The sequence below is a fragment of the Heterocephalus glaber genome, unplaced genomic scaffold, assembly GCF_053883595.1.
Source record: "Heterocephalus glaber isolate CG9 unplaced genomic scaffold, H.glaber_assembly_v1.0 deba00001688, whole genome shotgun sequence".
Taxonomy (NCBI): Eukaryota; Metazoa; Chordata; class Mammalia; order Rodentia; family Bathyergidae; genus Heterocephalus; species Heterocephalus glaber.
The window spans coordinates 4181652-4470009 of record NW_028258413.1 but is presented as its reverse complement, the minus strand read 5'-3'; the positions used below and the strand labels follow the sequence as shown (position 1 = coordinate 4470009).

General features: G+C 44.4%; 1 protein-coding gene and 1 long non-coding RNA gene across 7 annotated transcripts; both read right to left on the bottom strand.

The window, feature by feature from the left end:
* Window positions 1–65489: 65489 nt before the first annotated feature.
* Window positions 65490–95500, bottom strand: LOC110346004 (uncharacterized). Its single transcript, XR_015446439.1, has 3 exons — window positions 94981–95500; window positions 75518–75714; window positions 65490–72878 (listed from the first exon to the last, which is right to left on the bottom strand). It is a non-coding gene; the product is annotated as an uncharacterized LOC110346004 (long non-coding RNA).
* Window positions 95501–95520: 20 nt separating this feature from the next.
* Papss1 (3'-phosphoadenosine 5'-phosphosulfate synthase 1) lies at window positions 95521–278803 on the bottom strand. Of its 6 annotated transcripts, XR_002389690.2 has the most exons (15): window positions 278606–278802; window positions 266932–267046; window positions 263448–263683; window positions 256974–257112; window positions 254321–254439; window positions 252106–252219; window positions 249971–250082; window positions 247978–248183; window positions 247004–247139; window positions 243426–243694; window positions 236827–237056; window positions 236566–236712; window positions 236268–236350; window positions 234869–235042; window positions 225075–225697 (listed from the first exon to the last, which is right to left on the bottom strand). XR_002389690.2 is itself a non-coding variant. In XM_087198795.1 (13 exons), the coding sequence occupies exons 1-13, from the start codon at window positions 267041–267043 to the stop codon at window positions 236093–236095; spliced, it is 1929 nt and encodes a 642-aa protein (XP_087054921.1). In that variant the 5' UTR covers window positions 267044–267046; the 3' UTR covers window positions 236078–236092. The 6 variants fall into 6 exon arrangements, 4 of the variants coding, with proteins under 4 accessions (XP_087054922.1, XP_087054923.1, XP_087054924.1 ...); XR_015446438.1 differs by lacking the exons at window positions 236268–236350; window positions 236566–236712 and having other exon boundaries at window positions 278606–278800; XM_087198795.1 differs by lacking the exons at window positions 225075–225697; window positions 234869–235042; window positions 278606–278802 and adding an exon at window positions 236078–236118.
* Between the last annotated feature and the right edge of the window lie 9555 nt (window positions 278804–288358).

Sequence of the window (288358 nt, the reverse complement as noted above, 5' to 3'; positions counted from 1 at the left end):
TACTCAACAGCAGATAGCCTGCAGGAGGGAGGGAGCTCTCCTACATGATAAAAATGCGCTCTGGTTATAGACAAAATTAACCAAGAGGAAAACACTTTCGGAGCATAACTTCCACCTCTAATTTCTTGCACCTGCCCCTGTTACAGTCATTAGCACACGTGTGCAGAGAAATTGCTGGATTAGGAGCCATGCTTTTTATTTGTATGTAAAATAGAATAAATGTGTTCTGTTTTACTGAAACTGCTGTTGTTTTTTAGCCCTTGTTTTAAGATGAGCTGCGCCTGTGTGTAGCTCTGTATAGTCTCTTCACAATAATGTATAATATAATCTGATTCGCTTATGGTGTTCATATTAAACTGCTTCAAATTATATAGTAAATTTGCCAACTCACAGGTCAAAAAAGAATGTAAACAATTTTTGTAAAAGGATTCCCATTACAGCCTCAAAAGTTATATGTATCAACACCAACATGAGACATTTCCTTAGGAAATGGGAAGTCGATTCTTCAGCATGTCTCCTGTGGTATAGACCCATGCACCTCCTCCTATTAAATACTCACGCTGAGATACCCATTAATCCTTTCGAACTCGATGTGTCAAAGGGCAGCAGTAATTTGTCTCCGTGTCCATCTTCCCATGCGACCCTTCACATCTGCCCCCTGTGCAAGCCATTCTCTACACTTCCCACTGTAAAATGTGCCATCGCCCACTCACCCCGGTGCCAAGACAGAAATGCGGGTGTCCTAGTAGAGTCCCTGGTGCCTCTTCCTCCTCTTCAACTCTGATCCAGTTCTCTCGCACCTGTACGCTTCTCAAACTGCCAGTAATAGCCGTGTGCACTCCCGGTGCCCTGCTTTTAGACCTTGCTAAGACTTCTGAGCCCCCTCCTTCTTGGATGTGTTTTTCATGCTCAGCTGACACCGTGACATTTGTGAAATGCAGACCTCTTTATGGTACTTTACCACTTAAAGCTCCATGATGATGCCATCTGCTATTTATCAAAACCATTCTAAGAAAGCTTCATACACCAGTGCACTAAGTTCTCAGAACAACCCTGCGACAGAGACACTATGGGTACCTACAATTAGACCTGGGAATATCTAAGCTCCGAGAGGCCAAATAGTTTGCCCAAGGTCACACACAAGTAACCAGCCTCAGGTTCAAGCTCAGAGAGGCTGCTCCCAGGGCCTGCCTCCTTAGCCATCACACTATACCACAATTTCTTCCTCTATGTCTATGTATTCAGTGCGCAAGGATGAGGGCCCTTCGAGTGGTGTCTCGTCCATCTCTCTCCCTTCTGCTTTCTCCACTCCTCTGCTGGCCTGGATGTTGTTCAAACCTTCAGGCTCCCTAATGCCCTTGTGTTTTTGCTTATGCTCTTCTGTCCCCTAAGAGATTCTTTTCTTGTCCTTATGTCTTATGATCAAGTTCCAATGTCATCTCCCCCAGCATATATTCTGGTCCTGGGTGCTCCCCTTTGTGTCATGTGCACCCCACATCTTTGTCACCATAAGCATCGTCTTTCTGACATAACTAAAGTGCTCATCTATTTTTCATGCATGTGTACTTTAGGGCTGCTCGAGGACTAGAATTGTGTCATTTGTTTGTGTAAAATAAAAACTTAAAAGAATGCTGGTAAATGTTCATGAAATGTTTGGATAAATCGGTGGATGGATGGAAAATAACCCTTGGAGCTGCACTGTTCAGCGTGTGAGGGAAAATACCCAACACCCACAACTTGCAGGAGGATTTATCCTGGCTCTCATGGTTCCAGTCCATAGTCGCAGCCTCCAAGGCAGAAACAGGATGGCAGAGGGGTGGGACAGGGACGACAGCACTCAACCCATGACAGTCATGTACAGAGACAGAAGAGAGGAGCTGAGGACAAGAATACGGCCTTCCCAGTGTTGCTTCCAACCACCCCCACGGCACACTTAGCCCTGAACTCATCCACGGATTAATCTCCTGGGTACAACAACTCCATGATCCACTCACCTTCTCGCACATGAGAATATGGAGGGACACTTTGGATCTAAACCATCATAAGCTCTTCAAATGTGGCTACTATAAGTGTAAACTGCACACTAGATTTTGAGAACTACAAAATATACACTCGGCATTTGCATAACAAAAACATTAAACATTTCAGGAATTGTTTTCTTTTAATTATATATGTTGAAGTAATAATCGTTTACATATATATTTGGTTAAATAAACTGTTACTAAAGTTAATTTTATCTATTCATTTTTACTCAAATTACATATATGACTGTATAACATTCCCACTGGGTCACACTGGCTTGGAGAAATGGATTTAAAAAGTTAGCTGATGCTGATTAGCAAGGCTGGTTAGACTGGAAGATGAGAAAACAGTAGAGAGCCAAGTCCACAGCAGTAATCTAATCAAGGCCTCTAGGTCGACCCTTGCTGAGAGCTGGCATTTGTCAGGACCAGGAGAAGGAGAAGACACAGCTGAGTGCATGCACACTGGGAGTGTGTAAGACTATTCATGAACAAGGAGGAAGCAGGCTCCCTGTGTCATAGAACTGAAGACTATGGGTCATTAATTCATGCGCTATACCAGTGGAAATTAGGACACTAGGGGTGGTGTGGCAGCAGGACAGGTCTAGTGAGCAGTGAAATGTAAATTATGAACCCAACCAAGCACTCACACAGCCACCAGCCCGTGCTATCTCTAGTGCCTGGCACATAGTAGGTATTCAGTTAATACTTGCACGATAGATGGGTTAAACATATCAAAGTAGGTCAGCACAACTGGGAAAAAACAACTGAGTTTCATTAGTGAATTAGAAAGAAATATAAACATTATTATGTTTATATTTGGGTCAAAAACCTTAAATTATACATATAATGGTGTGAGGTCTGATAGGAATTCTTGAGCTTAGTAAAGCCTAACTTCTCGATGATAGAGTTTATCTGGCAAACTTCAATGTGCAGAAACCGCGAAGTGACCAATTAGCGAGTGAACTCATCAATATGAACGTCTCAAAACACAAGCCCAGGCTCATTTACTTACTTCACAGAAGTAACCTTGGCATTCAGGTGTGCTGCCCATGGAAACAAGTCAGAAAATGAATGACAATAGTGTTCAAGTACTTACTGCACCTTGCAGTTTATTGTATGAGACAGGGACTTCTTACATTCCTGTTCTAGGAATGAAGCAGCAGAGGACTGAAGTTAGGTTCTACATCCTAGGTGTCCATCTGAAATCCAGCAGTGTCAGTGGTCTCACTGTGCTGCTTCATTAGGTGATGAGCAGACCACTGCCGAAGATGGACACATCAGGCACAGAGAGGAAGTGGCAGCCACCAGCCTGATGAACAGTGCTGGGCTCTGCCACCTAAATAAATAACCGCAGTGCAATGTGACAGGTGGCTGTGACAGAGGTTTACATAAAATGCAAAGGAAAGTCATGAAGCAACCAGTCCTCTTCGAATCTGAAAATTCACCAGGGTCAGGAGTGGCTTTTAAAAGAAGGTGGCACCTGGATCCGAGATTTGAGGGACAAATTATTCAGGTGAGGTGGAGAGAAGATGGGTTATTCAAAGCAAGCACAAGAAGATTGGCTAAAAAGAAGTTTGCACGGTGTTCAATAAGTGCAAAGGAGTAGAGAGGTGAGGATAAAGGCCAGAGACACGGACCAACATCAGATGATGGTGACTCTCACATGTTCAACTGTTTGTGAGAAAATAAAGGAAGTACAGAAGCACTTAAAGAAGAGTTACTTTATCAGATCTGCATTTTTATTAAAAATCACTGGCTACAGAGCAAGAAATAAGCAAAGAAAGACACTCAAGAGCAATAAGATGACCAAGAAAGCTGTGGGTCACCCAGGTAAGAAAGTGAACAGTGAACAAGGGCTGTGGCTGAAGGGATGGAGAGGTGTGGTGGGCTGAATGACCCCAGGGAGATGGGACTCAAGGCTCAGTGCCTACTTGGATACATGAAGAGGAAGAAGGCATCTTGGCTGATGCCAGGATTTCTGGGTGGGAAATCAGGCAAATGGCGACATCCTCAGCCAGTCCAAAAATCACAGGAGGGGGAGTCTGAGAGAAGAGCAATAGACTCTTTTCTGACATACAGCACTTGAGGGGCCTCAGTGGTATCCATGAAGAAAAACAACCTGGGGCCAGTTGGATATGGAAAATGGATCTTGGCTAGAGATGCACAGATTTGGATCTATCACAAAAGGAGCAAATGGCTCCTCATTGTTTAAAGAAGACAATTAAGACAAAGGAGGATCTTGTAAACCAAAGGTTTGTTTTCCAGAAATTCCACATACACAACAATATTTTTGTTGCATTAGAATTCACAAAGTCCTTACAACACTGTAATTCATGAGGGATATAGTATTCTATCATTCTCACATTGCAGATTTGAAAACTGAAGTTGTCAAGAGTTGCCCAAATACTGAGTTTTGGAGCCAAGCCTAAAACATATTTTCAGACTTCAATGGGGTTTCTTTTCACTAAGTCAAATTGTGCCTGCTATGAAGTACAAGTGCAGATTCAGAGAGGGTGTGGAGTGTAACTTCACTGGTAGAGCTGAAACAGGCAAATGAGCCTAAAATTTATCCACATCTAGCAGAATGTTAGGGTTGGGATTCATCTAGGCCAGTGTAGACACACCTTCCTAGACTTTTCACCTAGTCTAATCCCAAAACCTGAGAACATGTCTGTAGCCAGGCAGGTTCAAATGAATAGGTCAGGCTAGAAAAGAACCAAAATTACCAACCTTCTAGGCTCTGTGACATGAAAGCCTTCAGATCTTTCCTAACCAAGCCCATTAAAGGGGGCTTAAGCCCTTGGGGCTGAAAACAAATGTGACATTCTGTTGTATTCAATAATAATTTGCTTCTGAGCATTTGTTTGCCATTATTTTCTGTGGCCCCTTTGTAGGATTTGTGCTGAGATTTCCCTTATTGACAAGCCAATGTGAATTCATTGTAAATTCTTTTGATGGATAATTAATATCTTTTTGAATAAAATGCAACATAGGGGAGGAATGGGCATAGGGAAAAAACGGAAAAGTTCCATTTAATTAATCATATTTTTGTCCATATAAAATTGGAAGCATGAGATTACTAAAGCTGGGGTAGAAGAAAAGTAAGTTAGCAATATGGTTTTCATTACCTGGACTTCTTTCGTTCAAAAAATAATAAAGATGTGACAAGCACAGCACTTGACTCTGTGAAGGTGGGCTACAGAGTATTAAATAACTAACAAGAAACTCTGGCCACAGTTATATTACAAGTAATGTTCAGTTGTGCCTTAACTGACAAACTTAAACAACTGAGTATTACAAATTTGGCTGAGCAACTTACCTTCATTTTTTAAAATTTCCTTCTTCCTCTACCTAACAATTGTCAAGGAGAAGTTGACATATCAGTTGGCTTTGGAGAATAACAAATTGGCCCCACAAATATAGTGACTTAAAATAACCACTGGTTTAGTTTGAGATCCTGTGGCTCTTCCGACTTGGCTTCATTTGGCCCCATTTGGCCTCATTTGGCTGAGCTTGTGTTTAGCTGCTTGGTCTAATGGCGGCAATATGACCTAAGATCTTTCACTCAGGTATCTGATAACTAATAGGTTTTCATGTGATCACTGGGTGTGATAGTTGCCTTTCCATACTCAATACCTGGGATATTCAGTTATAAGGAAGAAAGGTTTATTTTGGCTCATGTTTCCAGAGGCTTCAGTCCATGGTCACAGGGCTCTGTTGCCTTTGGGCCTGTGGCAAAGCAATATATCATGGCAGGAAGTGGGTGCTGCAAACTGCCCAACTCATGGTGGCTAAAAAGCAAAGAGAGGAAGGGGATGGGAGACCCTATTTGAGGCACACTCTCCAATGTCCTAACTCTGTCCCACTAGGCCCCATCTCTTAGAGGTTCCACCATCACCCAGCAGGACCATGCACTGGGATCTGATCCAAACTATTGTACTGGACCACATGTTGCCCATTTTCTGGGAGGACAGCCTGGACCTCTACACATAGGGCCAGAAAGTTCACAGAGTTCAGGATCATCAAGAAATATCTCACTGCTGAAGTGTTTTTCATGCCTCTGCTTTCTCCATAGTTGCTGATATTCCACTGACTAAAGTGAGCACATGGCAGAGCCCAGATAAAGGAGTGGGGAAATAGATGTCACCCTCTTGAAAGGAGGAGTATAGTCTGACTGGAAAGAAATCCATCTTCAGGGTTGGAAAGAACTTGTGGCCATTTTTCCAACCTACACAATACAGCATATTAGCTAGCTTTTCTATCACTGAGACACAGTAACTCACACACACAAATTACAGGAGGATGGATTTAACTTGGCTCACAGTTTCAGGGAATCCAGTCCATGGCTGATGGGGCCCAAGGCAGAAACATAATGGCCAAATGGTATGGAAGAGCAAGATGCTTAGCTCACAGTGTCCAGGAAGAGAGCAGGGAACAGCACCAGAGAGGAAGGAGATGGGAATCAGATACGTGCCCAGAGTCACACCTACATGACTCATCCAGACACACCCAAAAGTGTGCTTTACTAATCCTCCAGGCAGCTCCCAAGCCCAACTTGACAATTAAGCTTAACCATCACATAGAGTATCTTCAAAGTCCAGCCAGCAAAAAGAGAAACAGAATATACTACATCAGCACTCAGTGTCTAAATCCAACTACCTACCAAAACTCACAATGTTGAAAAATAAAGTCATAAGAATTTTTATCAGTACTAAACCTGGATAGAAGGACAATATATCTTTCTATTCCTTTACCTGAGATGAAATGAAATGTGCAGAAGCTTAAAAGGTTTTGACAGTCTCTTCAAGAATTAAGAGTTCTACCACTGCTCCCAGATGAGGAATAATCTGAAGTTCAGAACATTTCAGGAAAGAGAATATAGTACAGATGTTCTAACAAAGACTAAATATTTCCTCTCTTCTCTCCCTTTCACCTTCTGCCCTTCCTCTATTTTCTCTGACTGCCTGTAGTGCAGGGAACACTGTACACTGGAGGAGAATTAAAATCACTCATTCTATGTCACAGAAATCAAATATGTAGACAAAGCCACCCTGCCAGAAACAAAATTCTAATAAACAACAGAGAAATCAAAGAGTGAGAGAGAGAGAAGATCTTAACAGAAGACCAAGGCCATGGACTAGAAGAAATTATAACTGAAGAATAGCAGAAAACTTTTAGAATTTAATAAGAACATAAAATCTAAACAACAAGAATTTCAAGACAAATAATGAAGCATTACCATAACAGGAAATTCAAACAAAATGTTGATCATAAAAATAAAATAATTTCAGAAATAAATAATAGATTTCAAAGACCAATACATTCAGTAAGCACCTCTGGAAAGCTGAGTGTGGACACAGGAAAAGCTTGATATAATCACATGAGAAAAAGAGGGCAAGGGATTTAGCTCAGTGGTTCCGTCACCTGCCTTGCAAGCACAAAGTCTGGAGTTTGAGTCCCACTACAGAAAAGATGCCTGCCTTCAGGGAGAAATAAATGAATAAGAGAAGTAAATGTGATCCAATAAAAAATGACTGTTATCTACAAAGCAAACAGCGTAATACATGGAATTAGGTTTTTAATCAATGATATAATAAAAGAAGAAATTTCTGAAATGCAGAAAACTTGAATTTCATATTGAAAAAATAAACATAATTTAGTCTATAGATATAAATATAATATAAAGTTTTATACTTTAAGAAATTGTAAGGAATGAATTCTGCAAGTATCCAAGCTTTACAGTAAATTCACTGACAGGGGAAAAAAATCAGCATGGTCTCAAATTTTTCCATAGCAATATTCTGTGCCAAGAAGCAATAAAATATCATACACAAAATTCTGAGGGAAAAAGTGTCACCTAGTATTACACTTAGTTTAAATGGCATTCAAGTATGAAGGTAATAAATAACAATCATTCCCAAATATGACAGAACTTGGAAAACACACAATTCATGAGCCTCTCAGAAAACAATGTGGCAAATACATTCATTAAAAAAAAATCAGTTTGGGTTTAGGAATAGCAAATCCCTGTGTCTTAGTTACTTTTCTCATTGCTGAGACAAAATACCTGACACCCAAAGTTAAAGAAGGGAAGGTTTATTTAGCTCACAGTTGGTAGAGGTTTCAGTCCATAGTCCGCTGGCTCCAAGGCAGGGTACATGGCAGAGGAGAAACAGTTCATGGTAGGAAGAAGGCAGAAGACAGCAAGCAAACTTGACAAGCAACAGTGACCCTCTTTCTGTACATTATATCCTGTCCAGAGGGTGTGTAGCACTCACACCCAGAGTGAGGCCGTCTTAATTCTAGCATTGCACCATGAATCAGTCCCACCATCACATCCTTGATCCCATCATTGTACATCCTAGATCCAGCCACCTCTGAAAAGCCCCACCTATGACTACATGAGGCTTTCAGGGACATGTAGATATAAGCCATAACACCTTGGTAGCAGTTCAAAACATAGAATTAGTTTTTGAAATCCTATGGGGAGTATGATTGCTGAGACAAATGACTTTAAGGAATGTTTGGACCTTGAAGGAAAACTAGACACTGACTGTGATATTCACAAATGACCAGTTCTTTTACTGAGGGGAGACAATTGCTATTGCATAAAGTTAAAGCAAAGTGTTAAAATTTTTTAAAAGCACAAATTTCAGCCTCTTCCTATTTTTTTCCTATTTTCTTTATTTATTTTTATTATAATTATGAACACATATTAACTGCACAAACTACTGAATTTCATTGTGACATTTTCATTCATGCCTATAACATGTTTTGATCACATTTATCTTCTATACCTTAGCAAAACTTTTCAGGACAAAAATATTGCTTGTGATTAAGATATATATGTATATGTGTATGCATATATGTCAATATACATATATCATAGACATGAAGTTTTATAATTATTTGTATTTCAATTTAATTTTTTATGTTTAATTAATTCAAATTATGTATAAACTTTTTTTCCCCATTAAGTTTACTGGTACATTTTAGGTATAAAATACGCTTACATTCATCATTGGGCTCTTGTACCATTACATGAGTCTCTTGGTTCTTATTTTTTTTCCCCTTCCCTTTCCCTCCCTTCACCCCCTCCACCCTTCCCTATTTGCATATATGCTTCCTATATCCTTTTAAATTCTGTAAAATCTGTGGTAATGTCTCCTAGATCTTAATATTGTAATTTTAAAAATGTATAACTGATACTGTGTAACAGGAAGAAAAGGTCTAAAAGAGCAGGGGAATTGGGAGGGGTAAGGGAAGGGAAAAAAGGGAAAGGAAAAAATATGAGAAGAGGAAAAAAATGGAAACAAAGTCATTGTATAAACTTTTATCAAAAATGGTACCTGTAACATGATCTCATTTTTATGAATGTATTTCTAGCTCTTCTTTATATTTGTATGACTAAAAAGATGTCTGTACTGATGTTCGTCATATGTTATTGATGTTTGTTTTGAGGTTGATTGCAATGACTAAATTTTTTCAGTCCCTTTCACCTTTTCTGCGTTGGTTGAATTCACACATCAATTTTATAAAAACTGTACAGTACAGCGAATTTTTTTCACCAAAATAGGAAACAATAAAAACTAGTAGCAAATACACAAAAATCAACAGTAGTTTAATCTTGCTGGTAGGAAAATTAAAGATTATTATGTTACACTTTCTTTCCTGTACTTTCCTGTAAAGCTGTTAAATTTCTAAACTTAATTTTTTGTCTTAATTTGGAAATAAAGTGGAATGAATCACAAAAACTAAGGTCTGTTGATTTTTTTTTAAAGCCAATTTTCTGATCCGCTGCTATCTTATAGCTCAGACCCCTGGTAAAAACTCACCTTCAATTAGAGTGAACTCACAGGCACTGTTGGCGAGATGCGGGAAGGGCAGGATTCTGTAAATGAACAACAAAAACCACAAAATCAGCACCAACTGGATTTGCTATTGAATTACAAGCCATGGGCAACAGCAAGACTTGGAAGGAAAGGGCAGTAATGATTTCCATCAGAGGGAGCCGCAGTGAGCAGGAGGGGCCAGTGTGAAGGTCTCATCGCTCTCCCTCTGCCTCTCCCCTGGTCAGAAGTCCTGCTAGACAATCACCAGAGGAGGCAGAAATGCAGCTTCAACCAAGCTCAGAGGGTGAGACTTTGGCTCAGCGGAGTCCTGGAAGTCTTTGAGAAAGTCAAGACCCCCAAGCAAGTCCCACACGAGTCAATAAAAATATCATTTTTTACAGAGAGAAACAGAAAAGGCTAGGATACAAACTACCAAAAATATGTCTGTATAGTCAAAAGGAACCAAAGTCATACAAATTCATATTTCATTTTATCTGATCATAAGCAACTGTATCCTGATCAACACTCTCTTCCTGATCAACACTCTCTTCATGACAGGTGCTTTGTGCAGGTGGTCCTACATAACCCTCTGAGACAGCAGGTGTTACTAACCCATGCCCCGGATACGTTAGAGGGTGCAGAGAAACCAAGCCACTTGCTGAAGGCAACACAAGGCAGGTAGGACTCAGACCCAAGGAGACAGGACTCCTAAGCCTTGTCCTTTCTATCATCTAATATTACAAGTCAGTGTTACGCATATTTTTATTTTTATTAATACATGTTTGTGGCAATAATGGTCACAGTCATCGTGGGGAGCTGGTGCATGGACCTGACACATCTTAACTAAAGCAAAGAGATTGCCATTACTTTACAATGTGGCAAAACTGGGAGACCTCAGGGTAGAACCTCAGGGAAATGCCAAGGGTTCTATTTATTATAATTAATCTGGACTTAATTCCATGGTTAAGGTGGAGTTTTTAAATATATGACTCAAAAATCATTAAATTGTGGTTTTGAAAACTATTCAATTTAGCCAAAGCAGGGGCAGCTCCTGATGATAAATGAATGATATTAATGAAATGGCATTCTGTAATCAAAAATAATCTTGGAGAAATCTCCACTGATTTTGACAAAAGGACTTTAAACACGTCTGATGTTTGTTTTACTAAAGCTAAGTATCAACACATTCCTTTTAAACTTCTTCCAGATAGTCTACTAAAAAAGACATATTTTCAAAGAAAAATAAGATCCCATTGTAGAGCCAAACTATAAATGACCACATATTGGTCAAATCTACCATGGAAATACTAGAGATACTTCTGAAAATCACTCTTTTCCATAGTTGGGAAAGCAATTCATCTGTGAAAGGAGCATTTCTAAGAAACCATTGTATCTGCAAGCAAGCGTTTTCATTTTTCAATATATCCAACATATCTTAATATATCCTAGTGATTCCCCTCGTCTAGGTATAATGCCTTAAAACTTGGGGTCCTCGTTTTCTCCGCTTTCAGCTGGGAATGCATGGCTATCATGTGGCCTTCTTATCCCGTTCTTTCCAGTGACCTCTCAGCCACGACCCCATGCCCTGAAGAGTGAGCAGGCAAGCGATGAGTTCTCACCATCAAAGTGAGGATGACACCAATTACCCACCTCAGAGGGTGGTTAAAATTAAGAATGCATGAGGGGCCAGGGATTTAGCTCAGTGGTTTCACCACCTGCCTTGCAAGCACAAGGTCCTGAGTTAAATCCCCGGTACCAAAAAAAAAAAAAGAATACATGAGGATGTACTTTTTTCTAATTAGTAAACTTCAATTGTTTGCATCTTTAGGTTTACAGCAAAATTTCCCAGGAAGTACAGACTGCCCATGCATCCTCTGTCCCACACAGACACTACCTGCTCCCTCTGTTGTCATCCTGTGCCACAGTGCTGCGTTTGTCACAATCGAGGAGCCTTTGTTGTGACAGGAGCATCACTCGCAGTCCATAGTTCCTGTCAGGCTCCACTCCTAGGGGACCGACCAATGTCTAATGGCATGTTGTCACTCTTGTCCTCTGGTACAGAATAATTCACTTCACTAAAGTCACTGTCACTGGTCTTGAATCTAATGCTGTTTCTAACAGAGCTATATGTCAACACATACCCAGGTGCTTTGTCCTCTCAATCCTAACCACTGCAGCCACTGACCTCTCACTGTCACCATAGTTTTGCCTTCTCTGGGCTGTCACAGAGGTGGGACGTGAAGGTCTACAGCCTTTTCGGGTTGGTGGCTTTCACTTAGTAATGCACATTATAGTCTTCCCAATTCTTTTTGTGGCTTGATAGTTCATTGCTTTTTAGCCCTGAATAAGGTTCCTGTGATGGTTAATTGATTAATTGTCAACTTGAGTGGGAACACCCAACTGAATTGAGTCAGCACAGCTCTGGGCTTTAAGGAGCACTGTTGTTGGAACAGCATAAAAAGGAGAATGGGAGGGAAGAGTTTCAGCTGATTGTCCTTGGAAGAGCTTCAGCTTCTCTCTTGGGAGGAGCTATGGTCTTGCCTTCGCCTTAGGCATCCTCTCCTGGCTTTCTGTCAGGTTCTTCACCTTCCACCACCTGCCTTTCAGCTGCTGGAGCAGACTGTTTAGCTCCTACCACTGACCCTTCGACCTCCTGCCGCAGACCCCTCTGTCTGCTGCCGAGTATCCTCTGGCCTCCAGATGCGGATTCACAGGGGACATCGTCTTGGGCTCCAGGCCTTTGGCTGGATCCTCTATATTTCTAGTCCACGGACAGATGTCTTGCTCTCTTCTATATCTGAGTCTGTGGGCAGCCAGTGTGTGCCAGTCTTGTAAATTTCTGTGTCCTGCATCAAAACTGATTCAGAGCATGCCCAGTCTTTGGAGGAGCCTTGCCCCAGCCCTGTAGCTCTCATAAGCACTGGTAGTAACGCAGTTCCATCATTTGAGTGTATAGCAGTTTAAGTGTGGAAATATTTTTAAAATATAAAAGAAAACACTTGTTACTATTATGTCAATAATGCGGTTGTTCAAGTAGTATTTTAACATTTTCAGCTTGGCTATGTCTTAATTCTTGTTTTATGAGTCACAGACCTACTGATATCTCTTTCTCTCCCCGCCCCCCCAAACCAAAGACAGTATAAAACTATGTGGAGCACTGGCTGGGACTTGTCCAAACATCACACCCACAGCAGTCAGCTCACACTTGCTGCTCCAGGGAGTCCTAACATGACTTGAACTTGACACCAAATAGTTACACTTCCTTTCACAGAGAGACCATGACTAAGAGAATATCCAGACAAATAAATATTTCTCTTTTCTCACCTCCAAAGACCAGTCAGTGTCAAACCCAACCCTCCTACTGAAATTTTGGGAAGAGAAAGACAAAGTGTCCATTTAAATTTTCTCTCATGTGGGCCCAAACCAAAGACTGACTGTACCCTCAATCAATTAGCACCCAACCCACACTTTGAGACTAGCATGACACCCTCTGCTCTCTGATCTTCCCAGCCAAGTGTGGGTGACAGGAGCAGGGCCCCCCTCAAAGAATCCAAGGGTCCCCAGACTCTGGAAAGAAAGATGTGACTCACTTTGCTAATTTGCTCTGTGGTACTGTTCTCTTTTTCTTTTTTCCACCATTAAGTTTATTGGTACATTTTAGGTATAAAATACAGTTACATTCATCATTGGGATCTTGTACCATTACATGAGTATCTTGGTTCTTATTTGTTTCCCCTTCCCCTGCCCTCCCTTCACCCCTTCCACCCTTCCCTATTTGCAAAGATTTTGTTGCCATTTTTTTCCTTTTCTCATATTTTTTCCTTTCCCTTCTTTCCTTTCCCCTACCTCTGCCACTTCCCCTGCTCCTTCAGACATTTACTTCCTATTACACAATATCAATTTTACATTTTTAAAATTAAAATAACAAGACCTAGGAGACATTACCATAGATTTTACAGAATTTAAAAGAATATAGAAAGCATATTGCAAAAATCTATTTTAAAATAAATCTGACAACTTCTAAGAAGTACCTTGGAAGACAAATTAATGAAACTAACTCTGGAGGAAATATAAAATTTGAATAGCTCCTATTAAAGAAAGTATAGTCCTAGCTTGAAAACCTACCAATATGACAACAGGCTCATACACAATTTAACTGATAAATTATATCAAACAATTAAAGCAGAAAAAAGAAGGAACACTTCTCCCCTCATTTTAGGAACTCAACATTGTGCTAATCCTAAAACTGGATAAAGAAAATAGAAGAAAAAAGTATGAACATAGATAGAAATTTGTTTAACAAAACAATTAGAAGTCAGATCTGGCAGTATGTAGAAAGTGGTTTTATTATAGGGATGACAGAGTTGGTTCAGCATTGGAAGATCCACCCCCAAAAGTCATCATTTTAACAGAGGAAAGGAAAAAGCCATATGATCCTGTCACTAGTTGGAGAAAAAGGATTGGACTAAATTCCACAGCTGTTTATGGTAAAAGCCATCAGGATACTAGAAGTAGAATAGAAACTTCTCAACAGATGAAAGACATGTACTCCATACTTCCAGCAAAAATGCCTTATATGAATGGAGAAGATACAATGCTTTCTCCTTAAGGTGGGGAACAAGGGCAGATAGGCTTACTCTTCATCTTTCCATTAAACTTTGAAACATACGCCCCAACCAAAATAGTCTGGCAATAAAATGACACAATTAGGATAGGATTATCAAGGTAGAAATAAAATATGTATATGTAGATGAAATGATCATCTACAGAGAAAATACTAAGAAATCTCTAGGAGCCCCGAGAATTTGTATTTGAATTTAGCAAGATTAGAAAACACAAGGTATATACAAAAATTCAGATCTATGTATACTTGCTATAAATGAAGAAATGGATATTGAAATTTAAAAGTTATGTAGGAGCACAAAGGACATAGAAAAGTAAAAAACAAAACAAAAACAAAAACAGTGTTGGAAGACATTTAGTACCTAATTTTAAGACTTCCTCTAAAGCTACAGTAATCAAGGCAGTGTTGCTGTAAGGAAAGACATATAGATCATTTGAATAAAACAGAGAATCTAGAAATAGAACCACACATATATGGTCCACTGAGTTTTGAAAGATTATTTAACATTAGCATTTTATACAATATAAACTCAATTCAAGAACTGAGGAAAAGATAGTGTTTTCAGCAAACGGCACTAGAACACCTGGTATCTGTGTATAAAAATAAACCTCAACCCTTTATTTCCATACATAAAAATAACTTGAAGGGATCTATGAACCTAAATAAGAAAGCCTAAAAGTATAAAACTTTAAGAAGAAATTATAAGGGAAAATGTTTATGAATTTAGGGTAGGCAAGAACTACCTAGGATACAAAAAACATGATGTAAAAAAGAAAAAAATTGATAAGTGAGATTCCATCAAAATTTAGAACTTTAAATGACATCATTAAAATGAAAAGTAGTCCTTAAACAGACCATATTTACAATGCATATAACCTATGACCAGAATATATAAAGAACTCTTACAGCTCATTAATAGACAGCCCAATTAAAAAGTAGACACAAGAAGATGATAAATAGCCAGTACAGCACAAGGAAGGGTGTGCAAATCTAGAATCAGAAAAATACTAATCAGTACAATAACAAGATTGAATTATACACTCATTAGGGAGATGAAGTTAAAAGTTTTAAAAGCCTTGTCATGACTTTTTCTTTTTGTTGGATTCTCCCCCTTTGCGTTTAATTTGTCACACCCAATAGATTCATTCTGCTGGGTTTCCTGGGCTTGTGATCCTCATTGTCTTTTCCTAGGGTATTGTCTAAAATTTTTTGGAGTGTTGGTTTGGTATTCATGAAGTTCCTGAGGTGCTCTTTATCATGAAAGTATCTTATTTCTCCATCAATTTTGAAAGATAGTTTTGCAGGGTACATCAATCTGGGTTGGAGGCTGTATTCCTTTAGGGCTTGAAATACATCACTCCAAGCTCTTCTTGCCTTGAGGGTTTGCATTGAGAAATCTGCTGTGATTCTGATGGGGTTTACTTTGTATGTGATGTGTTTCTTTTCTCTCACTACTTGTAGAATTTTGTTCTTCTGTTGGATTTCTGGAATCCTAACTATTATATGCCAATATGTAGATTTTTTTTTTGATCAAAGCTAGCTGGAGTCCTATATGCCTCACTTATCTGTATGTCAAGTTCTTTTCCCCTGCTTGGGAAGTTTTCTGCCATCACTTCTGTGAACAGTTTTTTTATGTCATCTGCACTCTCTCCTCTTTCTTCATTGACTCCAATCAGTCTTATGTTATTCTTCTTTGCATTGTCTAGCAGCTGCTGGATTGATTTCTCGTGTTTCCTTGTAATTTTTCTTTTCCTGGTCACTAATTGCAATCTAATCTTCTATATCTGAAATTCTATCCTCACATTGGTTCATTCTGCTGTGCAGACTTTCAATGGAGTTTTTAATCTCCTAGAAATCTGTTTGCATCTGTTTTATGGATTCCATTTGTTTCCTATGTTGGGATTCCATCATGTTCCTCAGATCCTCTATTTTTTTATCTGTGTCCTCTCTAGATTTATTAATCATGTCTTGCACTATGAGCACAATCTTTGCTGTTATCTGAGTAATTATTTCTGATTTCATTTTTCCCAGATCCTCTTTTGTTGCCAGTTCAGAGAGTCCAGGTGGTTGAGTATCAGATTATTCCATCTCCTTTCCCTTTGGGGTTGCTGTAGGTGATCCGGAAGTCTGTTTTTGAGGCTTGTTTATGTGTCTTCTCATTTCCATAGGCGGGGGGGATTCTTCTGACTCCCACGCTGCTCACTTTCTCTGCCCTAGGAGTGTGGAATGGCAGCAGGGGAGCTTCCTTCCAGGTGCTGGGACTGGCTCAGCTTCTCTGCCCTAGGAGGGTGGAATGGTTGGTGGTGGGGGAGCTTCCTTCTGGGTGCTGGGACTGGCTCAGCTTCTCTGCCCTAGGAGCATGGAATGGTCGACACTGTTCTCTTGCAGAATACCACTGGTGCCATTTCTGGGAGATTCTGAGTTCTTTCTTATTTTATTTTTGAGCGTGCAAAACTGGCAGAGTACCTCTCCTTAGGAATATGAGCATTGCTTTTAAAAATGTGATTTTTATCAAGTTTTCAAAAAGATATTGAAATAGAAAAGGTCAAGAAGAAAGATGCTTCATGGAAATTGGAAACATGCTCCCTCTGTGCTCTCCGGTCATTTCCCCAGGAACTCACACACCTCACTGAACTGAAATTGCTCTAACAATACGGTTACAAGAAGTTTGGCCGGCAAGGCAGAGGGATGTGCCAATAGCTTTCTACTCTGGATCAGTTCAAGATTATTATCCTGGCTTTCTAGGACTCAATAGTAGAGACACATTGTGATTTCTAAAAAGCCATAATTCTTTGATAACAGGTATTATATCAAAACATCTGAGATGTAATCTCCTATGCACCACTGAACTATATCCATGAGCTTATGTCTTTATGTGGAACTACCTCTAATGAGTCAAAGTTAATCTTGGCCAAAAAAAAAATTCAAAATATTGTTTTAAAAGAATACAATGTGGGGCCAGGGATTTAGTTCAGTGGTTTCATCGCCTGCTGTGCAAGCGCAAACACCTGAGTTCGATTCCCAGTACCAAAAAAAAAAAAAAAAAAAGAATACAATGTGATGCACTTTGTTCTCCTTATCATTATGCTGAATATTTACTGGGAGCTAATTCGGATGTAGTTCAGACCCAGTGTTCTGGTGATTCTGTGCCAAAAGTCTATTATGTTGTCCTAGGATTTACTGATTCTGTCAACCTTTTATCTTTATACATGAAAGCTATTAAAAAGTCAAAACCAAAATCAAAAGACTTGATTCAGTCATGAAAGTGTAGTCCCAATGCAAGCAATCTGATGAAATTTCATTCTGTATAAGGAAAATAATTTCCCATGATGAAATTTGTTGTTGTTTAGGTGTTTTCAACCATTAAGGTTTCCAGATAGTTTGTTACCATTATTCCCACTCTTTAACCACTACCCAGTCAGTGAGTATTTCGCTTGAGGCAAAATGTACTTTATAAATAATTTCTCTCTTCAGAGTAAACACTAAATGTCATAGTTAATAATTTACAACAAAAATAGGAAAGGATTTGTAGAAAACTCAGAAGTAAAAAAAGTGCTAAATCACTTACACTTTCTTGTTTGTATATCTTGAACAGAAATCAGCCATGAATTTACTGACTCAGTTTCTGTATAATAACTCACTACATGTATATCTGGGAACTAGATATACATTCTGATTCAGAAATCAGAGCCACTTTCCAATAAATTCCTTTCTCTAGTAAAAGAGAGTGCTATGAACAGGCTAAGCAAACACCAAAAGAGCTGATAGGTACCCTGCTCATGATTAATGTTGCAAAGTCTTCTAGTTTAGCTCTCCTATACAGTTGATTTCATCTTTTCTAAGTTTTCCATTTCACAGAAGGAAAAACATGGATAGGCAGCTCTCAAACACAGAAAACAGAATATACGGGAAAGTGACACAAACAAAAACATTCTGGGATCAGACAAGTTGCTTTCTGCCAAATGAGTCAAGGGCCAAGAATTACATTGCCCTGCTAAGGTAACGTAGAGCTCACTGTGAATGTTTTCATTTCAGAGAACAAGAAAATAAAAATCATCAACTTCCAGTTGAAGAATCTGGAGCCACTGAAAACCCTTTCCTTCTCCCCCAAATGCCTGCAGAACTTGGCTCGCAAACAACGCCATCACAGTAAAAATAAATGAGAGGCTTGTGGATAATACCACAGAAATCCAACCTAGTGGTGCATGGAAAGGGGCCTGCTTTCCTATTCCCAGAGGACTGAATTAAGACATGGACTGCAGGGAATGCTTTCGAAATAACTCTGTTCATTATAGATGCTTTTGGAGAAAGAATCCAAAGTGTTCTGAGTCCCGAGGGCCGCTCTGCTTCACTGTGCAGTCTTCAGATTGACATCCCCCTAACAGTCAACTTACAACCAGCCCGGCTCAAATCCCACAGCAGCACTGCTGGCCAGAATATTTTTATCACAGGAAGGATCAAGAAAACGGCCTGAAGTTGGCTGGTCATATATTAGTGATAGAGTAAGGTTGAATACTTAAAAACTATGAATTAAATTTGCCCTTTATCGGGACTGCAATGGTTTCTCTCTTTATTGAGATGAGCCATATAGAAAAGACAGCCATAAAATAAATGTATACTGTAGTTCAAAGTTACACATGAACTACACATGATAGGTGTACAAAATACATACCATTTTTGAGCCAAAAAGAAAAAAAGTCCCACCCAAAGTTGTTTCCATGGAAGAAATCAGTCACAGCTAAAGTTAGTGAATCATTTAATTTTTTTGCATAAGATGCATACTTGGTTTGTAAAAGAAACCACATCAAATTTCTACATCAAGATACAAAAAAACTATTTGCCATAAAAACAAAGATTTGGAAATAATATGATATTACCTAATGGTCACAAGTATTCTCTTTATCCTAGAAACTCAAAATTCACAGTTTGTATTTTTAGCTATAACACTTACCCCACTGTAGCTGGCAATAAGTAATTTTGTTCCACTTTGACTACCATTTCCTATACTATAATTCTATCTTCCTTCTTCCTCACTCCATATAACAGAACACATACATATTCATCGTCACAAATTCAGAATAACATATAGGCACAATTAGCCCTGTTCCACTGTAGACTTAATATTTGTTCCAAGAAATGTTTCCTATTAAAAGATCAAGTCGTCCTACTGAATTCATCTGTCACTTGACACAGCTTCGAAGGTAACACATTCTTAAACTCTCTGGCCTCAAAGGAATCTAACCATTGAAAGTTGTCTCAAGTTTTTCGAGACTGTTTTTTCACATTTTATTTGCACAAACGACAACATCTGGGTCCTATGAGATGGGAAGTACTTGTGTGGGATTCCTCGCAGTGATCTCAGAGGGAAAGCCACTTGTGAATGGGGGAGATGGCTCCGCTGGGATGCTCAGTGGCATTTGGAAGGCGTGGCTCTCCTCCTGAAGTCACAGTCACACTTTTACTCAGTCCCCTCTCCTACCGCCTAGCCGAGGAATCTGCATTACTCCTAGAGATCTCCAGGGAAGTATCGTGAACGTGGATTCATTTCTACATATAAAAGCCAATTGCTCTAGATAACTGCTTTGAGAGTGAAAATAGATTTAGATGGAAAAAGAAAAAGAAAATGATTAAATTTTTTTCACTAGGCATCTCCTTTCAGCTCTCAAACTCTGCTGAAGCCCATGCCTTTTGAATGCTATTGAATCACTGTGTCTTCACTAACAGCAGCACCACAAGAAATGACACCACCCAAGAGAAGCCACTCAGGCTCTGAGACACAGCCATCAGTGGTTTCAGCCCACCCTGCGCTGCCTGCTAAGACCTTGAAGTGAGAAAGTTGAATTAGTTTCTTCTCCCTTACTTAACAGAGAGGTACACACACTGTCAGCACCCAATTAATACACAGTGGTAGGAAACCCTCGGAGCCCTCAGCAGCCCACCCTGGACAGCCTCCCCTTTGGCGTGGCTCGCTGTTCAGTGATCAATCTGGCTGCTGTTCCCACTGAAAGGACAGGAAATATCTGACCCTGCACTCAAGTAGAGGTGAAAACCTCTATGCAGAACCACCAGCCTACCAAGGAGAGAAGGAGTAAGAAAAACAACTTCCTCTCTCTGCTGTCAGAGGCAGTAAAACTGTGCACAGCTTTTGATAAAAAAAAAAAACTGAGAGATGCATTGCAAAGGATTTATGTCCTCTTACATCCAAGTGAGTTTCTCCAAGGAATTAGAGGTGCCTTGAAAAACATAGAGGCTTCTTAATGATCGGTATGGCATTGCACACTTTCTTCCTAAATATCAAGTTTCTCACTAAAGATCAAGAACATATATTACGCTACACAGTTAAACTTTAAGATAAAAACCCAGTGACAAAACATAAAGTATTTTCAAACAAACAGGCAACCCAGACAGTCTTTTTCTCCTGTATAACTCAGTGAGAGTTAAGACAAACAGGTCTGGGATTGAATGCATACATTTGTCTTTCATGTCTACACTTTGACTTAAGAAGCAACAAAATAAATCCTTCCTACTAGAACAATACATGATAAATGTGGCAAATAAATCATAAATTCCTTAAGACAGGATCATTAATTTACCTAAAGGCAGTACTATTTTACAAGCATCTTCTTGGTGTGTGCCTTCCTTTCTCTGGACCCTGCCTCTCGGTGGTGTCTCTTCACTGTCCTCTCCCTATAGCCTGAGGACCAAGGTGAATACATGCTCTGTTTGATTTGCTCTTTCATTATTCGGAATGAGGAATGTAAGATGCCAAGGAGTCTACTCTAGCAGTATCACAGAAAAGCAGTGTTACCACGTGGCTGGAGCAGTTATTTCAGCACAGGGGAGAGGAGAGAGGAGAGAGCAAGACCGAGGCTAAGAAGGAGTTCTCAAAACAAAACAGAAAAAGACACAAGGACCCATGTGACTCCAGACAGACTCTGAATGCACGGTTGCCTTATTCTCTGATGCCCTTCCAAGTTCTGACTCCTTGACCTACATCTTCTTGTTTTCCTGATAAAAACGGTTGGTTTGTTGGTTTGTTGGTTTGTTTATCTTGGTCTGGAAGAACTAGAAAGCACTTATCAATCATATTTCTCATTTACTAAATAGATGGAATGAAAGATACCCTGCAAGGCATTGTGGGAAAACATGTCTGCTCCCTGGGAAAACATGTTTGAAGTAAACTGCAATACACTGCATTGTAAATGTCCCAAGAGAGGCATCAGTGACCAAATGTCAGTGCTGGGGCAGGAAATACTGCAGAGAAATCCTGACACCAGCTGTGATCAGGGCTTGTTAACAACAAAGTGGCTTTCACAGCATGGTTGCGTCCCTCACAAATTCATATGTTAAACCTTAACCCCCAAAGTGGCACTATTTGGAACTAGGACCTTTGGGGGTAATCAGGTTTAGATAAAGTCATGAGGGCAGGAGCCCATGATGGGACCATCGTCCTCATAAGAGGAAGACACCCAGAGGTCTCTCTCCACCCTGAGAGAGCAGAGTGAGGACTGGCCACAGCCAGAACCAAATCTGCGAGCACCTTGAGCTGGGGTGTCTAGCTTCTAGAGCTGTATGGCTAGGTTGCCCTCTCCCACAGAAGAGGCATCAATCACGGCACCCGCCTCTTCGAGAGTGCAGAGTACACACCAGCTGTCATCATTCCCGGAGAGCAGCCCGGAAGGGGGACTTGTGGTTAGAGTTCGCCAAGGGTGACACTTGAGCTGAATACTGAAAGATGCAAATCATTTCAGAAGGAAAGTCACTCTGGGCAGGGGAAATTGAAGACGCAAAGATATAGAGATATTAAAATCCATATGACCACATGAACTCCAATGGAGAATTGCAGAAATGCACGGGGTGATGAGGTTGAAAGAAAACAAATGGTGAAAACCTTTTAGTGCCAAGGGATGGGAATTGAACACTATTATGAAGGAAACAGAAGAATGTCAAAGACTAATCTTTTTAAATTGTGGGGAAATAATCATGTCTGAGTTTGAGGAAAATAAATGTATAAAAATATGATAATATTGAGGACAGAATAAAGACAATGAGATCAGTTAGAATTCGGTTGTTATGGCCCCAGAATTTCCCCCTCGCTACGTGCTGGTCCTTACATCAAGAGGAATACAAAGTTGGTTTCTACATTTGAGGACCAGATGTTTAAAATACCTAGGTTTACCCAAAGGCCACTTTATTCATGAATTTCTACATCTAAAACATATGTTCCACTCCTTAACACCCAGTTCAAGATACCCAGGGGGAAGAAACCATCCAAAAGTGGGCTTCCTATATCCAAGCCCTAATAATAGATAACAGATCTGCCTTAATGCCCCATATCCAGGATTTACCAGAAGTTCCTGAAACCACACCTGGCATATCAAAGACTGGTACTAGGAGGATACTTTATCTACTTATTATTTATCCTCTGCTTTTTCCCGGGATGGTTTTTGAGAGAACATACCCTGAGGTATGAATGAGTCCATCCACCATTCTCCTGAGAAGCTAAGGACTACCCTAAAGAAAAGCACCTCTAAGTTATGGGCTCATCCTAGATTCCTATACTCACAGTGTCTTCCTCTGGGAAATTCACACAGACTTACATTTTTGTTCTTTATAATGAATAATGGCAAAAGAATAAAATAAAGGATTAGATTGAAGGAGACTGGAGCTCAGCTAAGCAAAAGATGGAAAAGACTAAGACTCAGTCCTGCGCCCAATAAAACAGTGGAAGGAAGGAAACAGCATTGAGTCAGTGAGCACAAAGGAAGAGCTTTGCGAAAAGGAATCAGGATTTTCAAAGGCAGTCAGAAAAGGGAATATATAAAGGAAAACCTCCAGGAAATATCATACAGTAAATTCAATCAAAGTCCCTTCAAGATTTTTGTAGAAACTAACAAACTGGTTCTAAATTCTTATGGACGTGCATAGGCCCAAGAGAAGGCAAAACAATTTTTTAAAAAATTTTAAGGTAGAAAATTTACACTAGCTAATTTCAAGATTTGTTAGTAAAGCTACTGTAATCCATACAGCATCGTGTGGTATAAAGCTAGCAAACATGCTAATTAAACAGATCAAAGTTTAGGATTTTCTCCACACATCTGTGCTTGATTCATCTTTGACAAAGGTATAAAGACAAATCCATGGGGACAAAATGACTTTTCACTAAGTGGTGCTGAAACAACTGAACAACCTGATATCTAGTTAGTTGCTTAGTTAATAGTTAGACAGGTATCAAGCCACACCAACCAAAATTTCAACTCAAAATGAACTATAATCCTAACTGTAAAACCTAAACTAGAAAATATAAGATAAAGTCTTTTGATTTTGAGTTGGGCAAAGATTTCTAAACTATAATTTCAAAATTGTGTTTCACAACATTTGTACTTCATCAAATTAAAAACTTTTCTTTTTAAAGAAATTGCTAAAGAAGGGCTGGGGACATAGCTCAGTGGTAGAGCACTTAACTAGCACAAGAGAGATCATGCAGTCAACCCTGGTACAATAAGAAGAAGAAAGGAAAGGAGGGATGGAAAAGGATGAAAGAAAAATTTTAAGGAGATGAATGACTGGAAACAAATGGACTATAAGAATGCATTCATATTTGCAAATCACATCTCATGCAAATCACTCTTGTGCATAGAGTATGTGAAGAATTCTTTGGATGGCAAATAGCATAAGAAAAGACATCCAACTACACTAGTCAGTGAGAGATGCACATTAAAACAATGAGTTGTCACTGCACAATTCCTTGATGTCTAAAACTAAAAAGCTTATCATACCAAGCAATGACAAGAAAGTAGAGGGGAGAGGATTCTGTACACCCATGTATAGAGTGACCTGGCCACTCTGGAGAACAGTTTAGCAGTCTCTAAGGTACCTACTATACCAGCTGCATGACTGATGGAGACGCTCCTAGATATTTGCCCAAGAGCCATGGAACTGTGCCTCCATACAAAGACTGTAGAGCTTTCACTACAGCTAAGTTTGGGACACTAGAAGCTGGAAAGACCCCAAATATCCAACAGTGGGTGAATGGGTAAACAAATTGCAATTTATCTATGCAATGGAATCCTGCTTAACAATAAAAATGAGTGAAGTCCTGATACCTATAGCTACACAAATACATCTTCAAGTACTTGCTGAGAAAAAAAAAGCCAAGAAAAAGAAAGCAGAGTACGTACATTATTTCATTTATAGAATGTGCTAGAATATGGAGCTAATTCATAGAGATGGAAAACAGACTGACAGTTTTCTGAGGCTGCCAAGAGGAAGAAGACCAGGAAGGAAGATTTAGAAATATCACAGTAATTGCCCATTCACTAAGCTAACTGTGATAGGAATTTCACATGTGTGTTTCTGTGCCTAAACTTAGCAGTTGTGCATTTTAAATATGTGCAATTTGTTGTATGTCAATTATAACTCAATAAAGCTGCTTTAAAAATAAGAACCACAGTAAGATACCATGACAAACATATTCAAATGGCTAAAATTAAAACTAAATTAAAAATCAAATGCCAAACATTGGCAAGTATTTTACACAATATGAACACTCATTTTTAGCTGGCAGGATTAAAATGTTAACAACCACTTTGAAATCCAGTTAAAAATTTATCAACTTTGTAACCCAAAAATTTCACACAAAGGCATTTATTCAAGACAAACAAAAACATTTTTCCTACCCCAAAAAAAAGAAGAAAAGAAAAGAAAATCCCTTGAGGAATAGAACTCATGCAGCAGCTTTGTTCTGGCTAAGGGTGAGAAGATATATAGATGTCCATCAACTAGGAAACAAGAAATGGATACTACTTAGCAGAAAAAAGGAATAACCTGCTCATATGTATCACAACACTCATGACTCAACAACACATTGCTCATCAGGAGAAGCTGGAAATAAAGAATGTGCTATTTTTATTCCACCAACGTTTATTTCAACAACAGGTGGAATTAATATAGGATGATAGAAAGTAGAGAAATATTTACCTTGGGAAAAAGAAAAAAAAACAAGCGGAGGATGGACTTAAGAGACATTTCTGAGATGATAAAAATATTCCATATCTTCAAAGGATTGTGGATCATATGCATGTATCAAAAGTCAGGATTGCACACTGAAAATATGAGCACTTCACTGTATGTAGATTATATCAAAATTTATACAAACAAGTCATTTTAAAGACTTAAAATTAACAACTTATGGCACCAAATTATATAAGAGATGAAAAGGACATGTTCCTAGACTAGCAAATATGGAAAAACAAATAAAAAACCTGAATAGACCCATAACAAATAAAAAGAATGAATTCATAATTTCAAAAATTATACAAAGAAGGGCCGGGGATTTAGCTCAGTGGTTCCAGAGCCTTCCTCAAAAGCACAAGCTCCCGAGTTTGATCCCCAGTACCAAAAAAAAAAAATTCTACAAAGAAAACCCCAGGCCAAACATCTTTACTTTTGAATTTTACCAAATATTTAAAGAACAATTAATATAAATTCTTTATAAAACTTTTTCAGAAGGTACAAGAAGGACCAATTTCTAACTCATTCTATGAGGTTAATATTAACCTCATTAACCAAAACCAGACAAAGACATTGTAAGAAATGACCAAAACCAGACAAAGACATTGCAAGAAAAGAAGATAGGAAGCCCACATCTCATACATATAAATGTAAACCCTCAAGAACATAATAGCAAGCTAAATCTAGAAATATATCAAAAGAGTTATGCAGTATGAGCAAGTGGGATTTACCCTAGAAATGCCAGATTATTTTAGTGTCTGAAGATCAATTCGTGTAGCATAACAGGAAAGACAAAAACAACATAATCATCTCAATACACAACAGAAAAGTACTTGAAGATATTTTCTTTTTTTTAAGCTATTTTCTTAATAAAATATTCAAACTGGGAATGGAAGGGAACTTCTTCATCCATGAGAAACTCAGACATAACATTAGAATTAATGCTGAAGACTGAATCCTTTTCCTCAGAAGGACTCTCACTTCTATTCAACTTCACATTCATATTATGACATTAGAAGTAAAATTATGCTAACTTGCAGATGGCATGATCTTATATAAGAAGAAACCCACAGAAAAACTATACAGCAAATAAACATTATCATCAAAATTTCTGAGCACATCAATGCAAAAAAGCCAATTTCATATGTGTACACTAGCAAGGAATAATCTCAAAATAAAATTAAGGAAAAAATTCAACTTACCATAACATCAAAAGTATAGAAGATTTAGGAATAAATTTAACAAAGATGTGAAAGGCTTGTCAATTGAAAACTATAACATTCTTGAAAGAAATTAAAGAAAAATCTAAATAAATGGAGAAACAGCCTATTTTCATAGATCTAGAGATTTACTACTTTTAATATCTGTAAATTGAACACAATCCAAATGCCAGTTAGCTTTATTCCAGAATTCTATTAGGTGACACTAAAGTTTGCAGAGATGGAAATGCAAAGGATTCAGAATACTCAAAACTATGGTCTTCTTTCTTGATAATGAAGTTGGAAGACACATCCATCTTGATTTCAAAATTTACCACAGAACCATGGTGATTAGGGTGGCATGGTACTGCATGCAGACATGTGTTAGGCAGAACAGCAGCCTCTCCACAGATTCCCTGGACCCTGGGAATATGTCACTGCACAGCAGAAAGGAATCTGCAAGTAGGGTTCAGTTAAGGATTTTGAAAGATAGGGGGATTATCCTGGACTGTCCCGATTTGTCCAGTGTAATTTCAAGTGTCCTCAGATGCACAAGAAGAAATGAGAGACAGGATGTGACAGGGAAAGCAGAGGCCACGGTAATGCAGTTACTGCCTTGGCAGACAGGAGAGGGCACAAGCAAGGGGCGGGCTCCAGCAGCTAGGAAAGGCCAAGGTCTCAGAATTAGTGTTGGCCCAGGGGTCACCTCAGACCTCTGACCTTCAGAACTGTAAGATAGTAAGTTTGTGTTGCTTTAAGTCACTAAATTTGTGGCAATTTGTTACAGCAGCTACACAAAAGTAATACAATAAACATACGGTAAGTGAAAGAGAGTCCAGAAATAAGCTTATACTATCAATTGATTCTCAACCAGTTGCCAAGAATATGTTAAGAAAAAAAATTAGGCCCTTCTTTGTTTCTTTGTTTTTTTGTGTGTTCATTCGCAGTACTGAGACTCAAAGCAAGGGCCTTGAGCATGCTAAGCAAAAGCTCTAGAACGGAGTCACATCCCCAGACCTGAAGACAGAATAGTGTTTTCAATAACTGATACTAGGCCAATTAGATAACCAAAGAATGAGCCTGAATTCCTACCTCACACCATCCATGCAAACTAATTAAAAGTATACCATAGAACTCAAAGGAAGAACTAAAACTATATAACCCTTAGAATAAAATATAAAAATAAATTATTATGACCTTGGGCTAATCAATAGTTTACTCCATGCGATTCCAAAATTACAAGCAACTAAAAATAATAAAAAATAACCATAAGCTTTTGTACATTAAAAGATATCATCAAGAAAGTAAAAAGACAACTCACAGAATAAGAACAAATACTTGCAAATTATTTACCCAAAGGAGGATTTGCAACTAGAATACAAAATTTCCACAACTCAGTAATAGAATGATAAATAACTCAATTTTTAAAATAGGCAGAGAACCTATATAGGTATTTCTTCAGGATACACAAGAGTCAAAACTACGTGAAGTGATGCTCAATATCATTAGACACCCAGGAGATGTAAATAAAACTCACAATAAGTTGCAATTTCACATCATCAGGATGATGCTAATCAAGAAGACAGTGTTTGCAACAACCAGTGAAGGAGTGAAGAAATCAGTATATTCATGCGTTGCTGCTGGGCTTATAAAACGGTACAATCACTTCAGAGAATACTCTTGCTGTTTGCAGTGTTAAACATAGTGATACCATATAAATCAGCAATGCCACCCTTTCCTTACCTGGTAATCTATTTCTTTGTTCAAGAAAAGAAAAAAAGCAGTAAAGTACCAATACACCCTACAACACAGATGAACACTGAAAACATTATGTGAAGTGAAAGAAGCCACTTACAGAAGACAGGTATGTGATTCTGGTTACATACGAATACCATTGACACAGCAAAGGGGAGGGACACACGGAAATGAAAGGTATTTAGTAGGTAAATACGCCCTAAGCTATTATCTCCATGGAGTAAGCCTCAATAAAAAATATGTTCCAGCCAGGCATAGTAGTAATACATGCCTGAAATCCCAGCACTCTGAGAGGCGGAGGCAGGAGTCTCTCAAGTTCAACCCAGCAACTTAACCAGGGAATCATCGACTTAACGAGACCCTGTCCAAAAAAAAAAAAAGTCCGGAGAGAAGGTGATAGATAAAACAGCAGAAATGCAGCGACTACGGTCTTCTAAGAGCAGCTATAGTAGCTGCAAGCGTAAAGGGAGGTTTAACAAACAAGAGACTGCTCCGAGGGGATCACGAAATTAGCATCTTCAAAACTCCGTGTATTGAAACAATGCCTGGAACACAGGGTTTCCACAGAGCGGAGATAAACGAACTGGAGGAAAGCAGGCCAGCGTCTGAAAATTGAGGGCACTCCCCAAGTGCACAGCGAACTCAGGGCTGGCAGGGCGGGGCGGGGAGCAGTGTAACCTGTGCTGCTCGAGATCTGCAAATACTTGAAGACGCTCCTGCGTGAGGTCAGAGAGCAAAGGGGGTGGCACCATCGAGGACCCCAGGCTCTTACCCGAGGCTGGGAGGAGGTGCAGGGGCGGAAGGCCCCAGCCCTGCCCTCGAACCCGGCCGCTGCCCAGATGCTTGGCCCTTAGGCCTACGACCAGGACGGGCAAGCCCGAGCTTTCAGAGACGCCTGCTGGAAGGCTGAGCAGGGTTTTGCTGGGAAAAGAAAAACTAGTGAAAAGAAGGGAAACTCAGGCTTGGGAATGAAAACACGAGTCGTTTGGGGGGCTTTTGTTTTAATTTATTTTAAAAATAATAGGTGAACTATTATTAGTGATAAACTTGATTAAACAAATTCCATGAAGCTAAATTTTGCCGAGTCTTGCTTTGAAAGTTAATAAGCCCCACCCCAGCCCCAGTGGCCACCCTCACTGAAGACTTGCATGGAGGAGATAATACACCGGAATCAGTGTTTACAACTGTGGGTTAGAATGGACAGTCTCCACAAGGCATTTAGGAGACATAATTTAGACTGGAGGAAAGAGAAGTAAAAACAGGAAAATCTAAAGCAAAGACATTTCAAAGAAGAATTTGTATAATATTATTTTCGTAGAACAAGTTGAAATTCTTTATAGAACCGTTATTTTATATTATTTCCCAAAAATACTTCATAAATTAGATTAGACCAGAACCAGGACTGACATTTCCAAAACTATTAAACCAGAACAAACGTAAAAACTATTCAGTGAAGTAACCTAACAGGTATCTGACTCATTCGTTCATGCAGTCGGCACCATTTGAGTGTGTATTACGTGCAAAACTCTGTATTAGACTCATTTTTCTTTTGGCAGGGAAATTATTGCTAACCTATAATTTCATTTGTTCCTGAGCTACTAGTTTACAAACCCTAATTCTAAATCCCCAGGAGAAGGCTCTGGAATAAACTTTCTATATTTATGACAGCCTCAGAATAAACATTAAGGAATAATAAGGAATAATTTTAATATATGAAAATATTTTTAATTTAGTATTTTTAGTGGTTAGTAGTACATGAATTGGTTTTGTTCATAGAAAAAGAGCTGGAAAATTACAATTGTACCTTTTTGTAGATGATCTTCAGTAAATCTGTTTTCTTCATTCAATTTCTATCCCTTGATCCATTGCAGAATTTACTCCAGGAAATGAAAATCTCCAAAGAAATATCAAAAAAGCAAATTCAGAAGTGTCCTCTAAACTATTCACACTCAAATCTAACAGGTTTGCTTCACCAAATAACGCTTGCCTCTAAAGAGCAGGTACCTAACTTTTTGGCTTATCTAGGACAAAGGGAGTAAAGGAGAATTGCCTTGGGTCACATATAAAACAAACAGTTAATGTGTATAAGTAACAAAGCTTCTCTATTTTTTACATTTTAAATTATGTCTAAATTGTTTTACAAAATAACACAAACCCAGGTTTAATAATTATGCAAGAAAAGTTGCATGTCCATAATAATGCTGAGCACCTGTCTTCACAGCACATAGGCTTGTGGGTTGGTAGGGATACCACTATCAAGCACATGTAGCATGTGTCACACGCAGGTATCACTTAGACTGTGCATGTCCAGGACAAGAGGCAGAGTCAGCCCCACACTGTGCCCTCCCTATGCAGCCTCCCTCTGTCGCCTCTCCATTCCCTGCTGAAAACCCCACAATCAAGTCATGAAAAACTCGCTAAAAATCACATAATAATGGCAAAGTTCATGACCCAGTCGACCCGCAGTACTCGCAGTCCAGGGCCCCATATGCCGCCCTGTGGACCATAGTTAGACTCACCTGGCCTAGAGGGAAAAGGTCACCCTTACTGTGCTCTTTATCATTAACCACTCTCCAGAAAATTTAAAAAAAAAAAGTAGAATCAAATTGTTTTCGAAACCAAACAAGAAAAAAAAACAACAATCAAAAGAATGAAGAATTTATCTTTAAGAATAGAAACTAATGAATGGTTTAGAAGAATTCTTAGATAGTCTAGTCATCAAATACAAATGACTCAGGTTTACAGAAGCAAATGGCTTCAGTTAGAAATCAAAGATCTGGGGCTGGATCCAACAATTCAAGCATTAAAACAAATTCTGATGACTATGTAAATTGTAAATGTATCTGCCTTCCATAATTCCATCCTCCATTCCCAAGACGTTTTTTAAAAAATACTTTAGTGTAGAAAAACCTATGAGAAAAACAATTGCAAGCTAAGATTCAATTAGTAAGATGAGGTTTTGCTTCAAAGTACACTTTCCAAACAAAGAACAGAAATTCTTCTTTCAGTGGCTGCTCCTACTTGGGTGAACATTGGTATTTGTGACATCTCTCACCACAGACACCCACATGCTATCTCACTGCCCTTTATCACACCCTCACGAGGAAGACCTACCTGATACAAAGGCTGAGAAACACAGACGACTACGTGAGACTGAATCAACTTGGGGATCCCATTGCTACATTAACAGCCGAGGCTGACTTCCTCTTTAACCTCTATCCCCTGACCGGAATAGCTCTTTAGGACCCACAGTTTTGTTTCTAGTATAATACAGTATTTTAGGATACAAATGGCAATGGCAATGGGCTCTCTCTTCCTTGACATCCCAACTGAATTGAAGTATTTTGTTTAACTAAAGGACTGGGCTCACATACCATTGCACTATATACTAAGAAATGCACGGATATAAAACTTACATTATACTTGGCGAGAGTGGAGGATAGACGCTTACACCAGTGCAACCAGTGTGACATAAGACTGGGTGAATTGGAGATAAATGAGCAAAGCATGGACAAAAGTTCATTTGCAGTTCTTCCTATACTTTCTTCAAGAGAAATCCTATGTCTTTCCTTCTAGGGGTGCTCCTGGGCTGGGTGGTGTACCCAAGTTTTACTGGTTGACACTCAATGGCATGACTTCTCTGATTGTAGGGATAGTGTCCCTAACTTGAGGTCTATAATGTTTTTCTTCTCAACAATTTTCCCATGCTAAAATGAAGCACGGAGTAATAACTGCTTGATTCTTTTGCCACTTTTCTCTAAGGCTGTAAGAGATTTGCTCATTTGATGGGACAGAATCTTTACAAATAGTCTCCAAATCAAACATTCACCATGGCTGTGTAGTGACTGAAGCGGGGCCCACTCCTACCTCCCAGTTGAGATCAAGCCAGGCCTCATATATTCCTCCTCTAAGGACCACACAAGTTAGACTCACGTGCCAAGTTTCTCATCTTTACCCAGAGAGCAAGCACCTCATGTATTTCGAAATCCTTGTAATTGCATTCTGGGGTAAGACCGCATTAAGAAAGGTTACTGCTGACTCCAGAAGAAATTTAGAAACAATGGGAAAAAATTTACATTTGCATTTTTCTAAGGAATTACTCTGAATCCAAGTGTGTGAAATTCTAATAAATTCCTACCCCTCTCCTCCTCTGAAATACTCTGCTCTGGAATTCTCCAGGGGCTCTCCTACCCCGACAGAGAAAATGTATCTGCCCATTTCTTGTGTACTCTCTCACTCTCCATCTTTCATACCCAAACAAGGAATTTACCCTTCTAAATGCACAACCCACCCCAGCCCCTGTGAGGCATAGCATCCCTGAGCACTGCTGTCTTCAAATGTCCCTCTCTTCCTCCCTCTCCTTTCCATCCTGGGATCTCCACAAGAGTGCTTGATCATCTTTCTTCAGTACCAATAGATTAGTAATGCACACAGTAGTGGCAGACTTCAGTCACATCGGTGAGCATAGCCTTCCACATCCATTGCTAAACCTCCAAGTCTTTCCCCAGTGACTAAGTCAATAGCTGGTGATCACTCTATTCGGGGACACCAACATTATGTGGCCTACTTCCATCCGCTTCACCACCGCTCTCTGTAATGCTAACTCCATGACCACAAGAAAAGAAAACTATCTGAAACGTGCTCCCTTTGAAATATCTTTTTGAAAATTTTTTAAATATCAGTTTTCAAGATGTACGGATGGGGAAGATTATGAATGCGTGGCGTGAACAGTGCTTTCTCCCCAGCATCCCAACTACTGCTTGTTCACAGTCTCCTCCCGAGAGCTCCTGTGCGTGACGAAGTACTTACTTGGCTTCGGCTGGGCTTTTTGAAACTCAAAAGACCTTGTACATTGAAAAGCTATTTTTGTTTACTTTTGAGTGGAATGTATTTACTTGAGGGATGTAAACTTATGGGGTTTGTGGTAAATTTGAAACGCTTACTCTGCTGCTTGTTCTTCAGAGGTTTGTTTGGTCAGGGGATTGCATTTAGTTTGAGATTCATTCACTTCTGCTGTAACAATAGTAATTCTTGAATGCTAACTTCAGATATAAATTGTGGTCACCTCAGGTGGTAACCAGCATATAGGATAACTGATACAGATTTCTTTTTAGGGATGGGAAAGTTTCTTTCTCCCCTTTGAAATTACTCCTTGGTAATCATTGCATCCATGTAATGAGACTTGCATGCATCTTAACTTTGTCAAATGCCTTTAAATTCTTTATTTTTTTCCTAACTTATTTACATTGTGAACAATGACGTTTTTCCATATCATTGTACTCCCTTTCGTGGTCCTCCAAAGGCATGTTCTTTACTCGGTTAGCAAAAGCAGTTTGTTCATGAGCTCGTTTGAGATTCAGAAACATCACTTGGAAAACCTCGACTTTGTCCTTTCTTATTTCAAGGTTTATTTCAAGAGAGTAAACAAAATATTTTATTTTCTTTGGGAATTCTTTAGTAAGATATTTGTTGCACTAGGTTCACTTTTCAAAGAGCCTCTGATTTTCTTTAACAAAATTGAGCCTTCGTGAGTCAGGCACTAAAGAAGAGAGTGGAGCTGGCACGTGAGGAGCTCGGAAAATCAGATGCTGAACGTGAACTTGGAGAGCTTAACCAGGGCCTATTGATTCTTTGAGAATCTACATATTGAAAGTTGGGTTGGTTTTGGTTTTTTGGTTTTGTTTTTTCCTGGTACTGAAGGTTGAACCCAAGGCCTTCACCCTGAGCCCATCCCCAGTTCTTTTGTTAATTTTTGAGACAGGTTCTCACGAAGTCACTAAATTGCCCAGGCTTGGCTCATATTTGTCCTCCTCCTGCCTTGGTCTCCCTAAGTGCTCGGATTACATGTGTGCCTCCCAGCACCGGGCTCAAAAACTTTTTATAGGTCTTGTAATGGCGATTTATTCTACCTCCCAAATGTACCACAAACACATGCAGCCTGCAAACGTGAAGTCTAGGAAAGACAGCACAGCAAAAGGAGAAGAAGTTAACGGGTCCTGGACAGACTGGACACTCCAACGTGGCTTCTGTCCCTGGGGGCAGGCAGCTCTCATCCATGCCTTCCCCCTCAGGAGCCATGAAAGACGGTCCTGTGACTTGCATAGCTCAGCCTCTGTCCCCACTGGGGGAGAGCCTCATTTCGCTGCACCGTGGGCTGAGCTGAGGACCAAGCTCACAGATCTGGTGATACCTGGACTGGGCAGGCCCAGAGGCCTCCAGGTCACTGCCACGGCCTGGACGTGGTTTGTCTCCCAAAGCTCACATGTTAGCGACGCGGTCCTCCATGTAGCAGTGTTACGGGGCAGTGGGGTCTTCAAGGGGCGATAGGTCACGGGGGCCCCTCACTCGTGAGGGGATCAACCTGGCTACCTCGGGAGTGGATTAGTTACCAGCGCCCAGGGTTGTGACCAAACAAGCCGGGGCCTCCTCCCAGCCCTGGATGCCGATCCCTCTTCCACATGGGCAAAATGCTTATGCATAAGACAGGAAGGCAGTGTGGAAGGGCAGTTTCTGCAGAGGATAGTATGGGAAGAAAAAGAAGAATGGGGGTTAAAGGGCCCAAAGACCTCAAATATGGCAGATGGCTGGGATGGGCATAGGATGGGGATGTCAGCCCACAGGAAGGGTTGAAAGCTTCTCTCATTTCTGAACCCCAGTCTCCACACAGCACCTGCTGCAGAGCTGATGATCCCAGGAATACCATGGAAACATAATGAGGGATATCTGCTATTCAGCTTTTAAATTACATTTTATGTTGTCTACAAGAAGCCCACTTTAAATATAAACACACAGATTTGTTACTGTGAAGCATTATAGTCATATTTGAAAGAGAACTAAAATTGATTGTTGTGTATATTGCAAACTCAAGGCCAACTACTAAAACACTAAGTAAAAGGGCTGCAAGAATGGAGTGTAAAACTCCTCTCTCACTTGGGTCCCACAGTGAAAACTCCAACCTGCAAATGGCTTGTTCAGGGAAATGGGGTCAAGTTGGGAACAACAAGGAAAACAGGTTGAACTGCAGAGTCTCCAGGGGTCAAATGCAATAGCAAGGAGGGTCCCCTGCAGCAGGAGCTTTGTGCAGCAGCCATCATGGAAAAGCATGCCCCTAAACAAGGGGCAGAGAGCACTGGGTGGCCTGCAGGGCACGGGGCAAAGGCTTAACACATTGATTCTGACGCCGGGATCACTACAGCTGACCTACTTGCTGTGCAGTGAGTCATGTAATTATAGACAATATGTACAACTCAGAAGTGTTTTATCTCATACATTTCTGAGATTGCAGCCAGGGCCCATGGTAAACACTTTGAGAAAAATCAGGAAAGTGCAGTGGGAGAAGTGAGAGCCAGGAAGCCAAGGAGGGATTTAGTCCAAACTCCTCATTGACAAGAAAAATACTCTCGTTTATTTTTCAATGTAACTAAAATCAAATTGGGGAGAAACAGAAAGCCTGAACACACCAATAGCAAAGGCATTGAAGTAATTATTAAAATTTTCACAACAAAGAAAAGCCCAGGATCCAAGGATTTCACAGTTGAATTCTACCAAACATTCAAAGAATACTAGTCCTTCTTAAACTCTTCCCCAAAAAAACAGAATAGAAGGAATCCTTCCAAACTCATGTTATGAGGCCAGCATTGTCCTGATACCAAAGCCAAAGACAGTACCACAAGAAGAGAAAATCAGGGGCCAATATCGCTAATGAAATAGATGGGAACATCCTCAGTAAAATACTAGCAAACAGAATACAGCACTTCCACCCTATTACATGTACATTGTGACCAAGTGGGATTTATCCCAAGTGGGTTTAACATATGCAAATCAATTGGTATGATAAACCACATTACAGAATGAAAGATGAGAACCACACAGTCTCGATAGATGTAGCACATACATTGGACAAAGTTTAACATTCTTTCCTAATAAATATTCCCAACATTTTAAATATAGAGGGAAATTTCCTCCACATAATAAAGGCCATTTCTGAAGAGACCACAGTTAAAATTATAATCAATGGGGGAAAGCTAAGATCTGGGAAAAAGCAAAATGCCCACTCTCCCTACACCCACTTCTGTCCAACATAATACTCCAAGTACTAGAAAGAGTAATCCATCAAGAAAGGATAAAATAAAAGGAGTCCAAATCAGAAAGGAAGAAGTAAAATCATCTCTATTTATAGATGACATGATCCCATGTATAGAAAACCCCAAAGACTCCACACACAAAGAAAGAAAAGAAAGAAAACCATTGAACTAAGAAATGAATTCAGTAAGGTTGTAGGATGAAAAATCAACATGTGAAAGTAAATTACACTTCTTTACACCAATAGCAACCTGCCCAAAACAGAAAACAAGAAAACAATCCCACTTACAGCAGCAGTAAAAAAGAACAAAACTATCGGGAATAAATCTAACTAAGGAGGTGAAAGAGCTACATAATGAAGACTATAAAATATTGATGAAAGCAAATGGAGGCACAAATAAATGGAAAGACAGTCTACATTCAGGGGTTGGGAGAATTATACTGCTAAAATGTCCAGACCACTCCAAGCCATATATAGATCTAAAGCAATTCCTATCAAAATTCTGATGGCTTTTTTCACCAAAATACAAAATTAAATAATTCTAAAATTTATATAGAACCACAAAATATCCCAAATACCCAAGACAATTCTGAGAAAGAAAAACAAAGTTAAGCATGATACTCCCTGATTTCAAATTTTATTATAGCTTTGTAATCAAAAATATTAATCAAAAATACTAATAATCAAATATAAATAATCAAAAATATTAATAAATAAATAATAAAAATACCAGTACTAATAAAATACTAATCAAGACAGTACTAGGCCAAAGACATATTCACTGACCAACAGAACAAAACAGGATGCCCAGAAATAAACTCTAGAGTATACAGTTAACGAATTTTCAACTAGAGCATGAAGAAGCCACAAGGCAGAACGTATAATCTCTTTAGCCAGTGGTCTTGGGAAAAGTGAATACCCACATGTAAAATAATGAAGTTAGACCCTTACCTTGAAGCATACATAAAAATAAACTCAGAATGGATGAAAGACCTAAACATAAAACCTGGAGCATAAAATTCCAGTAAGAAAACATACCGGACACTGCTTGACCTTGGCCCTCCCAGTCGTATTTTGGATCTGACACCAAAAAAGCACCGGTGACAAAAGCAAATATAAACATAGGGGACTACATAAATTCAAACTCTTTTGCACAGCAAAGAAAAAATCAGCAAAATGAAAGGGCAACTGTGGAATGGAAGAACATATTAGATATCATTATATCTTCTAAGAAATTAATATTAGATATTTACTAGAAACTTACACAATTCATTATGAAATCATAGTAATCTGATTTAAAAATGGCCAAATGTCCCAAACAGATATTTCTCCAAAGAAGACATAAAAGTGGCCAATGGGTACAGGAGAAGGTGCTGGGCTTCAGGGTTCACCAGGAAAATAAAAATCAGAATCACAGTAAGATACCACCTCACACCCAGTAGGATGGCTGCCATAAAAAAGATGAAAAATAGAAAGTGTTCGCAAGGGTGTGGAGAAGAGAGAACCCCAAAGTACCAAGGAGGTTTGATAACCTTTACTGCAGCACAGTCTGGTTGCCACCTGTTTTCAATTATACATTACCTTAAATTCCACCCCAAGTGGCGACCTTACAGCATCAGCCTATCGAGAAATTATATGAAATTAAAGAGTTTGGTTTTGGTTTTGCCACACTAGTACATATTTGCCACCTCAGCAGTTGAGAATACTGCATAATCGGTGAGTGTGCTAGGGCTAGGAGGGAAATTTCCTCTCCTGGGAAAACCAGTAATGCAAAGTGGGAGAGAAAAGCATGGCTTATTTTATTTTCAGTTTTAAATCATCGCCTAATTATTCTCACACACTCAATAAACACCTACCAAGGGCCTCTCAGTTTATGCCTTAGAGACAGAGATGAGGCGGACCAGTCAGCCAGTAGCTTGTGACGTGTGCTGTGTGAGATGGAGCACAGGGGCCAGGGGTCTAGAGGTGTGAGGAACAAAGGGAAAGACTCAGTGGAGGAAGAGTAAGTCATAGGTAAGAAGATCTGGAACACGCATGAGACCTGATGCCTGTGCACTATGACACACAGTTATTCTGGGTTTGGTTTGGTTTGGTTTGGTTTGGTTTGGGTTTGGTTTTTAGGGATCTTATGTATGCACTTTACAATCATCTTGGGGAATGGGTACATGTACATAATACAGCTTGGTTCTTCTTAAATCTCCATCCTCTTCCCTCCTCCTTCCCTCCCTCCTCCTTACTATAAGTCCCCTTCCCTACTTTCATTCTTGTTGACATTATTCATCTTAGCCCTTGTTTATGATGTATAATGTTTACATTTACTGATGCTATTAGATTTCTGTACATGGCATATCTTATTCTGCTCATTTCCCCTTCCCCCTCACCTTGGTCCCCTGGACCCCTTCCTATTCCACCCCTTTGTCTCATTCTTTGTCCCTTCCTTGATTGTGCTCTTTATCTGGGCCTTGCTTTACTCAGTGAGAGATACCATCTGGTATTTAAGCTTATGTGTCTGATTGTTTTCAGATGTGATCAAGGGACATGTGTGTGCCCCTTACTCTGCATATTGCATGGCCATCCTGGTCAGTATGATTCTACATATTGCATGATCTCTCCTTCCTGATGAAAGCCGCATGCAGGGTCTACACCCATGGCTAAGGAGTGTGTCAGAGCAGGGACTCACTGAGATGCAGTCGAAGGCACCCAACACCTGTGGGAGTAAGAAAAAGACCTCAGGGACTTCCAGAGAGCCAGCCAAGCTGAGTCATCCTCCCCTTGGGCCCAGACCAGGCAAAGAGGGTAATGCTGGAGTAGAGGCCGTTCTGCCTAGGCTGAGCTAGCTCACGAAGACCTGGGGACCTCAACGTTGGCCTCGGAGGAAGTCTCTTATCAGCACCTATCTAGCTGCACAATCGGGTTTTGTAGTTATTTTTCTTCGGGTTCTTTTTTAATATTTAAGATCTACTTTTAGGGAAGAGATGGAGCAAGGAAAAGCCATAAAAGCAAAGGCTTTAACACAAAAGAGATCGAGACAGTTTAAGGTAGGAAGAGCACTGTGAGCAAGCAGAGGCAGAATCCCCAAATCCAAAGTGTCATGGAGTCCTCGTGTGCCACCGAAGGGGACCTGACTGTGTCCAGCAAACATCTTTAGGGCTACTGAAAGGTTTCTAGCCGATAGTAGTTGAAATATTGCTGTGGCTATAATGTGGACACTGGCTTGGCATAGGACAGAGTGTTCAGTGACAGGTTGTCTGGGGTAGTGCAATGGGGAGAGGTGGACAGGCTCAGACGAGCCAGAGGAGATACAGTCAAGGGGACTTAATTTCCCTCATAGTCAGGTCTTCTTTACCAACTAGTGATGGTGTCCAGTGGTGTCCTCCTCCCCTTCCAACTCCCTCTAGTTTTCCCAGAAATTTACTTTTGAGAAGCACTGACTACAACTGCAAGGAGTAGAGCTTTCGGGGCTGTTTGGGAGTGTTGTTTTTTTATTTTGTGGTACTGGGAATGGGATCCGGGGACATGAGCTTGTGGCACAAGAGCTGTCCTGCTGAGCTACATCCTCAGCCCACTTCCTGATTTTCTAGACATGTGATAGGCAGAGAAAAAGACAGAAATGTACTGTGGAGGTAAATGTGGTCATGTCCACCCACACCCATCTGAGCAGATTGAACAGTCCGGGGCATCTGATCTCCAGAAACTGTGTCAGGCAGCTCTGTCTGTTATCCTGCCTCTAGGAAGAATTACACCCAGAAGAGCTGGGTTCTTTTCTATCCCTGGAGAGACCTCTCCTCTCATTGTGTCCCCTCAGAAATGAGAACAGGGACCTCACAGATGGTGCCTAAGATCACACCCTATTAGGAGCACCTTCTGAATCATCCCTGGGGTCTGAGCCCCTTTATGCCTAGCAATCATTGCAGGTTCCTTCACTAGGAGTGAAATAGCCAACAACACAGTTTTTAGAGTACTGGGGATTAAGCAATTTCATCACCATGTGTATATTGCCAAGAAAACATTTTTTCCTAGCCTCAAGTCCTTCTCTACTATCATTTTTAAAACTAAAAGACAAACTTTTGATGAACCTTCCTTCACAAGGTTTTTGTTTTCTCTTTATAGTCTCATGCCTTTCCCTGCACTTATGATAATAACTCAGAAGAACATGTTTATTTCTTTTAATGCCCCCTACCAGTTTTCCTCCTTTCTCTGGGTTTTATTCGGATCTGGGAAATACCTGACTGTTTTTTTATTCTGTACTGGTACAATGTTTTATTCCATAGGAAACAGTGGCCAGATCAAGTTTGCTAAGCTAAAAATGTGTTGAATCTTTTAGGGGGAAAAAAAAATCCTTTCTCCGAAGATGAATATCCATCTTTTTCTGAGGAAACCTTTGAGAGAGTTGTCAGATTCCCAGTCCTAGTTTGGTCCAGGATAAAATCTCACAGCAGCACTGTGCATGCAGTTCTGTAGCTCAGTTATTGGAAACAAAAGGCCCAAATCCAATCAGCCACAAAGAGAAGAAAATAAAATTAGCCACTTCTATCTGAAGTGCCAACTTCGACCATATGGAGTCCCACAAACACTCAAGGGAAAAATAACCAAAGAATCAAAGTAAAACCCAAATAAGCACGATTCACAGAATGGGGGGCTGGAATTTGCTGAAGATTTTTGCCCAAACCTAAGAAAATGAAAATCATTCTGCTTAACACAGCTGGCCCCCAGATTCTGCAAAGGAATGCAAAAGTGTGATTTTCATTGATCTGATTAGTGCATTTATATAACTCACCCTCTCTTCTCTACCCCTCCCAGTCAGCTGGACATCAAGCATTCACAGTAGATCCTAAAAAGCTTTCATCTCCTCCTATACAACTGAAACAACTTGCAAAACACTGTAAAGCATCAAATAAGTTGGCTTTGTTTACAAAACTATTTATTTGTTTTGTTTTTAATCCCCCCAAATTTTGACAATTTATGATACATTAGTCTTCAAGAAGGCACACACAACCTTAATAGTGTAGAGAAGTTGTAGAGCAGTTGGCACATTATATAGAAATTGTTCAAAATCACAGAGCATTATTGCCTCATGGCCTTCAATTAAAGCCACTAACTGAGTCCAAAGGATATATAATAGAAAAAAATGAGAAATAGTAGAGCAGACACACAAATTAGAACATGCTTGTATGCACAAAACCTAATGAAAGTCAGTCCGTGTCTAAAGGAAATCCAGCAGAAGACCTAAAAGGACCCAATTAAGCATGCCCTTTCAACTATCTCTTGGCAGACTATTGTGTAGCTTGTTTTTCATGGGTAAAACATGTCTAGACGTGGCTGGCTTGGGTGTGAGGCATGTTGGAACCTGCCCTGTGCACTGGCAGGAAACACTCTCTTCCACCAGAGGGGAATGGACCAAGCTGCAGAAGCAGCTTTACCTGGGAGAAATTAACAACAGCCACAATTTATGTACTGGGCACCTATTTCACAAATTAGAAAACTGAATCTTAAAGACATTAAGTACTTTGCACCAAAAAAAAAAAAAAACCCAAAAAACATCGTAAGCTGGTAAAAGGCAGTCTGGAATACCAACCTGGCCTATCAGACTCCAAAATCTATGCTCTCAACTCCACAACACTGTTACTAATCCAGAGGCTGCACTCACCCGTATGTGCCCTGAACGCACATAGTGCTGTATATGAGACAAAGTCTCTTGTTCTGATCGCATGTTAACTTTTAGAGGTGAGGAAAAGATCTACCTTTGTGGACAAAGCCTCATCCGGAGCTAGGTAGATGCCTGGTGCCCCCTCATCAGCCAGGGTGGACCAATGGAACTCAAGAATGATACAGGTGCTTAAGGCCCAACTATGGAGCCCAAGTCCCGATCCACTTGTCCCCAGACACTTGGAAATGATGAGAGGACAAATGAGATACATGTAGTTGCTGAGAGTTTAGCCCTGAGGGGAGTGGGCCTTTGCAGATTGTTCACGTGCTTTATCATAGCTCAGGGACTCAGAAAGCAAGCAGGCCTATCCATGCACAAAACTATTAGGAACTTAGAAAGAACCAGGCAAAAAAATCTGACCCTAAATTAATCCCTAACAAATAGAACTGTTATTTCTTAGCCCAGTTTGGAAAATCACAGGATTAAAGGTGATTCTAAGGCATAGACTGATAAAGGTACAAGTTTTATAAGCTGAGTGTTTCACTTATCTATTGCTGTAGATCATCATAAAATTTGGTGGCTTAAAACCACAGTGATTTCTTATTTTCCCCATAATTCTGTGAGTTGACTGGTTGATCCGAGCTGTCATGCTTCACAGCATGGTACAAAGGCCTGTCACTGGACTGTATCCAGCAGGGAGCTCAGTTGGGGCTGGGGCAGCCAGAGGGCCTCTCCTCCTCTAGGGTCTCCTTACGGCTACGTGGTCAACTAAGCTGTATAATTGGCTACACTTCCTACTGGTCAAGCTAACTTCTTGTTTCCCCTTTCGTGTAATCCAGTCAGCACAGCTTGACCAGTAGGAAGTGTTCTGCAGAACATATCTATCTGCATGCACTCTTGTGACTTGTTATGCAAAGGGAGGGGCTCTGTGAAGGAAATGAAAGAGCTATCCAATCTCAGCACATCTCCAGTTCACATCTCCTGTCATTGGGACACAATACCTGACACTTAAAGAAGGACGGATCTAATTTGCTCCTGGTTTCAGTCCATGATCACCTGGGTCCAAGGCATCATAGTGGAAGGCATGGCAGAGCAAAGATGCTGAGTTCATGGTGGCCAGAGCAGGGGAACAGTGCCAGAGAGGAAGGGGCCAGGGACCAGACAGAGACCCAAGGCCCCACCCGCATGACCCACCCAGACACATTAATGTTCCTCCAATCCCCAGGGTAGATCCCAAAGCCAATCCAGGTGCTGCACCACCATAACCGCCACATCTCCAAACACAGAAATGTCTCCCGCAGATCTAACGGCAAGGAGCTGGCTTCCAGGAGAAACATGGAACCACATACACACATGCATCAAAGTTTTAATCCCTAGTGTGATGGTATCTAAGATGAAGCTTTCGGAAGGTAGTTATAATTCGATGAGGTCATGGGGGTGACATTCATGAGTGACTTTGTCAAAAGAGAGAGGTCTCATCCTTTCTGTCATATGCAGACACAGAAAGAGAGCAGCCTTCCACAAGATGGGAGAGGACCCTCACCAGACCCTGATTCAGCCAGTACATAAATCTTGGACATCCTAGCGTCTAGAATTCTAAAACATAAACATCTATTGTGCAAGCCATCTAGTCTGCATGATTTTATTGTAGCAGCCTGAGCAGACTAATACAATCATCTTCCATAAAATGGGCCATTGGAGTAGATCTCTAAAATCCTTTTTAACTAAAATTATATTCCATTCTGTTATTTCTCAAGTAAAGATATATTATCAAGTAAATACTACCTGACCACTATTAAAGAGAACACTCAAAGAAAACTGACATAAGTCATGTGAAGAATAAAAATAATTTCCACTCCACAGCAAGAATTTTGAAGCCATTTCAGAATATATAACCATGCTCCTGTTTATTAAGGCTTCAGAGGCAGGCAGGTAATCAGTAAGAACATTATTCAACTTGATAACACTAGTAACCAGCTGAATATAAGTAACAACTATAGGTTACTTTAATGAGCAACAGCAGATAAAAACATTCTCCATCTTACATGGAACATTCACCAAGAGAGATCTGGACCCTATAACAAACCTTGACAAACTTAAAAGAATAGAAACTTTATAGTATCATCACAGGGGAATTGAGTTAGACATCAGCAGCAGCAAGATAACCAGAAGATCGCCAAATGCATAGAAATTACTTATAATCACACATGGGTCAAAGAACAAATCTCAACAGAAATATTAAGATGTTTTGAACTAAACAAAAATACATCTTTTGAAAAATGATGGGATGCAGCAAAATCAGGGCTTAGAGAGAAAGTGATAGCATTTGCATGCATTAGCAAAGAAGAATGATCTAAAATCAATAATCCAAATGTCCTACTTAGGAAACCAGAAATGTAAGAGCAAATTAAATCTAAACTAAAAAAATCAATGTATATAATAAGAATTAAAATAGAAACCAGCTAAGGTATCAATAGAGAAAATAAACAAAACTAAAAGTTGGTCTTTAGGAAGATTAATAAAATCAGTAAATAGCTGGCCAGGCTAAGAAAAAAAGAGAAAAATTATTAACATCAGAAATGAAAAAGGATACACCACTATAGATCCCATGAACAGGAAAAGGACAATGAAGGAGTACTATGAATTTCTCATGCCCACAGATTTGTTAACATCAATGAGCTGGACTAATTCCTTGAGAGATAGAATCTACCGAAGCTGTGTAAGGGGGGTAGGGGGGATAGGAAGAGGGAGGGGGAGGGGAGGGGAATGAGAAGGGGAGGGGAGAGGGAGAAGAAAAAGACAGGAGAGGAAGGGGAAGGCAGAGAGACGGTGATGAGGGATTTTACATCTTTCACAAAAATTAACTCTAAATGGATCATAGACATAAGTGTAAACTACAAAATGTAAGACTCCCAAAGATAACAGAAAAAACATAGATGTCCTCAGGTCTAGCGCTGACTTCTTAGATACAACAGCAAAAGTACAATCCATAAAAGAAATAATTGATAAGCTAGATGTCACTGAAATTGAAAAGTTCTGCTCTGTGATGCCCAATGTCAAGAGAAGGAGAAGACAAGCCACAGACAGAATACTTGAAATGACACAGCTAATAAAGGGCTATAATCCAAAATAAACAAAGAACTTTTAAAATTTAACAGTAAGAACACAATCCAATTAAAACAGGTCAATGACTTACCAGAAACCTCATCAAAGAGCACATATGGATGGCCTGAAAGCTTATGAAAAGATGTTCAATATTATGTAATCAGAGAAATGCAAATTAAAACAACAATGAGATAGCACAACACAGCTACTCAAATGACCAAACTTCAGAACACTAATCACAGCAAATGCTGACAAAGACATTCATTACTAGTGGAAATGTAAAATGGTAGCACCACTTGGGAAAACACCAGGACAGTTTCTTACAAAGTTAGACATACTCTTATCACATAATCCAGCAGTCAATCTTAGGAAATCAAAAAAAGGAACTGAAATCTTAAGTCCACACAAAAAAATTGCACATCAATTTTTATAATCATTCTGTTCACAATTGGCAAAACTTGGAAGCAATCGAGATGTCCTTCAGTGCGAGGATAAACTGTGATACATCCCGACAATGGAATTATTATCCAGCACTAGGAAGAAAAGAGCTATCAAGCCGTGAACAGACATGAGGAAATTTAAAGGCCTATGGGCAGGCAAAAGAAGCGTATCAGAAAGGTTACATGCTGTGTGGCTCCCACCGTGTGACATCTGGAAAAGGCAAAACTATGGATGCACTAAAAGATCCATGTTTGCCAGAATTCAGGGTGGGCAGCAGGGATGAAGAGGCAGAAGATTTTAGCATCTGCATGACACTTGATGATGGATGCATCATTACACCTCTGTCCAGACCCTAAAATACACAACGTCAAGAGAGAGCCCCCATGTGAGCTACAGACTGGGGGTGGACATGACCTGTCCACGTGGTTGGACTCTTGCTAGATGTTGGTGATGGATGGGTGTGCATGTATGGGATCACTTGGTGTATGCAAAACCTCTGTACCTTCCTCTCAATTTTACTATGATCCCAAAACTACTTTTCAAAAAAAGCCTTTTTAAAAAGCTTATAAAAGAAACTTCCAGAGCCTATTTGAGTCCTTCACTTAGTGTGATTTAGAAAGAAAGTTATCAATCTGCTTAGAGAATTTAGAAATCATATCAACTAGAAGACCAAACAAAGACAGAAGAAAAGTCATTGATTCATAGCTATGGTAACCTTACCTCAGAATCTTGTATCAATGGTAAAAAGGAAAATGAAAGAGTTGTCTAAAACAAGGACATCTCACTAATGAACACATAATTGTTATAATCTGATGAAACTTTAACATTGTTCTCTCCCTCTTCCCTTCTCTCTCTCTCTCTCTCTCTCTCTCTCTCTCTCTCTCTTCAAAAGGGATTTTTGGATAAAGGAACATGTCTTTTTTCACGGTTTCATCAGTAAAATGAAAACTTTTCTTCTTTTTCTTTCCAAAAAGTAGAAAGATCACACAGTAGTACTGTTAAACAATTTTATCACCTACTTTCCTCTTTAAACAATAAAATCCTCATAAGAACATATTCAATATCAAAATTCATGTTCAAGTCCAAGTTTATGACTCAAGAGTTATTGCAAAAAAAGCTATTTTTGACCCTAAAGTCTTCTAATGCCAAAATTGTAGCATGAAATCAGAAAGGAAGGAATTAGTGATGATTGAACTTTTTTCTCTTTTTTGCCATTTCAATGCAGAGACAGCATTTCTGGTGCGAAAAAAGTCATTTTTCCAAATTACCACATCCACAGCAAATCCCACAGAGATCATAAAAAGCAGATTCCTTTCAAACTCTGTCCAGATATATCCCAATGGTGTCAATGTAATTTAAGGTCCTAAGGGGACATGACACAATAAAATACACAAATAAAATTAACTTGATTTATCAACATAGAATGACCCTATGTTTACATATCGAGGGAGACTGGCAATCAAAGACTCGTAAATCATGAGACAAAGAGGAACTCTGAAGTAAGCTCTTCTAGCCCCTCACCCCACCCCTTCAGATGCATGTCCTTCAGTGGTCTTCCAGTTGGGTGTAAAGTAATCAGTGCACTGAGCCTGAACCAAGTAGGAAAACCATAGAAGCAAAGATTGGTATAATTGGGCCAATTGTCACTGTCTTCATCTTTAACTGGGTGCGGTACACAGCACAGTGCTTTACCCAAACCGCCAGACCAGTTTGCATAGATTTTGTTGTAAATAATGAATAAAGGGTCCACTACTCACTTCATCAGTATCATGGTGGGCATTCTGCTCGATGGTAAGAGCACAGCAATGAAGACAGAAGACACCAGCTCTGCTCTGAGTGGAGTTTTGAGTGGAAGAGAAGGAGAAGCATCAGGAAATACAAGACTTTATTACAATGACTTCCACACTTGCCTTATGTTATGAGCTTACAAGGCATGGATAAAGTCTTTTTTATCTTGTTTATGGACCATGAGAAAAACACAGTAGATGCTCAATGTATCTTTTGGAAATAAAATATTCCTGGAAATATTTGCATGTGTATGAAATACACACATGACACAAACAAATGACCATTTAAAAAGATATTCTTTGAATTTTCCATTTCTAATATGGTATACAATCCTCTAGGCTTTTCATGAGATAAAAAGTCTTGATTTTGTTTCAATTTTTTATTTTGTGGTAACCAGCCTTAAAATATATCCAAACACAGCCAGTCCATTTCACACATGAGAAAACCTGGTGGGGCCCTGGGAATACAGCGACGCTCAAGGGGTTGGTGTCTAGAACAGAGTAGGAGTCAAGTCAGAGTGATCACGGTCTGGAGTCGGCAGCATGGTCCTGCAGCTCTGCCAGCATCCAGGTCAACGTGGGGAACTCGGCCCCTGGCTGACCCTCCCGCGTCAGCATGCTGACTCGGATGGATGTGCGCCTGAGGTGTGGAATGAATGCTGCACATTGCCTCTGGCGGAGTTCCTGAATCATGGTCCTTTCAGCCCCGCTCCTGATAACGGTTTCATCACTTTATAATTCAAGGGCTTCTGTGATCTCTTCAACACTGGTAAACCAGGGCCTCTCCAGTGCAGCTCCCTTCCATGACCTTATTTAAAACCTTTCCTCCTTCACCCCATCACTCTCTCCCCCTACCTTGCTTTATCTTTCTTCAATGATTTATCTCCTCTTACTCTACGATTTCCCATTTATTCCATCAGATCCAGTACGACAAGGATTTTACCTCTGTTGCTCACTGTTGCATTCCCAGCACCTAGAGCAGTACTTGGCACATCGTTTTCAAAAACTGTTTGTGGAATAACTGCCTGACAACAAAGTGTCCAAACCACTCCACAGCAACTCTCGGGAGGCGTGTCCTGTGATGGTGATAATACATCTGCACGCAGAGAACTTGAGTTTTTCCTAGGAGCCTGAGCAAGATACCAGAGTCCTTGACTTCCCATTTGATGTCTGACATTCCTCTCCTGTCTCCTGCTGTCACTCTTGCAAGAACGTCCTTCTATCACCCGTCCTTCTAGCTTCTCCACCTGGATAATTCCTGAAAATTCTTTGAGGCTTCTCCTCAGCCTCTCTACTACTGGAACCTCCTGGCCACCGCCCTCCATTAATCCCCGCCGCTGCACCTTGCCTGTCTCCACTCTGGGACAAGGTCTCCTCGCCTGCATTATCGATGGCCCGGCCTTTAGGTGTCACAGCCCTGAGTCCTGGGTCCCCTGGCCTCTGGCACACTGGCTGCCACAATCAGGAGTTACTACCTCCTCCACCAGGCTGGACACTGCTGTGGGACAAGGCCTGATGTATCTGCATGCATTCAACACGCGAGGCCCTGGGTGAACAACTGAAGTGAGTGGGGGTCGACGCAGAGCCCCGTGATTCCAATTGAGGCAGGTGGTGCAGGGGAAACAGGGAGCCCAAGACCTGGGGTCCAGACCTAGCTCTGATCATGGCTCTCTAACCTGTACGGTGAGAGAACAGAACTGCTGCAGGCCTCTTCCCAATCCGTAGGCCAACGAGGCACAAAGCGTGGCCTGGAACCCAGTAAGAGGAGTCTTTAAAATGTCAGGTTTCCAGGCCCCATCTGCTGGCTGAACTGGAGAAAACCTCGGGGCCTTTTTGAAGAGGTAGTGAAGGAATTAGAGGCGATTGTGTGTGTGCAAAGAAGGAAAGAATTGGGGGGGAAAAATAGATAGATAGATAGATAGATAGATAGATAGATGATAGATAGGCAGGCTTTGGGCTTAGGTGCTGTCTTATGCACTTCTGCGCTCCCACTCTCGCTGTCTCTCTCTCTCAGCATTTGCTCTGAGGGAGGGATAAAATACCTAGTCTTAAGGACACTTAGGCAACCCATGGAAGGGTCACAGGATTAAAACACTCACAGTCTGCGACCAACAGCACCCGGCCCCTCCCCACCCCCACCCTGCTGCGCAAGCGCCCTGTAGACCAATTGCTCCCTGTTGGGCAGGGGCGTCCCAGCCAGAGACCCTGAGCCAGGGCACCCAGCTTAGCCACTGCCCATTCCTGCCCCACAGAAAGCAGGAGTCAGGCCCCACCGTTTTAAGTGGTTAGGCTTTGTAGAGTTTTGCTATACCACACAGACACGCATGCATGTTTCTAGGATTCATTCAAGAAGCTATTGAACGCCTGTGTGTTCCGTGAGTCTGACAGGACAGTGTCCATCTTCTCCAAGAACAGTGATCATTGTGCAAATACTTGTGGTGGGGTTTTTTTGTTTTGGGGTGTGTGTGTGTGTGTGTATGTGTGTGCGTGCTTTGGGTACCAGGGATCATACTCAGGTCCTTGCGCTTGTGAGGTAGGTGCCAGAACCACTGAGCTAAATCCCTGGTCCCATGTGGTGTTTTTGTACATTATCTACTTTCTAATACAAGCACTTCTCTGGAATAAGAACTCAGAAGTAAATTTAAAGATCATAGAATGAACCCTGGGAGATGGTTGCTAATATTACCTGAGAGAAGATTATAGGCCTCAAACAGTTACCATGTTTAGATGTGATGGCCGTAAATCTCAGTGGAGAGAACAATGAACAGTGATTTTATGCTTTTTTTTAAACTCTAAACTACCATTAGCAAAAAAATTATTTCATCATTTTGTTCAAATTTACCAAAGAATAGAAACATATTCATAGAATCTTATTTTTTCCTTTCATTTTCCTTTTAGCCATAAGGGTACTTGACTGTATGTAGTTTCTTGAGGGCAGACAAGTAGACTCACCTGATTTCTGTTGATGAATAAGATGCAGAAATGAAAGGAGATACATATAAATGACTACAGTGTATGAAAGATAATTACAGCGTGGTTGCTACATTACCTTGCAACTTGGATAAAGGGCAGTGTAAGAGAACATGTTTTATCAAGATTTGCATCTAACATTTAAAATCTTTAAAACCTTAAAATAAAACCAAAAATCAACTCATCTTGATTTAATGAAAAGTTTGAGGAGCATATAATAGGCATACGTTCTATTTAGTCATGTCCAATGAACTGAAATATAGAGAACCATGGAGCAAATGCAATCTCTTTGCCAGGTTCCTAACTCTTAGAGTATTTAGCTCTGACATAGCGAAAGGTGGAGTAAAAACATTTTCTGCAATGAAATCATTGGCAGCACCTTTCACATATTGCAGAATTGAACTGGAGCATTAAACACAGCAATGTTTGTCCAATGGGGACCATGTGTCAGAAAGAGAAAAGAAAAACAAGGCTGGAGACACAGCTCCAGAGGGCAAGACTGCTGGGTCATCTGAGAAGTCCTGGTGTCCACACAAGCTTGTGACACTCCCAGACCCTAGAAAGTCTCACCTGCGGGTGACACAGGTGTCTCGGCCCATGCTAGCAGGTCGCTGCTAAGTAATCAAAGACCAATAATCTTCCAGCTTCCATCTCTCAGTGGGTCAGACTTTAAGCTTGATTGGATTCCATTCCATAGGCCTCCTAGAAAGTTATAAAATCCCCTCCAAAAAACATCTCATAAAAACAAATCTCTGCACTTCTAGGTTTGGTGTTTTGTTTTGTTTTGATTGGCTTTTTTATTGTTGTTTCTCCCTAAGCTTTGTGTATTCAGTTTCTTGAGGTGAGTTCATCTGCTTTGTGATAAATACCTTGTCTTAATTTGAGAGAATAGAGTTTTTACAAATGTCTTACCCATTTTAAGCTTCTTATAGTCTTATCTTTCTTTAACTTGCACTTACTCATTACTTTTTTTAATATATAATTCCCATGATCTTGGTAATAGGGAATTGGGGGTGGGTTACTGTAACAGAAGTTTAAAAAACGAAGTTCCAAGGAGGTGTCAGGCAAAGCCACCTCTTTCTCTTTGTGACATTGCCATGTTACCTGCCCCTACCTTCAGATACACATTGAGGGCAGTAGAATCACAGCACCTATTTGTGAATGAGCTGCATTTGTTTTTTCCACTTTAGACCTGTATTGAAGAGCTACATCTGACAGAAATGCTACATGAAGATTTTGATGAATATGGGGAGAGCAAATAATGGATTATTTATAATCATCTGAAAATCCCTGAAAGGGAAATGAAGCCTCAAAATATTCAAGCTAGTGCTTACTGCTACACATTTCTACAAGTTTGTTACCACCAGAAGAAGCTATTGTTACTGGGGCTCGGGGTGCTGGAGTCTCCTTCTGGAGCTGCCTTCTAAATTCTTTCTGACCTGAGTAGAGAATTGGTCAAGCACAAATGGTAGTAAAGTTTTATTAAAGGTAGGAAAAAGAAACAGGCTCTGAAGAGTGAATTTGGGCCAAGTAAATGTAAGAAAAGAAGTACACCCTGCAGCATGAGGGCAGGCACCATGCAAGAGAGAACACAGTGGCAAAAACTCAATGTGGATGGTCCTTTCTGTATCACCCACTCCTCAGGCTGATGGCAGGTCTAGGCCATTCTGTTGAAAACCTGCTCGAGTTCTCCTGAGAAGTCCACGTGCAGGGCTTTGGAAACTGCTCTGTGCATGTGTCCTGGGATTTTGTAATTAACAGGTCACATCTACTTCCCCAGCCAGCTTTCCCGCACCCTAATCTCCTGTCTTAATACCTTCTATATAATAGGTGCTCAATAAGTATCTGTGGAAGGGAAAAAGAGGGCGAGATAGCAGAAGTAGGAAAGGGAAGATGGCAGAAGGGAAGGAAGGAAAGAGGGAGGGAGGCAAAAGTTCACGGCAAGGCACAGTGCACCTAACAATGCACATAATACAAGACAGCTGATTCTTTTCAGTTCTTCAGTCAATTTGACTCAGAAAGGATTTATTAACCTCCCTCTGGGCTCTGCAGAGTTCAGCATTATGTGAATTTACTCAGCTCTGAAACATATGTCTCAAAACTCTATCACTCTTCAAGGTGACGAATTATTCATCCCCTGTGTGTTGGGAGGTGGGGTAGGGAAGACAGCGTAGAGAGATGGGGAGGGTAGGTCCTAACAAAGAAACAAGAAGCCGCTGCTATCCCCTCACCTCAAAAGCCTCCCACCTTAGGCCAATCCTAGAGGCCAAGGAGAGGAAAGCACATGCGTTTGCTTGTTCACTTTTGGTGCATGTCAAAAGAAAAAAAAAAAGAAAACACTAAATATTTTCCCCAAATGTTTTGCATTCAATAATACCCAACCACAATTTTCCCTTAATTCTTCAAACCCATATGTATTCTAAGGGAAATGTAACCCATGTGTCTTTGATTTGCTTACACTTAAATCATTATACAATGTTAAGATTTTTAAAAGGAAGTCCAAGATATCTTTTGTGTCTTCCTCATGATTTTCCTTCAGGATTCTTAAGAATGTAACATTTTGAATGGAATGGAAACAGAGCCCTGGATTAATAAAACTCGGGACTTTCTAAATAGATTTTATCTCTGTATGCAGAAAACCATGAATTTATTCAATCACTAAGAATTTTAAAAAAGAGTAGAACTCTTATGGTAAATTTGTTAAACTGACCTCTTTCCTTATGGTATCATTTAGCTCTTGGTCATTAGGTCTGGCCGCCTTGAACTCTTCTGGTAACCTTTGCAGCTGCTAGAGTAGGAAGCCTGAAGTGGTGTGTATGAGATGACACTTCTGCCAATATGTAGGGCAAGGTAAAAGACAGGTGCGCTTTGGAGAAAAGAATTAGGTTCATGGTTTCCTCACCCATCACCCTCTATGATCAGAGATAAGCATTTGTCGTGTGACGGTTTATCTGCTGTAGCAGTATGGAGAACTGAAGGTTCTTAAACAGGGAGAATTAGGGAAGCCGACTGCAGAAACTCAGTCGCTTCACTTTTAGGGTGTGGACTCATTGGCTCTGAATCAGGACACCCCTGAGATGATTAGAACCGCCCTACCCCCTTCCTTTTGCTGCAGGCTGTCTCTCTCAGTTTACTCTGGTTTGGGTGGGGTTGGGTTTTGCTTTTTCAGAGTACTCTGTTTTTTTATTGTAATTTTTATTTCTATTAGTGCATGTTTACAACACATGATGCTCATGCTCCTCGTAGGATCAGTCCATGGACACTGCACATCTCATTTCTTTTTACTTCCCCTCGGCCCTTTTCTTTGCAGACTGCCTCTCAATGGTGGCATTGGATGGAAGAAAGGGAGGAGTTCACAGTGAGTCTGCATGTTTAAAATAAATGCTTATAAAGGATTTAAAAGAAAAAGTTTGCATTCCTCATTCCACATGGAAAATAACAAAGCAATAAAGCAAAACCCTGTTGACTACATCTGTTATTTTAAAAGGAAAACAAAGAAACAAAACTAAAGAGTTTAAAAGCTGCTGCCCTAAAGGCACCCAGAAAAGAGGCTAACTCCTTCAAAGCCAGAGCAGAAAGTGAGCCTGACGTAGGGGGAGCAAGAGGGAGAGAGGACTTGATCAGCACTCCTTTATTCTAGCTCATGGATGGCGAAACTTTTACAGATCAAGTGCCCAAACTGCAATCCAAAACCCACTTATTTATTGCAAAGTGTCAACACTGCAATTAGACCTGAATACTGATATTTAAGCTTAGAAAACACAACTCATACATTAAGAGAAAAGCAATAATAGAGCATTTAATGATACACACAACCCACTGCGGCGCGCATGCCACAGGTTCACCACCCCTGCCGTAGCTTGTCATTTCATGCAAACCAGTACATGATCGCATCTGCGCAGCCTCAGGTGTGGCTCTGTCTTTAGAAGGTCGTGGCTCACCACTCCGCCCTCCCTGGCTCTTAAGGATGCAGCGCAAGACCTGGGAAGCTGCGCACAGCCCGGCCCCTGGTTGGGAAGGAGGAGCCGCGGGGCAGAAGTAGTTGCGCGCCTTGCAGTCATCTGGATGAGTCCTGGATCCTGGCAGCTGAGGCGAATAGGAAGCCGCAGAGACATCCGGACGCCCTGTCGTAAACCTGGTTTCTGACCCAGACTTGCGACACAGAATTTATTTTACCAGGAAACAAAAGGTCTTGATTTATTCTCAATTATGTTGAGCCCTATCAAGACAAGCCTCCTTTGAATTTCTTTTTTTAGGAGATTTACAATTATGACTGAGAAAAGTCAGGTTAAAATTAAGAATCAAATTATTTGTGAGAAACAAGAAAGCCACCCGTATACCAGTGTTATTTCAGCACCCGGATGTGGTCCAGCTAAGGTCCAAGGAATGGTCAGCCCTGTGGAAACTGAAAGAAAGGATATTTTATTTGACTCTCATTTTGCCCTGGAAGTTAAAGAAACCCAAATTCTATGAACAAGAATTTCATTTCAACAAAGTAAAATTTGTTTCCTTCTGAAAAATGGAGAAGAACCAACAAAAGCTGTGCTGATGATGGCCTGCCCAGCATCCTCTCCCCTCCAAGGGCCCCGGAGCCTCCTCTGCTGGTCTGGCTGCAGGGACTTGGTGATGGAGGCCACCGGGCCTGCTCTTCTCACAGCTCCTCCTTCTCACCCTATGCCACGCCCTGCAGCCTCAGTCTTAGGCACCTTGTGTCCCCACATGGAGAGATGCATTTGTTCCCCTAATTTTGACAGTCCGGGATATTAAGGCAGCTCCACATTTCTAGTGCCCTGATCTTCTCTGCAGTTTTATGAGTATCATTGCTCCCGCGTTCTTCTCCGTGGTCAATAGCCCAACCAGACAAACAGTCCAAGTCAGTGGAGTCTGAGTCACTGTCTTCAACACTGGCTCACAATACCCAACAGTCATGACTTAAGGGAACAGGAGTTTCTTTTGGCTCACAGTCTGTAGAGGTTTCAGTCCATAGTCCTCCGGCTCCAGGGAATAAGGGACATGGAGGGAGGGCACTGCAGACAAACCTAGAACAAAGGGAGGAGCTGGGAGGGAGAGGAACTCTCCAGGCCAGGCCCCCAGCAACCGCCATTTTGAATCAGACCGCACCTCCTAACCCGAAGTCAGCCATTAGCCCCCATAACCCATTCACCCTCCAAAAGCCCTGCCTTTGAGCTCACGAGAATTTGGGGGAACAGCTAACACAAACCATAACAAATGGGCTTGGCTCAGTGGAGTGCACTCAGATAGAAATTTAATTTCTCTCCACTACTGTCTTTGATTACTCTCTACAAAGATACTTCAGCCAAAAGAGGCAACACAAGGGCCCAGAGGAAGGGGCTTCCGGGCTTCCATCCCTCCCGCTGCTCCCAGCCCAGAGGTAGGGGCTTCTGAGCCACTGTCCCACTGCTCCTGGTCCAGAGGAAAGGGATTCCTGGTCACCATCCCTCCTGCCACTCCTGGCCCAGAGGTCGGGGCTTCTGAGCCACCATCCCACTGCTCCTGGTCCAGAGGAAGGGGCTTCCCAGCCACTATCTCTCCCGCTGCTCCCAGCCCAGAGGAAAGGGCTTTTGGGATGCCTTCTGTCCCGCTGCTCCCGGCGCAGAGGAAGGGGCATCTGGGCCACCAGCCCTACCGCTGCTCACAGTCCATGTCAGACCTCTTCCAGCTCAGAGGAGGTGATCCGCGCGGGCGCCAACAGCACCCCCCACACCCCAGTCAAAATGAGAAAACACAGAAATAAGTCTCAAAACCAGACTTCCAGATCACCTAGAGCAACCTCAAAGGGAAATGAGATGGAACACTCTGATACTCAACCACCTGAACCCACTGAACTGGCCACAAAAGGGGATCTAGAAAAAATGAAATCAGAAATAATCTCTCAGATAACAGCAGAGATTGTGCTCCCAGTGCAAGGCATGATTAATAAATCTAGAGAGGAGCTGAGAAACATGATGGAATCCCAAAATAGGAAACAAATACAATCCATAAAACAGATGCCAATACATTTCCAGGAGATGAAAAACTCCATTGAAAGTCTACACAGCAGAATGAGCCAATGTGAGGACAGAATTTCAGATATAGAAGATAAGATTGCAATTAATGACCAGGAAAAGAAAAATTGCTTCAAAATTATAAGGGAACATAAGAAATCAATCTAGCAGCTGCTAGATGATGCAAAGAAGAATAACATAAGGCTGATAGGAGTCAATGAAGAAACAGGAGAGAGTGCAGATGACATAAAAAAATTCTTCACAGAAATAATGGCAGAAAACTTCCCAAGCAGGGGAAAAGAACTTGACATACAGATAAGTGAGGCATATAGGATTCCAAATAGCCTTGATCAAAAAAAATCTACACATAGGCATATAATTGTTAAGATTCCAGAAACTCAACAGAAGAGCAAAGTTCTACAAGCAGTTAGAGAAAAGAAACAAATCACATACAAAGGAAAGCCCATCAGAATCACAACAGACTTCTCAACACAAACCATCAAGGCAAGAAGAGCTTGGAGTGACATATTCCAAGCCCTAAAAGAAAACAGCCTCCAACCCTGATTGATGTACCCTGCAAAACTATCTTTCAAAATGGATGGAGAAATAAGATACTTTCATGACAAAGAGCACCTTAGGAACTTCGTGAATACCAAACCAGCACTCCAAAAAATTTTACACAATATCCTAGGAACAGACATTGAGGATCACAACTCCAGGAACAAAGCAGAATGAACCCATCTGGCATGACAAGAAATTAAATGTAAAGGGGGAGAACCCAACAAAAAGAAAAAATCATGGCAATGACAAGTCAATACGTTTCAGTTATAACCATCAATGTTAATGGTCTCAATTCACCAATCAAAAGAAATAGACTGGCAGAATGGGTCAAGAAGCAAACTCCAACAATATACTGCATTCAAGAAACACACTTAATTCAAAAGGAAACTCATAGACTGAAAGTTAAAGGGTGGAAAACAATACTCCATGCGATGGGAACCCAAAAAAAAGCAGAAGTAGCTACCCTCTTTGCAGGTCAAGCAGATTTCAAACCAACACTGATTAAGAGAGACAAAGAAGGACACTACATCCTTGTAAAGGGAAGAATCCAGGAGGAAGAGATGACAATCATAAATATCTATGCACCAAACACGAGTGTGCCCAACTATATAAAACAAATACTAATGGACATGAAAAGTCATATATGCACTAATACAATTGTAGTGAGGGACCTCAACACCCCACTGTCACAAATAGATAGATCAACTAGACAAAAAATAAGTAATGAAATACTAGAACTCAATTGAACTCTTGAACAAATGAACTTAACAGATGTTGACAGAGTCTTCCACCCCACAAAATCAGAATACACATTCTTCTCAGCTGCACATGGGTCTTTCTACAAAATAGACCACATACTCACACATAGAACATGTTGAAGTAAGTGCAAAGGAATTGAAGTTATCCCCTGTATATTATCAGGCCATAGTGCAATGAAATTGGAGAGCCATAGCAAAAGTAACTCAAAAAATTTCATAAACATGTGGAAATTGAACAACACACTTCTGAATAACCAATGGGTCACAGAGGAAATTAAAGAAGAAATCAGACAGTGCCTTCAATTAAATGACAATGACAATACAACATATCAGAATCTATGGGACACAATGAAAGCAGTCTTACAAGGGAAATTCATAGCAGTGAATACTCATATTAGGAAAACAGAATGAGCCCAATTAAACAACCTGATGCTGAACCTCAGCCTTCTAGAAAAAGAAGAGCAGGACAAACCCGAAGCTCATACAAGGGAGGAAATTATACAGATCAGAGGAGAAGTCAATGCAATGGAGACTAAGAGAATGATACAAAAAATCAATGAAGCCAAGAGTTGATTCTTTGAAAGAATCAACAAAATTGACAAAGCCTTAGCCAATCTTATCAGAAAAAGGAAAGAAAAGGCCCAAATCCATGCAATTAGGAATGAAAAGGGTGAAATTACAACAGACCCAGCAGAAATCCAGAGGATCATCAATACCTACTTCCAGAACCTATACGCCAATAAGATGGACAACACAGAAGAAATAGACAGATTCCTAGATACATATGAATTACCAAAGTTGAACGAAGAAGACCTAAAACTTCTAAACAACACAATATCAACCAATGAAATTGAAAACATAATTAAAAACTTATCAACTAAGAAAAGCCTGGGCCCTGATGGCTTCACTACTGAATTCTACAAGACATTTAGAGAGGAACTATTGCCACTACTGTTTAAACTCTTCAATGAAATTGAAAGGGAAGCAATACTCCCACATTCAATCCTGGAAGCAAGCATCACCTTGATCCTCAAAGCAGAGACAGACCCAACTGAAAAGGAGAACTATAGGCCAATCTCACTAATGAACATAGATGCAAAAATCCTTAATAAGATAATGGCAAACAAAATGCAGAAGATCATCAAGAAGACCATACACCCTGATCAAGTGGGATTCATCCCAGGGATGCAGGGATGGTTCAACATACACAAATTAATCAATGTAATACACTATATCAATAGAGCCAAGGACAAAATCCATATGATTATCTGCATAGATGCAGAAAAAGCATTTGACAAAATCCAACATGCATTTATGATAAAAACCCTACAAAAAATTGGAATAGATGGTCTCTACCTCAGACTGATAAAAGCCATCTATGAAAAACCAACAGCCATCTGCACAGCAAGAGAAACCACCAGCAGTGTGAAGAGACAACCCACAATGTGAGAAAAAAATCTTCACCTGCTTTTCCTCAGACAAAGGTCTACTATCTTGAATCTATAAAGAACTTAAAAAGATCAGACCTCCCAAATTTAAAGACCCAAGCTGAAAATGGGCATCTGAAATGAACAGACGTTTCTCAAACAAAGAAGTAGAAATAGCAAATAAATACATGAAAAAATGTTCAGCATCACTGCTCATTTGAGAGATGCAAATGAAAACAACACTGAGATTCCACCTCACTCCAGAAAGAATGGCTGCTATCATGAAATTAACCAACAATAAATGCTGGCGGGGTGGTGGGGAAAGAGGAACCCTGCTCCACTGCTGGTGGGAGTGTAGACTGGTGCAACCACTCTGGAAATCAGTATGGAGATACCTCAAAGAACTAGGACTGGAAGTCCCATTTGACTCCACTATTCCACTGCTGGGGATCTTCCCCAAAGAGTTAAAAGAATCATACCACAGTGATATATGTGTGCCCATGTTCACAGCAGCACAGTTTGTAATAGCTAAAACTTGGAAACAGCCCAAATGCCCATCAACTGGAGACTGGATAAAGAAAATGTGGTTTTTTTATAAAATGGAGTACTATTGAGCCATAAAAAATGAGAAATTAGAGACATTTATAGCTAAGTGGATGCATATTGAGGTGATACTCAAGTAAAATAAATAGGACACACATGAATAAATACCAAATAGTTTCTCTGGCGTAAGAAAGTGAAAGTGTAAATAAGGACTAAAATGTATAATAGGTTATGTGAAATAGGAAGAAAAGGGGCAAAGGGGAAGGAAGTGGGAGGGATAGGGGAAAAGATAGAAGGGAATGGGATTAATGTGAGGAAATGGAAAAATAGGTACAAAATCTTTGTAAATAGGGAGGAATGGAAGGGTTGAAGGGAGGGCTGGGCAAGGGTGAAAAATAAGAACCAAGAAAGATTATGTAAAGGTGCAAATTTCCAATGATGAATGTCATTATATTGTATACCTAAAATGTACCAATGATTAGAATGAATAATCGATAATGCAAAATAGGAAGAAAAGGTCCAAAGGGGTAGGGGTAGTGGGAGGGGCAGGGGAAAGGAAAGAAGGGAAAGGAAAAATGATGAGAAATGGAAAAAATGGAAATAAGGTCTTTGTAAATAGGGAAGGGTGGAGGGGGTGAAGGGCAGGGTAGGAATGGGGAAAAAATAAGAACCAAGATGCATTATGTAAAGGTACAATTCCCAATGAGAAATGTAATTGTGTTGTATGCCCAAAATGTACCAATAAAAGAATTTAACAAAAAAAAAGAGGCAACACAAAATACTGAAAACATTCAGACTCATAAGAAACAGAACACCAGCATCTCATCCTCTGTGCCCACAATTTATATAATTGCTGTATTCAGCGATAAGGTCTTTAAAGAGGTAGTTAAGTTAAAATGAAGTCCCTAGGATAGACTTTAATTCAATATGACTCGTGCTCTTGTAAGAATAAATTTGGACACAGACAAGTACAAAGGAAAGAGAGCATGTGAAGAAACAAGCAGAGATCCATCCATAAGCTGAGGAGAGAAACAAACCCTGCCTACCGCTTGATCTTGAATGTCAACTCTTATTTTCAGATTTTTAAAACTCCAGTAGAAACACCAGTTGCTTCTCCCATTCAAAATATTTCTCACTGTTTCTGATCTGCACTTTTGAAAACCACCAATGGGGAGATCAGAGACAGTCTATTTTTTAAAATATTTTTCTAGCTTTCTGTCCAATATTCTTTCCTAATCTAGTATCTCATTTCTCAATCCTCTACAGTTCATGAGGAAGGATCAGAAAAAAGGGGGCAGAGGCCATCTTCCTTGGCCGGTTCTGTCTGAAATTCTCTCTGGGCTGTGAGATGACCCCTGTCCCTTGTCCAGAGTCTTCAGTCTGGCCCAGCCCATCGGACCCACAGTAAAGACACCAACACTGCACAGAGAACCACACAGTGGGATTCATCTTGGAGAGTCCTGGCATCCACCTATTGTCCAGCACAATTGCTAGCAGCAGCCCCTTCCGCCCTTAAAATGACCCTGTTTGAAATATAAATTGTGCAGTCACCTGGAACATCATCCTCTAGCTGACCGCTCCTATTTCCCTTTCCGTTTCCCCTGTAAAGGTTCACCCTGGAGACCCATATTCCCAAGCAGGAGAACCCTTTCAAGATGGTCTACCCTGGGGACGCGTGGAAAGGCCCTGATGAAGCCGGGGACATTCAGGCCCTAAGTTCTGGTGTCCTCGCTGCCAGTGGAAGCAATCTTCCCACTGCAAGCAGAAAAGGGCCAGCCCGCCCTAGTGGCGGTGGCCTGTCCAACCCCGGTGGAAGTCACCACTCGTGTCCACCACAGAAGCATTGGCCTGTCTCCCTCCATCTGAGCCACTCACCCTGAGTCACCTGAGGAAATTATAATGGCCTCCTTTGTGGCACTTGCCATGCAAGATGATGCTCGTTCTCCTCAGGACCCACCCTGTCCACACTGCTGTTTGGTCCTAGACCTGTAACTAGACTCAAGTCCCAGCAGGAACCTAAAGGTGAGGCAGAGTAGGGGCCTATGAGGAGGAGCATAATACTCCGAAAACCTCTCCAAGGAGAACATCTGAAACTTCAGTACTCCACATCAGGTCTATAAATGACTGGTACAGTTCAGTGTCTAATGTACAAAAAGGGTGTTTCTGCTCCCCTCTTTCCCACATAAACTCAATATTCAATCTATTTAATGGTAAAACAGGGGTGGGCAACTTCAGTAAAAGCCCCTTTCATAAAGAGGAAGACCTAGAAGAACAGTGCGGTATGTGGCTGACCCTGGGAAGACAAAGTATAGGCCCCTGCTTTGGGGTGAGGAGTTTCTTCATTTAACACTGATTCTGTTGTCTTCGAGGAACTCTCTCATCCACAGTTCTCCCTGGTCAAGCTTCTGCTTCGGGGAGAACACTCACCTAAAGTGGGGACTGAGGAACATGCCACTGTGAAGGTTCTTAAATCTCTGAAGGAGAATTTGAGCCATGAACATAACAGGCTCCACCATCAGTTAGTGACTTTCCAGACTGCTGTGGCCTTGAGGGGGATCGATTTCTTCAATTACTCAGTGAACATCAAATCTACTTCCTTCTATTCAGTAATGTTCAATAACAACACCAAACCCTATTTCCTAGACACAGTAAGAAATGGCATTTTAAAAAGACTTGAAGACTAAGTGCAACAAAATTTCTTTATTGAAGGAAGTGACTCACAGGAAAGACCAAATGAAGGGGTGTGGTCCTCCCGTGGAAGCCAGTTGACTTCAAGGTAGCCAACACTGAGAGACAGAGGTAGGGAGACAAGAAAGCAAATAAATAAAGTCCGTGTGAAATCTAATTAACTCAAGCTGCTTTAACAAATATGTTTTTTTACCTAAAATAGCCTCCTTTCTTTTCTTCAGACTTGTTTTCTACAAACACCCTTCTCCTCAACATCCTTATACAGAAGTTCAGTTTCTTTCCTCACACGAGGAAAGCTGTTAAACACAAGATAGCTATTCAAGCACATTAGGGGTAGCAGCTCTGAGCTTTTAGTTTTGTTCGTTTATGAGTAAAAGTAGCTGCCACAGATTTGAGAACATCCATATCCCTGGGAGGAAGGAAGAGAAAACATGATACCAGCCATCCAACCTTTCCAATAAGAACAGCATCCGATCTGGGATCTGGTCTTTATTATTCTGCCTGAGTTAGTTCCACACTGAGCTGGGCAATGTTGCTAAATGTCTAAGTTTAAATAAAGTAAAATCATCTTTTTAATTAAAATATCAGAATCAGAGCAAAAATGCATAGTAAATGTGGAACTAAATCTCACGTTGATGAAAAAATGAAAGATGGGGAATGTCAAACCTCACCTTGCAATATGGAATAATACCAAATAATTGGTACTAAGGAAAAGAATCCAGATTGACAGATTTAATTTTTTAATCTTTTGAAAGTTCTTAAAGTGGGCTGAAATAAAAGGGATACATTCATTCCAAGACACCTAGTACGTGTCTGAAACTGTAGATAGTACTGAACCATATATATATATAAAAAATGTTTTTCCTTACATAATACTTATGACAATATTTAATTTACAGATTAGGCACAGTAAGATATTAACACTAACTGCTAATAAAATAGAACAATTATAACAATGTACAGAAATAAAATTTCCAGCATCACCATCCTTGTACTTTGGGACCATTATTAAGTGAAGTAAGGGTTTCTTAGAAGCACTGTGACCCCGTGACATAAGTCCATCTTAGGACTGAGATGGCCACTCAGTCAATAATGGGCAGGAAACACAGCCACGCAGTATGTGCCAAGAGAAAAGATGATTCAAGTGCCAGGCAGGAGAGCAAAGGCCACTGTGAGACTTTATCTCGCTACTCACAATTGCATGCAGTTTAAAAAGTATGAATTGTTTTATTTCTGAAATTTTCCATTTCATATTTTTGGGCCATGGTTGACCATGGGTGATTGACCACAGACGGGGTGGGGGATGGGAAGGCTGCATACTGATTCTGATAAACAACACAGATGGATATGAGAAAGATGAACTAATTTTTAAGACAGGAGAAAAGGAAGAGGGAGGGGTAAGGGAGAGAGGAAAGGGAGGAGAGTTGGTTTCAAAATGGAAGATAATGTTGCTGCATCTTCTATATGATTCAGCAGACTCAAGCCAGATTAAAATAGGGTTCATGAAATCAGCATTTATTGAGAGAAATTATGTGTGATTGTATTAATTGTTCAAGAGCAGCTTAACAGTGATGCCCATGGATTTGATTTATAATTCTTTGGTGAAGGAGAGAATTCCAACCATATTACAGAAGGACATAGTGAGTGCCAGACACTGTTCTAAGTGCTGTTATTCTGATCGATATAGTCATTTTATTTCATTCAAATTTAAATATTTAACAATACTGTCCAACTCAAATTCTGCAGAAAATTGGCAGAAGAGGCATGATAAGAGATTCAAACATTTGGCCAAGAAATTATAGTAAAAGTACTCTTGCAACAGGAATTTGGAAAACCTTTCAATTTGGAAAAAGGTTATGGGAGCTGTCAAAGGGCTTCCAGGGTCCATTGTGAACCTATTAAGATAAACTTTACAGGATGGCTGGAGCCACCAGGCAGACATATGGGGAAGGGGTCCCTGCAGTAGGAGCAACAGCATATGGTGAAAGACCCTGAGGTTTCTGAAATTATAAACTGAAAGGCTTGTGAGACTACAGATAGATGCAGCCAGAGTTAGATCCTGAATAATAAGTTGGTAATACAAAAAATTACTTTGGCTACTTTGTAAACTACCAAGAAATGGCTTTTTCCTCTAACCAGTGGGTGGTAGAGATTCATGAGGAATTTTAAGTAGATGAATAGCTTTTCTAATTGTAATTCTGACAACAGTACAGAAGACATCTTAGAGAAGCTAAGTCTGAAAACAAAGACGGGATTTTATTGGTTTTGGGGGAGCAAGAGAACATAAATGCATGAATTAAATCATTGGTAGTGGAAACAGGAAAGAAGAGAGGGGCTTCAGAAATACTCTCCTGAATACACTGAAAAAAGTCCAAATTAAATAAACATTGAACATGAGTGTAAAATGACAGAAGAGTTGAGAAAGACTCAATACTTCTAACTTTATGACTGGCTGGATTATGATAGCATTTATAAGTGTGGAATATTGAAGGGAAACAAGATTGAAAAGGACAAATAACAGATTTGGGGGGACAGGCTGACTATATGCCTGCCAGGAGTGAAGTGCGCTGTATGCCTGCCAGGAGGCTGTGTGTATGCCATCAAATAATTGGGAATGAATACCTAGAGCTCAAGAAGTAGAGGTAAAAAGGAAAACTGGGAGCCAGCACTACGATTGACTCTGGAGAAGTAGATGAGACAGTCCTTGTAGACTAGTTAAAAGTCGTCTCAAAATAGTAGATAAAACTCTTCTGGGATGATATACAAGAGCTGATACCCTGAGGCACTGGTCGCCAGTGATTGTTTACCTGGGTCTCTTGTCCCTCTCCATACTCTTGCTATCTTGCCCTCAGACCATGCCTTTGCATCTACACCGCACAATGGTCCTTAAAGGGAGAAAAACCGAGTCATCTTTTGGGGGACAATTGGAAGCTCTGATAAAGGATTTGATGAAAGAGAAACTTGAAGCTACTAATTAAAAGCACACATGACAGTTAACTGTCAGATTCAATTTACTTACGTGGATAACTGAAGCTTGCTTATTTGGAAAAGCAAAAGCTTTACTAAAATCTTTTAATGATATAGGAATCCTTAATTTTTTGAAATGGAAGACTGAGTTATTCTTCATTTTCATAGCATACCATGTGATCACTATAGATTGAGGAAACCAAGTACCAATACCTTTCAGCTGGGAAATGTACAGTAAGAGCTAAACTTCTCAGTATTTGTCAACTCTCAAAAACACATTGGCCGTCAATTAGAGAGGACGAAGTCCCTTTACTCCAAATACTGATTTACATTTATACCTCCACACAAAAGACTGAATCTTTTCCATTCCTAGCATCTAGCATACTGCCCTCGATGTAGTTGTTTTGCAATCAGAAAGTTTTTATGTTCTGCAGGACCCCTCCTCTGATGAGGTTCACATGGCCCATATCCTTTGCCATTCCTCCTGTCTGGGCATTGCCCTTCCTTTTGAGTCTAGGTGGGCTCTCGACATTCTCCAACCAACGGGATGCAGCATAAGTGATGTGTTCTTCAAGACTGCGGTCAGTAATTTCATCTGCTTGGAATGGTCTTCTTAGTCACTGTGTAAGGAGTTCAACTTCCCAGACAGAGAGGGGGCTGCAGGGGGAGAAGCCTGAAATGCCCATGGACATCCAAAGCCCATACACACGCCAAGATCCCAGCAGAAGAACCACCCAACTGAGCCTCAACTAACCCACAGGAAAATAGTGGAGCATAATAAATTGTTATCTTAAGCCACTAAGTTTTGGAGTGGCCTGAAAGAAAATAATAGATAAATAAGAAAACTTTTTTATCTAATTCTGGGTTAAAAACAAAATGTTTTTGTAAAAATAAAGGAATAAGCATCGGATAATAAGGCATTTACTTAAACACCAGCAAAAACTTCAATGTTATTTTGTTGTTAAATGGAAGCAGTGGTATACATCAGTTCATTCATTCTACAAAAAAATTAAGTGTCTGTTGCATAATACATGCTCTTCTAGGTGCCTGGGTACCCAGTTCTGAACAAGACAAGAAAGGACTCTGTCCTCATAATAAAGCTTACTTTCCAGGGAAGAGGGCTGTTTTAATCACTTTCTGCCACGGATACAAAATACCCAACATCTGCAACTTAAAAGAGGAGACGTTTGTTTTGGCTCCAGGTTTCAGTCCACAGCAACTGGCTCAAAGCTCTGCCAGGAACAGATTGGCAGAGGAGCGTGGCCGAAGAAAAGGGTGCTCAATCCACAGCAGCCAGGAAACAGCAAAGAGAAAGAAGGAGCCAGGAACACAAATCCACTGCTCCAGGTCACACCCTAGCAACTCACCTCAAACCAGGCCCCACCCCGGACAGATGTTTAGCTACTGAACTCATCCATGGGTGACCTCACGGAGGAGTACAGCACACCCGACCCAATCACCTTCCACACACGTGAAACTTTGGGGGGACACTTTAGATCAAAATTATAATATTCTGCCCCTGGTTCCCAAAAGACTCATTTTCATGTTGTTATGAAAAATACATCCAGTCCCTCTAAAGGTTCCTAAAGCCTTAACAGTCCAACAGTGCTAAGAAGTCCAAGTCCAAAGTCTTCACTGAGATTTAAGCCAAGCTCTTAGCATAAGCCTCTGTAAAAATAAAAATAAAAGTTTCAAACATTTCCAACATACAATAGCACAGAGTAAATCTTCCCATTTCAAGAGACAAAAGTAGGGGGATAAAAAGGAATCAAACCAAAGTGAAACCAAACCCCAGCAGGGCAAACATGAAACCCTGTAGTCCCATGTCCATCTCTTGGGTCAGGCTGTGGTGGGATTTGAGCTCCAAAAGGCTTGGGCAGCCCCATGCCCATGGCATTGCCAGCTGCAGCCCTGATAGCCTCTATTTTAGCATGGCTGTACTCACTCCCTACGGCTTTCCTCAGCACATTCCACATTCCTGGCTTCTCCAACTTCCCAGAGTCTCTACTACAGTTTTGACTTCACTCTCACAGCTTTGAGTACTGCCCACTCAGGGCACACTGCCCAACCTTCCAAGCCTCTTCTGAAATCTAGGTGGAAGCCTCCATGACCCTGTGACTCTTGCATTCTGTATGCCTATCAAACCAGCACCACACGAATGATGCCAGGGTCTGCCACCAGTTCTCTTCGAAGTTTTGCACCCTTGAGCCTGCAGAGGATGGACCCTTGCTTACTCCTGAGATGCTGTCAACTCATCTTTCCTATTAACCTGATACAACATACTTGGTTTCAGCAGCCATGTTCTCATGGGCTCTTCCTTTCTGGTGAAACTGCAAACTTTTCACATCTAGCTTTACTCCTAATTTTCACTATAGATCTGGCTAAAAGCAGCTATCAGTACCCATACCACAGCCTGAATCTGGGATGTCTTGAAATGTCCTCCATCAAATTAATTAATTCACTGCTCTTAATCTTAGTCTCCTACAAAGTCTCAGAACATGGGTAAAATGAAGACAAATTTTCTGGTGTGGCCCCTAGTCTAATTGTCAATGGAGTCCTTGTCCCCAGCTGGAAACTCCTGCACCTGGCCTTTACTGTCTGCATTCTTATCAGCATTCTGGTCCTCTGAGCTCCAGCCAGAATATCCCATCAAGCTCAGCTTACACCATTCTACGACTTCTCTGGCTAGCATCTCCAAACCTTTCCAAACTCTTCCCACAAACCAACTCCAAAGGATTCTGAGCCACGTGCTCAGGCATAATCACAGCAATGATCCCACTTCTCTGGCACTAATTTTTGTCTAAGTCACTCTTTGTTGCTGATACAAAATACTCAACACCTGCAACTTAAAGAAGGCAAGGTTCATTTGGGGTCATAGTTTCATTCCATGGTCCACTAGTGCCAAGGCAGAAACAGACTAGCAGAGGGGCATGACAGAAATAAGGTGCTCAGCCCACGGCAGCCAGGAAGCAACAGAGAGAAAAGAGGAGCTGGGGACACTCTTCCGGCTCACACCCTCAGTGATGTATCTCAAACCAGGCCCCACCTCCTAAAAGACGTCCAGCTCTGAACTCATCAATGGATGGACAAATCCGCTGTTAAGTATAGCTCCCCCATGGTCCATCCTCTTTCCACATACACAAAACTTCTGGGGGACAATCTAGAACTAAACCATAATAGGAGAAAAAAGCAGATAATAAATAAGTGAAGCTCGAAAGCACAAGGTCCTGAGTACCAAAAATAAATAAATAAGTGAAGAGATAAATGAGGAAATAATTGTAGACAGTCAATAATAAAACAGGATCATAAACCAGTGAAAGAGAACAAGTGGGATCCAGGAGCTTGGAGGGTTACAAATGGTTGTCTGAAAATAAGATTATTTGAGCTGAGACCAGAATACTGACAGTAACTGGACCTGAGATCTGCAGGAGAAGAGGAAGAAAGGAAAGCTTCCCAAGCACAGGCAACAGCTGATGCAAATGTACTGGGCAGAATGGCACTAGAATTTTCGAAGAAACACAAAGGCCAGTGTGCCCAGAGCAACGTGAGCAAGAGGGAGAGTGGTATATGATACTCAGAAGATGAGGGTTCAGAGAAATCTAACAGGGGTCCTGTAGGCCACAGAAAGTAGTTTGAGCTTCATTCCATGGGAAAAGGAAACACTGGAGAGTTAGAATCCTAATTATAGAGCTGTGTTTAACTGGCCTAAAGAGTGGATGTGTGGAATAACTTACCGACTCAGAAGCTGAGAACCTCTGCCAAGTTTATCTCGATTCATATAATGGAAGATTGCACTGCACTGTTCCAGGAGACCTGGAACTCATACAAGACTCAGCTCTTCCATCACTGCAGCACTTGTAACACAGAAAGGAGAAAGCTAATGTAAGCAAATAGCAACTACCAGAGTCCAAAGGAAGAACCCAAGTCCACCAGTTCTGTATTATTCTTGGCAGTGGTAACCTGCATTTTAGTATCTCAGAATCTACAAAGAAACTACATTATCTCACTCAGTCTTTACATCCTCTCGTGAAGAGGGCTAAGAAGGTATTATCCCCATCTTACAGATTCAAGGTCACACAATCACAAATAAAATGTGGAACCTCTGATGGTAGTCCCTTGTTCCCTCAGTAAATCACAACTACCTAACCAAATCCTGCACAAACTACTCCCAAAACACACAGAAAAATTACAGAACACATGGAAAAATGCTTTGCAATTCATCAGAGACGACACATAAAATACCTTCCACCCATCTGTTTGAGGTTCCTGGTAGGGTTATGGTGTTTGGTGATTGGGGGATGAACGTGTCCTGCAGAACAAGACGTGGTAAACATTACCCACCTGACTTTATGAGGTCGATGACATCAACACACATGAAAAAGAGACTTCCACGTCACTTTAGTAGCATAAATTTGAACTAAAAACTGCAATTTAAACTTCAAAGGCAGCCTCTTAACTCATCCAGAAAAATTTTTTATGGGTTGTCTTACAATTCATAAGAAACTTGGGAGATAGCCATCAACAAAGACTGTTGGCAATAACTCTCTCTCTCTCTCTCTCTCTCTCTCTCTCTCTCTCTGTATGTGTGTGTGTCTCTCATTCTCTGGGCTCTCTCTTTTATTTTACACTTTCTTCAACAGATAGAACAATATGAGTAATAAGCCTAGAATTAGCAGTATAATGGGTCTGTAGGAAACAAATCTATCCTCTAATTAGCATATAATTGAATATTATATTTTATATATATTATATATTATAGGAAAATACAAGAAGACACACAGTAAATAGTTTTTAATTAAATCAGCAGAGCCTCTATCATATTTATAATAACCTCTTTCTGGAGAGCTCTTAGATGACTTCTGAGACAAACCCGAAACCAATGTTTGTCTCTCATGGAATGGATATTTAGTAGCTGTATCTTGCCAATGACAGTTTTTGAAATGTTGAGCATACAAACAAACTCATCACACACCAAATATATTTAAGCAACTACTTAGTGATAATATGTTTTGAGGAATTTTATGGATATATGTTCATCATGTTTTTCATTTTTGGCTTTTTTTTTTTGTATCAGGGATTGAACTCGGGACCTTGCACTTGCAAGGCAGGCAGTAGAACCACTGAGTTAAATCCCCAGCCATCATGTATTTTAAAAGCAATATATTTTAAAATACTTTCACATTATACAACAGATCACTTGATTCATAAACTGATAACCTAATATAAAAATTCCAGTCCATGAATCATTGAGTCACTTTCATAATATATTCTTAAAGGGGAGAAACTCAAAACTACAAAAGTGTTTCTGGATTTCTATATAGCAAATTTTGCTTCCCTGGTGGTACTTAACCAGTCCCAGTAGGATTCACAAGATGATATGCCCTCACATTTTTAAATCATGTCCAGAAAAAGCATTTTGTTTGTGTGATCCCTGCAGACTACTTGCTTTTGACATGATTCAACTTGTTTTGTTTTCTAGTGTTGAAAGAAGTGGAAAAATTGATCGATTTAATAAACATTTCTGAAAAACATTAACATGTAACAAGTGAAAAGGGACATGCTTCTAAAAGTTGAGAAGAAACAAAGCCAGCTGTTGAGGAGAAGGAGTCTACTGAAAAAAATGAACACAGTTTTAATTTCAAGCATTGCCTCAAAGACAATTAATGAACAATACAGACTACTTTAGAAAATAGCTGTCCAGTAACAGCACTGATTTGAAGAAAATAAGTTTCTGCAAAAGAGAATATTGAAAGAGTAACCTACCATAGTAGTAATAATGTAGAGACCTGATGTATGAAGTGCCATGTACACACTGCAAATTGGACTCTACAGGCAATGGTTGACCTCCAGCAGCAACCACACCAAGGGTCCATGAGACAAAGAATAGATCTCTCAGCTGAGTGCATCTGTGTTCCCCAGACCTGCCAGTAACTTAAGAGAGCTGAGGACTCCCATTTCTCAACTCCAAAATGCAGGAGACAACACTGGATGATTTCTGAAGAATTTTATTAATTATTTTATAGTATCATAGGAAAAATACACACAGGAGAAGTTGTTATTAGGACAAAATAATGATGCACCAATGACCGCAGATAACGATTTGGAGAACTTTGTTGAAAGTTGGTAAATTCCCCAGTCTCTACCAGTACTGGATAGCAGCACGTAATACCTCAGCTCAGAACAAGTCTTAACAAAATTATTAACATTTGAGCCCCTATTTGTTTCTAGTCATGATTATTTTGTCACCAGAAAATTTGTTCCCCATCTCTCGAGTATCTAAAAATATTCTCCAGCACTGCCTCCCTGAGATGTGGCAAAGGTCCCACTCACCAGCAGGGAGGTGCTGGCTCTTCCCACACGTTATCTCTCTAACAATCCTGCATGGTGTCCTTACCTTGTAGTGTGGGTGAAGAAGCTGAGACTGGAAAATTCACCCTGCTCAGAGCTGAGATTTAAGCCCAATTCCAAAGATGATACATTTTCCATATGGTTATTAAACACCATCACAAAAACTGGAAAACATGTGTCTGTCTGCCCTACTGGATTGGAAGATCATCAAGGACAGGGTAATGTAGGACTCATTCACATCTTGCAAACCTAGCCTTCTGCTTGGCAAGGAGTAGTGTGTCATAAATGTAGAAGACATGACTTGAAACATTTAAGTAAATTATTGGAGATGAAAATAATATTGACAAAGTTCTAGCCATGACATCCATTTGATTCCTACACTTTCCTCTTATTATTATTGTTTATTAATCTGTGAATCAAAGAAAACATTGGTTAACATCGTGATAAGTCAGGTCACATGACCCCTGCATACTTCCTGGGCATAGTTTCAGAAAAACTGAGCAAACACAGATACAGAATCTGGGTTTGATGACCTGCCTCAAGATGCAGGAGTCCTGCCCCTGGGAAATCAGAGAGAATGCTTGATGCCATTATTGGTGCCTGCTGGTTGATTGGTTTGCTTTATTTTTCACACTGTGGTGTAAGCAACTCAAAGTTCCAGAAATCACTATTCCAATTTCTCCCTATCCTCATTTCCACTCCCACCCCAAGACTGGAGGGAAACAGCTCTTTGGCTGGCTCCCAAATCTCACGCCCACTGGGACACATTAGCAATTCTCAGCGGGGCAACAGTAGTGAATCTGGCTGATGATAGCTGTGCTGAGCAGTCCGCTGACCTACCTGCTATGAGCTCATCCCCAACCATCATGATTTTAGCAGATGTTCAGACTTCCCAGAGTTGTTTCCTTCTTCTCCAGCCTCCAAGGCCAACCAGAGCCCCGTGGAGATCTGTGGAGCACCGTGGCACACAAAGGACATGGAGAACCAGGAGCGCAGCACCCTGGGGACCTGCTACTGTTCTGCCTCCTCACTCCCAGTGTCACACCACTGAGGCTGCCGATGACCCTGTGTGGGGATGTGGTGCGCAGCTGTGGGAGCTGTCTGTGGAGGAAGAGAGAAGAGAGAAAGGAAGATTTATGCTGAGATCAAACTTTGCCTTCATACATGAAGGGGAAAATTTCATTACAGCAGATGGATCCTCATGATTCTGAAAGAGCGAAATGGACAGCTTCTCTTTATTCACAGGAAAAGCAATATTTAAGGAGCTAGTGTCAAAACAATTGCTAATGTGTCCCTGAAACAATACTTTCCTCCTCCAGAAATAAGAGGATAACACATACATCCTGAGGAGCAGACCCTGAATGCCTCATGGGAATTAAGGTACAGTGTTGTTATGGCTGTGTCCAGATGTCCCCCCAAAAACCACGTGCAGTCATAGGTGGGGCTTTTCCAAGGGTGGCTGGATCTAAAGTGTGTGACGCTGGGATGGATTCATGGTGCAATGCAGGCTCAAGGGCACCAGGATTAAGGGTGTGAGTGCTGCCCGGCCTAAGTAGCCCAGATAAGACATAAGGGGCAGAAAGAGCTTTGGTCGTTCCTTGTTGCTTTGCTACCTTCTGCCTGCCATAAACTGTTCCTCCTCTGCATTGCCCCTCTGTCGTGCCACCCTGCCTTGGAGCCAGTTGATTATGCACTGAAACCTCTACAAACTGTGAGCTAAATAAACCTTTCTTCCCTTACAATTTGTGGGTGTTGGGTTTGTATCTCAGCAATGAGAAAAGTAACTAAGACAAGTGTGTCAAGCTTTGGTGACTGTGCATTACAGCCTGTAAACACTTTGCCAAGATGGGCTGACATCAGTTAATCATGTCATGATAATTTCATACTATTGCCAAATACAATTTGCCAAATGTGTGTGCATATACAAACATATGGCATATGTGCATATATACACATACTCATTTTCAATTAAATCTAGAAATTAAAAAACTAGTTCTACATTCAAATACCAATTCCTCTTCATCTATTTCATTATTTTCTAGGTACTTTGCTCTGACACAATGAAGAAAAAAGTCCTTTTTCCTAGATTTGATTTAAAGAATATTTTCAAATACACATTATCAGGATTTTCAAACTAAAAAGGAATCAAACACTATTGCAATGTGTTACTTCGAGATTATATAACTGTGAAAAATGTATAATATCTAGCTAAATAGTTTTTCTAGATAACATAAATGAGATACAAATCAACGGCCTATGTCCAGCCAGGCACACATTTAATAATGCAAGATACTCTTCCTCAACAAAAATATTTAGGTAGTATCTTGCTATGAAGTTATATCTCTAATGACTCCCAGTCTTGGTTTTGTGATATCCTGGTGAGTTTCCAAATGTTTAAAATGTGTTACAAATTTTTCAAATAAAATATGAAATTGTACTTGGAAACCCATCGCTGCTTTGCAGTGTTTGGGGGGAAAGTTTTACAAAGTCAGAAAAGTCCTAAAGGGTTAGAAATACTGGTCTAAAAACTCAGGGCTTGTACACTTTAAGTCTCCACAATTAAAATAATAATGCAAAGAAAAAATCTGTCAGGATTATTGCTAAGGCCAAACAAAAGCTTATTATTTTAGGTTAAAAATACTTTCAATTTTGAACATTTCTCCTAGCCCATTCGCCATCTTTCTTTAAGTAGAACAATTTCCTTTGAAGTGGAAGTAGTTGCACCTTCATGTCTATTTGAAAATGCAATCAGATAGAAATAGAATACAGTACAGCCGGAAAATAGCAATCCATTCTTCCTCTTCCTAGGCCAGGTCGCACTGTGCAGCACACGCAAGGGAAGCGTGACACAGAAGTTAAGCCATAACTCCTGTGGGATGGAAGGCTCTGGCACTGAAGGTACAAGCAAGGCCCAGTGTCAAAAGGCCTCACATTCACGTCTCTGTTTCACTTAAAAACCCTCAGCCCTTATTAACAAATAGCCCCTCTCTTAGAAAAAAAAATAGTGCTTTACCGACCAGATAAACAAAAGACACTGTCATTTTTAAACCAAAACATATTTAGGGGAAAAATGTAAGTGAAACTAATTTGCTACATATGTTTTATACATATAGTACATAAGGGGGTTTCTCCGACGCCATATGGAAAGCATCTGAACTTGTAAGACAATGACCTTCATAAATCACTCTAGGCTCCAACTCCAAATTATGTCTTGTTCCTCCACTCATGGGATAGTCACTATATCTCATATAAATTCATTATGTTATATGTGCACAATAATCTATCTCTACCGTTATAAGGAATGATGTCATAACACACAGGCGAGGTTTTCCAAAAAAGGGAACAAGCTGTCCCACCAGATGGGCCAACCTGTAGCACAGCCTCTCCAAACACAATGTGCTCCACCCGGCAGCCATCCATGCTGCTCTACAAAAAGCAAATTAACAGAGGAAGAAATGAGCAATTTAAGAACAAAATGGTTTCTGGACCTTCTTAATTCCAAAGTAAATTAAAATATAATAACCTTACCTCTCTTTACATACTTTCCCTGTATCTATTTTTCATTTATACCCACTAAAAAGGGCTCTAGTTACTTTTACCTGTATCAAATCACCAGCCATGGTGCTACCACGGGTTTCTTTTGACAAATGTGCTTCCATGAAAAAGGTTTCAATTAAAGAAGCCGCGAAATTTGCTACTGGTAATGAAGGAAAAGGAAATATGCGGTGGATATATCCTACCTCCAATCTCTTTTCAACCAGAAGTTGCTTCCTACCAGCTTCTTTCCTGCTCCAGTCTTTCTCTGACTCTCTGTAGCCAAGGTGGGCAAGCTCATCTTTCCTCATGTTCCCACACAACCAGCTGGGAATTGAGCACTGGTGAGTCCTTCTTGTTAGTCCTTCCTCTTTAAAAACATTAAAGTTCTTACATGCATAACCTGAAACAAAAACCACATGTAAACCTCGATAAGGACTCCTTTCCAGTGCTCTGAAACTGTCTCTCTTTTCTTACTTCCAGTGTTCTTTCACTCCAAGTCCAGGATCAAGCATGCAATATCAAGAATGAAAAGGCCAAAATAAACACATACTGAATGAATTAAATGAACATTAATGAACAGAATGAGGAGTTACGATGAGAATGACGACCTGGACAAACTACACCCCATGTAACGTGGGCAGCTCTGAAAACTTGCTGGGTTTCAGGATGCTAGTGGGGGGAGTGCAGGCACCACAAAAAGCAAGCACATACAGGCTAAAAGGTGAAAGCCATGGGCTGGTGCAGGTCAAAAGACAGCAGCGTGCTGCCTCTGACTGTACACTAATATTTGCGAGAGAAAGAAAGTACAACTGGAATGCAAGATCCAAATCAACTCTAATACATACGGTAAGTTCTATGTGTTGTTATGAAATGTAAATTATCAGTAAAAAGTGCCAAGGCAGTGGACCATAAGAACACTAAAAATCTTAGTAATAGCCATTTTAATACTCAAAATTTGCATGAGATTCCTGGGATTAGGATATTTGGTTGTAAATCTACAGTTGACTCTACCTTTCATCATTTTTAAACTAATATGATAAAGAGGCTGAGATTTTAGAACTTTTAGTTACTGAAATTAACCTGAAAACTCATAAACTAGGTATACACCACAAACACACAGAATACTAAGTGTAAGGAAATGTCACAAAATCTGATTTTTCTATTGTCACTTTGATATTTCTCTTGGAAAATCAATTTTCTAAAAAATAAATGTTCCTAATATTCATTTTCAGTACCATTAGAAATAAACAAGTTTGCACACAAATGCTATACTAAATATTATCTTATAGAAGCCCTGACACTATTATGAAAATTTTAACACAGTACTATATTCTAAAATAAGGTCAGTATTGCTTTATGAATTTTATTTTGTTCACTGGACATAACATTTATAAGATCAGGTCTTTAAATGCATATGTATATTTTCATAACTAATCCCATATTTAATTTTACTTCCAAAAATTCCCATCATTTTAATCATTTGATAAAGCTGTTGCATCTTCCTCTAATTCTAACTATGAGGAACACTGGGGTCCAGAATTATCTTCTTGCTATAAAGAATTAGAAAGGTGAAACAACTGCTTTCAGATATGAGCAGTAATACAGGAATCTGATTCCCTCAGAAAGGAAAGCAAATGAGATAATCCTAAAATTGCCCCAGGTTATGTCTAGGGACAATTTTTAGACCATAGACTAGGGAGACAGACTGCATACAGAGGCTAGAAAACTTGCTGAGTCACAAACATACACATCAGAGTTCAGGGAGGCAAAAACTTCCTGGAATATGTGGGTCAGAGTAATGAAGAGGGGAAAACAGTTCTAGAAATCTGCATAAGGGTTTCCTGAGACTTTGGCTGGATCAAAATTTGCATCTCCAAGAAGTAAGACAGACAATTCTTCAAAGATACAGAGCTGATAATTCAGGTTTCACATTTAAATTGAAAAGTCCTCATTATATACACAGAAAACTGAGTAGAGACTCCCCAGTAGAGGAGGGATAAACTACCCTAGAATAGAAGCTGCTGCATACTTCCGCTCAGAGTTCTCAAAACAAGCCTTGAAAAGATTGACAACACACAGATAACATGACTTCCTGTCAGAACAAAGTGTAACAGTTCTTAAATAGCACCCAAAAAATCAAGTGCTCCACAATAAAAAATTTTGCAATATCTGACATCAAAAAACAATCTAAAATTTAAAAATATATATATTTTCTAGGCATATGATCCATAACAAAAAGAAAAATCAATCAACAGAAATAGAAATGACAGATGACAGAATTAATGGCTATTTTCAATGTGTTTAATATGCTCGAGGACTTAAAAGAAATCATAACAATGAGAAGAGAAAGGTAACATATACAAACATTAGACTAGGACTTCTACATGTAAAAGCACAGTATCTAAAATTGGGCCTGGGGTTTAGCTCCATGGTTTCGCTGCCTGCTGCACAAGCACAAAGACCCGAGTTTCAACCCTGGTACCACAAAAAAAAAATTAAAAAAAATAAAAATTCCACTGGACAGTCCCAGCACCTGGAAGGAGGCTCCCCTGCCACCATTCCATGCTCCCAGGGCAGAGAAGGTGAGCCAGTCCCAGAACCTGGAAACAGGCTCCCCCGCTGCCATTACATGCTATTAGGGCAGAGAAGGTGGGCCAATCCCAGCACCCGGAAGGAGGCTCCCTCACTGCCATTCCACTCTCCTAGGGCAGAGAAGTTGAGCAGCTTGGGTGCCAGAAGCACTACCCACCCCCCTGTGGAAATGAGAAGACACGTAAACAAGCCTCAAAAACAGACTTCCAGATCACCTACAGCAACCCCAAAGGGAAACGAGATGGAACAATCTGATACTCAACCACCTGGATTCTCTGAACTGGCAACAAAAGAGGATCTGGGAAAAATGAAATCAGAAATAATTACTCAGATAACAGCAAAGATTGTGCTCATAGTGCAAGACATGATTAATAAATCTAGAGAGGACACAGATAAAAAAATAGAGGATCTGAGGAACATGATGGAATCCCAACATAGGAAACAAATGGAATCCATAAAACAGATGCAAACAGATTTCCAGGAGATTAAAAACTCCATCGAAAGTCTGCACAGTGAACGAACCAATGTGAGGATAGAATTTCAGATATAGAAGATTAGATTGCAATTAGTGACCAGGAAAAGAAAAATTGCTTTAAAATTGTAAGGGAACAAGAGAAATCAATCCAGCAGCTGCTAGACGATGCAAAGAAGAATAACATAAGATTGATGGGAGTCAATGAAAAAAGAGGAGAGGATACAGATGACATAAAAAAAAAAAACTGTTCATAGAAGTGATGGCAGAAAACTTCCCAAGCAAGGGAAAAGAACTTGACATACAGATAAGGGAGGCATATAAGACTCCAGCTAGCCTTGATCAAAAAAAATCTACACATAGGCATATAATAGTTAGGATTCCAGAAATCCAACAGAAGAACAAAATTCTACAAGCAGTGAGAGAAAAGAAACAAATCACACACAAAGGAAAGCCCATCAGAATCACAGCAGACTTCTCAATGCAAACCCTCAAGGCAAGAAGAGCTTGGAGTGATGTATTTCAAGCCCTAAAGGAAAACAGCCTCCAATCCAGATTGATGTACCCTGCAAAACTATCTTTCAAAACTGATGGAGAAATAAGATACTTTTATGATAAAGAGCACCTCAGGAACTTCATGAATACCAAACAGGCCCTCCAAAAAATTTTAGACAATACTCTAGGAAAAGAAAATGAAGATCACAATGCCAGGAAGCCCAGCAGAATTAATCCATTGGGTGTGACAAATTAAATGCAAAGAGGGAGAATCCAACAAAAAGAAAAAGTCATGACAAGGCTTTTAAAACTTTTAACTTCGTCTCCCTAATGATTGCATAATTCTATCTTGTTATTGTACTTATTAGTATTTTTCTGATTCTAGAGTTGCACACCTTTCCTTGTGCTGTACTGGCTATTTATCATCTTCTTAAGTTTACTTTTTAATTGGGTTGTCTATTATTTATCTGTAAGAGTTCTTTATATATTCTGGTCATAGGTTATATGCATTGTAAATATGGTCTGTTTAAGGACTACTTTTCATTTTAATGATGTCATTTAAAGTTCTAAATTTTGATGGAATCTCATTTATCAATTTTTTTCTTTTATACAACATGTTTTTTGTATCCTAGGTAGTTCTTGCCTACCCTGAATTCATAAACATTTTCCCTTATAATTTCTTCTTAAAGTTTTATACTTTTAGACTTTCATATTTAGGTTCATAGATCCCTTCAAGTTATTTTCATGTATGGAAATAAAGGGTTGAGGTTAATTTTTTATATACAGATACCAGGTGTTCTAGTGCCATTTGCTGAAAACACTATCTCTTCCTCGGCTCTTGAATTGAGTTTATATTGTATAAAATGCTAATGTTAAATAATCTTTCAAAACTCAGTGGACCATATATGTGTGGTTCTATTTCTAGATTCTCTGTTTTATTTGAATGATCTATATGTCTTTCCTTACAGCAACACTGCCTTGATTACTGTAGCTTTAGAGGAAGTCTTAAAATTAGGTACTAAACGTCTTCCAACACTGTTTTTGTTTTTGTTTTTGTTTTGTTTTAACTTTTCTAGGTCCTTTGTACTCCTACATAACTTTTAAATTTCAATATCCAATTCTTCATTTATAGCAAGTATACACAGACCTGAATTTTTATATATACCTTGTGTTTTCTAATCCTGCTAAATTCAAGTACAAGTTCTAGGGGCTCCTACAGATTTCTTAGTATTTTCTCTGTGGATGGTCATTTCATCTACATATAAAGACTTTGCTTCTCCCCTGCCAATCCTATCCTAATGGTGCCATTTTATTGCTAGACTATTTTGGTGGGGCCTAGGTTTCAAAGTTTAATGGACAGATAAAGAGTAAGCATATCTGCCCTTGTTCCCCACCTTAAGGAGAAAGCATTGTATTTTCTCCATTCATATAAGGCATTTTTGCTGGAAGTATGGAGTACATGTCTTTAATCTGTTGAGAAGGTTCTGTTCTACTTCTAGTCTCCTGATACCTTTTACCATGAACAGCTGTAGAATTTAGTCCAATCCTTTTTCTCCAACTAGTGACAGGATCATATGGCTTTTTCCTTTCCTCTGTTAAAATGATGACTTTTGGGGGTGGATCTTCCAATGCTGAACTAACACTGTCATCCCTATAACAAAACCGCTTTCTACATACTGCCAGATCTGACTTCTAATAGTTTGTTTTGTTAAACAAATTTCTGTCTATGTTCATACATTTTTCTTCTATTATCTTTATCCAGTTTTAGCATTAGCACAATGTTGAGTTCCTAAAATGAGGGGAGAAGTGTTCCTTCTTTTTTCTACTTTAATTGTTTGATATAATTTATCAGTTAAAATGTATATGAGCCTGCTGTTGTCATATAGGCAAGTTTTCAAGCTAGGAATATACTTTCTTTAATAGGTGCTATTCAAATTTTATATTTCCTCCAGAGTTAGTTTCATTAATTTGTCTTCCAAGGCACTTCTTAGAAGTTGTCAAATTTATTTCAAAAAAGATTTTTGTAATATGCTTTCTATATCCTTTTAAATTCTGTAAGATCTGTGGTAATGTCTCCTAGATCTTAATATTGTAATTTTAAAAATGTCTAACTGATATTGTGTAACAGGAAGAAAAGGTCTAAAGGAGCAGAGGAAGTGGGAGGGGTAGGGGAAAGGAAAAAAGGGAAAAGAAAAAATAGGAGAAAAGGAAAAAATGGAAACAAAGTCTTTGCAAAGAGGGAAGAGTGGAGGGGGTGAAGGAAGGGCAGGGGAAGGGGAAAAAAATAAGAACCAAGATACTCAAGTAATGGTACAAGATCCCAATGATGAATGTAACTGTTTTTTATACCTAAAATGTACCAATAAAGTTAATGGGGAAAAAAAAAAAGAGGTGAGCCAATCAGATAACATGTAGTCAAAAAGCTTAGAAAAAGAACTTACAATCAAGCAGAGAATGGAAATATCACAGTCTTTTTTCTCTTTAAAAATACCCTCTGTGTCCTTAATTTACATTAACAATTTAATAAACTTCAATTCCTTACAATTGAATAAACTTTACTCTTTTAATTGAATAAGCATCAGCCCCCACCAACTCCAATCTTCCTGGTCCATGTCTCATGATTTCACTTCCCCACTCCTTCAACAATGCCCTCCCCTCCCGACATCCTCCTGCTTCTGCCTGCTCTGTCAGCATTGGTGACTCCTGTGCTTCTGGAAAACCCTCTTTTCACCTTACTAAAAATCCATTCTTGGCAATATCATGCTGTATTTCAATTATGTCTCTAAGCTAACAGCTTCTGGATGTATGTGTTATTGGGAGACTGAACAGGCAGCACAACCGAGATGGAACTATAAGACAGTCCGGTGTTGATGTCCCACTGTCCATGGGGGATGCAGGACAGCGCTAACACCTCTGATAGAAGTCCTCAAGACCTTCCAGTTCACCTGGTCGAGATTCAGAAATGACTTCTCAGGTCAACAGTGAATGTGTAATTCCAAGCTTTATGTAACTTTAAAATGATTCCATGAAGCCACTCTTACTCTGCATGAGGTTAGAAGTAGCCCCCATCCCTAAACCCAAGGAAGGAGAAGGGAAGGCTTGGATTACAGCCTTTTCCAAATGCTGTCCATAATGGCCCTCTCTATTCTCACTCTCTGGGTCCTTTAATGTCTTTGTAGTTTCAGCATACTGTCTAGCACACTGTCTAGTCCCCTTTTGGAATGCATCATGTGCCCTAACGTGATGCTTCAGCTGAACTTTCAATTTCAATATCCTATAAAAATGCAAATATATAAATATGTATATATGTATAAATATGTAAATATATATAACTAAACTCAACACCCAAGATGCTCTTCATGTTCCCTAAATTAGTAGGTCAATATAGAAGTGTGGTAAAATGCTTCCACTGCCAAAACTTAATACTTACAACCCAAAAGTGTCAGAAATGTGTCACATTTTCTTTGCTTTGTATCAGAAACCAACATGTTCTCACCTAGATCGCTGCAATTACTTCCTGCTTGGGTTCACTCTTAATTATCTACTAGTCAGACAAGTATCTATGAGGAATCTGCTACAGCCTGTGCACTTTGGCACAAAGAGTTAAAAAGACATAGGGACATCATGAGTAAATGAAGAAGATACATAGGCACCAACCGCAATATATGATAAACTTAGAAACTTTTGAGGGCAGGACTTGTGCCTGCTTCATTCACCACGTGTACTCAAGGCCTTAAGAAGAGCTGAGACTTAGCAAATACTCAGTACATGTTCACTGATTGAATAATTAAGAGTGCAGTGGCCCTCTTGGGCCTGGAGGCTCTCAGCACAAACAAGCAAGGACTGTGAATGAGACCTCAGAACACGGAAGAGGCCAAGGAATGCAACACCGCAGCTGCGCTCCCGACCAGGCAAGTGTGCCAGAGAAAGGCTTGAATCAGAGGAGCAGGGGACAGTGAAAATCACAAGCAGCTGTGGGGCAGCGAGGTGGGAAATCAGGGTAGAGGCATCACTAGAGTGAGATCACACCAGATGTCCGTGTCAGCTTGCAGGTAGGTGGTGAGGGAGGCACTGGGGGCTTGGAGGGAGCACCTGCCACGAGAGAGCTCCTTAGAAGGAAACGGTGAAGGCGAACTGGAAAAAGTAAGTCTGCAGACAGAGAAGCCGCTGGACAGTGAGGGATGGGGGCTTTAAACAGTGAAACAGGAGAGACTCAGGCCCTACCCACTAAGGGAGTAAGCAGCACAAGTGTCATCTTCATAAGCCCGCACACAGCCACTGAGTGTGGCAAGGCCTCCCAGGGACAGCAGATGCCAAGATGAGCATCCAAGGGGGCAGGCGGCCGGGCAGCACCTCAGACACGGCCACAGTGATGGCGTCCAGAAAAGGAGATGCTTCCCAGGGAGCCCAGCAGCACTTCATCCACAATGGCAAATGGGTGTGTGGACCACAGGAAGGACTCCCCAGATCCGGTGAAAACCGGGACAAAGGAGAAGCGGCGCTCTGTCCCCCGGGGATGGCCAGGGTGAGGCAGAGACTGTTAGATTCCTAGTGTTGCGTGGCCTTGCGAGGGGACCCTGGTTAGCTGGAGAGGAGACAGGAAGAGGTCACAGGGTCAACTTCAACCCCAAAGACTTTAAATAAGCATCCATCCTCATAAGGAAAAAATGCAATCAATACCAAGGAATGGGGAAATTATTGACAGTCAAAATTTCATTTCACCTCTGTCTATAAAAGATAAAGTGGACCAAAAAAAGTAAGTATAGACAGGAATGACCCCCTTAACATGACCATTAGGATAACGTACTTACTATGTAACTGATGGGTATCTAACTCTATACCTTAAGAGAAAAGAATGCTGTTTTTCTCAATGCCAAAAGCACTTTGCCAAAAGCTAGCTCTGTTTACACTGAAGGAAAACTTTAATACATTTCACAAAGCAAGAAAAATAAAGTTGATAGTCTCTGCCCAAAAGCAATAAAACTAAACTACAAAGCTAAATCAGAAACCATGCCACCTGTTTATACAACTTAGAATGAAAGAGGACCACAACAAGAAAGAGGGAGCCATCTATTGAGGACCTTCGTGGTGATTAGAAGTGGGAGGGGAGGGAGATGGAGTTGTCTGCTGAGATTCTAGGCTCTCCATGTGGGAAGCTTGAGGGGAGCCTGCCATTGTTAGCACTGGAAGTAGGTTAGGAGGAAAAACTAGTGAGCTCCTTCTCATACAAGCTGAGCTTGAACTGACAGCCACAGGTTAGGGAGAACAGGCAGTTGGACGCATCAGTGTAAGTCTCAGCAGAGATGGAGCAGCAGCGGTGTCTTTGGAAAGTAGTCTTCCACAATGGCTGGGACATTTTCGTGTTTAGATGAAATTTTGCAGAGAAGCTTTGAATGAGAAGGTCAGGGGCCACAGGTGCTCAAAAAAGCATGGATGATCTGATCTTTGCACATCATATATGTGTATAGAAAAGTCACGCTGAACCCCATGATATGTATGATTAGGATGTGTCAGTTATTCATTAAGCAAATATGTATTGGTCTCCAAGTACTCAAAACTTAAATATTTTTAATATTTTAAATAAATATTTGACAACACAAAAAAGCAGAGGTGAAATATTTAGGGACAGAGAACTAGAAACATGTTTCTCCTTTCATAGCATTTAATACATTTGGAATTACTGTTTCCATGCCCACATTTCCTTCCAGGACCTATGCTGCATGAAGATGCAGAAATTTTAACTTCTTTATTCTCTCCCTAATAAGTGCCCAGTGAGTAGGTGGTGACCAATAAACATTTCCTTAATGAATAATCAGCAGAGTGAATTAATCCAAAGTGATGTTTCCACTTGGACACCCTACACCCCCCATCCTGCTCCCTACTCTGTTAGTGGCTTTGATACATCTTTTGTTCCCCTTTCTTTTATACATCCAGGTGCTCTCTTTTTGTAAGATCATCTCTCTTTGTTCTACAGAAAATCTCTAAGAGAGATAAAATTCATTAAATATCAGTTTTTATAAAACAGTGGCCAAAAAAAAACCTTAAAAACTTGTACTGGGTCAAATCAGCACCAATGGTATGCTGATAGCTCACATAGACAGAGCAAACCAGGATGTCTCAGCCATTTCCACCTTACACTGCAGATACACGATGATACAGAGAGCACACTGGGGTCAACAGCAGCACCCAGAGGCACCTGCCCCCGAAACATGGTCCCAGGCAAGATATGGAACCTCAGTGTGCCTGGTCTCCTCAATTATAAAATGGGGTGTTAAACATCCCAATTACAATCAGTGAAATTGAAAACATAATTAAAAATTTACCAACAAAGAAAAGCCCAGGTCCTGATGGCTTCAATGCTGAATTCTACAAGACATTTAGAGAAGAACTATTGCCACTACTCTTTAAACTTTTCAATGAAATTGAAAGGGAAGTAATACTTCCAAATTCATTCCTTGAAGCAAATGTTACTTTATTCCAAAACCAGGGAGGAACCCAACCAAAAAAGAGAACTACAGGCCAATCTCACTAATAAACATAGATGCAAAAATCCTCAACAAGATACTGGCAAACAGAATACAGAGGGTCATCAAGAAGATCATACACCCTGACCAAGTCGAATTTCTCCCAGGGATGCAAGGATGGTTCGACATTCATAAATCAATAAATGTAATACACTATATTAACAGAGTCAAGGACAAAAACCATATGATCATCTCAATAGATGCAGATAAAGCATTTGACAAAATTCAACACCCACTCATGATTAAAAAAAAACCCTGCAGAAAATTGGAATAGATACTCTTTATCGCAACTTGATAAAGGCTACCTATGAAAAACCAACAACCAACATCATACTAAATGGTCAAAAACTGAAAACCTTCATGATAAAATCAGGAACAAGACAAGGATGCCCAGTATCACCACTCTTCCTCAATATAATTCTGGAAATATTAGCGACAGCAATTAGACAAGAGAAAGAAATGAAAGGAATAAAGATAGGAAAGGAAGATGTAAAAACTGTCATTATTTGCTGATGATATGATACTCTACATAGAAGACGCAAAAACCTCCACCAAAAGACTTAATTGACAGATTAAGCTTAAATTAAAAATTAAGCTTCAATTAAAACTTAATTGACAGATTCAGTAGAGTAGCTGGATACAAGGTCAACACTCAGAAATCAACAGCCTTCTCATACACAAATAACAGACTCACTGACAGAGAAATTAGGGAAACAGTCCCTTTCACAATAGCATCCAAAAAAATAAAATACTTAGGAATCAATCTAATGAAGGAAGCAAAAGACCTCTACATTGAAAACTACAGCACTCAGAAAAAGGAGATCGAAGAGGATATAAGAAAATGGAAAGACACCCCTTGTTCCAGGTAGGAAGAACCAATGTAGTGAAACTGACCATATTTCCAAAACTGCTATATAGATTCAATGCAATCCTGATTGAAATCCCAATAGCATAGTTCATAGAACTAGAGAAAACAATCCAAAAGTTCATTTAGAACCACAAGAGACCTAGAATAGCAAAAGCAATTCTAGGCAACAGAGACATGACAGAGGGTATGACAATCCCCAATTTGAAACTATACTACAAAGCTACTGTGATAAAACTGCATGGTACTGGCAAAGAAACAGACCCAAGGACCAGTGAAACAGATTAGAAGATGCAGAAACAACTCCAGACATACTCAGCCACCTCATCTATGACAAAGGAGACAAAAACCCTCACTGGAGGAAAAATAGCCTCTTTAATAAATGGTGCTGGAAAAACTGGATTTCAACCTGCCAAAGATTAAAACTAGACCCCTATCCTTCACTATGCACTAAACTAAAATCAAAGTGGATTAAAGATCTAAATATTAAAACAGAAACACAAAACTTGCTGGAAGACAAGTTAGGTAGAGCTCTTGAAGACAGTGGCATAGGAAAGGACTTTATGAACAAAACCTCAATAGCACGGGAACTTGCACAAAGAATCAACAACTGGGATCTCATCTTATTAAAAAGCTTCTGCACAGCAAGAGAAACCACCAACAGAGCTAAGAGATAATCTACAACAAATTTTGGGGGGAAATAATTTTTACCAGCTGTTCCTCAGACATAGGTCTACTATCTAGAATATATAAAGAACTCAAAAATAAAAACCAGACACCCCCAAATACAAAGACCCAATTCAAAAATGGGCATCTGAAATGAACAGACATTTCTCAAACAAAGAAGTAAAAGCACTAAATAAACATATGAAAAAATGTTCAACATCACTGGTCATACGGGAGATGCAGATGAAAACGATGCTGAGATTCCCCCTCACCCCAGAAAGAATGGCTGCTATCATGAAATCAACTAATAACAAATGCTGGCAGGGTTGTGGGGAGAAAGGAATCCTTCTTTGTTGGTGGGAATGCAGATTAGTCCAACCACTGTGGAAATCAGTATGGGGATACCTCAAAGAACTAGGATTGGAAGTTACATTTGACCCAGCTATTCCTCTACTGGGTATCTTCCCAAAAGAATTAAAAGAATCATACTACAGTGATATATGCACACCCATGTTTATAGTGGCCCCGTTTGTAATAGGTAAAACCTGGAAACAGCCCAATTGCCCATCAACTGGAGACTGGATAAAGAAGATGTGGTTTTTTTATAAAATGGAGTACTACTCAGCCATAAAGAACGAGAAAGTAGAAACATTTATAGCTAAGTGGATGCACATTAAGGCCATACTCTTAAGTGAAATAAGTAGGACACACATGTAAATACCGAATAGTTTCTCTGGTGTGAAAAACTAAAAGTGTAAATAAGAATGAAAATGTATAATTGATATTGTGAAATAGGAAGAAAATGTCTAAAGAAGTAGGGGAAGTGGGAGGGTAGGGGAAGTGGGAGGGGCAGGGGAAAGGAAAGAAGGGAAAAGAAAAAATGTAAGAAAAGGAAAAACATGGAAACAAAGTCTTTATAAATAGGGAAGGGTGGAGGGGGTGAAGGGAGGACTAGGAAATAGGGAAAAAATAAGAACCAAGATACATCATGTACAGGTACAAGATCCCAATGACGAATATAACTGTATTGTATACCTAAAATATACCAATAAAATAAATGGAAAAAATAAAAAATAAAATAAAATAAAATGGGGTGTTGACTGCTCTACTTAGTTGCTGTGAAGATGAAATGATCACATGAGCCAATATACATGCAGTCCTTAGCACAGTGCTTGACCATAAGAAAATACAGCATTCTCATGAAGTACTGCAAGATAAGGTCTCTTACAGTTTAACTCTAAAGTCTGCAGTTAATCATTTAACCTTCTATTGGTCAGCTCTTTATCACTGTGATCGAATACCAGAAGTAAATTACTTAAAGGAGAAAAGGCTTATTTTGGCTCATGGTTCAGCCCACGCACAGTTGGCTGGTTCCACGGCAGAGGACATGGCAGAAGACAGCTGGTTACCTTGGGGCAGCCAGGGAGGAGCGCAAGGAAGAGACAGAGAGACAGGGTCAAGAGGCTTTAGGGGCAGATCCAAAGTGACCGCTGCACCCAATTATGTAGGAAAGAACGTAATCCTCTGCTCAACAAAATTAGAAATCATCAAAGTTCTCAAAAGCATTGCATTTGACAACACAAATGCCATTCAATTCTATTTAATTTTAATATAACATTTTCACCATCCCTTTATTCTCACTCCTGTAACTTACATGTTAAATGGCCTAAATTGTTTTGACTAAAGGAGACCACTGAACTCAGAAGATAAATAATGACCACATAGGATTAAACTCAGGATCTAAAGGGATTATGTTCAAGATCTAAAAGAAGAAAACAGAAACATTTTTTCTTAAGATTGATTGTATTGCTGCATTCATTGCATAGAATAATTTGACACAGGACTGGGGAAAGTGCTAAGAATAAATCTTAAGTTCAGATGAAGAGAAGAATAAATCATCAGTTCAGAGACAAAGCTGAAGGATATGGAAAAACTGAACAGATGCCAATGGCAACTGAACTAGGATTTTATGCAAAATCCCTTTCAAACATCTCTGTACAGACAAGAAGATCATGAACCCAACTTAGCTTAATAGTCTGAGCAAAGAAAATCCACCTCAGGAAGCTCACCAAGGGTGATTACAGAAGTCTGTGATAACATTTCTTGATGATGTCATAAGATTGAGGTCTATGAGCTTCATTTAACATGAAACCGCGTATAGTAAACACACCATCTCACTGAAGAAAGCATACAACTTTTGCAATATGGAATTCCAAAGCTAAAACAGTACATTTGACCTTGCTCTTTATATAAATATATATCCCTAATAAGGAAGAGAATTCCTTGAAAGAAAATCGGGTGTCATGCAGAAATCTGTCAGAGGGAGTCATGACTGCTTAAACCCGGCCGTCAGGCTGGAGGACGAGGGAGGGCCCGTTAGTTAGAAGACCTCCGAGCATGACTTTGGCAATGTCAGGAGACAAGTGCAGGTCGCTCAGCTCTTGTACGGAGCCGACTAGTAAGAAAGAAGCCGCAAGAAAGCCTGGCTGTGCCCTGGCCACAGTGGGGTGAGCCGAGAGCACCCCAAAGCAGGCCAGAGGCAGGCAGACCCGTCTCCCCTCTCAGTCTCCCTCCTGAGGCCAGGCTCTGGCTAACTATGCTTTAAGGAGAAACTCGCTTGCAAATGGACGACTGCTCTGCTCGGGCCACTCAGATTCTCTCCCGCTTCCTCCACACAGCTTCCCTGGTCGCAGACGTTCAGGCCAAACCCACGCACCCAGCCTCCGTTCCTCTCATCCCTTTGCACCCTGAGTCTAATCTGCCCAGCTTTCTTCTGTTCGACCTTCTCACTGTCTCCACAACCCACCTCTTCTCCTCGCCTCTCCCCGCCCCGAGCACTGAGTCTGGAGTATTCCCAGCCGCCTCCTCCTCTGCAGGCTTCTGCTTCTGTCCTGCCCCCATGCCTGCCCGCATGTCAGTCCTTCCCCAGCTGGGCAGCCAGACTCATTCTTCCAAAGCCGACTTCACAAGACATCTTTCCCGTGCTCAGAGTCCTCCAAGTGTTGGCTGTTTCACCCAAAAGAACTGCAGGTCTTTCCCGTGACCTAGGGACCCAGCTGCTGCCTCTTCTCCTACCCTTCCCCGCTCTCTCCCATCACAGGGCGTCTTTGCCCCACACCGCAGGTGAGGTCTCAGGTGTCTGCCTGGCCGACCTCAAGCCTCTGCTCCAGCTCAGCATCTCGGTGACACCCGACTTGACTCCCTTGCCTCATGCTGCAGCAGCCACTTCCTCGCGACGCGTGCTAACTTAGCACACCACAGAGTTTACCGTGCCCTCTGTATCCTCCCTGCCCTTATGAGAATCTAAGATCCTGAAAGGCAGACATCTGTGCTTTGTTCACCTGTCCGTCTCAAGAAAATCGCTGCAGTTTATTGTCATGTAGATACCATACTCAGTTTATTTGCTAAATGGATATAATCAGTGGTAATAACGTACAAAACGGTGCTGGAACTGGTTTCCCATCTTGGAGCAGGGTTTGAGCAAGGTTGGGAGGGCCCTGTCCAGACTAAGGGTGAGAGTGTGGGTGAAATAGTGTGAGTCCAGGGTTCATATGAACCTATGTATTTTCCAGCTGCAGCATGAAGTTCAAAGAAGCATAAAGTTCTCTGCTTGCAGTAAAGGACATCTTTGTTTTCAGAGGAAGGATTTTAAATTAGAACAATTATTTTTGTCCTGCTCAAAGTGAAGTGGAGTCACTTATCTAACCGGTGGGTTTTAAGGAAAAAGAAGAATGTGCGTACCCATTTCCTAGGGTGCCGTAACAAATGGCCACAGGCATGGTTTTCTAGAGCAATGGAAATTGATTCCCTCACAGATTGAGGGGTTAGGGGTCACAGGTCCAAAATATCAGTGGCAGAAGAGCCAGGCTCCCCCTGAAAGCTCTAGGGAAGAATCTTCCCTTGCCTTTTCTGGTTCCTGGTGGCTCTGGGCACTCCTTGGTATCTGTGCCTGCAGATTTCCAATTCTTGTCTCCTTCTCTCTTTTTTTTTTTTGGTCCCATTAAGTTTCTTGGTACATTTTTGGTATAAAATACAGTTGCATTCATCATTGGGATCTTGTACCATTACTTGAGTATCTTGGCTCTTATTTTTTTCCCCTTCCCTTGCCCTCACTTCACCCCCTCCACCCTTCCCTATTTGCAAAGACTTTGTTTGCATTTTTTTCGTTTTCTCATGCTTTTTCTTTTCCCATGTTTTTTCTTTTCCCTTTTTTCCTTTCCCCTACCCCTCCCACTTCCTCTCCACCTTTAGACCTTTTCTTCCTGTTACACAATATCAATTATATGTTTTTTTAAATTACAATATCAAGATCTAGGAGACATTACCACAGATTTTACATAATTTATAAGGATATAGAAAGCATATTTCAAAAATCTGTTTTGAAATAAATTTGACAACTTCTTTTTTTTCCCCCCATTAACTTTATTGGTACATTTTAGGTATAAAAAACAGTTACATTCATCATTGGGATCTTGTACCATTACATGAGTCTCTTGGTTCTTATTTTTTTCCCCCTTCCCTTGCCCTCCCTTCACCCCATCCACCCTTCCTTATTTGTGAAGACCTTGTTTCCGTTTTTTTCCTCTTCTCATATTTTTTCCTTTCCCTTTTTTCCCTTCCCCTACACCTCCCAATTCCCCTGCTCTTTTAGACCTTTTCTTCCTGTTACACAATATCAGTTACACATTTTTAAAATTACAATATTAAGATCTAGGAGACATTACCACAGATTTTACAGAATTTAAAAGGATATAGAAAGCATATTACAAAAATCTTTTTTGAAATAAATTTGACAACTTCTAAGAAGTATCTTGGAAGACAAATTAATGACACTAACTCTGGAGGAAATATAAAATTTGAATAGCACCTATTAAAGAAAGTATATTCCTAGCTTGAAAACTTACCTATATGACAACAGCAGGCTCATATACATTTTAACTGATAAATTATATCAAACAAAGCAGAAAAAAGAAGGAACACTTCTCCCCTCATTTTAGGAACTCAACATTGTGCTAATCCTAAAACTGGATAAAGATAATCGAAGAAGAAAGTATGAACATAGATAGAAATTTGTTTAATAAAACAATTAGAAGTCAGATCTGGCAGGATATAGAAAGTAGTTTTATTATAAGGATGGCAGTGTTGGTTCAGCATTGGAAGATCCACCCCCAAAAGTCATCATGTTAACAGAGGAAAGGAAAAAGCCATATGATCCTGTCACTAGTTGGAGAAAAAGGATTGGACTAAATTCCACATCTGTTCATGGTAAAAGCCATCAGGAGACTAGAAGTAGAACACAGACTTCTCAACAGATTAAAGACATGTACTCCATACTTCCAGTGAGAATGCCTTGCATGAATGGAGAAGATACAATGCTTTCTCCTTAAGGTGGGGAACAAGGGCAAATATGCTTACTCTTTATCTGTCCATTAAACTTTGAAATCTAGGCCCCACAAAAATAGTCTGGCAATAAAATGACACCATTAGGATAGGATTGGCAAGGTAGAAGCAAAATCTTTAGATGTAGATGAAATGATCATCTACAGAGAAAATACTAAGAAATCTCTAGGAGCCCCTAGAACTTGTACTTGAATTTAGCAGGAGTAGAAAATACAAGGTATATATATGAATTCAGGACTATGTATACTTGCTATAAATGAAGAATTGGATATTGAAATTTAAAAGTTATGTAGGAGTACAAAGGACCTAGAAAAGTTAAAACAAAACAAAAACAAAAACAGAGTTGGAAAACATTTAGTACCTAATTTTAAGACTTCCTCTAAAGCTACAATAATCAAGGCAGTGTTGCTGTAAGGAAAGACATATAGATCATTTGAATAAAACAGAGAATCTAGAAATAGAACCACACATATATGGTCCACTGAGTTTTGAAAGATTATTTAACATTAGCATTTTATACAATATAAACTCAATTCAAGAGCCGAGGAAGAGATAGTGTTTTCAGCAAATGGCACTAGAACACCTGGTATCTGTATATAAAAAATTAACCTCAACCCTTTATTTCCATACATGAAAATAACTTGAAGGGATCTATGAACCTAAATATGAAAGTCTAAAAGTATAAAACTTTAAGAAGAAATTATAAGGGAAAATGTTTATGAATTCAGGGTAGGCAAGAACTACCTAGCATACAAGACATGTTGTATAAAAGAAAAAATTGATAAATGAGATTCCATCAAAATTTAGAACTTTAAATGACATCATTAAAATAAAAAGTACTCCTTAAACAGACCATATTTACAATGCATATAACCTATGACCAGAATATATAAAGAATTCTTAGAGCTCATTAATAGACAACCCGATTAAAAAGTAAACATAAAAAAATGATAAATAGCCAGTACAGCACAAGGAAAGGTGTGCAAATCTAGAATCAGAAAAATACTAATCAGTACAATAACAAGATTGAATTATGTACTCATTAGGGAGACGAAGTTAAAAGTTTTAAATGCCTTGTCATGACTTTTTCTTCTTGTTGGATTCTCCCCCTTTGCGTTTAATTTGTCACGCCCAGTGGATTCATTCTGCTGGGTTTCCTGGGGTTGTGATCCTCATTGTCTTTTCCTAGGGTATTGTCTAAAATTTTTTGGAGTGTCGGCTTGATATTCATGAAGTTCCTGAGGTGCTCTTTATCATGAAAGTATCTTATTTCTCCATCAGTTTTGAAAGATAGTTTTGCAGGGTACATCAATCTGGGTTGGAGGCTGTTTTCCTTTAGGGCTTGAAATACACCACTCCAAGCTCTTCTTACCTTGAGGGTTTGCGTTGAGAAGTCTGCTGTGATTCTGATGGGCTTTCCTTTGTATGTGATGTGTTTCTTTTCTCTCACTGCTTGTAGAATTTTGTTTTTCTGTTGGATTTCTGGAATCCTAACTATTATAGGCCTATGTGTAGATTTTCTTTTGATCAAGGCTAGCTGGAGTCCTATATGCCTCACTTATCTGTATGTCAAGTTCTTTTCCCCTCCTTGGAAAGTTTTCTGCCATCACTTCTGTGAACAGTTTTTTTATGTCATCTGCACTCTCTCCTCTTTCTTCATTGACTCCAATCAGTCTTATATTATTCTTCTTTGCATCGTCTAGCAGCTGCTGGACTGATTTCTCATGTTCCTTTACAATTTTAAAGCAATTTTTCTTTTCCTGGTCACTAATTGCAATCTTTTCTTCTATATCTCAAATTCTATCCTCACATTCGTTCATTCTGCTGCACAGACTTTCGATGGAGATTTTAATCTCCTGGAAATCTGTTTGCATCTGTTTTATGGATTCCATTTGTTTCCTATGTTGGGATTCCATCATGTTCCTCAGATCCTCTATTTTTTTATCTGTGTCCTCTCTAGATTTATTAATCATATCTTGCACTATGAGCACAATCTTTGTTGTTATCTGAGTAATTATTTCTGATTTCATTTTTCCCAGATCCTCTTTTGTTGCCAGTTCAGAGAATCCAGGTAGTTGAGTATCAGATTGTTCCATCTTGTTTCCCTTTGGGGTTGCTGTAGGTGATCTGGAAGTCTGTTTTTGAGGCTTGTTTTTGTGTCTTCTCATTTCCACCGGGTGGGGTGGGGGGGTGGTTCTTCTGGCACCCGCACAGCTCACCTTCTCTGCCCTAGGAGCTTGGGATGGCAGCGGGGGAGCTTCCTTCCAGGTGCTGAGACCAGCTTAGCTTCTCTGCCCTAGGAGCTTGGGATGGGGGTGGGGGTGCTTCCTTCTGGGTTCTGGGACAAGCTCACCTTCAGTTTGTAGAGGTTTCAGTCCATAATCACCTGGCTCCAAGGCAGGGTAGAGTTCATAGAGGTTTCAGTCCTATTTGGCTGGCTCAGAGAAGAAACAACGTGGCACACATGAAGTAGCAAAGGCAACAAGGGCTCCTGTCTCCTTCTTCACACAGCCTCCCTTCTTCTGCCTTTTATAAGGACTCTTGTCATTGAGTTTAGGCCCCACCCAGACAATCCAGGATAATCTCCAGATGTGTAAATTAATATCCAAGAGCCCACATTCACAAGTGCTATGGAAGGAGATGTGGACTTACGTTCCTGAAGTTCGCCATTCAACCCACCACAATCAGGTCAGCATCTTTTCTTTGAATACCCTGCAGCTAGACAGAAAGAACTCTGAGGTTATCATGGTGTGACAGTGACAGATTGCCTTGAACAGACAACCAGAGCCTCAGGCCTCCCTGCTTTGTAAACATTGCCAGACAAAGCAGTATTTGTTGCTTTTATTGTCTCTCAGCCAGATTTCAGTGTGGACCTTAAGAATAGCTAAGGATCCTGTGACATGCAAAGCACTTAGCAAAACCTCAGCAGCAAAACTCTTCTCACGAAGAGGAAATTCACAGGGCCGGGGTGGTGGCTCTGCTCCACAGTCATTGGGGACACCAATGGCTTCCAGATCAAAACTCGCCTGTCCTAAAATATGGTTCTGGTTCCCTATGGTCTGAGGTTCTGGAGCTCTGCTTATTACATCTTCATTTTAAGTACAATGGAGAAAGGCTGGAAGAAAGGCACACATGCCTATTTTTAAAGAGTTTTCCAGTGAGTCCTACATATAACTCCTACTTACATTTTATCAGCTATCCTTCAGGCTACACCAAGCTTTGAGGAGGGCTGAGAAGTCTTCTAGTGAGATGGCAAGGTGCCCGGCTGACATGGAGAGCCCTGTTATTAAAATAAAAGGCAAGAATGAATAATGGGAGTCAATATCGAGTCAGAAAATAAAAAGGAAGAGAAAGCACAAGCATTAATCCCAGCAAATTGTGTCTTTCATAGATGCACTAGCAAAGGAAAGAAACCCATGTAAGAATAAGCTTCAACTGCTAAAACTCAGCGGGAACTTAAACACTGAAGACACATGTCCCCAATACAGAAAAGGATATCCCAGAAGAGGATATTTCTACTGCTTTTGAAGAAACCGGAGTCATTCAACACCTGGAAAATTCAAAAGCTGAGAGAAAGCTGGGCTTCACAAAGAGTGCATGGCAGGGTTACTCAGCCTTCTAGATCTTAGGGGCCCAGACTTCAACCACAACTTCCGCTTTGACAAATGTAACCACCCCTTTGAGACAGGATTCATGGGCCCAAACAATGTCATAGAAAAAGATGATGTAAGTAGCCTACATTCAAAAGCACAATGCCTCCTTCAATGCCTACTTTCAGAAAGAATCTGGAGCCCTTATAACTACATGGTACCATAGGAACCCAGAGCTGTGAGAAAAGCAGAAATGTAAAAGGCCTGACTCCATTAGATGAGAAGCATGCCAAATACAACTGACATCATTGTAAATTTCTAAGCTCTTGGAAAGTGGAGAAATGCCTCAAATTTCACTATCCAAAAGAAGAGTCGTTCCTTCCTGGATTGGATAAAAAGCAGTATCGTCACTAGCTCCCTGAAGGGAGCTTTGTCCCAGTGGTACGAGTTTACAGATTTCACAGGAAGCATCCTCTGATTGCCATCCTGGCAAGGCTAAAACCCAAACCAGGGCTTCTGTCTGTCTCCATTTTCCCTCTGGACCCCACTAAGGTCCACTGGAGCCCTCAGCAATGCTGGGAGGATTTTGCTTTTGGTTGCAGATCCAGGAGCACAGCCTGTTTTGTTTTTTAAAATGCTGTGGCTATGGTAGCTTTGCTACTGAATATCAAATTCTTTATCATTTAGGTACATGAAAAGTGAGCCCAAATGTAGAGGTCACAAAGAGGCCCTTGTTCAGTCCTTCCCCTGAAACACCCCAGGATGCAGCTGCCAGAGAAATCCCAACCCTGCCCACCCTGCATGGGGAGAGCCCACCCCTGAGACAGGCTTAGGCATGGACAAAGCGCACTAGAGGACTTTAACTGAAAATTCTTAGACTTAAGTTCTAGACTTTAACCCATGAAAACAAGCAAACTGATTTTGAACTCTAATTTCTCAGGAACATTATTTTGCTTATAGGAACTGGTAGCACTTTACATTTCTCCCTTTAAAAATCATCATGGAAGAAAATCAGTACTAAAATTTGGAACATCTCTCTTGTTGGCATAAACGTATGTGAGCATCTTTACATCGAGCTTTGATTTTCTTGGAAAATTGGGTAGAAGTGGGGATCAGGATGGAGCAGGGGCAGATCCTCACTCTGGGCGGGGACTTCGCCTGAGTCCATCCTGGTTGAGATCCACTGCCCAGCCATACACCTGGGAGGACACTAAAAAAATCTGGGCTTGAAGTTGGAGTCAGGACTCTCCCAAGTGACCTGTTTGTGCCTGTTTACAAGATATTTGAAAAATGAGGGGGATGTTGGATGTTAAAGAGGAGACAACCCATTCTTGTGTTTACAAAAGAAGAAGTTCAGCTGCATTAGGGCACTTTACCCTTTTCAATTTAATGCACAATGAAAAACAAATCAGACTAGCTGAAACTAGTCCCTTCTTTTGGGTTCTGTGCCTACAGAGCAGATGTGTCTGATCCACTTGCTCTAGTGTGGTTGGAAGGAGGCTGTGGGGGGAACTGGGAAGTCACATCAACTCAGAAGTGATGACCATGTCCCTCCGGCCATGGAGCCATGTTATTTAGGCACGTGTGTAAGTAGCGCCTGTCCTGGAGCAGTGCTTGCCAGTCCTCGACACTGAGCACTTGCTCCTGGACACATAAACAGACACACATGCCACACAGGCACCCTCTGTGACACCGTGGTCACATACAATGAGCCCTCCAGAGTGCAGTAAAGGTGTGTCAGTAAGAGGAACCGAGCTGGATGCCCAAAACACAATGATAAAAGACTCCTGCAACAGCTGCTTCTGCAGACAGAATAGTTTCACAGAATTAGAGCCAGGGTACATTTCTTGAATAACATTTCTGTGGGTGGGAAATGTGAATGTGAGGTAGTATGGATTAAATAATGGCCTTAAGAGACTTTACGTTCAAAGAATGACCCAATTCTTACCCTAAATTTTCTACTAGATTCTGAAGTAATAAACACGACAGTTTGACTCCTACAAATATACTCCTGAATATGAGAGGCTTCACTCCACAAAGACTGCAGTCCAGCTGCCGGGCAAGTCCTCATGCGTTCCAACTTTTTATGTTCTTGAAGAAAAAAAACAACCAAACAAAACAAAACACATGGTTTCGTCTGGCAGATGCTGGAGCATAGCTTCTGCTCTGGACCTCAGATGTCCTGGTGCAAATTAAAACATGAAAGGTAGCCCGGTGTCGGCGGCTTCGATTGCCACTATGCTCGCCCCCTGGGTTGTGGGCAGCCGCTGCCAAGCTTCACCAGGTTGGCTGTTTCCTCAGTGCCAGAAACATGGTTGTGTAAATTAAGCGCTCTGACACAAACACCCCATTAGCTCACTCTGAACTGCATGATCACTAATCTCCCATAATTTACGGTAAATGCTATAGCGCTTCTTGAAATGCCACAACAAACTGTCAGCACCTTCAAAACACAGCAGCCCATCCATCAACTCAGAGCGAGTCCTCGGGTTTCCTTTCATTACCATTAGGAGTGAAGAAACTGCCTCATGCCCTGAATACTCGTCCTGGTATGTGCTCCCACCTTGAGCAACCTGGTTCCCCTCCCAGGATGCATCTAGGCCACAGTCTCCGGCCTAAGGTAGGCTGGCACCAGAAGGCTCTCCACTTGGAGCGCCCAATTCGGGCCGAATCCTGTCAAACAGTTTCTGCCCTGACACATCCTCCCGAGAAAGTATCTTGAGGGAATTTCTGAGATCTCTGAATGATTTCTGCTATGAAATTAGTGAATTATGAGGACAGTATAGAATGGTGAACTGTTTAAAATTAACTATCATCCCATGCTCTGCCTTGACATTTGACTTCCAAAGCAAAACTAGTTTTGCTCAGCTTAATTTCCACTGTGAGATCGATGGACATGTTTACCTCTCCTGGCGATTCGAATGAAAACCTTCCTTTGAACTTGGGTGAAAGATTTGAGAATGTAAAGCAGTAACAAAACCAGAAAGTTGGCATCGCACTGTAGCACGTTGTTCCCTCCTGGATGCTGCAGGGGCCAGAAATAATTGGCCGCAGGGAGGACCCTTCCCACGAAAGCAGCCAGGAGCATGGGCAGGCGGATGTCCCAGGAGTGTCACTGTGGCCACCGTCATCTTCATTTTCTTTTATTTTCTGTTTGGCTTGGGCTCAGAGTCCAAGCTCACACATTTGCTGCATGCTGTTTTTATTATATAGAAGGCAGAGTTGTGGCTGTGGGCAGTGTGAATTTGGCAAACTCCTTTACAATGAAAATGTGGCCCACGCAGGCCTCCGTCCAGCTTCTGTACAGATGACGATTCCTGAGTGTTAAGTGATGGAACCCGAGCCACCTGAAACTACATCTTTCACACACAACCATTTTACAGCTAACTTGTTTTTACTTCATTTTACTTCGTATGTTGTAAAACCCAACTCTTCAAAATACCCCGCTCTGTGTTCATTATCTCTACTTCCCTTGCAGTTTAGGATTACGTAAGTGATTTTCTGCCCATTTTTGATGTTTCTATTACTTGTAGCGATAAGAGTTACATTTGGCTACTAAATTATTATCCCAAGCAAAGAAATATCTTGCCAGTAACTTGCCAATAATATAAAGTTATCTTCTGAATTATTACTTAAACTCCGATCTACCATAAAAACAAAACACTCTATAGGGGGCCAAGGATTTACCTCAGTGGTTTCGCTGCCTGCTGTGCAAGCGCAAGGACCTGAGTTCGATCCCTGGTACCAAAAAAAAAAAAACTATAATAAAAGGGAAATTTTGCAAATTTTGAAATAACTTTCAGTCTAATAAGTATCTCTGTGTATATTCTATGCAATAAAATTTGAGATCTAATAGTAAATCAACTTTTTAAAGTTTGAGAGTTTTACCAATTTTTTTCTCTAGAAATGAAACACTTTAAAAGCATCAATTATTTCTCTGCTCACAGTAATATATATACTATGAGCAGATACCGTGACTCATTTTACCAGATTCTCTGCACCCTCATTTCTTGTAGCACTTACAACTTATCTGTACTTTCCTCCTACCTCTCACTTCTTTGTTGTGTAGACTGTTTTAATCTGCAGCAGAATTCATTGTTTTCTCTCCGATTTTCCCTCACAGCTGTCTAAGAGCCAATCTAAAATTGAGGAGCCTATAAACCTGAAGTTTCTTTTCAGTAGTCCAAGGAAGAGGAGAGAGGTTTATAAAGGCCAAAGCAAGCAGGTGTGGTGGCACATGCCTGCAATCCTAGCACTCGGTAGGCTGAGGCAGGAGGATCACTGTGAGTTTGAGACCACCCTGAGCTACATAGTGAATTCAAGGCCAACCTGAACTACAAAATGAAATCCTGTCTCAAAAACAAAAAAATAAATAAATTTTTTAAAATGAAGGCCAAAGCAGCCACATCAGCAAAGCATATTCCCTATAATCAACAAGGAAATGGAAGGCAAGGAAAATGGAAGGACAGGATTTAAGAGAAAAATACAGACAACACCTTGTTGGTAGAAATTTCACTGGCGCTGAGCGGAGAGCTGGAAGGTGCCAGCATCTGCATTCTGGGCCCCACAGTGCAGCTGGAAAAGCCCAGTACCAGCCAGCAAGTGTTCAATCAGTTGATGGAGAAAGTCTCCTTCAGGGTGTGACTTTCCAGCCACATTCAGTGGGAGAGCCCGCTAGCGCAGGAGGAAGCCCAACACGCTGCTGCTCACAAACTCCTGGGCGGCCATAAGCAGTTGCTGAGAGGGCAAAGTCTGTTTACCTATCACAGCGTAAATAGGGAATGAAAACACAGGAAGCCTCTCCCTCCAGCTCCCATCCATGTCTTTCCCCCACTGAAGTGGTTACTACACCGGAACAGTGCACAGAAATTCTCTACCTACCTTCTCTCTCTACCTTCACCGGCCCATCCCTAAACAGTGACAGGATCCCAGAAAGAGCAAAGACTGCACGTTGGTCCCCACTTAAAGTTCAACATAATGTTGACGATCAGAAAATCTAAAACAGATGCTACTGCCAACTTGTGATGGGTTTGGGACCCATTGCCTTGACACATTCAGTATTTTAAGCCAGAAAAAATGGCAGAAGCAGGAGGGTCTCTCTGGCCTTGCCCTGCACTTCTCCCCTCAAGCAGGCCTGGAAGCCTGGGAAGGCCTTTCTGGCCTCTCCTACAGCAGGTCCTAAGATCCTGAGAGGGACCCTCCCTTGGTCAGGAGGGAAAGGATAAAGGGGCGGAGGATCTGAACAAACAGATTTCATCTTACTCCAGAAAGAATGGCTATCAACAAATAAACAAATAAACAAATAAATAAATAAATAAACAAACAAACAAACCCCGACAAATGCTGGCAAGGCTGAGAGGAAAACACAATTCTTCAACACTGTGGGTGGGAGTATAAACTGGTATGACCACCGTGGAAGGCAGTATAGAGAGTCCTCAAAAACCTAGAAGTAGAAATTTCATTCAATCCAGCTTTTTACCTTCTTGATATCTTCCAAAAACAGTTAAAGGCATGATCCATGCATAGGAATGTTGACAGCAGCACAATTCATAATAGTTAAATCTTGGAAGCAGCCTATATCTCCATCAACAGATGAATGGATAAAGAAAATGTGGTAGTTACACACAATGGAGCACTACTCTGCCATAAAGATAAACTTGAGTCATTTCTAGGAAAATGGATGCACCTTGAAACCATAAGTCTAAGCGAAGTAAATTAGACACACAAGCTTAAATATTGCATGGTGTCTCTTATATGAGAAAACCAAAGTATAAATAATTTTTTTAAAAACAAAATAAAAGTCAATAGGAAATAGGGCAGTAGATCTCCTGCAAATGGGAAGGAGGTAATTAGGCAGAGGGAAGGGGAGACAGGGAGAGGAAGGGGCATAAAAAGAATTAAGATGTGTTAAGTACATGTACCTAACCCTAAGATGAATGTACACACTACATACTGCAGACATGTACTAATAAAAAACATTTTTTATAAATAGGCCTTGCTAAATTCCTCCTCTCTATTATCATTCAATCATACCAATTTTGCCCTAGCCTTTTTCGCCATGACTCTTCACTGGTCCTCAAATCTCCTAGGAAAAACAATTAGGGTTCACCTCTCTCTGCATCTCTTCCCCCATATGTGGACTCTCATCCTGTGTAAAATTTGTATTAAATACTTTGCATGTCGTTTTCTCACTGATCTCTCTTTTGTTAAAGGGCCCACAGCCATGAGCCTACGAAGGGTAGAGAAAAGACATTTTCCCTCCTTTGTATCCTGTCTTCCCACCCACATTTTATTTTCTCCTTCAGAGTTCAGTTTGGGGAGGATGTAAATGTACACACTGAAGATTCAGAGTAACAGCTCCCAATTTAATATTAACAGTATCATCTATTTGTTGTTTATTTTACTGCTCTGTTTGGTTGCATTTGGAGAGCTCCAGCAATGAAAATAAACCTATGTACTGATAAGAACTGTCCTGAAAGGCATACTGGCATGAATTAACCTAGAAAGCAGGCACAAAAAGGCAAAGATGTGAATGGGAAAGAGTCCTTCCCTGAATGCATTGGTCACCGCCAACACTCAGGTAGCTGCAGGTAATTTAGGAAGCATGTACCTATTCACAGGGAAGGCCTCAGACTAGCTAGCTAACTTACAATGCTGCTCCTGTTGTCTGCTAGATCCTGCTTTAGGTTTTCAAACTGGTTACTGAACGTTAGGATGGTAATTAGTTAACACTGACCAATTCTGGAGCTGTGATAAATATAACCTGATTCAATGTGTACAAAAACTAGAGCCATTTCCTAAAAACAATACGTGACAGGAAAGACAGAAATGACTGGTCAAGCCCTAAAAGAAAACAACCTCCAACCCAGATTGATGTACCCTGCAAAACTATCTTTCAAAACTGATGGAGAAATGAGATGCTTTCGTGACAAAGAAAAAAAGATACTTTCAAGACCTTAAGAACTTCATGAATACCAAACCAGCACTCCAAAAAAATTTTAAACAATATCATAAGAAAAGACAATGAGGATCACAACCCCAAAAGCACAGCAGAATGAGTCCGTCAGGCAAGACAAGAAATTAAATACAAAGGGGGAGAATCCAACAAAAAGACAAAGTCATGACAAGAATAAGTCAATACATAACAGTTATAACCATCAATGTTAATGGTCTCAATTCACCAATCAAAAGAAATAGACTGGCAGAATGGGTCAAGAAGCAAGATCCAACAATATGCTGCATACAAGAAATACACTAAATTCAAAAAGAAACTCATAGACTGAAAGTTAAAGGGTGGAAAACAATACTCCATGCAACAGGAACCCAAAAAAAAGCAGGAGTAGCTATCCTACTTATAGATCAAATGTATTTCAAACCAACACTGATGAAGAGAAACAAAGAAGGATACTACGTCCTTGTAAAGGGAAAAATCCAAGAGGAAGAGATGACAATCATAAATATATATGCACCAAATACTAGTGCACCCAACTATATAAAATAAATACTAGTGGACATGAAAAATCAAATAAGCACTAATACAATAGTAGTAGGGGACCTCAATACCCCACTGTCGCAAATAGATCAACTAGATAAAAAATAAACAACAAAATACTAGAACTCAATCAAACTCTTGAACAAATGGACTTAACAGATATTTACAGAATGTTCCACCCCCACAAAATCAGAATACACATTCTTTTCAGCTGCACATGGTTTGTTCTCCAAAATAGACCACATACTCGCTCATCAAACATGTTTAAGTAACTGCAAAGGATTGAAGTTATCCCCTATATATTACCAGACCATTTTGTGATCAAATTGGAGATCAATAACAAAAGAAACCACAAGAATTTCATAAACACATGGAAATTGTACAACACACTTCTGAATAACCAATGGGTCACACAGGAAATTAAAAAGAAATCAGATGGTTTCTACAATTACAACGGATGCCAATAAGATTCTGGCAAATGCAGACGATCATCAAGAAGATTATACACCCTGACCAAGTGGGATTCATCACAGGGATGCAGGGATGGTTCAACATATGCAAATCAAAAAATGTATACACTATATTAATAGAGCCAAGGACAAAAATCATATGATCATCTCAATAGATGCAGAAAAAGTGTTTGACAAGATCCAACCCACATTCATTGATAAATATCCTACAGAAAATTGGAACAGATGATCTCTATATCAATGTGATAAAAGCCATCTATGAAAAACCAACAGCCAATATCATATTAAATGGTCAAAAACTGAAATCCTTCACACTAAAATCAGGAACAAGACAAAGATGTCCACAATCACCACTCCTGTTCAATATAGTTTTGGAAACATTAGCCTCAGCAATTAGACAAGAGAAAGAAATAAAAGGAATAAAGATAGGAAACAAAGAAGTTAAATTGTCATTATTTGCAAATGACATGATACTCTATATAGAAGATCCCAAGAACTCCATCAAAAGTCTTCTAGACTTCATAACCAAATTCAGTAAAGTAGCTGGATATAAGGTCAACACACAAAAATCAATAGCTTTCCTGCATACAAACAACAGACTCACTGAAAGAGGAACTGGAGAAATAACTCTCTTCACACATCCAAAAGAGTGAAATACCTAGGAATCAACCTAACAAAAGAAATCAAAGACCTCTACTCTGAAAACTATAGCACTCTGAAAAAAAGAGATTGAAGAGGATATCAGAAAATGGAAAGACATCCCCTGCTCCTTGGTAGGAAGAAGCAATACAATGAAAGTGGCCATACTTCCAAAACTGCTATATAAATTCAATGCAATCCCAATTGAAATTCCAGCAGCATACTTCACAGACCTTGAGAAAACAATCCAAAAATTCATTTGGAACAAGAAGAGATGTAGAATAGCAAAAGCAATTCTAGGCAACAAAGACAAGGTAGGGGATATCACAATTCCCAACTTGAAACTATACTACAAAGTTACTGTGATGAAAACAGCATGGTAATAGCAAAGAAACAGACCCAAGGACCAGTGAAACAGATTAGAAGATGCAGAAACAACTCCAGACATACTCAGCCACCTCATCTTCAACAAAGGAGCCTCACTATTTTCCTCACTGGAGGAAATTTGGCTCTTTAATAAAAGGTGCTGGAAAAATTGGGTTTCAACTTGCCAAAGATTAAAACTAGACCTATATCTCTCACCATTCACTAAACCAAAATCAAAATGGATTAAAGATCTAAATATTAAAACAGAAACACTAAGCAGGGTGGAAGAGAGGTGAGGTAGAACTCTTGAAGACATTGGCATAGGAAACGATTTCATAAACAAAACCTCAGTAGCATAGGAACTAGCACAAAGAATCAACCACTGGGATCTAATCTTATTAAAAAGCTTCTCCACAGCAAGAGAAACCACCAACAGAGCTAAGAGACAACCTACAATGTGGGAAAAATTTTTCACCTGCTGTTCCTCAGGCAAAGGTCTACTCTCTAGAATCTATAAAGAACTTAAAACAATCAGACCCCCCAAATTTAAAGACCCAATCCAAAAATGGGCATCTGAAATGAACAGACATTTCTCAGACAAAGAAGTAGAAATGGCAAATAAACATATAAAAAATGTTCAATATCACTGGTCATTCAAAAGATGCAAATGAAAACAGCACTGAGATTCCACCTCATTCCAGAAAGAATGGCTGCTATCATGAAATCAACCAAATACTGGCAAGGCTGTGGGGAAAAAGGAACCCTTCCCTACTGTTGGTGGGAGTGTATACTGGTGCAACCACTCACCATGGGGATACCTCAAAGAACTAGGGAAATCAACATGGGGATATCTCAAAGAACTAGGACTGGAAGTCCCATTTGACCCTGCTGTTCCCTTGCTGGGGATCTTCCCAAAAGAATTAAAAGAATCATACCACAGCAATATATGTGCACCCATGTTCACAGTGGCACAGTTTGTAATAGCTAAAGCTTGGAAACACCTCAAGTGCCCATCAAATGGAGACTGGATAAAATAAATGTGTTTTTTAATAAAATGGAGTACTACTCAGCCATAAAGAATGAGAAACTAGAGACATTTATAGCTAGATGGATGCACATTGAGGCCATCCTCTTAAGTGAAATAAATAGGATACACATGTGTAAATACCAAATAGTTTCTCTGGTGTGAGAAACTGAAAGTGTAAATAGGGACTAAAAGGTATAATAGATAATGTGAAATAGGAAGAAAGGGGGCAAAAGGGAAGGGGAAGTGGAAGGGGTAGTGGAAAGGAAAGAGGGAATGGAATTAATATGAGAAAAGAAAAACATGGAAACAAAGTCTCTGTAAAGAGGAGGATGGAGGGGTTGAAGGGAGGGCAGGGGAAGGAGGAAAAAAGTGAACCAAGAGAGATTATGTAAAGGTGCAAATTCCCAGTGATGAATGTCATCATATCATATACCTAAAATGCACCAATAAACTTAATAAAAAAATAACTGAATGGTAAGTACTTTAAAATAAAATATAGAAACTGCTACATCATAAAGACTCTGTCAGGTTTTGCTTTTCCACAAAGCCCTTTGAAAACAAGAAGCAGTGTAATATTTCTTTGAAGACAATAATACTTGCTCTCACTACTTATTATGCCCTCCATAAAACACCAGGGCCAAGTTCGTCCTGGGCAGGGTTCCCAGGCTCCTAATGTCTTTGTTTCTCCTTTACCAACAAGTTTTCTTTACAGCATTGACACCAGACAAACAGAGTACCTTCCCCCAGGGAAATTTAATTCTCGAGGCACAGTCGAGGCGTACCAAGACTGAATGATATTTCTGTTCACTGTTGTGACTGTTGGGTTAATAATCATAATTAAAGGGCCGGGGATTTAGCTCAGTGCTTCCGGTGCCTGCCTCACAAGCACAAGGTCTGATCCCCAGTACCAAAAAAATAATAATAATAACTATAATTAAAGCTATCACTATTGACAGGTAATATGCTCAGATGTTACCTACATTCACTCCAACAGGTCTGTGACCTCAGGGTCATTATTTTCTATTTTATAGATGAAAGAAAACTTTCAGAAACCAACGCTCTCATCACAAAGCTGTTGAGTAATAAAGCAAGGATATTAAATCACTCCATTATATTGCCCCTTCAATAATCTACAACATTTATTGAGCACTACTACAGTACAGTGGTGCTTTGGTTCACAAACACTTTTGTTTGCAAACAATTTGGTTCACAAACAGAAGCATTTGGCAAGATTTTGTTTTTGTTTCCAAACTCTCCAGCAGGTGACAAACACTACCATGGCCGTCTCTCCCACACAAGTACAAACACAGACATCTCCAAAATTGTAGAACAAATTAAATTCATGAACCGAGGCACCACTGTATCTGCCGGTCATTCACTATACGACCTCTTTTGATGCTGACCCCACAGGACACTCCCAGGACCTCCTTTGAAGGCTGTGGCGAGTGAGTTGAGAAGGCCAATCACTTACCAAAAGTCACACCACAAGGAAGAGAAGAGGCTTGATTGAAAAGGATGCCTGTAATTTTATAAAGCTCACCGCACAGGATCTCCAGAAGATGAGGAAGAACCGATATTTTCAGCCCATGGGCTTAGCTTTTAACATTCCCGCTCCTCAAAGTGTGGTTCGTCCATCTGTCTCAAGCCTGGTTCCCGGCCTCTCGTTCTCAGCCCTTTCGATGCAATTATTTGTCTCCCGGGATCCTCACCAACAGTGCTGATATGGAATTTCCTATGCTTTGGACCGTTTTGATCTATTGAAATGTCTGGCGATGCCCTGGGAATTCAGCCCCCGCTCCTAACTATCCTATCATTAACAATAATTAATGGGAGGACCAAAGTGAGAGCTTCACTATAAACAGCTCCCGTAACTGAAATTACCAAAGCAGAGGCCCGGCCTCCAGCTACCAGAACCGACACAGGTCTGCTAAGAACAGCAGAGAGATCACAGCCAGAGAGAGCCCTTGAGAGTTTCTGACTTAGTATATGATAAGGCAGTTAAAGACACTACAGCTGTGAGAGTTAACTTATTTATCTTTTCCACGTTCCAAATTTAACTTCTGGTTTTAATTTTAAATCACCGTCAACTATTTATAACTTATCAGTAAAATGTACATCTACAGGAAATCAGTCCTAGGTCACAGAATTCTTTGGTTTTATTTAAGGAAGGGAAAAATAAGTCCAGGGAACCAATGGAAAGGACCATTAAATACAAGCATATATCCCAGCCCAGAGGAAAGGACTTTTGGGCCACCTTCTGTCCCGCTGCTCCTGGCCCAGAGGTAGGGGCTTCCCAGCCACCATCCCTCCCACTGCTCCCGGCCCCTGTCCCACCTCTCCCAGCTCAGAGGAGGTAATCTGTGCAAGTGCCAACAGCACCCCCCCCGTCAAAATGGGAAAACACATAAATAACTCTCAAAACCACACTCCCAGATCACCTACAGCAACCCCAAAGGGAAATGAGATGGAACACTCTGATACTCAACCACCTGGACCCTCTACATGAATGACAGACTCACTGAGAGAGAAATAGGGCAAATAATTCCTTTCACAGTAGCATCCAAAAAACTGAAATACCTAGGAATCATCCTAACGAAAGAAATCAAAGACCTCTTCTCTGAAAACTATGGCACTCTGAAAAGAGAGATTGAAGATGATATCAGAAAATGGACAGACATCCCCTGCTCCTGTGTAGGAAGGATTAATAGAGTGAAAATGGCCATACTTCCAAAACTGCTATATAGATTCCATGCAATTCCAATTGAGATCCCAGCAGCATACTTCACGGACCTCGAGAAAACAATCCAAAAATTCATTTGGAGCAAGAAGAGACCCAGAATAGCAAAAGCAATTCTAGATAACAGAGACATGGCAGGGAATATCACAATCCCCAACCTGCAACTATACTACAAAGCTACTGTGATAAAAACAGCATGGTACTGGCAAAGAAACAGACTTGAGGACCAGTGGAACAGATTAGAAGATGCAGAAACACCAGACACACTCAGACACCTCATCTTTGACAAAGGAGCCAAACACCCTCACTGGAGGAAAGATAGCCTCTTTAATAAATGGTGCTGGAAAAATTGGGCTTCAACTTGCCAAAGATTAAAACTAGACCTATACCTCTCACCATGCACTAAACTAAAATCAAAATGGATTAAAGATCTAAATATTAAAATAGAAACTCTGAACCAGTTGGAACAGAGGTTAGGTAGAACCCTTGAAGACATTGGTGTAGGAAAAGATTTTATGAACAAAACCTCAGTTGCCCGTGAACTAGCACAAACAATTAACAAGTGAGATCTCTTCTTATTAAAAGGCTTCTGCACAGCAAGAGAAACCACCAGCAGTGTGAAGAGACAACCCACAATGTGGGAAAAAAAATCTTACCTGCTCTTCTTCAGACAAAGGTCTACTATCTCGAATCTATAAAGAACTTAAAAAGATCAGACCTCCTGAATTTAAAGACCCAATCCAAAAATGGGCATCTGAAATGAACAGACATTTCTCAGACAAGGAAGTAGAAATAGAAAATAAATACATGAAAAAATGTTCAACATCACTGGTCATTCGAGAGATGCAAATGAAAACAACGCTGAGATTCCACTTCACTCCAGAAAGAATGGCTGCTATCATGAAATCAACCAAGAACAAATGCTGGCGGGGCTGTGGGGAAAGAGGAACCCTGCTCCACTGTTGGTGGGAGTGTAGACTGGTGCAACCACTGTGGAAATCAGTATGGAGGTATCTCAAAGAACTAGGACTGGAAGTCCCATTTGACCCCACTATTCCACTGCTGGGGATCTTCCCCAACGAATTAAAAGACTCATACCACAGTGTTATATGTGCACCCATGTTCATAGCAACACAGTTTGTGATAGCTAAAACTTGGAAACAGCCCAAATGCCCATCAACTGGAGACTGGATAAAGAAAATGTGGTTTTTTTATAAAACGGAGTACTACTCAGCCATAAAAAATGAGAAATTAGACACATTTATAGCTAAGTGGTTGCACATTGAGGTGATACTCTTAAGTGAAATAAATAGGACACACGTGAATAAATACCAAATAGTTTCTCTGGTGTGAGAAACTGAAAGTGTAAATAAGGACTAAATGTATAATAGGTAATGTGAAATAGGAAGAGAAGGGGCAAAGGGGAAGGAAGTGGGAGGGCTACGGGAAAGGATAGAAGGGAATAGGATTAATATGAGAAAATGGAAAAATAGGTACAAAATCTTTGTAAATAGGGAGGAATGGAGGGGTTGAAGGGAGGACTGGGCAAGGGTGAAAAATAAGAACCAAGAGAGACTATGTAAAGGTGCAAATTTCCAATGATGAATGTCATTATATTGTATACCTACAATGTACCAATGATTAGCATGAATAATCAATAATGCAAAATAGGAAGAAAAGGTCCAAAAGGGTAGGGGTAGTGGGACGGGCAGGGGAAAGGAAAGAAGGGAAAGGAAAAATGATGAGAAATGGAAAAAATGGAAAAAAAGTCTTTGTAAATAGGGAAGGGTGGAGGGGTTGAAGGGAGGGCTAGGAATGGGAGGAAAAAAATATAAGCATATATGTTCTTCCCCACCCCTCAATCCCAACATGGAAAATTTTCATTTTTCCCCTCAGTTTGTATATTTTATACCAGATCAAAATTCAGATTAACTTTCTGTGAAGGTGTATTGGCTGCTGTGCAGACACTCGGCATAGTGGTCAAGTTACATCTTGACTCATTTCCCATCTCCATCCCAGGGTCAATCGCTCTCGTGAATTAACTTATGTGAAATGGTGAAATTTTAAACCTGGATTCAGTTCATGACTAGTTGTGAAATAAAGCTTCTTGATCATTTCTGTTGGTCCTGAAACTCACAGACAGGTGTGCAGTATTTGTCCAGAGGCTTCGAGTGAGGTCAGAAGGAAAACACAGCGCACATTCCACTAGCGCTGACGACTGGGTGCTGGGGACATCCAGCTGTTCCCAATTTCTACAAACTATTCCCCCGCTCTGGATCTGAGAACTTGGGCTTTTAAATTCAAAAATGAATTAGGACAAGAAGCAAACACATGGTGCTGAATACAGCAGAGCACAGGATCCACTCTTGAGAAAATAGTTTTTAGCCACAGATAAAGGACACACAATGTTGGTAAAATATCAATGTGGACACTTTAAATGTGGTGGAATAAAAATTATATTGGTTACCTACACGTGGAAAATATTTGGGGCCATATTGGATGAGCATTAATCCAAAAAAGAAATGGGGGAATTCGTGGCAAAATTCGTGGCAAAATAGTTCCAGCTGTGATAAATGGTACAGTTTATTAGAGCAGATGAACGTTACAAACACAGTCAACACTCAGAGTCCATCAGGGCTGGTCTCCGGACCTCCCCCATTGACAGTGAATCTACAGAGCGGCAATCCCGTGCACCTCATGGTGGAGGACCTGCATGGAACCTCTGCATAGCCTCCTGCAGGCTTTCAATGTCAATGCTATGAAAATACAGAACAACTATTATACAACTATTTTTCAAAATTTTTTGAGCCACAGTAGGTTGACTCCACATCTTCTGGACCCACTGCTGTGGAGGACTGACTCACTACAAGGTAAATATTAGGAAACAACTTCAAAAACGTCAAGCGCAGGAACAGAAAGAGGACATAGCGTGTGAGAACTGGCCCTAACTGGGACCGGCGTGAGGGGCAGAGTGGACTTCCCCGGAGCAGGGAGGACACAGGCTGGGGAAGGGGCCTGGGCACCAGGAGCAACTCTGTGACACGCCGGCAAAGGAGCTGTACAGGTTCCCTTCCCAGACCTGGACGTGGAATGAAAATCACTCCTCCAGACTTCCAACCACAGGAAAGAAATAGCCAGGTCTTTCATTGCATCTGCACATCTTACCATGGGTCACGGGCCCTAAAACATGATCTGTTCAGTCTTCACCATTCATGCCACAGGGACTCATCGGTCTAGAAAAGTTCTCATTAAATGGTACACCTCTCCTCTCTGCAGTGGGCACAACTCCTCTATCACACTCCTCTTGCAATCTCTTCCTCTCCTGGAGTCCCCAGCCCATGTAGGCCTCAGTCCTTTCCCTGAGGTGACCACAGCAGCCCAATGAGGAGACTTTTCCTTTTCCTGCAATAAACACCCCTCACGCAAGTTCTCCCCGCTCCCTGATGGAGTCAAAAGCATAAAAACCCAAGGAAGAACTTTGTTCTGTGCGCTGTGCGACCAAGTCACACCTATCCTGTTTCATATTCCAAGACAATTAGGTTGGAATCTTCCAATGTAAATATACATTTATTAAACTGGAAACAGAACCTTCTTAGGCTCCGGCATGGAAAAAAGGGGGATTATATGTCCCTATCAATGAAAGAAATAAAAAAGATTGCAAAGAAAAATCCATAAACACTGCAACACTGTTTTGGCTTGGAGTAGGATCTCAAATAATAATGACTTATTTAAAGTCGCCTCCATCTGCCACATTCTATATTTGTTTGTTTGTACATTTGCCTTAAAAAAGCATGTAAGAAAGAGGTAGAAAATCCAGATGACTTGCTGCTAGGTGTCTCTATTTCCCTAACAAGGAGAATTAATAGCAAAATGTATTTTCTTTCTAGTGCTATGGGAGACTTACAGTCTATGCTTTAGTGACTTTTTACTGACTTCTTTAAAGCCAGAATAAAGTAGATCGGCATAAGATTATATCTCCATTCCTTTTAAGTGACGAAAAGATAAAAGCATATTATTTTAGCAGTGCCTTCAGCCCACTGAGCATGAGCAGATAATTGGAGAAGACTTTCGTCATTTTCCTCCAAGCTGCCCCAGAAGCGCTGATGAAGAGCATAAGTCTTTCTCGACACTTCCTGAAAATCCATTCAAGTTTACAGGCTCCAGTTTAAGGAGCGTGACCACATCCGATGTATTCACTTCCTTTCCCACAGTATTTTACTCTTCAAACCCTAGCACAAATCAACTCCTAAAAATAATTTTTAACAGGCTCTTTGCACAAGGGTTGATGGAATTCACCCAGATGTGGTGAACAAGGACGGACCTTTGACAAAACCAGTGACAACACCACCTGGGGCCGGCTCTAAGATTTCACAGAAAACTTAGAAGATGTGGGCTTTTACCTAAATTTTGAGATGGCTCCAACACCCCTGAAGATGGATCGTCTTTCAGACGGAGTCTTCTGTAGTTACATATTTCACATACATTGTTTTTCCTGGAACTAGAATAAGATATGTGAAAATACTACAAAAATCACTTTTATTGGTGATATTTCCAATCCAGTTGGCAGGAGAAAGTAAAGCCCATCATAAGAAAATCTACCCTTGTGAGATTTCCAGGGCATCTTTGTGTCTTCCAGCAAAGCCCTGAGAAAATTCAAACTGGAACCCTGACCTTCGCCATCTGCCCATCCCTGGGAGGCTATGTCCTCCAGTACCTTTGTGTCTTCTGACTCCTCGGTGGTCAGATGGACACCACACTATGGACACTACGGACACCGCGAATCATTCCATAGGAGAAGAATACAATGGTTTCTCGAGTCAACACAGATCCAAACCAGCTTCTCTCAACTTGGGTTAAAAGGGCTTCGTTTTCAGACAAAACATGTTATAGAATCCAAAACACAAAAGAAGACCATTCTTATCTTATTTCTCTTCTTAGAAGTAATTGCTGCTCTCCCTGACGATGGTGCGAGTGCCTCCCTTGCTTCCTGCTCTTCTGTAATCAAGTTCAAGATGAGACCCGGTCATGCACAGGTGAGGAATGCAGAACTGAGACCTTACCAGTTTTATGACTCTGCCGTGGGGTAGAATAACCCAGAGACTCTGGGTGTCAGAACTACTCATTCTGTGCTCAGCAGTATCAACCTCCTGCTACAAAAAAACTCTGTTACAGCTCAGGATCCAAAATGAAGCCAAACCACTGTACACTGACTAGAAATTTATATCCCATAACTGTACCTGGTAGTGATGATTACGCTGGAACAACCAGAATACATTGCTCATTTATTCATTCAACATCCATTTACTGTGTGCCCACCATGAACCAGCCGCACGCTATTGCTTTATAATTTGCAAATTTTTAGTCTTTATTCATATCACAGGAAAAAATGAATCAATGGGTCTAAATTTCAGTTAGGAGCAAGATGCTGTGGACGCTAAGGTGACTGAGATATAAATAATGTACTGTGCATTTCAAAAAGCTAGAAGAAAGGATTTTGAGAATTTTCACTGTAAAAATGATAAGTATGCAATCATGTTTACCTGCATCAAGACACGTTATCCACTGATATGTACAATTTTTATGCTTTAGGCATCCACTAATTTAAATTTAAATGCAAAAAGAATTACTAACTACTAGCTGTGGTTAACATCACCATTCTACTTCAAACCACTCTCACCTCTTTCCTCGAACTAGTGCCCCTATTTCCTCTAGTTTCTCTCTACACTTCGTTTTCTACAAATAGACCAAAGTTATATTATAAGGTGCAAGTCGTATCATGTCATTCCCTATGGAAAATACTCTAAATTAGTGGTTCTCGGACAGTTGCCTTCACAGCCAGGAGTGAGTGCTACCGCCACCTGCTGGACAGCGGCGGAGGTGCGACCGCCTTCCTGCGGAGCCAGCGTCCTCTCCCCACAATGCCTCGGGCGGTGCCGGTGCTGAGCCCTGTGCTGACCCCAGGCCCTTGGCTTAACTTGCAGACTCACATCACACAGCCTGGCTCCGTCCCTCCCCCCGCTGACTCCACCTCCATCCCCGCCGCGGTCCCGCCACGTTTTCCTTGCCAGGCGAAGTGAATGTAATTGTTACGCATCACAAACCCTGTAACAGTAAAATATTCTTAAGGTGGAATTGCTCAGTATGAACGGACAATTCCAGGCGCAGAGAGAGCGTAAGGAGTAGCCCCCCACCTGTCGCTTAGGCGCTGCTTCCTGTAACTCCTCACAACCCCGGCCCTCCGAGAGCCACCGCCCGGCAGCGCTCTGCGTCCTCCTCTCTGTTCAGCGGGGTCCGACCGTCCTTTTAGAAACCAGTGAAGCTGAGACCCGAGAGAGCAGAACAGGTCAAAGCGGCGACCACAAAGGCCTTTTTAAAAAGAGTGAATTCGAATATTTGGTGTTGGGAGATTTCGCTCTGTGCGCTGAAAATGTACATAAAAGGAGCATCTTTTAAAACATGAGAAATATTATAGAATGCTAAGCGGGAGGCCCATGCTTTGGGAGAGAGGCCTCTTGCATATGTTTGACACGATCCTGATAGGCCTTGCTGAGCACTCCTTTTTAAATAGGTTAAAAATGAATCTGCTACGTCATTCAGGCCAGCTAAGGCAGTATACTTAGAGCAATACAAGCTTGTATTTTCCCTATGTATTATCTGCATTGACTAATTGACCAAGGGATTTAGAAAAGGGCATGCCTTAGTATAATAATTATGATTTGGAAACCAAGAAATTCTGTGTTTGCTTCATCTAACTTCCTAATGATAATTACTGCCTGAAGCTATAGTGGCATACTGTGTAAGTCCTAATTACCAATAGACTGATGATATTTTTAAAATAATTTTATTTGACCCAAAATTACTTTATGCCCAATTTACATAAAAGTATAGCCAATCTTTTTCCTTAACCTCAAATGGTCTCTAAATGATTTGGTTTTATTTTAATTGCTTTAGGGCACTAAATGTTGGCTATGGAGTATCTTACACTGGAACACAAGCACATTTGATGATCAAACTGTCTTTCACAGTATAAGTCAGCATTTAAATTTGAATCTAAATTTTAGATGATTTATATAAAAATCTCAAAGCAGTATTTATTTTCCTGTAAGTTGGAAGTTACTTGGATATTTCTTAAATATTAATAAACGTTGGGGTTCTGTTTCTTCCCTCAAACGGAATGTAATTCATAAGTAAATCCACCTTATATGTTTAAACAATTTTTTATAAACTTTTTAGATTTTTGGTGCTTATATACTAAATCACATCTAACATGTATATTTTGACGTTTAAAATGCTTCCCTCAATTCTGTAAATTAAAAAAGGATAGCTATTTCACAGTTTTAGGGATTGTAAAATAAATGTTGCAGTTTTAAAAAAAAAAAAATGGATCTGCTTTATCCTGGTTGGCTTGGAAGCAAAGACTCTCCAGCCACATTTTGAGAAAAGACTATAAATTCAGCAGCAGCACCATGGAAATGAATAAAGTTTAGATGTCTCCTTTCTGCAGGTTCCTGCTCTCCAGTACAACCATGAGGCAGTGTTAGGATGTCCCCATTCTAAGGATCCAACACCCCATATTTAAAATATGTGGGTTTATTCATCAGGACACATAATACCCTCCCTTCCTAGCGGCAGGAAGCAGGACTAGAAATCTCCGATCCCTGAAATGCTATTGTGCCTGGAGGACAGGCCTCCTCCCTGCGGTCGTGGGGCAACAGTCTATCCTGCAGATGTTGGCAGTGTGTTCGACTTACCACTCCCAGGCCATGGGGATGGACACGGTCACACTCACGATGAGCAGACGACACTTCCTCCCTGCACATACAGCCCACCATTACCAAACCACTCTGTCCCTGGAAGCACGAACCTGGCTATTTCAGCTCTGCAGCCCAGCAGTGCCTTTCTTTCTCCACTTCCGAAGCTTCCAATCCTCCCCAAAAGTGGCTGGAGTCTTTCCTGTCAGTGTGCCAACGTGTGAGTGTGAGTAACCAGTACTGATTTTTTAAATATTAAGGAAACAAGGTGCCTGAGCAAATCCTCCTCCTCCAGTATGTATGTATGTGCGTACGTTTGTGTGTTGGGGGGTGTGATCTAGAATTCATCAAAAAACAGCTTTAAAGGAGATGCCAAGCTGAGCAGGTGGCACTAGCTTACTGCAAAATAAAATACTTGCAATTTACTACTCTTGCAACTAGAATCTGCCTGGAACTGTGATGCTCTTAAGTTTTTAAGCAGTTACTCAGTAAAAGGGCTCATTCGCTAAAGCCCCACTCTGTCGTGAACTTTTATATCACCTAGGAGCGCTGTTACTGAGATATGAACACAAGTCTATAGGTGTAGACACATACACAAAGCACACACAGGTACTTGAAGAACATACAGTCATGGTCCGCTTTAAAATCCTATCAGGCTGATGAAATGTGCATAACATTTTCTTAATATTAAGCTATTTTATTGCTGATAATCTCTTGCTCTTGGGGACAGGGGAACTTAACGTCTAACAAAGGCTCCACTGAGTTCTCTGCTCCATGAGGTTTGTCTTCCACTTAGTCTTTAGGGAGCCCACTCTGAGTCACAGGCCAATGTGGAAGAGCACGCGACATGAGAGGAGTGAGCAGGGAAACGAGGACGACGCCTTCGTGGGACAGGAGCGGCAGGAGACAGAGGGAGGCAGTGTCCCTGTTTCCCCTCCCTGGCCCAGGCTGAGCTGCGGGTGGAAGTGTGGTCCAATCACCCAGACACGCCGGGCAGTGTGGGAGGCTTCCGGTGGGCTCCTCCAGGCCCAGCCCTGTGCTCCCGTGCGGCCAGCAGCCGTGTGACAGGGCAGCCAGGGCCACAGAGCAGACGCCACCTGAGACGCCAGCCCCATCACCTCCCGGTGTCAAACACCCCACAAAACCAACAGCCCCTCTCCAGTACCAAAAATACTTTATAGCAAAACGCGACTTCAACCAACAAAAACTATTGATAGATTTTCACTCATCCCACTTATTATGAGGTATGATCAAAAATATAGTGAATGCAAAAACTGTATTGCTGTAAAGACGCATTGCCATTAATGTCCTACAAAACCCTCCCCTCACCCGGAATGCACCCCATCATTCCTGCCTCCTTCTGAAGCAGCTCTGAAGTCCTCTTTCCTGAGTGTCTTTAGTCTCTGGGTGGTGGCTGCCTCAATGTCCTGAACTGATTCAAAACATCCCCCCTTGGTGGTCATTTTGACTGGGGAGGAGCCGGAAGTCACTTGGTGCCAGACCCGGTGAATGAGGATGAGGACACACAGTTGTGTCTTTGTGAGCTGCCTTTCTGTTGTGTGGTGCTCAGCAGCAGCGTTCACTGTATTTTTTATCACACCTCATAAAGGCACTCAAGAAAGAGTCCTCCAGAGCTGCTTCAGAAGGTGGCAAGAACCATGGACTAAGTGTGTTCAAAGTGAGGATGAGGATTTTGAGAAGGATGGATGGTAATGTGTCTCTTACTGTAATAAATATTTTTAACACTCGCTGTATAATTTGACCACATCTCATATAATGTGTTTGGTTACACTGTGCTGACTGCAGATGACGTACAGCCTATTGTCTTTCTAAAATCCAAGGATACATACTTTTGTTTTTTCAAAATGTACCTGACCTACTCATTTCAGATAAGGAAGATAAGACAGTACTGAAGGCTGGGAGTGGTTTTGCACCCACGTGCATTCACCGGACACCTTTCACCGAGCAAAACTGCTCAGCAAAAATAACAAGCTCATGGGAAAATTAGGACTGCGACTCATCTTTCAAAACTCACACGAGTCTGTGAATGAGGGACTAACAAAAATAGCCAGTGCACCTTGTCGGGCAACTGGCGAAATCAACAGTATCAAATATACCCATAACCCTTGGGGGACGCGAAGTGTGAGCAAACCAGAGCAGGGCTGCTGGGACAGTCAAGGGCCAAGGCGGGGTGGCAGCCAGGACCGGGAGCACTGAGATGTCGCTGTGGAGTGATCCTCTCCAGGAGGAAGCCAGGGCAGCGGCCTCATCTGCACGTTTGTGACACCCAACTGAGCAGCTGCATGGAGGGTTTTCCCTTGCTGCAGAGGATCATCATTCTACTTCTACTGTTCTGGCTTTTTGTGTATGGTGAAGTTGCTTATAAACCAATTCAACTTTCACTTCACTTTGGGATGACTTCACTATTCCCAACCACACACTCAGTGGTGCTAAGACCACCCCGGCTGGAGTCAGACTGACTGGGACCAAACACCAGACGAGCACTGTGACGGAAGAAGACCTAGAACGAGTCCACAAGCCTAACCTCAGGAAGCACACAGCCCAGCCGGAATGGCTCTCATAAGACGCGACAGTAGATCAGATGGCAGAGGACGACAGAGGGAAAGGAAAGAAAATATCTCTCTAGGCTAAAACATGACAAGAAAAGCAAGCAAGGCTCTGGATAAAGAAAATGTGGTGTTTACACAAACTGGAGCAGTACTCTGCTTTCAAGAAGGATAAACTCGAGTCATTAGTAGCAAAGTGGATGCACACTGAGACCATAATGTTAAGTGAAATAAATCAGACACACAAGCTTAAGTATCACATATGAGAAATTCAAAGTATAAAGAAAGAATAAAATAAAAGATAGATAATAGAATGGAACCAAGAGAGGGAGGGAGGGGGAGGGAGGAGAGAGGACATAAAAAGGACTGAGATGTGTCACGTACATTACCAACTCCCCACGAGGAATGCAGCCATTATATACCGCAAATATGTACTCATACAAATAAAAGCTTAAACCCTAAAAGCATCAGAAAGCCATAATTCTTTTATCTTATTACAGGACTGGGGGAATCTCAGAGGAGCAACAGTGATTAGCAGAAGCCACCTAAAAGGATTCTGTGGTGAAATTGGGTCAGTAAGTGAAAGGGCACCAAAGGTAAATCCCAAGGCTAACTTTTGGGAACTTTCTGGAGCTGAGCAGTTGCTGAGATGTTTTACAAACACTGTCCAGTATGTGAGATTGAATCCTCTGATAGACCTGTGCTAATACAAACCTGCATTTTCACAGGTAGAAAACTGAGGGAGAAAGTAGTTGAAAAACTAAATCAATTGGCCAAGCTCAAAGTAATGGTAACACGGAGGGGACGTTTCCTAGTGTTGTGTTCCAGCAGGAGTGGACACTACATTTAGTAGGAAATAACAGAGCTACCCTTTCAAAAGATATTCTCTAATTAAAACTGTCTTTATTATTCAAAGAACCCTTCCCTTCTCCTTTCTTGCACGCTATTAAGCTTTTCCTGTTTCCTCATCAATTCCTGGTAGCAATGTCTATCTCCTGCATCGCTGCCCTTGCCTTGGGCAATTCAAGGTTAGATACAATCATGTGAGGAGCCTCTAGACAATACAGATGGCCAGCACCACTGGCAAAAGTGGCTTCGACGTCAGCGCTGAGCACAGTGGGCGCTGCACCCGTAAAGGTTGTCACTTCGGCCCTCTTTCCCTCTCAGAGGCCCTGTCATCGCTGCAGTGAAGGGCGGCTCTGAGTTGCTGTGTGACAGCCCTGCTGTCCCTCAGCGCTGGGGGAAGACAGGACCAGAAGGGGGTGCACGGGAAGAAGCTGAGTGAGCACGGGCAGCTGCCAGACCCTGCATCTCCCGCACTCCTCTCCCTCTACCCAGGCCCCTCCTGGGGTCCAAGGCAGCCGGAGCGAGCCATCATCGCCACCACCCACCTCACCGCGGGGAACGTGGCTTCCTGATTATTCTGTCACCCAGACCTCTGCGGGGCAAGGGTGCGGGGTTACTTCACCTCCGCCTCCCTGGCAGCCCTGCACTCAGACAGCCTCGAGTGTAGAACACGGGAATGTGCAGCGTCTGCAATCAATTTGTTTATTTTAATTTGTACAGTGTTCTCATAAGTTATGGGATCATGCATCGCTTACAGTAATCATAATAAACAGACGGCAGCAAAACTGAATTCTGTGTTTCCCCAGATCGGTGATGCCTGAGAAGACACCGGGAACATGACTGCTGCGCTAGATGGGGTTCAGAGAAGCTGCGTACCCTGCCCAGCAGGAAGTCCGGGTAGGTCTGGGTATGTCCCGCCTCGCACTTTGCTTCCTGGTATATCCAAACTGAGTGTGCAAGTCATTTTGCCTAAAGAAGAGCTTTGAAAACAAAGCCAAACTGGAGAAGTATTATTATTAGTCATGCACAGAACTCACAGGTAAATGTGTATATTTTTATGTGAGGGAAAACTGTGGCAGAAGAAAGTTAATTGCGGGAAATTGTCAAAAGAGGATCTCAGTACTTGTGAGTGTGACCACACTTTGTACATTCCCCTGGGCATCAGAGTGACCTAGAAGGGGCCACCTTTACCAAGGGGCAAAGCAGTGCCTGGCTCCTATGGAGGCCACATGGCCAGCACTGAGCTCCATGGACAGGGCACCTGCAGCCCAACCAAAAACACAGAGCGGAATGTTTGCATACTAATAATAACAACAAACTACTGCAAACTACTACGACAAACTACTCTCATAAAAGGAAAGCAATCCCACCTCTCATCTGTCATTTATATACACCACTGACCAAAATGTTCACTCAGTCTCAAAGCAATTCCCCCCCCCCCATGTTAGCCCTAAATCTTTCACCTTGTAGAACAGGCCTTATCCCATAGGAGGTTTTCTGGTCACAGGAAAGGACATTCCAGGACATAACAGCGAGTGATGAATATCCTTGGCATATACCCCACATATCCCATTGCAAGCTTTTTATTTTGCAAGCTGTCCGAAGAACTGCAGCATGAAAATTTCTACTCGATTCCCCAGAGCCATGCAGAAGATAGGAGATTTTAGCAGCCCACAGGAATATGGATTCAACTACAGCAAATAATAGAGAATCGCCATTGTAGAGTACTTGTGCCTGGAGCCAACCCACAAGACTAATGCAATAACAGATTCTGAGTTGGAACTGGAAATCACTACCCAGGTTGGCTTCTCCTGGGAGCCGTGCTAGGATAGCTCGGGGTGCATTCCAGAGCACTGCAGCTGCTCTAAGTTTTCATTGTCCCCTGGAACGAACTTTCACTATTTCCTTTAATAACCCTCAGCCCCTGCCTGGGATAGTGAGTCTGCATTTATCCCTTCAGAATTTCCGTTTTTCATTCCTTCCCATACCTACTTCAGACGAAGCTTTTTAAAAATCTCATATCCCTGAGGCATGGCATCGAGATTTTCTTACTTCGCTCTGGCCTTTCTGCAGAGCCTGTGCCCCTCTGTGCCCCACCAACTCTTCTCTGGAACACTGCCAATGTGTCAAATTCCCTTGGGTAATTCTGAGATTCAAAATAGACATGGCAGAGGGAACAGCGGACTGGACAGGGCGCTAGAGCACAACTCTCTTCTGCTACTCACATATTCACTAAAGAGAAACAGAGGTCTGCCGTGCTTTGCCCTGGCTTGCCTACTCACAAAACCTAAAAGGAATAATCCAGTGGCTTCTAATTGCCTCCTGCAACACTGGGTTCTCTCCCAAGTAGATAGGCTTCCTGTTACTACTCTAGGACTGCCGGGATTCTACCTAATTTATTGCTAACTGCACAGCATCATAGTTTGTCATAACAGAAGAAGCCGCAGGGCACTTCCCCCTTTACGTAGCCATGTAGCCCCCAACTCACATTCCCATGCACCAATCTTGAAGAGTTTGCTATTAGGACAAGAACTGCTCCAAAGCACTGCCAGAAGGACAAAGGCACAGGACCTACCTTGACCAAGAAAAGAACCCCAGCCTCTCATGGTTTTAGTTTGAGGTCCACCCTATTTGTAGTTAGTTACGGAATGAGGGCCTATTAACCTATAAAGCATAAGTGATCTGGCCCTTCCAGTGCCAGAAATGAAGTATTTTCTAAGAGCTGTAGTTACTGAGGAAGAAAATATGCCAGTAAATGGGACAGGGCATCCGATCTCCTACAAAACAATCACTTTAAAATTCCCTTTTGCACATACCTTAGAAGAGTTGTTAAACAAGCAGAAAGCATTGGCCCAAGGCTGGCTCCATACTTTAAGTTCCTGTGTAAGGAACTACACCTGAGTCCTAACTGGGAGTCTCCTTTTGGAGCACAGAGCCAGGTTTCAACCAATCACAAGCAGCGGAGTTTCAGCCAATCACAGCCACTGACTGATGGGGCCAAATTATCCAAATTAGACAATGCCCAACTTCACCCCACAAGCTGCCTGTACACTTCAGAGTTCTGTCTGAAAGTACTCACTGCCCCTACCAAGGATCGAACTCAGGACCTTGCACTTGCCAGGCAGGCACAGCACCACTGAGCTACATCCCGGCCCTCAAGGCCCCTGGTTTTAGCATGGTATCTTCTAATTCTGACGCTGCCTTGTTCATGAGTTGTTTTTGTGTATTGTTTGGTTATTGTTTGGGGTATTTTTGTCTTTGTTTTTTTTCGGGGGGGTCGTTAGATTTGGTTTGCTTTCTTTTGCTCATATAAACTTATGTTTGTCAATTTTTTTTTTTTTTTTTGGTACCAGGGATCGAACTCCAGTCCTTACACTTGCAAGGCAGGCAGCAAAACCACTGAGCTAAATCCCCAGCCCTGTCAAAAGTTGTTAATAATTAACAAATGTTTTTAAATCGCCGTTTTTAATGAAATCCCCTTGTGAGAATCCAGTTTCCTAGTAAGCAGAACTGTTCTTATCATAGATCATTGATATATGTGGAACTGGGCCGGGGATTTAGCTCAGTGGTTTCACCACCTGCTGCGCAAGCGCCAGGACCTGAGTTCCATCCACTCCATGGTACCAAAAATAAATAAATAAATAGATATATGTGAAACTCCCTGTGAGATATAGATAAAGGTAGATAACGCAGAGGCCCTTGAAATCAGTGAGAAAAAGGAAAAGACTGACAAATCAATGGAGAAAATAAGCAAAAGGATTGAATAGACATTGTTTAAAGATATCCAAATGGTCAATAAGCATAAACAGGTGCATGACCTCATTATAGTCAGAAAAAATAAAACTAAAATAATGGATTGTCAGTACTCGGCCCCGCACTGCTACAATTTAGTTGAGTCATAGTACTAATTTTTGCAAGCATGCAGATGAACAGGAATTCTTTTATACTGCTCTTGGGTGTAGGAATTGTTTCAGTCTCCTTGAAAAATAATGCACTATCTCCCACAGTTGGAAACATCCATTCTTCAGGACCTAATTTCACTCTTATCCAAAGGAGATGTATGTGTACTAGATCCGAGAGACATATACAAGAATCACATCAGCATTATGATCCTCAATGACAGAAATAATAAATTACAGTGTGTTCATACATGGAAGACTCTGGTGATGAAATGAACAGTCTACAACTACACTCAATAGAGTAAGTTTATATTAGTGCATGTTTGAGAAACACAATGAACACACTCATTTAGGGGACCGGCAGTATCAATCTTTATCGAGTTTACTCCCTTCCCTCCCCTCTCCCTTGTCCAGACCCCGTCTCCACAGAGTCACCTCCCTGTTTCCAACTACCTCTGCTTCACTTTGCCCTTTAAATTGTTTATACTTTGGGTCTTTCATATTAGAGAAATCATGTGATATTTAGCCTTCTGTGTCTCATTTATTTCACTGACTGTTATTGTTTCAATATCCTAGAAATGATTCAAATTTATTGCCAGTTACTCTTCAGAGGACTAATATCTAGACTATTTCTAGAATATATCAAGGAGTCAAAAAATTAGACCCCCCCAAAATAAAAGACCCAATCAAAAATGAGCAATTTAAATGAATAGATACTTCTCAGAAAGATAAGTACAAATGGAAAATAAGTACATAAAAAAATGTTCAGCATCTTGGACCATTAGAGAAATGCAAATTTTAAAAAATATTGAAATTCCATCTTACTCCAGTAAGAATTGCTGTTATCAAGAACTCAAAAAGCAATTAATCTGGCAAGATCATTGGGAAAAAGGAATACTTCAGCATTGTGGGTGGGAATATAAACTAGTACAACCACTATGGAAATCAGTATGGAGATCCCTCAAAAAACTAAAACTAGAAATTCCATTTGACTCAGCTATTCCTCTTCTAAGTATCTTACTGGAAAAGTTAAAGATAACAGATCACAATGATCCATACATACCCATTGTTATGGTTTGGGTCTAGATGTCCCTCCAAAGCCTCATGTGGTCATAGGCTAGATCTAGAGCCTGTGAAGCTGGAATTGATTCAAGATGCAATGCTAGGCTCAAGGGCATTAGGATTAAGGGTGTGAGTGCTACCTACCCTAAGTAATCTGAGTAAGATAAAAGGGCCATGGAGACCTGTTAAGGTTCTCTTGTTACCTTTCCAACCTTGTGCACACCATGTTGTTTCTGCTCTGCAATGCCTGTTTGTCATCCCTACCTTGGAATTGGCTGATTATGGACTGAAACCTCTACAAACTGTCAGCCAAATAAACCCCTTCCTTCCTAACTTTGGTGTCGGGTATTTTGTCTCTGCAATGAAAGAAAAGTAACAAACACACCTATGTTTACAGCAGCACAACTCCTAACAGTCAAATTATTCCATAATTATTCCATAACAGCCTATATCTCCATCATCAGATGAATGGGTTAAAAGAATGTGATAATAGACCTCCACCAGCACACAGGAGGTGAGCCACGTGGGCGCCAGTAGCACACCCCCACCCACCCCCGTCGAAATGAGAAGACACATAAACAAGTCTCAAAACCAGACTTCCAGATCACCTACAGCAACCCAAAAGGAAAACGAGATGGAACACTCTGATACTCAATCACCTGGACTCTCTGAACTGTCAACAAAAGAGGATCTAGAAAAAATGAAATCAGAAATAATTTCACACATAACAGCAGAGATTGTGCTCATAGTGCAAGATGTGATTAATAAATCTAAAGAGGCCACAGATAAAAAAATAGAGGATCTGAGGAACATGATGGAATTTCCAACATAGGAAAAAAATGAAATCCATAAAACAGATGCAAACTGATTTCCAGGAGATCAAAAACTCCACTGAAAGTCTATACAGCAGAATGAGCCAATGTGAGGACAGAATTTCAGATATAGAAGATAAGATTGCAATTAGTGACATGGAAAAGAAAAATTGCTTCAAAATTATAAGAGACCACAAGAAATCAATCCAGCTGGTGCTAGATGATGCAAAGAAGAATAACATAAGACTGATTGCAGTCAACGAAGAAACAGGCGAGAGTGCAGATGACATAAAAAATACTATTCATGGAAGTAATGGCAGAAAACTTCCCAAGCAGGGGAAAAGAACTTGACATACAAATTAGTGAGGCATATAGGACTCCAAATAACCTTGATCAAAAAAAATCTACACATAGACATATAATTGTTAAGATTCCAGAAACCCAACAGAAGAACAAAGTTCTATAAGAAGTTAGAGAAAAGAAACAAATCACATACAAAAGAAAGCCCATCAGAATCACAGCAGACTTCTCAGTGCAAACCCTCAAGGCAAGAAGAGCTTGGAGTGATGTATTTCAAGCCCTAAAGGAAAACAGCCTCCAACCCAGATTGATGTACCCTGCAAAATTATCTTTCAAAATTAATGGAGAAATAAGATACTTTCATGACAAAGAGCACCTGAAGAACTTCGTGAATACCAAACCAGCACTCCAAAAAATTTTAGACAATATTCTAGGAAAAGACAATGAGGATCACAACCCCAGGAAGACCAGCAGAATGAATCCATCAGGTGTCACAAGAAATTAAACATAAAGGGGGAGAATCCAACAAAAAGAAAAAGTCATGACAATGATAAGTCAATATGTATGAGTTATAACCATCCATGTTAATGGTCTCAATTCACCAGTCAAAAGAAATAGACTGGGAGAATGGGTCAAGAAGCAAGATCCAACAATATGCTGCATACAAGAAACACATTTAATTCAAAACGAAACTCATAGTTTGAAAGTTAAAGGGTGGAAAACAATACTCCATGTGACAGGAACCTGAAAAAAAAAAAGCAGGAGTACCTATCCTCTTTGCAGATCAAGTGGATTTCAAACAAAAATCTGAAACACTCTGGTCCCAAGAATTTCAGATAAGGGATACTCAACTCGTATGTACAAATCTATTGTGAACATGTGTTTTCATTCCTCTCAAGTAAAAATTTAAGAACAGGACTGTTGGTTTTTAACAGTAATACAAGAAATTTCTATATTGTTTTCCAAAATGGTTTTATCATTTTACATTCACATTAGCAGTATTAGAAACTTCTAACTGGTTCACACCTAAGCTGACATTTATTCTTTTAAAACTTTTAACTTCATCTCCCTAATGAGTGTATTCAATCTTGTTATTGTACTGATTAGTATTTTTCTGATTCTAGTGTTGCACACCTTTCCTTGTGCTATACTGGTTATTTACCATCTTCTTGTGTCTACTTTTTAATTGGGTTGTCTATTAATGAGCTGTAAGAGTTCTTTATATATTCTGGTCATAGGTTATATGCATTATAAATATGGTCTGTTTAAGGACTACTTTTCATTTTCTTAACAACGTCATTTAAAGTTCTAAATTTTGATGCAATCTCATTTATAAATTTTTTTCTTTTATACATCATGTTTTTTATATCCTAGGAAATTCTTATCTAACCTAAATTCATAAACATTTTCCCTTATAATTTCTTCTTAAAGTTTTATACTTTTAGGCTTTCATATTTAGGTTCATAGATCCTTTCAAGTTATTTTTATGTATGGAAATAAAGGGTTGAGGTTAATTTTTTATATACAGATACCAGGTATTCTAGTGCCATTTGCTGAAAACAAATCTTTTCCTCTGCTCTTCAGTTAAGTTTATGTTCTATAAAATGTTAATGATAAATCATCTTTCAAAACATAGTGGACCATATATGTGTGGTTCTATTTCTAGATTCTCTGTTTTATTCCAATGATCTATGTCTTTCCTTACACCAACACTGCCTTAATTACTGTAGCTTTAGAGAAAGGCTTAAAATTAGGTACTAAATGTCTTCCAACCCTGGTTTTTTTTCCTTTTCACTTTTCTAGGTCCTTTGTACTCCTACATAACTTTTAAATTTCAATATCCAATTCTTCATTTATAGCAAGTATACATAGACCTGAATTTTTATATATACTTGTGTTTTCTAATCCTGCTAAATTCAAATACAAGTTCTAGGGGCTCCTAGAGATTTCTTAGTATTTTCTCTGTAGATGATCATTTCATCTACATATAAAGATTTTACTTCTACCTTGCCAATCCTATGCTATTTATTTTTATTGCCAGACTGTTTTGTTTTGGACCTATGTTTCAAAGTTTAATGGACAGATGAAGAGTAGGCATACCTATCCTTGTTCCCCACCTTAGGGAGAAAGCATTGTATCTCCTCCATTCATATAAGGCATTTTTGCTGGAAGTATGGAGTACATGTCTTTGATCTGTTGAGAAGGTTCTGTTGTACTTCAGTCTCCTGACACCTTTTACCATGAACAGCTGTAGAATTTAGTCCAATATTTTTTTCTCCAACTAGCGACAGGATCATATGGCTTTTTCCTTTCCTCTGTTAAAATGATGACTTTTGGAGGTGGATCTTCCAATACTGAACCAACACTGCCATCCCTATAACAAAACCACTTTCTACGTACTGCCAGATCTGACTTCTAATAGTTTGTTTTATCAAACAAATTTCTATCTATGTTCATGCTTTTTTCTTTTATTATCTTTATCCAGTTTTAGTATTAACACAATGTTGATTTCCTAAAATGAGGGGAGAAGTATTCCTTCTTTTTTCTGCTTTAAAGGTTTGATATAATTTATCAGTTAAAAGGTATATGAGCCTGTTGTTGTCATATTAGTAGGTTTTCAAGCTAGGAATATACTTTCTTTAATAGGTGCTATTCAAATTTTATATTTCCTCCAGAGTTAGTTTCATTAATTTGTCTTCCAAGGTACTTCTTAGAAGTTATCAAATTTATTTCAAAAAAGATTTTTGTAATATGCTTTCTATATCCTTTTAAATCCTGTAAAATCTGTGGTAATGTCTCCTAGATCTTGATATTTTAATTTTTAAAATGTATACTTGATATTGTGTAATAGGAAGTAAAGGCCTAAAGGAGCAGGGGAAGTGGGAGGGGTAAGGGAAAGGAAAGAAGGGAAAAGAAAAAATATGAGAAAAACAAAAAAATGGAAACAAAGTGTTTGCAAATAGGGAAAGGTGGTGGGGCTGAAGGGAGGGCAGGGGAAGGGGGAAAAAATAAGAACCAAGATACTCATGTAATGGTACAAGATCTCAATGATGAATGTAACTGTATTTTATACCTAAAATGTACCAATAAACTTAATGGGAAAAACATGTGATAATATACACAATGGAGCACTATTCAGCCATACAATAATGTTTAAAGTATCAAAACAAGACTCATGTGATTAAGAGATCCATTATGAGATGCTACTCTATAAAGAAAATTGAAGAGGTAATTTCCATAAAAGCAGAGATCATTGGGACAGAGATAAGTGTAGCCTTGTGGAGCGAGTGCATTCTGAGGTGTGGACAATGTTATAATTCCCATCTGAAATGACAGCTACAGAAGTTACACTTTGGGGCGATCAACTGAGCTATGTACTTCAGTTCTGTGTATTTTTCTGTATACGTGCTCTACTTTGTGAGAAAACAAGGATTTGAGGAATGCAGATGTTCAGGACAATTCAGAACTCCCTCAAGAGTGCCTATAGGACTACTTTTCTTTAGTGCATTATTCTTGGACTGACTTTCCAGGGGTATGTCACAAGTCCTTTGTTTAGAGTGAAAACTCTTCGTGCCTGTAGGATAAAATATTTTGTAGCAATTAGACTTAAATGCCCCGTCTCTTGCTGTATGTGTCATCAGTGCACATTAAGTACAATCTGCCTAATAAGCACTTCCCTTCTCTTTATCTTTATTGCTATATTTCCAGCAGTATCTGCCTGGAGGGCCATAATTCAGGAACAGCCTGGCCATTGTGTTTGTATTGCTACAAGATATGTTTTGAAGCTGCTTTTTAACATTCCCTAATAACTTAATAGCTGTTTTACTAGTTCTCATGACCATTACTCTCTCCTTATACTGATTTCTTAAAGGTTAAGATATCTAAGAATTCCAAATCCAATTATTCTTTTTGGGGTTTTGTATTTTTCATATTCAATCTCTCTGTTGAGGCAATACATTTTTTCATCTCTAGTTTCCAAAGCACAAATTAAATTATACTTCTCTTGTGCTTAAATTCTAATAATCTTCCCTTCAGAACAAAGAACAACTTTATAGGTAGAGACAACTGATCCACCAAATGTGCTAGTACCAATACAGGAAAACAAGAGGTATAAAAATCTAAAGCTTTCCAGGGAACACAATAACTCTCTAGTAACAGCCCCTTGAAGAAAATGCCATTGATGAAATTCCTGATAAAAAATTCAAAAGAATATTTCTAAGGAAACTCAATGTGATGCAAGAGAATACAGAAAAATGATTGGATGAAATTAGGGAAACATTTCATTACCTGAACAAGAAAGTCACTGAAGACATAGAGATCATGAGAAAGAATCAAACAAAATCTTGGGAATGAAGACCATGAAGAAAGGAAGGAAAGAGGGAGGGAAGGAGGAAGGGAGGGATTTAAAAGAATAAAAACAGACTTAGACTCTTGGGTTATCATTAAATGAACAAATATTGAAGTGAGGGGATCTCAGGTGTAGAGAAGGAAAAGTAATAAAGAAAACCTAGTCAGTGAAATAATACCTGAAAAATTGCCTAACCAAGGGAAAGACACAGACATCTAGGCAAAGGAAGCCCGAAGTTCCTCATCATAGTATATACAGTAACACTGTGCAAAGCATAAGGCAAAGAGAGAGTTCTAAAATTAATAAGAGAAAAGTACTAAGTTGTATTTAAAGGATAAAGAAGGTCACTATATAATGATCAAGACATCAATTTTTTAAAAAGATATAATGACTATAAATGTATATGCACCTAATGCCAGAGCTCTCAATTTTAGAACACAAATGTTATTATATCTAAAAGGAAAGCTAGATCCCAACATCACAATAGCTGGGGACTTAAAAGTGCCACTTTAATCAATGGACACATCACCTAGACAAAGACATGACATATAAATATCAGAATTAACACATTTACAGAACATTTGGTCCAATACATGTCAAATACACATTCTTCTTATCATCACATAGAACCTTAGCTAGGATAGATCATATTCTAAGACACAGAACAGTTCTCCAAAAATTCCAAAAAATGAAATCATGGACTTTTTTCTGACTACAATAGAATAAAACTAGAAAGCAAACTAAAAGACAGTTAAAATTGTACAAATAAATGGAAATTAAACAATATGTTATTGAAAAACAACAATCATTGAAGAAATGAGAAGGAAACAAAATTTTCTTGAACATATGAAAATAGAAACACAAAGTGTCAAAACTTACTGGATACAGCTAATGTAGTACTAAGAGGGAAGTTTATAGCAGTAAGTACCTACATCAAAGAGAAGATTTCAGATAACCTAACAATGCATTTCAAGGAACTAGAAAAGCAATGTATACCTAAAATATAACATAAAGTTAATTTTTAAAAAAAGAATAAACCAAACCCAAAATTAGCAGAAGGGAAGAAATAACAAAGATCAAGTGGAAATAAATAAAATAAAGATGAAAGAATGGAAGGAAGGAAGGAAGGAAGGAAGGAAGGAAGGAAAGAAGCGAGAGAAGGAGGGAAGGAGGGTCAGTTGATGAAGTAAATGATTGTTTTAAAAAATCAACAAACCTTTAGCTAGAGAGGGCTCAAGTAAATAAAATCAGAAACTTTTGGAAAAAGAGATGTTACAATTAATACAACAGAAATACAAAGGATCACCAGGAACTATTATGCACAATTACACACCAAAATACTGGAAAACTTAGAAGAAATGAATGTATTTCTGGACATATATAACCTACCAAAAATGAACCATGAAGAGGTAGAAAATCTGAACAGACAATAATAAATAATGAGTTTGAATCAGTAATGAAAATTCAAACACCAAAGATATATCTAGAACAGATGAATTCACTGCTAAATTCTATCAAACATTTAAGGAAGAACCAACAATAATTATTAAATTATTCCAAAAAATTGAAAGGGAGAAAATGTGTCCAGTCATTCTATGCAGCTATTACTCTAATAACAAAACCAGACAAGGAAACACACACACACACACACACACACACACACAAGCAAAAAAAGAAAGCTATAGACCAGTGGTAATGAACCTACAGCACACATGTTTTTCTTTTAAGACAAAAGATATTAATGTATGAGTTCTTTTTTTCTAAACTAAAACCTCAGTATTCAAGTTTAATTGTAGTGTTGGCACTTTGCGATAAGTAAATGGGTTTGGGTTGCAGTTTAGGCACACCTCTCTAAAAGGTTTGCCATCACTGCTATCGACCAATATTACTGATAAACATAGATGCAAAAATTCTTAATAAAATACTAGCAAATAAAATCCACAGCACACCAAAAAGATCATCCATCATGAACAAGTGGGTTTTCCCTTAGAGATGCAAGGATGGTTCAACATACCTAAATTAGTAGACATAATAAATCACATCAACAGAACAAAGGACAAAAATTACATCATTAGGTACAGTAAAATCATTTCATAAAATTCTACATTCCTTCATGGTTTAAAAAACTCTGAACAGGGACAGGGATTTAGCTCAGTGGTTCTGCCACCTGCCTTGCAAGTGCAAGGTCCCAAGTTCAATCCCTGGTACAAAAAAAAAAAAAAAAACTCTGAACAAATTAAGTATGGAAGAAATATAATTCAACATAATAAAGGCTATCTATAACTGACAGAGAGAAAATAATTACAAGATGAGTACAAACACTTGACTATCCACAATTTTAAGTCAATAAGAGACCAATTTTGAAATGAGTAAATGACCTAAATAGGCAATTAAAATTTCTAAAAGGAAAGATGTATCATGAAAGCAATTAAAATTCTACCTATATATCTTTCAACAGCATCTGAGCTATAGTATAACCCAAAAAATTACTTCAAATTTTTTTTACTTCAAATTTTTTGAAACATCAAGAAGACCAAAAATTCAACAAACGTGTTCTGTAGATAGATTAAAAGTAATGATGTTTGATATGTTTTTGGTATTATTCAAATTTTAAACAAATATCAAACTGAGAAATGAAATATTGTCATACTTCCAAAAGTGATATACAGATTTAAAGCAATCGCAATCAAAATACCATTCCAAAATAGCTTCCTCACAGAACTAGAGGAAAAATTCCTAAAACTCATATGGAACCAGAAGAGGGCCAAAATAGCAAAAGCAATTCTGGGAAACAAGAGCAAAGCAGGAAAATCACAATCCCAGGTATTAAGTCATACTAGAAAGCTACAGTGATTTAAAAAGAAAAAAACAGCATGTTACTGGCACAAAAATAGTCATGTGAATCAGTGGAATATAACAAAGTATGCAAAAACAACCCTGGGCACATTCAGCTATCTGATCTTTGACAAAGAGGTTAAAAAATACATTGGAGGAAAGATAGTCTCTTTAATAAATAATGCTGGGAAAATTGGCTCTCCACATGCAGAAAATTGAGTCTAGACCCATATATCTCACCATGTACTAAACTAAAATCAAAATGAATCAAAAATCTAAATGTTAAAAATGGAAATACTTAATCTGATGGAAAATAAAATAGATAAAACTCTTAGAGACATAGGCACAGGCAAGGACTTTCTGAACAGAAACCCAACTGCAAAAGAAATAACATCAAGAATCAACAATGACATCATATCAAGTTTAAAAGCTTCTGCACAGCAGAAGAAACAACCAACAGAGTGAAAAGATAACATAAAGAATGGGGAAAAAATTTGTCAACTATTCCTCAGAGGACTGATATCTAGAATGTATAATGAACTCAAAGATAGACCCCCAAAAATAAAAGACCCAGTGAAAAATGAGCAATTCAGATGAACAGACACATCTCAGAAGAAATACAAATAGCCAACAAATACATGACAAAGTGTTCAACATCTCTGACCATTAGAGAAATGAAAATTAAAACAATGCTGAGATTTCATCTTACTCCAGAAAGAATGGCTCCCATCAAAGAAAACTAAAAAATAACAAATGCCAGCCAGACTGCAGGAAAGAAGCAATCCTTCTGTGTTATTGGTAGGAATGTAAACTAGTACAACCATTATAGAAGTAAACTTGTAGATGGCTCAAACAATTAAAATAAGGAATTCCATTTGACCCTGCTATTCCCTTTCTGGTATCTCCTTGAAAGAATTAAAGACATAATATTACAGTAACCCATTCATAGTCATACTTATAGTACCACAACTCATAATAGCTAAATCTTGGATAGAGCCTATATGTCCATGAACAGATAAAGGGATTTTTTAAATGTAGCATTTATTCACAATACCATAAAGAAGGATAAGTCTGAGTTATTTGTAGGAAAATTGATGCACTTTGAGACCATAATGTTAGGTGAAATAAATCAGATACATGAGCTTGAATATCATGTTTTCTCTTATAGATAAATCTTAAATATAAATAAAGAGCAAAACAAAAGATAGAAAATAGAGAGACAGATCTTTTGCAAATATAAAAAGGACCAAAAGATAGAGGAAATAGGGGGGAGAAGAAGGGGATGAAAAAAGAACCAAGTTGCACTATTTATATGGACTAACTCCCCATGATGAAGGAGATTGACAAGTACTGCAAACATATACTAATAAAAAATTTTAAATGAACAATGAATATTGATAGTAAACCTGTAAGTACAATTATTTATTCATTAAAAACCAAAGAATTAATATTTTTCAAAATCCACAAACCTTCAAATATTTACAAAAAAATAAGGCTGATTTAGTTTTAAATGAAAAGTGGTTTTTGACTATGAAATACAGTAACCAAATTTTAAGGAAAGAAGCTCAAATGAAACAAGATACTATGTGTGGTGGAACACATCTGCAATCTCAGCATTCAACAGGCTGAGGCAGGAGAATCACAAGTTCAAGTCCTGCCTGGGTTACATAGCAAGACCCTGTCTTTAAGAAAAAGAAAAAAAAAGTTTCTTTGACATCAGGAGAAGGCATTGTAATAGGCACTTTCACTAAAATTGTCCTTGAGATCTTGAGCTTTCAGGGCAGCTCTCAGAGGTGTTAACACAAACTATAAAAATTATAAAGTTTTTCTGGAAAATAATAATTTTTATATTATTTCTTAACCAATATACATAAAAAAGCAGTTTTACAAATATAAAAATATTAGGAATACGTTAGTTTTCTAGCTGCTGAACACAATATGTGACACCCACAACTTAAAGGAGGAAATTTAATATGGCTCACTTTCAAAGGGTGTTCAGTCCAATATCCACTGGCTTCAAGACAGGGTGTGGTGGGACAAAGCTCCTTGTTATAGTGGTCAGGAAGCAGTGCCAGAGAGGAAGGGGCCAGAGGCCAAATACAGATGCCAAGGTCACACATCCATGACCCACTCAGAAATACCTGGAGTGTGCTCCAGCAATCCCCTGGGCAGATCCCAAAGCCAGTCAGGCTGACCCTCCACCCTCACCACCACATCCCACCCTTCATCAACTTCATATAAAAATGCATCTTCTTAATTTTTCTCATTTCCCCTGAGAATACTCACTGGCAGAAATTTTGCCTGCTATTTATTTTGTTAAGAAATAGTTACTTCTCTTTAGAAAAAACTCCAAGAATATCTCTTATTTTCCCATTGAAAACAAGTTAGATCTCCTTCAGCTTCAAAGAGTATGTTTATATAAAATTAAAGGAACACTGGCAGCAAGCTGCACTTTTTTTCTAAATGGGAAAAGTATTAAACCAGACTTAATCTCCAAAGACAATAGCAAGTTCATAATTTCACCTAACTATCCTGCATACCACTGAAAACACAACAATCCCTTCCCCAAAGAATTAACAGTTCTACTAATTTTCAAAACTCCAAGTCAAAGTCTCCTCTGAGACTCAAAGCAGACTCTTAGCTATGGATCGCTATAAAAATCACTCCATTCCAAAAGGGGAGAATAAGAACATAGAGAATAATTTGTTCAAAACAAGAACAAAATCCAGCAAGGTGAATAGTAAGTCATAGCATCTGGGACACATAATGGTGAGATGTGAGTTCCTAAGATGGTGAGATGTGCATCCCAACCCTATGGTCTTGCTTATTGCAGCCCATACAATCTCCCTCTCTTGGGCTGCACCCACTCATCACCTGCAGCTTTCCTCAGCACATTTTCCACATTCTTGGTATCTCTGAATTTCTGGCATCTCCATTGCACCTTTGACTTCATTCCCACAGCTTTGTGCACTGCCCTATAAGGGGCTCCTTGTCTGACCTCCCAAGCATTCCTCTAAAATCTGGCTAGAAACCTCCCTGACCCACATCACTTCTATTCTGTGTGCCAGTAATAGCAGCATCACATAGATGATGGCAGGGTCTGATGTTAGCAGGAGCAACAGTCAGGCTGCCTTAGACCATGGCTGCAGGAGCTTCTGAGTGTCTGAATGGCTGAAATGGTGAAATGTACTCTGGGGAACACTTCCTAGGAAGGGTCCCAGGAACTCTACCCTCAAATGAAAAGGTTACACTTTTACACCTTTAAGCCTGTAGTGGTTGAGGTCTTGCCAATTCCTGAGATATCCTCAAGGCAGGTTTTTTCTTGTCCCTATACAAAATACTTGGTTTATTTTTAATGTCTTTTTTTCTTTATTTTTAAATTTCATTCTAAGGTCTTCAGTAATCATACCTCCTTTAGCCCCAATTTTACACATAGTTCCTTCTGTGCCAAAATTTTAAGTTTTTCAAACTTTTCTATTTGACTTTTTGCCCCCAATTCTCATGATAAATCTGGCTAAAAGCAGCATCAGTACCCAGGCCACAGCCTAAATGTTGGGCTGCCTTTGAATTTCTCCCAATATATCAATTGATCTACTGCCCTTAATCTTAGTACCCTCCAAAGTCTCAGGACATGGAGAAAACATAGACAAATTTTCTACCAGATTGGAACTTACATGCCCTTTGTTCCAACTGCCAATGGAGCCCTTGCTCCCAACTGAAACCTCCTGAGCCTGGCCTTTACTGTCTGTATTCCTATCAGCATTCTGGTCTTCTGAGCTCCAACTAGAAACACCCATAAGACTCTATTTACTGCATTCTAAGTCTTCTCTAGCCCAAATCTCCAAACTTTACCAAACTCCTCTCACAAATTAGTTCCAAAGGCTTTTAAGCCACATCATCAAGTATAGTCACAATAATGACCCACTTCTCTGGTACCAGTTTTGGGTATCAGTTAGCTTTCCTGTTGCTGGACAAATATATCTGACACCTATAACTTAAATGAGAAAAAGTTTTATTTGGCTCATGTTTCAAGTCAGCAGGCTCCAAGGCAGGAACATCATGGCAGAAGGGCACAGTGGAGCAAAGATGCTTAGTTCCTAGCATCCAGAAATCAAGGCAGGAAATAGTGCCAGAGAATAATGGGCCAGGAACCAGACACAGAACCCAAGGCCACCTCTGTGTGACCCACCCAGACACACCCATAATTGTGCTCCACTAATGCTCCAGCAGATCCCAAAGCCAACCAAATTGCTATTCCTTGATAACTACCAAAAAGAGAGTTTCAGAAAAATTCTGATCAAAAGAACTGATTACAAATCTGATTATAATATTTAGAGGGTTTTATTGTTAGAAACACAAATCACGTTATTTTACTATCCCAAACCTTCATGAAATCATTTAAATCATTAAAGAAAAAAATCCAACCATGTTAACATTTCTGATTTCTTGGGGATTATAATTCTGGACACTAAAGTCATCTAATTTTGTAAAAGGGTACTTATTGAAAAGATTGATAATGAAATATGTGTGTACATTGGTCCTCTATACTTAGACTGTTTTGCCTTGTCTTTCAACCCTATAAAATTCTAAACACAGTTATACTCCTTCCCAAAGTCAACGGGTTGTTAGGCAATCTTATAAATAATCTTATTAGGTTTGTGCTGGCTATTTCTAAGAGCCTACTTTAACAAAGGAAGTATTTAAGCAGAAGTCTAGAAAAGATGTAGTGGAGAAGCTGGAGCAGAAAAATGGGCACACACACACTCTCTTCCTAAGCCAATCTTTCTTGAGTGTGTTCTATAAGCCCAGAACTATGCAAGACAGAATGTGAGTTCACCTTTTTTCCCATTGATATGACAATATCTTTGGTTAGATAATCACTCCGTTTTCATTTAACTATTTAATAAATATTTACTAAACACTACATAATATTGCTGGTTGCAGGAGATATGGTGGTAATGAGGCCATTGATTCCCTGTTAATATGAAACTTAAGTTTTATCAGGGAGCCAGACCAAATAAGCACATAAACAAAAAATAACTCAATACCAAGAATATTATCTAAGTCTATTCAGCATGCAATAGCAAAACACTGTAACCTAAACGGCTTGTAAACAACAGAAAGTTATTTCTCATGGTTTGGAGGTATGAAAATCAAAGTCAAGGCATCAGCAGATTTAGCATCTGGTGAGGGCCCCCTCCTTGGTTCACGTGGTATCTTGACCTGGTAGAAGACAAGGGTCTCTCTGGGTCCTCTTTCATGTGGGCATCAATCCCACTTAGGAGGACTTCATTCCATGACCCAATCATCAGCTGCTGTAGTCACTTTCTCATTGCTGAGACCAAAAACCTGCCACCTGCAACTTAAAGGAGGAAATGCTTTATTTGGCTCATGATTTCAGTCTGTGCTCAGCAGGCTCCAAGGCAGAAACAGCATAGCAGAAGCAGAAGGCATGGTGGAGCAAAGCTGCTTAGTTCCTGGCACCTGGAACAGCACCAGAGAGAACAAGGTCAAGGACCAGACGTAACCCAAGGTCCCGCCAGGCTCCTTGACCCACCAGACACGCCCAGAAGTGTGCTTCCTAATCCTCAGCAGCTCCCAAGCAGGCAAGTTGACAGTTAAGCTCATCCATCACAGCTCTCCAAGCCCTCACTCCTCATACCAATACCTTGAGGTTACAATCTCAACATATGACTTCTATGCCGACACGAATATTCAGTCTGCTGCAAACATATAATTCTGACGTGGCAACAGGCAATCTATATAAAACAGCTAGTGCAGGCCCAAGTGGATAATGAATACTTGGAGAACATTTGCTCTTTTACTTTTTAAATTTTCTCTTCTTAATATTGTATAGCGTACAACCCCCTAAGGCATACTGAAGGCAGAGCGCCTATTTTGAAGTGTACAGGACGACAGCTAGCGAAGAGGACTGTGTGCACTTGCGCTTGTGCTCAGAGCCTCCTGGCCGCACCTGTTGAGCGCTCTCCTTGCTTTGTCCTCAGATGGCCCTGTACCCTGCACAGTGCTGAGCCACAGCACATCTGTAATAAGCATTCACTAATTGAATTCAACAAGTTACCTGAAGGCAAGCCAAGGCTGAGTTGGTGATGGTGGCACAAAATGATCTGTGACAGCACAGGGGAGTAAAGAGGACAGAAGAGTAAAGCGAGCAGGCTTGTTTGCTGGTGGAAGTGCCCAGCAGAAAGGGAAAGATTCGTGATCTGAGAGCAAAGGAGGAAACAGGCAGCACCGGGAAACATACAGCTGTCCAGTGTTTAATTCACTCAGCTACCTCCCCCAGCTACTTCTGCTTTAATCTCACCCACCGCTCTGCAAAACAATACCTAGGGACCATGTCTCCTGAGAGTCACCAAGAGCGCTGATCCAAACTATATCGATCCAGTTCTCTCCCTGCCATTTCAGAATTGAGATGCTGGTAATTAATTCCCCAGTGGTAGAGAGGTGAACTAAAAGATCTTGGAGGGTTGGGACTAAAATTAGTACCAGCACAGGTAAAAAGCCCCACAAACTGAAGAGCAGAGAAGCAGTCCATTAACACATGTTCCACACCACGGAGCAGGGAGCAGATAGGCAGAGGGGAGCAAACAGCAGAAGCCAGAGAGAGGGGCACACAGTTCTCTGCATCCCTGGTCTTCCCTCTCCAGCTCCCGTCCTCGTGAGGTCTGGCTCAATTCACACATGTACCCCACTGTTCACAATAACCCCTTACTTTGGCATGACAAAATGTGAGTGGTTTTGCTCCTTACAACCCAAGAACCCTGGCCAAAAACGACCTTAATGGTAAATAGTTTCAGGCTCCAAGTGTCTAGGACAACAATGGAATTGTAATGTAAGCCATTGATGTCATTTTAAATTCACTGGTAGCCACATTTTAAAAAGAAAGAAGAAATGAACGAAACTAATGCAAGAGTATATTTTATTTAAGGCAACAGATTCAAAACATGACCACTTCAGCAAGTTATCAATGTAAAAATATTGATGAGCTATTTTACATTCTTTTTTTCCACTTTTAATATCCTGCATGTGTTTACATTTATTAGCATACCTCAGTTTGGACAAACCATATTTAAATAGTCAATAACTACATGTGTGCATGTGGCAGCAGGTTGGACATTTCAGTTCCAGAGGAGGACAGAGGGAAGAGGCCCATATGCACCCTAAAAAAGGACCTTGGAGAGCAAATGGACTTCAGCTCTCTGTGTCAAGCCACGAGGGGAGAAGCAGGAGAACCTGCTGGGCAGAGAGAACAAATGGATCCTGGAACCAGGGTGTGTCAGCCAGCTTTTCATCATGGTAAGCAAAACGCACAACCTAAAAGAGAAAAGGTTCCCGAGCGCGCCTCAAGCCTGCAGCCTCCGGCCAGAACAGGTGGCCCTGATGGTGCCAGGCCACGGACACCGAGGCGGGGATGGAGAAGACAGAAGTAGCTCAGGGTCCTGGGGGAATGGAGGACCTCCGAGCTCATCCAGGAGCTATGGAGATGGGACTCCCCATGACCACATGACCAGCGGGGACCTTGGGTCACAAGACAGTCTCTCTCCACCTTTTGTCAATTCCAGAATACAAAGTAAGACAAATTTTCCATTAACTTGCACTCTGTGTGTGTGTGTTTTACCATGGAAGGAGAAATTGCCTCAAAGCAAGCTTCGGTGTTTAGAAACTTGGATATTTAGCCAGTTTACTATAGAAATCTTAAGTTTCAGAAAAATATAACAATCTATGCTTGTTAAAAGCATATAAAGGACTAAGTTTTACAGTTATGTGGAATTAATTTCCGTGATTCTGAATCTCTGGAAATGTCGACTTCCTTAGACAAAGCAGTTATCCCAGTGACAGTGTTGCAATGGTAATTTTCTTGGACAAGGTTGAGGGAGTCAAAGTGGTGAATATTTAGAATAATATCATCATTGAGCTTGCTGGTTGGCAAGGACATACAGTGTTAGCTGTGAGTTTTCATTTTTGGAGTTATGGAAATAAAATACTATCAGTGGGTTTAGATTGCTTAAATCAGAGTAGTGGATAAACTAACATCAAAATGGATTAAAGATCTAAATATTAAAACAGAAACACTAAACTTGCTGGAAGTTAGGTAGAACTGTTGAAGATATTGGCATAGGAAAAGACTTTATGAACAAAACCTCAGTAGCACAGGAACTAGCACAAAGAATCAACAACTGGGATCTCATCTTATTAAAAGGCTTCTGCACTGCAAGAGAAACCACCAACAGAACTAACAGACAACCTACAATGTGGGGAAAAAATTTTAGCAGCTGTACCTCAGACAAAGGACTAATATCTAGAATATATAAAGAACTGAAAAAAATCAGACCCCTCAAATTTAAAGACCCAACTCAAAAATGTGCATCTGAAATGAAGAGACATTTCTCAGACAAGTAAAAGCAGCAAATAAGCATATGAAAAAATGTTCAACATCACTGGTCATTCAAGAGATGCAGATGAAAACAACACTGAGATTCCACCTCACGCCACAAAGAATGGCTGCTATCAAGAAATCAACCAATAACAAATGCTGGTGGGGGTGTGGAGAGAAAGGAACCCTTCTCCATTGTTGGTGGGAGTGCAGACTGGTGCAACCACTGTGGAAATCAGTATGGAGATACCTCAAAGAACTAGGACTAGAGATTATTCCCCTGCTGGGTATCTTCCCCGAAGTATTAAAAGAATCCTACCACAGCGATATAAGTGCCACCCATGTTTACAGCTGCACAGTTTCTAATAGCTAAAGCTTGGAAACTGCCCAAGTGCACATCAACTGGAAACTGGATAAAGAAGATGTGTTTTGGTTTTTTTTATAAAATGGAGTACTACTCAGCCATAAAGAATGAGAAACTAGAGACATTTATAGCTAAATGGATGCATATTGAGGCCATCCTCTTAAGTGAAATAAATAGGACACACGTGTAAATACCGAATAGTTTCTCTGGTGTGAGAAACTGAAAGTGTAAATAAGGATTAAAATGATTAAAATGAATAATTGATAATTTGAAACAGGAAGAAAAGGTCCAAAGGGATAGGGGAAGTGGGAGGGGAAGGGGAAGGGAAAAGGAAAGGAGGGAAAGGAAAAATAATTATGAGAAAAGGAAAAAATGGAAACAAAGTCTTTGTAAATAGGGAAGGGTGGAGGGGTGAAGGGAGGGCAGGGAATGGGGAAAAAATAACCAAGATACATCATGAAAGGTACAAGCACCCAATGATAAATGTAAACATATTGTAAACCTAAAATGTACCAATAAAAGAATTTAAGCAAAAAAAAAAAGAGAGAGAGAGAGAGAAAAAAGGTTTCAGTCCACAGTTGGCTGGCTCCAAAGCACAAGAAGGATGTGGTAGGAAACTGCTCAACTCCTGGTGGCCAGGAAGCAGGAAGAGGATAGAAGAGTCAGAAAGAGGAGAAGGAACCAGGAGCAAGAACAGACCCTTCCAGGCCACGCCACACCCCAGGCCTACTTCCTCCAACCAGGTCTGAAGCCATCAGTGGGTTTAAGCCCCACCTTTTTGGGAACATCTTTGACAATGGTAAACTAAGAAGAATAATGAAGCATTCCACCAGCCTCATGCCATTCTGTGGCCATTATCCCAGAAAACACTGCCAAGTACTCTTTTCTGGAAATGGACTCCAACTCGAAAAGGTAGAATAGGCATTCCATTCATCATCGTTAGTGATGATAAACCTGTCATTTGCCATTTTGTAGGAACTTTTTGTCATTTCCAATTTAGAGACCAATGATATCTTTGACTCAAGGAACTCCAAGAAAAAGAAATACAGTTGTTCCCACTGTTGTATTTCATATCAGCCAATTTTGTATTACTACAATGGAATTCCTGAAACAACTAGGTTCTGGGGAGGAAATTTTACTGAGCTCACAGTCTGGGGGGTTCAAAGGCATGGTGCCTGCCTCAGCACAGCTGTGGTGAGGGTGGCAGGTGATGCCACATGTTGATGGAGTACGTGTCAGGGCAGACGGTCACATCTTAAACTAGGAAGCTGAGAGGATGGAGCTGGGCCCCACAGTCTCCTTTGAAGGCACAGCCCCAGTGACCCAGGGGACCCCACTAGGTCCCACCTCTTGAAGGTCCTGAGCACCCTGGCGACCGACTCTTCACATACTGACTTTTCAGGGACACCTCAAATTATACCCGAACCCTAGCACCATTTATCTGGACAGAAGTAACTGTGTTTGGGTCTCAACATCAGCAGGCTCTGTAATTCCCTCTCACCTGACTGCTCGGTGGGAATCCTCGGAAGGTTTTAGAGGATCTGACTGCACTTTTGGAAGTTAGTAGATTTGCTGAGCTAGGGCCTATAAAGCCTTTTTAAAGATATACAGAAGGCCTTTAGTTTTCCAGGAAAGGGAGTGTGCACATGGTGGAATAGAAATGCCGAGGAAGCACTTGGCACCCTGGAAGGGCCACTGTGGTCTGGCCAGGGTGAGAACCTCAGCCAGCTCCCACTCTCGTGACAGCGGACTCGGCCTCCGCTTTCCAGCAGCGTACATCGAAGGCAGAGTCAGGAATGCGCCTCAGCTGGTTTTCACCCTTCCTGCGCTAGAGCAGTCCTGCACCTGCTAAGTGAGCCACACAAGCCGCAGGCCACACCAGTGAGCAGGCGGGTGAGGCTCTTCTGCCGAAGACACACAAGCCAGAGTCTGGAGTCTGAGCTTGCAGTGGCCTTTCCCTGTTCCGGTCAGACCCTAGGCCACGCAGTTCATCGACTTCTTCCCCAGATCAAGGTTGGTGGGCAGGTAACCCGGCGACTCGCCACCTCCTCTGCCTGCGGAGTTGACTCAGAAACCCACACGTGCATTACAATATGGGCTCTCGCCCCGCCCCCCCAACCTAAAATAACTCTTCCAGGTGTTTTTGCTGCTGGTCATCATCTTTGAATCTGCCCAAATCATGCCCCTGTTCTACTTCCCCCTGAATACGAGTTCTCTGCCAGATTGTGCCACGTCTTTGCAGAGACCCCTGGTAATCCACTTCATTACACTCTCAAACAGGCCCATGGAACCATGACCCCGAGAGCCTGTTCTCTGGCGACAGGAGGAACGGCAGTGGCCCAGGGAGGATGCCCCCTTCACAGGTGTGGGTGGCTGCTGTGGGGCGGTGTCAAGAACGTGGGCCCCAGAAAATAAAACACTGTGTCTATTTGTCAACCTGTTTCTATTGCTATGAAGCAAGGTGCCCAAGGTCCTGTGAATCTCCACGTCGAAAACCTCAAGCACTCGCCCCATTCCTCGAAGGAGTTCAAAATAAACAACCTGTAAACCCTCTTGATGCTCTGTATAGAAACTACAAAGTCAGTAAGGTGAGGCTTGTGCTGTGCCTGAGAGCACTGACTGTACTGGGGGCAGACTTGTGCTCCTAAGTTTCTGCCCTCTGTCGCTTGGCTGAGCCTAACCGCCTGTTTTATGGACTAGGTTCCCAGGGCGCTCGCCGCTCCGGTTTGGGGTATGGGAGTGATTTGGGTCTTTTCTGGCACGGCTGTGGAGCAAAGACTGCTGCCCTGGTTTCTTTCTTCCTTTGTGCTGACTGCAGGCATGCTGACCACCACTTACGAGCTCTTTGATCTTTTTTATTTTGGAACATATGGTCAGGACCTCGCCAGCGCCCAGAAGGGTCGGCTGAAATCCTAGGAGACAGGCACATGTGATAAACTGCTTTGCTCTGGGAAAACCCGCATGCTGTGCAGGCCAAGGCTGGTGCAGATTAACTCCCATCCGCGGAGGGGAGAGAGTGCGCTCTGCTGGGCCTGCTAACAGCTGGTGGCCTGGCCGAGAATTTAAAGGGCCCTCCGTTGCAAGTCCTATTCCCCAAGAGGCTCAGAAGCTCAAAAAGCCTCCAAACACAGCAGAATGGAAAGGAGCCTGTTCTCCCAGTTTAAATGTGTCTAATGGAACCTACTCTTTATTCTTCTCTTCCATTGTACTTGTCCTTTGCTTTTTTCTAGAGTAGTATCTTCACGGAACCCTATTCCATCTGAAGTTAAACCCTCTATGCCTCCTGCTTACATTTCAAAAAGCACAGTTCTCCTTGATGGCATTTAATGGCCATAAAATGGACTTTTGAGGAAAAGATTTCAAAACAATCATCAAGCAAGCATATTGTTAGTTGAGTTTTCAATATGACTTCTCTCTGGTGCTAATTTAAGAAATCTCTGGCCTCTGCCATCCAAGCTTAGAATATAGTTGGTGGTGCTGATGTCCAAAGCTGCTCTCAACAGTCCTAGCCTCTGGGAGATGAGAGGGCTCTGTGGCAATGGACAAAAAGTAACTGGACAGTCGTGGGGTCCGGGACTCCAACCACAGGATGGAGTCTGAGCCTGAATCTGCCACTCGCTTTCTTCAGTGAGTCACTTCTGTCTCTCTGAACCTCATTTCATCTCTAACGTCAGATAATTGACCTGTAGCAGAGGGACTGTTATGAAAATTAAGGAATATGTAGAAATGCATGGCTAATTATATAATGTAATTCAGACACTGAACTCCAGTGACTCCAGTAGAAAAGCCAGGGCAGGGCGGGCGGGGGAGTGCGTTCGCCAGCCCTTAGTGCTTACCCGGTTTGCAGTAAGTACCCATTGCCTCTCCTTGACTCCACAGACACCTTGGGCCTCATAACCTGGGGATAATATGTTCTTCCTTTTGCACAGCGGGAACCTGGAGAAGTCTCACTCTGCAACCTGCACCCCGCCCTAGGATAAGATCAGTCCCACAGGCTGTGTGTCCAGCCCTGTGCGAGCAGGCGACAGCACTGTCTCAGCCTCATGGTCTCCTTCTTCCTCCTCCACTGCCACAACCAGCAACCACCACAGTGCGTCCAGGATTCCCCTGGTCCTGCCACCCTCACCCGCCCTGCTGCATGAGCCCTCTCCCCAAGCCCTTGGCAGAGCGTCTGGAAGCACCCTACAAAGCAGGGCCTTCCACTCCAGCCTTCTTTGTTTCTACTCTTTTTACCCTGGCCCTGTGCTCCACACCAACAGCCCCCGACCCAGACGCTCTTTCTGTTTCCTCAAGGACTTTGTATTTGTATCTCCATCCTTCTCGAAGATCAAAGGGCAGCTGCAGAGTTCAGCGTCCGGGTAATCTCTTCTGCCTCTGACAGGGACAAGCGTTCAGAAATGTGACGAAACAGTACCCCAAGTGCCCATCGTAAAGACCTTGGGAACTAGTTTTCTTCTCTTATTTTTGTATTTGAGGAACAGGATGCAGGCAATGGTACAATGGAAGGGATGCTTAATTTTTTTTCAATTTTGCTTGGGCCTCAAATTTTAAGCTTAAATATCTTTTGCAGGCACTATTCTTATCTCCCCTGCAAATGCAGAGAAACTTTATTCAAGGAAGGAGTGGGGGCTGCTGTGTTGGCATCTTGGTGTCCACTGAAATCCTTGAGTTGCAGTCGATATGACCTTAGCAGCTCCTCATGCAGGCAGCTCCTGGCCGTGCGCGACCCACTCCATTCTTCCCAGAGCTCAGGCTACAGCGGAAGCGACCTGAACAGGTGGGGACGATGCTTTTACCCAGGCAGCTGCAACTCTACCTGCCCTCTGCCAAAATCCCCATTTGGCTGCCAGGAAAATCCCCAATTTTTGAGCTTACCAAAACAAAAGCAAAAGAAGTGACCTGAGATTCACCTGCAGGAGCTTGGAGTGCTGGACGAACCGTCCAAGGAGAGGACTGTCCCAGATGTGTCAAATCCCTACACCATGTAGCCACAGCTGTTCACCACCTGACGCCTGGTCCAACCCGAGGCTGCCATTCTGGGGGTTTTGTGTGTGTGTGTGTGTGTGTGTGTGTGTGTGTGTGGAAGGATTGTATCAGACCGCATATAAAATATATAATTAATGTATATAAGTAACAGAGCTTCCTTTTCAATAAATCTTACTATAACATTAAAACAGGGCAAAAGGGGGGAAAGGCAGGCTGCAGGCCCAACACAGCTGCATAGCAAGGGTGGCAGCTGACTGCACTGATTCTGTCATATCAAGGCTCTGTCCCTCCCTGAGCACTCACCAACCCTAAATCCACTCACTGCCACCTCTGCAGAACAGCTGGCAACTGGAGCAACACGGCAGCAGTGCCCCCCGAAAGCCTGGGGGAGCCTCTCCCATCTCCCTCCTGAGCTAAGCAACTTGAGGCTCAAGGACTGCACATGAGTCTCTTTCTGGCTGAGATCTGCCCTCGTGTTGTGATCATGCTGCCCTGTATGACTGCAATAAACGCCTGCTGCTAAGTGGCTTGGAGAGGAAAGATTGCCAGCACCGATTTCGAGGACAATCTCAGGGTAAGTCACTGTGATGGGGTAGCAGTTGGCCAGAATCTTTTCACCGATGCTCACCTCTTGTTGGTTCTCAGTTCTGCCCAGCAGTGATCAGCACAACATGGGGAAAGCTTCTCTCCTCCTCAGAGGACTCTTTCAGGGAGAGGAGTCTAGGGTCCTTACTCCATATTCCTCCATCAAGTTATTACTTTCTATTTTTTGACACAGATGTGAGAGGGAAGTAACGCAGTGAAGCTATCAGATCAGAATAGAGTGAGCCTTCTTCATCCTCCTGGATCCTTTTGATTTCAGGGCAACTCCAGTGAAAGTTCTAGGCTGTAGAACTATCTTCCTAAGAGGAACAAAGGGGAGACTTGGAAATCATTAATTCTCTGCATGTGCCTTTCCTGGACATGCGCAGAAGGGGCCTCATTACCAAAGGAGGTTATTCCAGTTTAGATCCCAGGCCTCATAAGCCTTATGCATTTGCTTGTTCTGCCAAAAGCAAGGCACAAGTTTTCTTTTTATCTTGTTAATGACACATAATAACATATATTTATGGGGTTCAATGTGATGTTTTTTTACATGTACACATTGTGTGATAAATCTAATCAGGATACTGGGCATGTCTATCACCCTATACATTCAAGAGTTCTTATGCTAGGGCTGGGGATTTAGCTCAGTGGCACCATGCCTGCCTCACAACCACAAGATCCTGAGTTTGATCCCCAGTACCGAAAAAAAAAAGTTTTTACACTTGTAGACTGCATTTGCAGGTTAAAAATGTAGATATACAAGAGGTGATCAAAATATATGGTGAATATTTCAATAAAACAAATGTATTAGAGTGAAAAATGAATCACCATTAATCCCCTTCAAATTACTCCTCCTTGCTTCAAACACACTTATCTCATCATTCTTGCCACTTTCTGAAGCAGTTCAGAAAGTTCTCTTTCACACGTATCTTTACAAATTCTGATAAAAAATTCAGTGATTGCTGCTGCCTACTGCCATCCAACAGAAAGGCAGAATCGTAAGAACACGCTGCATCTCGTCTACCTTATTTGTTGGATTTGGCACCATGAGACTTCTGGCTCTTCCCCAAAGTCAAAATGACCATGAGAAGTAGAGGTTTTGAATTGACTCAAGACATGGAGGCAGCCACAACAGGGCAACTAAAGACCCTAAGGAAAGAGGACTCCAGAGCTGCTGCAGAAAGTGTCAAGGAGGATGGGATGAGTGTGCTTGAAGCAAGGTCTTCTATTTTGAGAGGGATTCATGGCAATGTGATTTGCACTGTAAGTAAATTTTTCAAGATTCAAACTCACCATATTTTTCAATGATACTTCATTTGTTTCCTTTTCAAAACTCAGTCTTATGTTCAACAAAAATGCTTTATGGTTATAGACTGTAACTTTTAGCCAAGTGTTTTAGGAACAAGTGCACTGACTGTTTTGCCAAAAGTAACAGATTCATAAAAGAAAGCTCAAATAAGGACAGTGCTCCCCATTTTTGGTTCTTTCAAATTATTCCAGTGCAGTAAGCTGGGTGTAGAGTTGTGTAGGAAGGAAGTAGGCAAGCAAGGTTTTCTCTCTCAAAAAGCCTAAGGAGATAACCTAAAGAATTCTTGGGATTTTTCTCCCATGTTAAACTTTAGATTAGTGATTTGTAATTTGCTTTTCTCAGCAGAATCCCTTTTTCAAAAGAAACTTATGAGGAACTCCAACATAGATAACTGATTAAAACAACATTTTTAATATGAAGCTATTTTGAACATTTTAATTTTTATTTTGTTGATTATTTTCTGCTACAGAATATCAGCAAAAGCATATGTATGGTGTCCGTGGCTTCCATTAGGCTAACATTTGGCACTTAACATGTTAAAATGTGCATATTGGCAGGGCTTTTAAAATTAAGATTTAATGATATTCAAATCAAATATTTATAAGACCCTTTGAAAAGCACTTACCTAGTTACTGGGTCAAATCTACACTGCAGAGATTCAAAAATGCAAAAGAAAGTATGCTGCTCACCCTCTGTGTACTGAAGTACAAATGCCTCTCACATAAAAACAGAGTAAAGTTATTCTCTTTATAAAAGGATTTCCAAGATACGTACACATGTATGGAAAATTACAGAGTCTCATTCATTGTAAAATGAATTAATGCATTAGTAATAATAAAATTCAAAAAATAAATACAAATTTAAAATATGTTTGTCCTTTAAAAAAGGATTTTCCAGGGCCAGGGATTTAGCTCAGTGGTGCCACACCTGCCTCCTAAGGTCCTGAGTTCAATTCCCAGTACCAAAAAAAACAACAAAATGGGGTTTTCCCCATTACTAAAGATTCACAGAACGCCTTCTTTTAACATCATTAAGTGTGTTCATCAATAAGATGTTACATATCTTAAGTAAAGCAACTCTGAAGTTACAAGACAAGAATAACAAGTGAAATCGTCAAAAGCCGATCACTGCAGGACTTTGCTAAAAGAAGGTGCAGGACTGATGGCCTTACTTGGGTTGCTCTTGTTTGCGGTCTGTATATAGTAATCAAGTCAGGACACGGGGGAGAGAGAGCTCTGCCCCTGACCTAGCGGATGGCAGCTGGTGGGGCTAGCTGGGGCCAGAGAAGACGGCATCACCTGAGCTCAGCGCTAATCCTCCTTAGGTCCAAGGTGCCACTCACAGCTTCCTCACGCAGCCGGACCTCTCGGGAACAGACGTCCCAGTCCCGGGCCCTGGCCACCGCAGGTGCCTCTGCTGTACTGCTCTGAGTTAGATCTCAGTGTGAAGACGGGTCTGCTCAGGTTCCGGGGCGCCAAAGGGGTCCTGCCGCAGGCAGACGCTGGCCTCCTCGAGTCTCTCAAATGCCTATTTCCACTCACCAGGGGAATCTCGGGCTATACCAAACTGGAAGCCAAATGACGCTTTTATCCCCACATATTTGCTTTAGATCATGACTATTTTTCAAACTACAAGTTCCTGTTAAATATTTTGATGCGATTCATAAATCAAATACAATCTAAAAACACAAAACCTGAAATCTCTACAACTGAATGATATCTTTAATGTGAATTACACACACACACACAGCTCTCTTTGGAAATTAATGCAATCATTGTGGTCCTTTTCTGCTTCTGTTTTCTAAATACATCTGCAAGGTGGGTATTGGTAGATCTCACATAAGCACTTACGTTACTGAAGTTTCAAAGAATGTCAGAAACAAGCTCCAGAAGTCCTTTCCTACTTCCGTTTTGCAGTTTCTGACCTCCATAGAGAAGGGGTGCAGGCAGGGGCTGAGGTGGCGCAGTCAGGAGCCGTGGCAAACAGGCCAGGGTTACCGAGGCTGAGTCTGAGGCCTAGGCTCTAAATTTCACCAGGGTGCTGGGGACAGTGGGGGTCACCAAAGGCTACTTTGATCTGAGAGGAAAAATGTGCAGTGCCTGCCTCCCTCAGAGTCCTGACGGTCGCTTTGTCATCTTTCCTGCTCTGGCACTGCCAGGTGGTCCTTGGCACCCCAGGACTCAGCACTGTAATAGAATTCGAGGCTGTTCTGCTTCCCTGATGAAATAACTCACCTGGCAGTAACTGCAGCAAATCAGTGCTTGCCTCCCACTAACCAGGTGAATTGTTTTGGCCTTAAAAGAACTCAGAGAAAATCTCTTGCCTTGAAAATCTCTTTTTCCTTACCCTAGACACCCTCCATAGGACCCTTTCCTACCCTGATACTTTGAAGTAACCCCAGGTGCACAAATTGTTGTATGGGTGAAAACGCACACAACAAGAGGACCATCCTAAGAAAATCTCTTCTAAATTGTGCTACTGGGAATACAAACAGGGGGGCCTCAAAATTAGTTCTTGGGTCACATAAATTAGACATATGTAAATACAAGTACTGACCAAAATACGCAGTATGTGTAAATGTTTTAAATGTATTATAATAAAGTACACATTGCCATTAGGCCCCTCATACTCCCTCTCACTTTGAGTACACTTGCCCCGTTCTTGCTGCTTTCTGCTGCAGATCTGGAAGCTCTTGTTCACGCGTGTCCGGACAAGGTGTGATCAAAACTGCAGTGAATGCTGCTGCAAGGCTGACCAATGGACAGCCGGGCTCCTGAAAACACCACAGTGTGTCCTCATCCACCTTTTCCCCCCAATCGCCCACTGCGCAACTCCTGGCTCTTTCCCAAAGTCAAAACAGCCACGAAAGGCCAACATTCTAAATCCACTCAAGACACTGAGCCCGCCACAGCAGCACAACTCAAGACACAAAAGAGGGCTTCCAGACCTGCTTCAGAAGGTAGCAAGAAAGCGGGATGCATGTGCTGGAAGCAAGGGAGAGTATTCTAAGGGGGTTAAAGGCAATGTGTCTCTTACTGCAACACTTTGTAATTTATACACTCACTGCATTTGTGGCCATACTTCAGACTGTTTTTCTCCTCTAGTCACAGGGTGCATCAAAGCTTTAAACATTCTGCAAAGTCCTACAGTAAAAAACAAAACAAACACACAAAAACAAAACCCACTTCATTGCGTGGAATACAATGTTTCCCAAATTTGAACAAAAAACCCACAGAACGTAGGAAAATGATGACCTAACACAAAGGAATGAAGAGAATTTGGAAAGTTTTCCATTGCAACTTCTTGAAGAATTATCCCTAATCTTTTGTAATCAACTTCCTAGGGTATTGTCCAGCCCTTCCGTGTTTAGGTAAACCAACAAGGTCCTGCAGAAAGGCGAGGTCACGCAGCCCTGAACTCTCCCCAGCCTCTGCATCCCCTGCTCCCCCTTTCTCAAAATTTCCACCTTCTTGGTGGCCATGCATAGTCAGTACAGTTATCTGGCATTATGGCTTCAAGCAATATTGAAAATATAAAAGTTTCATAGGAAGGATAAATCAAAACAGTCAGATCTGTGATCAGAATTGCTTCATTAATTTTTTCCATTTATAAGGATAAATTAGAAAATTTTTCCCAATAGGTACGCTATGCACTCAGAAAACAAGCATTTCAGACATTAATATTATTCCTCTTGTAGGTAACTAATGTAATTATGAGATTTTGCAAGGATAGATTTAATCACTCACATACACGTGTGCGTGTGTGTGGGTGTAATAAAGTGATTTGAACATCAAGGAATTCTCTTTTGAGAGCTATGAAATCATCCAAATTGATTGCATAAGCTAACAGAAAGATCACTGGGAGATCACTAGACATGTTACTAACATATGCAAAATATTGACATTGATACAACTGCAAACACTATGTGGCTTTCAGAAACTTTAACTTTTTATTCACTTGCTAAAACACAAGATCATATCTAAAGCCTATGTATCCAAACTGCCTTCCATTCCTCCCTCGACTGGGCCTGAGATAATCCACAAAGAGACTGAGCTGACTAAACTTTGGGATCACAACTGTGAAGAAGAGCAGTCAAAAGTTTTCAGACTCCCAATGAAAACAACTAACAGCACCCATAAAAACAGCTCCAAAATAACCCAAAACTGACATCTGCTTTTAGGCCTGGATACAAGTCACATGACAAGGACTTCCTGGAGACGAGCAGAGCTTGCGCTGGTCTCCATGACTGCCGGTGTGAACCAGGGAAGCAAGAGGAGGTACAGAAACAGACGTAGAGTGGAAGCAGGTCCCCGAGACCCTCTTTCCCCCTTCACTGGGAATGTGATCATAAAATGCTGTTTTGAAACAATTTTTCCCAAAGCCACTCAGCCTCTTGAAGTTTAGAGCACTGGTCAAAATGACATGACTTCTGTATCACCTGAAACACTCCGAGACCAGCCCTCCTCGTGTGCCAACCGCCCGGCCGCCTGGTGTTCCGGGCCTGCAGGGTGCCTCACCCCCAGTTGCTGCTTCTCACTGAAGCGAGGACAAACTGAAGACTCCAACATTTCAGAGAAAGGGTTTTCTTTTTCCAGCAAAGACTAAGAAAGTGATCAGGGCAGAAAAGACTAAGAATGTTATAAAAACAGAAAACACAGAAAGAGAAAATTCTCATGTGAATGCCCCATCACCACTGGTATCTTCCTAATAATTAATGAATGTCTCATTTTAAATGAGCCAAAACCTAAAATGCACTGGTAAGCAGAGGTGGACAGTCTGCTTCCAAAAATCAAAGCACCAATGAGCTTCACAAGCACCAGTGACGAAACCAGCGAGATTCCCAGGAGAAAAGCACTTGCCTGTCCTGAAGGTCATCTTAGCATACACAGCTTCCTTTACCACTAGAAGTCCAACCCCTCTCCCACCAAAAGTCCACACAATTGGAACCTCCTGCTAGAACCAGGGCTTGGCAAGTGACTGCATTTCAGCTAAGCTAAAACCATTGTACTCAAACAGGAAATTTCAAATGAATGTCTGTTTTCATGCAATAATTAGGTAAAAAGGAAAAAAGCATAAAGCAAGAAAAGGAATATAATAGACCAAATCTTCAAAACAGATGTAGAAGCAAAAGCTAACTGCTGTTGCAGTGTGCTTGTACCCAGCAATGTCACCGGGGTCTTTATGAGACCTGCAGGCCCAGTGCACTGCCCTGTTTCTCAGCAAGAAGAAATCCCAGCCACGAGCTTCAGAGACCAGAAAGGCAATATGCCCACTTCGTTTCAGCCATGTCAACAACGGGACATGGGTATGAGGAGAGATACATGTGGAAAAGAGCTGAGCTTAACATGATGAGACAATGCTGCGTGAACTGCTTATTTTCAAAAGTTATTTTGCAGTCCAAAGCTTAATGCTAAAAAATATAAAGAGGAAATATATGGGGATTTTCTAAGATGCACACGCATTATGTTATTTATAAAGTATATATGTGCTACCACTCTATCCATTAAATAGTATATCTGTAAAGCTTGATTTGACTGCGTCACGTAAACATAACCTCTATTCCTTTCTCCCTATTCCTCAACTAGTTATAATGTGCTCTCCTAAGCTTTGTGTAGCCTTCTTGATGAGCTGCTCTAGAATTTGAAAATAGATAAATAAATGTTCAAGGTCATAAATGACATTGGGAAGTAGATGATACGAAATTTGAGAGAGAAAAGGCTAAGGATGGAGCAGACTGGTTTGTCCTCCACGGGGACATAATCAGAAATACATTCTCACACTGCCAATTAAACTGAAAAGTGCTCAAGCAATGAGCAGGATGGCTATCTGTCTTCCCAGTCCAGGGTAGATATCTCCAGTTATGTGTCCTGTACACAAAATTCATTCTTCAATATTATATTCAAGAGAAGCCTCAACATCTACTTGTTGGGACAAAAGGACTGCTAATGTAGATGTTGGGGTGATGGAGGAAATGCTGTGTCTTTGCAGAGATGGAGAAGGGAGAAGGGAACCTGTTGACACGAAACAGAAATTGCCTAGCATGGAGGCACACACCTGTGATCCCAGCACTTGGGAGGCTGAGGCAGGAGGATCACCCAGAGTTTGAGGCCAGCCTGTGCTACATAGTGAGACCCTGTCTCAAAAATAAATGAAAAGAAAAAAGAAAGAAAGAGAGAAAGTAGAAAATGAGGGAATTCAAGTGGCACAAGCAGAAACCGCAGCTATAAGGGTATCTCTAGCTCTACTGTTTTGAAAGGATATGATTTTGCTGAGAAGAAGCTACTTCATTTGCATACATAGAAAAAAAATTGCATGGCAAATATGGGCATTTTTGTAGAAATCCCCAGTGTCTTCATTGCTATCGTTACTAGGTAACATCCACTGCCTCGGCTGAACAATGAATTCACCAAAAGAAATTTCCAGGGACAGGAAAAGATAGATTTACAATTTTCCCTTGAGATCCCAAATATAAATTCAGTTTGTCTTAACTCCGAAAGTTGCAGGTGTTTCCATTTTTATAAATACATTTTTGTATGACTTGTCTGCCACTGGATGTTATAAATTTTTATTTCATTTTTCATACTGCATTAAAGTCTCCTTTCGATGATTAAGCCTTAAAGCAGAAGGAACTGGACCCTGACTACTCCTGGGTTCTCCACCCGCACACTGAATGTTTTACTCCTCAGTCTCTGTGCTGCTAACTTTCTGTTTCTAATCTATTCAGTGTGACTTCCCTTTCAGGATTTGTTTTTTCTCCATAACTTCTCCCTTTCTTCAAGAACCCCTTCACATAGGCAACAATGGCTCACTTTCTCAGCAAAAGTTTTGCCCTCACTTGGCCAGGAAAAAATGGGAAGAGGGAGGAGGAGGACAGGAGGAGGGGGAGGAAAGAGGTCACTTCAGTCACCACCTGTTGAACATTTTCAATTTCCACAATTTCCTCTCAATAAACACTGACCAGAATTACAATAATTCTGACTGTGCTCTCTCGGGCTCCTCTTCTTAATGCTGGAATAACTTACCACTGCGAGGCTGTTCCTTTTGATATTTATACATTCCAAGATCTTGCATTTTCCTACCACCAAATCAAGCGCAGATGGTTTCGATGTAGGAGCCGCCTTCCACACACCCAGATCTGCTTCCTGATCAGAATTCGGCATGGGGCTTTCATTTCAAACTGTTGATCCCAGGAGTCTCTGGCCTGGTCTTTATGATTTATCAATCCTCTCCGAAAACCCACTTTCCCTCTCAAAGGGTGCGGTGCGGAGATTATTGCAAAATCGTCCCCCTCTGCCATCGTACCCACTGCTCATTCACATCTGTTAGCACTCAGATGACTGTGTCCTCAATACCCATCCCCTGCTTATCACACAGACACCATCGGGGCCGGGAACACTGCTCCTTGAGCCCTTTCCTTTCTCGACTTCCTCCCCCATGTACCCGTTTTCAACATGCACTGTATTGTTCCCACCTGTAGGTGAAATGTTGATTTGTTCTTCCCCTCCTTTTATTCTAAATTATACCTAGGCACAAACCACATCCTCAACTTTCTCAGCTGCAAAAACTTCAGGAAATCTATGCAGAGGTGCAGCGAGGAAACTGGAAGGGGAGGAGCACCCATTACAAAGTCGGACCTTTTCCTGGACGGTGCCCCTTCCCGGAGATACGAACACATCCACAAGCCACGGCTCTGACTTCATTTGGAAAGGGAACTGTGCAGATGGGATTGAGTTAAAGACTTCAGGACTCTCATCCAAGATTATCCAAATGGTCCCTAAATCCAATAGGAAGTGAACTTGTAAGCGACGGAAAAGCAAAAAAATACAGAGAGGAGAAAGTCATGTGAAGACAGAGACAGGGGCTGGAATTAGCCACCTGCAAGCCAAGGAACACCTGAGCTCCCAGAAGCCGGAGAGGAATGGAAGGAGCCCGCCCTGGGGCCGTCAGAGGCAGCACTGCAGTCAACACCTTAATTGCGGAAGTCTGGGCTCCAGAACGATGAGAGAATATGCTGCCATTGTGTTAAGTCCAGTGCAGGGAAATTTATTACAGGAGCCCTAGAAAAGCAATAAACCCATTACAACTACATGCAGCTTTCTAAGGAGGGAAACACCCCATAAAAATTCAGAACCTTTAAATGCAGATAGTAGGATCTCAGGAAAATTAGGGTCACCTAATGGCTCACTCATCCAACACATACTGAGCTCCTGCTACTTGCCAGGCCCTGAGCTAGCTCCCAGGACAGACGGGTGTGCGAAACAGCAACCGTCACACTCCTAGCCAAGAAAGCCAATGCAGGCAGCATTTCCAGCCAAAACTAAACCCAAAGCAACTTCAATTTCTGAAGCCAAATAAGCATTTGCAATGCTTTTAACTGGTTGGAAGTCCTTAATTATGTGTAAAATAATTAATAACATGTGGAAGAAGTTTTCCTCCAAACATGCAGCTTCGAAAATGAGGCATTTGGCCACATATATTTTGAACATTCCCGGATGAAAGCTATTAGGAGTATGGTTAGGAGTGCCTGGAGGACTCATAAATGAGCTCACCATCATTTAGGTGAGGTTTTTTTCTTTGTTTTTCTGAAGAGCTCAACACAATACACCATGGAAGCCTCGCTTCTTCACAACAGACTGGAGACTCCCTGCTTCGCTGTTCCGCGCCCACTGTCCCCAGCAGCTACCATGAGGGACTGTGGGCTCCTGGCACTTGATCTAAAGAGAAAAACATACAGCAATAAAAAACCCACCCCTGAAGGTAGGTCCCAATGCCTCGCTGTCTTTGAAGTCAACTATTTACTTCATTCCTGAAAACCTTGTGCCTCTTTTGGGTAAATGGTCACAGACTTGGAAGTTTGAGGAACCACTGCCCCTCTTCACTGCCCTCCCATGCCTTCCCCTGCCCTTCTGCTCTCACAGCCGCTGAAGGGCCATCAGTGTTAGGCCCACAGCCTACTGCAATTGTGGATTCATGAAAAAGTCTCTGTTCTTCAATTGGCCAAGCTGAGGAGAGAACCAGGTGCTCTTTCCTGTAGACCCAGGAACAAGGCACCCCTGCCCTTTGATCTCCCATGGTGCACCTGGGCAGAGTGCCAACAGCTGCCAGTCAGACCATCCACCATTGCTCCCCTCAGTGCTTCTCTTCTTCTGTGCCCAGTGTGGCCTGGAGCATTAGCAAAGCCACACAGATGCTACACGGTAGAACTAGCACAGAATTTGCAGGTTGCCTGAATTCTAAAGACCAGCACATGGTGAATATTTCAAAGAGCATTTCCTGCAGCCTGAGAAATCTTCTCTTCACAGGTGGCTCTTGAAATGTGTTCACACAACCTCTACTTTGAGATACCCCCATGGCCTGTCAGCCTGCAGCTGACCCCACCTCCCGTCCCAGGCTCAGACCCTGGGAATCTGCACTGGTCAGTGGGGTCGATAGGCCGTGAGGAATGGAAACCATCAGCCTGGATCTCTGCAGGAAGTGGTTGAGGAGCCTATTTCCACTGGCCTGATAAGAAGTATTTTTATGGAGGGTAAGTGAGGAAGACCCCTGACTTCAAGAGATGGGCACTGAGCCAACTGAAAACTACCACGTAGAGTGAACAAAGTAAGGGATCAGGACTCCCGAGGCCTGGCTTCCATGTTCAACCCTACCATCCACTCATTCAAAATACGTTTATTAAGCACCTACCACACAGCAAGAATTGAACTAGGCTTTGAGGACACAGCAGCAAGCAGAAGTCGACCTCCAGCATCCAGGAAGAGAAACAATGCCAACAGAGTGACGTACATTCTTCACTCAACAATCCAGGCGTGCCAGGAGGAAACGGCCTTGGGATGGAGAGCCATGGGAGGTGCTATTTTAGATAGGGTGGGCATCTCTGAGGGGAGGACATGAAGAAGGTGTGAGCCATGCACACAGGCACTGAGGGGAAAGCATTCAGGCTGAGGGGACAGCAGAGAAAAGCTGTTTGAAGAGCAGCAAGCCCATTGTCCACAGGCAGAGGACCCCAAGTGCAGGCACCGTGTGCATGAGTAGATTATAGCCAGTCTTACATGGTTCACTCCCTAAGCACTCTTTCCTCAGCATACATTTATTTATAGGTCAAATTTAATTTCCTGTGTTGTGTGATCCATGGCAGGCTTGGTCTGTGAAGTTCTGATTTAATTTTCTAACTACAAGGATGACTTCAGAGAGGTCCAAGTTTTTCTTAAATTAATCAGCTAGCTGTCTCCATAATCCTGCTGCTGGGGATTTACAACCCTTCTCTGACATGTCCACCTACAGAGTCACCCCAGTGAGTACAACAGACAAAAAGCTCACTGGTGTTAAAAGGCTCCAGCCTCTAGAACGCCAGGGTTCCATGTTCCGGCCATGAACAGATTAGCATTGGTTTGCTTGTTGGATTAGCTAAGAGTCAACAACACAGACATCTGACCTGGTGAAGAGAACAAGCTACAGTTCATTTTAGTCTCTGAACAGAGAAGGGGCAGAGGAAGAACAAGGTGGAGAGATGTCTTCCGTGATGAGAGTTCACAGTGGGGTTCCCAGCAGTGGGGTCCTGGACAGCTGTGGGCGGGAAAGACGGCGTGAGGACCCAACTGTCCACGTGACAGAAGTGCTAGAGCGGCCTTGAGGATGCAAAGAGCCAGGGAGGAAATCCAAGAGGAATGTCCCGACATTGTCAGGACTGATCCCAGTCTCAGTCTAACCTGCTTCTGTGTCTTCCTGCCTCACCACCCAGCAGCTTGTGCTGGGCTCCTCCCACCCGTCCGGAGGTCCCGCTCTGCTTTCTTTCCAGCCCTAAGGAGTCCCACTGTCCACCACTGAAGCAGCTGAGAAGAGAGCCAGTATTCATTTGCCTCCCGTGTTTTGTTTGTACTTGAACCTTTTCATTTGAAGAGGAGAAAAGGGAGCCAGTTGGAGATGCACTTCTTGGTTTGAAAATGAAGACAACCAGAAAAAGAGTCTTAAGAATCATTCTCTCTATATAGAAGAGTAAACTGAATGAAGAAGATAATGATCACAAAAGAACCACTTCGAAATACTGCCTAATGTCTCTAGGCATGGAAGAGGCTCCGTCCCAGTGTTTAAAGCACATCAAGTCGATAGACCCCCACCACAAAAGCCGGAAGCACACTCTGAGTTCCCCCCGTCATCATCATTTGGGCTTATTAGTAGGTACAATCATCAATTTAGTCACCATTTTCTTACCATAAAAATGATTTATCAGGCCGGGGCTTCAGCTCAGTGGTTTTGCTGCCTATCTCAAAAGCACAAGGACCTGAGTTTCATCCCCGGTACCAAAAAAAAAAAATTACCTTAGAATCATGCCACTATTAGACCCCACTGAGTGAAAAAGACATTTTCATTGGTTTTCAGAGTTGTTGACTGTTTCTCAACCCAAATTCTGAGCATCTACTCTTCTCTCCACTCTCAAAAATACAAAGTTAGAGATGCAACATCAAAAACAACATGTTTTAACAATTCTGGAGCTCTCTGTCCTTTTAATATTGATTTCCTTCAGCGTTCAGCCCTTTGTCTCCTGTTTTTAATTCTACGTTCATTTCTTTGGGCAATCTCATCCATTTCCGTAACTGAAATAATCACTTACATATTAAGCAAGTGCAGGCCTATTTCCAGGCCCACGTACACATGTCATGTCCACTGGGCACCCACAGGCCTCCGTGGGGAGAGAATGACCCCACACTCGTTGACTATCGACAAAGCTCAGGCGCCTTGGCTCGGGTCCACACCTCTCATCACCTTCAGCCCTTTCACCTTCTCTCACCTCTTGTCTTGAGTGGTCCACCTTCCCCCAGCCACTGAAATGAGAGAGTGAAGAGCAAACTAGACGGTTCGCTTCCACTGGACCGCAAACCCAAGCAGCTAGAAGACATCCTACAGATCTCAGGTCCCGCCTCAGAAGTATTCCTGAGCACGATCCTTTGCCATATCTTCCCGGCCAAGCCCACAGCTCTACCTTACCATTTCTCATGTGCGTTTAGGTACTGATCTCTCATCTCCTCCACCTCCCACTCATTTTGTCTTCAGCAGGCAGAGTTATTTAAAAAAATGTAAATACAACCATGCCCTTCCTGGGCTTTAAATATTGGAATGAATTGTGGTTTAGATCAAAAATGTCCCACCACAGGCCAAAGGCTCAGGCGTTCAGAGGTGGAGCTTGTGGAAGGTGCCTGGATCACCGGGAGCTAACGTGGTTAATGGATTGAGCCACTGACGACTGCACAGACGAATGTGCCGCTGCCAGTGGGGCCTGGCTGGAGGAGGGCCTGCTCTTGTTCCCTCTCTGGCTCGTCCTTGCTCCTCCTGCCTGCCACGAGGTGAGCAGCTTCCCCCACCACACACATCCATCGTGATGTCTCTGCCGCAGACCCGAAAGCAGTGAAGCCAGCTGAACTGAGACCCCTGAAACCCTGAGCCAAAATAAACCTTTCCTCTGTTGGCTGTTTCTCGTGGGTGCTTGGTCACAGTGCTGCAAAGCTGACCAGCACAATGACTGTCCACTGCCCTCACAAAAGGTCTCCGCCCTTGCTGCCAGTTCCCCTTGCGCACCTTACACAGCACTGGCACTGACCTGTACACACCTTCCCAGGCGTGCACGCCCAGAGCTCAGTGGTCTCCTGCAGCCTTTTCATTGACTCCAGGAAACTCCTTGTCTCCCCTCTGGTTCCCTTTTTCCCTCTCGCTCCTGCACAGTAACAGGAGTCCTGCTGTTTTCTTGCCCTGGGATCACCTTTCCTGTCTTCCCAGGTCATGAACACTTGCATCACGGTCTTTCACCTACTCATCCCCAGCCTCTCACAGAAGAAAGTGTCTGAACAAACAAAGGAACGCAGGGCACAGGCCACCGGAGGGCTGAGAGGGGGCAAGGCACAGAGCAAAGGCCCATGTGTGCTGCAAGCCCGGCGCCCGGCTGACGCTCTCCCAGTCCATTACCTCATGCAGAGGGTCTGCTCCCTCGTCACTCTCCTCAAGCACAGCCCCCGTTACCTCGGTTAGCACCAGTCCGTGTCTGCAGCAGTCTGCAGGAGCTGCATTCCCGGTGAGGAGCTTTGCCGTATGCGGCACACCTTAATTTCTTCTCACATCCCCTGCCTTTCCCCTCACAGCCCTCCCTGCACGCTCCATCCCCTTCCCACTTGCAAAAGATAACACAAGCATGTGTCTAACTGAAAAGCAAGCTGGGGAACCAAGCAAACTGGTGTTCCATGCAAAAAGAGGGTGCGCTTGTGACTAAAGTGACTAAGGAAAACTTAAAAGAAAAATAACAAACACTGGCGGTAACCACAGAGCAGACAGTGGCAGGACAGCCAGAAGCCACATGATCTGGTCCTCTAGGCCACACTGCCTCCCAGTGGGAGGCTTCCCAGGCAAGGACCAGCCAGGAGGAGGCAAACCCAACTCCCACAGCTGCAAAGTGCTCTGAGTTTTATGGCAACTTTCACCAGACTCCATCCCAAACCTGGGCTAAAGATGGTGCCAGACAGCGATTCATGTTTCGAAACACGGATGCACATGTTGATGGTTGGGGAATAGGAAATTTCTTGTTTGTTTAAAAATAAGAAGCCCTGGGAACAATTTTTGCAAATGTCAAGACTGAAAAATGAACCACAGTCCAATTACTTTGTCTTTACTATTTTGAATAGCTTTACTTACTTTAAAGGCCTTCATCACTAGATTTATGAATGAGAAATATATGAGCCTAAGGTCCTGAAAAATTCAAAAATTGCAAAAAGAAGATCTTCCACTTGCTATATATTCAACATTCTTACTATTTAATTGCAATTACTGGAAATCAATATAGATATTCCTCCTGCAGTGGAGCTTTAAAACTTAGAACTATCAAACGTACTTCTGAAACTAAACATTTAAAAATACCTCGGGATGATTTTCCATTTACCTGGCAGAAAAAGTTATTCAGGTAAGGGTATTTTTCAAAAGAAAATAATGACCTCTTTTAGGCACAATATGCATTTTTCATGATTTGGGGGTTTATTTCTTTAAATTTACCCCAAGTTCCTAAGAGTACACAAGCATCTGTGGAAGACAAAATGATCTGTCTTCCATTTCTGCAAAGACGGAACAATTTCCAGAAATGAAATAATTGCTCCTGATCTATGCAAATATCTTGGAGGCCCTGCATCTGAATTTCCGGATTCTCAGAAGTTTTCAAATTCATTATTTGTCTATTTCCTGGCCAGCTCCCTTTGAAGTGGTTCTGGGATCCGTGCTATTATTTGAAAGGCCTGGACTTCAGGGCACAGCTCCTATTTCCCTGATGCCTGTGCGGCTGCCTTCTCTCCAGTGACCCCAACCTACAGTCCCTCCCGTGGCGGCCACGTGAGTGGCTGCATGTGTGCCCGCCCGGCCCACACATCCGGTCCTGGTTAGGGTTTGGGCTGCTTTGCCTCAGCTGCAAAGGAAGCATGCACACATTACTGGTGCTCAGCTGGAACTACGTATCTGTTTCCCCCAAGGGTCAAGTTGTTTTATTTCCTACACAAATACACAAATAAACACTTGAGCGACGTTTTATGTTGACTGACGGGCAGTGAAAGGACACGTACCGTCCACGTGACATGCTGGTGGTTTCTGCCCTTCCCTGTGAGTATTGTCAGAGTAAATACTCAGAGATCAATAAGCAATACTGTGCAGATTGCTTTGTTGGGGGTAATTGGAGACATGGTCTGAGAGGCTGCCAGACCAAGGCAGCCCAAGGGAGGACTGGGCAAGGAAGAGGAAAGTGTCGGGGACCTGGCTGGCTCCGCTGAGAAGGACACCAGGCGCCTCCATATCGTAAACACCCACCCAAGAGGGAAGGTCGCCTGCTGGAGCAAGAAGAACGGACAGGAAGTACAACAGGGACGCTTTCCATTTTCTCTCCCTTTTCAGCAAGGCTGGGGAGGAAAGAAGAGAGAACACACTGCTAAGACAGAGCCTGGACTCCAGCGGGATTTGTCACCAGCATACTGCATGGCCTTGGCCAAGCCCGTCTCCTTGGCATGTGATGTCCTTCTACTTCCAGTGAAGGTGGTACACTCGGGAATCCCAAGGATCGCTTTGGTTCCCAAATTCTGAGCTCAGAAGTCCATGGGAGCATGGGCAGGGAAGGTCACTGAAGGGTAACTCAGCTGGGCAGGGTCACCGGTGTGAGTCGGTGGCCTCACGTCACTTTCTCGGGCACACCCTGCTGTGGTCTGAATGAGCATGCCCTCCAACCCATGCTGGAATCTAATTGCCATGGCAACCATAGGACGAAGTGAGGCTCTCAGAGGTGATCAGTTCACCAGGGCTCTGTCTTCCTGGAGGGGATTCACGGTGTCACGAAGCGGGCTTGGGCCCCCTTAACACTTGCCCCATGGGTGGACTCTACGCTGTTCCTCTCGCCAGTCCCACCACCGCGATCTTGGGTGTCTACGCCTCTAGAACTGTGAGGAATAAATGTCTCTTCTTCATAAGTGACCTGCTCTGTGTCTGCTGGTATAGCATCACTGAATGGACCAAAACATGATGCCCAACACAGCCTTCCCTTTTTGAGAGAACTCTGAACCCTGGAGACGGGAGCCTTCTTCTCCTCCCTGGGAATGGAGGAAGGGGAGCCAGGAAAGAGGATGGCACACAGAAATGCCCCTAGATAAGAATAATTTTTTAATGGGAAAGAATGGGAAGAAACAAAGGGGAAAAAGGAGAGAGAGAGAGAGAAAGAGAGAGCGCCAGATGGGCAGTAGGGGCGCAGTCCGGGGAAGGGCCCTGTCCCAAGGCTTAGCAAGGTGCTGGCAAACCTTTCAAGGCTTTCAATGAAAACAAACAGCCAGCTGCGGCACAAGGGCCACAGGTTCGCCACCACGGCTTAGTGGCTCATCGGCGTGGGTTAGAGCATCCAGTTCTCCAGAAAACTGAACAGGACACCACAGGACCTTACTGTGCCTGGGCCACGCAGGAAGACAAGGCAGGGCTCTGCAGGCCCCGCGGGATGTTAGGTCCAGGTCACACGGAGCATCCTGTCCCTTCTCTGCAGCTCCTCCCCCTTGGAGGCTCCGCCCCTGGGCCATGGTCAGGGAGGCCCCATCAGCTCCTGTCCTCTACGTTTCTACCTGAGTTGCTTGTGCTCATGAGTCACTTACTGTCTTTCTGCAGTTACTGTTACTGACCTTCCCCTTTCTCCTGTGCGTCCATCACTTCTGTGTATCACTTTTCCAGTCTTAGAAAGTGAGAAAGCCTGGGAATGCAGGTTAATCCTGAAGATGGGCTCGAGCTCAGGTCCCTCGGCATGGTACCACCACACAGCGGCACATCCTTCCCTGAGCAAAGCACACTGAGCGTGTCTCAACTCGAACAGCTAACAAGAAAGGAAAATACATGTTAAACCCAAAAGAATTTAACAAACAAGGCTACCCTCAAGCTGAGCAAATAAGGCTTTTCGTGACACATTCTGGAGGCCATTAGCCTTAAATCCTCTCTGCTCAGCTCGTGCCTTTAATCATACTTTGTGTCATGTAAGGGTCCCTCCTCATGTGAAAGCTGTTAAACACAGGCAAGGTAAAAGCAGCCCATGCTCCTTTGATCCTAATACTTCCCAATAGTCCAGTTCTCAGACACACAAGGCCACACTCAACATGAACTGTGGCAAAACGATTCTCTCCCAAGAAGACAACAGTAACTTCAAAGAAGTGCCACACAGAGAAAACTTTAGCTTGATTTCTAGCTAGGTAACTGTTTCTACATAGCATGCTCCCCTCCCAAATGCACACATATGTACACCCCTCTTGACTACATATTGAACATCCAGGAAATTTTAATCAGGGACCCAAGAGAATAGCAACATAAAGTCATAGGAGATAAAAGAAAAAGTAGGGAAAGTAATGTGCTGAGAAATTCCGCTACGAGATCTGTCCTGTCATTGTGAGCTGCGGGTAGTATCTTCTGCCAAGAAAGCAGATCTCAGGAGGGTGACCCAGGAAAACAGAACTGCTAAACTGCTATTGCTGAAAAGACACAAAACTCACTAACACACTTATCCCTGCTTCAATATCACTTTCTAAATTACAAATATAATGGAATATGGTATTAGAATATTTGTTTCTTATCATGCTACACATACTGTTTCAATCTTGCAGTATATTTGTTTATTTACTGATGTCAATTTTGCAAAAGGGCCTCTCCTCTAGAAACATGGGTACCATGTAAGATCTATTTCATTCTGGCTGTACGGCCCTATTTGTGAAGGCATTACTCTGAATTCTGTGGAAGAAACTGATTCAGTATTAGCAGTAATATATGATAAAATACAGTTGCATTTGTTTGATTCACAAATAATAATGTCTGGGTTCAGAACAAACTACTTAAAAGGTTGTTTCAAATGTCATCTATTCCATATTTGTGATAACCCACAGACTTGTTAACTTTTATAAATCAAAAACCAAAAAAAAAATTATAAACAAATGCTTTGTACTTTGAAAAAATGAGCCAAGGAAAATGGATTAAGTTTTCCAAAGAAGCAAAGTCTTCACTGCCCCTTAAAAGATTTAACATTGGAGCTGCCAATGAGCTTTTTTAATGTTGTAGAACATTAATTACATGTAAGCTAAGTTCTCAAGAAAGTTCTCATACTGTGGGACTCAAACATAAAATTCTACTGATTTGTAACAAAGATGTTTTCTGTCCCTTAACACCCAAAACAACACATTCGAAAGTCTTTTTAATAGCTAGTAGTCGCCAAAATATGCATATAACTTGCCTATGGCGAGAAAGCAACTTTATTGCATCCACATGATGTTTCTAGGAACACACACACACACACACGCGTGCACAGTCAGCTCAGTCTGGCATCTAACATTGGCCCTAATAGGCCATAGGTTGGTATTTCTTTCATTCTATAGGGAGTTTTGGAAACGCAAGAGTTTCTCTATGTTTTTAATGTTCTTCCTAGTTGATGATTCTAAATCCACATCTGCTTACTTCAACTGGAAGTGACAAACCTTACTGCTTCTATGGGAAGAACTATTAGAATGCACCATAGAAAGATTAAAGGTAAGATTGATACATTGTAAAAAGTATCAGCCAGCAAAGTTCCCAGGTGTTCATAGGCTCACATGCACTTTCTTGTTGGAGAGGAGTCCAAGGTTTACCAGTTGCACAGAAAGAGAACGAACATTTGATCACATCCAGCCCTGCAGGAGAGCTAAACCCTGCTGACACTCTGTCTCCCTTTCAAATTGGAGAAGAAATGAGAAGTAGTTGAATTGATAAGCACAGGTCTGAGACAGATAAGTCTATTCTAATTGATATAAGCCGGAGTACTTACATCTCTTTGCACAAAATAAAATTCTAATCCTAGAATAACAAAAGCTTAAAAATGTGTGTGGTGCAGAAATAACAATTTTCTCGAGACCAGTCATTACAGAAAAAAGTTTAGAAACATATACTTGAGATCATCTATTGAAGTACGTTTTAGCAAAAGATTGGTTATCCCAAAAGTATTCATTTATAAGGGCTGGTGAAATAAACTCTGGTATATCTATATAATAGCTGCTTTCTAAAAAGGCTGGGAGGCTGTCTAAATATTAGTATGGAAAAAATTCCAGGTTTATACTGTTTAGGAAAAACAAGTTAAAGAATAATTAGTTCAGGAGATATAGATTACATATAACATATGCTTAGTATCACTTTACATATGCATTTACATATATTTGTTTAGCAGTAATGGGTGTGCTTTTCCTGTCACATGCTTTTTTTGCCATTCATGATGACAACAGATATCCTTAATTCTTATGATTTAATGATATCAATTTTTTTAAATTGAAAATTGCTACATTATTGAAATGAACTACACTTTGTTAAGGTTTATTTTATTTCGAAGGTGGATTTAAGTGCTGATGTAATGGAATCACACTCAGATGACTAATAAATATCTTGTTTTCTTTAAATCTCTAACTTTTACCCCCTGTCCGCTTTCACAGTCCCCGCCACCCCCGTAACGGAAGGACCCGGAGTCCTGGGGGTGGGCTCGCAGCCACTGCGCCCCTGGGTGCGAGGGGCGCCCACACCCTTTGCGCGGTCTGACGGGGCCCCTTTACTCCTCCTCTGCAGGTAGTGCATAGGACAATGACAGGACCGTGCCGATCTCAGATCTCACAACGGCCACGGGCAGGTGCAGCCTCGCTCCTCACAGACCTTGTAGCTTCCTCCCTCCCCGCCCTGGCCTGTGACTAGAGGCCGGGGGAAGCGCGCTGCCTCCCAGGGCTCCCAGGCTCTCCTGCACTCCCTCCCAGGCCCTAACACAGCTCTGTCGGCTGGGCTGCGCTGCGGAGCCCAAACCCGGGAAGGAAGAGCCTTGCTGGCACCCTGGCTCTCTTCATTGCCGCAAACGCCCCTGTGGCTACCAGCTCCACGGCAAGGGGAAAGATGAGGGGGAAATCTTAAAATTTTTAAATGAAATAAATTTAGATATTTGAAAATGTCTGATTATAATATTTTATGTAATATATCCTCAAAGTATCCACGAAGGAGACTTACAGACAGGCTCCTTTCATGTACCATCTTTGTACAGTTTGAGTAGCATTTAAAATGGCTTTTTAAAAAGGAATCTAGAACACTTCTGCTATCTGGACTCACTAATTTATGTAGAATTAGACACACAAATTTCCTGAAGGTATTTATTCAAAAATGCACCTGTGAAACTATCCAACCTAGAGACAATTGTTTTGTGAAATCTCTCTATTCATTCTGTGATAATGCCTTAGTCATTTTTCCATTGCTGAACACAATACTGTACCCACACCCGCAACTTGTAAGAAAGGAGGTTTATTTTGGCTTTTTCAGAGGTCTCAGTCCATGTGTGGTCCACCAGCTCTAAAGGGGACATGGCAGGGAGGAAGGCTGCTCACATCATGGTGGCCAGGAAGCAAAGGGAGGAGCCCCTGAGACGAAGTCTTCCAGGCCACGCCCCCAGTGACCCTCCAACCACACGCCTCCTAACGGGAATTCAGCTGTATATATCCACCGCCTTACACGTGCGTGAGAATTTTGGAGGACATTCTAGATCTAAACCATAACAATAACTAGTCTATCTGTTCTATGTCCTTCTGAGCAATATCAATAATTTATATTTTCCATGAAACATTCATTTGTTGTAGATATTCAAATCTAAAGAGGCTCATTAAATAACCTTAAAATTATTTTCATTTCGTCTTTATCTGTAGTCATTCCTCTTCTATCTAATTTTGTAGATTTGTGCAAAATCATTTTAAACACAGAAAAAAGTAGTTATATTGAATAGAATAACTTCTAGACTGAGACAAGAAAATCCACAATCAGGTCTTACAGAAAAAATAGAGAGAAAGATCCAAATTCCGAGCTTCCCCCTATGCCTTCTAAATTGACAAATGACACCATATTGGTTTCCTTTTCCTGTCAATTTGAATTCAACTTACTCAGTGTCCGGAGTAGCAAAGATTTGTCAATTACATTTTTAGGATGGTTTATTGTTTAGCTGTACAAAATGCTTTCTAGTGGCCTATAAAAAGAGCTCTCAAGTTTTGTTTCTGTTTTGCTTTTATTTCATTTTTTGTCTCTTTCATTTAGGTAGTTATGAAGGTTACACTAACATTTCTAAATTCTCTTACCAATTTATTTATCTTTATTATTTATTACAATAGATTTGGATTAAATTACTTTTAATTGCAACTCAACCAGTAAACCTATATTGGGTTTGTTTTGTGAAAATTTCTCAATTTATTCCATGATAAAGCCTTTACTGGGTTATTTTCTTTCCGATGATATCTATTGGAAAGAGGGTTAAAGGAAGGGGTTTTGAAGAGAATTGCTTCTCAGTAATTATTTACTAAATGCACAGCAGAGAGATGTTTTTCTGGCCAGGTCACATAAATTACAGGTTTAGCCCAAGTACTTTAATCCTTAATGTACACCAGTGGTTCTAAACTTTGGCTAAATAAGAGAATCATCAAGGAAACTTTAAAATCCTTTCTCCTCGGGCCCTGCCTTAGACCAATTAAATTGGAACCTCTGGGGTTGAGACCCAGACATCAGTGGTTTATTTTTTCTTTAAAACTCCCAATGGGCAAAGTTGGGAATGCTGATACATATAGAAGCCATCAGAAATGAGAAAGTGCCTTCATCAGCTTTGTACATCAAACAGAAGAACAATTAATCCTCCTTTGAGGCCTTCCCCTGAGTTAGGGGCCAGTCACAAACTCCACATGGAATGAATGTGCTACAAAGATCTCCAAGTGTAAGAGGTAAGCAAGTGAATTTTCCATTTTCCTGTACAGGCTGTAATTAGTGGAAGAAAAATACAGCTGATGATGGAGAAGGTAGAATTCATAACAGGCTTCCAGTGTCTTCTACAAATCAATTCAAATGTCACCTTTTGATACCATTCTGCCCCTACTCATTCCCTAATATGACTCTGTAAGGGACTGAAGAATGCTGAATTTCTTAGTTTGTTTTTCTCTGAATCTCACTCACACCAATGTCTTACCTAAACTGTACCTTGGGCTGTTATTTTTCACTGTGTAACTATGGGAGGGCTCCCTACCAACATTCACAAGTAGAATCTAAGTAGGCATGATAATATAAAGGGGTGGCCATTGTGAGATACACCTTAATCCTATTTCAAAATGTTCAGAATGAACACAAAGTCATGTAGAAACTGTGTGACCTTGGACTCCGCACTGGACTTTCCTAAGGGTGTGCAACGGTTTTCACTGTGTTCCCTCCAATACCACACCACACAAGCCAACACCACTGTGCCAACAGTGAGGACTCAGGCCATGCCTTCTCTAGTGGGGGAGGGGAAATGTCTGAAGACGAAGCAGCTGACCAGGGGCTGAGCTCTCCCTGAGCCGAGTGGAGTGACTGCAGCTGGCTGCTTCCCCAGAGTCCTGCAACAGCCCAAGAAGAGGAGCATGGGAGACTATGGACTTCTCCCCTAATAACCATCAGGGAAATCAGGGATAAAGCCTGACATAAAGTCTCAACTCCAGGCCACGAGTGAAAGACAAGAGAGCCAGGACCCCAGAGAAGCTCCAGGTTGGTGAGTTACATGGCATCTAGAGTTGAGTATTTGCCCTAGATTGAGGGCTTTGTGACCATTTGTTGTGGTTTATGTGTAGATGCCCTTAAGAGGCAGGCTTTTGGAAGGTGATTAGATTATGGGGGGGCTATAGGAAACTTGCTGTTAGGAGGTGGGGTCAAGTTGAAAGAAGCGGTCACTGGAGGTGTGACCCAGAAGGGTTCATCTCCCTCCCTGGCTCATCTCCCTTGATCTCTCTACTTCCTGTCCACCATGCCCTGAGCAGCTCTCCTCTGCCAGTCCCCTCTTCCATGTCATTCTGCCTTGGAGCCGGCAGACTATGGACTGAAACCTCTACATACTGTGAGCTAAATAAACCTTTTCTCCTTTAAGTTGAGGGCTTGGGGCATTTCATCCCAGCAATGAGGAAAGTAACTAAGACACAGTATGAATCCTCCCTGCACCTCTGGGTGGCAATTATCATCATTCTAGTTCTGAAGTCAGGGAGACTGACTCTTAGTCCATTTGTACTGCTATAGCAGAAGATCTGTGACTGGATAATTTATAAAGAATGGAAATTTATTTCTCACAGTCTTGGAGACTAGGAAGTCTCCAAGATGGCAGCAGGTCCAGCTGTGGGATGGGGCTGCCTTCTGCTTTGCAACATGGTGACATGAGGCTGTGTTTTCTGAAGGGGGGGAATGCTGTGTCCTCAGGTGGCAGAAGGAACAAAGCAAACTGAGTGCATGAAGCCTCTCTTAGGAAAGCCTAAGTCCCATCCTCGAGGTAACGGCCCTCAAGGCCTGACCCTTTCACCAGGGCTCTCTGCCTCTTACTCTTGAATATTGCAGGGAACACAGTGAGGCCAGGGCAGACCCCTGGAAAGATCTGGTGACCCACCCAAGGTCACACGGTTTGTATGCACTCTTATAGCACTGTGTTCATTCTAAACATCTAGACATAAGATGAAACACTAAAACTTTAAAAATTCCATCAAAAGTATGAAAGGAATGGCCAAAACTGATCTTTAAAAATTCGGATACATAAAAGCTAAGTTCCATCTTTTCCTCTCATTCACTTCTACTTTAAAATGGTGCAAGAGAGACCCTCTGAGAAAGATTTAAAATAGTGTGCTCATTTACATTTTATAACATAAACCATTAGAGAAGACCAATGAGGATCCAAAGACTTATCATGTGGCAAATGGTGGGGAGAGAATGGTTACTGGTCGCTAGATTAATAATTACAGTAAAATAAAACTGGGTCCTCTCTGCTCTGGTGTGTGCAATTGCTCTCTGATCTCCTAAACTCATCAAAGGGATTTGCTTTTAAGGCAAAGCTAATTCTTTTCAGATTTCCATTCTAATGCAATAGAATATAGTTCATTATATTCTAAATATTTTAGCCATAAAACTCAGAAACACACTCTCTGCCCTAGGATACCCCAGTGGATGGAGTCCCCAAAAGTGATAATGTGATTTAATTTGAACAGTAATGTATGAAGTGGGCATAAGACTTTGATCCTTACACTTTATAAATGTGTTTACCAGGCACATGCTATAAAGCATGCACAACTATATACCTGTGTAGACAAGAAATATATAGGAAAGTGTGATTTGCCCCAAAAAGCTTAGGAAAAAATATGTGCACACATGACACGTTTGACAAGGCTGTTTGGACACAGCTGTGGGCTCAAACAGCTGTTTCATACAGGGGATTTTTAAACATAGGCTCAAAAACAAACTGTTAAACTTTCAGCTGTTTCACTTAACAAGTAATGTGTGAAACAGACGTCATCCTCCCATTCCAAAATCTCCCCACAGCCCTGAACCTCGCCCTCTGTAGCTCCCCACCCTCAGGGGTAGCAAAGGGGGATTAAGGGGGGAGGGGCCTGGATGAGGTGGGGTCAGGGATGGGTTGAGGATGAGGGATAGGGTGAGGTTAGGCATCATCTGGCAGACAAACTGCATGTGAGCAGGAGTTATGTGTTTACCACACTTACTCCTCTTGGAGAGAGTCATTCATCATTCTTAGTAAAGTGCCTCTCATTCTCTGAGAATCCACTTATACACTCTCCTGGATTTACAATGCACATAGCCCTTTACATTCTCCAATAAGCAGCCCTGTCTGCATGCAGACACGGCTCTGTCTGTTGCACATTTGAACATCTAGGGGAAGAGATAGTGGATGCTGAGCTTAGAGGTTTCCTAGTCATGCAAACTTGATTTGTTTGGTTGCAAACTGGGCACCAACGCGAGGAAGGGCATTTGAACCAGAACTTGATACTCGTACCAAAAGAAGTCAGATGTCTTCTAAGTTCTCTCAATTCTCAGCAGTTTCTCTCTATTTACAAAAGGAGGGCTTGCTTAAAGAATTTCCAGGAATCAGTCAAATAAAAAGAGAGTGGGAAAGCATAGTCAGGGATGCCTGCTGCGCTTACTATATTGTCCCAAGCAATGGAAACTCTTAATGGAGAAAGCCTGTCCCCCCGTGTAGAGGTGGTGAGGATGAAGGACCATTTGAAATGCACTATTTTAGAGAAGTCATATCACATATCCAACGTGGAGAAAAAATCTACAGAGGTTCATACCTGGGATTCTCTTCTCCAATGAAGTGAAGACATATCTTCCTCTGTTATAGCTTATTTTAATGTCTCCAATGAAATGGAATCAACAAATTACAGTCTTTCTCCAAGAGAAGTTCTGAGGACTGACATTAGCTTTCTTCCCCAGAAGCAATATATACATCTAGCCCACTATGTTATAAAATGAACTTCTCATTACCTTGCTCAGCAGCACTAATTTAACATGTACTTTTAATTTGGTTAATTGCCTAATTGAAAATACAATTAGTGCATTAGGGGGTTCCTTGCTATCTTTTAGAATGGCCAACTCTGTCATTGAACTACTGTGGAAGCCAAAATGTGTACCCATTGTTCAGGGTGGAAACAACATATTCTGAGTGCCAGATTCTTTCCTTTATATTTGGGGAATTCTTTGTGCATCTTCTGGTTTCAATTTCTTCAGGAGCTCTGTGCTCAGGCAAATGTTCTGGGTTTGTACTTGCATAAAATAAGTGACTCATCTACACACAGCACTGTGGATTCAGACCTGCACACATCCCACTGCTCCAGAGTAATCTCTTACCTTGAAGGACACACCCTAAAATTATGTAGCATTGCTCCCAACACACTGAAGCCGGAATTGAAAATGTACAAGGTTATAAAATCAAGACTATGCTCATAAAGTAAGAGAATTCAGAATGACTCTGGGATAAGGGACAGAATAATAATACTGCAGCAAAGACTGAAATGAAGTGAGAAATTAAGCCTTGCAGGTGTATGAGGGGAAAGCAATTACAAAGAATTTAAGGCACGGCAAGTGTAATGTGCTCAAGAATCGGCAATGTCAGTGCAATTGGGGTAGAGTGGGAAGAGAGAAGTAAATAATGAGGTAGGTGAATTAGAAAAGGACTGCATGACTTCCAGGAAGATGGCAGAGTGCTGACCAGCAGGAAAGCAGCCTCGCAGAGATTTGGTGTCTAGACATTGGAATATAACAACATAAGGAAGAGAAGGAGGCAAGTGGGTCCCCAGGACCTAGCAAGGATCTGAGGTGAGAATTGAAGTCCACAGGGAGAGTGAAGAGAGAGACTTCAATGAAGAAGAAGGAGGTGGTAGGCAGCACTTTCTCCCTGAACCCTGACTTACTGCATGGGAAGGGCGACTCAAACCTGCAGGTCCACTGTAACTACTGGCGACCCCAGAGGCCTCCACAGAGAAACACATCAGTAGAACAGAGCACTGGATGCAGCGGACTACAGTGGCTGGTGAGTTACGTGGTTCAGATGTACTCCAGGAGGGGGCAATTGGCCAGTAGCCATCTTGGAGAGGGGCCAACTGAGCTCGGAACTCAGAGAAGCTGCAGGTTAGCTGCATCAGGGTGAGACAAAACCAAGTTCAAGTCAGCAGGAAGTCAAGGAGGTAAGTTCAAGGCAGCAGGAGGCACATAGGGTGTTGCAGGCTGAACAAAATGGGTTCCAGCCTCATAGCCAGAAACCAGCCTAAGCTTCAGAACTAAAAGTGCAGGCTTGCTGGGATTATCCACTATCCCACTGTAAATCTATGGCTAGCTTGTTAGGATTCAACACAAAAAGAAAGGATACAGGGACCATAAATAGTATCCAAGTATGCCTCCGTGACCTCCCCAGACACAACTAGAAGTGTACTTTACTAATCTCATAGGTGGCTCCCAAGACAATCAAGTTAATACAATTAATCTTAACTACCACATTCCAGCCTTTATCAATTTGGCACCCAAACACATCTCCTTAAACCATATTTAATCTCTAAATAAATACAATAGCAAGTTAAAAATTCTGGCTAACATGTTATAACTATCTTGCATATAACAAAAATGCAATAATCCCTTCCCCATGTCTCAGAAGTTCCTTTAAAAATCCAAGTCAAAGTCTCTTCTGAGATTGAAGACAAATTCTTAGCTGTGAACCTTTGTGAAAATCAAAAACAAGTTGCATAATGCTAAGGATAAATGGCACAGAGTAAAATTGCCCATTTCAAAGGGAAAAATAAAACAATAGAAAAGAATCTAATCAAAGCAACACCAGAACCCGGCAGGGCAAACATTAAACTCTGTAGGTCTATGTCTGGTGTCTAGTGCAAATGGTGGTGAGATCTGAGATCTGGGTTCTGGAGGGTATGGTCAGACCCACCCCTGTGACCTCTTTCTTGAGCTGGTTCTGCTCATGGCCTACAACTTTCCTCAGTAGACATTCCACACTCCTGGCATCTCTGACTTCCTGGGGTCTCTACAGCACTTTTTACTTCATTTCCACAGCTTCATAAATGGCCCTCTCAAGAGGCTCCTTGCCTGGTCTCCCAGGCCTTCCTTTGAAATCTATGTGGAAGTCTTCCTGATCCCACAACTCTTGCATGCTGCATGCTGGTAAAAACAACCTCACATGGGTGAGGCCAAGACCTGCTGCCAACAAGAGCAGTAGCCAGGCCCTTTGGGTCCATGGTTGCACCAGCCTTTGAGTGCCTGGCTGGCTGAGCACACTGACATAAATCACAAAAACAAATTCCTGAGGAGGCCTTCCTTGGCCAGAAGCCCCAGGGATTCTCTTCTCAAATGAAAGCTTACGCTTTAACACCCTTGAGCTTGAAATAGGTGGAGTCTTGCCGATTCCTGAGATGCCTTCAAGGTGTCTGTCTTCTTGTCCTTGTGCAGAGTACTTGGTTTCTTTTTAATAATGCTGATCACTCCAGCAACCACATCTTCTTTGGCCCCAACTTTACATGTGGTTCTTTTGGGGCTAAAATTTAAGTTTTTCAAATTTTTTTTACTCGGCTTTTTTCCCCTAATTCACACTATAAATCTGGCTAAAAGAGCCACTAGTAACCATGCCATGACCTGATTGTTGGGCTGCCTTGAAATTTCCTACAGCAGATCACTCTACTATCCTCAGTGTCAGTCTCCCTCAATGTCACAGGACACAGAAGAAATGTAGACAAAGTTTTTTGCCACACAGTGACACACAAGGTCTGTAGTCCAATTTCCAATAAAGAGCTTATTCTCAACTGTAATTTCATGAGCATGGCCCTTACTCTCTACATTCCTATCAGCATTCTGGCCTTCTGTGCTCTGGTCAGAATCACCTATTAGGCTCTGCTTACAACTTTCTAAGGCTTCTCTAGCCTACATCATCAAACCTCAAAACTCCATTCCTAAACCAGTTCCATGGGCTTCTAAACAACATGGGCAGGTCAAACAAAACCCTACTTCTCTGGTCAAATTTCTGTGTCAGTCAACTTTGCTGTCACTGAGACACAATACCTCACACCCACAACTTAAAGAAGGAGAGGTTTAATTTGGCTCATTGTTTCAGGAAATTCAGTCTCTGATTGGCTGCCCCCAAAGAGTAACATCCTGGCAGAAGGGCATTGCAAATGTGCTTACTTAGCTCATGGTGGCTGGGAATCCATCAGGGAATAGCACCAGAGAAGAAAAGACCAGGGACCAGGGACCATACACAGTACCTAACATCATGCCTCCGTGACCCCCCAGGCCCCCAAAGTCCACTTTACTAATCGAAGAGGCTCCTAGGCCAATCATATTGCCACAGTTAAGCCTAACCATCACAGTCTTTTTCTTTACCCTGTACCTTCATCTATATAAAGTTAACTTGTTTCCCAGGGATATTAAATACATCCACATAAATTATTATAAAAATTCTCAAGAAATACCATTTTGAAGAACATCTCTATATTGTGAGCATTCTCTGGGGGAGAATAGGGAAGAACCAATAGAAGGGGTATAGAGAGGTGACTTACCAGATTGGCTTACACTATCAAAAGCTCACAAGAAGAAAGACCAAGGAGGCAGCCCTAGTCTGAGCTTGAAGGCCTGGAGACTCCTCGTTAAAAGGCTGAAGAATCTGAGTCTCATGTTTCCAGACTGTGACAGCAGCAAACACTTCCATACTCACTCGAGAAGAGTCAAGCTTGTTTGCTTCCCCCTTCCACTTTTTGTCCCATTGGGGCCTCCAGACTATTGTAAGGTGCCGCCCACATCAGGGCTGGTCTCCTCCCATGGTCCACATGCCAATCATCTCTGGAAACACTCTCACAGGCACACCTACAAGTGAGCTTTCCCAACTTTTGAGGCATTTGTCAATCCAACAAACCCCAAAATAAGTTTAACATTCTCGTTTCTCACAAATTACATATGATTATCCACTTTTATCACTGGAGACTCTATCAAAGTTGAGTTAATGCTAATAAAATGTTATCTTTTATTCTGAGCACCAGTTGGCTTTGTTGTTGTTGGTGGTGGTGGTGGTAGTGGTTTGGTTTGGGTTTTTGTTGTTCAGTGCTGAGGATTAAACCCAGGGCCTTGTACATGCTGGTCTGAGGCACAGTTTTGGAGAAGATGAGTGTGTGTGTGCATGTGTGTGTGTGTGTGTGTGTGTGTGGTGCATGTGTACACATATCCATACAAATAAGACTTGAAAGGCACTGGCAGAATATATATCATCACAAATATAAAGACAAGCAGCTTTGTGGAAAGAACATAGGCATGAAACCAGAAAGAAGTAGGCTGGTACCCACCTCTGCAGATACTAGCATCTGATCTTATGCTCCCTGAGCCTCGGTCCCCTGGTTTAGTGCTCCAAGAACTAAAGTAGTAAAACTGTGGGCGTAAAGGACCTGAGTTCGATCCCTAGTACCAAAAAACAAAATGTGGGCCGAGTGCATGGTACATATTCAATATGCTCAATAAAAAGTAGCACTGCTTGTTATTATGAATTTTATTAGGCATGCTTTGATTTATACACTACAGCTTTCCAGCCCTCCCTACCTCTTCTTGCTCATACTGAGACAGAATGGGGTACCCTGAGGCCTTTGGTCCTCGGAAAGTCACTTCTCCTAACCAGTCCGAGCTGACAAGCCACGAAAAAGCTATGATTCCTTAGATGAGAACTAACCATTCCTTCACAAAGGCTGTGCACAATAAACTCTGTACCAAAATGGAAACCGGGGAAAGGACCGTAGAGGAGATGTGCCCTGTAGAGGACCTGAACCACTGTGGAACTGTAGTTTGAAAGTGATGTTATCAGATCCAGGGTTAACCTGTTTCCAGTTCTTGAAGGGTCTCCAGGGCCCCAGTGGATGGAGAGGGAGTGAGTGGGTAGATGGGGTCTCGGAGTGGGGGCCCCTTCCTCCACCGGGCAGTACTTAGGCCTCATACTCTGCACTGGATTTCACTGGAAGAAAGGCTCCCAAGCTTTACAGATATTTGAAATTCTTGCCCTAAACAGAATTAGAGGCTACCATGATCCTGTCACTACTCATGCTCGTCCATTCCACTATAATTCAACAAGTCAACAAATTTGATTTAAATAATCACTGAAATCCAACCAAAAATTAGACTACAAACACCTCACTGTTCAAGTGGGAAGTGAGGCTTAAAATGAGGTGAAAAAGTGGCACTGAGAGGTGACAGGAGTCTTCCTGAAGACACAAGTAGAACCTCCCCGGCTCTCCGTGTACATTGCTCCTGTGCAGGAAGAGGACTTCCTCCTCTTCAGCGGCCCCCAATGCAATGGTAAGTTGGAAAACTGACTCTGAACTTCTCTGTTCAGATGCTCATAACTCACGCAACCCTTGAGGGAGAAATTCCATCGTCTTTAATAGAAATCACGCTTCTCAAATCCTAAAAAAAGGGGCTTTAGCAATTTAGGTATTCGTGTTTTCATAGCCAAAGCTGTTGATTTTCATTTCCTCTGAGAGGTGCTTTTCTCCATTAGAATGTAAGATTTACGGCGTGTGTCCATGAACACCCTTCTCCCATGGGACTGCACAGATCAGCAGAGTTCTGACGATCCCCACTTGTACAGGGAATGTGTATGAGCTAGTTCATGTTTGATAGGTGGAGTCCTACTAATCAGGGAGGCCTGTGGCTCATGTGACTGATTCTGTCTAAAATTTCTGCAACATGAACATTCTTTTAACTTCCAAAATACTCATGCATTTCCAGTAAAGAGTAACTATGCATTTGAAATCCAAACACTGAGAAAAATATATAATGGCAAGGAGACACTATTGATTACATAGTCCTGTTAATGAACCCATGCTTTCTGAAGCACATGAATAGGTTTCTAGAAATAGTAGATACACGTGAAACATATTGTACACACTGTCTACAGACTAGGTTTCGCCCAGCACAGCCATAGAGCTGTAGTCTCCATACTAACGATGAGCCATCCAGAATCCCCAAAGCTGCTGGTAGAGGGAAAGTCATCAGTTTTCCTGAGTGTGAGAAACCTGACTTAAATCACAAGGCGGGCTCTTGTCAGGTACCTGAGGATAGCCTGTCTGACGCCCTGTTTCTTTATCTGGTGATTCTCATTTTATGGTTAGGGTCCTGTACATTCAAAATAGAGATGATGCTTGTTATGCAATAGAAATAATGGTTAACCACCATGTGGTTAGTGTGTTCCGCACTGAGCTCAGGGCTGCATAGTCTGGATATCTGTACATTTTAAAACACACACTGTGAACAACAATCCCATGAAGTAGATTTTGGGGACCAAGAGAACACACTCTGGCCCAGGGAATATTCTGAGGAGCCCAAGGACCTGGGCTCCCATCTGGACTTCGGACTCCAATACATATGAGCAGCATGACCAGGATCCAGTTATTTAATCTCTCCCATGTTTTCCTTCTCACTTGTCAAAGGGGCTAATAATAGAACCCTTACCCTTTAGTAATAATATTTGGCATGTGTTTAACACAGTGCTCAAACACAGTATGAGTATATAAATATGAGATCCCATTATTCTACGGGTGAGACAACTGGATTCAGTAAATTAATCAGTCCAAGGTAGCATAGTTGCTACAAGGTGGAATTAGGGCTGTAACTCAAACTTATCACTCTGACACACACTGCATAGGCACTGGATTTCTGCTATTTCCACTACTCCCTTCTAGATTTAGCTCTCCTGGGTGACCATGAAGGATGGGCAGCTAAGAAGCAGGAAGCTATTATGGCTCCAGTCACAAGCCAGTTATACAAGTCAGCTTTCCACTGCTACACAAAATACCTCCCACACACAACTTAAAGAAGAAAATGTTTATTCAGGTTCATGGTTTCAAAGGATTCAGTCCATGGTTTGCAGGCTTCAAGGCAGAAGCATGGGAGAGGGGCCTGGTGGAGGAAAGCTACTCCACTCATGGTGCGCAGGAAGTAGAGCACAGGATAAGAGCCAAACAGGAGGGTGCTGGGGGCCAGATACAGACTCCAAGGCCACGCTCCCATGCCCTACTCCCTTCAACTAAGCCCCTCTTCCTGGGTTCCCGTTACTTCCCAGTAATGGCATCACATTATAAAGTCATGGACAGTCTCCTTCCCCAGTCGGGTTACCACCTCCCATCCGGTCACCTCTCACACCAGTCAAGCAGACAATCAAGATGCCACAACACAGACTCTGGGAAATGGAGCGCCGTGCCCCTTCCAGGGAGAACAACTGAAGGGACCCAGACTTGTGAACTCCTGCTTTCTTCACTGACAGCAACACAGCAGTGAGAGAAAGGAGCAGCAGGCACAGTGCCCAAAAGCACACCACACACAGACTCAGGAAATGCCAAGCCCAACCCTAAAATCTCTCCTTTGGCTCCCTGTGGGCCACTTGTGCCAAATGTTCCTCATGGTTGACTAGGCTGATGATCCAGAATCCCAGTCCTAGACATACATCCACAGGAAATGAAATGTCCCCTTTGCCGTGGCAAAGGGACACCTGCCCTCCATGTCCACTGCAACGCTCACTATGATAGCCAAGACATGGGCACAACCCAAGGGCCCAACAGCTGACAGGAGGAGAAAGAAAACGGGATCCCTATACACAGTGGAGTACTATTCAGCCGTAAAGAAGAAAGGCTGTCATTTGCAACAACATGGATAGAACCAGAGATCTTCATGTTAAGTAAAATAAACCAGGCACAGAAAGATAAGCCCTGCGTAACATCACTCACTTGCGGGCTATGCAGAAGCCGATCTCACAGCAGGCGGAACAGAATGGGGGTCACCAGAGGCAGGGGACAGCAGCACAAGCAAGGGAAGGGGAAAGGTTGGCCAACAGATACTAAGTTACAGTTAGGAGCGAGAAGTTCTGGTGAGCTCAGCACAGCAGCTGACTCTACGTAATTATAATCTGTCACATATTTCAAATAAGCTAGAAGAAAAGATTCTGGACATTTTACCAGAAAGAAATGATAAAGAAGGAGACGGTTTCCCTTCTTTTGAACATCAGCACCCCATCAATATCATGTAGTACCTCATAAATATGTGCAATTCTTATTCTAATTTAAAATATTTTTAAGTTTCCCTTGGGGCAGAGCCCACCTACGCAGGTTTCAGTGTCTTCCCTGGATTGTCCATTTACTTACATAAGGACTGACTAGCACGACGAGAAGGCCCTGCTACACCACCGGGAGGGATGCAGTACGGGCTTGTCCCGGCAGAAACCCACCCCACTGGGGGAGCCCAAGGCCCACTCAGCCCACGCTTCAGGTGCAGTGCCCAGAAGTAGGATGAAGCCCTTCCTCTGTCTCACTGGCCACACTCATTCCAGGTTTCTCGCATTCAAAAAACACAGCCAAATATCTTCTGCTACTAACATGAAACTCAAATTGAGGGTCCAGCTCTCAGTGTCTTTCCTAAGACCTTCTAACACATGCAGATGTGCCTCTTCATCTTTAAACCATGGCTCTCTCTCTTTTTTTTTTTTTTTTTTGGTACCAGCTATTGAACTTGGGACCTTGAGTTTGCGAGGCAGGCAGTGAGCTAAATCCCTGGCCCCATGTCTCTCTTTTAATGAATTAATTTTGCCAATTTAGCCTTGATACATAGCTTTCCTCCAATATAACAGTACCCACTTTTCATTGATATTATATGAGACTCTCTCTCTCTCTCTCTCTCTCTCTCTCTTTTGGTACTGGGGATCGAACTTGGGACTTTGCACCTGGGAGGCAGGTGGCGGAACCACTGAACTAAATCCCCAGCCCTCTCTCTCTCTTTCTCTGTGTGTGTGTGTGTGTGTGTGTGTGTGTGTGTGTGATGCACACAAGCCCTCCCCACTGAGCTACTTCCCCAGCTTTTTTTCCTTTTTAATTTTTAGACAGATCTCAGTAAGTCTACAGGCTGGGCTCAAACTTGAGATGCTCCTGCCTCAGGCTCCCAGAGTGCTGAGATTATAGGCATGTGCCACCATCCCTATCTGGGACTTTCTATTTAAATTTGACTTAGGAAATACCTGAAAAATTCCAAGGTACAATTTGTAGAAGAAGCAACAGGCTGGGAGCTCAATGAAGTTCTCAGTGACCATGAACTCTTACACGTTGTGCAATACAAAAACTAAATTCTGATCATATGACCCCAAGACCTTCACGATCCTCTACCACTATACCCCAAAAAGTTATTTAAGAGATATTTCTTCTCAGAACCTTTCAGAGATTTAAATGTGAGGGTTGGCCTTGAGCTTGTACACACCCCCAACCAGAAATCCCCATTTTTTGAGCAACATCTTCCCATTTCATACCCTGCTTTCTGATCAGAGTCCCAAGCCCCTGTGCATGACAAGACTGTCACTAAGTACAAGCAGAGTGGACAGCACATTCTCAGCAAGCAGCAGAGACCTGAATGGCAAGCTAGCACCCCACTACCACAGGGACTGTCGATATGACCTTTTTAGAAATCAACGGTTCCATCAGGATCACACAGTACTCTCTTTGACAAATTGCAAAAGCTGAAAGTGGTACAAAGGGTATTTCCAGCTTTTCGAAAGGTCATTATGAACAATAGGGTTTTTTTAAAAACTGTTGGCACTAGCCCTTGAAACAAGTTGAAAGCCAAAGCAAGTTGCAATGTGAACCCTGCGATCAGGGTGCTTGGTCAGCCGCTCCTCGCCAACACAGTCCCAGAGGCAGACTTCTGCCGCCTACGCTGGCCTTTCAAGTCCGGAGAATTTTCCTTTGATTAAGTCGCTTCTGGTGCGGGCTCCGAAGTACCCGGAGGGCCAGCTCTGCACTTGGGACAACGAGGGACAGAACTGACCCCCCACAGGGAAGCCAGAAAGAAAAACTAGCAATTCACCCAATTAGGACCCTTTCTCAAGAAGCCCCAGGATTTAACAATCCAAAATAAAGAGCAGGGTGGGCCTGGGATGTAGCTCAATGGTGCCACACCCTCCTGGCAAGCCCAAGGTCCTGAGTTCAATTCCCAGTACTGAAAATAATATTAATAATGGGCAGGAAGGCAACAGAAGATTCAATCAGGAAAAGTAATTTTCTCCTCCCAACACATGCTCAGAACAATGGTGGAACTTTATTGTTTCATTTAATTCTGAACTTTCTGCTTAAATATGCAATGACTAAATTTAACCGCTGATTCAAAAAATGATTGACAATTAAGTCGATCACTATTGGCTTAATAATTAAGTCAATTATTATTGATTGCACAATACATTATGCAATTTCTCTGTAATCACTGAGGAATTTTAAAAGTACAGTAGCTTCGTCTAGCAGGGCGTGGGCCCGGGATTTAGCTCAGTGGTTCCACCACCTGCTTCGCAAGCACAAGGTCCCGAGTTCGATCCCTGGTGCCAAAAAAAAAAAACAAACTTGTAACATCTAGCAGGGCGTGTGGCGCATGTGTATAATCCCTGCACTCTGGGAGGCTAAGGCAGGAAGATCACAGGTGTGAACCCTGCCTGGGCAACTTAGTAAGGACCTGCCTCAAAATAAAACAACTAAAAAGGGATGGGGATGTATTCAGTGTGGAGGCTCTGGGTTCAATCCTCATTACCACCCGAAAAAAGCGCATCACTTAGCTGGAGTCTGAGGAGCAGTCAGTGATCCTTAAAGGAAGCTGGGAAGAGGCATCTGTTATAGTCTTGTAGGGAATCAGGTTTCCAGGCAGCTCACTTCGAAAACAAACCATAGTCAGCCAGCTCGATGGCCTCAGCAGTGTCCTGGTTCCAGAGATGGGTGAGAATTTATTTCAAGAGCTACACCAGGCCACGAAAGGAAATAGAAAGAGCTTCAGGGCCTAAAGAAGCCAGGTGATCAGACCAGGATCAATGGCTTCCTACCGAGTCCCTTCAGTCTTGATTTTAATGACAGAAAGATCAGCACCATCCCCAGTGCCTCTCTCTCTCTCTGTCTCTCTCTCTCTCTCTGATCTCTCCTCCCCCCCCCCCCCGGCGTGCACTAGCTCTTCTATTCAAGCGAACAATGCCTTTTGAGCACCAAATTAAATTCTTCCCATCATTCAACCTCATTCAAATCTCACAGTACCCAGGGAAATAAATGTCTTTCTGTCCCTGCTGTCGATGGAGGACAGGATTGGGCACATGAGGCGAGGGACAGGGAATCTGCATTTGCAGAACATTCTGACGCCTCTGGTATTGCTGGTCTCTCCCCACTTTAAGAAACTTCGCTACCCAACAGCTGAAACAAACGGAAGCCCGGGCTGCGTCTCTAAAGATGCCAGAGCCAGGGCTGCCAGGGAAACCCTCAGGTGCCACGCGCATCTGCGCAGGTCCTGCCCTGCTGTCTGCAACGCCGTGTTCGGAAGGAAACTCCAAGCTTGCCTTTTACTCGCTGTGAGCCTCCGTCCACAGCAGCCCCAGGCCCAGCCACGAATCCCCTGCGGGGTCCCTGGGGCCGTGGCGGTCAGTGGCGCAGCCCGACGTGAGTGGGCTCTGCGTGACAGGTCTCGCGGGCAGAGTGGCCGCCTGGCAGCACGGACAGCAGCGCCCCCTTCTGCCCCTGCGCCCGCAGCTCCAGGCCCATTGCTAAGAGGCCCTTGCTGGGCTGTCCACCGCGTGACTGCTAACACGACAAAGACCCGAGGGGACCTAGGGCCCTGCACCCCCACCTGGGCCGCTGTCTGCGGGAGGCCCCCCTTCCCCAGCCGCTCGGCCCGCAGATCTGAGCGTCTCAGCCCGCACACGCACGCGAGTGGCGACGTCCGCCCGACCCCCACTTCACTTGCTGCTCCGCTGGTCATCAAGTCCAGGAGCACACTTCACCCTGAGGCAAAGGCAAAACCGAAACAACTGAAGAATACACCAGGGAGGCGGACGAGCTGACTTACTCACTCAACAAGCGTTTACTGGGTGCCAGCTAAGTGCAGAGGAGGGCAGAGCAGGCCCGCCCCAGTGCTGACCTCCTGATGCTTTCCGTGCACGGAAGGACCCAGAAAGCCTACGGAAGCACAGATTGTGGTAAATGCTAAGACCAAACTAAAACGGGCCGTGCAAGGAGTCGGCCTGGGAGAGCAGGACAGGGCGGCGGCCTTCTCGGCACCCAGCCCAGTGTCCCAGCCGGTGATGCTGGAGCCCCCTGCCGAGCTGGAGGAGGAATCACGCAGGGCCACCGTGTGGGACAGGCTGGTGTGGCCGATGAGCGAGGTCGGGAGAACCCAAGAGCACGCAAGGTTGAAACTCCTTTCTTCTAAAAGCAATGAGAAGTTGCAAAGGAGGTGACTTATCTGACTTGCAGCCTAAAAGTTTCTGGGAACCCACTAGATACTGTCTCCCTTGGTCACCAGCACCCCCGGTGCTGGCCCTGGTCACAGCGCATCACAGTGGCCTCGACCGGCGCGGGCTGCGCGGGTATTTGGTCAGACATTCCTCTGGGTCTGTCTTCGTGGTATTTCCGGGTGGGGTTGGACTTGAGTTGGTAGACAGAGGGGAGCAGAGGCTCCCCTAATGTGGGTGGGCCTCACCCAATCCACTGAAAGGTGTCAGAGAACAATGCTGACCCTTCTGCGGGGACAGGGACTCCCGAGTGAACGCCTTCTAGTTGGGGCCTCCGGCTCCTCCTGCTCTGGACCCAGAATGAACATCTGCTCCTCCTGGTGCAGAGCCTGCCCGCCTTCCTACAGCACCATCAGCCCATGCGGCCTCCAGGAGCCAGTGGTGGACTGGAGGACGGGTCTGGCTCCATCAGCCTTCACAACCACGAGAATAAGAATTCCAAGCCTCCACACTCGCATTCACCTTGCTAGTTCTGCTTTGTTCGGAGTCCTGACTATACGAGTGGACAGCAGCGGTATCAACAGACCTGGCCCATGGGGACGGTTTGGGTTTAATGTGGGAATAAGGAGACGTCCGCAGTAGGTTCTCATCTTCACCCACCGTCAAGACCATGCTCTTGTCCCTACTGTTTTTAAAGAGCTTAAAGATTCCCTGAAGAGTCTTTGAAAACTATGTCCTATTTCCGCCACCCCTCACAACCCTGGAGAGTGCTCTGGAGTTAGGGTGCAGGGGGCGCCATCTGTACTTACTAATTAAGCATCCCACGAAGGCCATGGCTTGTTCCCTCGGCGATTTCACAGTGAGTTCTCTGCAAAAGCTCTCGCCCAAAATCGGACCTTCAAGCAAATATTTCAAGCAACTTCTATCCTGTGTTACTGGCAAAGTAGACCAGCCCTAAAGGGCCGTGAAATTTGAGAGTCATGTATGATTGTCAACAGGGACACGCAACAGGCTCTGTCCCAAGCAGAATAGCAGAGCAGAGTTTAAGCCTTCATGACTGAGAAACTCCTCCTCGTTAGGTGACTGCTCCCACAGGGGTAAAAGCCAGAGCTCGAGATGCAAACACCACCTGTAAACGCTGATACAGGTCCACGGCAACCTTTGGGAATTGGCAGGATCCGAATTCGGGACAGCAGAGGCGGCAGCCAATCCTGCAAGCTCTCCCCAAACTCCTGGACTTCAAGAGGCAATAGAAATGGTTCACAAAGTAGCAAAGTAGATTTTTAAATAGTAATTTGAAAAATCCTGCTTTATCACCTCAAAAACACTTTACCCTAGGAGTAAAAGGGAGATAAAGATGGCTCCTTTGGTCAGGAGTGGAAAGGAAGGAAATCTCAGAAGCTTGGATCTGCCTGGCCATGAGTGTGTTTTTGGTTGTGTAGTACTTACTCTTTGGAAAAATGTGGCATCCCATTTTTATTCTCAAAAGGCTTTAAAAGCTTATTAAAAAATGTTCTTTGAAATCAAATAGCTCTTTAAAGGCTGTATTTCGATGATTTGATTGTAAATGAATGAAAACACATGGATTAGGTCACACATGGTTTTAAAGAATTACAGGCAAAAAAGTGTCTAACAGCACACATTGGGAGTTTACCAAATTGAAATGTTTGAAAGAAAAAGTCACAGGGCAGAGGAAAACAAGACAACTTCTAACTGAAAGGTTAACAAATGCCTGATGATCATGTTTAGGCGTCTCCATTTGTCATCTCTCCCAAGGGCTCCACTTTATAGTGCTCTAGTCAAGCAAACCACCTAAATGTAGAATTATTTAAAAAAAACTCTATTCTGAAATAGAGGGTTGCCGGTAACATAAATGATACTTCCCTCCAACCGGAGTTGAGACAGTGCTCAAAGATGGCTACTGTACTTCATTCATGAATTACCCACGAGTGCAAACATACGTGACAAGAAATATTTTAGGTGTCTGGTAGTATTTCTTCTTTAGAGAATTATCGCTTCCCCTCCCAGACCAGTGGTGAAGCGACACTTTTCTGTGCTATGAGCCAGAAGAGGAGGAAGATCAAAGGAAGGGTCGGTTGGCTTTGTGTGTGGGAGAACCAAGAGAAAAGAAAGAGGGTTTGAAGTCAGAGATTTGATCCAGTAAGGTTTCTGGGGCTGTGGGGGAGGAAACTGACATTGCGCAAACAGTGAGGGCAGTGGCCAGCTGAGGCTGGACAAAGGGACCCAGAGGCAGAAATTCAGGACCCATGCTGAAAGCAGGGGACTCAAGGCTCCCCTGGGGTACAGGGGTGAACCCTGCAATAAAACGAATTCATTACATTAAAAGGCACACTGCCATGAATCCCTTTCAAATTCCTCCCCCTCGCTTCAAACATGCTTACTCTATGGTCCTTGCCACTCCCTGAAGCAGCTCTGGAGTCCTCTTTCCTGAGTGTCTTTATGAGGCATGATCAAAAATACAGTGAATGCTGCTGCTGAGTGCCGGCAACCGAAAGGAAGCTCGTCAACACGTGACTCTGTGTCCTCACCCACCTCAGTCACTGGATCTGGCACCCTGCAACTTCCAGCTCTTCCCCAAAGTCAAAATGACCACGAAGGGGAAACGTGTTGAATGAGTTCAGGACATTTAGGCAGCCAGGACAGCACAACTAAAGACACTCTTGTCACTGCTTCAGAAAGTGACGAGAATGGTGGGGTGTGTGCTCAAAGCAAGGAAACTTTTGAGGTCAAGGGTTATATTTTGCTAATTTTCATTGTTATTTATTACATCTCAAATTCCAATTTTTATACCCTCCTCAATACTTAGATTAAATGGTATTATGTTTTGTAGGTTTCAAATGTGCAAGAATGATTTAAATATATTTCATTATTGATTTGTAACCTAAAGTTATTGGACAAAGCCTCCATGAAGTGAATTAGTTGGGCAAACCCTACGTCTGCTCCATGTGTTACTTGGGGAAACCTGTGGCTTCAGTAATTTTTAACTCAGTGGTATCAAAACTGTTTTCTAAATCAAGTTTGTTAACGGCGTCATTAAATTCTTTTATATATTTACTAAATATTGTCAGATTGGCCTACTATTTCCTACCTTCCACCCTTTATTTGTAAGCAGTTTTATTATTTCTTGGTTCCTCTCACCTGTATTTATTTTTGCATACACAGACACATGTGTTTCTTATTTCTTCCTTTCTTACACAAAAGATACGGACATCTATAAATTTACATCCTAAAAAGTCCCACATGTGAGTTCATAGCTATGATCTTTGTTCTCTTTCACAGCTACATTTAATAACCCATCCCATAAATGGGACATAATTCAACCAATTTAACCAATCAATCCTGATAGGTGTCGAGGTCAGTTACAGTATCTTGTCATTACAAATAATGCTGCAATACATAAACTTATGCGTGCATGTTTTCATATTTTCAGAAGTATGCTTTTACAGAACATTTCTAGAAGGGGAATTGCCAGGTCGAAGAACAAATGTATATGCAGCTTTGTTATATATTGTCAAATTTCTCACCATAGAGGATCTTCATTTTTGTATTCCCATTTGCAGTGGGTAAGATTGGCTCTTTCTTCGCCCGCTTGCCAACAGAATGTGCTGTTAAGCTTTTTAATTTTTGTCAGCCTGATAGGTAAGAAATGTTATTTTAGTGTACTTTTGATCTGTGAGGGTTTTTTAAATGAGCAGAGTTAAACATATTTTTAATGTGTTTGAAAGCCATTTTGTATCACCTTTGGAAATCATCAATTCATGTCTCATCCATTATTCCATGGGATTTTTGGTCTTTTTTCCAATTGCTTATAGTATGTGTGTGTATAATGTCAGCACTTTATCTGGGATACGTATTGCAGATTTTTTTTCACAATTTGTCATTTGTCTTCTGGCTTTGCTAATTTTTTCTATGAAGAAAGGCTTTTTAATGTAGTTAAATTTATCAATCTTTTCTTTTAATGCAACAGAATTGTAAATTGTATTTATATGCTTTTCTCTCGACACAGGTTATGAAGAAATACAACAATGTGTTCTTCTAATTCTGTTTCCACATTTTATATCCCTGATCCATTTGAAGCTTATTTTTGTATATGCAATAAGGAACAGACCTTTTCCCAAATGGTTATCCAGTTATCCCAATACCAGGTTTTTTTTAAATCTATCTTTGCCCCAGGAATTTCAGAAACTACCTACCTGTAGTTTAAATGTTATTTAAATCTAAATTTTCTATTCTACATTTGAATTTTCTAATCTATTCCATTGGTCCAAGTGTTCATGCCTCAAGACCTCAATATTTTAATTACTGATTACTGCATTATCAAAAACCTTTTTCCGCCAGGGATTTAGCTCAGTGGTTCTACTGCATGCCTCACAAGCACAAGGTCCTGAGTTCGACCCCTGGTACAAAAAAAAAAACTTTTTCTGTAGAGAGCCATTTTAGTCCCCACACCCCACCATTCAACCCATAGTGCTTTCTTTTCAGTGTTTTCTTATCCAATCTTATGTCTCCTTATTCTGTAAAAACTACTATCAATTTGATGACCTTCAGATGAAAAGCTCATTGGTATGTTTGTTAAGATCACTGATATAGGGCCGGGGATTTAGCTCAGTGGTTTCGCCTCCTGCTGCGCAAGCACAAGCACCTGAATTCTATCCCCGGTACCAAAAAAAAAAAGATCATCGATGTATATACTACCTTAACTTATGGAGAAGGCTATTTATTCAAATGTCTTAGCTAACAGCAGGGAATATTTTCCATTTTATTTAAAAATGTTTATGAGTCTTAAAAATTTTGCACATTTCTTAAGTTATCCTAAGTATTTCATTTATGCATATTTTGCTATTATAAATGGTTTATCCTTCTATTATACAGTAATTCCTAAGTGGTCCTAACATAACTATTTATGTTAGTTAATTTTCTATACTGATACCTTATTAAATTCTTTTAATGCTTGAACTTGTTTCATCATTGATTCTATAGGATTTTAAAAGTTTTTTTCTTTTCTAGTAATGTGTTTTCTTTTCTCTAATCACATTGGCTTTACTTTCAGCACTTGTTAAATAACACTAGAGATGGGGCCGGGGATTTAGCTCAGTGGCACCACGCCTGCCTTGCAAGCACAAGATCCTGAATTGATCCCCAGTGCAATAATAATAATAATAATAATAATAATAATAATAAACAGTAATGATGATGATGATAGTGAACCACTGCGGAAAGTCCAATATTAGGATTTAAGTAGGGATTTTTTCATTATGTTAAGAAAATTTTCATTTATTTCCATTTTCCCAGGTGTTTTTAGTAGTATGAAACTTTGTCAAAGGCTTTTCTCCACATTTATTAAAATATTCATGACTTTTTCTCTTGAGACTAATTATATAGTGAAGCATATTAATAAATTTTCTAATATTAAATCATCCTTGCATTTGTATACAAATCACATTTAGTCATGGCTTCTCATTTTCTTAAAGTAGTGATGGAGTCTATTCATTAATATTTTATTAAGGATTTCTGTATAAATATTCATAAATGATTCAGTACCACTATCTTTATCAGGATTAGATGTCAATGTTCTACCCACTTCATTTAAAGAATTTGGGTAGCTTTCTTCACTCTATTTTACTATACTCTGAAACCGTTTATGTAGCATGAGTTTTTTTATCTTAAAGGATGGGGCATATTTCCCCTGCAGAAACTTCTGGGCCTATTCTCTTGTGTTAGTTCCTTGATAACTCCATTTGTCCTAACATTTGTCCTAAGAATACTGAAATTCTACTGAAATTTTCAATTTCTCCTGGGATCAGTTTCAGTAAATTTAATTTCAAGTTTATTTGCATAGCAATATGCAAATTAGTATTTAATGATATCCAAATTTTCTTTGTTTCAATAATTCTTTTCCTCTTGTCATTTCTTATTTTGTATGTCTGTTTCCCTTTATTAATTTAGCTACTGGTTTCTGTATTTCAATAAATTTTTTATGGAATCTGACTTATTAATTAATTTAACCTGTTGTTTTCTACTTCACTAAACTCTGCTCAGAATTCATTATACCCTTCCTTATGCTTTCTTTTTGTTTGCTTCATTGTTTTGTTTATGGCTTTTGTAGGTAGGATTTAACTATTTTTATTCATTTACTGTTATTTATGTAAGTGCTAGATTATATAAATTGAAATTATCACTTTTCCTGCTGATCACTGTTTTAAACAGATGTTGTTATGTAGTGTTCACCATCATTTCCAGAAGTTCTGTAAATTTTGCTTCTATTTCCACTTTCAATCAAGATTTGTCTAATACGAGGTTTTCAATATCCGTGTGCATGTGAGAGTTGTTTGGGGTTTTTTAATAGTTATAAATCTTTATAATCTAAAAACACAGCTCTAAAATTGACATTTTTAAACTAACAGTACAGTATACTTGCAAATTTGTAATCATAGTGAAAGCTATAAACAAACTCATAAATTTACTCATCAAATAAACAGAAAACATAAGAATTTAAATGACACAGTTTAAAAGTGTGACCATATACATAGACACATAAGTGATTATAAATGAATATTATTTTCAAATGTCTATGGAACATTATCAAGTAAATTGATTTTAGATCAAAGAAGAATGATTTCAGCAAAATTCGAACAATAGAACTCACAATCAAGGAATCATGAAGAGCTTTTTCGTCAGAGGCTAAATACTCTGTGGCATGCATAATGGCCCCTATGTGTTTACCAAACCAGAGTTAGCATTAGTCTACCCTTTCAATTCTCTGATTCAGAAAAGGCTTATATCCAGTTCTCACTGCATGTGCATAATTACAGAAGTTTTGTCATATTGGTTACATGGAGAATAAATACAGAAAAAACAGAGCTGATGTTTGGCTTTTTAATCATTTTAAATTTCTAGTTTTACTACTATTTATACTATTTCTATTTATAATATTTCTACTTTATTGGACTTACTGATTTTTGTTATGACCTAAATCATGATTTTTTTAACGAGTAAATGTATAAACTTGAGAGAAAGGTGTATTCCCTATGATTGGGGCGGATTTTCTAGATACTTTCAAAACATCTGGCTCATTATGTCCTTTAGCTCATAGCTCTATATCTTTACCTTTTCCTTTGTCCGCTTGACCTGCCTTGTGTTCCAAGTGCTGTATTCAAGCCTCTTATTAGCAGCCCATTTCACTCCATCCCTCCTTTCATCTCTGGCAGTTCTGCTATGTAACACGGACAGTTGCTCTGTTTGGTGCATAGGTGCTCACAGCTCTTATGCCTTTGTTGTAACCGTGGCTTTTAGTATACAATATGACTAAGAAAAATGTTTTTCATTGTCTTGATTAATACCCTTTGGCGCTAAGTCTGATTTTTCTGACAGCAGCTTCAGATCAGACCAATGTAGATTTCCCATTATTTCATTTTTAGCCTCTTTAACTCCCATTTCCTTATCTCCTATCTCTAATAATCAGCATAAAGCTGCAGTTATTGCATGAGCCAACCTGAAAGCCTATTTTCTTTTCATAGATAAGTTAAACCTATTTACATTTATTAATAGTATTGATCTAAATATTGTCATATTATTTTACTGCCAAATTTATACAATATTTATGGTGTTTCTTAACCATATTCTTCTTTACCTTTTTTCTGAATTCCTTTTTATATTTAAAAATTTTATTTTTTTTTCTAATAGTTACTTTGTACTCATGCTTTAATCCCCTCCTTTTCTCTTTTTTTTTTTTGGTTTGTTTGTATCAGGGATTGAACTCAGGACCTTGCACTTGTGAGGTAGGCGCAGTGTCACTGGGCTACATCCCCAGCCCTAATCTCCTCCTTTCTTAAGTTTTGAACTCTGCAGTTTATTTTTTTAAATGTCCTCCCTCGACTCCTACCTATTACCTGCAGAACAGTCAATAACCTGACTCCGCTTTTCCTTGCTCTCTCCTGCTCTTCTCATTTTTGGTTGTATTCTTTCTACTTTGTAAGATCGTATTCTACTTTGTAAGATTGTACTATTTGTACATTCTACCCCTACACCATGTCAGCAGCCCTGTGCGGCAATTAGTTTACTAAATGATTGAGCTCACACCTCTTGCCAAAGTTTTCTTTCATTTCTCAGTTAAATGAAGGTCATTTAGATGAATTTAGATTTCTATAATACCATTTCTCAGCTGAATAAAATTAGATTCCTCAGGCTAGCTTGTAAATATAATACTTTCTGAATTGGTGGAATAGTTAAGTGTTTGGTATTGTTTTGTTTTTTTGCCTTGGCACTTGATGTTTAATTGTGTTCCTCAGGAAGTTGTGTCCCAGGCATAACTCTGCCCCTGTGCCTATGACACAGCTTAGAAGCAGGGTCTTTGAAGGTATAATTAGTTGAGGATTGCAGGTGAAATTATCCTGGATTTAGAAATAGGCTTCAAATCAAATTATTAGTGTCTTTATCAGAGAAAGAAAAAGCAGACTTGGACACACAGAGAAACACACACACACACACACACACACACACACACACACACACACACACACCAGCCCTGTGACCATAAAGGCTGAAATTAAAATGCAACAGCTACAGCCAAGAAATGCCTAGGACTTCAGGAGCCGCTGGAAGCTGAAGCAGAGGAAGAATTCTCCCCAGGGTGCAGGGTCTGCCAACACCTGTGTTTCAGACATCTGGCCCTAGAACTGAGTGAATACATTTCCATGTTTAAACTACCAAGTTTACAGCAATTTGTTAAGGCACTGTAGAAAACTAACACAGCACTTAAAATAAAACTTGACTGGATAAAAAATACTCATCTCTCATTCTTGAGTTTGTTGAAAATGCTGCTCAGCTATTATTATTTTGACTAAGCTTATATCAATTTTATTTTTTATAAATAAATTGGATCTGAGAATTTTTCATTCATCAGTAGAGTCCAGTAATTGTATTAGAGTTTATCATTGCAAGGCAAATTTCCCAGGTTCACCATGGAACCTTTTAATATTTAGTTTTCTCTCATCTCCATAAAGTTTTCTTGGCCTGTGCTTTTAAATATTATTTCTACTTCACTGTTATGTTTCACATTAGTTTATCAGGGACTCCAATTATACTTAATTTGGATTTTCATTATCTTTTAATTTAATTACTTTTATTTTCTTCTATATATTATTTTTCTTATCTGTTTTCCTATTTTTTGCAATGCCCCTTAATTGTCATTTGAGTCTTTCTCCATTGAGCACCTTGTTATTTAATCTTCATTTATGAGATTAGGGCTTTTTTGTTTTCTGTTTCAATTGCTTTCCCATTCTCAATCAATCCTCAATACATCTCTCACATGGTTCCCATTACTGTTCTGATCTGCATGCTTTTCCCTAGCTCTAAATGTCTGATCAGTGCTCTTAAATTCATGTGGAGCAGCGTCCTCCTTACTGGTTGGTTTTTTGGTACAAATGCTCATCAGCTCAAATGGTTTATCTTTGTTTCCTATGTACTCCTCATAGCGCCATCCCTGTGGAGTTAAATCTGATTTTCCTGTGAGAAAGTAGGATTTCTAGTTCAAGATCACCCTCTTCTGTCAATGCAGTAAAGTGCAGTTTGTTCGGTGGACAGCAGTTTCAGTGGTTGGAGGGAGGAGGTGGTGCATGTCTTCTGTTTCACTTTTGCATTGTTATCAATTCCTCCTACTGTTGATTTTTTTCCTTTCTTATTACTTCTCAAGGGAAAATACCTTTTCCTTATCTGGTCATTTTCTCCTCCTCATTGCTCTCTTGTCTCATTTTGGAAACCATATTATATTGTTTGTGCATTGGACTCTTACATTCTACTGTCCATATCTCTGTTTCAGTGTATATATTTTTCTTTCACATTTTTCAAATTTTCATTTTATTTCCCTTTGTTTCTGTTGTATTATATTATCAGATAAATCTTGCAATTCATTTCTTCTCTCTTCAACTCTGTCTAGTCTAATACATAAGTCTTAGTCCCTTTCCTATTGTGGATAAGAGTACCAGAGACTGGGTAAACATAGCAAAAAAAAAAGTGCTTTATTTGGACTCAAGATTCTGGTCCAAAATCAAGGGATCAGACCTGGGAATGGATTTCTTGCTGGCAGAATTACCAATGTCTTGCAGAAACTCACAGAGGAAGAGACAGGGGGTGTGTGTCCGTGTGTGTCCATGTGTCTGTCTATGTGTGTGTACCTTCTGGCCAATCTCTCTCTTCTTATAAAGCCATGATTATTCACTACTGGGGCTCCAGCAATATTATCTAATCCTAATCACCTCCCAACAGCCCTAACCCTACACCCCATAATCACATTAATAAGTGCCCCCATTAATGCCTCACAATAAAGATTAATTTGTCAACCTAAGTTTCAGAGGGGACAAGTCACATTCAAATCATAGCCTTCTCCTACAGAAATTTTTTCCTAAATCCTTTCCCAAGTCCTGGGTTTATAAGATGATAATAGTGTGTGCTTCACAGGCTCCTGGGAAGCATTAAGAGCTTCCCAAAGCTACCATGCTTCAGAGTTCCTGGTACACAGTAGATCACTGTCTTAATTCACCTGGTGGCTGTAACCAAATACCACAGACCAGGTGGCCGATCAGTAACAGAAATTTGCTTCTCACAGTACTGGGGATGGAGGAGCTCACTCTCAAGGCACCCACAGATCCAGCGTCTGATGAGCACCTATTTTCTGGTCCATAATTATGCCCTCTCGCTGGGTCCCCACATGACAAATGGGCAGAGGTGGCCCTCTGAGCCTCCTTAATATAGGCATTCATCCCATGCCTGGCTTAACGATCTCCCGAATACCATCCTGTTGGTGATTAGGTTTCACCGTATGGATTTGGGGCCATGAACAGACCAACCCTAGATGCACTCATTGAATGCTGGCTAGTATTATTCTGTATTTGGAATGCCCCACTTTTGGTTTCATTCTCGTGAAGCTTTCAACCTGGACTTTTGTTTCTCTGCAGATGTCCAAATCACAGGTCCCAGCCACCTAGACCTGTGTCTACTTCCCATAATCCCACATTCCAATTTAATTCCTGTGCCCACACACTCCTCTAACCTTATGTATTCCTTTTGGACTTTGGCCTGTGTATGTGTCCAAAACCCTTCATTATATGTCACAATAATGGTAACAATAAATTCTAAAGCATTTATAGCACTTTTTGTGGCCTCTCCTCTAAAGCCAAGATAGCCCCTGTCACCCGCATCTGAACACAAATTTCCTGCAGCAGCCCCAGGACTTAGCTTGACAGCTGCCTGGTGGGATTTATTTCCACCCAAACCCTGAGGACGTGTTTGGCCTCCCTCTTTCCTGTCCATGCTGGATGATCCCTGTGCCATATCTTCGAGTAGTCTCAGTTCCAACAGAGGTGGAAATCTTGATAGCTATCCGCATGGGAGGGAGAGGGGAAACTTCCAGCCCCAGTGCAGAGCCACCTCAAGTACTTTGAGTACAATTGCTTAGTGCCATATTTTTTCCAACTATTCAAAAGACACTGGATTAAGAAGTTCACACTCAAGTTCCCTTTAAGAGGTTTTATTATCTCTAAAACCCAGAGACAAATTATCTGAGCCAAGTAAGAGATAAAAATAAATTGGCAGCAAATAGAATATAGATTGATGGAGGGAGGGAGAGAGAGAGAGATTCCGAAATAACATAGCATAAGGAGAATTTGATCGTATTTATTGCTACTCAAAAAGATTTGCTGCAAAAGCTCTTTTCAAAGTCTTTTGGCTGAAGTCAGACAGGTTTCCTGATAAGAAGGAAGAAGGTGGAGGAGATGGAGGAGGCAGAGGGTGGGGCTAGAGAAAGACACAGCCCGGACTAGGGCTCTGAGGTGAGCTGGGGGCTGTGGTCATGGGGAGGTTTCAGAGTAAATGGCTGAATAACATGAAAACTACACCAAAAGATGCCTTCGGTTTTTTTCTTGTAGCAAAAGGGCTGAGTTTTGCATGGAAGGTTCTACAACACTGAAAAGGATCCCAGCAAGAAAGGGGAAAGCCCTGCATCTGGGTTATAGTCAGAAGTGAGTCTCCTAAGAGTCATGTAGGAATTGTGTCTCAACAGGACAAAAAATTTTAACATTCATAGTGGAAGGAAATAAAGTTTTATGCAAAGAAAGATGGAAAATGGAGAGAAACAATGTTACCAGAGGTTGCTGTTGTTGTTTACCAGTTTCTTTTCCTAGTTCCATGGTGGCCCTAGGATGAACGCGGGCTCTGAAATGCTTCCGGTGGGTGCAGTACTGGGGTGGCGGTCGCCTCTGGCAGTAAGAAAGGGATTGACCCTCGCTAATCAGCCCAGCGTCCTGGTATCTTCAGCAGCACAGGTGGCCCAATTCAGATGAAATGCAGAAGTCACACATCCTTTTGATTCCTGTGTGTTCTTGCCTATTAATCTATAATTCTCCTGGCTATAAACTGTTCCTTCCTAGCAACAATATACCGTGCTTTCACTGGCCATCATTATTCATTGATACCAGCTGCATAGCAGTGCCTGAAGGGATAGTCAGAAGGATCCGTAGCTGTTCTGCCCGTATGGTTTGTGTGTGTGTGTGTGTGTGTGTGTGTGTGTGTGTGTGTGTGTGTTTTGGTACCAGGGATCGAACTCGTGCTTGCAAGGCAGGTGGCAGAACCACTGAGCTAAATCCCCAGCCCCTGCCCATGTGGTTTGTTAGAAGCTGGTGGAGCCCTTTCATGTGAGCTGGGGCTGGCCAGGCTCACCGTGCATACAGCACAGTCCAGCAATGCGGGATGAGGACTGAGACTGCCTACAAAAGAGTTCTTTGTTCCTCTTTGTCATCTTTGACTTATAACTGTCATTGTGCCTGGGTACTAAGAATATCTAAAAATATCTCTGGCCATGTCGCCACTGTGGATTTGGAAACTGTGTTCCAGAGCTGGCTCTTTATTGTGAACATGGAAAGTAATGACAAACAGTACAACATTTTTTATAAAAATAAAATTTCTAATCAAAGTCATTTCAGGGTGACAAGGTGTGGGGGGTGGTTGTTGTTTTGCATTATTGGAGACTCATGTTGATGTTCAATGATAAAATCTTGTTGTTTTTAAATTGACCCAGAAGTCTGTACTGATGGGGTGCAGTGTGTTAACTCAATGCACATGTATAGTGGGATGTGACCAAACCAGGTCACTAGCATCACTGCGCCATTTCCTTGTGCTGAGAACCTGTAACACCTCTCGTCCTGTTCTTAGGCGACACACAAGGCTGAAGCAGCTTCACCTCCTGTGCTGCAGCGCCCTGGCACTTCTCCCTCCCCTCCAGCTGTTTCTGTACCTGTTCTCCACCTCCACTGCCCCAGCCCCCATCCTCTTTTGGCTTCCAGGGAGCACTGTTCCCCTCTGCTCCTAGAGGTCCATGCTTGGATTCCACTGTGAATTCGGTCGGCGGTGTTGGCCCTTCTGTGCCTGGCTTAGCAACACCAAGGTGTGATCTGCGATGCTTCTGTCATGAGCTCAATTCTTTAGGAAACACTGAATGCCTCTTTCGGCCTTCCGTGCTGGGGACAAGACAGACCAGGTCCCTGCCCCCATGGACCCACAGCCAGGGGAAACTGATGCACAATGCACAGTGCACTGGGAAGAGTGGGCATCACCAACAGGGGGCCTTACCTCATCAGGGACAGGAGCTAGGTGGTGAGGGAGAAGAGGGAACAAGACGTGGACAAAAGCTCTGCATGACAATGACCAAATGACTTCCAGTCATTGCAGATGCTGAGGTGGTAGGAGCCGAGTGTGAAGGGCACAGCCCTGGCCAGGGACAGACACTGGACTCCATGCCGAGGGTGACGGGAAGAAGTGGGAACGGGGAGAGGCCTGATGGTCACACATTTCTGGTGACCAGCCTGGCAGGGGACAATGCAGCAAAGGCAAAGGCCAGTGGATGCCTAGTGACAGGGCGGATCAGCTTTGAGGACAAAGGTGCTGTGATCACATTTCTGGTCCTAGAAGCTGGACCCCGCCATGCTGAACATCTCCAATCTGAAACCACCCCTGCCGGTCGTCCCTGCTCTCTAAAGTGAGAAAGTCCTGCTGGGTCCCAGGGCCATGGCTACTAGAAATAGAGAGGCCAGCATCTCAGCTACAGCTCCACAGCAAGCAGAACGGAAGCTGCCCGTGCAAGGCCTAGAGAGACAGAGTACGTGATCGACTGTGGGACAGAAAGGAGCCCTGAACCAAGGTCTCTCAGGGCATTAGTCTCCCCTTCCTCTGGCCTCCAATCTATCAGTGTGCACCCATAAGCCCCACACAGCCAAGTCTCCTTCTGCACAATGGATCCTAAAGCCCTTCAGGACTTGATTACCTAAAGACACTCCTCCATGCAGATCTAAGAAACAGAGAGCAGAAAAGCAAACCAAAGTTTCTTAAAAGTGCTCTGGGCATGGGGACCCTGGGACAGCTGGCTATGGAGCAGGCCTGGGTGAGGCTGAAGCTTCCGTGGGACAGAAGGGCTGGGCCTCCCCAGGATGCAGTCGGTCCTGGGATGCTGCTGATCAACCCAAAAGGCAGGACCAAGTTATCCCCACACTCCTGTCACAGCCAGCTTTGAGGACAGAAGCAATGCTCCTGGACAGACAGGGAAGCTGGCTGATAATCGGGTGTCCACACAGAGGGTTCAAGAAAGTGCGTGTGAAGCTGAAGAAATGTTTTGAAAGTACAGCAGAAAATATATCAAATAAGCAACTTCTCTCTGGAGCAACACAAAAATCCCAGAGAGACACCAAGCCCCTGCACTGCTCATGGAAACAGGCAAGTTTTTGTGAACATGGGGTTATTGGTTATTTTAAAAGAAAAGATCAGTCTGATACAGAATGTGGCTGAACAAGAAAAGTTCAATTTTTTTAAAAAAGCCTATTGCTGAAGCTGCATTAACTAAACAACCAATTTAGACAGTTCATATTTAGACAAAAAGAGTGCTGATGGCCTACAGTGGGGGAGGACATCTACCCAGAACTGGGTGTCACCAGAATCATTTGAGGACCAATGGCACCTGCTCCTCTTGGGCAATGGGTGCTGGGTTAGAAAAAATCACTACGTTTGTCCACACAATGAGGTCCCCAACACCATTTCAATATCATTTTAACTCCCATCAAAAGCTCAACGTCTCTCCGTCACCAAGCAACACACCTTACGGCCCCTGCGTGTACGCAGCTCCATGGTTGCAGGGCACGCTCACCAGGCCTTCTCAGTATGCTGAACTGCTCTGGGGCTGGGAGAATCAGTGGCAGTTGGAACCAGCAAGAAACTCACGGGATACTGCTTCCAGAGTGACCTTCCACAGTCAACAGTTGACAGGGGAGGCCATCCCAAGCTCCTAGGGCAGAGAAGCTGAGCCGGTCCCAGAACCCTGAAGGAAGCTCCCCTGCCACCATTCCACGCTCCTAGGGCAGAGAAGGTGAGCCGTGTGGGCACCAGAAGCACCCCCCTGACCCCCATGGAAATGAGAAGACATGTAAACAAGCCTCAAAAACAGACTTCTGGATCAGCTACACCAAACCCAAAGGGAAAGGAGATAGAAAAATCAAATATTCAACCACCTGGACTCTCTGAATTGGCAACAAAAGAGGATCTGGGAGAAATGAAATCAGAAATAATTACTCAGACAACAGCAAAGATTGTGCTCATAGTGGAAGACATGATTAATAAATCTAGAGAGGACACAGATAAAAAAAAATTGGGGATCTGAGGAACATGATGGAATCCCAACATAGGAAACAAATGGAATCCATAAAACAGATGCAAACAGATTTCCAGGAGATTAAAAACTCCATCAAAAGTCTGTGCAGCAGAATGAACCAATGTGAGGATAGAATTTCAGACATAGAAGATAAAATTGCAATTAGTGGCCAGGAAAAGAAAAATTGCTTTAAAATTATATGGGAACAAGAGAAATCAATCCAGCAGCTGCTAGATGATGCAAAGAAGAATAACATAAGACTGATTGGAGTCAATGAAGAAAGAGGAGAGAGTGTAGATGACATAAAAAAAACTCTTCACAGAAGGGATGGTAAAAAACTTCCCAAGGAGGGGAAAAGAACTTGACATACAGATAAGTAAGGCATATAGGACTCCAGCTAGCCTTGATCAAAAGAAAATCTACACATAGGCATATAATAGTTAGGATTCCAGAATCCAACAGAAAAACAAATTTCTACAAGGAGTGAGAGAAAAGAAACAAATCACATACAAAGGAAAGCCCATCAGAATCACAGCAGACTTCTCAATGCAAACCCTCAAGGCAAGAAGAGCTTGGAGTGATGTATTTCAAGCCCTAAAGGAAAACAGCCTCCAACCCAGATTGATGTACCCTGCAAAACTATCTTTCAAAATTGATGAAGAAATAAGATACTTTCATGATAAAGAGCACCTCAGGAACTTCATGAATACCAAACCAGCACTCCAAAAAATTTTAGACAATACTCTAGGAAAAGACAATGAGGATCACAACCCCAGGAAGCCCAGATGAATGAATCTGTTGGGTGTGACAAATTAAACGCAAAGGGGGAGAATCCAACAAGAAGAAAACATCATGACAAGGCTTTTAAAACTTTTAACTTCATCTCCCTAATGATTGTATAATTCAATCTTGTTGTTGTACTGATTAGCATTTGTCTGATTCTAGATTTGCACACCTTTCCTTGTGCTGTACTGGCTATTTATCATCTTCTTATGTCTACTTTTTAATTGGGTTGTCTATTAATGAGCTGTAAGAGTTCTTTATATATTCTGGTCATAGGTTATGTGCATTGTAAATATGGTCTGTTTAAGGACTACTTTTCATTTTAATGATGACATTTAAAGTTCCAAATTTTGATGGAATCTCATTTATCAATTTGTTTCTTTTATACATCATGTTTTTGTATCCTAGGTAGTTCTTGCCTACCCTAAATTCAAAAACATTTTCCCTTATAATTTCATCTTAAAGTTTTATACTTTTAGGCTTTCATATTTAGGTTCATAGATCCCTTCAAGTTATTTTTATGTATGGAAATAAAGGATTGAGGTTAATTTTTTATATACAGATACCAGGTGTTCTAGTGCTGTTTGCTGAAAACACTATCTTTTCCTCAGTTCTTGAATTGAGTTTATATTGTATAAAATGCTAATGTTAAATAATCTTTCAAAACTCAGTGGACCATATATGTGTGGTTCTATTTCTAGATTCTCTGTTTTATTCCAGTGATCTATATGTCTTTCCTTACACCAACACTGCCTTAATTACTGTAGCTTTAGAAGAAGTCTTAAAATTAGGTAATAAACGTCTTCCAACACTGTTTTGTTTTTGTTTTTTGTTTTTGTTTTTTAACTTTTCTAGGTCCTTTGTACTCCTGCATGACTTTTAAATTTCAATATCTAATTCTTCATTTATAGCAAGTATACATAGACATGAATTTTTATATATACCTTGTGTTTTCTAATCCTGCTAAATTGAAATACAAGTTCTAGGGGCTCCTAGAGATTTCTTAGTATTTTCTCTGTAGATGATCATTTCATCTACATATAAAGATTTTGCTTCTACCTTGCCAATCCTATCCTAATTGCATCATTTTATTGCCAGACTATTTTGGTTGGGCCTAGGTTTCAAAGTTTAACGGACAGATGAAGAGTAGGCATATCTGCCCTTGTTCCCCACCTTAAGGAGAAAGCATTGTATCTTCTCCATTCATATAAGGCATTCTCACTGGAAGTATGGAGTACATGTCTTTCATCTGTTGAGAAGGTTCTGTTCTACTTCTAGTCTCCTGATGGCTTTTACCATGAACAGATGTGGAATTTAGTCCAATCCTTTTTCTCCAACTAGTGACAGGATCATATGGCTTTTTCCTTTCCTCTGTTAAAATGATGACTTTTGGGGGTGGATCTTCCAATGCTGAACCAACACTGCCATCCCTATAATAAAACCACTTTCTACATAACTGCCAGATCTGACTTCTAATAGTTTGTTTTGTTAAACAAGTTTCTATCTATGTTCATACTTTTTTCTTCTATTATCTTTATCCAGTTTTAGGATTAGTACAATGTTGATTTCCTAAAATGAGGGGAGAAGTGTTCCTTTTTTTTTCCTGCTTTAAATGTTTGATACAATTTATCAGTTAAAATGTATATGAGCCTGTTGTTGTCATATAGGTAAGTTTTCAAGTTAGGAATATACTTTCTTTAATAGGTGCTATTCAAATTTTATATTTCCTCCAGAGTTAGTTTCATTAATTTGTCTTCCAAGGTACTTCTTAGAAGTTGTCAAATTTATTTCAAAAAAGATTTGTGAAATATGCTTTCTATATCCTTTTAAATTCTGTAAAATGTGTGGTAATGTCTCCTAGGTCTTGATATTTTAATTTTAAAAGTGTATAAGTGATATTGTGTAATAGGAAGTAAAGGTCTAAAGGAGCAGGGGAAGTGGGAGGGGTAGGGGAAAGGAAAGAAGGGAAAAGAAAAAATATGAGTAAAGAAAAAAATGGAAACAAAGTGTTTGCAAGTAGGGAAGGGTGGAGGGGGTGAAGGGAGGGCAAGGGAAAGGGGAAAAATAAGAACCAAGATACTCATGTAATGGTACAAGATCCCAATGATGAATGTAACTGTATTTTATACCTAAAATGTACCAATAAAGTTAATGGGGGGGGGGGAAATCTCAAAGTTCTCTGTTCTTGCCTTTGTTCTGTGGGAGAGCTTAAGGCAGGGTCTTGCCACGTAGTCCAAGCTGGCCTTGAACCCTCTATGTGGCCCATGCTGTCGGACTCTGTTGATCCTCCTGCCTCAGCCTCCTGAGTGCTGGGATCACAGGTGTGCGCCACCACACCTGGCTCGTTCTTGTCATTTCTTGGACTCAAGATGAGCAACTGAAGCTTACTCGACAGTCAGGGAGGGGAGGGAGGTAGAGGCGTTCCCCTTCCCTTTCTCCTCTGTGGAACTTCAGAAGACATGCCGCTCTAGAGAGTGACTGGAAAACTAAAGAGCCCCCCGGGTTTTGACCCCTTGCTGTCCACAGCACAGCCCTGGCCAACTCCTCGTAAATCCAGCATGGCTCTAAGCAGCAGGAGTGAAGGAGCAGCCTGGGCCAGGCCCCGTGACTGAGAACTCTGCTCCTACCCTGTTTCTTCACCCTGAGAGAAGCCACACACCTCACCTTCCTGTGATCACCACACTGTGAGAATCCCAAGAGCATCACCGTGGAGGCTCCGTGGAGAGGCTCAGGGCAGCTCCCAGACCGTCCAGCTCACCAGCCCAGGCATGGACTGGACAGTCACCATGGACACCCCAGGGCCATCAGATGACACCAGAGCCAGGGAGACATCCCAGCCAAGAACGCCATCCCACAGAGGCACGAGAACTAATAACATCACTGCTTGAAGCTTGGGATGGTTTGTTGAAAAAGGAATACTAGCCTTTGCCAAAATCCTAGAGCTATTCAGGAGTTAGTCTCTAGACCGGACCTGTGAGACAGAGTACCCTCAGCCATGCATCTATTTAGATTGGAATGAAGTAAACTTAAATTCTACTTAAAATCCAGTTTCCACATTTCCAATGCTCAGCAGCCAGAGTAGTGAGAGTCCCCAGACCCAGAAGAGCAGATCACAGACCCTTTCGTGCTCACAGAAAGCTCCACCCGACAGCACCCAATCAGGCCAGCCCAGGGCTCTGTCCACGCTCCGCTGCAGAAAGGGCGCTGTGTAAAACAAATTCAAAGCTGCTCTAAGACCTGGATCTAACTGAACTGAGGAAAGAAATGATCAGGAAGGCTCAAATGTGAGAGAGGTGGTGAAGCTTGTCCAGGCAGAAGTAATCTATGCATGAGCCGTGTAAAGAAAAGCTTTTTGGGTTAACCATGTCCTCACGGCACTAATGGTCTCGTTTTGTCACTGAACAAGGGGAAACCCAGCCCAGCTTAACCTTGCAGCACTGCGGCCAGCAGGCTGCTGAGATGGAACAGGACACAGTGCAGAATTCATGAAGGCTTTGCCTGACGCAGAATCACTAAGATAAATCAACTGGAAATGAACAGGGACCCAGGACCTTGGCAGAGGTCTGAGAAACATTGCTTTCATTATGCGATTCCCTTTGTTCCTCGTGGAAAATTCTGAATCCACACGGATGTCTGTGTATACATCTACATGGGAGAGCACCCAGAAGACAGCAGACAGGCAGGCTCCGGAGCAGCCTTCATCCACTCGGGCCGGCTACGACGTGAGAGAGGCCGTGCGGTTGGGATCCTGTTTGTAAATCCCTTCGGGGCCACTTGATGGGTTCCTTAAAGTAAAGATCAAGCTACACAATTTCAAAAGTGATGGCTTTTAATGACACTCAAGCTGACAAGGTGAAGATTCATGGCACAGGAGAATGACCCGACACAGGGCATTTCATTTTCTCTTGTGTGGGCCCCAAAAATAATTTCTGCCTGTGCCCTCCCATAGCTCTTCTTGTCCTCAAGAACGCTGCTTCTCCTCCTGTAACAACAGGCCTCCACCACTGAGGACCTCCACAGGCTGCACGCTCACTCTTTATTTCAGGATGAATGGGGCAGGGTCACCTAGGAAGATTCCACTGGTGCAGGTCCCGGGGCCATGATGACATCTGTAGCACAACCCGAGACCTATTTGGCAACCAGAACTAAAAGCAGAGACGTCTTTTTCAATAAAACACCTAAAAAGTCTACAAGCACCCGAACTGTCTGATAAGAAGCCACTCTTGATTTTATGCAGTCATCTGTCATTGCTCCATGGGGCAGGGACTGGAAGGGGACAGGACAGAGGCCTGAACTCTCCTCAAGAGCTCAAGGCTGGGGCGTTGTGTGCAACTTGTCGCATGAAACAGCTACACACGCAGATTTTGGTGTCATGGGAAGCTGACCTCCAGGGATGTTTGTGTCCTGTCTGCATGCAGAGAACGAGTCCCTGCAGGGCCGCGGGCACAGATAGCAGCACACACGCTCTGGCTACTTCAGGGAATGCGCTGAATGAAAAGACCTCAGGTGAGGCCACAGGAGCCTTCGATGGCTCTCCTGGAACACACGAATTCTACGCCTTTACACTCAAGTTCTTCCTTATTATTTTTTCTATTCTTGCCTACATTGAAATTAGAAGAGCTTTGTATGATAGCCAAACGAACTGCCCTGCAACTTTAAAAAAATAATAATTTTTAAATACCTTTGAGCTTAAACCAGGCATGGAAAATTTCAACCCAAAAGATTAAATTTGGAGAAAGTTCCTTAGCAGATGAGAACTAGAGTTATAATGGAAACCACATTGTAACACTAATATATGTACATCGTTACTAAAAATGTTGCTTTGCATATACATATGGTAAGCTCTATATACTGCATGCCATGAGTTTTTTGAGATCAGATATAGGCATTATCTTGAAAATGCCCAATAATGCTTGCAAAGCATTGTAACTTTCATAAAAGAAAGATACTATCCTTCTCCATAAAAGACATTGAATACAAATTTGTTGCATGAATTAAGTTCATATTTCATTATTTCAGATTTGGGGATAGACTTAGAATTAAGGTTACCTTTTCCAACTAGAAAGAAAAGTTCTCATTCCCTTAAATACTGACAGCAATATGCTATATAGAAAAGCGGACATATTTAAGTTCAAACCAGTTTTTTTAATTTACCAAGTCATTTGTGAACAAATACATTTGCTGATATCCTGTCCAATGAGATAAAATATCCACTTGCATCTAAAGAATTTGGCCGTCCTCTCCGTGTGTCCTGAAACTTAAACTTCACTGCCCTGTTTTCCAACAATGGAAGCACAGAGAGGAGGGCAGAGAGAAGGAGAACGCCATCAAAATTCCCTTATGCACCCGGTGTCACCCATCCAAGGACCAAGAGCCACCCACACCTAATGTAGACACCACACTAGTACAAACCAAACACAAGACAGAAACCTACACGCCACAAAATCCAAGTACAACGAGAGCAGGATTTGCCCATTTATTCACCATGATCTCCTCCACAGCTCTCACAGGGATTGGCATCACTGGTGTGAACAAATATTGACTGAATTCTTCCATGGACGCTTAAATAACACGAGCATCCAAATGTCCCAAAGAGCGGGGTTAAAGCTGCTTCAGCAGAAGGAGCCCCTGCCCTTGTGCTGTCTGGGCTGGGATTCGTGAGGACCTGAGTGATGTGTGGGGGTCCTCTGGTAAATCGAGAGCCAGCGGGTGTGGGAGCTGAAGTGATGAGATATCACCTTCCAGGAGGGACCGTGCCTCTGATCTGCGGGACCTACAGCAGGAAGGGCGCTGGGTGACACCTCCTACCAAGGACATCAGGAATGCTATGCTCGTGCTGGGATTTCTGACTCCTTGCAACAAGGGAGAAGCTCACTGTCGTGGGCAGCAGGAGCCTTCTAGTTAGAAGGTGTTAGAAGGGGCTTCAGGGATCTGGGCCCATGTGAAGTGATTCTGAAGAGTTGAAGGAAGCGGGGCGTGGCTCGGGACTGGGTCCCGGCAGAGTCTTCCTGACTGAGAGTCCCTGGAGAAGGAGAAGGTGCAGAGCAAGCTGCGTGCATGGTGTGAACTCCCAGGATCTCCCGACACCACAGCTCGGAAGCTCGTCCCTCGTGAGGTTTGGAACACGGCTGCCCCTGGGGTCAGGGTTCTGTCTTGCTCCCAACATCAGAGCAGCCTCGCCTGGTGTGCCTTTCTGTCTCAGGACAAATATCATTTACGGAAGAGCTGGAAAGTAAAGAATTTACCTGACTGTTAAATTGTCTTAGTCACTTTCTTGTCACTGAGACACAATAACCAACATCTGCAAATTAGAGAGGTTTATTTAGCTCACAGTTCATAGAAGGTTCAGTCCATAGTCAGCCAGCTCCGAGCAGGAGGGTGTGGCAGAAGGGCCTGGCGGAGGAGAGCTGCTCGAGGAATCGGGGACATGAAGCAGCAAAAGGATGGAGGAGCAGGGAGGGAAGGAAAGTCTCCCAGGCCACACCTCCTCCTAGCAGACCCCACCTCCCGACAGCAAGTCAGCATGAGCCCCATGAGGCTTCCAGGCACATCCAGGTATGAACTCTAACATGAAGTGTGTTGCGTCCTCCACCCTGACAAATATACTCATAACAACAACGAAAAGGCCACACAAAACTCTGATTCTAATGGAGCTAAAAGTTGTCAAAAATATTTTAAAGGACTCGATTTAATTATTGTTCTGCAAATGTAGACATACCTAGTAATGGCCAGGGATGTTTGTATAACTGGTAACAGAAAGGCCTATGTGATTCACAGACTATTATATTTCATAAATTTTTTTGCCTACGTTTCAGCAAAATCACTAATTATATTGTTAGGAGTGAACATTTGTTATATATTTTTAGATCTACTGACAATCATGATCTAATAAATCAAAAATGTAATTATATTCAAAGTATGCATAACGATATATTTTATAAAAGATAGGAAATTTAAAACATATTTTTTCAAAAACAATTATTTTCCTTTAATATATTCAAAATGACTATAAAAATCAAAAGGCTAAATGAAATTATTATTTAATATCAAAATATAAAAGTAAAAAGCTAGCAAACAAAATGATACAAAGGTAAAATCTAGTTTGAAAAATACAATAAAAATAGATATGTCTTATTAAACATACTTATAAAAATAAACTATTTGTGATTCTAGCATTCAACATCCACTAGATGCCAATATGCAGACTTCCTATCACCTTCAGCAATATTACACCAAGATCTACGTCACACAGTGTAAGAGCAGGAATTGTCTAACACCAAAGAACATTCCTCAGCAACCAGGCACAAATGTCGCTATTTTCACAGCTGAACATGAGTGGGAGCAGGAGGATTCTCGGTACTAATGGAAAATATCTCATCGTGCAGGAAGTGACCTCACTTCCAAGGGTTGTCGGGCTCTGTCGTCAGTCTCTTCTCTCACCCACATGCTCTGACGGTCAGATCCTACCTGCACACTGATGTGGGTCTCATGCTGGATGCTGGGGACCACATTAACCAGCAGAGACCCCATCCACTCTTAGGGAACCCCACATGAAACGGAAACAAAGCACAGGGAGAATCCCTAACCCAGGCTACTCTTGAAAATTTCTTTTATTAATTTTATTTATTTATTTATTTATTTATTTATTTATTTTGTACTGGGGATAGAACTCAGGTCCTTGTGCTTGCACAGCAGGCGGTGAAACCACTGAGCTAAATCCGTGGCCCACTTTTATTAATTTTAAAAGATTTAGGACATAGATCCATTGTGATCAGCTGCCGAAATTTCAAGGATAATAGGAGTCTTTGGCCTCAAGGATCTCAGCAGTGCCTGTCAAAAACTGCTACTTGAGCCAGGGATTTAGCTCAGTGGCACCCTCACAGGCTCAAGGTCCTGAGTTCAATCCCTGGTACCAAAAAAAAACTGCTACTCTTCAGGAACAAGGCTAGTGAGTCCGCGTCCACCACTCCTTCTCAGCGTAGTTTTGAAATTTTAGCCCCAGCAATTAGGCAAGTGAAAAAAATAAAAAGGGTACAAATAGGAAAGGAAAAAGTCAGATTTTCCTTGTTTGTTTACAAAAAAACTTGTCTGTTTCCTTGTTTGCAGATGATATGATCTTACAATTCACGAGACCCTAGAGCCTCTGCTAAGATGATACATAAATTCACCAATGTATCAGGATACAAAATCAACATTAAAATATCAATAGCTTTACTATACAACAGTAATGGACTAGCTGAGAAAAAAAATTGGAAACACAATTCTATTCATTACAGCCTCAAGTAAAATAAAATACCTAGAGATCAATCTAACCCAGGAGATGAAATACCTCTACAAAGAAAATTTCAGAACACCAAAGAAAGGAATCAGAGATGAAAAGACCTGCTGTGTTTATGGACTGACAGAACTAATACTGTCAAAGCTGCCATCTTACCTGATCTATGGATTCAACTCAATCTCCATCAAAATATCAATGACATTCTTCACAGAACCAGAAAAAAATCCTAAAATTCATATGGAAACACAAAAGACTTAGAATAGCCAAAGCAAAAATGGCAAAGCTGGAGGAAACACAATATACCCAATTTCAAATTATACTACAAAGTCACTGTAACAAAAACAGCATGGTACTAGCACAAAAACAGAGACATAGACCAAGGAAATGGCATAGAAAACCCAGATGCAAACCCACATGACTATAACCATCTGATTCTGGACAAAGGAGCCCAAAATAGACACTGGAGAAAAGACAGCCTCTTTAATAAATGGTGCTGGGGAAACTGATGTCCATATAGACGAGATGGAAATTAGATCCCTATCTCTCACACTGTACAAAAATCAATTGAAAATGGATCAAAGTCATAGAGGATTTATTGGAGAGAATGCAAAGTATCCATTTCCTTTCTTGTATTCTGAAAACGGGCAAGTTTTGATGACTTACTCATTGGCATCACCACAGTGAAAGGATAAACCAAGTCAGAAGACTGCTCAGCTTTCCCCTGGGTCAGCAAACAGCAGCAGGGAGACTTTGTCATGTGGCCAGCGCTCCGGGGAAGCTGTGGATACCGTGACAGATGTCGCTGGCACAGACTCTGCCTGTCCAGACTTAGGAGCCCAGAATAACAATTTCCAAATATTCACCGAGAGTTTACCAAGTACTGAGATTGTATTCACTGTTTAAACACGAGTGATAAACAGAGGCCCTGCTGCCTCTGCACACAGACTTGAGTGTGCACGAAAGCAGTTGTCAGAACAGCGTGAAGGGTCTGAGGCAGACAGAGCAGGACCCTCGCCCCACCACAGCATGCTCAGCCCCTCACCTCGGAACCATGCCAGCCTCCTGGGACTTCACTTGGTGACACTTCTAACACATGTCTCAATGCTGTTCAAGACACAAAAGATCATTCCTCACAGTTAAAGATTACAGCACTTATGTTACACTTATTGTTTCCCTTATCAAACACACAACTATAGACATGGAAGCGCATACAGCACATTCTTGGCTCTTTTCTTACACAAGCTTTCAGATTAGTGATGTCGGATCTAAAGTAGATACTCACATACACTTTTGTCTATTTCCTTTCTTTCTAAAGTCCCAAATATAAAAACCCCTCTGGTATTGTAATAGGGGGAGGAAGGCCCCGAGTTTCCACTGCTAGAGTCATGACTGCGAAACAAGCAGTTTGCCAGCCACCCACACCATGGATTAATTTTATAGACATGAAATCAAACATTAGGAGAGAGAGAAAAGCACGCAGACCATGGACTGCAGCTTTACAAAGTTTAAACACTGGCAAAATCCAAGTCTAATGTTTAGGGATGTGTGCTCCAATAATAAAACTAGAAATAAAAGCAAGATTTACATTGGCTTTAGAAGAAAAGGCGGAAATGCCCACGAGGAGGAACAGTGTAAGTGAGCTCATGCTCGGCTTGTAAGAAATAAATCAGAAATGCACTAGGCTGGCAGGTGGGTGAACGTTTCTATTTCTATGCTTTGCCACATGATGCAAAAGCTGGGAAAAAATAATCTATGGATCCAATCCTAGCAAGTCTTTTAAAAACTAATAAAAAGCTAAAACTCTCTCACATACTAATTCTACCTTTAGAAGTCTATCTCAGACAGAATTCGTTAAAAAGTCTTATCACTTGTGATATTCACTGGAAAGCTATTCATACTTTGGAAATGAATACCATAAAATAATAAAAGTAAGTTCGGTTAGTAGGATTATGGTTGAGTTTTCTCCTTCTTCATGTCTTACCTGATTTTTTTTTCACTTTACTTAGTGCTTATTAACTTAAATTTTTAAAAAAATAGACTGATGCCCAGCTTGCCAGGTGTTTTATACATTGTAACTTTGCCAAGATAAATTTATGTCTGAATGCATAACCTGTTGGTGTATTTTGTTTAGTTTTTCAAAGCCTCTGGTGAACCTATGAAGATGCTAAGAAATAGAGGCACAGAGCTGAGCAATCTGGCACAAGACACCAATCAGCAAGGGAAACGGCAATGATCTGAACTCATTCTTGCCAATTCTCAATTACGACAAATGGGGGAATCTGCCAAAAGCCTGGGGGGAAAATGCACATGCACACACGTACACGCACACACGTACATGCACACACGTACACGCACACGCACACACACGCATGCACACACATGTGCAGTGTTTTTTCGTGCTAGATAATTTCAGGGACTCAGGAAACCTGCAGCGCTTATCCACCTAGCCCAGGGGCCGAGCCCTGGCTTTATGAGCATGAACATCAGACAGCAACAGACCAGTATCGAGTGCTGAATGGCTGGAAAACTCCTGCTTCATTACCCAGAGGGTAACTGGATCAAACTTTTCCCCTCTTCGAGCTTCAATCAACCTCCACAGTGAAGACCCTGGAAGAGGGCCCACTGTTGACCACCACGAAGCTTGCAAGGGTGGCTAATCTCGTTCTTTCCTTCCCTTACCTAGAGGATGGGAAATCTTACAGGGAAGAACCCCTCAAGCCAGGCACACAGGGATCTCCTGGGTAACTTCCCTCTGCACCGTCCTGGTCCAGATTGGGGAGCAGAAATCAGAGGGGAGCTGTAGAGCCCTGCTCTAGGCATGAGCCCCAGCCTCGCCTCCCTCCGCTCTGCCCTGGGAAGCAGACGTGAGACTCTGGGAGGAGAGGACAAAGAGATCCTCAAGGCCCTGATGCGCTTCTTTCTGGGCTTGCCAGGAAACTCCCTTGCACCCGGCCAGGCTGCCACACATGCATGTTTGGCCGTCTCCTCTGGCTCCCTCTCCCTAACATGCTCGCTCCCTGCATTACGCCTGTGAGCTCATTTATGTTCTCCCCACCCTCCGTTCCCCCAAGAGACTGAAAAGCCCCCGTAAGTAAGCCTGGTGATGCCGAAGTCGGAGGCATCTAGGGTCCCACAAGGCAAGCTGGCCACCATACCGCAGCCCATGCTGGGCCACCCTGCACCCTTCACTGGGGTCCCTCCATGGCCATGACCTGGGTAGGACACCATCACCCACGCGGGCCACATCTGAGGGGACTGAGCTCTGACTAGGAGATACGCGGGAACCACACGAAACTCTGATCAACTTCGTGAGCCCTTCATACAGAAACTACGAGCTACCTGCTTTCAAACACTGTCTCTCCCCAGACCTAACATTTCCCAACCTTCATTTTATAGCTGAGGCCACTGAGTGAAGAAACTTTCCCATGAACACATTTGGCTTTGACTCATTTGTTTGTTTTTGTTTTTGAGACAGAGTCTCCTTGCTTGGCACAGGCTGGCCTTAAACTCCCAACAATCCTCTTGCCTCAGCCTCCGAGTGCTGGCATTCAGGGCATGTCCCACCATGCCCAGCTTTGGCTGTGACTCTTGTTAGTGAAGTGAGAGTTGTATGGAAATCAGCTTTCTACCATAGCCACCAAGGACACTGCCTTCCCAGCAAGGTCCCTCAACACTTGGCCAATGGGTCCCTCCAGAGCCACCCTGCATCTTTTTGGGACCTAGGCGTGTGACAATTTTTGGTTTGACACTCATGCCTAAGGTTTCTGGGCTTCTGATTTATACAGAATGGCGAAGTCACTATCAGACTCTTTGCCCCTCCCAGCCTGTATCAAGAACAAAAGATGTCGATGAGGCTAACTACACAGCATTCACACCCGGATGCCTTGCTTGGCCCAAGCCCAGGGAGATTGATCGGGAGGATAAATTCGGAGCTGGCAGGATGAGGAAAGGAACAGTGACTTTGGTTTTATGATAAATAACCAAAGAATTTCAAGCTCATAAGATATAAATGCTTCTACAAGATACCTTTCACATCCCTTTGTTATAATTTCTATATTACTTTACCATTTCTCACATGAAGCCTTATTTTTTTTAATCAAGAAAAATTCTTAAGAGTTGTAACAGAGATTAGCCAAAAGCTAGTTAGCCCTTACAGCAGTACCATTTCTGGGAATTCTGGGAAACTCCATTTCCCAGGGTTCCTTGCAGTTAGGTGGGTCTGACCCTGGCCAACCGGGTAGAGATGGGGGGTTGCGACTCTCAGGCCCAGCCCTGGGCTCAGCTAAAAGTCTCCCACACTTACATAGGGAGCCATGGATTGACAGTAGCAGAGTCCAAAGCTAGTGATCTCCATCTGCCCACAACCCATGACAAGTGCAAGAAATAAACTGTTTTGAATGAAGCCATGGAGATTTTGAGATTGTTCCCGCCATTAGCACTGTTTAAACTGATTATGCAGCAAGAAAGTTAGTAGTGTTCCCCTTCTGAAGAGTGACAAGCAGAAGCAAGGAGGAAAAACGATTCCTGAAATTCCAGTGAAGACTTAGCCGAACCTATGCACGAGGGTACCTGGAGGTTTCTTGCAGGTGTGGGCAGAATTCCCAGTACCAGTAAGACCTTCTGTTATGCATTCCTGGTCCCATACACTTGGCTTGCCGTGTTGAAAAAATGCCAACATCCTTTTCCTATCTTGGGAGTTGCTGAGTAGGACCCCTCTCCCAAAAAAAAGAAAGATATGTTTTTGATGTAATCCACAGAACCAGTGAATGTAAACTTTCTTGGAAAAAAGGTTTTGGAGATGCAATTCAAGAACTCAGATCAGAACATCTTGGATCTCTCAACAGGGCCATGAATGCAAAGAAAAGAGATGGGGGAAGAAGAGGCAGGGTGGCTGGGAGAAGGGAGGTGGACAACTGAGGAGCTGAGGACTCGGAGGAGTGAGGCTCAGTCAACACCTCAGCTGCAGACTTCCAGCCTCCAGGACTGGGAGACAATGCATTTCTGTTCTTCAAAAAACCCAGATTGGTGGCACTTTGTTACAACAGCCCTGAAAATCTAACACAGGGTCCATCTTCCCTGGGGTCACCCCAGCATCATGTCCCTGGGTCCTGGCCCTTCCGCATACAACCGCACAGACTCTTTGGGACAGAAATGAGCAGACAACCAAAAATAGCAACCTTAGAGAAATGACAAAGGACGGAGTCCTTTTATAGTTTTATACCTTTTATAGTTTCCTCTCAGCCTGGACGGTCTCCCATCGAGCACTCCACCGCACCCCAAAGCCTGTGCACCCCTACATTTCTATGTTTATTCATGAGTGGAGCCACCAGCCGCCGCCCTCAGTGATCCCCAAATACAGGACTTTGATCACAGGCTTGTATTTATTGGCACTTTGCACACACATCCCCATGCCTGTGTGACTCTTCATTTATATTCTTACTGTGATAAGCCGAGCATAACTTAAAATTACCACTTAATGATCTTTATTTTCAATACAGTGTCTGGGAATCTTCGGAGTTGTGCAATCATCACCACCATCCACTCCCCTAATGTCATCATAACATTTGTGTTTGGAAATTCCATGAAACCTCACTCTTCCCCTTCTAGGTGTCACATGTGGCTCCAGGTCAGGGAACCGAAGCTGTCACATCTGGAGGAGAGCACCGCTGTTGAACCATCCTTGCATCCGTGGGATAAATCCGACTTGGTCAGGGTGTACGATCTTCTTGATGACCCTCTGTATTGTTTGCCAGTATCTTGTTGAGGATTTTTGCATCTATATTCATTAGGGAGATTGGTCTGTAGTTCTCTTTTTGGGTTGGGTCTTTTCCTGGTTTTGGAATCAAAGTAGCACTTGCTTCCAGGAGTGAACTTGGAAGCCTTGGTTCCCTTTCAATTTCTTTGATGAGTTTAAAGAGTAATGGTGATAGTTCTTCTTTAAATGTCTTGTAGAATTCAGCAGTGAAGCCATCAGGATCTGGGCTTTTCTTTGTTGGTAAATTTTTTATAACATTTTCAATTTCACTCATTGTAACTGGAGTGTTTAGAATTTCTATATCTTCTTCATTTAACTTTGGCAATTCATATGCATCTAGGAATCTGTCCATTTCTTCTGTGTTTTCCATTTTATTAGAGTACAAGTTCTCGAAGTAGGTATTGATGATCCTCTGGATTTCTACTGGGTCTGTTGTGACTTCACCTTTTTCATTCTTTTTTGGGGGGAGGGGGGTACCGTGGATCTAACTCGGGTCCTTGAGCTTGCGAGGCAGGCAGCAGAACCACTGGGCTAAATCTCCACCCCCCAACCTTTTTCATTCTTAATTGCATGAATTTGAACCTTTTCTTTTCTTTTTTTGATAAGTTTGGCTAAGGGTTTATCAATTTTATTTATTCCTTTGAAAAACCAACTCTTTGATTCATTGATTTTTTTGTATCATTCTCTTAGTCTCCATTGCATTGATTTCTGCTCTGATCTTTATAATTTCCTCTCTTGTACAAGCTTTGGGTATGTTATGCTCTTCTTTTTCTAGGAGTTTGAGGTTCTGCATTACGTTGTTTATTTGAGTTCTCTCTGTTTTCCTAATATGGGCATTCACTGCTATGAGTTTCCAGTGTAGAACTGCTTTCATTGTGTCCCATAGATTCCTGTATGTTCTACTGGTGCATGTATATTTATGATGTCATCTCTTCCTCTTGGATTGTTCCCTTCACAAAGATGTAGTGACCATCTTTGTCTCTCTTAGTTTTGGTTTGAAATCTACTTTGTCTGCAAATAAGATTGCTACCCTTGCTTTTTTCTGGGTTCCTGACATGTGGAGAACTGTTTTCCATCCTTTTATTACTTTCAGTCTATAAATTTCTTTTTGAGTTAGGTGTGTTTCTTGTATATAGCATATTGTTGGATTTTCCTTCTTAATCCATTCTGCCAGTCTATTTCTTTTGATTGGTGAATTGAGGCCATTAACATTGATGGTTATAACTGATAGATATTGACTCATCCTTGTCATGATGTTTTACTGTTGTTGGGTCTTTTATTTCTTATTCTCCCCCCCCCCCTTTCCCTTTAGTGTCTTACCTTGCCTGGTGGCTTCCCTCTGTTGGGCCTCATGGAGTTGTGACCTTCATTGTATTTTTCTAGGATATTGCTTAGAATTGTTTGGAGTGCTGGTTTGGTGTTCATGAAATTTCTCAGGTGTTCTTTATCATGGAAATACCTAATTTCCCCATCAATTTTGAAAGATAATTTTGCAGGATACAACAATCTAGGTTGGAAGTTATTTTCTTTTAGGGCTTGAAATACTTCACTCCAGGCTCTCCTTGAGTTGAGGGTTTGTGTTGAGAAGTCTGCTGTGATTCTGATGGGCTTTCCTTTGTAGGTGATTTGTTTCTTTTTCTAACTGCTTATGGGATTTTGTTCTTCTTTTCAGTTTCTGGGATCTTGACTATTATATATCTAGATGTAGATTTTTTTTTTATCATGGCTAGCTGGAGTTCTGTATGTCTCACTTGTATGTATTGTATGTATTGTATGTCCAATTCTGCACCTCTGTCTGGGAAGTTTTCCACTATTAATTCTGTGAACAGTATTTTTATGTCAATTGTACTTTCTCCTGTTTTTTCATAGACTCCTATCAGTCTTATGTTATTCTTCTTTGCATCATCTAGCAGCTGCTGGATTGACTTCTCATGGTCCCTTACTATTTTTAAGAAATCTCTGTTTTCATGGTCATTAACTGCAATCCTGTCTTCTATATCTGATATTCTATCTTCAGATTCCCTTAATCTGCTGTGCATAATTTCAATGGTGTTTTTAATCTCCTGGATATCTGTTTGAATCTGTTTCATGGATACCATTTCTTTCCTATGTTGGGCGATCATGGATACCATTTCTTTCTTATGCTGGGCATTCATGGTTTCCAGCATGGTCCTGAGCTCATCTATTTTTTTATGTTTCTGTTCTAGAGCCTCTAATCATGTCTTTCCCACTGCTCACCATCTCTGTAGTTATCTGGGAAATTATCTGTTTTGAATTTTTCTAGAGCCTCATTCATCTGTTTTGTTACTTCCTGTGCTATCAGTTCAGGGTGTCCAGGTGGTTGATTATCAGACTTTTCTACCTCATTTTCCCCAGAATTTGCCTTTGGTGGGGTGGAAGTCTGAGTCTGTGCCTTGCTTAAATATCTTCTCATTTTTGTTTTTGGTGCTGTCCTTGGTTTAATTCCTGGGTTCATACTTCAATATTGCTTATTGTAAGTATCTTTGTTGCTTGTATTTAGAACCCCTATGGAATGATTGCTTCTCAGGGGTGTCTTCCAGATATAGCTGGTCTTTAGGTTTTGAGTCTCTAATGACACTGAGGCTATCTCATTTTCATTATACCAGGAAGGACAACTGATTAGATCAGTCACAACACCTTTGCCCAAGTGATACAATCAGTAACAGCATAGCATCTAGTACATCTTAGAAAATGACAATTTGTGGTTGCTATTAATCTATCACCTTTAACTGTGTGAATTAAATCAAAATCGAGGACCAATGCAACATATGTTTATAGTAAATAAACTCTTCAATATAGCAACTTTACCCTTCCGGATGGGGAGTTAGAAGGATTTGGGGAGGGAGGGATAGGTAGGTAGAAGGATAGGGGAAGGTTAGCAGTGAGGCCAGAGGACACAGGTGAGAGAAGGAAAAAGAGAAGAAAAGAAAAATAAAGAAGAAATCCGAGTGGCCAGAACAGGAACAAAAAGGGAGATGAAGAACAATATGGACAGCAAGAGAGCAAGTGTGAGAGAGATAAAGAAAAGAGAAAAGAAAGGAAAATAAGAAGAGAAAAATAAAAATTTGAAAAGAGTAGAAAAAGAAATTAAAATTAAAAATAAGAGAAAAAAATAGTAATTTTGAAAATAACAAATAAAAAATAAAAATAAAAATGAAGGGCCTCCTTCAGGATATGTCTCTGCTGTCACAATAGACAACGTGGGCAGCCGTGTGCAGTTATAAATCAATGTCTCAGTAAGCCAGTCACAGTCCTGTGAGATTCAGGCAGATTTCTGGCTGCAAGTCCCAAGTTGAGCTCCCTGTCCTCCTGCAGGGTTGAACTCTGCGAGGTTCTATTGCAGGTTCCAGTTCCCCTTCCCCTGAAGATAGTCCAGGTTCTGATGGGAGGTGATGATCCCTCCAACTTACCAAGCACGGTGGTCTGGTGTGCCTTGATTGCAGAGATTCTCTTCACTTTTCCAGTGGGCTTCAGTTTTCATCAAGGAGACTGAGAGAGGGCCTCTATCTGTTGTTCACTTCTGCTCTATCTTCTGAAGCTCAGGACAATGGACTTTATGGGCCCCTGTGCCTCTGTGGTGTGGAACCAGGTAGCAGCACAGCCAGGAGGCCAGAGGTGGGAAGGGGCAGGCTGGTCGCCGGTGGGCATGCCATGGGTTGGACGGAGTGGGGCCCCATGCAGCCAGGGATGTCTCTGGCACCCTGGCTAAGTTGGTTGCTCCAACACAATTCTTAATACTTAAATCTTGGAGTGCTGCCACCTACTTCACAAGCACAAGGTCCTGAGTTCAATCCCCAGTACCAAAAAACAAAAAAAACTTAAATCTTGTTAGCAGCTTATATGGCCTTCAGAAGATGAATAAATTGGGGGGAAATGTGGTATTTATACACAGTGGAATACTACTCTACTATAAAGAAGGATAGACTTGAGTCATTTCTAGGAAAATGGGTGCTCCTTGAGACCATAATGTTAAGTGAAATAAATCAGATGCAGAAGCTTAAATAGCTCATGGTTTCTCTTATATGAGAAACCCAAAATATAAATAAAGTACAAAATAAAATACAGACAATAGGAAAAAAAAAGGAGAGAAAAAGTTATTATAATCCACCATGGCCAATGTATCTAAGAGTATACCTTGATTTAGTATAATTGTTTTATGTGGTACATATGGTTTTTGGTCTGTTAATCTGGCTGTTATTCTGTGTTTATGACAATTAACTTGATAAAGACTTAAAAATAAATCTGATGTGGATGAAAAAAATTAGATGTGTTGTGTGCATAGACCAATTCCCCATAATGAGTGCTATCATTATGTATTGCAAACATGTAGTGATAAAAATTTTTAAGAAGCCACATTTTCAAGTTTGTTGACAGAAATAATAGTTCTCATCACTGAGGTTCTTTGTTCTCTTTTGGTTATTTCTAGCAGGAAGAGAAAACATTTTTATCAACTCTAAGTATAATATATTTAGTCAATTAAAAATATGAGTAAAAGGGACAAATTCCCTCCTTATTGTTCCAAAATAAAAATATAAAGTACCTAAGACCCCACATGGCTAGTACGTGGTACATTGGGACTTCCCTGAGGGGTGGAGATATTAAGGTTTTTCTTTTGCTCTCCTTTTTAAAAAAAGGAAACCCAATACAAGGGAAAACATTCAGGTGATGCAGGGATACAAATTAAAACCTGGCTGCCAGGAAATGCAAAGGTGCACGTGGCCATCGGAACCCAGCTCAGCACCTGGGCACATGCATGACAACTGTGAGCACTGCACACTGCACACAGGGCCTGCTGAGAAACTCGGCATCGAACTTCTGTCACTTGGTAGCTGCCTGGACAGTCGTGGTGAGATTCAAGTCAAAACCTGCGGCCGGAATCACTGTGTACTGAAATGTTCTTAGCCTTTCCCTGTAACTATCCTACTTTTATTTTAAGCTGCATTTTTATTGTCACTGGTACGTCTGCAGTACACAATTACACTCCCGGAGCCCGTACGTGTACATAGCTCATCTGAATTCTCTTTTCATTCCCTTCTGCTCCTCCCACCCCACCCTACAACTCTTCGTCCTCTCCCCATCTGAGAAAAATCTACTCCCTACTTCTATTACCTATCTTTTATTTTGCTCTTTATTTATAATTTGAATTTGTCATAGAAGAGGAAGCCGTGTGGTATTTATGCTCGTGTCTGATTTATTTCACTTATCATTATGAACTCCAAGTGCATTCATTTTTCTACAAATGACTCAAGTTTATCCTTCTGATTTTAAAATAACATAATCACTTACAACATTTTGGTTTCCATTACAGAATGGGACGGATGTGGTGCTGAAAGCTCCGGTGGATTCAGTGAGCAATTCAGTCCACAGGGCCGCATGTGAAGTCAGCGCCAAGCTCACAGGTGACCGTGAAGTGTGTGGACATCCGACTGTCGCTAACGTCCAGCGTCCGGCACAGGAGGAAGCGGGCACTGCCACGTCGACTTCCCTGACCAAGGGCTCAGACCCGCCTCGGGGCCCCACTCTCCTTCGCTGTGGGCCTCTGTGCTGAACTCCCCACCAACTCCAAGCAAGGACAGGAAGGTGAGAGGCAGAGAGTGAAAGCCACGCGTGCTGCTGTCCCCTGCCCGTCCCCTCCTTTGAGGATGATGTGGGGACCGTGGGCTGCAGAGGCAATTCTCTGCCTAGAGCCATCAGCAGATGCCCTGTAAAGAGCCAGATGGTAAATTCATTCAGCTCTGCAGGACACAAAGTCGGTCTCAACCACTCAACTCTGCCACTGCCAGGACCCAGCCACAGTGACATAGGCTGATAAAGGGCGTGACTGTCGACCTAATAAAAACGGGCAGCGGCCAGCTCGCCCGCGTGCTCTCGGGGTAAGAGCTCTTCCGGCTGGCTGCCCTTCCCACTGGCATTGAGGATACATCTGCTGCCCAACCTGCTCATCCTCCTGTTTTAACATGGTTGCCTGCTTCTACCTCCTCCTCCCTCTGCTCTCCAGTGAGGGCTGTCACTCGCCTCCCATCGCAGCCTCAGTCTGCGCTGCAGCCCTTCCTTTACCTTTGCCCCACACAAGCTCCCCGCCATCTCAGTTGCAAACAGGGACATCGGGCTTGAACCTGTACCTAGATCAGCATAAGGGTCTGGTTGAATCGAAGCAATGGGGTAATGGGGAGTCCGCAGATGCAGAAAGCAGCCCTCTTTGGCTCCCTCAGCTGGCGGGAAGCAAACATGGGAGCGAGATGGGCCACTGTGGTGACTCCCTCTGGAGTCCAGAGCTGCACACCCTGCTCCACCATCCCAGCCTCCTGGACTCGTCCCCCCAGCTGCTGTCCTTCCAGATGCCCAGTTCTGATCTCCCGCCCTCTCAGGCAGCCCTGGCTCTGGCCCTCAGGCCTCCCCTTGGGCATGCGGGGAGCTGACATGGGGACCAGACCGACCGGGCCTTCATCTTTGGACTCCTTGTCCAAACTCAGGCCTCAAGGACTTCGGGGAGCTGATCTTACCTCAGTCCAGGCGGGCAGACGAGTTCTGCACAATATACACACGCATACGTATAACTCCACACAGGGGAAGACGGGAATTAGGAAAGGAACCTAGCAGGAATAAAGCCAGTGGGCTGCACCTCCCGCCACTAGCGCACACCACACCTGAGAGGCCAGATACTCCTTGCTCTGCGAGCCAGCCCACTCCCATGTGGGGAGCTCAACTTCTGAATTTCCCTGATAAAATACTCTGTGCTGACTTCCAAGAGATATGCACAATTGTTCCCCTCCTGAATGGAAGTGAAACTCAAATATGTGGTCTTGATTACCATGTGGAATAGCAAGTGGATGTTTTAAGACACTGCATTTCTGCCAAGATGACTGCACTTTATTTTCTTCCGTCCTTTAAAAAAAAATTACTATTTTTCCATCCACTCTTCCAGCTGATGGACAGATAAAAACGGCACTTAGAGCTCCAAGACCACTTGGCAGGAGAGGTTTGGGCAAAGGGGCTGAAACTTTAAAAACTGGTTTGAGCTCATTTTATGAACTAGGGAGAGGAAAATAAAACTCCCACATATGTCAGATTTGCAAATTAAGGAAATCCACACCAACCTGTGGACTGGGGGAACCAGCAGTTGCTTATTTCCTCCTTGGTCTTTCGCAGCACACAGAGGGCAGCTGGGCTGAGGCCAGGGCACAGCGGGATGATGCTCAGAAAGGACAATTACTCATCCGGCACAAGCTACATTTTTGATCACATGTCATCTGATTTTCTTTATTCTCAATCTTACAAGAATGTTGGTTTAGTGTTGAAAGAATGCAGTGAAAAATTGCCAGAATCGAAGGAGTCACTTGTGTCAAACCCAAAGAAAATGGAGTTGGGAACTCCTGAAGGGGCTGAGGTCACCCACTCACACATATTTGCCTGACAAGGAGAACTATCACAAAAAGACTCTGTGAAAACCACAACCTGCACCAAAAGCACTTCCACAAAGACAACTGCCCAGCAGCTGCCTGCTCAACCTTGGCCTATGCACCCTTGTTAGCCTAACAGCATGACAGCCACTGCTTCAAGACACCCAGCTGACTGTCCTCATTTCCCCTAAGGGCCCCTCTTCCTGGTCACCCTGAATATGCCCAGGGTTTGCCAGGCATGCAGGCCTTCCTGAACCCTTCCTGAAGACCAGGCCCCTGCATCTCGTTTCAGGTGGGTAAGCTGTTTTCTGTATTTTCAACTTTTTGAAATCTTTTAGATAGTAAGACTTATCTTGAAATTTAGCAGTGCTTGTTTCCTTTCTCCCAGCTCCTCCCAGTCTGAACCGTCCTGCTTAATCAACTAGCAGGTGGAAAGCGTCCCGGCCAAGACGCAATTCAGAAGCTGTGCATGAGTTTGTGTGTGGTTTTTTGTGTTTTTGTTTGGTTTTTTTTTGGTACCGGGGATCGAACTTGGGTTTTTGCACTTGTGCAGCAGGCGGCGAAACCACTGAGCTAAATCCTCGGCCCTCATGTGTGGTTTTATAAAAAAACAAAAAACAAGGTCTCCCTATGTTGCCCACACTGGCCTCAAACTCCTGGGCAAAGAAAGCCTCCTGCCTCAGTGTCCTGAGTAGCTAGGACTATTGGTATGCACTGTGCATGATTTTAATTTCTTATGCTCTTCTCCTCCAAAAGCTCTGTGGTTCTGGTAGTGAAGAGGGTGGAGCCTGAAACTGAAAGGTGAACATGAGCAGGGCCTCTCACACGACATGAAGACCAAACAAGCCTTCCTTACACTAAGCCACTGTGACTGAGACGTTGCTCCTACCACCCAAGCCAGTTTTCTTAACTAAAGCAGTCACACCCACCTGTGCTCTAAATCCCCAGGGCACTGTTATGTTTAAGATTATTAGAGACATATTTGGGGAAAGTGGTTGAATTGTTGGACAGGCTGAGTGCCTTATTATTCTCCGCCTTAAAGCAGCTCCTGCTACCCAAAACTTCCCTAAGTAGCATGGTGTTAGGAGCTGAGAGATCCTACAAGTCAAGATGCCTACATTTTTCCTCCTCTATCAGAAATTTTGTTGTTTTGTGAGACTGGGTCCAGGCTGGCCTTGAACTCTTGGCAATCCTCCTGCCTCAGCCTTCCAACTGCTGAGATTACAAGCGTGTGTCACAGCGCCAGGCAGAAACGTTTTCACAAGGAGCGAAAAGCTATGTGTGAGCAAAACAATATAAAAATGTCACATAATTAAGTAGCCAAAAATGTAATTTTATTGAATAAAGAAGTCTGTTCAGAGCTTATACAGGTCATAAGAACGTTTCAGATTATAATGGCTGAAAGATCAATAGCTAAGTGGAAGGAAGAGAGGAAGTGGTTTACATTTTCAATGTAGGAAAAAACATCTCACTGCTACACATGTCTTGTAAAATTTCCAAGACAAGGTCTAATCACATTTATTATTTAGTGATTTTTTTTCCTTTCTTAAGGGAGGAAAAGCGAGACTGCGTATTACTGGTTTCAACTAATAGAACAGCCTGAAGAAAGTATGAGACAGAAGCATAAATAGAATATAAAAAGACAAGATTTTAAAATCGCACTGTAGGAATATTAAGTATAACAAGCGGAAGAGGACGGCAAAAGCAGCGGGTGACACCAGACAGGTGACGCGCTGCAGGCTAGGCAGAGGGAGGGCGGCGTGCTCCCGCCCTCTGGTCCCTCGGTCCCCCGTCGCTCACGCCTTTTCCAGGGCCTTGTAGTACTCCACCAGCACGGCCCAGGCCGCGGGCGCCATGAAGCCCTCGGGCGGCTTCTGCCCGTCGCGGGCCAGCCTGCGCATGCGCGTGCCCGAGATGAACTCGAAGTCCTCGTGGCTGCGGAGGGAGCAGAGAGACCGTGACTGCGCGCGGGCAACATCGCGGGGCGCGGGGAACATCGCGGGGCGCGGGGCGGACGGTGAGTGGGTGGTGGGATCTAAAACTCCGCTCTGGGCAAAGAGCAAACCGGCACTGCGGGGGATGCAGTCCTGGACGTGGGGCCTCCACACCCTCGCCACCCACTTCTCGGGGACGCGGCCGCAGGCGGCAGCACCTGACCCGCCAGCCTCGGGAGGTCCGCTGTGGCCCAGCCCGTCCACCGGCCCAGCGGGCTGCAGAGCCCCGGAAAGCTCCCCGGCTCCCCGCCTGGCCACCGCGCCCCGGAACAGCGCCTGGCCTGCTCGGCAGAGACCTAAGCGGAGAGGAAGGGGCTTTCCGCATCATCTGCGCGGCGAGCAGCCCTCGAGGCTGCCCCTGGTTACCTGCCACCAAGACGTGAGCACGGTGTTTCACGTCACACACACACACGCACACACACGCACAGGCCAGGCGTGGTGGCGCACGCCCAATATCCCAGCACTTGGGAAGCTGAGGCAGGAGGACTGCCCGAGTTCGAGGTCAGCTGGACTAAACCCCAAGGCCTAGTCGCACACGCAGGCGCATGCACCCTGTTACACTAAGCACAGAGCACCTGTGGCTACAGGACCATCTACCTACACCTTCGGCCTCTTTCCGGCACCGGAAGCAGCCGAGCAGCCGCAGGGAGCCATCACAGCCCTGGGCCAGGCCAGCCGGTCGAGGGCCCTGGCCACTGCAGTTGGGGGCTGCAGGTCCCTCCTCTCCACGAGGCATGGCGGGAGTAAAATCTGGTTGCTAGGGGAGCCTGACGCAATCAAGGGCAGCTGTCGCCCCGGGGCTGCGACAGGTTAGCAAACCACCGAACAGAGACCTGGAGGCCCAAAGCCCGGAGCCATCCCCGAGCCGCCTGGACATCGCACTGCATGGCCGTGAGGCGAGCACGGGGTGCAAGGCACGAGGCGCACCAGCGTGAGGGAACCCCGCTGGACCAGGACGTGCAGAACACAGGCGCCCTGCAGCCCTGACCTGGAGGGCGCGGCCGAGAGGAGATCAGAGTCACTTGGGTTAGGAGGGCTCGCTGCTCTCCCGCTCTGGCCCGGGCCGGGGAAGGGGTCCACCCCACTGGGCGCACGTCTGGGCGTGTCCAGATGATGGGCGGGCGGGCCGGCGAGTGGGAGGGGAGGGCCCGCCCCGCCCCGCCCCGCCCCGCCCCGCCCCGCCCTGATGTGGGCAGCACTATCCAATAGGCTCCAGGCCCGATGTATAAAAGGAAGAGGGTGTGGAAACGCCTCGCTTCGGAGACTCTCACAGCTTGAGTGGAAAAAGAGCTTTCCGCCTGGGAGTGGGGCCAGAGGGCTGGCGTGGACGCCGATTTTCCTAAGGCCGGGCAAGTAGGCCACACTGATCATACCGCATCCCATCTGTACGCGTTCCGGAGGGAAGTCCGGACAGCTTTCTGGGGAGCGACGCTCCGACGTCCCAGCACTGCGTGGGGCTGACCAGGAGCAGCGCTGTGGTCAGCTGCGGGCCGGCGGGCAGACAACGACGGGCCAAAGGCGAGAGGAGCAGGGCCGGGGAGCCGCCCGGGCCCCTAGGACACGCGTTGGGTAGCCAGCCAGAGCTTGGGCAGGGCCGGCCGGGAGGCCCTGGAGGGAGGGTGTGCTGGTCCGCGGACGGGGGCCAAATCAGTGCACATCCCACTGAAACTTCAACGGAAGGGGCGGGCGGTAGCGATGCGGGCTCATTTTTAAGGAAACGGAGTCTTACTAAATACACCGCAGAGAGGAGAAAGGGTGGAGGAAGGGATTGGGCAGAGGACAGATGGAGAAGTCGGGGTCAGGGGAGGCTTCAGCAGGCGCAGGACGGCGCCCACCTCCTCGGGGCGGGGACACGCGCGGTGAACCCGCCTGAGCAAGGCCCGACAGGCGGGAAGCGCCCGCGCCGCGTCCGGATCCCCTGCCCACCCGAGAACCCCAGGCTTCATCTCAGAGGAGGTCACCGGCCGCCCCTCAGTAAGCAGCCTCACTGGGGACAGCCACGGCCTGGGGCTCTCCGGCCCTGTCCATCTCAAACTTTGTTTCAAAAATGAAAACCTCAAGTCAGAAGCCCCAAGTGCTCCCTTCTGTGGTAATAAGCAGCTTGCTGGAGACTGCCGCGCCTTATGATGACAGGAAAAAAACAGGGCAACTAAGCTCCTTCCTCCTCCAGTTGTCGGACTCGCAGAACTTGGTCGCATTCCTTCTGAAACTGCATTTTCAAACTGACTTCCGGGCACTCTTTCAGTGCCCAGAGCCATTTCACACTCCACCTGCCCCTCAGGCCACCAGCATTTCTCCACCTCTGAAACAGGTCGGCTCCGGCTCGGCTCCACTCTGCAGAAAACAGGGTGCCTTGCCGGCCTCACACTCCAGACTCAACCTCAGCCAACAGGCCTTGCCTTTCTGTCAGTGGCCAGGCTCAAGGACCTGACACAGGGTTCCTCTCTCTAACTAAACCACAGTCACAAGTTTTTAATGGACATCATTTTGCAGAAGTAACTGAATTTTTTAAAAACCTGAGGAATTTCTGGAATGATCTACAATTAGCAGTAAACTTTAGCTCTGAGTAATCAGGAATCCACCAGGAGCAGAAAGGACTACTAAACAAAGGACCCTGCCCTCTCCTGCAAAGCGGCCTCACCGGGACCATGTTACCCCACTAGCCCACCAATCTCCAGGGTACTGGGAAGAGAAACACAAGTGTTTGTTTTCTTCCTTTTCAAAACCACTGAGCCCTAGATTCTCCTGGTCCGCACCAGACAGGAAGCCGGCTCTCTACAAATAGGGAAGGGTTAGGATGGCAGGAGGGACGAGCAGCCTGGCCAGCCGCCCCAAGGTGACACACCAGCCACAGGTGGTGGGCATCTGACCGGCTCCAGTGTGACGATGCCCAGGCGCATGTGGGCAATTCTGCGTCTTCACAGCCATCTGCTGTCCCTCATCACAAGTGTGGGCAGCAGTGCGAGCTGCTCACAGGGCCGAGAGCCGAGCCAGGGCCCTTCCATCAGCGCTTTTTAAGGTTCCCATCCAATTAGCCCCGCTTCTTAAGATGCTAAGTAGATGATAAGCAGTTCAGAGAACCAATGGGGATTACTCCTTTGACAGAACTAAAGCTAATGGCGGTGACTTATAACTGAGTCTAATTATTTTGGATCTAAATAACTTTTCAGGTAACTTGAAAGCAGTTCATTTATAATACATCAAAGCACTCAGTATTCTGAAGACTGAGACTAAAACCGGTCTCTTCAAAACCAGATAAACAGTTATTTCTGGCTCTGCTTCAGGGACTGAAAAGCACAGGTTGGCCCCATGTATGACAATTTTTACAATTATTATTTTCTAACCAGTGACCAGCTGAAATACATGGAAAATTTGTCTACAAACTAATTAACCAAATTCTTGAGTTGATCATGTTTTCCTACCTCAGCCAAACAGTGGATGCCTGCAGCTGTTCTAAAACTTATTATGCAATCGACTCAACTTTCTTCACTGTAAAATGGCATGAGATGCACGCTCAGCATGGGACAGGGATCTTAAATGAGTGGAGTAGGCCAGTGTCAAAAGTCCCCTGAGTAAATATTTTGATCAAGTGCAACATCTGAGACTTCTGTGATTTCAATTAGACAGGACATTGTTCACCTGCTTCTAGAAAGATGGTTCTGGCCCCTCAGGCCCGGATCTCACATCTCAGAAAGCCCATCCCGGAAGCTCTCGGACACTGTCTTGGTTACTTTTCTCACCACTGAGACAGAATACTCAATGCCCAAAGTTAAAGGAGGGAAGGTTAATTTAGCTCACAGATTGCAGAGGTTACAGTCCATGGTCGGCTGGCTCCAAGACAGGGTGGCACAGCAGAGGGCATCACAGAGGAGAAACAGCTCATGGCGGGCAGAAGGCAGCAAAGTAGCAAAGCAGCAGCAAGCTATCGGCAACCCTCTTTCCATCCTTTATATCTTACCCAGGCTTTCTATCTTACCCACTCGGCGCATAGCACTGTCACCCAGGGAGGGACAGCCTTAATCCTAGCATTGCACCAGGAATCAGTCCCAGGGTCAGAGCAGCACACACCTCCAAAAAGCCCCACCTGTGACCATGGGCTCTGGGGGACATCTAGACACAGCCACACCAGCTGCCTGGCACGGACACAAGCAGCACCTGAAGCAGACAGTGGTGGGGCTGTGGCTGCCTCGGGGGCTCTCACTCCTCGAACTCCTGTGCTGCTCTGAGGCTGCCAGGGCACTCTGCTGTCCCGGGTGCTGCTTCCTGTGCACCACCTTTAGCCAAAGACAGGAGGCTGCAGGACAGAAACAACCCATGCTAAGGTTGGGTCTGGACCCAGCAAGGTGTCCAGCACCAGGTCCTTACCAGACCACCAAGATGAGCTGCCCCGGCTCAGCCCAGACACCCACAGACCAAGAACCCTCTGCTGTGAACAGATGGACTTTTCCTCTTTTTAAGCCGACTGTCCTGGTTATTTTGCTCCCGTGATGGAAAGCCAGCACAGTCTCAGAGTTCTAGCGTCCATGTGTCCAATCACTGCTCTGAGTGCACGCTGTAACCTTTTTGTCTGCTGCCAGGGAGTGCCTTGTTCTTTACTCGGTTTCTATTGTTGAAACACAGGGGTCTCCGGGTACCCAGAAACCGGCACTTCGATGCCCAGTCACTCCAAATGTGAGTGTACCAATCTCCATGTTTAGACAAAAGAAGAGTCTGTCTGCCTTGTCGGTCATGATGAAATAATCCAAAGGATACAGTCTCCCCTCAGCCATGCGGCTGTATACTGAGGCCTCTCAACAGAGGTGACTTCACACCCCATGCTCTCCCCAGGGAGCACCCTACATCTACAGAGGCAGGGCGGTCTCCCCAGGGCAAAGGCTCATCCTGACCCTATGCCAGGAGACCCGGGCTAAGAAATCCTGCCAGCTGGCACACTGTGGGGAGGAAATGCTGCTCCAATAGTTTTATAAAACATAAATCTCACTCTCTCCTGCAAAGGGCAAAAACAAGAAAAATGAGAAGATTCCAAAGCCACAGGAAAAAAGAGAAGGCAGAAGAAGCAGATAGAGGTGGCCTGAGACCCGAGCCTGGCTCCTCCCAGCCAGAGGCCATGGCGGGCAGGGCCACGACTCGGCAGGATGGCCGTGACGGCACAGATGTGAAAGGAACTGAGACCGGATTTTGGGGCAGTGGCCAGGGCGGAGGTGCCCCAGCCTCACTTCCTGCCCCATGACACTCGACCCTGTGTTGCACACCACAGCTGCCGGAGCCACAGTACCAGGCACGGACCACAGAGAGCCCTGGGCACTTACAGAGCACCGCCAGAAATGTGCTCGTGAAAATTAAGATAAAAAGGAGAAACAAAATCCTCTCATAAAAACTCTGTGCATGTGTGTGAAATACATGAATAGAAAAAGAATAAATGCAAACCACACGCAAGTACTGGCAACACACAGATTTTCTCCTGTTCTTCCAAAACACGTATTCTCACTGGCAGACCTCTTAGGGGGAACCCATTCCGTGACCCCAAGAATACACCAGAACTCGAGCGCCCTGTAAGCCCACAGAGGGAACCCAGGAGGAGCAGAGTGCAGGCCCGGGTGGCAGGGCCTAGCCGCTCTTCCCGCACAGGCTGGAGCAGGCGGCCCGCACTCCACACTGCTGGGCACTGGCCACACGCCCACCTCTGCCCTACTCCGCACCATCGCCTCTCTCTCTCTGTCTCTCTCCTCCCTCTCTCTCTCCTGTCTCTCTCTCTGACCTCTCAGCTGACAGCACTCATGGCTTCAGCTACTCGCCTCTCTCCGGGCTGCTCCTGCCAGTGCCTCAGGAGGCACAGCCATGCCAGCATCTGCTAGGACAGGGGCTGAGAGGGGTGCAGAGGAGCAGTGCCCATTCCCTCATCACCATGTCTCTGCAGACGGAAGCGAGCTCACCTCCGAAACTGGGCGGAAAGAGCACCTGGTGCTCCAAGAGCTCTCCAGAGAGCAGAAAGCCAGCTCCTCCGTGCACGGCTGGCTGCCCCACGCACCCCTTCACCCCCATCTGCGCACCCTCCCCTCTCGTCCTCTTTCTGAAACCACTTTTAGGTCCCCTGCAGATTGGTTCAAGCTGGTCTCCGGCTTCACCCCGAGTGGCTCTGAACTCGTGTCTAGCACATGAGCCTGGTTCTCTCATGGGCTGCGGGTTTGTTTTTTGTCGGGGTATTTTCCTTGCCGTGGCTCTCGGCTGCCTTGTACGTTTTGGCATTTCTGACTGAGCTGTTCACTGTGGGAGCTCGGGGAAGCGCGTGCTGCCTTCTGCTGAGGCAAGGAATCCAATCACCCACACCTCGAAGGATCTGCCATGCTGCTCCACTGTCACCGGGAAACGTGGGGCTGGCCTGTGAGCAGCTTTCAAGCCTGGAGCCTCAGTGACCGGGACAGGAGGGGGGCGGTCACCAGGTCCCCCGCTGCCTCCCCCTGGGTGCAGACCAGAGCGGTGCCTTCTGCCAGAGACTTCGAGGCTCCCCATGCCGGGTCCACCAGGGCGAAAGAGGCTCAGGCTCACCTTCCCAGAAGGCCCTGGAAGGCCCCAGAAGGTGCTGGAAGGTTCCAGAAGGCCCTGGAAGGCCCCAGAAGGTGCTAGAAGGCCCTGGAAGGCCCCGGTCCACTTCCCACTTCAGCCCTGGTGGGACTCAGGATCACCCTGTCAGCGCCACAGTGCTTTTTATAGAAATGTTGCATTTTATCCAGCCGAGGAAAGCCAATCTTCAAATTTAACATTCCTCATCTCCAGAAACCTGAGCTTCCTTATATCCAACCCACATCATCTTCTAAAAACTCGCACTTACTCCAAGCTGGGCACTGTGGCACATGTCTGCCATCCCAACACCCTGGGATGCCAGGGCAGCAGGATCACAAGTTCAAGTCCACACTGGGCAACTTCGTGACTCAGTGAAATCCTGACTCAAAATGAGTAAGGCCTGGCCCTACAGCTCCGTGCCCAGACCATGACTCAAAAACAACAACAAAATTCAAATGTGTACTAAAGCCAGGAAGACAATACAGTGATTATAAATTAGAGCTTATCTTCTCACAGTCATGAAGTAACTCCCCAAATAATACACGCACAACCTACAAGCACAGGGTGAGGCCATCTGTAAAGTCACCTGGTTACAGCCACCGAGGAAACATCAAAATTAATAAAAATAACGCACTTTATGCATCCAGCATCCTCAGAGAAAGACCTGCTGCAGACAGAGAAAAGAACTGACTGGAGAAGCAGTTCAGTGGTCACCATGACAGCACTCGGGGCTGAAGAGAGGTAAAAGGACGAAGGAACCGAGGTTCTGGGACGGAAGTTAGGCTGGCGATACCCTCGGAAGGACGGCCATGTCCCATGGAGACCTCTCCGCAGAAAGGCCCTCGAGTGTGGCAGGCAGAGCACAGAGGCACCGGGCCCGCCCGCGCCCCATGGGAGACTCTGAGATGCTGCTTCGGAGCCCGGGGCTCTGTGGGTGCACTCGGTTACCAGTCAGCTGGCCAGGTGGGCCCAACGCAACCAGGGAGCCCTGAACAGCAAAAGTCGTTCCCAGCAAACAGCAGAGCAGCAGGGCAGGCCCCAGGTCTGAGGCCTGGCGGTTCCACAGGGAAGGGAGCGCCCATGGTAAGGACCCCGTGTGACCTCCAGGACAGGGAGCCTCGGAGCCAGCAGCTAATGCGGTGATGGGGCTGCAGCTCTAAGGATGGAGTCCACACTCAGGCACAGGCGCTTTCCAGAGCTGTCTCATGCTGCCCGGGGACAGGCAAGGACCCGTCTGCCTGCAGACCTGAAGAACAGCAGGGAGTGAGCTGCTGGCAATCTGCGTGGCCCAGTGTGAGCTGTGATGGTAGCAATGTGAACGCAGCCCAGTCTGTACCTTCGGAAGGCCGGCATGTGGGCTCCACAGTCATTGCACAGGAGCGAGACAGCAGCAACCCCACCTGGCTGTGAGAAGTCTGCAAACGCCTTGGAGGATGCACAAAATTGCGATGTCTTTTAAAATGACACCAGCCGGGCGTGGTGGTGCCCGCTTGTAATCCTGGCACTCAGGAGGCTGAGGCAGGAGCACTGTGAATGTGAGGCCAGCCTGAGCGACACAGCAACCCTGTCTCAAATAAACCATATATATAATGACACTAGCCTTCTACACTATAAAGTGTACTCCAGCATTAAAAACAGAAAACGCTCTACTGAAACCCCGAGGTCGCCAGTGATGAATCCACACCCATCTGCCCAGTGCTATTTCTTGTTCGCATTTGCTGTGTCAGTGATTTAAATAAATCTGCATTTACGCCCTTGGATTTACCCAAATACAAAGATTTACTCCCTGAAAGAGAAACAAATATAAATAAGATCATTGAATTTTCTCTACAAGTTTGTAATAGGCTAAGACTGGGCTTTTATCTTGCAGTCCTAAAACAAAATTTCCTTGAATCGTTCTTGCAGCTATTAGGAAACTCCTTAATTTCCCAAATGAACACAGATGATTTCCATCATGATCCCTGTCAGTAATATCTTGCCTGAAATCTTCATGAATTGTTTTTCCCTAAGCCTTGTCTTACACTGGTATTTAATCAACTCAAAAGCTACAAAATCATTAATTACATAAATGCTGGCACTGAGTAACGCCCATTAATCAAACATCACACAACCCCCTGTGTGCATAATTAGTAACTGACTTTCCTCACTACATCAAAGACTATTGCTTTTCCACAAAATTTGAATCACTTTCCAACATATTCCCATCAACTTAATTCTATTTGAACACAAATATAAAAAGTGAGCAAACTAAGGCAGTTTTAAAGCTTCCCAGGTTACAACTTATTAATACTTGTAACCTAAAGAAGTCCAAGAAAATGAGCCACTCTTGCAACAAATGCACAGCTCATCTTGGAAAATCCTGTGGGAATTGATGTGATTGTTTAGCTTTGGAATGACTAAAAGCGATCTGAAGCAACATGACACCAAGGTAAGCAAACATGCAAGCTTCCAAGGTCACCCAACACACAGACGGGTCCTGGCCAGGGTGATGAAGCCAGCTGACCAGGGGAAGGGGCCAGCACAGGACAGTGGGCACGGGGAGGAGACGAACCTCCATGCTGTCTTTAGCTCAGCTTTACTGTCTCTGGAAACCCAGCCAAAAGTCCTTCACCACTGGCAGGATGATTTCTCGCTCTCCCCTTGCCCTCTTGTGGAGCTATGGAAGTGACTCAGCATGGTTCATCAGAACTCTGGGAGCCAGGTGAAAACGGCCTCTGTCTGCAACCTGAAAAGGGAGTCGCATCTGCAGGAAGCCAAAGGGGTCTACCCACCACCCTCCCTGACTGTGTGGCTTCACCGTGGGAAGGCGCAGGGCCCTCCTGGAAGGGCTGCGGTGGGGTGACCTTGCTGCAGGCTGGCTCCATTAGAAGCTCCGGTGGCCTGGGAAATCTAACCACAAAAGAGCCAGGCTGTACCCAAACGTTTTTACTCTCCTTAATAACTTACATTGTAAGGTTTCAATCACCTTTGTTGGTTCAGAACCCACAGTTTACTATAATTGCTTTCTTTTTTCTTAAAATTATTTTGTGAAGACTTTAAAGAGCCATTCCCTTGGTTAAAAAAAAAGTCATTTACATAACTCTGCACACCATTTTTATAGCTGCATTTTTTAGAGTGACGTTGCAGTGAATGCACGCATTCATGAGCACACATTCATATTTTTTAAGGTTAAAGGAAAGCCCCACATGATTTAGAACTATCTCGAGGTGGCAGCAACCCTGACTTTATACCAGGGTCAGAATATCTGCCTGCCACATATCTGGTCACATCTGAGGTCTCAGCAAGCGACAGGTGCGTGAATCCCACTTCTGAGCCTCAGGGATGGTCAGGTCAGGGCGTCACACTGCCGGGCCAGTTCAGAAAACTGTGCATCTACTGCACAAGACTTTCTTGTGCTTTAGCCACAGTTTAACATGCAGAAAAGCCTGCTGCCGCCTCCACTGCACAGGCACTGTCTGCAAAATCATCACCTCCTTAGAGGAGAAACCACACAGTCCTGTCTCCTGCGGCCGTAACAGTTTCACTATCCAGACAACTTCGGTATCTCAAAGAAAACAAGAGAAAATAAACTCTACACTCCTTTGAGAAACAGGAGAACACCGTGTCCATTTTTTTAAAGGTTTCCCTTTCTTTCCTGTCCCTACAAGAGAAAGGGGCTGCAGCCCAGGAGGACACAGGTCAGGGCTGGCATCAGTCCTCAGTGCAGGGCCAGTGTGAAGGGCCATGTGAGAGAGGGGGTCTTGGGTCAGAGTCACGCGGCCATGGTCAGTTTCCATCAGCAACTGCCAGCAGCTGACACCGCTGAAATGTAAATTAAAAAGGAAGTATCTGCTGAATGATCTGTTCAATTTGCTTAATATAATTTGTACCAAAAAAGCAGGTGTACTAATTAAGGGCCCATCAACAAAACAACTCACATGTACAAGACCCTCCTCTGGCATAAAACTCACCAGGTGTGGGGAGCCCAGGAGGAGCTTCGAGGGAATGGATGTGTTCCAGAGGTGACTCGGGACTCGAGCCACTCAGCAGACAGCTGGAACCCACAGAGTGATACTGCAGTGCATGCACACATGCATCTGTACACACACTCATGCACATGCATGCATATTTCTAAGGTTAAAGGAACACCCCCAATATCTGAACGCCGGCTGCACCACCGCACATGCCCCACAGGAAGCCCATACTGCCCTTGTGCACCCAAGAGAGACACAGTAGCTCTATGGTCAGCACCGACAGTGGGCGGCAGACCTGGGAAATGCAGATACCAGTACCGCCCCAAGAGCTGCAGGGCAGAATTCCTGACACCAGGACCGAACGTAACACTGGATTAAATCTTTATCTCCACTTCTAACCCCTAGGATAATGAGATATTGGGTCTCCTTGATCTCCCTTTGCCTGGAACGGAGACAACAAGGGCAGTCATCAGGACAGGAGAATGGGACACCGCACAATGCCGGCGGCAGGGGGACCACACAGCCCCTCACAGACCGGCCGAGGACGGACACTCACTGCTCCGCGTCGTAGTAGTCCATCTGCTTCTTTCTCCTGTTGTATGCCGCCACCCGGAAGGGCACGATCTCCAGGCTGATGAGGCCGGGGGCCATGGTGAGCACCTTGGCGCCGTGGGTGGGCTCGTACAGGTCCTTCCCCGTCTCTGGGTGCGGCATGCCCGCCGGATCCCGGCCCACGATGTAGAAGTTGGCCCCTGCCACCATCCGAGCTCGGCAGTGCCACTGCACCTGGGGAAGAGCCGCCATGAGACCACCGCGTCTGGGGCCAGGGACCGCGCAGCAGGGACAGGTACTGGAGGTGGATGCCCTTACGTTCTGACAGTGAAAATGCCTGGGGAGGCAAGAACATTACCAGCCCCCAAACCCAAGAAGCACAGATGTGCACACACGCACACGTGCTTCTGCGTGACTCCCTTGTAAAAGACGCTGGAACGCGTGTGCAGTGTGCGGCGTCACCCAGCTGAGGCTGTCACCTCCAGAGTCCAGAACCCACCCTGTGAGGTCAGAGGCAAGGGTGGCGGCTCCCCTCGGAGGGAAGCAACTGTCAGCAGCTCCACGGACGGGGACCCATTCCGGATTTGGATCCAGGCCCAGGCTCCAGGCCTCAAGGTGTGGTCTCTGGGAAGGTTCTTCCCAGGTGGGCACACTTACAACTCGTGAACCCCTCCCTCCCTTACACTTTCACAGGTTACACAAAGCACTGGACACAATGACCTGACCCGTGGGGTTACTCACCTAAGCAGGTCTGGAGAAGACCCTGCCACTAAGTGACCACGACCCGGGAGACTGGCCGGGGAGGCGTGGACAGCAATTCTGCCTCCAGCACTAGCTCTGAAGCCCTTGCATTCACATCATGGCCTCATCCCCGTCTACACAGGCAAAGCCCCACGGGGGCTGTGACACAGCAGCTCTGTTCAGCACCGTCAGGAGCGCGGAAAGAAACCACAGCCTCTGGCGACGAAGGGATTTGGCCAACAACCCCGGGATAAACCCAGGCCCAGAAATCTGGCCTCAGCTCCCTTTCTGTGCAGTCTCTGTACTCAGTGATTGAAGATCCATCACTGCTTTCCATGAAAATACGGCAGAAATGATGAGTCCTGCACATGAATAACCAGAACACTTCTACTGTTTTGTTTTCATTTTATCTTTCTCAGCAGTTTCTCTCTCATCGAGTACCTATATATATAATTTAAACTAGTTCACGTTTGCAGTCTATAATGATACCTTCATCGTGGGGAGCAGACACATGTGCATAACACATCTCAATTCTTTTTTATGTCCCTCCCCTGTCTCTTGGCTCCCTTTCCCACTCACAGACATTTTATCAACAGAGTTTGATAGTGCAGTATACAAGGATAACATCACACCCCGGACCTGAGGGATCTTCCCTTTCTAAATTGTCTCTACCAGCATTCACCTCCACACAGCCACACAGCACGCTACACTGCTTTGTCCTGAATGTTAAACTCCAGGCATTGTGCAGACATTATCTGCACATTATTTAGATTTCTACTATGAAAGATATGTCTGGCTCTTATTCCACTCTTACTACTCATTCCATGGACCCCAGTGACACCAACATCACGGGTAAAATCATCTGTAAAGTGGGAAATACGTGGTATTTATCTCACAGAATTTTAAAGAACATAAATGAAACCCAAGGACTTGGAAATAAGGATATAATAAATGGAGCCATTCTTACATTCATTATCTTATTCCCTCCCTTGGGCAACTGATTTTCCCAAGTTCATAACTGCCTAGGGTCTGTCCCATTTGCTTGGTCCCTCATATGCCTGTGTTTCTCCACACCTTCTCCACCCTCCCTCGTCTGCACATGGTGCCCTTTGAGCACTCCCAGCAGCCCTGAAGTGTGGCCACATGGCTGAGTTCTGCCCAAAGGAACTGGGCCAACAGTACCAACACGCAGTGCTTCCCTGTGGCCCACAAAGCCTCCCCAGCCCATCTTGGTTCTTTCCCCATCTGCCAGCCGAACAGACAGGACTCCAAAGTGCCATAACTAGATTGTTTTCTACTGTAGCGCTGCTGCTTCTAGCGCTGAGCTGCAATAGTTCTGTGTGCACGCGATGGCAATGCAGGAGGGCAACACCAGCTCCCTGCACTCGGGCGATGCTGCCTCCTCCCTGCCACCTTCAGCTGCCACTGTGCACAGCGAGTCTAGTCACCTCCTGTCCCCGCACGGATGAGTAGCAGAGGCTCTGCTAGTTCACGCTACAGTAGCACTGTGATCTTCTGATCGCTTTACAACCCTATTCCAGTGAAACATCTTTTCTGTCTCATGAGAATGAGCAACTGCTCACACAGAGTGAGATTAAAAGGCCAGGCTGGGTTCTCTGAATTTAATTTGCTCATTAAATATTTATGTCTATCATTCAGACACTAGAAGGTCAGTAAACTGGGACTGTCTGACTTTTTATAAATACGCTAGGAAGCTCAGGTCCTTTAATCCACACCTGTTTGCCCTTTTAAAAGAGAGGAGACTAGAGCCTGGAGAAATTAAGCATCATCCTGGGGTCGCAGAGCACACTGGGCAGTGGCTGGTTCTGATTCTGAAGCTTGGAAAATCACCCGGAGAATTCAGTCACCTCCTTAACTTCTAGAGGTTACAAGTAAATTAAATGTGAGCAGACTGAGCATGAGACAGCATTCTCCTACACATGACTGATGAATCTCAATTCACATTTCAGTGAATGGTTCTCCTGAGACCTAGTTTTAGAATTGTAACAGATACGGATAAAAAGGAAGGCCTAATGTGAATCAACTCATAGCCTGCCGAGAAGTTAATATGCTTTAACCAAAAGAACATAGGGAAGCCTATGATAACCTCCATGTAAGAATAGACTTCAGCCAGGCCTGGGGATACAGGCCTGTAATCCCAGCACTCTGGCAGGCTGAGGCAGGAGGATCGAGCCCTACCAGGGATGTAGCTCCATGCAAAGAGCCTGGCATCAATGCCAGGCTACCCAGGAGATGGGTAGTAAAAGCCAGCCTCTTTATTCCCCCAGGAGTTAGGTGAGGAGGTGCCAGCAGGCAGCCTGGGGTCTGGCAGACGGAACACATGCTGATAAAGGAAAAAAGGTGATTTCAGCAGTTTCCTATAAATCTGAAAATGGCAGCCAAGCAACAAATGACTCATTTTCTGCGTTGTTTTTATCAATGAACTAGATAACGAATATCATTACTGTACTTCCTGATTTCAAAAGTAATTTGACTCATGTGTGGTGAACGCTGCTGGTGGCCCAGCCGCCTGCCCTCCCTGCTCCCAGGTCTGCACAGGCGAAGATGCCATCCGTCCGTCCTCAGCCTCCAGGCTGCACAGGGGCAATGAGACCTCCAGGGGACCTGCTGACAGTCTCAGCCAAACTCCCCCCTAAAATCTCAATTCCTATCATCTGAAGATGCTGTTACTTCATTACTTCCTAAGATAATCTTGCTTGAATACAGAATTCTTGCTTAACAAGCATATTTTTACTTTCCCCTCACAGTGTACTGTTTAGTATTTCATGAAATAAGGCAAAGTGGATTCCTACACTGTCAATTAATTCCTCACACAGACAAAAATCAGCATTATAAAGTCAATTCTCCCCACATCCACCCCCCCTTCACTGCTAAGGAATTTAGGAACGAACCCATTAAATCTTTACAGACTGGAACATCAGGAGCATCCTGTTGATAACCAAACAGACCATGCAGCTGCTGACTACTCTGAAAAGGATTTGTGCTAAGGAAACAAATCTGGTACCAATGCCTTCTGAATGACCTATGGAAGACGATTAAAGGAAGAGGCCATGTTTGTATTTTACTATTATGAGCTGGTGAATAAGCATTACTGGCAAGCTTTTTCCTGATGTCACGGGAAAAGCTACAAAAATGAGGGTCTGGTGTGTGTTCGTGCACGTGTATGTTTAACAGGAGAATGCTGCACATGAAGGCTGTGAGGAAGTCAAACGCACAAGTGTGACAGAGGAAAGAATGCAAAGTCTTCCTGAACCACACAACCCAGTTTAAATCTCACCAGCTCATGAGCATTAAGTGTTTCATGGTTTAACGTGTGATGTGTTCGATGGGATTTCCAAAGTTTAGTCCTTAAACACTGAGGAGTGCAGCTGCATCTTGCTCAGGCAGGAGTGCAGGGCTTTCTGAGGAGAAAGAGCCACATCTCTGGCCCCCAAATCCACACAAGGCGGACCTCAGCAGTCCATGCTCCAGGCCTTCACCTCGCCCAGGGGCCAGGCAGCTCAGGGCTGCACCGATCACTGACCTCTCTGCCCATTCCCGACTGCTGAGGACAAGGCCACCGAGTCCAGGCCGCGTCCCCTAGGTTTTCACGCTGACAAAGCCCCCCAATCTCCTCTAGTCCAGCTGCCCTGAGCACCTAGCCTGGCCACCATGTCCATCTCCGCCGGGCCTGTGCTGCCCCAGGTCTGCTGAGAACCCTCCGACCTGACCACGCCATCTCTGCTCTAACTCCTGCTGCCCACGCGCTGCTGGCGACAGCAGCCTCCCTGGCTGCCCTTGGCAAGCACCTTCACATCTCGGCTTCAGCGACGCACCCACTGCGCTCTGCTATCTCCCTGCACCTTCCCGGCCCCGGACCCCACGCGGCTCCTTGACTCTGAACCCCACTTGGCCGTGCTCTGTTCACAGCTCAGCCAGTTCTGCACTAAAGAAGTGCACTTCTTCCCATTCAGAATTCAACATAAAGTGAAAACAAGGCCAGACAGATTAGAAAATGATGAGAATATCTAGCCCTAGGTGTGCTTCCTTCAAACAACCATTTAACGCACCTCACCAGACATCGGAGAAGTCTGAACAAGACTGACCCAGACCCGTGGCTGGGCCTGTGACCCTGGCAGCGATCCTGCCCTGGGGGACAGAGCAGCAGGGGCAGGTGCTGTGGCAGCCAGCGGCACTGCACGGGGCTGGGACACTGACCCCAAAGTAGTGCCAGATGGCATCTGAGAAAATGGCCCCAAATTGTGGGGATGTCATTCCCGCAGTCAGAAACATCCGTCCACAACTCAGGAGGACTTCAGGGCAGACTACTCCATTACAGTGACCATGATGATGTTGGCTGCAACAAAACAGCTATTTCATTTGCAACAGTTCCTCTCCGGGAGGCCATGGTGGGAAACATGGCTGGTCACTGGCACATTCTTACGGACACAAAGGAGGAGAGGATGAGGAGAGGACGGTGGGACTTTCGACGCCTTACGAGCGTCACAGGGGCTGAGCCCACACGCATACATCTTTCGACTTTTTCTTTCTGCTCTGTTTTGTGGCCCTAGGGATTGAACCCAAGGCCTTCGCACTGAGCCATATCCCCAGCCCTTTCTTATTTTTTACTTTGAGACAGGATCGTGCTAGGTCACTAAGTTGCCCAGGCTGGACTCCAACTTGGGATCCTCCTGCCTCGGCCTCCAGAGGCTGGGATGACAGGCCTGTGCCTCCCTACCAGCTTGTCACTGTTCAATTTTCTAAGATAAAACGGTAACAAAGTATACAACACCATAACTAAGTTCTACTCTAGGATAAAAAGATAACAAAGTACACAACACTATAATTCCATTTAAACATTTTGGCCTTTTAAATTTATAAAATTGGGGGGGGGAGATAAGAACTCTCAGAGTTTGTACAACCACATGACTTGGATCTCTTTAAACCGGCTTGGCCTCTTGGATACCTCTCGGACTGGTCTCCCTCTCAGGCAGGATGAAAAGGAATGCAGTAATAATGCGAATTCCACCCTTGATCTTGAAACCTCTGCCAGAAGCTGGCTGGAATCTCCCACCCACTGTTTCTGAGGTCATTCGCTGATTTATGCATTCCCTCAACAAATATTTTTGAAAGCAGCCTCTGCCTTGAAGTTAAAACCTGATTAAGCCCTTTTCTTTACACGGAGGCAGGCATGAAAAGGCGGCCAGCATTCCTCCCACCACAGAGCAGCTCCGGAGCCCTCTCTCCCAGCAAGCGGGAATTCTGCTTCCTCCTCCCCTGGCTCAGGCTCCCAGATGCTCTCTAAGCTCCCGAGGTGCTGAACACTGAGGATGGACAGGAACCCCAGGGGCCACACCTGGAAACCCCAGGGGCCACTTCACTCTAAAGGGGCGGGGCTTCTAAGAGATGGGCTGCTGGCCCTGGGGGTGTGGCCTTCAAGCAGGGGACCCCAGCCCCTCTTTCACTTCCGGGGGGTACTGAGCCTTACAGACTGAGGCGAGGCCCCGCCTCTTACAGGGTGGCCTGCGGCATTCTCCCTAGGGACAGAGGGAGGCATACAGCACCCTGCTCCCTGGGAGGACCCTCAGCTCCAGCAAAGCCCAGATAGGCAGGGACCAGCCGAGCCCGCCCTTGGGGAGAGAGGTGCAGGACTCCACTAAGGGTGCAAGGGGAATGGAGCTGTCCGGGCTGCCTGTGTGACGACGGCCGTGTCCGCACGCAGGGACCAAGGCCACAGTGCACGAGCGCGGAAAGCCCTTTCCCGGAGCTTGCGCAGGTGGCACCAGGCGCGTCCCTGGCGGCGCCAAACCCTCGAGCCACCGAGCAGGCGGAGCGGGCGGAGCAGGCGTCTCTGGCGCCTACCTCGGTGGGCCCGGCGTACATCATGGGGGACGGGAAGATGGCCACCACGGTGGACTCGGGCGGCAGGACGCCCTCCTCCAGCACCGCCGCGTGCTGCTTCATGCGCCAGGCCAGCGGCACGTCGTCCTCCTTGGTCCAGCCGCCCAGGGGGTGCAGCAGGAGCACGGGCCGCCGGTAGCCGCGCTCCAGCAGCTGGCGGTGCGTGTCCTGCATCAGCAGCGCGTGGCCATTGTGCACTGGGTTGCGCAACTGGAACGCGAAGACGGCATCTGGAAGAGAAAGCGCAGTCAGCAGCCACTGAAACCCCAGCCAAGGTGTGGGGACCCCACGGTCACCACCGCTCCACACCGGGAAGCGGGAGCAGTGGTCAGTGGGAATGGGGGAGCCGCAGACACCAAGCGACTTCCGGCCCCGCACACGATGACCCTGCCACCCGCGGCTCCTGGAGCGCTGCACTAGGACTGCAACCTCTGCCTCTGCCACGTCTGGGCCGGAGGTGACCCACACGGTGACATCTGACGCTTACAACTGCCGCCCTTCTGGCCCTTCCACCCGACCGCCCTGGAGAGGAGCACAGTGAGCCGCGCAGGGCGCCCGCGTCCCCACCATTCCCGCGTCTCCAGCCTCTCACTCAGCTCCTGGTGCACCCGGGTGCTCCGGGGTGCAAGGCTCCTCCTTCCACTCTGCACCTTCACAGCCTGCTCCTCCCGCCTCCTCCAGGTCCGCTTCCCTGGTGGACTCCTGGGCAGGCAGGGCAGGGAGAGCCCAACAGGGACAAGAGGGACCTCCCGGCTGCCTTGCCCTAAGCCTGCTGCCCACAGCCCCAGCCATTCCTCCTCCATCCGGTTTTTGAACCCCTCTTAAAGGAAAGTTCAGAGCCAAGGGAGAAAATCAGAGCACAAGTCGCCCGTAGGTGGACTATGGCTGTGCGACTGGCTGTGACTTCTGCAGCCCTGCTGTATCCTTGTGCTCGTTTTCTGAGCTGTTACAGAGGTGGCTTCTGTGTTCCCTCTGCTGCTGCTGGGACCCACACACAGACGGACACACAGACGGACAGACAGAGGGCCTCCTGCCCCTCCTCCCACTCACTGCTGTCTGCAATCAAACCCACTGACTTCGAAGACAATCCCCCCCTTCTGCTCCACTCCCCTGTGGGTCACCCCAACTGCCCAAGACCCCCTCCTAACATCTCTGTTCCTCTAAACTGGCTCCACATCCTACAACTCCACAAAGTGCTCTCACCCTCTTCCCTGTTCCAGTGGTAACAGGCAGAACCCCAGGATTATACCAGGATGGGACCCCAAGCTCTCACTGGGCTCCTCCCCGGGACGGGTCACTCCTCTAGAACCAGAAGAGCCCACCCCTGGAAGCGCAGCACAGCCGACAGACCCGGGTACGCCATCCTTCAGCTGGGGTCCCGGAAGAGCCAGCTGCCTGAATTAATGTCACTCTGGCACAGGGCGACAGCCCACGAGGGGTGATGGAAATACGGCTTCTTCATTGAGGGAAGGGGGGTAAGAAAGAATATGACAAAAATATATAACTCCCTGCTTTCTCTCCCTTGAGCACACAGTAGATGGCGTGGCACTGGCTTCCTCAGAGTGAGCAAGAACTACAAAGCAAACTTCTCCTCTGTTGCTTATTTGCCTCAGTCTAAAATGGAAAAGTCAACAAAATAACACCATGAATCTTCGTTGTTTGATGTATGGCTAATAACTGGCTCTCAGCTACTTTAAACAAGGCTGAAATCATTCATTATGCAACAAATTCCCCCAACAACTCAAAATGTTTGGCTCACAAAGACTGTAGCACAGATGTGACATTCAAGACCTAATTATGAGCAGTAATTTCATGGTAAGACCTGTTGAGGTGCCAACAACCAGCTTACTGACATCGGTTCCAGACAGGAACTCTAACTGTGGCCAAGAAAAGCAAAACAAGGTGGCCTCGCCAGCGCCTTCTGCATGTGCTAAGAAAGAGTACACGCGTCAAACCCTTGATGCTCCTGGCTGCAAGCAACAGAAGACCCAACTCCAAGTGTCTCAGATGACTCAGATGCGTACTGTTTCCGTGAAAAAGACTTCTGGAGACACGACTCCAGGTTGGATGAGAACACGCAGTGAGGACTGAGGGCCAGGTGAGCAGGGTGCGCGTGGACACAGAAGGCGCAGGGCTCTAGTGCTGTTCTCCTCACGTGAAAGCATCCCGTGTGAGGACAGAAAGGTTGGCGAACGACCACTGAAGTTTTTACTTCTTGTTTGTTGGGGAGGGGGTCCCCTAAGCCAGTTTCTGGGAAGGAAGGGAAGTCTTTCCCAGAAGCCCTGCCCTTGCACCAGTGTCCAGCAGGGACCACAGGTGGACCTCGCGTCATAGCCAGGGCGGGGCTGAGGGACATCAGTCCTTACGCATCCCTCAGCTGGGCCCAAAGCGGTCAGCCAGGGAAAAGAGAACAAGCTCCCTCGGGCAGCATCCAGGAGGCACTTGGAGCAGCTCCCGCACCTGCAGATTAACCACATATCCACTTCCTGTCAGCAGAGAGGAGGGAGGAGGGCCCCCAAGTGTGTGTGCATGAGGATGGGGCAGGACAGCGCAGGGCGCAGCCCACTGAGGCCTCCATTCTTAGCCCGGTTTAAATCCACGGGACTTCACGCTTCGGCAAAGCACAGCTGCAGCGAGGACAGACAGCTGCTCTTGCTCTCCCTCCACACAGACAGACACAGGAGCTCTGCTCTCAGCAGCTGCCACAGCCTTGCCTCTCACCGTGCACCAGGTTCTGCCTCATGTGCCTTCCACACCTGACTGCTTTTCACTTTTAAAATGAAACCCTGTGCTGTGGGTTCCAGTGTCCTCTGGGGCTGGGGCTGGGGCTGGAGCCTGGGCTGTACCAGGGACTCCGGTCTGGCACAAGTCCACTGGACCCTTGGGAACAGGGCTCAGGGTCACCAGCAGAGCCCATGGCCAGCAGCCTTCTGCTCCAGCCACGTCCACCAGCCTCCACAGTGCTGGGGCCCCGCTTCCGCACGCTCAGGACCCTCACGCTCCCCAGACCTGCAGCTCCCACAGGGCCCTGGGCTCCACACCCAGCCCTGCTGAGCACCCAGCAGGAAGCCGCACCACGCCCTGCTCGGGTGCTGGGCCCGTGCACGACAGCACCAGAAGGGCCCCGAGCCTTGCTGTCTCACTGCACCTCCTCACCCCGACACGCTCTGAAATCGCTCCTGCCCTGCTCTCCCGGTCCTTCTCACTTTTCCACCCTGCGCACCTATCTCCCAGCCCTCGGTGCTGGGCACATGGGCACAGCAAACACTGCCCAATAGAGTGGACGCAAGAATGGTCTGCCGGTCTGCTGGGACAGGAAGCCAGCTGTCTGAGCGTCACTCACTAAGTTCTGGTCTGTATTTATGCTGCGTGTCAGCACGGAGCTTGTTGTTAGCATCCACCTCTCACACCGTGTGCAAATAACCTGAGATCGACCTACACCGTGTGACAAAGCTCCCCGGGTCTCAGCTCTCCCTGGGCTTAGTTTACCCCTTAGTTAGCCTAGAAGCTCCCTGGCAGCTAGCCAGGTCCTCGCTCACCTGCATTCATGTCTTTGAACTTCTGCCGGAGCTCAGTGGGAGTGAGCCGGTACTGGTCAAGGCCGTCGTTCCAGTAGATCCGGTCCAGGACCTGCAGATCCCCTCCGATCAGCCAGTCTCCCTGCTCCATAACCATCTGACAGGAGGAAAAGAAAATAATGCGTCTGAACAGAAACCACGATCAAACCAGGACGAACATTTCCCTCAAGTTCCCTCATTCGAGCCAAATACAGCTGAGATCTGCTCTCCGTCTCAGAGGAAACACCCTCTGCTAGGCCACCACTTCTGTAATTAGGATGGGTTTGTAATTTCTCCAACTTGAGAAACAGTTATTACATTGACAAATGAGCTGCCAACAAAAGCGATCTGAATGATTAGGACGTTTAAAGTAATAAAAGCATTCTTTCGCTGTGGCTATGTTTTAAGGAACAGGTTTGTCTGTAACCTGGGCTGGCCACTCACCCCCATCTTACAGCCCTGAACTTTGGAATCCTTCGTGATCACTGGCAAATTCCAATGCTAGTTTGGCTAATTCGCCCACAAATTCATTCAGACAGACCCTGGAGCAGGTCCCTGAGTGCACGGTGATATCCGCTCCACCCAACCCACGAGCATCACCACTGTGCCCGGCGTGTCCAGCCATGGCCACAGGCCAGCATCCTGCTCAGTGCTCGGCACATCGCAGATATTTTAAAATATCGGCTACTGCTACTGGCTGAGGGTGTAGCTCAGTGGTAAAGCACATGCTTACCATGCACAAGGCCGAGTTCAGTTCCCAGCACCAAAAATTAAATACACGAAAGATACCGTGCGTAAACGTTTATCTATCTGGGCGGAAGGACAAGGCCGCACCCCCCGTGGCGCTGATCTAAGACCCAGTCTGCACGCACTCACAAGGCCGGGGCCTGAGCACCAGACAGCCCACATCGGGCGCAGCGCCCTCACAAACCCAGAGGCCTCGAGCGGTATCCGACCTTGATGTAGGGGTGGCTCTTGCACATGGTCCCCCACTGCCGGGCGCAGCGCTCCTCCCTCCGGTGCTCAAAAAACTCTGGGTTGCGAAGAATGGCCACGCGGCGGCCCTCGTACAGCAGCGCAAAGGCTGTGCAGCCATCCAGCCGCTCCTTGTCCTCCTGAGTGGCCGTCAGGACGATCGGCACTGACAGGTTCATGACGCCGCCTGCCGCGGGAAGGGACGGGGACACGTGGGTTACTCAGGGGGCTCGCTCCGCAGTGATACGGTCCGTGGGTCCAGCGGCACCATCCACACAGAGCCTGGTGTGGGAAGGGACAAACTACAACCTCGGAGGAAGCCACCAGGGGCCCCGAAGGCAGAAAAATGAAAGAAATGGCAAAATTAAAAGAATGAGCGCTGTATAGGAACTCTTACCGCAGTTCATCAAACTGTCCTTGGGGAGATTTCTTTTTCCCAGTGCTGGGGATTGAACCCAGGGCCTTCACACTGAGCTGCAGCCCCAGCTCTGTCTACTTTTTAAATTTTGAGAAAGGATCTCACTAAGTCACTAAAGCAGGCTGGGCTCAAACGTGGCATCCTCCTGCCTCAGCCTCCCAGACGCTGGAATTCTAGACATGCATCACCATTCCCAGCCCGGAAGAAATTTTTACACAGAATTACAAAAGTAGAAGAAACTTTTGACAAGGAAGCATCAGCTGGTTATGACTAACACTACCAAAAGTGTGCTGTGCACCCCTCTGAAGGAGACAGAAAATTGTTTAGCGACCATTTCAACAAAACACAAACGATTCTTGAAAGAGAATGACACAGCTACATTTTAAGTGGCAAGCTGAGTAAGCGTACCGAGTCTATCTGGGCATGCTCGCAACAGGAAGACAAAAATACCCTCCACTGTTCTTTGCTGTTGTGCTGTCCTTGTTGTTGTTTTGAGACAAGGTCTCACGACATAGTTCAGGCTGCCCTCAAACTCCAGCGATCCTCCTGCCTCAGCCTCCGAGTGCTGCGATTACAGGCATGCGCCACCACGCCCAGCCCCATCATCCTAATATCATCAGACATCAGCCATCACCCAGCTGTCACTCTCAGGAACAAAAGCAGCATCAACACATCATATGCAGCTTGGAAGACACAGCATCCTCCTGGTCCACCCCCTGAGGAAACCGTGCCTGCCTGGACAAAAGGCAACACGGGTGACAACTGGCCGTTTCTGAAGTCACCACCAGAGGATCCGGGTGAGGATTCAGCACGTGGAAAATGAAATGAGTCCAAGACCAGGCCCTCACCGGGCAGCAGTGCAGCCCCCAGGTCCCAGGAGGAAAGCCAAGGGGACACTCCCCCTCCGACGTCCCTCCTCCAGGAGGGTCAGGAACTGCGCTTCCAATACCCTGGCAGCCGAAAGAAGTCAGACTTCGGGAGAACTTGGTGGCATCTCAGTGGGTCCAGGGCACGCCCTTGCTGGCTGTGGCAGCACACATCTGTAACCCCAGCACTCAGAGGCTGAGGCAAGAGGGGCAAGGGCAGCCTGGGCTACATAGCAAGACCCTTTCTCAAAGAAAAACAAACAAAAAGCCAGAGCACTCTCTTCAGTGCACACTCGGGGTGCTCACCGACAGCACGCGCCCCGGCGGGAGAAGAGCCAGACTGGATGGTGGCCATCAGTATCGGTTTCTCTGGCACAGGTTGTAACATTGTGAAAGAACATCAAGAGCTGTGGGTTTCGCTTCCACAGAACTCTGACTGCTCTGGAAGCCTGCCCGAGGGCTCCATGCATGTGTTCATGAGTGTGCACACATGCGCGTGCTAGGGTGAGCTCTCGCAGCAACCGGGCGGCCGCAGCACAAGGCGCTGTGCCCACTTCGCAGCCCTTCTCAGCCCTGTCTCCAGCGAGGTCACGACGGGCAGCGGAAGGAGGGAGACCTCGCGGTGCACCAGTCCAGAAAGGGCCCCAGCTACGGCCACAGCTCCCACGGGCAGCCACGAGCCCCGCTCACCGTCCAGGAGGCAGTCGAAGTGAAGGCACTGCAGGTACTCGCGCTCCCTCATGAAGCCACCCAGCGGCGTGGCCCAGCCCTCGGCCAGCACCTGCACCCACTGCATGTCCACCTGCGGAGACAGGGGCGGGCGTCCAGGCCGTGCACCCAGGGCACAGACCAGAGGCCTGCGGGGCCTCGTTCTGCCGTGATGGGAACCGGCACTGCGGGGTGGTTACAGGGGCCTAACAGGAAAGGCCCCAGGAAAAAGTGAGTTTCCATGCGAACTATAAATAACATTAGGCCTGCCTGAGATTTACCTCCCTGTTTCCGATCAGCTCTTTTATTTTGTTCTCTATGGATATTTGGCTCTCTCACATAAAACACGCCAGTTGCTATTTGGCCTTCTGTGTCTAATTTATTTCCCTTAGCACTGCAGGCTCAAGGTCCATCTATTTTCCTACAAGTGGCTCCACTGCGTGCTCCAGCTCCGTTGTGGCTGTGTGGCCCTCCCCAGTGTGTATCCACCACCTTGAGGCCCCCCAAGCACTTCCGGTAAGGAGGGCCTCCTGACATCAGCAGCTCTCAGACTGTGTCGGGCGCCCGGGAAGGCTTGCTGGGAGGAAGAGCACTTCGAGCTCAGCTTCTTATTAAGTCAGCTTGCTGTGAGCCCTTCCTATTCTGTCATGAGCCCAGAAAATGCTGCCCGGGAGGGACTGGAAAGTACATTTTGATAAACACCATCCTAAGCCAAAGGAATGTTAGACAAGAAGCATTCACCGAACAGCCCCCGGCCAGGAGCCCCGAGAAGAGATGCTGAGGCGCTGTGCGCTGGCACAGCCCCACACGGGGGAACACGCGGCCCCGGGACGCAGTTCAGGCAAGGCGGGCTCCCGTCTGACCCTCACACGCCGGCCAGGGTCCCCAAGAGACCAGACAGCGCAAGGACACCCGCCTCAGCGCCCGGAAAGACCATGTCGGAGGAGAGACTGGGCTTCCCAGCTCTCGCCTGCTGCTTCTCCAGCCCTGACGGCGCCCCTGGCCTGTGCACATGCCAGCACCAGGCGATGCTGCGCCTCAATGTCTGTGTCCCCAGCCCCAGTCCTGCATCAAAGCCTACACCCCGGTGTGCCTGTGGGGAGCCCCAGGCGGGGGCGGGGGGCTCGGCCAGCTGGGCTCATGTGGAACCACTGAGAAGCCCACAGCCAGAGAAGCTGCTGTCCTCCCAGCTCCTGGGGTCTGAAAGACCTGGACTCGTGTCTGCGCGCTCTCATTCCGTCTGTGTGTGCGTGTGTGTGTTCATTCTGGCAACGTCTCCCCACCACAGCCTCTGCGGCTCCCTGGCGCTGCAAGCTGCTTCCAGAGCCCCCACCCGGGTCACAGGCTCCAGGATCCACAGGGACCCAGCCCGCTCTCCGCCCAGAAGTTCTGGCCAAGTACTGATCTGCCCTCCCCTGGGTGTGCTGGATCTTGCTATCTTGAAAGGAAGGCTGGAAAATCCAATTCCTAGTCCATATTCTTATTCCTTAATCTCTGTTTTTAAAGTATACATAAATGGTGCCACTTTAAATTCTCTACGACTGGGAAATAAATTGTAATTTTCATCCTCATCATCCCTAGTTTAACTTAGAAATTACCTGGGAAAGACACCTAATGATAGCACTAGGGCCAAGATATGCAAACGAATTATTCTTAACATGTGAATTATTCTTAATACATAGGGTCGAGTGTTGGCCAGATTAGGAAACATGATTAAACAGAAAAAAATCATTGTAATCATCATGAACTAGTATTCCTTAATGTTTTAGAATCTGATCTTACTCTCATGCTAAAATCCTCCTGCTGCGCAAATGCAAGGACCCCAGTTTGATCCCCAGTACCAAAAAAAAAAAAAAAAAAAAAGATAAAATCCTGACAAAACCTTTCTTGAATAATTCCAAATAAATAAGTATTCTGCCTAGAAGTTAAGGAAAGCCATGGCGATGCGGGATTACTGTTCCACAGGCTAAACCCCTCCACGCCCTGGAAATAGGGCGCACCTGAGAGGCCCATGGGACCCTTCCAGGCCAGCTCCAACCCGCTGTGGAGCCGTGGCTCACAGACCAGCCGGTGAGAGCCTCATGCACGGCAGGCGCGGGCTGAAGCCCAGGGCTCACCTTAGTAATCTGCAGAGCGGGCAACGACTCCGCGTCTGTTTTTGCCAAATGCAGTTTGTTTTCTGGCACATAGAGCTCTTTCACTTCGTAAGAGGCGTCCACAGGTACAATGTCCTTTGTAACGACAAGAGCACAATTCCATGTTCAATTCACCAACCCAGAGCTCTCCATGGGGCACATGAATGAGGGAGATCCTGTCAAAGTGTTCACAGGAACAGAATGGCGGGGTGCAGTCGTGCATGCCCGTAACCCCAGCTACTCGGGAGGCTGAGGAGGGAAAACCATAAGTTAGGGCCAGTCCGGGCATCCTACTGGAGCTCTACTTCAAAATAAAAGAAAGCGTGCTGGGCATGTCGCTCATTGCTGCCTGGGTCGAATCCCCACTACTGCCAAGAACAAAAAACAAAACAGAGCAGCGTAGAAGAGGCCCTGGATTGTTTCCTTCAATGTTCCTCCTGACAGCTGGTCTGCTTACTCAAGCAGATAAATCCCCCACACCTCCTCAGGCATAGCATCTTGTCCTGCACTGTGCCGGAGGGCATCTATCCACTCAACAGCAGGCAACTGCAAACAGGTGGCAGCTGGAACAGTCGTGACAAGCAGCACTTGAAAACACACCAAGTATTACAGGACGCTTCGGCTTTGCCCCGGCGTGGCGGGAAGAGCAGTTCTTCCCGAGTGCCTGAAATGCAGCCGGGGCTCAGCTCATCGCCGCAGCGGCGGACAGACGCGCTCCCACCCACCGCGGGCCCACGGGGCTCCGGAGTGTCCACCCACAGCTGCGCACCGGGAGAGGGGCGCGACCTCGCTAACCACACCTGTCCAGCCCCGAGAACTGGCCGCTGCGTCCAGCCATTCGACTCCCTCCACTAAGCCAGGGAGGCGAGGGTCTTTCCTGTGAAGCCGTACAATAAGCTGACCAATGCTGGACCTGGGATTCCAGCAGAGGCCCCACACTCGTTCCGAAAACACCCTTTCCTGCTTCTCCCAGGAAAACTGACAGAGGAAGCATGCTGCACGCAGACTGCTCATGAGTGCTCGTCACGATGCGTTGAGCGGCTGTCACTGCAGGGCTCTGGCAGCATGTGATCCTTCGGCGCGCTGCTGAGGCAGAGACCGAAGTTCTGCACATTTCTGTTGGGCTGACGGGGAAGCGGTCAGGGGAAGTGAACGGTTCTCAACCGAGCTTTTCAAATGCTGCCTTGAAAGAAGCCAAGGCTCAGCTTCTGGGCCCGCACCTCGAGTGCCGAGAGGTACAGTCTGGGAGCAAAGGTGCACGCGCTGCAGGGCGAACCTCGTCTCCCACCCGGTAAGCGGCCCGAGGGCCTCCCGGTCCTCACGTCACCGCCAGGCCCTGCCGAGCGTCTCCCATCTCTGCTCTGCGCCCCACGCCACTGTCCCCGACGCTACGCACAGGTCCTCATGACAGGGTGCTGACTCCTCATCCGCCCTCTCACCTCTGCCCACAGTGGACAGAGGTGCACGGCAAGAACTGTGAAGCCCCAGCACTCTGGGAGGCTGAGGCAGGAGGACAGCCACGCGGAGTCTGGGCAAGTTAGTGACTTAGCCAGACCCTGTCTCAAAATAAAAAATAAAAAGGGCTCCAGCTCCACAGCCCACAGTCAGGACGGACCAAGGGACGACACCGGGTCACCGCCAGCACCCGGGCAGCAGTGACACAAGGGGACGGGCAGCTACGGATCCAGGGGGAGGGCTGAGCCGCGCGGGAGGGGCAGGGGAGCCCAATGCTGAGCAGACCACACCTCCCCTGCCCGCCACCTGACCTGGACCCTGAGAAGCCCTCCCATGCGTCCACTGCCCAGGGACTGCAGGAGCGCACCTCCGACCCGGTGTCACCCCTCCCCGGGGGGCCCCTAAAGCCCAGCCACCCAGACATGTCCAGGCGTCGCGGGGAAACTCAGGCATTCATTCCCTCAATGCTTCCTGTGTGCCCCAACTGGGCAACTCAGACCACGGGCTAAGGGCCCAACAACCCTGGCTGGACTGCGGCTCGAAGGTATCTATGTGGTGAAATTACTGACGAATGGCGCCTGACACCCAAGCTCTCTGAGGTTTACCCTGACTGGGGCCTGTGAACACCCATCACACACACACACGTGCACGCGCACACACACACCCATCACACACACACGCGCACACACACACACAACCTCAACGCCCCCGCGCCCTCCCACCCTTCTTCCTGCTGCCTCACCCGCTCCTGCAGCAGCTCCACCACCTGCTGCACGCAGTCATTCACGTCACAGGCGTCCGTCTTCAGCACCAGCTCGGGGGCTTCTGGCTTCTCGTACTCCGCGTCGATCCCCGTGAACCCTTTAAGAGGCAGCAGACAGCAGGGACGGGATCAGAGCAGCCTGTCCCTGGCACGCAGTCCCAGGGGACACGGAGATTGACCATGTCCCCTCTGGGCGCGACGCGTGCTCGGGACGGGATGACGCTGGCCCCCTCCTTTCCCCTCTGAGCAGACCCGGAGGCTTCTCAGGGTTCACGCAGTCGGGATCCCTAAGACACCAGAGACCCAAAAAGGGGCCCGGAGCCGCTGCTCCTCAGGGAATGAGTTACGTCCCTGCCAGCCTCTGCTCACTTTTTGTCTTTCACTTTCTTTAGTGTGGATTTGTTGAAAGACACTTTATTCAACACACTGATTCATCAGCCCACAGCCCATTCTTTTTTTTTGTTTCATAATTCTAAGTATCACCTAAATCCTGAATGCAAGAAAAATTTCTACATTGCCAGTATTCCCAGTTAGTGATGGGTCACAAATTAAAACAGATGAAAAAAAAAAACTTTTGGCCAGGAGGCTAACGCTTCCGCTCTGATTCTCAAATATGCGCATAGCCTGGATCGCCAGGGCCGCACCCACGGTGCCCGCTCTGCAGGACAACCTGACCCAGGCCCACGGTGACCCCAGCCAGCAGGAAAGCCGGAGAAGCCTGGACAGAAGCCCAGCTCGACACCACAGAGACCTGGGAACTGTGCCCCGCTGATTACCCACAGGTGAGGATGGTGAAGACCCGCAGGGGACACTGGTCTCGGGGCCGTGACACAGCTATGGGGAGCAACAGGCTGTCAGCGAGCCTGTGAAGGCTGAGGTCCCCAGTGTCACCCGTCCCGTGACGCTCAGCATCACAGCTCTGAAGCTGACTGAGGGAGCTTGCTCAGCGCCTTTCCACAGGAGTTTTCAAAACCCTAAACAACTCTATAGTCAGGAACTCCAGCATCGCAACAAAGCTGAAATAAACCAATGTGCGTGAGAATACACCCGTGCGCACGCACGCACACACACTCGCAGATTAACCTAAGGAACGGCCTATCAAAGTCTACACTGAACGTAGCCACACGGGGGAAGTAAAAAGAAACCAACAGTGCGCAGCCCCGGCCCGGGCACAAACTGCACAGGACGCAAGGACGCCTTGGATTTGCTCTGCTTCATCCCCGCCCGAGGCCCCAAACACCCGTCCCCTCCTTGTCCTCCTCCAGCTCGCACGGCAGGCTCCCGGCCGGCCGCACTGTGCTCATCTAGGAGACACGAGAGGCCTACTGTCCCCGCTGCAGCAGCCCACCCAGCGGGCACGGCAGGCTCCCCCTCCAGTGCACCCCTGCCAGAGCAGCAAACCCGGCCACAGCCGAAGTACGGGCTCTTCCGTGTCGCCAAGAGGCAGGAAGGCTGGTCAGGACCAACCTCGTGCCCTACCCCGTGGGGATGACCCCACCCTGTCCTGTTCTCTCCCAGCTAAGAAAGTGCCAGCTTCACGGGTGAAAAGGATGCTGGGTGCGGCCCCACCTGGAGCTACCACAGGCCGTCGGGGTCGCAGCGGAGCTGGGGTCAACACACAGGCAGAATCTGCCTCCAGCGCCATGCGCCCTGGGTCTGAGAACAGCAGAGCCAGAGCAACAGCACTTTCCCACCCCTTGCGCTCTCCCTGTTCGGGCAGAAACTGAATGCCAAATGGACCCTGCTACCCAAGCCCCGCTGGGAAGGCAAAGAAAAGCGAGCTGAGGAAACCGCTGACCTCTAAACCACACTAGCTGGCTGCTAGCTTCCTGACGTGGCCCTGTCCTCGGCTTCCATTAACACTGAGGCAGCAGAGCTGCTGTCACGATGAGTAACAGGCCACCGCTGGCCTCAGACCCCGTCGTCCGGTGCAGGGGTGAGGAGCCCGGCAGGGGAGGAGGATGGCGCACTCCCCACACTGGTTTACACTGCCAGCCGTGTGCAGCACCCCCGTTCTGGTGGAGGGGAACCTGGCCTCCCCCGGCCCCCGCCCAGCCAGGTCTGCCTGTTCAGTCACTGCTTTGGGCCCGGGGAAGCGCAGGCTGCATGCTCAGCAGGAGGAAGCCTGGGGAAGCTGCTTCTCTACCAGAGCAGTCTGTGCAGCACAGCGACGCGTCCCCCAGCAGGACCGCCGGCAAGGGCCGCAACAGCACAGGCCCAGGGTTCCCCTCCAAGCAAAGCGTGTGTGCTGACGGAGCGGGTGGTGTCCACTCCGATCTAACTGGCAGCCCTGCCCGAAGAGGCCGGACCCTTCCAAGTGCTGCGAGGACGAGCAGCTGTGCCTGGCCATCCAGACGCTCGGAATCCAGGCATTTTCCCCGCAGCTCTGCGGCTTCCTGCTCTCAGAGCAAAGTGGTGACAGCTGTGACCACACGCCAGCCACCCGCGAGCCAGGCAGACGTCACCACCCTGGCAGCGCAGCTCTGTCTCAGGCCCTGCAGGCTCTGTGCCCCAGGCCAGCTGCTGCGAAGCCCAGGGAGAGGAGCCCGAGCCAGCACAACCCTCGGGGAAGAAGCCCGGTCCTGAGACAGGCAGCAAACGGGGCAGAGGCTGGGAAGACAGCGCCACTTGCCTTTGATCTCCCCGGCTCGAGCCTTCTTGTAGAGCCCTTTGACGTCCCTCTGTTCGCACACGTGCAGAGGCGCGTCCACAAACACTTCGAAAAACGGCAGACTGGCGCCCTCGTGGATCTGCCGGGCATTGTTACGGTCCTTGAAAAGAAAGAGAGAAGACACACGCATGCTCGGAGGAAAGCAACCACACGGACAGGAAGTGCTTTTCACCTGCGTTAGAGGGAAGCATGTCAGGCACAACATCATTTATATCTTAAAAATATAAACTGGAGGCTGAAACAAATAAATCCAACACACCGTTAGCTGACGTTCTTTCTTCAGGGTAACTTTAAAAGGTACACAGTTGTCCAAACCGGGGACCCTGCAGTTACAGGGACCCACAGATGGCACAAGCTTGCACCTAAATCTACAGAATCGCGAGCCCAAGTCCAGCTGGGCCTCCGACCCCCGCTCCATCTCCGCCAGCATGAAAGCGACCTCACAAAGCAGCACCCGGCCCCGTACTCTGCAGCCCCGGCCAGACAGGCCCAGACCCGCGCCTCCCCTCACCCACAGCTTCACTGTCCTGCACGGCTCCCGATCCGGGGCTTCATCACTTCTGCGTTCTCCTCATGCAGTGCAGTGCGGCAGGGCACCTTGTCCTTTCCAGCCAATCCTTCCCGCTTTCTGCCCTCACTCAAAGCCCAGAGGGTGCAGCCCATCTTGCTGTCCTCAAGCACAGCCCACATAGCGGGGACACCACAGTGCAGGGCCGGAAGCTCAGGGTCTGCCTCCCTCCTGTCCCTCTGACTAACCCCACCTACCGGCCACTCTCCACAGGTGGCGACATTTCCTATTTTAAAAAGAAAAGCCCAGGGCCTGGGATTTAGCTCAGTGGTTTTGCCGCCTGCTGCGCAAGCACAAGGACCCAAGTTCGATCCCGGGTACCAAAAAAAAGAAAAAAAGAAAAGCCCAACCAGGAAGCGCCTGTCAGCTCTCCGTCAGCAAATGTGCCTACGTCCCCAACCACACTCTCCAGCCACTGCACCTCCTCCACACAGGGCCCCACCAGCCCATTTTCCCACTAGGTCTTCGGCCTCACCCTCCCCAATGGCTTCTTCCCTCGGCAACGAGGACAAGCCAATCTCATCCATCAAAAACAAATGAACTAACAAAGTGTAACGTTTATATCCAGATGTGCCCCCAAAGCCTCCTGCACTCATAGTGGGGCTCTGGGGAGACGAATGGCTCATGGGGGCTGACACTCATAGTGGATTACTCCACTGATGAGTTTACAGCTGAAAGTGATGTTGGGAGGTGAAGCCTGGTTGAAGGAGGTGGGTCATGAGTCACTGGGGGGTGGCCTGCAGGGCATATACCCTCCTCATCCCTTGATCTTTCCACTTCCTGCCTACCCTGCCATGGACTGTTTCTCCTGTGTTACCCTCTGCCGTGCCACCCTGCCTTGGAGCCAGCCGACTATGGACTGAAACCTCTCCAAACTGTGAGCTAAATAAACCTCTCCTCCATTGACTTGTGCGTATGAGGTGCTGTGTCCTAGCAATGAGGAAAATGCCTAAGATACAAATCATACAGGAAGTTTCCCTTTGCCACATGCACTTTCCAGTGTATGAAATGCTGAGACTCTTGCCGTCTGTCACACTGCTACCTCAGGGATACCTGTAAGGTGACCCCCGATCATCCCTCCTCTGGCTCCTCCTATGTCCCCACCACCTGCCCCAGCCCAATCCGCACTCTACCATCCCAGAGCACTGTGCCAGCTGCCCTCACAATGTGAGCTACAACACCTAAGCTTGAGCCTTTCCCTTCCTGAATTAAAACACACTCTCCCAGCCTCTCATGGCCCGCAGGTGTCTCGAGCTAATGTCCACAATGGAATCCAAGCCCTTTCCTCCAAGCCTGCATTTCTCGTCAAGTACACTGGCCAAGGAAAGGTGGCGACACCACTCCCAGATCCGAGGAGTTGCTCTGCCCCTCCCCGTTCCAGACACTCATGGGGTCACACGTCCTGCAGACTTTACTTCTCCACACGACACCAAGTTGGCCTCTGCCCTTCCTCCCCAGGGTATCCTCAGCACTCTGTCCTGACAACATCAACAGCCTTTAATCGGTGCCCAGCTGCCCCAAGCCATTCTCCCGGCCCCAGTACGAGAGGCTGCAACTCTGGCCCTCCTGTGAAGCTCTCCAGAGACCCTGCCTCATTAGGCTGAGGTGCTGGACTCGCACTCGCTGCTCTACTAACAATTCGTACCTAGAGTACCAGGCTTATTTTAAGAACCAAGATGCCCGGTTCCAGGGTTGATATAGAAGAACTCAAAAAACACCACGTGAGGCCATGCACACACACAGCTGTGACGAGAGGAAACCCACACGCCTGCTCATCCTCACCCTGCCCTCCGTGTCACACCCCAGCCCTCGGGTCGGGGCAGGCGCTTCTTCTCCAGGAAGCCTTCCCCTCAGGCCGAGCCTCAAGCTCTAGAGCCCCAAATCTGTCCCATCTCTCCTGCTCCCACGCCGCCACCCGAGCTCACTCCCTTCTCCCCAAGAGAGCTGGCGCCACTGCCAAACTGGACCCCACCTCCAGAGCCTCCTCGTGCCAGGCTCCTGGGGTGTCACGGACACGCGCACCCATGGCAGCACCCTGCATCTGTCTCCAGCCATCACTCCAGTGGGGTATGGAGCAGTGCAGCACCCCGCCCCACACAGCCCAGATGCTGCACACCTCCCCGCAGCCTCTCCTTGCGTCGCCCCACAGCCCGCCTCACCCACCCTGCTCAGCCGCGCAGCAGCTCTGTGCGTCCTCCATGCGCCTGCCACACACTCTCCTCAGCCCCGGCCTTGGGAGACAGGAGCCACACACAGCACAAGGACCAGAACTAGCAAGATGCCCGGTTCAGTGGTATCAGAAAAGCACTCAAAATCTATGTATGAGTGAAGATGATCTCGACTGGACAGAAAAACACACAGAACGGACGGTGCTTGGTTTAGTACAAATATTATCAGGTCTTGCCACGCTCTAAACAGAGCCCAAACCTGGCTGGTACTGCTCGCACATGAGGTCAACAAAGACGTCCTCACTAAAGAGTAAAAAGGCAGATCAGCTCCTGCTACTGAGATACCCAGGTCCCAGCTGGCAGCTCTCAAACAGGCTCCTGCCTTTACCATCTTCCTGGAGTTACAGAGTTGCCCAGCAGGTACAAGGACATCACTGTTACTATGTTTCCTTGGGAACTGTGCATACCCGGGAGGCCTGCAGGGTCTCTAACTCTCATTCTGCCTGAGTATTTCATTTGATACACTTTAAACCAATACACTGACACTGATCCCCTTTTCAGGAAAATAAAAGTAGCCAGTCATCGCCCTAGGTCAATTAACCCAACTGATGAACATTCAATCTGATACTATAGATAAAATGCACAGCTCAAATTTTGTTTAAAAAATGTCGGTACCCATCAAGCTGTGTTTCAGCTGGCATAGCTTTCCAGGACAACTTGTACTTTTTTCTTTGCTCTCCCTCCTTTTCTATTTACCCGGCCCAAGCTCACTCTGCAGAGTGTTTCTCTCCCACTCTTCACTTTTACATTCTCAAACTTCACCATTGCTTTTTGCTCGTTTCATTAAAAAAAAAGATGTGTTTCAATCCTAGCATCGTACTAGCGTGACTTATGACATGATTGAATACTTCTTACATGTCAGGATGAGCTGAGGGCTCTGTGTGTGTGATATACCATCCAATCCTCAGAGGGGCCCTGTCTGTCATTCAGGTGACACCAGAGCTTTGGTGGAGCTGAGATCGCAGCCCACTTGTGTCCATGCCACAGCGCCTGCCCTTAACCACTATCCTAACTTGCTTATTCTTTGATAGCCAGGGTTGCTAAGGGATAAGACATCACTCAGGACACCAAGCCCCATGATCAAAAAATATCTATACCAAGGCACCTAACAGGCAAGAGTCCAGAGATTCAACACAAGAACAGAATATTAAAGCTGTCAGAGAAAAGAAACAAATCACCTATAAAGGAAAGCCCATCAGAATCATAGCAGACTTCTCAACACAAACCCTCAAGTCAAGAAGAGCCTGGAGTGAAGTATTTCAAGCCTTAAAAGAAAACAACCTCCAACCCAGATTAATGTACCCCACAAAGCTATCTTTCAAAATGAATGGAGAAATAAGACTTCCATGACAGAGAGCACCTGAGGAAATTCAAGAACACAAAACCAGCACTCCAAAATGTTCTGAAGGACATTCTAGAAAGAGATAACAAGGATTACAACTCCATAAACCCCAACAGAATGAATCTATCATTTAAGGCAAGAAACTAAACAGAGGAGGAAAGAGGAGAGCCAACAACAGGAAAATAACATGACAGGGATAAGTCAATACACATCAGTTATAACCATCAATGTTAATGGTCTCAATTCACCAATCAAAAGAAACAGACTGGCAGAATGGATCAAGAAGCAAGATCCAACAATATGCTGCACACAAGAAACACATTTAACTCACACAGAAATTCATAGACTGAAAGTCAAAGAAAGAGCAAAACAGTGCTCCACGTGACAGGTACCCAGAAAAAAGCAGGAGTAGCTATTCTATTTGCAGACAAAGTGGATTTCAAGCCAAGACTGATCAGAAGAGACAAAGAAGGCCACTACATCCTTGTAAAGGGACCAATCCAGGAGGAAGAGATAACAATCATAAACATGCACCAAATACCAATATACCCAACTATATAAAACAAACATTAACAGACATAAAAAATTAAATAACCACTGATATAATTGTATTGGGAGACTTCAATACCCACTGTCACAAATAGATCAACTAGACAAAAAAATCAACAAAGAAATATCAGAACTGAACCAAACTTTTGAACAAATGGACTTAGTAGATGTCTACAGAGTGTTCTACCCCACAACATCAGAATACACATTCTTCTCAGCTATACATGAGATGTTCTCCAAAATATTCCACATACTATCTCACAGAACATGCATAAGTAAATGCAAAGGAATTAAAACTATCCCGTGTGTATTAACAGACCGCAGTGCAATGAATTGGAAATCAACAGCAAAAGAAACCACAAGAACTTCATAAACACATGGAAAATAAATAATACCCTACTGAACAACCAATGGATCCCAGATGAAATTTAAAAAGAAATTAGACAGTTTGTACAATTAAACGATAATCCCATTACAACACATGGGAACTTATGGGATGCAATGAAAGCAACCCTAGAAGGAAAATGTGTAGTGGTGAACACTCATATCAGAAACACAGAACGGACTCAAACAACCTGGTGCTGAACCTCAACGTTCTAGGAAAAGAAGAGCAAGTCAAGCCCAGAGCTTGCACGAGGGAGGAAATTATGAAGAGCAGAGCAGAAATGACTGCTCTGGACCCTAAGGACACCAAACCTCTACTGCAGCGTGAGGCCTGGGCTGCATCCAGGTCACGAAGACTAAGCCAAAGCTCAGCACTCGGGAGCTGGGCTGGAGGCGGCAGGGAGGGGTGCAGAGCACAGGCCGGGCCAGGCGGGGCACAGACCCTCGGCCAGCCCCACAGTGTGTGACCTCGGGCTGTGACCCCCACTCTCCTCCCGCCTGCCTTCCTCACTGCAAGCTGAGCTGACACAGGAGAGCGCTTTACAACACTCGTGGCCCGCAGGGACTGCTAGTGTGAGCTGTTACTATAAATTTGTTATCGCCACCGCTACCATGAGCAGCGCCCAGGTACGGGGCTGTGGTGACACCGAGTCTTAAGGTGCAGGAGTGGGGACACCAACGAGGGTGGCCCACAAGGATGTGGGGCAAGGGGGGGTGCACAGAAGTCAACCAACCTGGGGGGAGAGGCAGGAGGAAGAGGAAGAGCCCATCCAGGACGGGAGAAACAAAATCCCGGGTAAGAAGCCCCATGAGCTTTACAGAGAAATACAAAAGCTGACACAGTAGTGCTGCTAAGATAGCAGAAGACTCTGGAGAGAGCTGAGACCAAACAACTGTGGGCACAGTCCTCATGGAAGGATGCACGTTAAGAAGTCTGGATAGGGCCCTGCATGAGGGGCGTGGTGCGCACCCCTGTAATCCCAGCACTCGGGAGGCTGAGGCAGGAGGATCACTGTGAGTTTGAGGCCAGCCTGGGCTACACAGTGAGCCCTGTCTCAAAACACAAAAATTAAAAACAGAAGAAGCACGGATTTCCCTTGGTACCTGACAGCTGCTAAGTACTCAGGATATATGGATTTACTGAACTAAAGAGTCAAGCTTGAAGTAACTGGGCCCTGGCTTGGGTTCCACTCTGCTATACCTGGAGTCGTTTAGGAGCAGGTTTCCCCGGAGCTGGACTCGGAAACCTCACAGCATGGAGACGCCCTGGGTCATCTGGCTTGGACCCGGCTCCCTCCCAGGCCTGAGGCCGCCCAGGTCTGATGTCTGGGTCCCCCGCACCCCAGCAGAGCCGGCCACCATACCTGCGTGTAGGGCGAGATGAAGCTAGTGATGCAGACCAAGCCCGCGTCGGCGAACAGCTTGGCCACCTCAGCGATGCGCCGCACATTCTCCTCCCGGTCCTCGGGACTGAAGCCCAGGTTCTTGTTGAGCCCCTGGCGGATGTTGTCACCGTCCAGGGTGTAGCACGGGATGCCATGGCAGACCAGGTGCTCCTCCAAGGCCATGCTCACCGTGGTCTTCCCCGCACCTGACAGGCCTGGAACGGAGTGAGAGCGGTGAGGGTGGCACAGGGCCAAGGCTCACCGCAGCTGGGTGGCAGCTGTCACAGGGGACACCTCCCTCCTCGGCCTCGCCCACCCGAGAAGCGCTTGTTCCGCAGCTCCTCTTTGGTGTCTGCATCCACCCCCGAGGAGCCCTGGACCTCACTGGTGAGCAGCAGACGTGGTGGGAGCTGCATTCACCTTGCCTTCCTGTGACGCTACAGGAGCCCTCACCTAAGGACAGAGTGGGTCAGGAAATGAGGAGCTGAATAGTGTGTGTGCTCCAATCCTCAGAACACATGATGACTTGGTTTTTATCTGCATCATTCTTACATGCAGTACCATAACATAGAACAACAGAGAACTATAGTACTGCACTATACAGCACACTTAGCAAAAACCACAGTAAGCAAGGTGTACTGTACAAAAAAGACACGGAGCCAGGCGTGGTGGCACATGCCTGTAATCCCAGCACTCAGGAGGCTGAGGCAGGAGGATCACCACAAGTTCACAAGTTCCAGGCCAGCCTGGGCCACATAGTGAATTCAAGGCCAGCCTGGGCTACGTAGCGAGACCCTGTCTCAAAAAAGAAGACACTGAGGCTCAATAAACAGAATTGTACAAAAAAAAGAGGGGTCATTAAGCCCAAGCAGCAGGTCATAAGCCCGAACAGTGCACCTCGGACTTACGTCCTAACAGTTGCTAAACAAGCAGGTCATGAAAGGGGAGATGTCTGTACTCTAAACTGCATGCCAAATTAAAAAAGAAGTTTAATGCCCAAAATATTCCAGACAAGGGAAGAAAAAGAAAGGACAAAGTAAATGACATTTTATCAAGTTACCCCACGTTACAGAACCACTGCTGCCAGGATAGAACAGCCAGGATCCAATTCATACTACAATTAACCCTAAAGGCACTCTTCTCCTACCCTCCTCCACCAGGCGTTACCCTTAGCACAGAAGGCGCCAGCACCCGGCAGCAGCGCACTGCTGCCCACCCTGATGCATGTGAGACTGTGGGGCAACTAAACGAGACGCTGTTTGAAAAATAAAATTCCAGGGGGACCCAGTCATAGAAGACCCCACTTCTTGTGAGTTCTGACCACATTCTCACAGCACATACGGAAAGGTTCCACACATGCTCCAATGCAGGCAGGGGAACAGAGCCAGATACAGCAGACCGCTCTTCTCATCGGGGCTCCTGGGCCCAAGGCAGAATCCACAAGAGCACAGCCTACTGGCGGGGACGGAGAGCCTGCCAGCCTCCTGCCAGGAAGGGAGAGGCACCTGAACACTGACAACCTGGGCCACAAAGCAAGGCCCCAGAAGCACACAAACAGTACCTACAGTCATTACGGGGAAACAGAGAAAGCACCACATCCAGAACAGTGTCCAATGTCGACAGACCCACCCCCCAAATTAACCTCAGGTAAACGCAGTCCCGAACTAAATCCCTGTAGGCTTCCGGGAAATTGGTTCCATCTATTACAAAATGTACATAATAACACCAGAACGAGGTCGTAATGAAAACACAAACCTGACACTGCGGGTGAGGGACAAGGGCAAAGGATGTGAGGCACTGCCCCTGGGACGCAGTGGAACAGATCTGAGTGGAAACCCGACACAGGACAGGGCTGGCACTAGGGGTCCCCAAAAAAGGGTCCCCTGAGCAATAGGGGGACCAATGCATGAGCCACACATCCAGGTGGACTCCTCCACACAACACACAAGAATCAACTGCAGGTGAGGACTCTCGGAGAAAGTGAAACTTCTGAAAGGAAACAGGAAAGGGCATCAGATGGAAAATGGAAAGCTCCCGGTCAGGCATGCATCCAACCCAGCCACTCAGGAGGCTGAGGCAGGAGGACTGCAAGTTCAAGGCCAGCCATGTAGCTGCGTGGCACAGTGCTTGCCTATCCTGCACAAGGCCCTCGGTTCAATCCCCAGCACTACTAAATCAATCCATCAATCAAACAAACAATTAAGACCTGATTAAAATAAAAGGCTCATGAGTGAACATACCATAGCAAAAGAACTGATAGTGAATATTCAGTCAATGTACTTATACAACTAAAACACGAACAATTACAGAAATGCGAGATGTTAGAACAGAATATAAGTGCTACAACCCTGGGCAATACAAAACAACAATTTAACAATCTCAACCAAATTAAGAATGAGGAGACTGGAAAAAATGAGGGTCTTCTATGTCTCTTTTTGTGTGTGCTCCTGAGGATTGAACCCAGGGCCTTCACACTGAGCTACATCCCAGGCCTTATTTCACAACACAGGCTCCCACTACTCAGGGTCACTGAGTTACCCTGGCTGCACTCAAACATGCCATCCTCCTGCCTCCGCCTCTCAAGAGTGCTGGGGCTGCAGGCGTGCACTGCCACACCCAGCTTTCTATGTCTTCTTTCGCAGAAAAACAAACAGCCCTGCCTGCATCATGTAATTTTAAAATTTAAAAATGTTTTCTAGGGCCGGGGATTTGGCTCAGTGGTTCCACCGCCTGCCTTGGAAAGCACAAGGTCCTGACTTTGATCCCCAGTACCAAAAAAAAAATGTTTTCTGACAATTGGCTCCAACCTGTTAGGACCGGCCGTAACCAGTGTTAACACAGAGGCTGGAAAACAGTGCCTGCCCCACCCGCTGGAGGGGGTACCTGGTCCACAATGGCAGTGGGCAATCCGGCAGGATGCAGCAGAATCCAAATACACTTTCTGGATGTGAAAGGATGCAGCATTTTTCAGCTTCTCCCCCAAATCTGGGACCAATCCACCCTCCTCCCAGCCCACTGTGGCTAAGCCCAGAAAGAGGCCCTGGGAAGCCCACGCAGGGGCCGATGGGAGCCAAAGCAAAGCTGAGGACTCAGCCACAGGAGCCCTCGTTCCCCTCCTCCTCTCAGCAGGGGCTACGCCGTCAGCCTCCCGGAGCCGGATGGGGCCACCTTTGCGGCCAGTTTAACTCAGCGCAGCACCTACTGAAGGCATTGTAAGATGCATTCTGGGTTTCCTCTTTACTTGACACAACCCTAAAAAGAAGAGGAATTTCCAGGAGTGTGCCGTGATGAAGCAGCCCTGCTCCCAAGAGAACAGAGCTCCAAACTCAAGCGGCCGGGTCCAACAGCCCGGCGCCGCCTGCAAGCACGGCTCCTCTGTGCTCTAAGTTTATTCTCACTGGCACTGGTACTGGGTGCAGGGCCCAGGGCCGCGCACCGGGAGGCCTGCGGGCCCTGCCCGTACCTGTCAGCCACACGGTGCAGCCGCGGAAGCCGCCTCTCGTTCCCACCACCTGGCCCCGCTTGTTCCTGCTCACGTGGTGGGCTTGGTACGTGACGTTAGTCGCTCTCTGCATCCCCTAGAAAAAGAAAAAGGAATTCAGGCTTGCGTCCTTTAAAAGGTGAACACGAGTTCCTTGCAAGCTCGGAGCTCGGTACCCTGATGTAACAAGCGGGGAAGGGAAAATCGGCCGCCTGGTTTTCCCTGGAGAACGGCGACCTGCGGGCTTCACGCCCACCCAGGACGTCATCTTCACAGCAGCTGACACCGGTACCAACAGTCAGTTTCTATGGAGGAAGTCGCTAGCCCCGAGCAGAGCCACGGACCTTGAAGGACCCCCAACTGGTGAGTGGGGACCCCGTAGCCTGGGGCTGGGGCTGGAGAAGCCCGCCCAGCACCAGGACCGAGGTGGGGCTCTGCCCAGGGCCGGTCTCCTGTGCAGGCACTCGCTCCCGCTCCTGTCCCCAGCGGGGACAGCGTCTCCAGGCCAGGTGCCCGGCCTGTGCAGGGCTGTCCCTCTGCCGCCTCCCCCTGCGCCCCACCCCGTGCTGCGGTGCCCCTCCCGGCCTCCTCAGCGCTCGTGCAGGTGGCGCTGTGGGGGACCGCTGTTCAGCTCCGCTTCTGTGAGGGGACAAGTGTGGAAACCCCCAGGGCACCATTAATCCCATCCGGTCTCCACTCCGCATGTTTTCCTCCGACCCTGCTCCGCCCCTGAAGGCGCATGAGACTGGCGCCCTCTCTCCCCGTGCTGGCCTCCACCGTCCTGCCCAGGACGGAGTCTCTCCTGCCCTCTCGACCTCGTGCTGCTCACCGCCCAGGGGTGGAAGCCCCACGCCAAGGGACAAGGGACGCCGGGCTGACCATTCCATGCAGGCACACTGCAAAGCCGCACCGTCCCTCCAGCGATGGCCTCGTTAACACAAGGATCTCCAGTAAAATTACGTTCACTAGTTAGTTACTGGACCTGTTTCTTTTTTATAGACTGATGAAGCAGACCAAACTTACCAGCTCGGCATCTGCAAGAATTTAAACCAAAATGGGTTTCAGACACAGAGCCCTGCATCTCAGGAAGCGGGGCAGCTCCAGGGCTGCCGTTCCCAGCCCCGTGGCAAAGTCCATGGCAGTGCAGAGGGCACCAGAGGGCTCCTCGAAGGCCTCACAGCAGCGGTCCTGCCCTGTGCTCCCACAGAACCTGTTCCACTTGCTCACCCTGCCTTGCGGTGTTTCCAAGTCGCCCTGCTCTTAGGCAAGAATTTTATTTGCTTTCACCCTAATAAAATAGTTTCCACTTTATTACTGAATTGAGCCAGGATGAAAATGACAAGCTGGGAACTGCTGTGATTTAGATGAGAAAACACACCAGGTAAGTGGAAAGCTCGCACCCGGAGCTCTGGGCCGGCTCCGCTGAAGCGTGGCCTGGGGCTAAGCAGGCTCTTTGTTCACGGAGGCCTCACAGGTCTCATGTTTGGAAAAGAACCTGAACCTGGGGAATTCCAGGAAGCCAGAGGACTGAGACAGTGAACCAAGAAGACGTACTCAGAGGGACGGGAACCGGGACTCCGCACAGAGGGGAGCTATGAGCCTGAGGCCTGGCTGGAGGGAGATAGACCAGCGCCAGGCCAGCTTGGCTCCACCGCCTGGCCCTCACCCTGCAGGGAAGGGACAAGGAGAGCCCAGCAGACACCTTCGCCACAGATGCCAGGAAGCCAGCTGCGGGCACTTCCGGTCATCGAAGCAGCCCAGGAGGGAACGGTCTGGCATCCACAGGGCACCCTGTCTCCGCTCCCAAGTCCAGATCTACTCACTGGAGCAAGGTGCCACTGTGGAAACAGCCACCATCACGGCCCCTGCTACCTCTGAGACGGAGCCTGGCCCAACCATTCCACTGCCTGTGCACAGAACCCTGCACCTCACGAGCCCAGGGGGACCCAACTGTACAACAGGGAGCCCAGCCCCCAAGGCCAGCAGGGCCCTACACACAGGGCACAGGTCCACCCCAGCAGGAAATATCATCCCCTCCTGAAGAGCCAAGGACTGCACATCCTGGGGCAGCAGCCCATGCCCCCGAGACCCCAGCCTCCCAGTGCTGCCACCAGCACCCATTGCTGCAGGACATGGGACACACCAGGGGTCCCCACCAGCAGGAGCACCCACCCCTGCAAGGCCTGAGGATGTTCCCGACCGGTCACTGGCCGAGGTGAAATCGGCGCTCAGCACACCCTTCCATGGAGTCCTGAGGTCGCCCACCCAGCCACCTCCACCCACTGCAGAGCTGAACAGCTCCCTCCACCAACACGTGGGGTCCCCATCCTCCACCGAGATGCCCACAGGTGCCAGGGAGGGCATCACGGTGGAGGAATTCACAGGAGATTGCACATAGGAGCCCACTCAGGACCAAAGCAAAGCACCACGTCCAACCAACAACCTGCAATGCTTCTACAGGAACAAGTCCTTCCCTAAAACAATGATCCATAAAATGAGAAGAGGCAACACTATGCCAGAAGTACAGACAATAATGTTAGTCATGGGAGCTTGGGCAGGCAAGGAAACATGAAACATGACACCCCAAAAGAACCCGGCAATCCCCAGGCACAGGTTCCACAGCAAAGGAAACCTAAGAAGTGTCGGAAAACCAATTCAGAGTAAAAGCCTAAGAAAGCTCAGAGGTACAAGAATATGCAAACAAAATTCAACAACAGGGAAACAATTCATGGTTGGAATGAGAAATTCAACAGAAACAGACAGGTGTAAAAAAAACTTGGGGCTGAGCGACACAATCAGCTAAAAATAAATACAACCCAGAGCTCCCATAACACATTATATTAAACAAAGAATTTCTCAACTTGAAACAACTCAGATAAAATAAAAACTACAAGGGCCAAGGATTTAGCTCAGTGGTTTTGCCACCTGCTGCACAGGCACAAGGACTGGAGTTCAATCCCTGGTACCAAAAAAAAAAAAACTATAAGAGGGTGAAGAAATCCTACAGAACCTATGAGACACCATTAAGGGAACAAAGACTGGCATGAAGGACATTCACAAAGGAGGAGGAAAGGCATTAGAAAACCTACTAAATAAAACTTCCCAAACATTTGGGTAAGAAATGATCATCCAGGTCCACCAGGGTCAATGAACCCCTAGAACAGGTTTTAAAAGGCCTCCAGGGCACATTCCAAACTGTCAAAATCCACAGTAGAGAATTCTAAAAACTATAAGACAAAGCACCACATCACACACAAGGGAACCCCATTAGACTATCAGCAGATTTCTGAACAGAAACATTACAGGTGAGGAGAGATGACATATTCCAACTCCTTTTTTTTTTTTTCTTTTTCTTTTTCTTTTTTTGACTTTTTGAGGCAGGGTCTCACTATGTACTCCAGGCAAGCCTTGAAATTCACTATGTAGCCCAAAAACTGGCCTCAAACTCGTGGTGATCCTCCGACTCAGCCTCCTGAGTGCTGGGATTACAGGCGTGGACCACCACACCTGGCTCTAACTTCTAAAAGGGGAGAGAAAGGGAAGCTGCTAACAAATATACCCAGCAAAGCTATCTTTTAGAAATTAAGACTAACGACTTCTCAAGACAAGCAAACTCAGAGAATTCATCACCACCAGTATTTCTACAATAAACAGTTAAAAGAGCCCTACTGCAGGGAGCAAAAGGATGAAAACTGCCAATATGACGACCAACACAGGAGACAGCAAACCTCACTGCTCACTGGTGCAGCACACAAAAATGAGAGAATCAAACTTTACCACTGCAGAGAACAATCAAATCACAAAAATAATAAGACCGAAAAGAACAAAGAATATACCCCCAAAAAAATCAGAAAACAAGGAAGGAAGACATCTGCTCTTATGAATAGTAACCTTGAAAGTAAAGAAGTCAAATTTCCTAACAAAGAGACAGAGTGGCTGAATGGATACAAAAACAAGAACCAAGATGGGCTGCTGACAAGGAACTCACTTTGCCAGCAAAGACATGAGGCTGGAAGTGAAGGGGTGAGAAAGATGTTCCAAACAGAAGTCAGACACAAGCAGGAGCAGCTGTCTTAATATCAGATAAATGGACTTTTAGGTCCTAAAGAGATAAAAATCACTATATAATGACAAAGTAATCAACTCAACATGAAAAACAGCAATTATACATATACATGCACTAAATCACATAAAGTAAATCTTAGTAGAAGACTCCAATGCAATAGTTGGGAACTTTGATACATCACTTCCATCAATGGTCAGACTATCCAGACCAAAAGCATCAACAAAGAAACACTGCAGCCTACTCCAATCCAGCAGATCTAACAGACATGGAAGCCATTGCTCTCATCTGCTAGCATGTGGAATACACTAAGGACAGACTATATGTTAGAACCAACAAATTAAAAATAAATCAAAATCATATCATATGTCCTCTCCGACTACAAAGGAATAAAACCAGATGCCAGCAACATGAGAAACTTTAGAAATTGTAAAAATACATGGAAATTAAACATGTTCTTAACATACCAAGGAGTCAGTGAAGAAATCCAAAGGGAAATTTAAAAATTTCTTGAAACAAATGAAAATGAAAATACAACCCACCAGATCTACAGGATTCAGCAAATGCAATACTAAAAGGCAAATTTACAGCATTAAATGCCTACATCAAAAAACAAAAATTTCAAATAAATAATGCAGCTTAGGGAAGCAGGTAAACAAATCAAGCACAAAATTAGTAGAAAAAAAGAAATAATGAAGATCAGAGCACAAATAAATGACTTTAAAAATGAAAAAGTTGATTTTTTTCAAAAGATAAAATCAACAAATCACCAACCAAGCTAACCAAGAGGAAAGAGAGAGAGAGAGGACTGCAATAAAACCCAGAGATTACTCTACAGGACGGTCTGCTCTTCCTTCCAACTTGTACATGACAGGATGACTCATGTTCAAATCATTAGCCTAGCAGAACTGGGATGATTCGTTTAGTTCTTTCTCCATTTAGGAATAATTCACTCTCGGTCCTGTCCCTAGGCTAGAGTCACATGACCTCTTTGATTTCTGATCTGAATTTGCTATGCACCCTAACAGCTCCTGGCCACACGGGTACCCCTCCATCTGTGGGACTGTGCAACCAGCAGGACCCACACAGACAGGACAGCACTGCAGGGCTGGGTGGGGAGGGTGGAGACGGACAGGGCTGCTCTGGGGCTGCACAGCTTGGGATGAACTCAGAACCCCTGAACGTCGAGCTTAAGGCACCGTGGGCAAAGTCCAACACCAAGAACCAGAGCAGGCCCAGCAGCAGCTGTGTCCACCTGAACCTTGGCACTGGGTCCTCACATGGACACTGCCCAGCTGCTCTCCACCAGCTGCTCCGGGTGAGGGGCTGTGCTCTGGGAAGGAGAGGAGCCCCTTACCCAACCCCACCAGGCTGCCTGGAGCCCTGCGCGTCCCTGACCCAGTCTCAGCCAGAACCCCGCCCCAACCCTGCCAGCTCCTGGCCGGGGCCCGGGCCCCTCTGCAGAGCCCTGCTGACTGGGGCAGCATCCTCCCAGCTCTCCTCGCGGGCTGTCCCCTCAGCCTACCTCCCCTGGATCTCCATGCCCGCCGTGCTTGCTGTGCTCAGGGTCCTCCACTGTATGACGCCCCATCCCTGCCCTACAGCACCTGGTCTCCACAAGCCTCACGAGTCCTCTTTACTACCAAGCAGGTGAAGATCAAAGAGAAAAGTCACGCGCTTCATTCGCGCTAAGGACAGCCAGCTGCTGTATCCAAGCTTTCCACCCCTGTGGCTCCAACCAACCATAGACGGGAAACCGAGTCCACGGGAAAAGGAAAACAACAGCGACCTAAACAGTGCCAAAATGGCACAGGTAGTTATCGACTGAGGAACATAAGGTAGAACTTGTATTAATCTCATGACAGCTCAATAAATTCAGTATGAAAATATTTAGGTGGGGGTGCAGCTCAGTGGTAGAGCACTTGCCTAGCATGCTTGAGCTGTGGGTTCAATCCCCAGCACCATCAACAAAAAACACTAAAATATTCCACAAGTTTTTCTTTTCCTGGTACCAGGGATCAAACTTGGGACCTTGCCCTTGCAAGGCAGGTGGTGGCACCACTGAGCTAAATCCTCGGCAGACTCAGTTATTTGGGAAGAAACTATCTGTACTGAGCATGGAGAGGTTCTGCTTGTTAATACTCCCTGAACAGCCACGTGTGCTGGTGCCCGCCAGGAATCTCAGCATTCCGGAGGCCCAGATGGGAGGATCGACAAGAGTTCAAGGTCAGCCTGAAGTACGTAGGGAGATCCTGCCTCAAAAAAAAATTTCTAAACAATACAGCATAAAAATAATTAACCAAGCATTGATTAACCCAGCATCAACACTGAATCAGGCTCTGTGTGACATCTACAAATGATTTTGAGTACACAGGAGGATGCGTGCCCGGTGAGATGCCGATGCTACGTCACGTTACAAGGGAATTACTGCACATGCTCGGGTTCCATGCCACCCCTCACCACCTGTGTGGGACAGGCACCTTGGCAGTGGGACCCCAATGCTATTCGGCCCAGACTGGCCTGTGAGGTCACTGGTATGGGGAACTGACCTTCTCAGGCCAGAGAGGGTAACGTGCAGATGCTAAAGCAAAAATGCTCTGTCGACGGATTTTATTTTCGGTTACTAGTTTTGCATTTCAGAATTAAGTTCTTAAAAAATCTTTTCTTCCCCTTTTTTCTTACTTAAAGCAAAGAGGAGAACAGAGATTTTTAAACTTCAGCATTCATGACTGTTTGGACAAAATAACTGCTGGTGTGGGAGCTGTCTCCTGAATCGCAGGGTGCTTGGCAATGCCCTGGTCTCCACGCACGAGATGCCAGATCACCGCCTAACGCAGGTGTGGCCACCAAAATGTCTCCAGAATTCCCAGCCACTCCCGACAGCACCAAACCTCACCTGAGTGGAGAGCCACTCCTGTAACTCCGTAAACAGAGCCAGGCAGGGAAGCTTAGAACCACAGCAAATTTAACGCAGCAACTACACTAAAGGGTGGCTGAAGCCAGGTGTGGTCATGCATCTGTAATCCCAACACTTTGAGAGGCTGAGGCAGGACAATCACCAGAAGTTTGAGGCCAGCTTGAACAACATAGCAAGATCCGATCTCAAAAAAACAAACAAAAAAAAAGTTTAAAGGGGAAGGGGCAGGCACTGTGAGGCTGACAACCTGCCCAAAACTGAGGCCTGGGAAGACAGCAAAATACACAAATATATAAATACACAGGTAAGTACAAAAAACCAGCAGCCCCCCAAAAGCTACATGGAGGCCTATGCTGCCCAGCAGAACATGGTAAGGTGAGGAAACGCTCTATACTGCAGTCCAATCTGGGAGTCACTAACCACACAGGAAGCACTTGAAGTGTGGTCAATGCAACATAAGAAATGGGAGCCTGAGGTGGTTAAATTGTAACCAAAACGCTGCTGTGTGTGGCTAGTGGCCACCATCCTGGACAACAGTGATCTGGGCCTTGCTAGGACCTTCTTGTGGGCTATGTTCATCACTTTCTGTTACTGTAACAAAATGCCTGCCATGACCAACTTACAAAGCTGAAAGGTTTAAAGCGTGGCTCATGGGCTCAGAGGTTGCAGTCCATGGCAGCTTGGTCTCCGTGCCCTTGGGCCTGAGCAAGGCAGAACTTCGGAGCCAGGATGACATCTCAGGGCACACTGCTCACATCATAGCAGCCACGATGCAGAGACAGGAAGAGCCCAGTGTCCCAGTATCGGACCACACTCCTCCCTCTCCTCCCTCCTTGTCAGGGTCCACATTTCCCGAGTCCCACAGCTGGTGACCCAGCCCGTAACACACAGGCCTCGGGACACCTGGCAAACCACAGCACTGTCTGCACCAGAAGCACCTTGCGGGTGGAATTTCCACTTTCGCTTCTCGGGGCAACGTCCTCAGGGTCATGATCTCCCAGGCGCCTGGAGCCAGCTCTGCCATGCTGCTTTGGTCTCGCCCCACCCTAGTCCTCCCCAAACCTGGAATGGGCCTCTGACTTCCAGGAAGAGCAGCCTGCAGTGTGAGACAGTGGTGGCAAACACACGGCATGGCATGCGTGCCACAGCGGGCTGTCTGTATCACTGAAAGCTCTAACAGGTTCGCCATCATGGGCATAGGGGACAAGTTGTTTAGGAAAGGCAGAACTGGTGGAGGGAACCAGAGCTTTTTTTTTTTTTTTGGTATCGGGGATTGAACTCAGGACCTTGCGTTTGCAAGGCAGGCGGTGGAACCACTGAGCTAAATCCCCAGCCCTGGAACCAGAGCTTTTAACCGATTAACCTCCCTATAACCCTGGGAGGCACGCAGTCTGCCCCGCCAGGAGGCTGCTCCAGGGACGCCCATTAATACACAGGTGAGGGCACCAAAGCATACAGGGGTGATGGGGACACGCCCCAGGTCACCCGCACGGTGTGACAAACTGTAAGCTGCCGCCGTGCAAGCTAAGCTGCGCCAAGGCATTAGTAAATTACCTGGGATCCTCAGTATCAAGGCACCCAGCCTACTCCACACCCTCTCTCAAACCCATCCACGTATCAGCTCCGGGCAGAAACACAACACTGCAATGAAGTGCAAGTATAATCACGTGACGGCAGGGGCCGCGCAGCTGGCAGTGTGACACAGAAACGCAGCCTGTGAGCAGTGGGTGTGGGCACAGGGGTGGACCACAGCTAAGGAGACAGCCCGGGAGCTGCAGGACTCAGCCCCGAGGGCGAGTAGGGTGAGAGGAGGAATGGCGCTCCTGGGAGACCCAGCCGGAGTGACGCTGAGGCTCACACCGGTCCCCCTCCCCCTCCCCAAGCAGGAGTCCAAGCGGGGACCTGGCAGAACAGGATTCACCACAAACTGGGTCAATGCCTGCTCTGCAGCCCACAGTGGAAACTGCCCCACTGAGTGAGTGAGATGCACTCAGAGGACAGCACTTGGGGGGGGGGGGGTGCAGTGGAGCATGGACCTGCACTGCCCTTGCAGGCCCCGAGAGGAATCTTCCTGAGTGGCTGAAAAGTCCCGCACCCTAACACTACCCTCTGCTCCCACCTGTGGGCACCTGTGAATCCACTTCCAGTACTTGCTCCCACAGGAGATGTCACCCAAAGCCCAGCATTTTGCCCGCAGCAGCCATCAGACCTCTACTTCTGGCCGCACCCCAACTCCATGTCTGTCACTGCGGTGTCCGCGTGTCCGTCCCGAGCAGCCAAGCGAAGATGTGTGTGAAGTGTGAAACACACCCCTGATGTGGAAGGCCAAAGAAGGGCTATCTGATTGACAATTTTATAGATTACAAATGGTACTGAGCTTATATTTACATTGAAAAAGCATTTGCACTGAAATGGTAGCATTTTGGACAGATTAAGCGACATAAAATACTATTGAAATTTATTTCACCTGTTTCTTCTTTTTACTTTTTTAATGTGGCCCCAAGAAAATGCTGAGTTACATACGTGGCTCATTTCCATTGATTGGACAGCGCTGGTCTGCAGACGCACTTAGAAGGCTGCCCCTCAAATCCAACAAGCTTATAAATAACTCAAGAGCAAATGAAAGGCAGGTAATAGGGACCCACGAGAGAGACCTCCTGCACATGAGAGGGGACCAAGACAGGGACAGAAGGGGACAGAGAAGGAATTTAGATGTGTATGGACATGGACCAACTCCCCGTGAGGAACGTAACCGTTACGTACTGCAAATGTGGACGATACAAATAACATTTTTTAAAAATGCAACAAGTTGGGCCGGGGATTTAGCTCCGTGGTTCCAGCGACTGCCTCGCAAGAGCAAGGTCCCAAGTTCGATCCCCGGCACCAAAAAAAAAAAAAAAATGCAACAAGCTTACAACTTGCTCTGCCAATAACAAGCTGTGTGGCATTTCCATCAACCCAATGGAGAGTAAAAGTGATAGGGGCCGATCACAGCATCGCCAGGCCTGGCTCCTTTCATCTTCGAGTCCCGGCCAGGCGGTGGGGTTACAAATGTCCAGGTGAGGCACAGAGAAGTGCGGTGACAGCAAAAGGTCACAGGGTCACCAACTATGGGGCCCGGTTCCCCATCAGTCACTTCCCGGGTCCCTGCTTCACCCACCGACCCCCCATCTGAAATGCTGCAGAAATGCCATGGTGAACAGTGAAACCTCCCAGCCTTTCTCCCGCTGCCAGAACCAGAGCCCCACGGTCATCTTTGAGGCGCACTGGCCTGTGACTCCAGGCAGGTCTGAGCGCCCTTGGTCCGGCCCCCAGCCACCCCTCACCTGCTCCCCAGATGCTCACAGCCCTAGGCGCTCCCTCCTCAGACCCTCCTGGCCCCTGCTCAGATGCTTTAGGTACCTGAGAGGTAGCAGGAGAGGAAAAATGTACAGGGCTCAGAAAATTCAGAATTCTAACCCCACCTTCCCCAGAATCAAGTCCTGACTGCAGCCAAACATCACACCTGCATACCCAGCCCTACACCCGCCTGCACCCAGGTACCCCCTCCAGCACTCAAGAGGCTCACCCCTGCACCCCAAAACTCTCAGCGCCTCCAAGCACCCAGGCCGAGCTAACCCTTCCTCTGACCTGCAGTAAACTCCTGTCCTACAGCAGTCACTGCGACCCAGGGACACGCATCACCTGGCTCCTGTCCCCACCCCAGCCTGGCACCCAGGCCCACGACTTCCGTGACTCCAGCTCAGGTGTCCACAGAACGCACACCAGCCCCGAAAATGGACTCACAGATATGTGAGTTAGGATCAGTCGAGCAAAGTGACCTGTAAATGCCAGATCCAGTCAACCGAGTGCCCTAACCAGCCAGTGTCCCAGAGTAACCCGAGCAGCGCTGGGTCTGCCTGGTGACCGGGCTCGGGCTGGCACAGCCTGAGAAGGGAAAAGCTCCTTCCGGCGTCCTAACCCACCTGTCCCCGAGCCCGCCACCCTCCTCGGAGCACAGGAGCCAACAGGAGAGAGGGCGCCGCGGGGACCAGATCACAGCCACAGACAGGAACCCAAGTGGTTGCCACACAGCATCTGCCCGAAATAGCTGCTTTCTTTTCTTTCCTCACTGGCAGGCAGGGCCGAACTGCACGGCCGGTTTAAGCTTCAGGGTTCCTGTGGGCTGCGGCAGCGAATTTCCATCCCACTGGAGCCAGGGCCTCTGCAGCCTCCGCAGCCACCCCAGCCTGCTAGGGAAGGGAGCGAGCTCTGTGGACACAGCGCGGCTGCTAACTGAAAAAGGCGAGCTGCTGCCCACCCCTGACTGTCACCGGAAACCCAGCCTGGAAAACCAGAGGAGAGCACTTGCCCTGCACGTGAGAAGTCCTGGGTTCCACCCCCAGCATCACAAAAACAGAAATAGAGAAGTAAAATAAAACTAAGGATTTTGCCAGGCGTGCAAAACGTGCAAAATGGTGCACGCCTGTCATCCCAGCACTCTGGGAGGATGAGGCAGGATCGCAAGTGAGCCCAACCTGGGCAGCTTAGCAGGGCCCTGTCACAAAATAAATTAAAAGAAAGGGCTGGGGATGGGGATGGGCGCCCAGGCCCGGGCTCCTCCCTTCCGGCCCCGAGAAGGGGGCCTGACTGACTGCAGCCCCCAGGAGCCGGAGCCGCCTGGGCTGGCCCCTCACCCAGTTCTGCGCGCCGTGGCCCAGCTTCGCCTTCTTGCACAGGCTCCGGGGCAGCTCCATGGCGCGGCAGCGGGGGCGGCGTGGAATCGGATGGACCAGGAGGGCCGGACGGGACCGGGCGGAGCCTCCTCCGCAGGCGGCCAGGCGCGCGCACGAGCGGGTGCTCGCCGCCCCGTCCGAGCCGCACGGCGGGGCGCAGACGCAGCGCCTTCGGGTCGAGACGGGGGCGGGGCTTCCTCGCCCCGCCCACGTAGCGCGCCCTACGCTCCGCCTCTGTGCGGAGGAAGGGGCGGGGCCTGGGAAGCTGTCGAGAACCTGGGCGCGGTCGCCCAGATCGCCTCACGCGCTGAGCATGCGCACAGGGTCGCTGCGCATCCCGAGCGCCGGCGGGTGGAGGGAGCCGGATGTTCTGGCTCCTTGGGGGACGGTGAGCTGCACCCCTTCTCTGCCAGCTCTTCTTCCGTAAGCCCGGCCAAGTTTTTTAAATGTTTTCAAAAAGAATTAGGCTGGGCATCCTGGTCCGTGCCTGCAAGCCCTGACCTCTGGGAGGCTGAGGCAGAAGGACCGCAAGTTAGACCCTGCCCTGGGCAGTTTAGCAACTTACTGAGACCTTGTCTCAAAATAAAAAATAAAGGCCAGGATGTAGCTCAGTGCGGAGGTTCAATCCTCACTACCGCAAAAAATAATAATCATTTACCGAAGAGCTCACTCTTCGTATGTTGCGCTTCGCTTTAGAATTCCACTTAATGCCTAATTTTTCCAAAAGTCAGTGCCCCGCTCGTTGACATCAATAGTTATTTTCTTAATGGGGAAAAAATAAGAACCAAGATGCATTATATAAAGGTACAATTCCCAATGAGAAATGTAATTGTGTTGTATACCTACAATGTACCAATAAAAGAATTTAATACAAAAAAAAAAAAAGTTATTTTCTCAGCCAGGACTGGTGATCCTCTTATCTGTAAGGTGCCTGTTCGGATCAGGAGACCTCTGCAACATCACCACCGACTGGGACGAGGGTAAAGGGGCCTTCTCTGGCCCCAGCCACTCAACAAACCCTCAAGGGCTGAAGTCTGCGACCCCTGGGGCCCAGGGACAAAGGCCTCTGTGGAGGCCACTTCCTGCTCCCCAGCCAGCCCTGAGGCTGGGTCCCAGGAGGATGGGGGACCTTATCCCTGCTCCCCTGCCTTCCTCCCCACAACCCTGAGTGGGTGTCTCAGCCTGGCCCTGCTCCAAGAGAGTCGTCTGCAGTTGTGTCCCTCCTTAGCCCAACTCCCTGCACACACGCACATGCACACACACAGCCACTAGGCAGGGCTGCTGCCGCCCAGCCAGCAACTCAGGGCCCTGAGCCCCCCGCTGCTGAGCCCTCAGCCCCAGCCCCCGCCCTGTCCGCCTTCCTCCATTAATGCTGCCTGCCCGGCGCTGCTAACACACCTGCTGGTCACTCCTCCAGCCAAGGCGTCTGGTTCCCCTCCGCTTTGCGGGAGGAGCCTCAACCTAATACCAACCCCAGATCCCAAGCTCCTAATGGTGCAACATTTAGAAACGCCAAAATGGGCTCCAAAACTATTTCTAGGGGAAAGAACCAGGGCCCCTTGGACAACTGGCTCCTGCTAGGAGTAGGGCGAGGGCTGCGAGCGTGCGGCGGGAAGGACACTCCCAGTTCACACAGGGCTGCCTGGGAGCGGGGGCAAGGCGAGCACGGCCAGAGGCTTGGACCGTCACCCGTCCTGGACTGCACAAGACCCTAGGTCCGCACCCATGCGGTGAGTTATCGGGTCAGTGAGTAGGGAAGAAGATACGTCACCCATGCAGGCCGATACCACACCAGGTGCACACCAGCGCAGCGGGCTCTGCCTCCCTGCTGCTTACACACAGACCTTCATTCCCCTCACCCAGGCCTCATTGCAGAAACCCAGGAAAAGGAGCGACTTCCGCGGGAAGAAAGCTGCTGACAAACGACCCAGCCAGGTGGCTGGCCAGCACCCAGCGACCAACCTGACGGCTGTCAGACAAATCCCCGCCAGTGGCGGGGTAAGCTCCTCTGTCCCTGGAGAGTGCTCCTCAGACTCACAGGCAAGGAAAACGGGAAGGGTGAGACACGTCCTGGGCCATGGGTCTCAGCGGCCACTAAGTGGCCCTGATAAGACACCAAAAAGGCCCAAAGCTAAGGAAACCTGAATTCTCGGGCTTCTGCTCATAGCGATCATGGCCGTCAGCGTTGGCCGTCAGTGTTAGCTTATGGAGGGAGCCACGCTGTGAGAAGACGGGAATACCGAGGTGTGCGTCCACTCTGCACCCTGACAGACCCTCTGGAGAGCCAGCCCGAGGAGTGCAGGTCTGCTTCAGCTCACAGCTTCTCAGCCTGTAGGCCCTGGTGGCCCAGCCCACTGCCCTGGCCCTGGGGCACTGCACACCCTGAGGAAGCTGCAGGCCTCTGGTGACCAAGTAACAGAAGGGGACAGCCTGGGCTAGAGTCCTGAGAGCCCGTCCGGGGGACCCCCAGTGACCCAGCACCCTTTCCTGGGGACCCCTCTTCAGGGTCCCAACATGGCGCCCAGGGTGGGGGCCACCTGCAAGAGCCAAACTGCCCCACATGGAAGCCAGTGTGGATGCACAAGAACTCTCTGATTATCTGCCTCGTTGTTCTCTAACTGTAAACTACAGACCACTTTAGAGTCCCGAGGGCGGAGATTTCGCTCAGTGGTTCTGCCACCTGCCTTGCAAGCAGAAGGACCCGAGTTCGATCCCCAGTACCAAAAAAAAAAGAAAAAGAAAATAGAGTCCCGATACCCAAGCACACACTTCTCTCCTGGGCTAAGTTCCCAGAGGCTGGGCATCCGGGCAGCTTCATTCGCCTCTGGCTCCCCACTGTTTCTTCCCTGGGGCAGATGCAGCCAAGGATGGGCTGGTGCTGGGCCTGGAGATCGCACTGCACCCCCTAGCTCTGTGGACCGAGAGCACTGACAGGAATTCTCAGAGCTGCTCCCTGCTCCTGCCTCCTGGTAAATCCCGGCCTCAGCACAGCCAGAGCGGAGAGGATCGGGCGTCCACACTCTTCTGCCACCGCTGCTGATGGTGACGAGGAGCCAGCGAGGACAGCCCAGCTAGCGGGTTCCACTCCAACAATGGGGTGCCGCAGCCACACAGGCTCACACTCAGGTTGATTTCCTCACATCTGACCAAATCAAAGGAGGCCGTTTGTCTTGGTGAGAGGGAAAAGGGCTTGCACTCAGCTCGATCCCAGGAGATGTGACGGTCACCTCAGACCCCATCTGCCTGCTGGGTCTCCAACCCCAAGGCCCTGAGCCCGGGCCCTCCCGCCCTCCATCCTCCCAGCCAACCTCTCCCTCCCTCGCATGCTCTAGGCCTAAGGACCTCTGAAGAAACCGCTGGTCTCTAAAGAAAAAAAACACAATTTTAAACTTTCACTTTGAGGTGCCCCTTACAGGCAGGAGAAAGGGTTTTCCAGGCCCACAGGCAGGGTGAGGAAGCAGAGCCCTCGAGGATGCCCCGCAACAGTCACTTATTTATTCTCTGCCTCTGCTGCTACCGCTCCTGTCACTGCCAGAGAGGCAAGGGCTCGGCCGCTGGCCCCAGCCTGAGGGCAGCTACCTGCCTGACATCACCCTGTGCCAGCCTCCCGTGAGCCGCTGGATGGCCCTAGTGGGCCGCCTGAGCTCACTTGTTCAATGGGTCGGGTCCCCTGTGACCAGGAGATGAGATGGGCTCATCCAGCCAGTGGCCCAGAAAGCACGAGACAGGGCTGAGTCAGACTCCGAGCCCAGGCCGCTGCCTTGCCTTCCCCGGGTGGGGGGGACACTGGACAGGCACACCTCCCCTCGGGAGCGAAGCGGGCCCTCTACTCCGGGATCTGCTCTAGCTGGTGATCTTGGCAGCCTCAGCACACAGGCCTCTCTGTCTGTATAAAACCAAGAGCTCAGCAGGGTGTGGTGTCACAAGGCCTTGGCCAGCATCAGGAGGCTGAGGCAGGAGGATCGCTGTGAATTCACGGCCAGGCTGGCCTCCATGGTGAGTTCAAGATCAGCCTGAACTACAGCAAGATCCTGGCTCAACAAAAAATCAAGTGGAGGACTTTCACCTTTCCTCTGAAAGAAAGCACGGTGGGGCAAGGTGGGCAACCAGCCGCACCTGTGCCCTGGAGTCGTTACAGAGTCATCTGCTAAGCTATGCAGGCGCAGGCGCGGGCGGGGGCGGGGGCGGGGGGGCTGCTGAGCGACTCCCGGAGGGCGATCCCAGGCAGGGAGGGGAGGACAGGCTGGGCGGGGCGGGGTGGGGCGCGCACTGTTTCTAGAAGGTTCCACTTACATTTCCAGACCTTCGCTGGCTGACCACGAGTGACTGAAAGGAAGGAAGCAAAATCCCAGGTGAAGGCTGCGAGAACCAAACCAGACCTACACGGGACGCGGGCTGAGGGGCCCTCCCCGCACTGACGCCCTCACCCAGTGCGCAGAGCCAGTCAGAAAGGTGCCTTTCGACCAATCCGAATCTTGCTATCTTCGATTCCCTCATTTGAATCTGGTGCTGTTCACTGGACCAATCAGAAGAAGCTCTTCGCAAACCTTCATTTGCATGCGGGCACAGCCAATCAGAGCGCTCCTTCATTCACATAGCGTGGGAAGCCGGTGAGCGTTTCGAGGCCACGCGCCCGGTGTGAAGCCCGGGAGCCTTGGAAGGGCGCCGCTGTCCGAGGCGGCCACACACGGACGGGAGCTAACCCGGCACGGACCTCGCCTCCTTCTTCCCGGAGAGGCCACGGCTCCCACCGGGCTCAGTCCTTCGGCTGTGGGCAGCAGGCAGCGGGAGGCCGGCGCCGGGCCCAGCACAGCCGCCCGCCCGCCCCTCCCGCCCTGACCTTCAGACTCGTCCGCCTCCGCGCCCGGGAGCCGAGGCCCTGTCCGCTCCGAAACCTGATCTTTGGGGCTCTCTGCAATTTGGGGCACCACCCGGAGGCCAGCACTTCCATAGCCCTTGGGTGGGAGCACCATGAGAACCTGGGGACAGAGCTCATTTCTCAGACTTCCAGTTTACTAACTGCCAGGCACGGTCCTAGGACTGCAACGTCGGGAGATCCCGGGTGAGACAGAGCCAACGGGCTTTTCTGCTGCTGACTCCTTCCTGTCTCGTTACCCAGGCTTACTCAAAGCCCTGGCGATCCTCCTGCCTCAGCCTCCTGAGTGCTGGGATCACAAGTGTGCACCACCACACCTGGCTGCTTTGCTGGGGAAATCTCCATGGCAGGCCACAAGGAGAAAGAAAAGACCAAGGAGCCCATCCCAAAGGAACACACAAAGTCCCTAACAAGGGTCCTGGCCAGGCCTGGGGCCCACACTGTGCCCCCCCCCACTGCCGCCGGGTGGCAGGAGGAGGGCACAGAGCTGTCTCAGACACTCTGGGCCTGGGAGTCCTCACGTGCACAGGGGACCACACATCCCTGTCAGCCCTGACCAAATCTAACCCACAACTGTGAGAGATCATACAGTGCTATGGCCTGTCCTGGTCCATTCTCTGTTGCTGCAACAAAAATACCTGAACCTGGGAGCTTCCTAAAGAGAAGAGGTTTGCACAGCTCAACAGTTCCAGAGCCCCAAGAGCATGTGCGGCCCTGGCACTAGCTCCTGGTGAGGGCCTCATGGCAGATGGCATCGAAGATGAGGGTACAGGCCACAGGTCACAGGTCACGTGGTGAGAAAGGAAGTAAGGGAGCTGGCAGAGCTGGGCTCGGGCACACACCTGTAATCCCAGCCACTCCAGAGGCTGAGGCAGGACAATCTTAGTTCAAGGGCAGCCTTGGGGCCCCAGTGAGATTCTATCTCAAAATAGAGGGCCAGGGATTTCGTATCTGCCTGCCAAATGCAAGATCCTGAGTTCGATCCCCAGTACCACACACAAAAAAATCAAAATAGAAAGGGCTGGTTATAGCTAGGCTAGGTGTGGTGACACAGGCCTGTGAACCAGCACTCTGGGAGGCTGAGGCAGGAGGATCAGAAGTTGAACCCCAGCCTGAGCAATTTAGTGACTTAGTGAGACCCTACGTCAAAATAAAAACTAAAAAGGGCTGGGGATGTAAGTGTGAAGGTCCTAGACTTGATCCCCAGTACATCAAAATAAATAAATAAACAAATAAATATCAAATTTTATAAAAGGGCTGGGAGGTAGCTGAGTGTGAAGGCCTTGGATTTAATTCCCAGTACTGGAAAAAGAGTGAATGAAAGAATGAATGAATGAAAAAGAGGGGTAGGGATGTAGCTCAGGGTAGGGTCCATGAGTTCAATTCCCAGTATCAAAAAAAAAAAAAAAAAAGATTTAATAAAATAAAAGGAGCTAGCCAAGAAAAGTGAATTTGTTTTATAAGAACCTGCTCTGGAGGTAACCAAGCCAGGCCCGTGAGAAGGCACTAGTCCCTTCCTGGTGTCGTACCCCTGACCTGTGACCTGTGGAAGGCCGTGCTCCCCAGGTTCCGCCATCTTTGCAGGTCGCCACACCGGGGCCAGGCAGCCTTCCTGGGCCTGAGTCTCTTCGGGGAAACCGTTTTCAACTCACAGCGCTGTCTGAAGCCTTTACGGCTACGTGACTTGCGGTCATTTATTAGACGCCAGCAGGCAAAGAAGAAACACATCAATTATTTTGGGAAAATTGCCACATAAGCAATATATGGTGACTAAATTCCATTTATAAACACATATCTGTTCAGAAATGACTCGTCTTAGAGAAAGTACATTAAATTTCATTTATAAGTACTTAGACAACTTCACTGTTTACTTCAATCATTTGCCGCTGCTTCCTTGGGTAAATAACTTCTTTATCAGTTAAAAAAAAAAGCCAAATGGAGAAAGTTATGAAATATTTAATCACAGAGAAACCAATTTAACTGTGCCTGTTTCGTAAGCAGACAACATTTGAACACTTTTATACAGTAAGGAACTAGGGGAAAAATTGAACATGAAACATCCATTTATTTGTAGGAGGCAAATCTAATTTAAAAGTACATGAAAGGCCCGGGGATTTAATTCAGTGATTCTGCCATCTGCCTCTCAAGCACAAGGACCCAAGTTCCATCCCCAGTATCCCCCCCCAAAATAAAATAAAAGTACATGTGTTTGTTTAATAGCAATTAGGAAATTATACATCTAACAGTTAGGAAATTATACTTCCTCACATCTGGACAGTTCTCAGTGTTAGTCAGCACTGTCCTGTTATTCACAAGCTCGGGGATGCTAATTATCTACAGCACCGTATGCAAAATGTCCAACTGAACACAGGTTCCTATCCCTGCCCCTCCCCCCTTCCTGCTGCCCTTGGCCAACTTTCCTTGTAACCCTAACCCCGTTCTCCCTGGACTTCAGATTACAGAGGAGGGGCAGTGTGATGTAGTATTGCAATGTAGGGCTCTGTAAGACCCCACACTCTGTGCAGACAAGCCACGGAGCTGCCCTGCGACTGCATCTCTGTCTGTGCTGAAGACTCAGCTCTCCCAGGGCTGTGCAATCGCAACAACAGAGGATCCTAACCCCAGCTCTTCATGCCCTTCCTTAAGTCAGGGCTCTTCTTGCTTAACCTTTTTTGTTTGAGACAGGGTCTCACTATGTAGTTCAGGCTGCCCTTGGACTCACTATGTAGCCCAGGCTGGCCTCGAACTCAAGACAATCCTCCTGCCTCAGCCTCCTGAGTGCTGGAATGACAGGATGCACCACCGCGTTTATTGCGTATGACTTTCTGATACACACACAGGAATTAGGCCACATGGCTACTTCAGTACATTAACATGACTAAAGTAGGGTTGTAGAATGAGAATTTAAATAAAGTAAGTTTTTATTTTGGAAGTACAGACACACATTTCAAGGTAATATGAAAAGATGTCCTAAATAGCATTAGGTATGATAAATCCCAGAAGCTATGCTGTTCAGGGAAAAATCAGAGGAAAGTAAGCCATTTTCTTTCTGTTTCTGACTCCGTGTTTGGAGGTCAGCAATAGGGTTGGATGCGCACTGTACATTTTCTTTAACACCTGCGTCTCACTCCCTTGAGGGTTGACCTTTCAATCTCTCTCATGTCTTTGGGTCCCAGGCTGTGAAGACATACTTAATGGAAGAATTCTAATTCAGGCTGACATGCATTTCTGTGGCTCCCACAGGAATTTATGAGTTATTTTAAGCACCAGTAGCAGCTCTGTATTAGTCAGCTGTCTGTCTCAAGGACAGAATATCCGACACCCACCACTAAAAGGGGGAGAGGTTTCCTTTGGCTCATGGTTCCGGAGGGTTCAGTCCATGGTCCGCTGGCTCTGAGGCAGAAACACACGGTGGAAGGGTGTGGGGGAGCAAAGCATCCAGGAAGCACAGAGTGGGGAAAGATCCCAAGAGGAATAAGACAAAGCTAGGCAGAGGCCCTACGGTCACACCGATGACCCACTTCCCCCAATGAGGCTTCCCTGCCTGGAGCCCATGCCACCATGAACTTGCCCATGGGTCAATCCATCCCTGAGCCAGAGCTTGGGCAATCCAACCCCTCTCAGGAGCCTCTGAATCCAGCCAAGCTGACGAGCACGGTTACCCAGCAAATCCCTGCTCCACTGCACTGCATCTTCTAGCTTGAGGTATGTTGTCTCGCTTTCTTTTGTTTGGAGACAAGACCTCCCTGTGCAGCCCCGGCTGGCCTCCAATTCCCAACCACCCTGCCTCATGATGTGTCATAGGCATGCACCACCGTGCTGGCCAGAGACCCTGTTTGAGCTGCCTCTTGTATTTTCATCACAAATCACACCCTACTATGCCAGCCTTAAGGACAGCTGTCATGTTCACCTAAGTGCCACTGTAACCAGACTGAATTTCCTTGGGAGGAAATATCTCATCCAAGCTGCTGCACCTGAATCTGTCAGAAATCTGGTTCTCCAGCTGTGCCCCTGCATGAATCCCAGACAGGCCAAGGCCAAAGAATACACCCTGGGCAAGGAAACGGCTCTACTGAGAGAGGTGGGGACTCCAGGGGAGGGACGAAAGGTGAGGACAGGAAATAGGCTCCTGGCACAACCAATGGTCACTTCTGTAGCATGGCCTGTGTCGGTGACCCCTGGCCTGGCCCTGACCCCCACAAAAGCAGGAATCTGCGTGGGATGAGAAACTGTCATGAAGAGAAAAACTTAAACCCGCCCCCAGGTGTCACTTGCTCCGTTCAACCTAAGATCACCAACTTGGGGGTCATGCAGCCCGACAACACCTTCCTCGGGGCCACTAGCACCGCTGTGAACAACACATCCCACACACACTCCTAGACAGGGAGAGCTCCACCCAGGGAAATAAAAGTAGATTCAAACAAGGATGAAGGACCAAGGAAGCCTCAACTGGCCCTCTGGGAAATTCACGGTGAGTGAACTGGGCTGGAGATCACACTGCAAGGCCTCGGGGATTTGCCTTATCTGCTCTCCGGGCTCACACTCCCCGGACAGGTGACAGGCGGTTTCCTGCATCTTTGTCCACCTCCACAACACAGGGGCACTAGGCATATTGCTGCTTTTTTTTTTTTTTGGTACCGGGGATTGAACTCAGGACCTTGCACTTTAGAGGCAGGTGGCAGAACCACTCAGCTAAATCCCTGGCCAGCACTAGGCATATTGGATGGTCCACCCCCCACAACCTCATTTTGGCTTAAGGATCTCTTTAGTTCTTTTTTTTTTTTTTGCTACCAGGGATCAAACTTGGGAACTTGTGCTTGTGAAGCAGGTGGCGGCAC

Bases quoted from the DNA above. Each gene is read 5' to 3' on its own strand.
- Papss1 (XM_087198795.1), bottom strand. From the start codon at position 267,043: ATGCAGAGAGCGACTAACGTCACGTACCAAGCCCACCACGTGAGCAGG. The intron at 252,220-254,320 runs GTGAGGCAGCAG...GTCGTTACAAAG, and splicing joins TGGAGCTGCTGCAGGAGCGG to GACATTGTACCTGTGGACGC. The intron at 236,351-236,565 runs GTCTGCCGCCCA...TGTGGGTTCCAG, and splicing joins CTGGTATCTGCATTTCCCAG to CTGTCTGCTGAGTGGCTCGA.